Source organism: Pinus tabuliformis, chromosome 2_2 (genome assembly GCF_031772625.1).
Source record: "Pinus tabuliformis cultivar Carrire ecotype Pingquan chromosome 2_2, CPIR1, whole genome shotgun sequence".
In the NCBI taxonomy this organism is placed as follows: Eukaryota; Viridiplantae; Streptophyta; class Pinopsida; order Pinales; family Pinaceae; genus Pinus; species Pinus tabuliformis.
The window spans coordinates 451,957,766-452,246,123 of NC_142300.1; the positions used below are offsets into that span (position 1 = coordinate 451,957,766).

A 288,358-nucleotide genomic window follows, 5' to 3' on the forward strand; every position below is an offset into this window, starting at 1 on the left:
AGTGTAGGTTGCAATAGTGTTTACATCAATGTTTATGTAATTAAATAACTTTTTGAATGAAATAAAAAGTAGGAGATGTTAAACCACTCACTGCAATAGGATTTCTATTTCTAGATTCAAAAATTTTCCCATGAGAGTTCATTCTTAGCTGAACAATGAGCTATGAACAATCTTTTTCATCCAGGGATACTATGTTTCATGTAGTCTTGGGCCTTGATTCTTTCATTTGTGCTGAAGTTGTCTATATGATATTGCTAATTCCTCTTGATGTGTCTCTTCCATGTACTTTGGTATCTTGATGAAATGTTACTAAATTCCAATGTTGATTTTCTTTTTGTAGGATGAAAAGTATTGGCCATTGATTCCCCCATTACCATCACATGCCTAAGGAAGAAAGCGTCTTGGGCCATGTTATGGTAGTCTTATTCATGGGAAGCATCTTCATGACATTGTGATTACTAGTTAGATTCATTATCCAATATATTTTTCCCATCCCCATTTGAACTATCTTATAATACAAATTGTAATTTTGTTTATGAAATTGGGATGTGCTCTTCTTGTAATTTTTCATAAAGAGTCATGATGTTGCCATTCATTTTCTTATAGGTAAACCTTTATGATTCATATTGATTTTTTTGTAACTTGGTTTAATTGATAATTATGTAGTATTCAGAACCTATGTTGTTAATAAAAATATTGCTAAGGTTGCTCAAATGAGAGAATAATTATTTCCTAGAGGGAGGATAAATCAAATTGTAAGGATTCATGCAACTACTACAAAACTATCTATAGTGAGTATTTACCTACACAAATTTATTTCGAGACATTCTCGTTATCAATCCCACTATATTCTCTCCCTGGAGAGTGATGATAAGATAAGTTTAATAACATCCAACAAACGACATTATCTTATCTTATCTATTCCCCATAGTAGAGGGCCTTTTGGCCTTGAGAAGGAGTGAGAGGCCACTAGATCAATGGTTTTCATATTAGATAAATTATACATAAGTAGTGGCACTCTGTTTATACCTTCACCCTATATTATATTTGGTATTGAGGAATATAATTATCAGGGATGATGGATGGTGAAGTAAGAACTTCAAATGATATAAATTTTTAAATATGATAACCTATGACTAGCTCAACCATCCGTAATTTAATTCAATAACATGACCAACAATTACAAGATGTTAACTCTAAAATGTACAAGTTCAATAATTTACATGTAGTTGCTTTAATTTGGGAATGTTCCATTTTAGTTAGAGGTGTCTTTTGGAATCCTGGTGAGCTCAGAGTATGATTAGAGCCCTTCTAGATTTTATCCCATTTTAATAAATTGAAGGATAGTAAGTCCTTTGCTCTGGGTGCCCTTCTTTGTTGTTTATAGTAGTTACTAGTCATAATATGAGCAGATCGTCTTAGTCGACAACTCCTTTGCATAGTTTTTATTTTGAGGGCTCTAAATGGTTGGTCATAGATCTGTTGTGTATGTTGTGATATGAAATAGAGCCCTTTATGTTGCCTCTAAGATTTCTAATAATGGCTAAAATAGCAGCATAAAGGGTTACAAAGATCTTCATCTAATAATTACAGAGATCTTTGTTTCACATTTTTAGATTTGTGGTAAAAAAGGCATAGTTAAACTTTTCAGATTACCATATTTGTTAGATTTACGCAAAACTAATTTATTAACCTCACAACGCTTTGAATGTATCATCATTATTGAACCAAATTTTATATCCTTGGTTCTTGTGTTGTTTTCTAAATATTTGAATATTATGATGTGTAAGGGAAATCATGGTAGTTGTTTGGAGGCCAAGATGCAACTAATAAATTATTATGTTAGTAAGAAGTTTATTTTATATGGAACCTAAGCATCACGACATATTGGGGTAGGCTACCCACCCACATGTATGGGTAACCATAGGAGAATGTTTTCTTCTATGACACAATTCTTTAGCCAACTTTCGTACATTATTTATTGCATGTTGTCTTTTTATGTCCTTTTATTTTAACAAGTTATTTACAACTTGAGCTTTTTGGCATGTAACTTAGTTAGCATGATTATGCTTAAGTTTTTCCTAAAGGTTGAATGCTAAGTCCTAAGGTGTTATTTTCTATGGTGACATTTTATTTCCTTTGTTTATACAAGTAATCTCACTACATAGTGGCCACTATCACCTAACAAAAGAAAACTTGTTCGATTTTCTTTCTTTTCCAAGAAAAAACGACATTGCAATTGTTGATGTTGAGGTATATGTCAAATAAATTACTTATAGTCTACTTTATTTTATATTTTAGTGTTCGTTTTTCATTTCTTATACTTTACATTATATCTTCTTTCATTTTTAGAAGAGGAAGTCAGTGTTGATGGTAACAAGCAGGAATTGAAGAAAGAGGAGAACAATAACACTAAAGTCAGAAATGAAAAAGAGAGACAAGAGAGCCGGTATAGCCCTTAAAGCTAATATCCCACATGAGACACACGTATACAAATTGATGGTCAAGTCTTTAGAGTTGGTAAATTCACCTATATTTCCTTGGCAACACAATGATAATGTTTTGAGGTGATGAAACAATATTTTATGTTTAAACTGTTTCCAACCAATATTAAGTTGGAAACCCATATTGTAATACTTGACATTTTATATAATATAATTTATGTGGTTGAAATTATTTATAGTTGAACTTGATATTACTTAGTATTGTAATTAACATATGTAAATTTGCATTTTCATATTGGATGAACATGCACATTAGATGATATTTTTTTTTTAATTTTTTCACAAAATCATACTAATTAATTTATGTTGATTAATACTGAACACATAAAATCAATCTAAAACTAGTAAATTAGTAGTTTATATTGATTAGTGATGAATGCAAATAAAATGAATATAAGACTAAGTTAGTTGTTTATAATGATTATTAATGAAATTAATTGAAATGAATATAAACTACTAACTCAGTCATTTATAATAATGAATATGAAACTACCAAAAAATGATAAATGACTACTACAAATGATAAATTTGTGATTACAAATGACAACTAAATTTTTCATATATACGACTATTAGTAGCTAATTTACTGTATCTTATAACATGACCGAAATTTAGTCATATTTTTTTGGTCATTAATTAGTTTCAAATGATGATTAAAATTTGCATAAATATGACTATTAGTAGCTAATTTACAGTATCTTATAACACGACCAACATTTTGGTCATATTTCTTTAGTCATTAATTGGTTTTCTCAGGTGATCATATAGTAATATATTTTGTTGTATATTTGGTCATTAATTGTGGCAATTAATGACTAAATCAATGACCAAATTTACGACTAAATATACTATTAAACAATAAAATTGAGACAACCAATTAATGACTAAGTTAAAAATGACTAAAAGTTGGTCGTGTTATAAGATACTGTAAATTAGCTACTATTGGTCATCGACTAAAAAATGGTCGTTTATATGCAAATTTTAGTCATTTTTTTAGTAACTAATTAGCCTTTTTTTACTAGGGCTCAAAGGGCCAAGAAATAGGCTTCTCTTCAGTTTTTGAGAGCTAGTGGTCATCTTTTCATCACACTCAAATTTATAATATATGTATAAATAAAAAAATAATATATTTCAAATCATATGCATGTGAGTGGACTAGGAATTGTAACCAAAAAATATATTAAAAGTATAAATATAAAGAAAATATAACCAATCATGTCCATTTGATTCAACATTCATGAGATAAGCACCATTGAAGCAAGATAATAGATAGAGACAAAATAATAATTTTCCAGACATTGAAAGAGCTACAAAATAATTTGATTCATGGAAATCATAAAAGGAATAGGAAAAAATTAAAAATATTTATATTGCTTTAAATAAGTCTCAAAATCACAAATGAATAGCTTTCTTGAAATGGATATCTTTGCAAGAATAAAAAAAATAAAATTATAATTTTAAAGTCTTAGAAATTTTAGGTGCCTAAAACACTCTTCAAAATGTTGAAACCTAATGTTGTAAAAGTAATTGCATTCATCCCATAAGGCGACTAGTATTGGGCTCCTATGGACCAGTAAATATTTAAGATTGCTAAAGAAAAATAAAATTATATAGTTCATGATAAGATTAAATGATGTAAAGAAAGAATAAAGAAATTTAAATGATCAAATAATGGGAAGAAAGAGGGTAAATGCTTGAAAGGATTTTTCTACTCACAAGAATGATGTCAAGGGAACTTATTTTGTGTTGAAGAAGATGCTCCATTATATGGTTTGAGAGGTGTTGTTAATCTAACTATTTGAAAATTTTTGCAGACTAACAATATCTTTCAGTTATTTCTTTGGCAATTCTTAAATATATTCTATCATTTGAGGAACCATTATGTCCTACTTGACATGTAAGTCAAACATCTCCTTGTCGATACTCCAGATATATTCTTGCAACTCTGTTGTTGTAGCTAACTAGTTTTCATTATAATTTACAAATGTAACTAACCACTGTTTAATGCATCTTCTGATAAATTGGTGAGGTGTCTAATTTCTAATCCAATGAAGTCTTTCTAATCTATATCTCTTCATTTAAAATATATTTAGAGATAAGCATAACATTTATAATCATGGGAGGGCCATTAACATCATCAATAACTTGGTTGACTTTGAAAAAGGCATTGCTCCTTTTACTATCAACATTTGTGCAATCAACAATAGCCTCCTCTAACATATTAAATATAGGAGACCAACTAGCTTTGATATGCTTTAGTCTTTTATGCCCTAGGAGGCTATGTTGTGTGCTTTGGAACTCACTAAGTAAGATAATAGTGTTCACAAAGTTTGGAAATTCATTATTAATGAATTCTCAATCATTTTCTATATCCTTCTTAATATAATAAAAAAGTGAACAAATTGTTTTCGTTAGATTCCTAAAATGGAGATCAATTTCCCATAGTTCTTTAATGATTTCCATTCTATCTTTAATTTTAATCTCAATGTAGAACTTGATTCCTAGGATAGTAAATCTTAAAGGTGCATCTTTAATGGGTATAGGGATGGTTTAAAAGGTTATAAGCTTTGGAACCCAAAAACAAGGAAGGTTGTGTGCAACTGAGAAGTGGTATTTAGAGAGGTGAAAGATGTTATTAAACATGAAGTCCTACCAAAGGAACTTGAAAAAAATAGAGTTTTAACTAAAGGAGGAAGAATCAGAATCTACATTAGAACAAGAATCAGAAGATGAAGAGCCACAAAATCTAGCTATGAGAAGGCCAGTTTGAGAAAGAAGGCAACTACAAAGGTATATCCCATTTGCTTTCTATTCAAATTTTGCTTTATCTATTACTGATGATGATCCCAGAACTGTCAGGGAGGCAGTAATTTAAAGGATGGAAAACTCTAGAAAGAGGCCATGGTTGATGAAATGACATCTTTGGACAAAAATGAGGCTTGGGATCTGGTGGAGTTTCTGATTAGAAGGAAACCCATTGGAAGCAAATGGGTATTGAAGAAGAAGATGAATGCATAAGGCAAGGTGGAGAAATACAAAGCTCAATTGGTAGAAAAAGGTTATTCCCAGTTGTTGGGAATTGATTTTGTTGATATTTTTTCTTCTATTGCCAAGGTAGATTATATTGGATTAATTTTATTTGTTTTTGCTACTTTTGATTTTGAGGTAGAATAGATGGATGTGAAGACAACATTTCTTCATGGGGATCTGGAAGAAGAGATTTGCATGAAGCAACCTGAAGGCTTTGTGGTGAAGGGTAAGAAAGCACTGGTATGGGTTAAAATAGTCACCAAAGATGTGGTATCAGAAATTTGATACATGTATTCAGGGACTTGGCTTCACCATAAGAAAATCATATCACTATGTGTATTTTAGATTGTTTTGTGACTGTGTTAGTTATTTGGTCTTGTATGTGGATGATATGTTGCTGATTGGAAGTGAAAAATAAATTATGCAAGATTTAAAGACCCAATTGTTCTCCAAATTCGACATGAAGGATCTTGGTGTTGCAAACTCTATTTTGGACATGGAAATTAAATGATATCGAGACAAAAGGAAGCTTTAGTTAAAGAAAAAGAAGTATGTTGAGACAATATTATGGAGGTTTAATATGAAATATAGTAAACCAATGAATATTACTACTCCAGTAGGTGTAAATTTATCTACTTTTTTGTGTCCCAAGACACAAAAAGAGGAAGAGGACATGTCTCATGTTCCATATGCAAGTGCATTCGGTAGCCTAATGTATGCAATGGTTTGTACTAGACAAGGCATTGCACATGTAGTTCGAGTATTGAACATGTTTATGTCAAAACTAGAGAAGGAGCATTGGACAACAATGAAACGATTTTTCAAGTATTTATGTGGCACTAGTGATTATGGTCTGTGTTACCAAGGAAGACCAGGATTAGAGAGATTTTGGACATCCATGGCATTGTTGATGAATACTGGGCTAGAGATCTGGATCAGAGAAGATCTACAACTGGATATGTGCTTAACCTATTTGGATATGCAAGCAGTTGGATGAGAAAGAGAGAGTTTGTAGTGGCAATTTAAACTAAAAAGGAAGAATACATGGAAACCACTCATGCAAGCAAGGAAGCTGTGTATTTGCAGAGATTGTGTTCAAGTATGGGTTTAGTACAATGAGTTATAAGGATAGATTGTGATAGCCAAAGTGCCATTTTCGTGGCAAAGAACCATGCTTATCATTGAAGGACAAAGCATATTGATGTTTAGTGTCACTTTGTGATGGATATGATTAAGGACAAAAAGGTGTTGTTGGTAAATGTGGACACTTTGAATAATGTTGCAGATGCATTGAAAAACTCTGTGAGCACTGATAAGTTTTCTTTGTGTAGAGAAAAAATGGGCGTTGTAGAGCTAGACCAATGGTTTTGTGCATGGGTTTTGCACACATTTTTGGGCGTGCTAGGTTTTTTCCCATGGTATTTTGTAGATCCGATTAAGGGAACTATAGTTATGTTCTAATTGATGATTTATGAATTGGGGTTTATGAATGCTTGAGCATCTATATATATATATATATATATATATATATATATATATATATATATATATATATATATATATATATATATATATATATATATATATATATATATATATATATATATATATATATATATATATATATGTATGTATTGTAACATTGAAAGGAACATAATGAAAAAAAAATTGTTAATGTCGGTTTTGGGATCCGAGGGAATTCTATGTGTATATCTATTTTACGTTTTATGTTCTCAACATTGCTTATTTTCTATTTTTATAATTCATATGCAAGTAATTCTTTTACAGGGTTAAAATCTACATTTACATGAAAATACTGGCGTATAAGTAATGTGGATGAGACCAAGTCTGTATGAACAAATAACAAAGACAATACCCTTTGTGGAAATAGTAAACTGAAGTGATTGTTTGACAACCTTGATAATTGTTATTGTGAAATAATTAATATTTGAAACATCAGGGTGTGTAAAGAGTTTAAGTGTATGACTTACTAGCATCAAAGATATCCAAACATAAATTGAAACCATACCTACATAACTCTTGATTAAACTAACTTTGTACTGCAATTTTTCATATTAAATTTGGACAACAAGATATTATTGAAGAAGCTCACAACAAATGTAGTGAGATAACCTAAATAAAAACATCAACGGACATAAACTTCTACCACAAATTCTACATTTTGCATGATGCGATTTTCTTAAAAATAACACAAGTGCATGCACAAAAAGATGCATAGGCGAACAATATATCATGAAAATAATCATGACACCAAACCCTGGGTGGTTGTTTACAAATGATTGAAAAACATTTCTACTTGGTTGTAGCCGCTACAATATTGACAACACACTAGTAGAGCTCCATCTCTTTGTATGGACCTTGTCTTGTGCAAAGAGAGTCTAGTTCTTCTTGAAGTATTGTTCAATTCTTTGATCATTAAGTAGCCCCTACCATTCTCTTTATTGACAACACACATACCAAGCCAAGTCAACTGAGTTGTTTCTTTGGTTATGAGGGATATATTGATGCACAAGTAATATATACTGTCATAGTTTTAGTTTCATCTCTCGTGTTGCTCTGCTGCCAATAGGCCTGGACAGTACCCCAATCGATTCAATTCAGGAACACAAGCATTGCTCCACTACCAGCAAGCCTGGATAGTTCCCCAATGGAGTTACTTACTTCACCTCTCTACGCAGGAAGCCTTTCTCTTCTTTTGCCTTTATTTTATTTTTTCCATTTCATTTTTCATTTTTCATTATTCAAAGAACTGTGCATAGGCACTTATTTATTTCATGAGGTGGAATAGGGATCCCGACTTATTGAGAGCAAAAGAGGTTGTCCCTTCAGAGAAGGATGTTTATATATACCTCTGACATACTTGCTAAGGATTTCCCCCTTCACCTTACTCTACTTTACTGAGTTGACAAGGGTTAACTGAATATAGAAAACCTATTAGAGTAGGCGGTACTAATCAAAAAGTGAAAGCATTGTGATTTCACAAAGACTTACTCTGAAAGGAACGTATTTTCCATCAGGGTATCATTGACTATAAGAAATGAAAGATATTTATAAAGAGAGGGAATAGACAGGTAAATAAGTGTTGATAGTTGTATAAGTCCTCTTGTATTTCACCCTGCTTATCTCAAGAAGGCAAACACGGTTTCATGCTGAAACTAATCGTACAGGTGCATAAACAAACAAACAAGCAAAGGAAAGAAGTAAGATGAAAAAAAAACCAGGTAAGAAAAATAAAATAGGAAAGAAAACACTATTGCTACTCCTAAGCTAAGCAGAGCATGGTCCAACTCATGCAAAGTGATATTTCCAATGCAGCCTCCAGCGCATTGGTTAACCCATGTAGGTGATGGCATGACTAACAAGAAAGATATTCAAGCATACCAACAAACAATAAATATGAAGCAATGAAAACCAAAATTTTTAAAGTTTGAATGCGCCATAGAAAATAAAAGAATAAAAGCACATGAAAAGCACTCTACAGATGTATCATGGTGTTTTGTCACATTGCGTGTGGATAGCAAGAATATACACTCCTTCGAACTTGGTAGACATGAAAACATGAAAAAAGAATAAAATTTTCGTTTCGCAACAATTATTTCTATGTATGAGTCCTCCAATGCATGAGTGATATGGTTGTGTGATTCTGGTCAAGGATGCAAAAAAATGTAAACTAGATTGATTTTCAATATGAGCACGAGAGTGATGAGGAGCTTGGGTAGGTTGAACAAATTTATGATTGGAGGTGGAACTAAACTCAAGGCTACGTGAACGTGACATAACCATTAGATCGAGCTGAAGTGCCTCGACAACTTGAGGAGTTTCCACTTCATAGAAAGATAGATCATCAAAGACCAGTGGCTTAGAAATATCAACAATAGTTGAATCAAAATCATGATCAAGTGAATGAGTGAAAATATCATGACAACCATGATCAGAAAATTCAAGATGGATATCGACATCCTCATGATCTGATGAATCATAAAGAGGGGTTGATGAAAAACAAAAAAAAAATTATCGTTTGAGTTTCTAGAGATGAAAGATGAGAGATCGAGTGGATTTGGGAAGAAATGATTTTCCTCTCCATAATCAAATGATAGACTGAAATCCTATGCATTATGTGAATGATCATAAGTAGAAACATTCAGAGATGGATTTCCATAAGATGAATCCGAAATGGAAGAATCATAAAAGATGTCAGGATAAAGCATGCGAGGAGTGGATATAAGGCGTTCTTCCTTCACTGCAACTTCTTGTTGAGATTCCCACACATACATATAAAAAATGCTAGCGCACACCAACCTCGTAAATAACTTGATCCCCGTGAACATCATATGTGGAATCTAGAAAGGATGAACACAACAAACAAAAATCTAGATGATCAAAGTCACCAGTGGATGGAGGTTGAGAATACAAGACCCCCTGTTAACCATCAATTTTGCAATCCAAATATGCATAGTAATCAAAAGCATGTGGGGTGGGAGGAGAAGGTGACAGTTCAATAGGTAATTTCAAAACTTCTCCCACCTTGTCCTTTAGAGCTAGAACTGTTTGATGAGAAGGGCATGTAGGGTCACTTGGGACAACAACCTGATCCATCTCAGATTTAGAAGCTCTAACACTGAGATATGTTGGGAGGGGTTCAAAATATTATAACTCAAGTGGATTTTCCAAGATGTGGACAAGATATTAAAATATTTTAGTCAAAAATTTCTAGTCAACTTCATCTTCTGGAAATTCAAAACAGTAATGAAGAAAACGACGATAAAAGTGCACAATAGATTCATCATGTCCTTTTCATTATTTTAGAATTTTTTGATTAAGTTCTTTACAATCATAAAAAAGAAAGAACGGCCTAACTCTCTAAACATGTGGTTCAATGAGTCTATAGAGGTTGCGAACTGTTAGAAAATTATATATTACAGAGCAATGGAACACATAAAATATATTGGAGAAATATAAACACAGAAAATGCATAAAACAAGAGAGACACAAAAATACGTGGTTCACCCAATTTGGGCTACGTCCATGGAGAAATAGCTAGTCCTTTCTTTTATATTATCTAGAAAAATGAAGAGATACGACCTACAATAGATCTGTTGTAATCCCCTCTGCACTCTCACACAATCTCCTCTCCTTTTCTCACTCAGAAAATAGATCTACATAGACACAATACAATTCCCTCATATATATCGAGGTGTTGCCTTCTAGGGAAAAACAAACCTAAATAAAACATAACTTCTACTATCAGATCTCCACCTAATGAACGACCCAAATTGACTATGAAATTACAACGTTTTACAAGGAAATTTTACATCTATTTTTAGCTTTGGGGGTGCTACCCCGATCCCCTACTGGGGGGGGCTACAAATAATTGTCATCGCTGCCCCCAAACCCCCTTGGAAATGTACATTTTATGGGCGGTGTTGCCGAACTGGGGTCCAATGCGATGATACCTCTTAATAAAGAAGATAATTAGGCTTCACACCTAACAATCTCTCACTTGGATATTAATTAGAGCAACTCCACCATTGCTTCATTTGTTGGACAATGACTCCACCTTGGACCTGGTTGTTTCTCATCTTCTTCATCATACTTGAAGACCAATTGGAACTAAGCAGAATCTCAGTGTATCCCTGGTTACAACTTTTGTTAACATATCTGCAGGATTCTGGCTAGTGTGTATCTTTTCCAGCTTCAACTCTCCATCTTCCCACACTGACTATATGAAATGGTACTTGACATGTATATGTTTAGTCTTGGAATGAAATGTAGAGTTATTTGCAAGATGTATGGCACTCGGGCTGTCACTGTATAACCTACCCAACTCTTGCTTCTTAACTAATTTATCTAGAAACCTTTGTAACCAAATAATTTCTTTACTATCCTCTGTAGCATCAACATACTCTGCTTCCGTTGTTGAGAGTGCAACAAAACTTTGCAGTTTTGAAACCCAACTGACAGATGTTCCACCTACAGTAAACACATACCCTCTAGTGCTCCTTTTGTTATCTCTATCACCCACCATATTTGCATCAACATATCCCTATAGAGCAATGTTTTAACCACCAAAGCATAATGCTTTATTTGTGGTTCCTCTCAAATACCTGAGTATCCACTTCACCACCATCCAATGTTCTTTTCCTGGATTGTTCATGTACCTTCTTACAACTCCCACTACATGTGAAATATCAAGCCTTGTGCAGACCATTGCATACATTAAACTTCCAACTTATGATGTATATGGAACTTTAGACATATAAGCCATTTCCTCCTGAGTCTTGGGACACACTTCCTTACATAGTTTGAAATGGCTAGCCAAAGGTATACTAATTGGGTTTGCATTCTGCATATTAAATATTTTCAACACGTCTTCTATGTACTCACTTTGAGACAATGTTAATTTTCGATTCTTCCTATCTCTAGTTATTCTCATACCAAGGATTCGTTTTGCGGCACCCAAATCCTTCATTGCAAATGAGTTCACCAATTTTCTTTTGAGCACATTTATTTCCTACATGTTAGAACCTGCAACAAGCACATCATCTACATACAATAACAATATAATATAACTACCATCATTTTGCCTTTTGAGATAAACACAATGATCAGAGTGACATCTAGTATAACCTTGTTCAGACATAAAGCTGTCAAATTTTAGATACCACTACCTTGGAGCCTGTTTTAAGCCATATAATATCTTCTTCAACTTGCACACACATTTGTCCTTCCCTTTACCTCATATCCTTGTGGTTTTTGCATATATATCTCTTCCTCCAAATCCCCATGGAGAAAGGTTGTCTTTACATCTAACTGCTCAAGATGAAAATCTTCAGTCACTATTAGAATTAAATTAGTTTTGATTGAAGTCATTTTAGCAACAGGATAAAATATCTCATCAATGTCTATACCCTTTTTCTGTGCAAACCCCTTCACCGCAAGTCTAGCTTTATACCTTTTTCTGCCTCCATCCTCTTCCTTGAACTTGTAAACCCATTTATTCTGCAATGTTGTTTTACCTACAAACAACATAACTAAGTCTCAAGTCTAGTTATGTGCTAAGGAGTCCATCTCTTCTTTCATGGCTTGCTCCCACTTCTTCCTAGTTTCTACTTACACTGCTTCTCAATAACATTTTGGTTCACCAGAATCAGTCAAAAATACATAATATGGTGAAGGAGAGTATCGTTCAGGGGGTCTACTTACCCTGGTAGATCTTCTAACACCATTTCAGGCATTTAAGGTGCTTGTTGTTGTTGTTGTGGTTTTTGTTCTTGTTCTGGCTATCGATCGTTATGATTTTTAGGCACCTTCACTTTTTTTGTGATCTCATCAAACATTGTGTATTCTCTATTTTTTTTTCCTGTTTCTTTTCCTGCATCTGATCCTTATACAAAAACTTTTCATTGAATATGACATCTCCACTCCTAATGATTTTGGGTTTTTCATAATCATAAAAGTAATAACCAAAATCATTAACACCATATCCAATAAAGGTACATTTATTTGATTTTGCCTCAAGCTTCGTTCTACTTTCTTTATTAATGTGGACAAAGGCTTCACAACCAAAAGTCTTTAAAAATGAGTAGTTTACCTTTTTATTTGTCCATACCTCCTCTGGAATACCACCATCCAAGGAAGTTGGAGGCCCTATGTTTATTAGATAAACAATAGTATTTACAACATCTGTCCAAAATTGTAAGGGCAATCCTGCATGAAATATCATGCACCTTGCACGGTCCATCATTTTCATGTTCATACTTTCTGACACACCATTTTCTTGTGGTGTTCTTGCAACTGTCTTCTCTCTGTGAATTGCATTCTTTGAATAGTACCTATCAAACTCCCTGCTACAATATTCACCTCCATTGTCTGATTTGAGACACTTCAACCTTTTTCTAGTCTCATTTTCAACCAAAGCTTTCCATTTCTTGAAGGTATCAAATACATCAGATTTATTTCGAATACAATAAATCCAGGTTTTTCTGGTTGTATCATCAATAAAAGTAACATAATAATGAGAGCCACTGAGAGATGATACTTGAGCAGGTCCCCATACATCTGTATGCACAAGCTCTAATTTTTTGCTCTTCTTTTCTTTCCCAAATCTGAGGAATCCGAATCTCTTCTATTTTCCATAAATACAATTCTCACAGAATTTTAAATCAACATGCTTCAAACATGGCAACAAATTTCTTGAGTGAATAATTTGCATCCCCTTCTCACTCGTGCTCGAGCCTATGATGCCACAATGTTGTATCTTATCCTATAGAAGTTAAAGCATTAGCATAATTAGAAATACCATTGCATAAATACAATGTACCAACCTTTTCTCCTTTGGATATTACCAGGGCTCCTTTAGTGACCTTCCAAGTTTTATCTGTAAAAGTAGTCACACAACCTTCACCTCCCAACTACCCTATTGAAATTGGACTTTTCTTCAGATCTGAAACATGCCTTACCTCCTTCAATAGCCATTGATTTCCATTCCTCTGTTTTATGAAAACTATACCCATTCTGATGATTTTACAAGTTTTATCATCACCCAATTGAACCTGTCCAAAATCTCCTTGAATATAATCATGAAAATGTTTCCTATCAATTGTGGCATGGAATGAGGCCCCTGAATCTACCACCTAGGCATCAATAATATTTTATAATGAAAGAATCAAAGCATCTTGCAACACATCACCTATCACATCCGCTTCATGATTGTTTTCTTGTTGTGTGTCTCCTTCTTTTCCCTTCTGATACTTGCAGTATTTCTTTAGGTGTCCTTTCTTCTCACATTTCCAACACACTATCCCCGATCTGGACTTAGATCTGCCTTTCCTTGACTTATTACAATATCCTAGGCTCTTTCCTCTTTCCATTTTTCTTCCCCTAGTCTCTGCAGTCAAAGCATTACCTGATGTCTCAGTGGAGCTTTTCCGTCACATTTCCTCGCTAAGGATTGCACAAACAACATCATCAAACATTAAAGTACTAGATTCAAAGACATAGTTACTAATATTCATAACTAAACCATTCCAACTTTCTGGAAATGAGCATGAAAATAACAAATCCCTAACTTCATCTTCAAAAGTTACCCCTACAAAACTTAACTGACTGGTAACTGTATTGAATTCATTTAAGTGATCAACAACATATCCACCTTTTGAAATATTCATATTAAATAAACACTTCATAAGAAATACCTTATTCGAGGTCGAGGGTTTTTCATATAGTTTGGCCAATGCCGACATTAAGCCCTATGTTGTCATTTCCTTTGAAATATTAAAGGCTATCGAGGCCTCTAGGCATAGCCATATTGTTCCAAGCACCTTTATGTCGAGAATATCCCATTTTGTGTCTATCATACTCGTTGGATTCTTTGTCTTTCCACTCATTGGTAGGTAAAGATCTCTCTGATATAAATAATATTCCATCTGCATCTTCCATAGCTGGCAGTTTTGGCCGTTAACTTTTTTGACCCTAAACCTACCATCTTCCATCATTGCTTCGACTAGAACCAGGAACCCTTCTCTCCTGCGAGTTTATCAACCAAATAGACCTTCGGCTCTGATACCAGCTGTTAGAAAATTATATATTGCAGAGCAATGGAACACTTAAAATATATTGTAGAAATATAAACACAGAAAACACACAAAACAAGAGAGACATAGATATACGTGGTTCAGCCAATTTGGGCTACATCCAAGGAGAAACAACTAGTCCTTTGATTTATATTATCTAGCAAAATGAAGAGATACAAACTACAAAAAATCTATTGTAATTCCCTCTTCCCTCTCACACAATCTCCTCTCTCTTTCTCACTCAGAATACAGATCTACATAGACACAATACAATTCCCTCATATATAGCGAGGTGTTGCCTTCTAGGGAAAGAACCCTAAAGAAAACATAACTTCTACCTCAAAATAAAGAATATACCTCTGAATAAAGAAGATAATAAGGCTCCACACCCAACACGAACAATTTGTGACACCATTTCTTGACGCACCCTTCGAATGTGTAAGCAAACAACCCACATGGAATGTCGTCCAAGGGGACTTCATTCCTGTGGCAGAAACCCAAAAAGGAAACTTCGTGAATTAATAGGGATGTTCCACTTTCACCATCATATTTAAGTTATGACAACTCATCTATAACATCCACTGATGCATCAAAATCAGTAGCATGAAAACAACATGTCAGGGTTGAGATTGTGATACAAGTCAGGAATGATGTGCATAAATTCAAAATAGACTTCAAGGGCTTAGATTTTCATTTGGCCCTCCGTCTAGCTCCAAAAATGTTGATGGTGCTTGACCCACCGACATTCATGGGGATCTCACCAGTAATAAGTCCCAACTAGACCTTAGACCGTTTGGAGTAGGAGTCCCAGCAGTGGGTGGGAATATAGTGCCTTGACCATGATAGTACATAGAGATAAGTATGATGGCTTTGGTTAGAAGCAAGTGTGTGACCTTGCAACAAAGTAAGTGAGATGCATGGGGGTTATAACACACAGAGGGGGAAAGGAAGTGTTCCCATTAGAAGCCTGTAATAGTACGTAACTTGAAAGGAACACATGAGCGGAATGAAATCACAATTTGGAAAGCGAAATAGTCCACAAACTAAAGTGACGGGTTAACCTAGCAACATGCATTCAACAAGATTCACACACTTGCATACAAACTAGTTCATAAGAAAATGTGTAAGTTAAAAAACATACATTTCTAAAGTAGCCATAATAGTCCAACTACAATAACAACATATGCATGAAATCATGATGGCTATGTTGTTATTATTATAAGTGAAAGTCCCATCCATACATACACCATTGACAGCCACTAGCCCCAAGAGTGGAACATTATAGTCAAAAACACCTTCTCCTCTAAATAAGTATACTCACTTTATGCTTTGGAGAAGCTAAGGCTCGTCACAATTCTCCCAAGCCTTCTTTAAGCCTAAGCATAGCCAAACTCTAGGCTCCCAAAATCCTGTTCTATGATTTATGAGTTTCTATTTACAAAAAAGAGTGGGGTGGGCCTTGACATTCCCCTTTGTGACTCTTTGACTACCCTCATGACTCTTCAACTTCTTTACAAAAAATCATTACATTACATAATGACTGTTCACAAACCACTAGTGACACTTGGAATTTCACTTACACCATATTTAAAAATAAAATACATTTTCCACATGTACCCATGTGAGAAAAGATAGGCTACAGATAGCCTAACAAAACAAAATAGTATGACTCAAATGTTTGGGGAAAGACCAACTCTGCAACCTCCACTTGATGCTTCTTGGTAACGTACTGATACCAAGCTTGTTACTGTGTTATGGTGTCCCCACACTGCTTGATGGTGTCTTTCTGATAGAGGACTCTTGCCTGCATAGCTTCTGGGTATGTGGTCTTGGAACCCTTGTCCAACTCATCTTGAAGCATGTGCAACATGGTCTTGAATATGGTAGGACCACCAATGCAATTATACATGTTTTCTATGCTTAGCTCTAAGTCTTCGCTAGTGGCCTCTCACCTGAGATGCTCCATGTACCCGTCGACCTCTAGTCGAACTTGGTTCTTTTGTTTAGCATCGGTGAGGGAACCTGAATCTATTCACTCTCTTCCTCAGTTGTGGGTTGTTACGACTCATCAACCTGTATTGGTGTTGTTTGCTCTGTCATTGCACCTTGCCTTTGTTCTTATTCCTTCTTCTACTTCTCCACCTATTCTTTCCTCCTCATCTCCCATTCTTCCTTAGGTTCTTGTTTTTCTTGCTACGATCTCAGTTCTGCAAGCTCTTCTTTTCTCTTTTATTTTATTCTACTATTTGTGTCCTCTGCTTCCTTTTGCTTCTGTTGTCAAAGATCCATGCATGAAGATTGAATCTGCTTTTGCTCTGTGGCTTTGTTCTCCCTTTATTATGTCAGAAATTTCCTCTTTCTTCGATCTTGTACTCGATTGTTGTCTTCTGCCACTGTTGTCGGTCTTGTTTCCATGTTAGTGTTGACTCATTTTCTGTAAAAAGTTGGGAATTCACATATGTTGGGAAGTAAACTAACACTTGCTCAATTACTTCCCTAGTACTACTTTTAGTGGTCACTCTTGAAGTAATTCTCTCTAGTTCCATGGTATAATGACTGCTGGAGAGAAGTGCTTCGCAAGTGTGGTACCTGTGGGACAGAAAGGACACTCATGGCAAGCAAACATTAACTCTTGAAAATTTAACTTCACATCATGATGAAGTAGCAACCGGGGCATTTGATGAGAGGGATGGTGCAATTTTGACTGACAGGGATGACTAATTCACTATGGGAATTGTGCACTACGTAGTCCCAATAGACAGTATGGAAGCTTGATGACTGGAAAAACGTAATGTCCAGTTTAGTCTAGGCCAGGGCCTGGGAGAGACTATGCATTGCACAGTCTCAGTGACCAAGCTGGTAGATTGTTTCCTAGAATTGTGTAGTGCACAATTGGAACCAGGCCAGGACAACCTCTGCACAATTCCAGAAGCCAAGGAAAATCCCTTGAGATCCGAGCATTGAAATGTGAGATCCGAGAAAGGGGATCCTAGATTTTCCAATGGGGAGTATGCAAACAAGAAAATCTGAAGGATGATGTGAGGATGAATGTAGATCTCCTTAAGTGTATATGTATGCATGTGAAACAAGTGCATAAATTAATTGAACTAAAGGGAAACGAGGCATGTAAAGGGAGTCACCATAAAGGTGACCGTTGGTGAAAAAACGAGAAAACTCATGCAACACTTGAGAAAGGCAATCTATAACTTAAAAAAAGCCTTCTACAAGCTAAAACAAGTCAAAATACCAACAGTTGTTGATAGAAACAAATGAAACAATACTCTCACAAGTTCAGAAACAAAAAGAAATAAAAAAAGCGACATAAGGTGATAAAAGCAAAACTCACCTCGAAAAGTGACGACAATGCGTTGAAGGTTCCTTGGTCTACTCGAGAATACTAGAGATTGATGACAAAATGTACAAATGAGCTCTAGAGGCATCCATGACATAAAGTTGAGAAAAAATGGAATTTGTGGCATGCATTATGACATCATAGACAGCAACAACACTTGGCAGAAACTTCTAAAGATAGTAATGTGTCACCTTTGGGAAACTAATAATAGATCCCTACTTCCTAGGGATGTTTTTTTCCTTTAGATTTATTTCCTTTCTGGGGGGAAAATTTCCATGCATTGCTCAAAAAGATTGCAGAGTTCTAGGAAGAACTCGACAACTCTTTGGTTCATGCATCGAGCAGTTTCTGACTAGAAGACTTCTACACAATTTCTAGGTTTAGTGGCTTTGGGTTGCCTCTCATGCTCTACGCAGTTTCCTAGTTGAAGGCTGGCTGTCAGCTAGCTCTACACAATTTTGGAGCTGAAGGATCCTTGTCATATTGGACTTCCCAAGTCCTAAGAGCAAGGTTGGTTTCCCTCAAGATTTCCCCAATTCACTAAGGGAAGCCTCGAACCAAGTTGAAAACCAAGTCAAGATATTGGATTGTGGGTTACGAAGTAAAGAAAGTAAGAAAACACAAGCCAAAATGCAAAAGATAAAGCTCAATCAAAGCATAAGTACTTGGGTCAGTGCGAGATAAGCTACTATGATTTAGGTGGGGCTCCAAAACGAAGCATAGGTAAAATTTTGGAGGGTGGTTGTAGCCACTACAACACCAATATAACTAGTGGAAGTTATGTGATATGGTGAGTCTATGGTATGGTCACTATCACGCTCTGGAAAAAATAAAGAGACTAGAAGCAAGGTTGACCCATATGGAGGGAAATGTTCACTGTGATTTCAAACTGCCCCCGTCCAAACAACCCTGTTCCAGTTAATGTTGTTGGTTAAGGATGACCGTGGGAATTTTTCTAAATTTGCATGTATTTTGGCACTTTTAGCAAGTAAAAATTTGGTTCTCTTATGCGTTTGGTAGGTTGTCTAAGTATATGGGTCCATATTTTCTAGTCTACAAATTCAGAGTGACGCTAATAGAAATTTGGAGATGTAAATTGCAAAATTTAACTTTTTTAGTTAATAAAATACCTCTAATTACAAAAGAAAATGGTAGGTATAAAATTATATTTATTAATCCGTGCCCAAAAAGGAATCTAGAAATTGATTTTCCTCTTGACTACAATTAGTTTAGCAGTAAATAGTACAAATTATAATGCTTAAATTTAGAAATAAATAAAGTATAAATATTATTATTGAAAAAAATATTTTGTTAAGACAAAAAATTCTATCTCTTTTTCCAAACTTGGTCTCATCTCTCCCATGTCACCGATAATGTTTGATAACCCTTAGCAATTGCAAATATTCAGTGCAAGCATCATGATTTTGGCAATAGCTTTTTGTGGATGATCTTGTAACCCATGTTCAAAATAAAATGCAAATATCACTCCCAGCTAATTAAAACTTTATTTGAATTTGTTAATGTAACTCATTTCTCCTTCTCATAACTTAGACATTAAACGTGCAAAAATTTTGGACCATGTTGCAACCCATTATACTCTAGCTAATTTTTTATCGAATATGTTACAGATGAAATTTCAACGATTTTTTTTTATCAAATCTCTTATGGAAAAGAGGCTTTCTACCATATTAACTTACTGTAAGATTCATTTTTTCTATCCCTTCAATGCTTCTTTTCTCTATCCCTATAAGTGTATTCTGTCATACATGAAAATTGTATTGTGGCCACTTATGCATGACATATTCAGTTGTGTTGTAATTATTTCTTATTTTGTCAAACGCACAAATTTTCATATTTTCATTGTATTCTTTACATGACGAATATTCACTAATTTAAATGAGATGTTTTCGTTGTAAGTTAAGAGCACTAGATTATTGACAACTAGAAATGCAGATTTTTCACTTAATATATCAATTTGATTTTTTTTCTTTCTTGAAACATAATTTCCATTTAAATGGACAGACAAGATTATGGACATTGAGATATTTTTAGTTATTGCTAATGCTAACATATTTTTTTGTTATTGATATATTTTTATTTTAGATATTATATGTAAAGCGAACATAGAATGGATACATATCATGTAATATCACTAATATTATTTTTACATCCCATCTATCAACTCCATATTAAGTATTGAAAGAGTTACATATCTCCATAATTCTAATCTAAGTAAATTAGTTAGGTTTTTTTTTTTTTTACTTCAATTATTCTATCTCTTGATATAAAGTTGATGTAAAATTAAGGTGGTAACTAACATATTTCATTTTTTCCATATATTGATATTTTTATTATTATTACTATTTTTTTTTTTAATTTGATGAATATATGTATTATTTTATTATTTTTAAATGAAAATTTATGGGACATATTCCTCATACTGGGTCAATAGAGCATCACAAAAATATGAAATGAAAAGTAAATAATATATGATTGTTAAGGGAAGGTAGGCCACAAAATTCTATAAGTATTCCAATATAACAATAAGTAACATGTAAATGCAAAAAATGGTTAAGTAAAATCAAATTTGCAATATAATTTTTATATTATGTATTTTTGTGGACGAAGATTGATTGTATATATATATATATATAGATATAATTGTAGAAAAAAATTGAAATACATTGATATTTAGCTAAAATATTTTAAGTGAAAATATTCATTATAAGCTTAATATACATCATTTTTCTAACCACTCATACTACATCCAAATAATAATTTCATTATTATGCGTTTATACATCCACCTTCTAGCGTGTAAGTAAGTAGAAGATATGTTTCAAGGCTCAAGTTCCTATAACAACAAGGCTCAAAGCCATTACAATGATATACTCAATATGAGCTAGGTGACTCAAGGTCCTATAACAAGAGGGCTCAAAGCCATTGCAACAATATACTCAATATGAGCTAGGCATATCATTTACAATAATTAAGCCTAGGTGCGAAGGATAACAATCATACCACCTAAGATAACCCAATTGACAATTTTATGGAAAATATTAGAGTTATATTTTATAATTTTTGTGGCAATAACTTATTGTTGGAGATAGATCAAACCTTCAAGCTATTTAGAGAATTTGTACACTCCATAATATGGTTGTATATTGGGGGGCATCACCCAATGTCTAGCATCATCCCACAATATCATCACACTTACAACTCCAGCAAATCCAATCCTCAGTCCCAATCCCAATGCAAATAATGAGACATGTTCATCTACATGACTTAGCCATCTCTTTCCTTTAGTAATGAAAACACCTTCCACTGTGTTATTATTCTCCTTACACAATTGTAAAGGATATGAACATAAGCATTTGTTTTATTTAAATGAATTCTCACTAAAAGTGTCAACCAGTGTTCCTTTCGGGATTTTACCACAAAGTCTATTCTAGGAAAGGTCCAAAGATGCCAACTTAGTTAATATAGAGAGCTCTTGAAAAATGGTGCCATTTAAAAAAATTCTAGACAAGCCAAATTTATCCAAAGTAGATATCTCAGTGAGAGATGTAGGGATTTTTCCATTCAGATGATTTCTAGATAAATTCAATAATCTTAAACCAATAAGACTTCCTATGCTTTGAGGTATTTCTTTAGTGAGATTGTTGCTAAAAAAGTCAAATATGGTATTTGTAGCTAGCACATATGTTAAAGCATATTCAACTCCTTTCATTACAATACTCAAATCCTCATAGAGTGTATTATAACTCAGTTGGGAAGACCCAAGAATTTTGAACCCCTTTAATCTTTAGAGGTTGGATGGCATTCTTCCACTGAATTCATTGTTGGATAAATCTAACACTTGCAACTACGTGAGATTTGTAATCCATTGAGGAATACCACTAGAGAACTTGTTATAACCAAGACTTAAAACTCTTAAGTCATTAAAAAATGCAAGGTATGGAGGAAGCTCCCCTGTTAATCCATTTTTTCTTAAATCTAGTAGCTAAAGTTGGGTACAAATGGACAATGATTTAGGAATGATCCCAAAAAAGTTATTAGAATAAGAAAAAATGACTTTCATAGACACCAGAAAGTCTATATCTAGAGCTCCACTAAGTTTGTTTTCAAATACCTTCAGCCTTTTCAATTTTGTACACCTCTTTATTGATGGTAGTGTACCTGAAAGCAAGTTATCCATAAGTGTCAAAACCATCAAAGACTTGCAGTTCCCTATAGAATCAGGGATAGTTCCATTCAACTTGTTTTTTGACAAATCTAACTACAACAATTCCACACAATGTCCAATACCTTCAGGGATTGTACCTGTGAGATTGTTAGTATCCAAGTAGATATTTTGAAGCTTACTCAAATTACCAATGCCTTCAGGTATGCTACCAACTAGCATGTTGGAACCGAGATGTAAGAAGGTCAAGTTAATCAACGTTGTAATGACTTTTGGTATGCCACCTTTGAGCATATTTGAACCTAGATGTAGGAAGGACAAGTGAGTAATATTTGTAATGGCTTCTTTGAGTATGCATCTAGTGATATTATTTCCACCCAAATTCACCTAGATCAATCGGGTTAAATTAGCAATTCCTTGGGGTATGCCACATGTTAAACAATTGTTATGAAAGTAAATCTTTTCCAGCATACTTAAATTACCAATCCCCTGAGGTATGTTGCATTTTAACCTATTTGTACCAAGATTTAAATAGGTTAATTGGTTCAATGTGGTAATGGATTCAGGAATGACACCAGAGAACATATTTATACCCAAAGTTAGGAATTTCAATCGAGTAAAATGTGCAATGGCTTCAGGTATATCACCGCTCATATTATTCTTAACCAGACTTAAGGTCAACAGGAGAAGCTGGAATATACTTTTCAGGATGGAGCCCTGAATATTGTTGGCTCCTAAATCTAGCCATTCTAAACCATTGCAATTTCCTAGTTCGGAAGGGATGGCAACTGAAATATTACTGGGACCATATATAGACAGTTGACCAATGTTTTTCAAACTTCCCAACTTAAGTGGTACACTTCACGACCATCTATTGTCCCCCAAAAATAAAATCCACATGGAAGAGAGGTTTCCCATAAATGGAGGAATGGAATTCTCAAAAGGGTTTGTTTGTAGATACAAGTACTTTAATTCCTGCAGCAACCCCAATTCAATAGGAATTGTTCCACTCAAACTATTGTGAGAAAAATATATATACCACAGCTGAGTACAATTGCTAAGAGTTGAAGGGATATGGCCACTTAGTGAGTTTCCTTCAAGGTAAATATCAGATAGATTTATGAGCATACCCAACTCTGAAGGGATTGGACTAGTGAGATTGTTATATCCAATGGAAAAATCTTGGAGAAATGTCTAGTTCCTCAGAGAAATTGGAATACGTCTAGTAAGATTATTGTCAGTCAAGCGAAGATGTTCCAACCTGAGTAGACAACTGAATTTTGTGGGTATAGTCCCTGTCAAGTTGTTTACAGAAAGTCAGAGCCACTGAAAGTGCATGAAATTAGTTAGTGATCTTGGAATGGGACCCCAAAGCATATTAAAGGGAATGTCTAGTATTCCCAGATCTTTTAGTTGACCCAGCTTCGATGGAATTGTTCCCGACAAATTATTACCAGAAAGATTGAAAGTACGTAATAATTAAAGGCTACCGATGATCCGAATGGAAAATGGCATCAACCCATGGTACTCATTCACCCATATTATTCATCGACCCATGGAATTTACCCATGGTATTGTAAATGGCATCCGCCCATGGTATTGTAAAATCCACCCATGGTACTCATCCACCCATATTATTCATCGACCCATGGAATTTACCCATGGTATTGTAAATGGCATCCACCCATGGTATTGTAAAATCAACCCATGGTATTCATTCACCCATGGAATTGACCCGTGGTATTGTAACTGAAAGATACTATAAGTAACAAGTCACATTTTGTAAAAGGACAGGTTGTCCGCCACAATGTAGAATTTACAGTTCAGAGGCATGTAGCCACACATCTCTTCTCAGAGATAAGCTACCATCACCCTAGCTGGTTTGTTTCCATTTCTGGTTGTAAGCATATTTTAGTATTTTCCATTAATGAAATGAAGTATTATTTCTGCTGCATCTTTGTGTATATGGTTATCTCTGTAATTTGTTGTGTTCCTGTTTAAATCTGGATCAGTGGGTTTTTAATAAAAAGTTTCTTTGTGGTTTTATTTATTGGGCATTCTCCTATTTTTCTTCTAGAAATACAAGTTTTCAGATCTTGGGGGTCTCTACCCCAAGATCCATTTCAATCTTTTAGATCTTGGGGGTCTCTCCTCCCAAGATCCGGATCAGTGGTATCAGAGCAGGTTACGATTCCATGGGAATGAGGGTTTGATGCATATTTCAGTTTCAAATTTTGCAACAATATTCAACAAGCTTCAGCCATGTGCTACAACCTCCACATAGCACTTTCTTGGGTCAAGAATAATTTTTCTTTTTTCATTTTTTTGTAGGATTTTTTTTTGGCGGTGACTTTTCAGATCAAATATCAAACACTTGGTACAAAATTTACAAAAAAAATACCAGGTCTGGATTCCTCTCGAAAAACCACCCAATTTCAAAAAAAAAATGGGTCGAATCGGAGTTCGGATGTGGGTGTTATCAGGAAAAGTGTCCATTTAGATCTGCTCTATCCCACTAAGGTGTGACAGCTACCTTAGAAGCAAACAGAGAAAACTACTTTCGTATTCTTCTTTATGAACTATAAACAAAGAGGAATAAGATGAACCAACCTGTGTCTTGCGCTAGTCCTTTGATCCAATCTCTCTTCTCTTCGACAGCTCCCAGCTACATGCTCCCTCACTTGCCCAGCTTCACCAAGTACCTGTAAGATCACAGAAGAGGGAAACTATACAAAGACATGGGTTTATATTCATAAATAACTTAGGATCAGATTTAAGTTAACCATACAAATGTATCGAGCATCAATGAAACACAAGCATGGAGAAGAAACTCAAATAGTTTTATTGATATACAAGAAGATCCAGGAGGAGTTACACCGATGATTCTTGACCCAGCATCAACCTCCCAGCAAAGAAGTCCCTTCTTCAACCCCAACAAAGCATAGATCACCCAATTCTCTGATATGTATCTCAAAACCAACAGCAATTCCTTACAATGTGCAAAATTCCAGCCTCTGGATCTCTGGGATGAGGGATCCATATATAGATGTATGCAAGGAGGATGAGTCAGCTCATGAATTGATTAGTGGCTTCTCTCTATCAGTTCTTGCTTCCACTTGGAGACTGAGAGCCTCTTACTCATCCTTGGTCGAATTCAGTGAGGCAAGTGTCATTGGAGAAGATTCTGGAAGCTTCCATTGTCTCTCCACCTCGTGGAATGACTCTGCCACTTGTCATTTCCCACTCAATGCACCCTGGTAGTGCATTTAGGTGCGTTGCAATGCACCTAGCTAGTGGACTTAGGTTCTATGCAACGCACTTGGCTAGTGGAGCAGCTGAAATGATCCTGATTTGACCTATTCTGAGCAGTTTCTGGTGGAGAACTTCTGGGAGAAGCTGTAATTTGTTGACCTTGTTCCTTTAGGAGTTAGAACAACACTTTTAGGGACTTAGGAGCCCTTGGTTTATGGACATTTCATGCTTAGAGCTGTAAGGCACAAAAATGTCTATAACAGTTGCCCCCTAAAGTATGAGGCCGTTTATCGAGTGAAATGCTTTATTAGGAGGATCCGAAGTTCTTTCAATGCTGGGAGGAGACCTGTAATAAGATACAATACAATACATTATCTTCATACTGTTTTCATGATCTAGCTGAGGCGGGCATTCCCATGCTCAGCTTTATAAATTCATTTTCATGTACATAGGACAGACAATCATCTGATGGTAGACTGATGATTCTGATAGAGCCATCATCCTTTTGGTAGGATGATTATCTGTGCTGCAATGCTGTACACTTCAATGTCTTTATTTTCCTGAATATATATCGCAGCCCGGATGGATGAAACTAGATCCGGGGTCTTCAATCTCGTCTGATCTTCACTCGAAGTACAAGTCGATCCATGTGAGAAATGTTTTGAAGTCGAACATGGAAAGACATCGCTTGATTACCAGTCAATGATGTAAACTGTTAACAAGCGCGAGAGGAATCACCGATAATGATAATGACCCTCAAGGTACTGCAGTACAATTCATGTGGTGTGAATAAAGGACTTGGCATCGAACACCACGCAAAATATTTCAGTCGAAGGTCATTGATGTATACCTGTCGCCGGAAGTGAGAAACTTGCCATTGAGCCATGCAAGCTTCAAAGTAATGAATGGGGTGTTCCTAGATCAACTTCTTGGATAATGAGCTGATTTCGACAAGAAGTGATCCGTCACAGGAGGGCCTTAATGAATCCCACATCAATGACATGGAACGAAGCAAATGATTTTGATGGAGGTGGAAACGATCTGATGATATATGGTTCAGGGTGGCGGTCATGAAAGAATGAAGTATAATGTATGGTAGTGGGCGGGACACAGGTGGCCTTTCTAGATGACTTCTCTTGAACATGTCGGCAACACTTATGTGATGGATTGGTAGCATTAACCCCAAATGTGGATGGTATGGCGAGACCATGGCGATGTGACCGGTGAATGAAACAACCCAACCCGACTCGGGCACGGAGTGGAAGTGTCATGTTCAAGAGCGACTTGCTACCAATAACGATTCTTTGAGTTTTCTTCCCAATTTTTCCCCAGTCATTGCTAACCAGTACCTCTTTATTTTTGTCAAGCTTGAGGAGGATAACATATGCTTGTTCTATAATTTTTCCTTCGGGCAAACCCATCGCTATGTTTTAACGAGCCTAGCGATAGTGAAACTCGTTCTTGTCTAAAGACAAGTTTGTCGCTATTAATCTTTTTAACGAGTCTAACGACAAAGATAACTCGGTCCTTTTCATTTTTAGAGAGTCTGAAAAGGTACGTAAAGGTAACTCCAAAATTCCTTTTTCATCATCTAATCCCTTAAGTCCGAAAAAGTATAAAACAATAGAGAAGGGATGAATTTTCGATATCTTTAACGAGCCGAACAAAACAAGTGCTCGATCTTTTTGTGCAATAATCCCTCAGGTCCAAAAAGATTAAAATCTAGAGGAGGGATAGCACTTCCCATCGCTTTAACGAGCTGGAAGGCCAGAACTCGGCAATCTTTTCATATTTTACGAGTCAGTTGAAAAGAGCTTAAAGAAGACTCGTCTTTTGAGGAACGAGTGATAAAATGGGTAGCAGCTGATTCCAGGTAAGGTTTGGAGTTTTCCAATCACGGCAGTGTCACAAGGATGGCTAGTGAAATCACTCTTCGCAGCTGTTCCTCAAAATGGGTAAACAATCAAATGGAGGTGAATGATCGGCCAATGAAAAGTGGAGGTGATGGTGCAAACACAACCAAGGCTTTAACGACTGAAATGCTTCATTCACGGTGGTTATTTACCAGGGAATAGTTCATTTTTTAACGAGCTTGAACGCGGGTGGAAACATTTGCTCATATCTTATGTTTATTTTTTAACGAGCTTGAACTATGCGCTAAAACTGCTCGATTAATCCAGTCATATGATAAGAATGTCTCATATAAAACGGAAATTTTCAGAGTTTTGCCCCACATCCTTTCTTTATGCAAGTTGGGTGACGACCAATCCTACGAGTTTAAAGGGTTAGGGGTCCTAAAAATTTAAAAAACAAATAGTCGCCCTTTGCTTTCACTCCAAAAGGTTTGCATGCCCCCAGGTATAAAATATAGTTTCAAGGTTACCCTTCGATTTGCAGACAAAACATTTGTTCTATCGGGAGAGGCCTACCTCTTACAGGTTACCCAAAGATTTTTCTATTTACGGCGTAAACAAAACACTTCTTCGGTGGTGTCTACCGAAATAAACAAAGGTGAGTGACGATGCCCGCCAACTCACATAACTTTTGACAAGAGAATCTTATTCTAGAATAACCCCTCTTCCACTAACGGACGGGGTACAGACTAGTCATATTCTCCCGCGGAAACCTACCTTATACCCGAAGTCTTCCTACCGAAGTAGACTAGGACGCATGCCCCCTAGGTTTCAGTCATATCCCCCCAAATTACTCGCGCTCATCGGGAGGACGGACTGGGGATTGAGACATTTCTTGCGTGAAGAGACCATTTAGGGATGGTAAATGACTATTTGCTATGCGTGATCCGGGAAATGAAAGCTGGTCCACGAGCTTGACCACTCTTCCTTCGTGCGGAAAACACATTACTCTAAAGAGTGAGGAGACGATGGCTCCCATGCAATAAATATAGTCTCGTCCAAGGAGTACGTTATAATCCAAGGGTCCTTTAACTACCATTACGTTCATGCGAACTGTCTTCCTTCTCAATGTTATGGGCACATCGGGAAGGATCCCTAAAGGTCAACTGGTTCCTTTATCAAAACCTGTCAGATTTCTCATCTCAAGCAAAAGCGATGGCGAACCAAGCGCTTTCCAAGCAGTAGAGGAAAGGATACTCACAGAAACCCCCTCATCTATGATGGTACCAGCCATGACCATTCTATATATTTGAACGATAATTCGGAATGGTATGCTTGCTCGTAAACGGGGTCTGCCTAGTTGATTCCCGTCGAAGGAGACAACTAGGTTTCTTGGAGGTGGGACCGAGTAGATGGCCGGGTATGGCTCTGACGAACTTCCTTCCTGCGGTAAAGGAATGGGTAGATTTCCCCCATGTTCGTCAGAGTCTGTGTTGATGAAGAGAATTTGGACGGTGTCATCTTTGTTCTCTTCAGTGACTGTATCATCCAAAGATAAAACCTCTGAAGTAAAGACCGGGTCAACTGCCGCCTCGACCTTTTGACTTTCATCTGGTATGGATTCAGTTGGTTTATCTTCAATGATAAGCGCTTCAACCGACCACCTGAGCGGGCCAGCTAGATTCTCAACTAGTGACGGACTCGGCAAGAGTTTTTTATATCCAGGAGGAAGTCGTAACGGTGAAACCGGACGATCATCCAAAACTCTTTTAGCTTCGTCTAAGAAGGGACAACGGTGGAGGGCATGATTGCCTTCACACAGTTTACAAGGAAATCTAGCTTTCCCTTTTTGTCCTGGGGCTTCACTTTCACTAGTTGACGGTGTGCTTTCAACATGATCACCAGAGGTTGATGACACCGGATTGTGCAAACGAGGAGACCAGTCCCTTAGTATCCGGGGGATGCAAGGACAATCTCTGTGAAAGTGGTCTTCTTTGCAAATGACACATGGTGATTTAGGCCTGGTCGGTGCAATGTGTGGATTTTCGTTAGACGACACTTGTTTGCCCCCATTCGCCTTTGGTTCCTTCTTCTTCTTCTCTTTCTTCTTCTTTTCCTTCTTCTCCTTAGGAACTCGGCTTTTAGTTTTACCAGCTCCATCAAGTGAAGAGGAAGGAGGAGAGGAATAATTAGAGGAAGTAGAAGGCTGGTGGGAAACTCTGGACTCGTCTAATTGCTGATTCGATTGTTCAGGAATGGTGGTGTTCTGAACGACATTGGTTGAGAAGAGCCATGTTGGCAAGCCAATTGTCAGTCCTGGAAGTGACAATGTGGCCATATGGGGTGCACCAACATCTCCCCAAGAGGAGAAGGGACTAGGATTTCCACCAAGGGGAATTCCTTGGTTGGTAGGCTCCATTTTCTCAACCCAAGATCAACGTAGGAAAAGGTTATGAATATTCTGTTTAAAATAAATTTTAACACGCTTTGACACAACTTGTTTTTTCAGTTTTTAAGAGTCGAGAAAAAACAAAAGATGACTCTAGTCTCCTTCGATTTTTAATGAGCTTGAAGTGACAAGTGCTCAGATGGACCTTTTCCGTTAAGGAGTCTGAAAAGGAACGAAAGGGACTGCTCTGGAGGTCTAGGTAGAGGGAGTACCAAACAAATCGCAAAACTGCAGAATACTTTTTACGGTACGGCAGTCAATCTTCCCGAATGCTGTGTTCGGTGCATTGTGATCAATAGGGAGGACGACACGACTTCCTATGGATAAAGGTTTTAACCCTATAGGGGTCTCCCAATATATACTCGACGGTACGTGGGAGCACAAGTTCGTACTGGCACTTATCGTCTCAAAGTGGAGGAATCACCCAACCATCAGTGAGGACAATAGTTACCGGGCTTTACAACGCCGGAATACGTCTGTAGCCTAGACCTCTAAATGTTGTGCGTTAAGTTCCAAAGCGTTGTTAAGTTCATTGGATTTATTTTAAGTTGATATTTCTTATGAAGTTTTCCTTTTGGGATGACCACGAGATGTAGATGTAATTCCTAAAATGCAATCTAAAGATGATAAACAAACTTTTATCTCTTTTCAACAATGAAAATCCTAGCTACTAGGGGAAAAGAAAGACACAATCTTTTCGCAAAGAGCAAAGAGCACACTGTAAATGCACTTTTCCTAAATCAAGCCAAACAGACTGCCAATATGCAAATGCACATGCATGTGTTTTGTTTTTCGCTTTCTTAATATTGATGCCTAAAAATAAAGTTGTTGTACAAATCTGAATTTGCTTTCAAGTGACAAATACAAACAAGCTTCTTTTCGAAATCAAAAGGTAGAGATGATTACGAAACTTTATGATTTTGAAATAAATACTCGTTTCGACACTAGAAAGTCACAAATTCAAACCAAAGGCAAAAGTAAAAGCATAATCGACTATCAACAGCAAATAAAATTTCTCCTATGATCAGAATCGACACTTGCGACAGATCTAAATCAAAGGACGACAGCACGACTATTCTACTTTTGCAATGGAAAACTGTAAATGACGCAACAAACACATAAAAACATCTACAGTTTCCTTTGTATGACTGAGGTGGAATATCAGTAAGGAAAAGGGGTTTGAAACAGTGAAATACTGATCACGGGCTGCAAAAATCAGAGACAAAACTGAAAAAATGAAGCAAAGAACCTCAGCTGCACAAGGCTAGGCTGATCAACGCACCTGTAACACAGAGAAACTGCATTGCAATGCAGGTTGCCCTCTCGGGAAGTGCGTTGAAATGCAGAACCTCTTCACAGAGCCTGCACTGGGGCAGAAACAAGAATTCTATCCGGGTTCTGGGTCACGGTTTTCAGTTTAATCTATGGTTTTTGGCCGAGTAAAAGCAATTAGTAATACACAATCAGAGGTAGATCTAAGGGGGGTTCTAAGAGCTATCACAAGGGTAATCAGTTAGTTTATGAATCAGCTGTTCAAATCATAAACAGATCCAGTGAATGGATTGGAGCAGTAGATGTCTACTTTGCATTTGTTAATGGCAAGTGCAGTTCGATTGCTACTTCTAAGTTTATGAAACAAACAACAAGAGAAACTCAAACAAACTAACTAGACACGTTCCCCAGCGGAGTCGCCATTTTGTTATCGGGAAAAGTGTCCATTTAGATCTGCTCTATCCCACTAAGGTGTGACAGCTACCTTAGAAACAAACAGAGAAAACTACTTTCATATTCTTCTTTATGAACTATAAACAAAGAGGAATAGGATGAACCAACCTGTGTCTTGCGCTAGTCCTTTGATCCAATCTCTCTTCTCTTCGACAGCTCCTAGCTACCTGCTCCCTCACTTGCCCAGCTTCACCAAGTACCTGTAAGATCACAGAAGAGGGAAACTATACAAAGACATGGGTTTATATTCATAAATAACTTAGGATCAGATTTAAGTTAACCATACAAATGTATCAAGCATCAATGAAACACAAGCATGGAGAAGAAACTCAAATAGTTTTATTGATATACAAGAAGATCCAGGAGGAGTTACAATCGATGATTCCTGACCCAACATCAACCTCCCAGCAAAGAAGTCCCTTCTTCAACCCCAACAAAGCATAGATCACCCAATTCTCTAATGTGTATCTCAAAACCAACAGCAATTCCTTACAATGTGCAAAATTCCAGCCTCTGGGTCTCTGGGATGAGGGATCCATATATAGATGTATGCAAGGAGGATGAGTCAGCTCATGAATTGATTAGTGCCTTCTTTCTGTCAGTTCTTGCTTCCACTTGGAGACTGAGAGCCTCTTACTCATCCTTGGTCGAATTCAGTGAGGCAAGTGTCATTGGAGAAGATTCTGGAAGCTTCCATTGTCTCTCCACCTCGTGGAATGACTCTGCCACTTGTCATTTCCCGCTCAACGCACCCTGGTAGTGCATTTAGGTCCGTTGCAATGCACCTAGCTAGTGGACTTAGGTGCTATGCAACGCACTTGGCTAGTGGAGCAGCTGAAATGATCCTGATTTGACCTATTCTGAGCAGTTTCTGGTGGAGAAATTCTGGGAGAAGCTGTAATTTGTTGACCTTATTCCTTTAGGAGTTAGAACAACACTTTTAGGGACTTAGGAGCCCTTGGTTTATGGACATTTCATGCTTAGAGTTGTAAGGCACAAAAATGTCTATAACAGTGGGAGATATAAATCAGCGATTTTATCAGAATTTTTGTGACGACGGAACTATTGCAGCGCAAATATGAGATCTCAGAGTGTCCAGATAAGAATTTCCAGCTCATGGGAAGATGCAAAATGATCCTTCTTCTTCTAAAAACAGGTTATAATAAATATTCTGAGTTATATTGGCCGAGTTATGTCCATTTTAACTTTGGAACAACATTTGGAGTGGGTTTCCATTGGAGACGTGCCCTCCCACTCCACTTTAGTAGGCACCTGCTTCACATTCATCAGTTTCAACATAGCAGCATTCGGCTTGGGTTATTTCGAGATGTGCCCTCCCACCCCAGGCCATGTAGGCACCTGCTACTTCATCAGCAACCAACATCATGGTTATGGGTCAACCGCATAAAATCCTTGTCATCGAAGTCCATTTGCTAGGTCGCACACTGTCAGAATCACAGTTGGTCATAAGCATTACAGGGTATCTCTATCATTGGATCTTCACTTATCAGGGTTTTGGATTAACCACATAAAACCCTTATCTTCAGTGGCTCTTCATATTCTACAAAGGCTTCGTAGGAGGGAACTTTACGCAATGGGGACCATTGCTTCTTAAGGAAGGAGGAATGATTCGAATGGAAAATAGCATCAACCCATGGTACTCATTCACCCATATTATTCATCAACCCATGGAATCTACCCATGGTATTGTAAATGGCATCCGCCAGTGGTATTGTAAAATCCACCCATGGTACTCATCCACCCATATTATTCATCGACCCATGGAATTTACCCATGGTATTCTAAATGGCATCCACCCGTGGTATTGTAAAATCCACCCATGGTATTCATTCACCCATGGAATTGACCCGTGGTATTGTAACTGAAAAATATTATAAGTAACAAGTCACATTTTGTAATAGGACAGATTGTCCGCCACAATGTAGCCTTTACAGTTCAGAGGCATGTAGCCACACATCTCTTCTCAGAGATAAGCTACCATCGCCCTTGCTGGTTTGTTTCCATTTCTGGTTGTAAGCATATTTAGTATTTTCCATTAATGAAATGAAGTATTATTTCCACTGCATCTTTGTGTATATGGTTATCTCTGTAATTTGTTGCGTTCCTGTTTAAATCCAAATCAGTGGGTTTTTAATAAAATGTTTCTTTGTGGTTTTGTTTATTGGGCATTCTCCTATTTTTCTTCTCGCAATGCAAGTTTTTAGAGCTTGGGGGTCTCTACCCCAAGATCCATTTCAATCTTTTAGATATTGGGGGTCTCTCCTCCCAAGATCTGGATCAACTGAGATATGGTGAAAGATTAAATTTTAATCCCATGCCAGAAAGTGTTATGGCCACCTCTCTCTTTGTGCCCTTCTTGCATCGGATTCCATTCCAGGAGCAGACATTGTGTGAGTTTTGTGATGTCTAGTTGAGGAGGTATCAAAATGGATCAGATATGACCACATTTCTAAACGAAAAAAGTGCATGCACTTCCTTTCTATCGATAAGTGCATTCATGGGTGATGTCATAAAACAAAGATCGTCATCATGAAGATGAAGAGAAGTATTGGGACCTGGTATGTGGCTAAAGAAATGATGATGGCATAAAGCACATTCCCCATGAATATGGGAGGAATAATATGGCTTCTTCATTGGGAAACTAATTGTCATAGTTCTAGTATGCAGAGGTATTGTGGTTTCCATGATAGCAAACCACAAAATCATCACCATTTTCACCATGATATTCGACACACTAGCTCTATCCATTTCTTTCTTTCTTTTACCGACTTAACTTCTTTAATGGCTTATCTATTATGAAAATCATGTGTGTGGGTTATATATATATATATATATATAGATAAGGTGCCCAAAACACAATTGTGCAGCACAGTGAGTTGAAAAGTCTAAATTAATATCAATGCCAAAATCTAATCACCATGTGGCAACAAACAAGTTGAAGAACCTACCATGCAATTTGGCAGGTGGTAATTCATGGAGGCCATGAATCAAATCATTAATTCTATCTATATTTTAGTTAATGGAGCACCCCATGTGAATAACACATGGAAATGGATCACCTAGAGAAAGTATTTTGGTTTTAGTGTTAGGTGTGTTGCCTACCTCACACACCACTATCACAGTAAAGATAATGGTCACGATAAAGATTGGAATATGAATTAATATGATTGTGGGGCTGATGTAATATATGTATAATAAATCACATACTAGAAACGTCGAAACTGTGGATTTGGGTATAAAGGTTTAGTTCATGAGATGGGTTGTTTTGAAGCCCATGTGGGGGTTTAAGGGGAATATAATCCATTATATGTAGCAATCAAAACATTATAGTATTCAACCAAATCGAAAGGAACTAATGGGATTACCCATAATTGCATTAACAACTAACGAACCCATACTCTTCTGACTAGGTACGCTACCAATTCCTAAGTAGAAATTGATTTAGTGATTTATGGTTTACAAGAAACTATACAAAGGAGTGAAGCACATAAATGAAAGGAGAATTGAAAGAGAGAACGTTTTAAGATAATTATAGAGACAAACACATTTTGTCAAAAATTCTATAAGAAATAGTGACGATGAATTCTACTCTAATTGATATACTAAGAGTGGATTCAATAGACCAAATGTTTCTATTATACTAGCTACATGTTAACATAAGAAATAAAAAAAATCTATGTTTAGCTAAACATAGAAGAAAAATAGAGTTTCCATTTTCGGTAACATATGAGAATAAATTGCGAGTAAATAGTAAACATGAGAAATACACAGCAAGAATCGAAGGGACGTAAGAGGCACACAACACGCACAAAAATCATGAGGTTAATGCATTAAAAATAATATTGATGATTGTACAGTACATAGAAATAAATATTGCATTATTATTATAATTCAGAATACCAGGAGAAAAAAAATCTTGGTAGGGGATTCATGCATTCCAGAGTAATAATAACCGACAGGTTCTTTAATTCAATTTGTGAACAGGGGCTAAATAAAATCAAATCAAAGAGGTATTGCAATGATCAACATTAACTTTGAAAATATCATGGCGCGGTGAAACATATCAACTTAATAAAATTACCACACACACACACACACACATATTGTACATTGAGATGACCATCATAAACCTTACAAACTGATTATATTTATGTCCAAATGGAAGCAAAGAAGATAAATAAGACTAATAGAAGTATAATTTGACAAACTAGAGTTTGGGGAGGCCATGAAGTCTTCATCATCCCTGGGATTAATAGAAAAGGATGATATAAACACGGAAAAGTTTTTAAGTACAACAAAACGTAGAGGTAATTAAGGTAACTTCAAGTAAAGGGGTATTACACCCATGGAATAAAATAAAATACGCTATACTTATGATGACAAATCTTCCATTTCGAATATAATGCAACCACCTTTCTAATTGAAAAGGTGTTCTAAAATCCATCACCAGAACCAAGGAATCGAACCAACCTAGAATAGGTTGAGAGATAGCTGGAAAAAGATCCAGAAGATCATACTAGCCATACTTGTATTTGCCACAAAACGGAGAAATTGAATTAGTATTGTAAGCAAGGGAAACAATTAAATAAGCTACTCATAAGGTGTGAGTTCGGAGAAATTAGGGTGGTTACCTTCAAAAATTTATTTTGATGAGATTTCTCTACGAAGGAACAGGAATAATTAGGAACAACTCAATGTTAGATTGCATATATCAAAATGGAAAACATCTCAGGAAATTACATTTGTAGATAAGTGAAGAAGAAGAGTATTGCTGGGCAAATTAATTGCTTAAATTGCTTTCAATAAATTATCAACCAGGGAAACTCGTAAGCTTGTGATGATGCCAGCAAAATATATGCAGCAGTAGGCAACTAACTCTATGTCTAACTAAATTGTTTACGATTCAATATAATATGCAAGGGAAGAGGCTCCTAATTAAGGAGGTCTCGGTTGTCCTTCCCTACAGTATCATAGATTGAAAAGAAATCATTGATTACATAAAACCAAAAACTTGAAATGAAGACAAGAGAATGAACTTTATATGTTGTTTAGATTCAAATAGAGAGAAAGACTAACTTAGTCTCTTGATTGTCCCCTCATATACTAATCCAAACTAAACTAAGATTCATTCATAAGCATAAGAAATGAAATAACTTGAAACATAAAAGCAAAAGAATGAATTTCAATTATCATGCAAATCAAATGGAGAGAGAGCCTAACTTAGACCCTTGGTTGTTCCCTCATATGCTGATAAGATTTTAATTTAAAACTCATTCATCAATCACAAACAAATCCTCAAACATCCAAGCAATGAAATAAGATGTATTATGAAATAAAATGTTCCTTTGATCCTTTTAGAGTGAGCTCAATTCTCCTAAGAACAAAGTGACACGTTATTCCATAAATTCATATACTACATTAACACAATTTATATCTAAAACTATATAATGGAAATTTATGTAAAATGAAGCTTTATTCTATCCCATCATAAGTTGGATACATGCTCCAAGAGTCCTCCCCTTCGAATGGAGGAGGTACTCCTATTTATACAATGGGATGAGATAACAAACTCATAATGATGATCCACTAATCTCTCTTTAGTTCCATACATCTCTCAACCATCTAGACACATAACCCCCTTTTGTCCTTGATCTTCTCCATGATATCATGATCTTTTCCATGAGGCTTATCTTATCAAATTCGAATTTGATCATTCAAGGCCACATAAAGATGCCCTGGAAGCTTCCTTTGTACCTACACATGTCAACAAACTCATTCTAATTGTTAGGTATAAGTATAAGAATATTATTTTCTAAAGTTTAACCATAAATCCACTTTAAAATGTTAAGAATTAATAAACTTTGGAAAAGCATAGCTATAACCCAATAATGAGGTACATGTAATGATGTGGAGGTGGAATGGAGGTGACATGAAGGTAAAATGTGAAGATATTGGTGAATAATGGAGTGAGAATAAGGACAATTTTGAAGCCCAACATACCCCCAAACTGAAGGTATTGCATGTCCTCATGCAATCTATTACATTACTTTTTGGTACTTGAGCTTTGGCTTAAACTCTGCATGATATCATTTACTTAACTTTTGAAAAGTGTTATTTTGATGAACTACAACTTGGTTGGTTCTTGTGTTTCAACCATATTTTGTTTGTTGCATTCAATGTATGATCTTTGCATATTGATAATGTGATTTTTATTGCAGAGTATTTTTGTTGGAATGCATCATGGTTGGTTCTTGTGTAACAACCATGATTGTGTTGGAATCCAATTAACTTTTAAATACTTTTGACAAAGCTATTTGTATGCTCATGTAATAGTGAATATATTTTGAAGGTAAGTGGGGTTTAGAATGTGATATATGAACGTGGATGTTATATGAATGTGACAAAGTATGTATGTAAATGTATCCTTCCCCTTAAACGGATGGTTTGGGCAGTTATGTGAAATGGGGAAACGAAGGGGAAAGGAAGTGAAGTTTTTCCAAAAATTATTATTCTAACTTTTCAAGGAATTTAATGGTTGAAAGTTAGAACATATCATACCTTAACTTACCCTTCCAAAAATGGATGAGAGTTGTGTACGTGTGGCTGCAAAAACTGTTGTTCATAGTCTTCTTTACTTGGTTGTGAAAATGGTGGATGAAATCGAAAAAGTGAATCTTTTATTGTTGTTGCATCTGCTGTTGAATCTATTGTTGGATCTTCTGCTGAATGTTCGGAATCTGCTACTAAATGCGGCTGAAAATGTATAAGGCTTGGAAGGTATACAAAATATAGAAGTTACATTTCCCCCCCAGCCTTGTTTATTGACTTGTCCTCAAGTGATGACAAACTTGAAAGGAAATTGGCTTCATCTGCTACAAAATATGGGTCTTCAAGTCTTCAACGCTCGATGGCACAAATCTTACTATGTGATTAAATGTGTCGATGTCGAACATAGCAACAAGTTGTTGACTTAGTGGTCGTTAATGAATGCCCCTAGCCAACACAAGAGCTCCCACCATTGATTCCAATGGGAGTCAGGATGCCTAACACATCTTTGTAGGTACAAATAAATTTGTCGTGGTCGAGTCACCTACAAGATCCAACAAACAAGGGATATTAATGTACTCCCATTGTTCATTGGCAAGAGTACTTGCCATTAAGGCATGCAAGCCTCTAGGTGTTTTTTTCAATGATACTTAGACTCTAGGACTTTGACTCAAGCAGGGCTTTATTGGTGGAAATGAAGGGGAATCGTAATGACAAGGAAAATGGCAATATGCTTGTAAGGAATGGATGTAAGGAAATGCATGGTGTATGAATAAGAACTCTTGCTGTGAAAAATGGATATGGAAATGTCATGCTTTATGGATGTACAATTGGTGGAATTCAAAATCTTTTTCAAAAAGGAAAGTGCAAGGTAGTGGTTGTGGACATGGATTTGTCTTCAGAATTTTCATGAATTTAGTCTTTGGAAGACTAATTGTCATCACAATGCAATCTCCTTAATGATCACTTTATTATCCTGTAACCTGTAAAAAAAACTTGGCAGAAAGAAAACATAAGTGTGTTCAAGAAGAAATGTGCATTTCCTTCATGATTCTTACGCAAAAATTTCATACCAAATAAAACAGATTTAAGAAAAATCAAAGTGTTGAAATTAACTCAATTCATGATATTAGTATCAATCCATTCTTAAATATAACCATGAAAAGTAATACTCCCTGTTTGTGTCAGATAACTCATGAAATGTGCTTGGTAAAAATATCGACATTAGAAATATATGTTGTGTTCTGCATATTAGTATGTCACATAAAAGCATTCAACAGAAAGATGTTATGAGTTTAATGCCAACTTGAAGCTATCGAAACAAGAATCCTCCAATTTTTGAAATTTGTTTCCAAGTTTTCCATCTGCGTGAATTTTGTGGAAATTGTTTTGCATTTTTTTTTTTAACAACAAATTTAAAAAGAAATTATCTAAAGTAATAAATGAATTTAAAAAGAAATTATCAAAAGACATATTTTTTATTTTTATTTTATTTTTATTTTTTTATTATTTATGTTGATTTTTTTCTTTAATTTTTAATTTTTTTTTTTAACAACAAATTAAAAAACATAAATTTTTTTAATTTGTTATTTAAGTTGTATGTCTTTTTATGTTTTTTTTAATATATATATATATATATATATATATATATATATATATATATAGATATATATATATATATATATATATCTATATATATATATATATATATATATATATATATATATATATATATATATATATAGATGTAGATGTAGATGTAGATGTAGAAGTAGATGTAGATGTATATGTATATGTATATGTATATGTATATGTATATGTATATGTATATGTATATATATATATATATATATATATATATATATATATATATATATGTTGATTTTTTTAATTAGTTTTTTTTTTTAACAACAAATTAAAAAAAATAATAATAATTTATTATTTAAGTTGTGTTTTTTTCTTTTTTTTGAGATTGTAAAATAAACAAAATTTCATTTATTAAAAACTAATAAAGAAAAATTAAAAAAAAATAAACTAACACTAAAATGAAGTTATTTTATGGATTTTCTTCCAAAGTCATCAACGTTTTTGCTTGTTTTTTTTTTTAAACAGTCAACGCCCAAATAAAAGAATTACCATGTCAGAGAGAGTTTGCCCAGTAGAAAAAGGAGTCAAGTTGCTGGAGCTGGCAGCTGCTACGTTGAAGGATGTGGCAGATCTGAAGGCTGATGTAAACACTGCGTTGATGAATTTGCTAATTCTGGAACGTGTTGCAAAACTGAAACGAGCTGCAAAGACTACGTGGAAGGCAGATCTGGAATGTGTTGCAAATCTGAAGCTTGCTGCAACAACTGCGTGGAAGACAGATCTGGCAAATCTGAAAAGTGTTGCACACACTGCGTGGAAGCTGGATTTGGCAGAACATTGCATGGATGGAAGATGAGCGGGAGAAGCTGAATTGTTTTTCATGGACATTGTTGCTGGTGAATTGGCAACCCGCGACAGCAGATCAGTTTGGCACCCTGGCAACATGAAAAATCCTTGAGAATAATCCTACCTTCTCTTCAAAAACTTTATCACTTTTACAAGAACAAATCCACCCCTATCTCCTTTGCCTCCTAGGCTGGTCAATTATTTCCCTTCATTGAAATCTTTGTTGGAGACAAACCATAATACCGTCAATGCGCCATGCACATCTACAGTTTGGAGAGACTTTCCTCTGATGACCAACTGCACCTGTTTCGACCTCGCGACCTGACTCAAGCTCTTTGTTAAATTACTGAGGCTACGGGGAAGTGAATGCTCATACATCGAATTAGCCCACATCCCGTGATTCAAAGGTTCGTTAAACATGATTAGCTCGCATCTGGTGATTCAAAGGTTTCCCATTGCTCAAATACATCGGGTTGGGCGTCTTTACGCTATTAATGAACATAATTATTGCTAAGATTGTAGTCCATTCATAGACATTTAATGAGCAGAGTGAGTGGGGAAAACAACAGTTTAAACTGCCCACAATTTTGTACGCATCCGCTAAACTTAATCAGAGAAAAATCCTCCAAATTTATGATTTCCTACAGTCTCTCCAGGATCTTGTTACAAAATGGATTAATCAAAAGATTTGCTAGGAGGATCATCATCGCCATCTGGGGAACGATGGGTGAGATCTATCGCATTTAATCAAGGATCGGGGCATTCCAGATCTTGAAGAGAGATCACAGGAAATTCGAGAGGCATAAAAGGTGGAAATTTATGCGGGATTTAGTAGGATTATCTCCGACAACAATCTGGATCCTGCCAGCAACACTCCTCAAGCGATCATATCGCATTTTGGCAATGTCAATACCTTTTGAAGTGGGAAATGTATCGAATTCTTCGTCAAGTTCGTCAGGATGCACTGCCTCAGCATGAGAAAGGCGAGTATCCATATGTGGTGGATGCCTTGGTCGGAAACGGTAATTCCATAGGCCAATCAAGAACATATAGAGGAAGACAGTCGGCAAGATCAGCTCAGGATACCAAACCAGTATGAGAAAGAGAATGTGGACTAGTACTGTAGTGATAGGATTCCTCCAATTGCAAACCTCATTAAACCACTTACCAATAGCTATCAGGGGTGATAGAATAGACATGATGCGGAAAAAGTTAGCCTTACTGCGGCGCATGCTCCACATGTGAGAATCCACATCTACCATATACTCTACTACATCCCTTTTCAAAGGAGGCTCAGCCCGGCTGAGTCGGAGTGCTACTATATTGATGGCTTGGTACCGGAGAGTCTCAAGCTGAGTCACAGAGAGAGGATGTAAATAATGCATCTTAGGCAACAAAGGCCTTGAATAAGTGTACATCATGTTTAACAGTGATGAACTTGAGAAACGGATTGCCAATTGAAGTTCGCCCATCTTTTTAACTCCTGAAGCCTGTAGCACCATCAGAGGATATGAATGGGTGTACACCCTATCTGTCTCTAAAGTGGAGAGACGAATACGAACCTTACCAATTTTGGCATCCCTAACTCCTCCTGTTTTGTCACCATTTCCTCCTTCAAGATAATTGTTATCAAAAACCCCAACAGTGATAACAGTGGAAGGGTCATAAACTTCCCAGGTGTACTGCTCATTCCATCCAGGGACAGAACAGTAAGGAGCACAAATAGTGCTATGCCCTCGGCAGCCCTCATCAGAAATGTTCTAACCAGAATTAAAAAGATCAGTAAAAGTTCAACATTTTGTTGTGGAGAACTCTTTACTCTGGTATGTACCATCCTTTGCCTTATTAACAACAGTCGCGCTACATTCAAGAGAAACACACTGAACATCTCCAGCAGAAGAACTCCGTCCAGAACCAGGTGAAAGTTTATGCCGGTGCAGTGTCCAGCACCATCCCTTTGCCAGATGATTCACCTCAGTACGATGAGATTTTGTTGATGACAAACGCAAAAATTCGTTTGGTTGTGTTTTTCTATTTTTTAATTATTTTTTTTTTGGTTTAATTATTTTTTTTGTGTTTAATGTTGTTTTTATTTAATGTTTTGCATTTTTTTTTTTTAAATATCTAAAAAACAAAAAAAAAAATGGTTAGTTTTTTTTTTTTTTTTTTTTTTTAAATAATATGTATATATATGATACATATATTATTATTATTTTGTGGAAATTTTTATTTTTTAAATCTAAAATTAAAAAACTAAATTTCATCTAAAAATTTAAAGATGTTTTTTTTTCTCATTCACAAAATTCTTTATTGTCATATTGCAGATTAGTTCTCCAGCAAGAGTATTTTTATTTGAAAAAAATCAATAGATTTTCTGATCTTCCTGATTGCACGAAGCGCAGGAAGAGAGCATACTAATCGCTTGATTCGTTTTTATTTATGCAGGGGGGTTATAAAAAGGCTAAATTTAAAACTAGCTAAATACTAAAACATCAGAAAACTCAAACTTGAACTCCTTTATGAAGATCCTGCTATCACCAGGTTTCACAAGTTAGTTTTCCTAAAGAAAAATACTAGTACTGAATTAAATTCCTAATGCTTGATCCCTTAGCACCATCCCCAGCAACGGCGCCAAAATGTTGGGAAAATTAATTGGTTAAAGTGCTTTCATTAAATTATCAACCAGGGAAACTCGTAAGCTTGTGATGATGCCAGCAAAATATATGCATGAGTAGGCAACTAACTCTATGTCTAACTAAATTATTTACGATTCAATATAATATGAAAGGGAAGAGGCTCCTAATTAAGGAGGTCTTGGTTGTCCTTCCCTACAGTATCATAGATTGAAATGAAATCATTGATTACATAAAACCAGAAACTCGAAATGGAGACAAGAGAATGAACTTTAATTGTTGTTCAGATTCAAATAGAGAGAAAGACTAATGTAGTCTCTTGATTTTCCCCTCATATACTAATCCAAACTAAACTAAGATACATTCATAAGCATAAGAAATGAAATAACTTGAAACATAAAAGCAAAAGAATGAATTTCAATTATCATGCAAATCAAATGGAGAGAGAGCCTAACTTAGACCCTTGGTTGTTCCCTCATATGCTGATAAGATTTTAATTTAGAACTCATTCATCAATCACAAACAAATCCTCAAACATCTAAGCAATGAAATAAGATCTATTATGAAATAAAATGTTCCTTTGATCCTTTTAGAGTGAGCTCAATTCTCCTAAGAACAAAGTGACAAGTTATTCCATAAATTCATATACTACATTAACATAATTTATATCTAAAACTATATAATGGAAATTTATGTAAAATGAAGCTTTATTCTAATCGATCATAAGTTGGATACATGCTCCAAGAGTCCTCCCCTTGGAATGGAGGAGGTACTCCTATTTATACAATGGGATGAGATAACAAACTCATAATGATGATCCACTAATATCTCTTTAGTTCTATACATCTCTCAACCATCTAGACACATAACCCCCTTTTGTCCTTGATCTTCTCCATGAGATCATGATCTTTTCCATGAGGCTTATCTTATCAAATTCGAATTTGATCATTCAAGGCCACATAAAGATGCCTGGAAGCTTCCTTTGTACCTACACATGTCAACAAACTCATTCTAATTATTAGGTATAAGTATAAGCATATTATTTTCTAAAGTTTAACCATAAATCCACTTTAAAATGTTAAGAATTAATCAACTTTGGAAAAGCATAGCTATAACCCAATAATGAGGTAAATGTAATGATGTGGAGGTGACATGAAGGTAAAATATGAAGATATTGGTGAATAATGGAGTGAGAATAAGGACAATTTTGAAGCCCAACAAGTATGTGATGGTGAGATGAGATAATACCTAGTAGGGGGCGCATGAGAATCAACCGTTTGCATCCCTAGCCTTATGGAACTTGAGATGGTAATTGTCAGGTTGAGAATTTTCCCTACACCCACGACATTGGGGAATAAATAAAACTTAAAACTTTGTTGGCTTGGTCATCCATATTATCACAATAAAGTTACCAAATAAATAGAATTAAGACTTTACCAGTTAATATCGTTGTGTAGTGTCACTATATTAATGGATCACGTGAAATCCCAAGCGGAATTTTGGAGCTACGACAAAGAAAGATCCCAGGGTGCCAAAAAGGTTCAATAAAGCGTACTCAGAGGATTTTACCTGGTAGAAATTTGAGGAAGAACCTACTCATAGAAAAATAGGAAACCTATGAGTTCGGAGGGTAGCAATTCAACTACCATAAATTGTTGGAATGTTATAAAAGTAACCCGATACATAATGAATAACATAAATAGAGGGCTAGAGTTAAGAATTTACAAGAGAGAAGAGGGTTAGAAACTAGGCGCCTTCTGTTCATTCCTATCAGGACTCCATTCCTAGTTTTGACACCAAGAACAAAAAGCATCACCAGTTGTAGGAATTCGGTGAAAGGAATTTGACAAATGTCATATGCAGCAACTCGGTTATTGTCTGAAGAAACCTCCTTCTAGGAAATGATAGGTAGAGTAAAGGAAGCACCGCCTCTCCATGACCCAGAGAAATGATAATAAGGGTTAGGGTTTTTCAGGCAAATATCAACTTTTGGATTGCCCCAGACCATCTGAACCATCCATTAGAAATCAAGGCAAGTAGTTCATTAAAAACCCTATGTGAATAGTGCATGAAAAGGAGCACCTAGAGAAAGTAGATTGGTTGTAGTGTTAGGTGTACCACCTACCTCACACACCACCGTGGGTATAACAGGCTAGGTGGAGCATACCAAGGAGTAAGTAAATTAAGAGAAACCTTAGAGTTGTAGTTAAGTTGATCAAGGAAATCAATTAATGGTCATACACATGGACCATGAAGGTATTTAATGCAAAACAAGGGTTTAATTAGTAGGGGGTATGCCATTGAAGTGGATATGGTAAAGAAACAATGAAATACATGAAAGGCATATGATGTCATAGGACCAATGAGACCCTTTTTATAATAGAGGAATGTGTAACCCTGTGCATATTATCCAATTGAACAGATAACTGAGTAAAATTTATATTTGAAAGTATACGCACATATCAAATGTATGCCCAATTTGAAATTGGTATAACCCTTGGTACCATCAACAAATGGTAGAAAGGGACAATATAAGTCATTAAATTGATGACACTCACACCAAATCATCACACCTTCTGTAAATACAAAGGTGAAGGTATCATAACTAAAATTGAAATCATAAGTGGGGTTAAGAATAAATGTATAAAGACATAATGTATAAGAGTTAATCCAATGTGAACCCATTGCTACAGTGTTAAGAGATGTAAACACATACACACACACACACACACAAACACATATATAAGGCACTTAATGTAGTCATGACCAACTAGTATCATATATTTCAGTGGGACTACCTTACTTGACATTCATAGGGAGCTGAGAGTTAGTGTAACCTCTCTATATGTAGTAAAGGAGAAGATGACTTCCTCGAAACTAATAAATTTAGTTGTAGGGCTATGTCATACAAGCGTAAGATGATATGTTGATCATTATAAAAGAGAAAGTAGAGTAATGGAGGAAAATAAATATGGGTGCATTACATAACATTCGATGTTTGGTAATTTAAAAAAAAAAATTGTGTTAAATGAGGTACATGACAAGTGGTATCAAAGCATGGGTTCAATATTGGAGCCTATGGCAAACCCACAGCCATTCCTATGGCTTTTTAGATGCATTCCTATCATGCATGTTAGAATGATGAGAAGAGGAAGAAGAAAAACTGTCACTGGACAATGGAGAGGGAGGGGGCTCTTCTACTCCACCTTCATGGTTTATCGAGGCATGATCATCTGGATCTTTCTTCTCATGCTTGATTTTCTTCTCATATTCTACAAACAATTTGTCAACATTCTCTTCCATGGTCAAGAAAATATTACGATAATTTTGCTCTTCCTCTATTCGAGCTTCCTCATCTTCCATTTTCCATCTTCATTTTGCACACCCCACTTCAGGATCAAATGATTTGAGTTTTCCTTCACCTTTTTGGACCTTGTTCCTGGTTAACATTCACTCATGTAACTTGCATCAAGAAAACCTACTCTAATACCAAACTTTATCCACAAATTTTACTTTAAAGATGCATACAGAATTGAATTTTAAAGAGAATGTAACAAAGTAACATAAACACATAAAGTAAGTGGAAATCAAATGCAACCACAAGATCAAAATTAGAAAAACAACTTGATAATGAAGTTTACCCAGTGTGGGCTACATCTCAGGGCCCTGCTGAATGTGGGTAGGCCTCTTTCATTAATTGACAACGAAATAAAATTACAAGAATTACAAAACAACATCTTATACCTCCACTTCGAGATGGCCTAAAAATGTAGACCTCTACTGACGAAATAGATTACACGGTTGGATTCCTAGTGAAAAATAGTTAAAAATGACTATAAAGTCGACCTTGTTCTGTGTTGGAGATCTCTAGAAGTCTAGGTAATATTTTAGATTCCTTGAAGGAATATTCCCCAAGATTCTATAGGAATCTATCTCGAAAAATGTGCCTAGGAGGGGCACCAATACGGCTCTAGTCTACACACTTCTAAAATCAAGCTTCATGTTCCACGCATTCGCTCTCCCTTTGGTGTTGGGTTAAGGTGGTTTAATTAATTCTTGGTTAGCATTTTAATTAACATCAAACCATTTGGCCCAATGGTGGTCAACCCTTGTTAAGTCTTATGGGAGACTGGAGGTCGAGGTTAAAACCCCATGACTCGCCCATTATTATTTTATTATATGAAATAATGTAAATAGTCTGATGGACTGACACCACTACTAACCATTCATATATATATATATATATATATATATATATATGTATATATATATATATATATGTATATATATATATATATATATATATATATATATATATATATATATATATATATATATATATATATATATATATATATATATATATATATATATATATATATATATGTATATATATATATATATATAGATACACATATATATATATATATATATATATATATATATATATATATATATATATATATATATATATATACATATATACATATATATATATATATATATATATATATATATATATAATGTTTCCCCATCGGCCCAATTGGCCGAGTTTGACTACTAGCCAACTAGCCAGTAATATTTTTTTATATTTGAATTTAGCCCATAACGAGCGTTTTTCCTACCGATGGATTTGGATCTCACTGGAAATATTAAGTAGGAAAAAAATCCACTGCCACTGACCACTGGACCGATCTAAATTATCATCTTCTTAGTAGAGTTTGGCAATGTTGACTGGGTTGCCATGTGTCGTGCCCTGATTTGTTTGTACGATTGACTGCGCGAATGACCGGGCTTCTAACATCATGCTGATGTCAGCTACCACGTGTCACATTTTGGTTGGCTCTCCCTTGTCCATACTACCACATCACCTACTGTCATCAGCATCCATATGGCTCACGCCAACATATGTACTGCTAATGTCAGCATGCCAAGTGTCCCTGTGGGTCGTGTCTACAAAATTTTTAGTTGTTTCAAAAAATTCAACAGGAAATAACTTCTTCATACGATGTCATATTGAGGTGTCGTTCACGCTATTGGATTTAGAATGATGATCTCTTTGATTTGAGACTAGTTTCACTGCATTTTGAAGAATTTTAAAATTTGGCCTTTTAGGATCCCCCTGGATCACCAGGGGATTAATTCTAAAACTGCAAGGTATTATAAACCCAAGGGAATAATATTAAACCCTAGAAATTGATATTATAAACCCAGTATATAAACCCTAAGGTAAAGATTATAAACCTAAAGTAAACGTGGTTGACATTGGCTGACCATGGTTCATTTTCTTATTGAGACAATCTTTGTCACAATCCAATGTTGGACCATGGTTGAGCATGATTGATTTTCATATTGAGATAAACCCAAGGGATTAATAAGAAAACCCCAAGGGTTTATAATCCCAAGAGTGTAATATTAAATCGAAGGGATTAATATTATAAACCCTAGGTATATAAACCCTAAGATAAATACTATAAACCCTAAAATAAACATGGTTGACCATGGTTCATTTTCATATTGAGACAATATTTGTTACAAAGTGACGTTGGACCATGGTTGATCATGGTTGTGCATGATTTATTTTCATATCATGACAGTCTTTGTCACATTGTGACATTGGAACATGGTTGAATTTCATATTGAGAAAATCTTTTTCATAATGGGATGTAGGACCATGGTTGACGATGATTATAAATAGAAGTGATTTATATTAAACTCAAGGATTTATATTATAAACCCTATGAATAATATTACACCTTAGGAATATGAACCCATGGATTAATAAACCCAACAAATTAATATTTTAAACTGAAAGGAATAATACACCCAAGGGATTAATATTAATAACTGAAGGGATTATAAACCCAACGGAGTAATATTAAAACCAAAGGATTAATATTATAAACCCTAGGTATATAAACCCTAAGATAAATACTATAAACCCTAAAATAAATATGGTTGACCATTGTTTACCATGATTGATTTTCATATTGAGACAATCTTTGTCATAATGTGATGTTTTACCATGGTTGATTTTCATATTGAGATAATCTTTGTCATAATGTGAAACTGGACCATGGTTGCACATGGATGACCATGATTATAAACCAAAGGGATTTATACTAAACCATGGGATTAATATTATAAACATTATGAATAATATTATACCTTAGGAATATGAACTCTTAGATTGATAAACACAAGGGCTTGATATTATAAACCCAAGGGATTAATTCTAAACCCCCAAGGTATTATAAACCCAAGGGAATAATATTAAACCCAAGGGATTAATATTATAAACCGAAGGTATATAAACCCTAAGATAAATATTAGAAACCCTAAAATAAACATGGTTGACCTTGGTTGACCATGACCCATTTTCATATTGAGACAATATTTATCACAATGTGTCATTGGACAATGGTTGATCATGGTTGAGCATGATAGATTTTCATATTGAGACAATATTTGTCATTGTGACATTGGACCATGATTTATTTCGATATTGAGAAAACCTTTTTCACAATGTGATGTTGGACCATGGTTGACCATGTTTTACCATGGTTGATTTTCATATTAAGGCAATCTTTGTCATAATGCAACGTTTGACCATGATTGACCAAGGTTGATTGTCATATTAAGACAATCCTTGTCACAATATGACATTGGACCATGGTTGCGCTTGGTTGACCATGATTATAAACCCAAAGGATTTATATTAAACCCTTAGATTAATATTTTAAACCATAAGAATAATATTATACCCTAGGAATATGAACCCTTGGATTGATAAACCCAAAGGATTGATATTATAAACCCAAGGGATTAATTATAAAACCCCAAGGTATCATAAACCCAAGGGAATAATATTCAACCCACGGGATTAATATTATAAACCGAAGATATATACACCCTAGGATATATATTATAAACCCTAAAATAAATATGGTTAACTTTAGTTGACCATGGTTCATTTTCATATTGAGACAATCTTTGTCACAATGCGGCGTTGGATAATGGTTAACCAAGGTTGAGTATGATTGGTTTTCATATTGAGACAATCTTTGTCACAATGTGATGTTGAACTATGGTTGATTTTCATATTGAAGAAATCTTTGGCAGCACAACTATATAAAATAAATGGATGGTAAACGTCGATAGACATCTATCCATATCAAGAATCAAGAAACTTACTTTATGAAACATCTCACATTTACAAAATTAAAAAAGTCATAAAAACTAACTAAATCACAACTTTATTTTAAATTATGATTAACAATAAAATATTAAATCAAAACCTCTAGATTCTACATTTTAATGTCCAAATTTATCCCATATGAAAATAATAAAATTCCAGCACACAAGGAACAACTCAATTGGCTTTTTCTATGAATTAAGACATTATGTAAGCATTGATATTAAATATTTAAATCCCCATAACTCCAGGTAACCAAAAAAAAAAAGGAAAATAAAAAGAATTATATTAGTATTTTCTAAGAGAAAATGATATCTTTTCAAGTGTGTCTTAAACTATTTGCATATGGATAAACATCTTTTCCAAATACTTCCAACACCTATTTGCGCCCTTTCTCTTTACATTTTGAATCAATTCCTCATAATATGTAATATTATGTGGCATGTCAATAGGATTGATGTAGATTCATGTTCTATGAGGTTGATATTCTTGCCTTCCCTAACCAATCAAGTCTTATATCTCGATTTATGGGAAACATCATTGGACGTAGTAAATAATTATGATAATTTCTTGAATTTTCTACAACATCATTCCTTTCCCCACCTCCAATGACTTGCACTGCACTTCTTTTGGTTTCTTTCTCAAACTTTCAAAGTTGCATGTTCTTTCTTGTAGGGAGAAATATGTTAACAAATCCAATTACAAATAGATATAATTGACTAAAAAAATGTATACCCAAAATGATTATTATATCTAAATACCCTTTCTATTCAATTGAGATTTAAAAATTTATTGCCATTAAAACTCAAACTTCTCACCTTAAACATGGAATGTAAATGCTAGAATGTAACTTGTATGCAAGAGCCATTTGTTGGAACTTCACACGAATGTTGTGAATCCCCTCTTCATAATTGTTGGTAAATGTTTTTTGATAAGTAATATTTACTGTAAGTTTGTGGAAATATTTAAGCACATAATCCTTACTTTCACTAAATGGTAAATGGTTCATTAAGAAAAAAAATGATTATTATTTCAGCAAAACTAATTTAAATCAAAGAGATTGCCATTTAGGATGTTTTCTTCCACTTTTTAAGTAAGTTCTATAAGATACATCATGTGCTAATAAATTTTTTAATGTTGTTAGCACTTCGTAATTTGTCCAAGCTAAGGAGAGGAACCCAAAGATAACCACAAACCACTTTAAAACTAGAATCTAGCCCTTCCAGTTTCAGAGAGGGCTCTCTCTATATGAATCTCCAGTCTTAGGTCGTAGGATAGGTATTAAGATCAGAGAGGAATAAGTTTAATAGTTTGATGACAAGGAAGAAGGAAAAACCATTGGCATGGAGTCATATTAAGCTAATGATTTTTAGTGAGAGGATGAAAAAAATGAGGAATATTTAGATAGGGGCAAGGTAGGCAATCCTTCTGGTGTTTATTATCAAATTTCATTGTAGAGGGGTGAGAAGAGGAATAGTGGAATTGACAATATCTAAAGCATCTAACTGAGGATGAATTCTAGATATCTCAATGGAAGAAAAACACTAAATTATTCAATAAGCCATAACATAGCACTTAAAAAGTGAATTCTGAAACAAATTATGCTTAATTAAACATGACATAAAATTTCAAGCATGATTGTAACAATAGAAAAACTCATATACATAGGAGAAAACATCACCATCAGAAGTTGACACATGAATCCCTAAGAAAACAAAACTTGGCCTTCATCATTCACTGAAAACATTTTAAAAGGGAAAAGTACAATGCACAATGTTTTCTTTCTCTAACTTTGACCAATGAGCCTTTTTCACATGAAAATTCATTAAATATATACAATTATCTCATCCTTGGACTTAGGGGGTTGAGCTCAACCATTTCCCCAAATATCAAGTCAGCCACATTAGATTTAGAAACTTCCTGCTATGAAATAGGGACCAAATTTATGGAAATGAGGGGTCAAATATTAGATCATATCTATCAAATAATGAAATTTATTACCAAATGGAAGGTGGTTTTTGTAGATGATCTTGTGCTTGAGAGAAACCTCTCTCATTTTCTGAATATTATTCTCCAAATCCTCAAAATCTGCACCCAAGGATCATGACTAAAATAGGAAATGACAAAATCTGCAAAATAGGTTGTAAAGATTCATTCAAATATTTCAATATATGATACCTGTCACTAAACATAATGAATTTTTTTATTTATCTTGTTTTTGACAAAAACCTCTTTTGGTTTTCCAATATTAATTTCCACTTGATCAAAAACCGATTTTGAAGTTAACTACTAAAACAATAAAAAACGCAGCAAATCCCCTCTAGCCAAAATGCAACGAACATTCTTTTCATATTATATGATCAATGCTTTAATGTTGTACCAACAACACACTTAACGACACTTTTCATAATCATATAAATTGATTTCAAGAGGTGGGGAGTCAAATTGAAAGGTCGAACAATTGATTGTGTGGAAGCACAATGTGTTCACTGCGATACTTCAAAAGCGCAACGAACTCATGATTTGCATGCTTCTTATCATCTCCTAGGTTTCTGAATGTATCACACATGTGAAAAAAACCTGAAAATCATTAGATACCTATTGGATAAAATTTATTCAAACTGTAAACTCCCATCCTTGAAAAACATCACCAACAACATATGCGTAGTGAATTTCCAACTACATGTGTTTGACAAAATGTTGGGATCTCTGGCTGAGGAAAATAGTCCTTTGATTATGCTAACAGTCTTAAAAACCTCCTTGAAACTCCATACACAAGAAATAGCAACAAAACCTTTATTATTTATCAAATTTATTTCTTTGACAGTAGCGTAGCAAAATGGAGAAGTGTGACAACAGCTTGTGATGAATAATGATATGATGGATTGTTTGATTTACCTTGCAACTAAATTGAAAAGACACCACTGAATTGTCCCAATAATGAGAAAATATAGGACCACTACTATCTTCACTCATGTTTTGGATTAAACCTCACCGTAGACTTATTAAACCTAAACCCTTTTAAAACTTTAACAACTTGATTTTCTTTACGAATCAGACTTTAGTATATCCTATTGACACTAAATCTTGATCTCTATGAGATCATAACAACACCTTACAAATTTAACAAAATAATTAAAAAGACTAAAATTGACTTTGACTAATATAACATAGGACACTAACAAATGTGATAAATTTATTATAGAAACTGAATGGTTCTATTCACAAATGGTGTACTGATTAGTATTTCATAAGAACACATAAAAAAATCATATTACACTCTACTATAGCTTTACTGTAAATGATTTTTTTTCTTATTATCAAATCTAACTTATTCCTAATTTAAGAGAATAGATTCATAGAATATCTCAACTATCTCTAACAACTCACAACCTATTTTTTTACTATTAAAATGTAAACATTATTTCTAATATTACTTTCACTAAATATTTGACAATTCATCATCAAAATAGTGTAAGAGTACTACTAAAAAAAGATATTGTTATTCACAAATCAGATTCTCCCTATTTTGTTACAAAACTGAAATTAATCAACACATTAGGATACCCCTTTCTACTATGTGACATATGGTTTCGTGCACCTAAATTTCAATTTCAATTTTGTTCAGAAATATTTTTCCAAGGAATGTTTCGATGTGAGATATTGAACATCTTAATTGAACCATTCACAAAAGAGCATAACATATTTCTCTAGCATTTGGTTAAATTTAAATGTTGAATAGTGGTTTATTCATTTAATATTGATCATACTCTAAGGTAAGGTGGAAGTTATATTATGATTCACTTTGGATATTGGTATTCGACCAACCCAACTTCTAGTTACAATGAAGAGTTGATTACATTGATCAAACATTCTTATTAAAGTATTATTGATTGGTACTGCTGCACCTAGAAGAGAGTTCCTATACAATGTTTATGAACTATTAATTCGTGACTATGCTAGTTATCTCAGTCACTAGAGTTACCCAAAGCGTCTGTGATTGCTAATAATCAATAGATTATCGTTCGTTCTAAATTAAAGGCAATTATGTGGGAACTAAATGAGTATTGATACTTCCATCCGGGAGCTTGGAAGAATAATAGGGAAAGATTGAGGATTATACATATAAGATTAATGTTTTATTTGCAAAGAATGCCCCTAAGACTTTTTCATTCTTTAGGCCAACACGCCAATTGTTCTCCTTGTGGCAACTTGTAGATGGCCTTTACTGCCAAAATAGTGTTCTGCCTAATGTAAGCATGGTGATGCTCCAAATTAGCCAAAACAGAGGGTATCAGGGCTCAATGGAAGTCATGGAAATTTAAACCATGAAGTCATGGAAGTCGAAACCATGGAGATTGTCCTGGAACATAACACAAATCTTAGTGGTAAATAAAGCTTCAGATGAAGCATATTAATAGCACACTGAATCTTGCATTGATTAAAAAATTCAAACATGCCTTATCCACTAGAAATTGATATATAGGCCTTTCGTTAATTATCAATTAGATTTTGTATTATATAAATAATATTCTCACATTATCAAATCTGGTAAGATTAGAAATTCCCGCAACTTCAATTTTGCTTCCTGCAACCTCTGTCTTTCTATCTTCCTCCACTTTACTATCTATATCCTTTGCTTCCTCTTTTCTTCTACCTGCAAAGCTTCTTTCATATTACAGCTTTGTTCTCCCTCTTAACTGCCAACAATATTCCTACACGGCATTGTTGCCTTCTGCTGTTGTTTCTTCCAAGATTACTACCATTTGTGGAGAAACCTGTGAAGTCCCTACTAAGCTAACAAGATCATGGAGTCTAGAGGCATTGTAGTAGTACCTTCATTGATCATCCTCTGGCCAATGGAATGCCCCATTGATCCATACAAATACCATGGGGATGATATAGATTAAATTCCCTAGTACCGAATTCAAACCTCACTATCTCCTTTCCCTCAACATCCGCAAATTTCAATTTCTTTATCTCATATAATCCAATTTTCAAAGGAAGAGTGGGCCATGGTCCTTTATTCTTCTTGTGCAATGCTACTGACAACCTTGTGGTGCAATGGTATGATACTTCTTGCATGACAAGCTTCTCAGTGGCATACCTTGGTAAAGCATGCAGAGGCTTCTTTCTGCCAAACACTCTAAGGAAGGTGGCACCGGGTGAGGCATACCAATCTACAATGTCTGCTATCAGCTCCATTACTTCTCGTGACATGCAAGGTGGATCTTATTCAAAGATGATATTGTATAGCGGGATGATGAAGTGGTCAATTAACTATGCCATTACTCCTCAATAACTGAAATCTGAAAGAAACTTGTAATAGATATGTACTGAAGGATATCATGTTATCCATGTCTACTTCATGCCAACGAATTACTTTTGTGCACAGATTGCATCCAATAAATATGCAGACATATTAAATCTTGCCCGCTCACCCTTGGGAGGACTTCGAGCCTGTGTGACATGGGCCTTCAACTATCGAGCCAACATATCTGACCAGTTGAACGACTTCCTATCATTCACCACCTAGTCGAATAAGACTTCCCACCCTTCAGGAAAGGTTTCCATGCTCTACTGACCATGGATCCTGCAAGTTAAGATAACCAAGAGCTAGTAGGCCTTCCTGAGGGACTTGGTCTTCTACACATGGTTGGGTGTCTGTCAAAACTTCGATGGCTCTTTCAACCAACCTTTGACAATGTCTCTTGTGTTCACATAGTTGTGGGTGGCATAGAAAAGTGATTCCATGCACTCTACTAGCTCGGGCAAGTGATACATGCACTGATAGTCTTCTTCCCATAAGGTGGCAATCTTCTGTCAAATGGCATTGCTAAATGCCATCGTCTTCTGATCAATGTGTGAGACAATCCAGTTGATGAAATTTGCACACGGGAAGGCTACATACCTACATGAAACCTTGTATGGTCCTGACTACTGGATGCTTAGATACACCTATCGGTCCTCTAAGTCTGCCTCAAAGTCCTTTTCAAAAGCATCTTTAACTAGCTTCCATGTCAGCAATGATCCCTTTTCTATAAATAGTTGAGTGTTTGCATACACTGGAAAGTCTACTTGTGCTTGCTCAAATGCCTCCCTAGTACTAATTTTAGTGGTTTTCTTTGAAGAAACACTCTTAGGTGCCATGGTAACATTGACTACTGGAGAGGTGCTCAACAACTGTTGTACCTGTGGGATAAAAAAGACACTCATGGCAAGCAAATATCAGTCTTAAGAAAATCTACTTACAAGGCATGATCAATCAGCAAACTGGGCATCTAACGGGGAGGATTGTGTAATTATCATTAAGAAGAGAGAATGTATTCCTATTGGAACCACACACTATGTAGTCTCAACAACAAAGGTTGAAGCTTGTGGCTTGAAACTACACAATGTGCAGTTGAGCCTGCATAGTGGTTTGGGAGAGACTGAACATTACGTAGTCTCAATGGCCGAGATGATTGGATGCCTCCTAGAAATGCAAAGTGAATAGTGTGAGAGAACTTGTACTATGGACTACACAATTCCAAAGGCTAAGCTTGTTTCTTGAGCCTTAGGATTGCACAGGGCCTAGATGGGAAAAGTGAAAATCGGCCAAGGAAAGTGCAAATTTTCCTAAGGGAAGTGTACGAAACGAGCAGATCTAAGAGATTGTGTGAGATTGAGTGCATATATGAGTAAGTATGAGTAAATAAATTTATATCAAGTGCAATAATTACTCAAACAAACGGAAAAATCAAGTATGTGAGGTATGTTGCAGCAATAACGACCAATGGTGCAAAAATAGGAAAATTAATGTGACACTTGGGAAAGGAAATATAAAAATAAAAAAAATAACTGCTACAAGTTAAAATAAGCTTAAATTCCATCAACCATGAATATAAATAAGTGAAATAGTACTCAAACAAGAAAAATGACCAAAAAAGCAGTAAAATACAACAAAATCATAACTCACCTAGAAAAGCGATGACAAACGCACCGAAGGTTCCTTGATCTCCTCAGAAATGTTAAAACTCCAAGATCAAATGTGAAAATGATATATAGAAGCATCACTTAAATATATTTGAGTGAATTAGGGGTTATCACGTGCATGCCTAAAATCAAGGAAAATTTGACACATAGCGGAAATTTCTAAAAATAGCGAAAGTGCTTCCTTCTAGTTACTAAAAATAGATCCCTATTTTTAAGGATTATTTTTTATTTTTACCTTCTTTTCTTTCTCGGGGAAACTTTCCATGCACACTATTGAGAAAGAATACACAGTTCTAGGTAACTAGGAAACTTTTCAGCTCAATGCATTATGTAGTTTCTGAGCTTAGTGAGGGATTACATAGTTTCTAGTATTAGTGTTGGGGTTGCCTTCCATGACTGCATAGTTTCTGAGCTCGAGGCCTACTACTAGTCAAGACTATCCAATTCCTACCATCAAGGCTACTTTCCCTCAAGGATTGCACAATTTTTTGAGGCAAGCCCAGAACTGTAGTGATACCAAGTTGGGAGATTAAGCACAAGCACAAATGAGAAACATAAGTCTTAGTTAAAGCATGGATACATGGATTAGTGCAAGATGAGCTCTTGTGTATAAGAAGGAAGGCACCAAAATCGAAGCATAGGAAAAAATTTTGAGGGTGGTTGTAGCTGCTACAACACAACCCTTATACCAATTCTTAGAAACCAAAATAATGTTGAGAGGGGGGTGAATTCATATTATATCCAATTTTAATCATTAGAAACAATAACTAGTATTTCATGTTATTTATAAATCAATCAAATAAGCAACACATAGAAACTCATAAAGGCACTAGATGTACAAGGAAACCATTAAAGCAAGAAAACCACAAAAATTGTATCTAATATTATTGTTATATCAAATTTTTTAGCTCTAATCGGAGGGAGACACCCATTCCCTAAATTTAAAGTTGCTTACTTGAAGGAAGCACCAATTCCCTGATCTTTACAGGATCTAACCTAAAGGAAGCACCAATTCCGTAATCTTTACATGCTCTAAACTAAAGGAAGAACCAACTCCTTGATGTTTTGTAGGCTCCAACCTATTTTACCCAACAACTCCTTATTTCATAAATTTTCAAACCCAAATGCACATATGTGATTTGTACAACTTTGTCTTGTACAACTAGCATATTCTATGATTAATTATTTCTCCAAGTCCTCTACTCATCTTCACAAAAAATATTTGAAATTTTTTTGTTGTTACATGTCTCCAAAAAACTTCATTTCACTGCTTTACTTTATTCCTTCATGGCATAAAATACCACATATAATTCTTTTCACAAACTTAATAGATGATCTAGGATTTCTACCCCAACCTTAACTACCAATATTTGTGGTTTATTTATACTCTTCTATATCAATTAAATATAACATGGTTGATGTTCAATCCCTGTTATTTTAATTTTTCTTTGTTGGAAATCTGGTCTAGATGACTTGGAGATAACTTAATTCCTTGGATCAATGGGGCTTAAATTGAATTGCATGAAACCATATAATGTGACCATATTATTGAAATTTTGCATTCTCAATGACTTGTATTATACACTTTAGCCCCAAAAGACTCTTTCTTTAATACATAGGATCACAAGCTATGACCTACGACTACTTCTCTATTAACTTGCCACTTCACCACTCATCAACCTTTTTTCATGTCCTTTATGCTCCAACTGTCAATGGCTCACAAGCCCCTTGGTGCTTCCTTATCTAGTGCCTACAAAAAATAGTAATGACCATGCTTTATTTCTTGTCATTCACAACTTTCTACTTGTTACTTTTTCTTTTTGACAACACTTTACTAGTTAGGTGGTGACAGATAGATTGGACTGTCATTAGACAATATTTCCATTTTATGGGAAAACCTTTTCCCAAAGCTTCTCCGCTTGTCAATTTACCATTTATTAGTGTTCACCAATTCTTATTGCCTTACCATTGGAAAATTGGTGGTATTGGATGGTGCCACCTTCATAAACATATAAAAAACCTTCAACAATAAAAACCTTTGTAAAATTGGTCCATGGCACAAACTTCAAGGTTTTTCCACATCACATGCGATGTGTTAATCCATATCAACCAATTATATCATGCCACATCATCGGTACTACCATATTTCAATACATATCACTACCACATGTCACCCTTAAAAAGGTCCACTTGGCCGCCCCAAAATGCTGAAATTACATGCCACATGCTATGACCACATATTTCCACACGCCACTTTGTACATGTCACTACCACATATCATTTGTTTAGTTAGCCATGTGATTTACCTACCACCTATCTAGCTACATGGCATCTTGAAATTTGTGCCAAGGCTTGATATTCCTGTCACCTCTCTTATATGTTCATTATGTGCATATTACGTGGTACTAGTGGTCCAATAATCACCTTGATACCAAACCCAAGAGCCCTGTGACACAAACCTTGCCACCCGAGATGCCTTTGCTATTGTTTGTGCATTAACAAGACCAAGTGGTTTGAAAAGAACCTAAGCACTTTATCTTAGCACCGTGTGGTCATGGGTATGGACATTTAGCCTATCACTCCTATACTTGATACCCATCTCTAATTTTATAAATAGCATTCCTATCACATTTTGGTGTAACAAAAATCTTTCTCGAAGCATGAGGCTTTTGGAACCTTTCCTTAAACTTCCAAATTTCAATCTCATTTCCATGATATTCCTTTGGAGTTAGATCAAGTTCCATATTTCATTGGAAAGGTCTCTAGGAAGACTATTTAGTTGAAGATAAATTTATTTGAAAGATATAAATTTCATCCTTTCCCTAGAGTTAGGAAACAATACATTAATGATAAAAAAACTTATTAGGATCCCTTTGAACTCAACACTTGACATCAAATACATAATTTTTCAACATATATGGAAATTTATTTACTAAAATTACTAAAGAAAGTAGAGAAATTTGCATTGGCCCATCATATGAAAGAGAAACACCTACCGATGTTGAACCACTTATTAAGGAAACCAATGTTACTTTCAGAGGAAAAAATAAAGAATGAGGTAGAAAGCCTACAAATTCCCCTATAGCTTTGACATCACAAGATTGGTAGATTTCATTATTTAATCACTGAAGAAATGAATCTAATGTGGCTCGAGGCACAAATAATGATAGGAAATCTGGTGGAGGAGATGGACAGGAGCCACCCCTCAATGTGATCTTTGAAAGATCACACATTATTGAATTATCCAAGATGAAAATATCTAAAAAGTCTCAACCTAAAGAAAATAGATATGATGTGGAAGTTCATTAAAAACACTACCTGATTGGGTTACATCCTACATGGGTGACACCCAAAGAGTGATTCAAGAGATAACATACGAGCCTGCCATCTTGGATACCATCCACAAGCCATGCAGGATGCACATTATGATTGAGGTAACAAAAAACTAAGAATTAAAGAGTAAAAATTAAAATAAAAAGGTCATTATCCAACCAAAATAAAAGTGGATGTTTTTAAAATAATAGAAAATTCACTCTTTAAATTAAACCAAACCACTAGAGAATCTCCAATTCACTTTATTATAGAATAATAAGCTAACAATCTAAGACTAAATAGGAGAATAAATAAACTTGAAGAGGCTCTTAATCTAGTGCCCCTCTTCATGACCCTTAGTTATAAAAGCACCCTAATCTACAACAAAAACACCTAGAACACCCCGTTGCGTAAAGAAAATGGAAACCCTGCTCACAAGAACTATTGGAAATCACTTTTCATTCGTGGCATTTAACGCAGAGAATTCATTTTATTTTTTTTAAAGATTTGGAAAATGTTAAAAAATTCATTGACAATGAATTTTCAACCTTTATTAACAAGATCAACTTAGTGAATTCCAAACGATAGAGTAGAACCTCCCAAGGCCTAAAAGCCTAAAGCAGATAAAAGTTGGTTGGTCTCCTAGATTTACAATGTTAGAGGGGGCTATTATTGATTGTGAAAACATTGAAAGTAAAAGGAGGAATGCCTTTTTCAAGGCCATTCTAATTGTTGATGATCAAAATGGCCCCCACATGATGAGAGACTCTATTCTTGTCTCTGAAGATATTTTACATGAATAGTTAGAGATTATTAAGATTCCAATGGGTTCCAAATTCAACAACTTTACTGAGTTCTTGAAAGATAAGATTAAGAAGTGGTTACTGACATTTGTAAATTATAATTAAGACTCGTTAGCTACAACTTCATTATTGCAAGAAGATGCTCGAAGTATTGATGAGGAGATATTTGACTTATTTGTCAAGCAAGACATAATAGTTCCTCTAATGAAAGAATATATTGAAGAATGGGTAAATAAATCATTGGAACATATTATCAATCTGTAATAATTGTCCAATAGTTAGATTAATGACATCCTTCAAGCCATATAATGGAGCATCTTCTTCATCACCAAATAAATTCCTTCCACATCATTTTTGTGAGTTGTGAAATCTTTTGAAGCATTTCCATTCTTTCGTCCCAATTGTTGGTCTTCAATCTTTCTTGATTGTTTCTTCACATCATTTAAGGTGATCCTTGACTACAACTCCATATTTATTTAAATTATTTTAAATATTTATGGGTCCACCAAATCCCAATTCCAATCCCCTTATGGGATGAATTCATTTACTTTTACATAATGACCCTACAAAACTTTTCATGTGCTTCATCTTGGATCCTCCCCCTAAATCACAATAGCTGATCTCGCACTGACCCAGGTACTTGGGCTTTGATTGAGCTTTATCTTTTGCATTTTCGCTTGTGTTTTCTTACTTTCTTTACTACCTAACCCACAAGTTGATCTCTTGACTTAGTTTCAACCCGGTTCTAGGCTTTCCTTAGTGAACCACACAAATCTTGAGGGAAATTGGCCTTTATCTTAGGAATTGGCGTAATCCAAGCTGATAGAAAGCCTTCAGCTCCAAAATTGTGAAGATCCAGATGAAATCCAGCCTTTAGCTGGGAAACTACATAGAGCATGAGAGGCAGTCCAGAGCCACTCAACCCAAAAATTGTGCAGAGGTATTCTGCTTAGAAATTGCTCAGTTCATGAATCAAATAGTTGCCCAGTTCTTTCCAGAACTTTGAAATCTTTCCGGGAAATGCACGACAATTTGCCCCCCAGAAACAAAATAAAGCTAAAGGGGAGAAACAAACCTAGGAAGTAGGGATCTTTAGAAGTTTCTGCCAAGTGTTGTTGTTGTCCTTGATCTCATATATCTAGGGCTTGAGAGAATTGGTTCCAACCAAGGCTTCCATAACTAGTAACTCAACCCATAGTTGTTTTAGGGCTCCAGATAATTTGTACAACCAAGGCTCCAGGACTAGTAACTCAACCCACCAAACACACTAGAGAGTTTTTCCAGCCAAGGCTCTAGGACTAGTAACTCAACCCAAGCTATTACAGGGCTTCTAGAGAATTTGTCCAACCAAGGCTTTAGGAACTAATAACTCCACCCACAACCAAAGGAATATGAGGACTAACTAGAAAACAATAGTAAAACCCACAACACCGTGGTTATCCAGGAAATGGAAAGGCTATGAAAAACTACTGTCAATCCAGGCAATCCTCTATTCCAATGACATATCATAAGATGCAAAGCCTTCTTGATATCTAGTGAAATCCTTGGTGTGATATCGCTACTATGAAAACAAAAGGATGTGTGTAAAAACTGATCCACAAAATGGTTGAATCAATAATCTTATGAATTCCTTCTCAGCAAAGAAGTCCAGTGAATGGCTGATAGTGGACTTTCGTAATCATCCATATTCTATAATTGGAACCTGAACCTATCTTATTGACAGAATAAGATTAAATACAAAAGGACTAACTAGTGGACGAACGCACCTTTAGCTTTAAATTTTAGAAATTTCTCATGAATAACATCTAACAAGTATTGACTATAATTGAAAATTAGTGATGGCTTATGACCAACTGAAAATACTGATATGAAACCTAGCACCAATTCAACTACCCATTTCTTTGTGGGATAACCTAATAGAAATGTAACCATGGAAAAAACTTGTCATGACATCTCAGGGAAAATAGAAGCAGAATATGGGGGATTTGTTCTAGGAAATTCAGAATTTTCAAGCAGAAAACATTTAAAAATATGGGCTTGCTAGGGGAAGGTAAGCCTTTTGTATATTTCCATGAGTGCATAAGTGGAAAATGGGTGTAAAGTGTTAGAGTCAGTCTGGTCAATCCTCCGTAAGAGATCAAAACTCTTTATGCATTTCATGTTTAAGTGTCTTGCTCCATTCACTCAGCTGCATTCCACTAGGGGCATGCCATAATCTGATGGAGAAGGTCATACTAGTCATTTCCCCTCATGTCTGGCTCTTGCTGGCTTATGCCTTTGTGTCAAACAATCAAAAAGTCCACAACAGTCAAGGTCTGGTCCTTTAATGGACAAAAGTCATTTTTGGTCATTAGGTCCAGGGATTGATCAATTTGGTCTTTAAATATGTCCAGTAAAGCCATGCAGGCCAGAGGGATGCTCTTGCAATGTAATGATCCATAGAGTTTCACCATCATATTGACAGACTTTGACTATTCCTCAAAACTCTGTTTTGAAGAAAAGTCAAATAGTGTCATTTGTGACAAAATTTTCAAAAAGGGTCAACAATTGATTTCTTCAAGTGCAGTCATGGTTTTCGTGGCCACAGTGCTCTGTCATGCAATCTCTGCGAAAAGTGTCGAAAATTTCATCATTTGAGCCCAAAATTTAGAGAAAAGGTGAAAATCAGGGTTATATTAAAGTCAGTGAAAGGTGTTGAACAAGACGTTAGAAAAGTGGGTTTTTTAAAAAGGTTAATTTAAAAATATGACCTCCAAGCCTATATACACAAATATCATCATAAAACAAGTTCATTGTGCAAGCAAAGCATTGGAGGAAGGTTGCAAAGTCATGAGTTGAGGTTGGAGCAATTTGGAGCAGCTTGGAGGCAGTTTCAGAGAGCGCGGCGCATATACCCAAGGGCGCGGCGCACATACTCAAGGGCGCGACACACATAGAGCCCGCCCATAGTTTAAAATCACCACTGGCGCAGTGCATAGGGGTAAAATGCCCAGAAACAACCTATTTCACCCAAAAAAAAAATGTGGAGCTCATCCAATTGCAAGGTAGGCAACCTATCTCCACTTGTGCATCAAATTTGAAAGAGATACGATGGTTTTATGATTATGATCAAATGCAAAAAATTTTTATAAAACAAACACAAGAAGACATCAAGAAAACCATGATCCTAGGGTTTGTGCTACAGTGGTATTGCTGCCAAGGTGTTTTTCCTACCCTACCCCTATTAGTCATTCCCCTATGCCATTTTCCCCGTAATCACTACCCTAACACTACTAAGATCATACTCCCTTTCCCCCTCATCCTATTGCTCAAAAAACCCAAACCCTACCTTGCCAAAAATACAAACACTACCCTATCAAAATACCCCAAAACCCCTTGTATATCCCTAAATATAATTTTCCTATAAACCCCTATTCCCATTATATTATCGCCCATCCTAATACTCCCCCAGGCCCCCAGGAGACATCACCGGAGTGGCAAACATGTTAGAGATGAGCCAAACACCCTCACCGAGTTGCAGGCATGCCCTCTTGCTATGTCATGTTTCCAGCACTTAGCATGTTTTGAATTTTGTCAGAGGGTGGCAAATGTTAGAGTTCATCATGAGTTAGCCCGTCTTTTTGCACTTCACCTACATGGAGGACAGTCTATCTTGGCTGGGGTCACTTTCACATTGACACCCGAGACCATATCAGTGGCAACAGGCATACCAAACATTGGAGAACAGTGGCATAAGAAGAAGAAGGTGGAGAGGCATCATTATGAGCCTTACATTAATGCCAGTTGTTTGAGCCAGCTCACGAGAGTTTTTCCATTCAGATTTTTTAGAGATGAGTATGCTCCGCTCATGAAATTGATCATGAAATACTTCAGTTGTGAGGGGAGGTTTTCTCGCATTTATGCCTATCACATCAAGTTGCTCATTCACTTTACCAGGGTGTGGATGATGAACCTCCCATTTTTTATTTGTGGGAACATAGAGAGGATGAAAAATTTCATGCAACACAAGACCCCTCGACAACAGCTCAACAGTGTTTATCACTTTTCTCTTATCCGGATTTTGTTGGACCATCAGTTGGGATTGCAGGGTATTTCTTGGGAGGACTTCATCTCCCATGACTTCTTCAGCGCGCCACAGGTATTATCAGAGGTAGAGCATGAGATAGGAGGCCCATCTCATCAGTATGAGCTCCATGAGACTGCTACTATGCCAGTATACATCACCTATCAGAGAGGAAGTAGACCCTTATTTGCAGCAGCAAAGCGAGTGTTATCTCCACCGGGGGTGGAAGGGGCCTCGCTTCCGACATCAGCATCACAGGAGTAGGGCAAGGGTAAGAAGCTAGTGTAGGAGGAAGGGCCATCAGGTGAATGAGAGACCGAATTCGTTCTCCTCCATGATGATGAGACAGATGCAGAACCAACAAATGCAGAGCTTGCAGAGATCATCCAGGAGCAGCAATCAGTGATTGAGTTCTTATCCCTTGACTTGGAGAGGGCCAAGTGTAACATGAAGTACCTAGAGAAGAGAAACAAGCAGCTTGAGGATCAGCAGGCGATTATGGAGCTGCAAAACATTCGTGAGCATTGCCAAGCTGCTCAAAGAAGAAGGGTTGAGCTCACATCTTTGGAGCAAGAAATAAATGAGGATCGGGAGGCCAACCTTGAGAGGGTTAACATGGATTTGGAGAGGCTACTGGACAAGGTTGACCAGGACCTTGCTCTACTAAGCCACATGGCTTTCCGTTACAGGGTGCGAAACATGAGTGCACAGGCCCGAATAAATAGTTTGAAAGCGAAATTGAGGAAAGCAACCAGAAAGGCAAAAGAGGAAAAAGAGAAATATCGGCTTCAAATATTGGCTGAGGCTTCCTTGGCCCATCATAACACCCCATAGGCAACCTCCAGCCCAAATTTCAAGAAATTTGGGGAATTTTTGGTCACTACACAAATTTTTGGGCAAAAAACAGGGTTTTTCTCCCTGTGGCGCGGCGATAAAATTCTAGAGCTCCAAATGAGGAATGGTTTTCATTTTTTGATTCATCATGGAAATTCATGACTATTGGTGTCTGGACAAGAAATTTTTGCAAGGTATGAGTCTCCAAAAGGTAAAAAAAATCCGAAAAATGGCCTCTCTGCCACTTTTTTGACACACAGGAAGCAGTCTTGGGAGAATGAAGATTTGGAGGGGAAAATGAGCACCAAATTCAAAAATTCTAGGGGGGTTAGAAAGTAGACAGGACAGGATTTCCAGCAAGCCCACTTGGGCACATTTTGGACACCTGCAAGTGCCTAAAAACAGGCCCCAAAGTATCGCGACGCACAGAGGAAAAATTGCCCAATTTGCTTTCGTTTCACGAAATTTTGGTTCGCAACTTCTCCAAGTGGGCCTGCTCATCTACACTTCGTTTTTTTGGCACCAAAGGTGGAATTTAAATGTTTTTTCTCTAGATTTTCTTCTTTCCAAGTGGCGAAGGAAGGCAAACAGTCACCGAAGCCAAATGTCATGTTTGTAGCACTGCACCTGTAGCTGATGGTTGGCTCTCCATCTCCATTTTGCAATTATTCGAGTAACTCCCCAACCCTTGGGCATTTTATCCCTTCCTTAAACATTCTATATATTTTATGCAAGTTATTTGCAAAGGGTTGGTTGGCTTGTAACTTCTAGGAGATTGTGGGAAAGAAACTTTGTTTCTTCACTGTGTAATTTTGACAGAGAATTAATGAAAGGCAGTGGCTTTGTTTCATGAGATTCTTGTGGTTGTGAGTGTAGAAAATGTGTCTCTTATGTTTTCATATGTATTTTGTTATGTTTCATAATTCAATTCATGTTCATTTCCAGTGAAATTTTCTGAGTAAGATTAGGTAGAATTCAATTTTATTGCTCTGCCTGTGGGAAAATTTCATGTTCAGTGTTTTTCTTCTGTTGAAAAGGGTTCATGTCACTATGCCCTTTTCACTTTCTTCAGCAATCTATTCATGCCGCGGTACCTCAAACTAAATTGTTACATTTTCCGCCTACCTTGCCTCATGGAATAATCTGTGCCTTTGTATTAAATTCTCTGTTCTTTGCTGAGCGTTGGTCCCATACCATCCCAGAAGCTCGGTCATTCATAAAATTTGTTTCTTGTACCCATTTTCACTTACTAGCCTAAGATCAATATTTCATTGTAAGTCATCTCAGACCATTTTTTGCTTACCTATTCACTGAGCGTGACTCGGAGAGAGCCCTCTCCTGTTCTGGTAGGGCTAGCTACCAGACTGAGCATGGTTTGTGGTTACCCTAATTTTTGTCCTCCTTCAGCCTAAGGTAGATTTAGTTGCTAACATAGTGGCGACTCAACTTGGGACAAAATGAAATCAAATCCCCTTGTTTCATAATAATTCTAAGCTTCCAGATGATGAGCTTAGGATTGGAAAGGCTAAGTAAGTTGGTTGTGTCCTGTGATTTTTCTCAATAGCACGCTGGCTTCGAGACGATATACCAGAGCCAATCCAGACCCGGATCCTCCTCATATTTATGAAAACCCCAATTTGATCTCGAGACTCCTTCGTCAAGAAACCACCATAACTCCCATGTTCAAATCCCATTCATGTCCCGACATTCTTGAGTATCTTGAAGAGCTTGAGTTTGACGAACGGCTTGAGATATCATTGTTTGAGTCTAAATACGAAAGGGTTGTTGATTATACTGTCCCCAATCCACAATTTCTTGTAGACTTGGAAACAGAAATAGCTAACCGATCAATCAATAATTATATTGCAACACAGCCCCAAACTCCAATTTCTAGCCCCTTACAAACTGTTCACACTCCTCCAACACCTCCAAGGCCAAATCCACCAAGAATGATGGCTGCTTGTTTTGCACCCCTTTTTCTGCCCCAAGTTCTATATGATATACCAATGGATTATCAAAGTAAAATCCAGTTCTTTTATGGCACTCCTAACAACATCACTGCTTAGCAACATGTGGACAAAATGGCATATTTCTATGAACTCCATGAGATCGATGCGGAGAATGTGGCAATGAGACTCTTTGTACAGACATTTGCAGGTGATGTAAGGAAATGGTTCAGAGGTTTGCCGGCAGCAAGTATCACTACCTTGGCTGAACTATAAAGACAATTTTTAAATCGGTGGGAAGTGAAAAAGAATCCCCTTCAAATTCTGGCTGAATATGAACAAATCAAACAAAACGTTGGTGAGTTGGTCCAAGATTATTGTGTTAGATTTAATGCAGTCCATAACGAAATTCCAAATCATCTAAAGCCACCTGTGGGACTAGCTATGATGAAGTTTCCAAATGGTTTTGATGCTGACATGGCCTACCAATTAAGAGAGACAGAACCGGCCACAATGGAAGACATGCAGAAAATTGCGGTCAGCGTTGAAGCAAATCTATTGTCCAAAAGAGCTAGAGCGAAAGCAGAAAAGAAAATCACTGTGAAAGAAGAGTATTCTTCAATGGATCAACTACTCAAAAAGGTAGAGCAGATGCTTGAAAGGGTGAAGCTCGACAAGCCTAAGCCACAAGTTAGAAATCCTAACTTCCATGGCCAACAACAACCACAATATAGAATAAGACAGAGAGATCAGCGAACCCAAGAGTAGATAGCACAACAGCTGGTACAAACACCTTTGCAACAAAATTTTGTGCATGGACCAGAGTCAGATGAGGAGGGGAATGTAATAGGTGAAGAAAACCACCTCTTCACTCCAAATGAGCTCCCTACCTACATTACCGAAGAAGAAGAGTGTGCGGTGAGTTCAGCTGCACACCAAGACACAGATTTCATTCTAGCTAGCGACATTATTTTATAAGAGGAATCAGAGGAGTATCAAAGGGGGTATATGAATGCTCTGTCCACACAGCAGTAACGATATTCACTTAGAAACAGAGATGTGCCGGCCAAACCAATTCAGAAAAAGAAAGAGGTTGAAGCAGCAAAGAATGATTCGTCAGCTACACAAAGAAAGGGAAAAGAGGCGGTTGCTCTAGAGAGCAGCAAATAAAAAACAGTAGAACAATCACAGCAGCAAGCTACATCAAAAGAAAAAGAAAGGAAAGAGATCCCAGTCAAAGAGGTAGAAAATACTCCCGCTTTTAGCTTAGAGAATGAGATTTCTAAGTTAAAGGTATCCATCTCCTTGACTGAAATAATGAAGAACAATAGTTATAGAGGACAAATATCTAAGATTTTGAATTTGGACCCAATGTCCGACATGGTAAATGTAGAAAATGATCAGCCTGAAATGATTTTTGGACCAGCATCGAATGGTGAGTCTCCTAATAGCGATGTGCCACCCTTTTATATCAGTTTAAGATTGCATGATTTTGTGTTACACAATGCCATGTTCGATTCTGGAGCTTATCACAATCTCATGCCCAAGGCTATCATGGATAAGCTTGGTCTGGACATCACTCGACAATATCATGATCTCTATTCATTCGATTCTAGCAGAGTAAGATGTATAGGACTCATTAAAGACTTGGTTGTGAGTTTGGATCAGCTTCCCATGAAAAATGTTTTGATGGATGTGGTGGTAGCAGATATTCCTCCAAGGTTTGGAATTCTTCTTTTTAGGTCTTGGCTAGCGAAATTGAAAGGGACACTACAGCTGGATTTCTCCTATGCAACAATCCTGGTGTTTGGACAAATGAGGAAATTATATCGGGAACAAAAAATGAAATATATGATCACAATCAAGGAGAAACCTATAATTCATCCTATTAAATATGTACATAGAGATTTAGAGTCTTTTGTTTTGTTTTCAGATAGTTTAAATGATATAGATAGTCAGATAGTAGAAGCAGATGACATTCCGGAAATAACAGAAAATTTTAGAGAAATTTTGAAGAAAGAAGGACAAGAGAAGTAGAAAAATGTTGGGCAATCAGCTGAAAGTAATGGACAGCAAGAATACAAGGCACAACAAACAGATTTCCAGCACTTACAAGAGGAGGAAGAAGGTTTGTGGACCTTGGATTTTGATGGAGCAGTAGGAAATGATGGCGTTGGAATTGGAATTTGGGTACGCAGTCCTTTCTCCGCATCAAACAAAGTGCCTAGCAGCGTGAGGGTTTGCTCTTACAAGCTGGCCTTTGAGTGTTCAAACATTGAAGCTGAGTATGAAGCTCTGATTGCTGGCCTAAAGATTCTTAGAAATCTGAATGCAAAAAGGATTTTGGTATATGGCGACTCCGAATTAGTAATAAAGCAGGTCAGAGGTGAGTATCAAGCAAAACATCCTAGGATGCTGGCCTATCGTAATGCAGTTTTAGACATCTTAGACTTATTTTCACAATACACCTTGACATGTGTACGTCATATACAAAATAGTATTGTTGATGCTCTTGCCAAGGTAGCAAGTAGTTTGAAGATCCCCATGAACTCCAGCAATAAATTTGAAATCCATGTCAAGCATTGTCCAACCATTCCAGACAATCAGCGATATTGGCAAGTGTTTCAAGATGATGAGGAGATTAAGGATTTTCTGCTAAACAAAGGTAAGTTCAAAGAAACCTCAATTGATGTAGAAAATTACGATGGCAAAGGAAATGGTATAGATGAAGTGCAGATCAATGAAATGGATGTGTTGCAGCTGAAGAATAACATTATTCCTAAAGGCTTGATACCTCTAGAAGAACTTTTTGATCAGGATGATGTAGCCAGCAAGCCAACATTGTAGCCAACAGAGAAGGTTGTAGAAGAGGTCAACATCGGAACAACTGCCAATCCTAAGTTGGTAAAATTGTCTAAAGCATTACCGCCAAAGATCAAGGACAAATATATCAGTTTTATGGCCTCATTTGCAGATGTGTTTGCTTGGGACTATTCCGATCTAAAGACCTATGCTACCAATATTATTCAGCACACGATACCCATCAAGCCCAATCAAAAACCATTTAGACAAAAGCTGAGAAGGATAAATCCAAAGTTGTTGCCATCTATCGAAAAGGAAGTAAACAGGTTGTACAAGTCAGGTATCATTGTGCCCATAAGATTTTTAGATTGGATCTTAAATTTAGTGCCCATACGAAAGAAGACCGGTGAGATCCGCCTATGCATTGATTTCAGAAATCTAAATAAAGTCTCATTGAAGGACAACTATCCACTGCCCAAGATGGACCATATACTTCAGGGAGTAGTGGGGGCATCTCGTATGTCACTGCTTGATTTTTATTCCAGATATAACCAAATTTCTTTCCATGAGGATGACCGAGACAAGACAGCATTCACCACTCCATGGGGAACCTTTCATTATGCTAAAATTCCTTTCGGTTTAAAGAATGCAGGTGCCACATTTCAGCGTGCAATGGACTTGGCTTTTGTGAATGAGAAGGATGTGTTTTTGGTGGTGTACCTGGATGATTTGACAGTGTTTTCCAAATCTGATGAAGAGCACATGCATCACCTAAAAATTGTCTTTCAAAAGTGCAGAAAATATGGTTTATCGTTGAATCCTAAGAAGAGATTATTCGCCACGGAGGAAGGAAAATTACTCAGACACATTATCTCAAAGGATGGCATTCGTATTGACCCAGCACGTGTGCAAGCAATTCAGCAAATTGATCTACCCCGGAATAAAAAAGAGATACAGTCGTTCAATGGTAAGATGAATTTTCTACGTCGCTTTGTGCCTAATCTTGCTGAACACTTAAGAGAGATGACCAACATGCTCAAGAAGGACAACCAAGTGAAATGGACAGAGGAGGCTATAAAATCTTTCAACTTGGTAAAATTGGCCCTTTCCTCAGCTCCAGTTCTAGTCAGCCCGGACTACACTCAGGATTTCATATTGTTTTCATTTGCTTCTGAGCACACTATGGCAACAGTATTATTGCAGAAAAGAGATGATCATGAAAGACCCATTGCATTCTTCAACAGGGCTATAAGATATGCATCTTTAAGGTACAACATCATTGAGAAGCAAGCCCTGGCATTGGTGCAGGCATTGAAGGATTTCCAGGTATATATTCTACATTCTCACATTTTGGCCTATGTTCCTAACACTGCTGTAAAAGATGTTTTAGTGCAGACCGATCCAGAAGGAAGAAGAGGCAAATGGATTGCACCCTTGCTAGAATATGACATGGAAATAAAGCCAACAAAGCTGGTCAAAGGATAGGGGTTGGCGAAGTTAATGGCCGAATCAAATTTACATGCCTTGGACATAAATCTGATCGTTGCTATGTCTGATGAGAATAAGGAAGGATCGTCAATTCAGGTATCTGAAATGTTTGCTCTGTCCCCATGGTATTCAGATATAATATATGTGCTTAAAAAATTGTCAACACCGCCCGACATGACTAGAAACAAAGCGAGAACACTCAAGTTGAAGGCTGCCAAGTTTTGCATTCTAAATTCTGCGCTGTATTGGAAAGATCCTGGTGGCATTTTGTTAAATTGTTTGGTGGAAGAAGAGGCAAAGAAAGTCATGGAAGATTTCCATGGAGGAGAGTGTGGTGGTCACCTTTTTTGGAAGTCAACAACGAACAAAATTTTGAGAGCAGGATATTATTGGCCTACATTGTTTGTTGATGTATACAAGATGGTGAAGCATTGTCATAAATGTCAGATTTTCGATGGAAAACAGAAATTACAGCCTTTTCCTATTAAACCTATTGAGGTGAGTTCTCCTTTCCAGTAGTGGGGGTTGGATTTCATTGGAGAAATTAATCCTGCTTCTTCCGGACAGCATAGATGGATCCTTACAGCGAAAGACTATTTCACAAAATGGATTGAGGCAGCTCCCACCAGACAAGCTACAGATGCGGTAATCATTTCATTTCTTGAAAATAACATCTTGTCTCGCTTTGGTTGTCCAAATAAGTTAATCACCGATAATGCAGTAGCTTTCAAGTCAAAGAGGATGGTAGAATTTTGTCATAAATATCACATCATTTTGGGTCACTCAACTGCCTATCATCCGCAAGGCAATGGATTGGTGGAATATTCGAATAAATCATTGGTCAACATCATCAAGACGCTGCTAGAAACAAATAAAAAGCGCTGGAATAAGAGGTTGGTCCATGCGCTTTGGGCAGATCAGATCAGTCAGAAAAATCCATCGGTATGTCACCATTTGAGCTTGTTTATGGAGTTGACACAGTATTTCCCACCTCTCTTGCTACCCTGGTAGTCAGACTTCTTCAGGAGGCAGGAAGTGAAGAAGATCCCATGCAGAGAAGGTTGAATCAAATGATCCACCTGCAGCAAACAAGAGAAGAAGTTTTCAAGAACACATCCAAATTGCAGGAGAAAATAAAGAAAATCTATGACAGAAAAGCAAAGGCAAATAAATTTCAGTTGGATGATGTAGTGCTGAAGTGGGATGCAAGGAATGAAGAGAAAGGTAAGCACGACAAGTTCGAGAATCTTTGGAAAGGTCCTTTCAAAATTGCAGCATATAGGGGTCAGAATGACTTTCTTCTGAAGGAAATGAACGGGGAAGATTTTCCAGGAGGTCCGATCAATGGTCGGCTGCTCAAGCAGTACCACTATTGATTTATTAAAGCTCCTTCAACTATCATTGTAAATACCATTTTTATTTCAGTTTGGTTTCAGTCTGTCAAGTTAGATTTTTGAGTCATTTCAATGTCAAGTTTGAGTTAATTTCTTGGTCATTTCAGTTTCATAAATAAGGCAAATCCCTGTGTTGTAGTTGAAATGATGACTCCACAACCTAATGGAAAAAGGCACTGTCTAGCTCCTCCAGAGATATGTTGTTCTTAGCACCTCCAAGGAGCTACCATCCCCCATTAGAGCCAATGTTAGAGCTGGTCTAGTCAGTCCTCCGTCAGAGATCAAAACTCTTTATGCATTTCATGTTTAAGTGTCTCGCTCAAGTCACTCAGCTGCATTCCGCTAGGGGCATGCCATAATCTGATGGAGAAGGTCATACTAGTCATTTCCCCTCATGTCTAGCTCTTGTTGGCTTATGCCTTTGTGTCAAACAATCAAAAAGTCCACAACAGTCAAGGTCTGGTCCTTTAATGGAAAAAAGTCATTTTTGGTCTTTAGGTCCAGGGATTGATCAATTTGGTCTTTAAATATGTCCAGTAAAGCCATGCAGGCCAGAGGGATGCTCTTGCAATGTAATGATCTGCAGAGTTTCACCCTCATATTGACATACTTCGACTATTCTTCAAAAGTCAGTTTTGAAGAAAAGTCAAATAGTGTCATTTGTGAAAAAGATTTCAAAAAGGGTCGACAATTGATTTCTTCAGTTGGAGTCATGGTTTCCATGGGCACAGTGCTCTATCATGTAATCCCTGCGAAAAGTGTCGAAAATTTCATCATTTGAGCCCAAAATTTAGGGAAAAGGTGAAAATCAAGGTTATATTAAAGTCAGTGAAAGGTGTTGAATAAGACATTAGAAAAGTGGGTTTTTTAAAAAGGTTAAATCAAAAATATGACCTCCATGCCTATATACACAAATATCATCATAAAACACATTCATTGTGCAAACAAAGCATTGGAGGAAGGATGCAAGGTCGTCAGTTGAGGTTTGAGTGATTTGGAGTAGCTTGGAGGTAGTTTCACAAAGCGCATCGCATATACTTAGGGGCGCGGCGCACACAGAGCCCGCCCGCAGTTTAAAATCACCACTGGCACGACGCACTCAGAGCGTGCAGAGCACTGGGGTAAAAGGCCCAAAAACCACCTATTTCACCCACAAAAAAAATGTGGAGCTCATCCAATTGCAAGGTAGGCAACCTATCTCCACTTGTGCATCAAATTTGAAAGAGATGCGATGGTTTTATGATTATAATCAAATGCAATTTTTTTTTATAAAACAAACACAAGAAGACATCAAGAAAACCATGATGCTAGGGTTTGTGCTACAATGATATTGCTGCCAAGGTGTTTTTCCTACCCTACCCCTATTACTCATTCCCCTATGCCATTTTCCCCATAATCACTACCCTAACACTACTAAGATCATACTCCCTTTCCCCCTCCTCCTATTGCTCAAAAAACCCAAACCCTACCTTGCCAACAACACAAACACTACCCTATCAAAATACCCCAAAACCCCTTGTATATCCCTAAATACAATTTTCCTATAAACCCCTATTCCCATTATATTATCCCCCATCCTAATACTCCCTTTTTGATTGTCCCCTTGGTGGCAGATTGTCAAAGAAACCTCCAGCTTCACTATAATCAAAGGGCAGCCTAAATTCAGTTTACAAAACAACAGTCATGGCATCCGAGGTTTCATCAGAATATGAGGAGGAGACCCACAGTGATACAGCTTCAGGAGAACAGGCCCCCAGGAGACATCACCGGAGTGGCAAACATGTTAGAGATGAGACAAACACCCTCACCGAGTTGCAGGGATGACCTCTTGCTATGTCATGCTTCCAACACTTAGCATGTTTTGAATTTTCTCAGAGGGTGGCAAATGTCAGAGTTCATCATGAGTTAGCCCATCTTTTTGCACTTCACCTACATGGAGGACAGTCTATCTTGGCTGGGGTCACTTTCACATTAACACCTGAAACCATATCAGTGGCAACAAGCATACCAAACATTGGAGAAAAGTGGCATAAGAAGAAGAAGGTGGAAAGGCATCATTATCAGCCTTACATTAAGGCCAGCTGTTTGAACCAGCTCACGAGAGTTTTTCCATTCAAATTTTTTAGAGATTAATATGCTCCGCTCATGAAATTGATCATGAAATACTTCAGTTGTGAGGGGAGGTTTTCTCGCCTTTATGCCTATCACATCAGGTTGCTCATGCACACTACCAGGGTGTGGATGATGAAGCTCCCATTTTTCATTTGCGGGGACATAGAGAGGATGAAAAATTTCATGCAGCACAAGACCCCTCGACAGCAGCTCAACAGTGTTTATCACTTTGCTCTTATCCGGATTTTGGTGGACCATCAGTTGGGATTGCAGGGTATTGCTTCGGAGGAATTCATCTCCCATGACTTCTTCAGTGCTCCACAGGTAGTATCAGAGGCAGAGCATGAGATAGGAGGCCCATCTCATCAGTATGAGCGACATGAGACTGCTAGTATGCCAGTATACATCACCTATCAGAGAGGCAGTAGACCCTTATTTGCAACAGCAAAGCGAGTGTTATCTCCACACGGGGTGGAAGGGGCCTTGCTTCTGACATCAACATCACAAGAGCAGGGCAAGGGTAAGAAGCCAGTGCAGGAGGAAGGGCCATCAGGTGAACGAGAGACCGAATTCGTTCTCCTCCATGATGATGAGACAGATGCAGAACCAACAAATGCAGAGCTTACATAGATCATCCAGGAGCAACAATCAGTGATTGAGTCCTTATCCCTTGACTTGGAGAGGGCAAAGTTGAACATGAAGTTCCTGGATTAGAGAAACAAGCAGCTTGAGGATCAGCAGGCGATTATGGAGCTGCAAAACATTCGTGAGCATTGCCAAGCTACTCAAAGAAGAAGGGTTGAGCTCACATCTTTGGAGCAAGAAATCCATGAGGATCAGGGGGCCAACCTTGAGAGGGTCAACATGCATTTGGAGAGGCTACTAGACAAGGCCGACCAGGACCTTGCTCTACTGAGACACATGGCTTTCTGTTATAGGGTGCGAAACATGAGTGCACAGGCTCGAATAAGGAGTTTTGAAAGCGAAATTGAGGAAAGCAACCAGAAAGGAAAAAGAGACAAAAGAGCAAGATCAGCTTCGAATCTTGGTTGAGGCTTCCTTGGCCCATCGTAACACCCCATAGGCAACCTCCAACCCAAATTTCAAGAAATTTGGGGAATTTTTGGTCACTTCACAAATTTTTGGGCAAAAAACAGGGTTTTTCTCCCTGTGGCGCGGTGCTAAAATTATAGAGCTCCAAATGAGGAATGGTTTGCATTTTTGGATTCAGCATGGAAAATAACGACTACTGGTGTCCGTACAAGAAATTTTGGCAAGGTATGAGTCTCCAAAATGTCAAAAAACACCCAAAAATGGCCTCTTTGCCACTTTTTTGATACACAGGAAGCAGTCTTGGGAGAATGAAGATTTGGAGAGGCAAATGAGCACCAAATTCAAAAATTCCAGTGGTGTTAGAAATTAGATAGGACAAGATTTCCAAAAAGCCCACTTGGGCACATTTTTGACACCTGCAAGTGCCCCAAAACAAGCCCCAACGTAGTGTGGCGCACAGAGGAAAAATTGCCCAATTTGCTTCCGTTTCGCGAAATTTCGGTTCGCGACTTCTCCAAGTGAGCCCGCTCATCTACACTTCAGTTTTTTGGAGCCAAAGGAGGCATTTAAAGTTTTTTTTCTCCAGATTGACTTCTATCCAAGTGGAGAAGGAAGGCAAACGGTCACCCAAGCCAAATGTCATGTTTGTAGCACTGCACCTATAGCTAATGGTTGGCTCTCCATCTCCATTTTGCAATGACTCGAGTAACTCCCCAACCCTTGGGCGTTCTATCTCTTCCTTACACATTCTATATATTGTATGAAATTTATTTGCAAAGGGTTGGTTGGTTTGTAACTTCTAGGAGACTGTGGGAAAGAAACTTTGTTTCTTCACTGCGTAATTTTGACAGAAAATTAATGAAAGGCACCAGCTCAGTTTCATGAGATTCTTGTGGTTGTGAGTGTAGCAATCGTGTCTCTTATGTTTTCATATGTATTTTGTTATGTTTCATAATTCAATTCATGTTCATTTCCAGTGAAATTTTCTGAGTGAGATTAGGTAGAATTCAATTTTATTTCTCTGCCTGTGGGAAAATTTCATGTTCAGTGTTTTTCTTCTGTTGAAAAGGATTCATGTCACTATGCCCTTTTCACTTTCTTCAGCAATCTATTCACGCCGTGGTACCTCAAACTAAATTGTTACATTTTCCGCCTACCTTGCCTCACGGAATAATCTGTGCCTTTGTATTAAATTCTCTGTTCTTTGCTGAGCGTTGATCCCATACCATCCCAAAAGCTCGGTCATTCATAAAATTTGTTTCTTGTACCCATTTTTACTTACTAGCCTAAGATCAATATTTCATTGTAAGTCATCTCAGACCATTTTTTGCTTACCTATTCACTGAGCGTGACTTTGAGAGAGCCCTCTCCTGTTCTGGTAGGGCTAGCTACCATACTTAGCGTGGTTTGTGGTTACCCTAATTTTTGCCTTCCTTCAGCCTAAGGCAAATTTAGGTGCTAACATAAAGAAGTTTGAGAATTAATTTGAAGGGCTTGAAAAATAGCTTATGGGTTAATTGCAAATAAGATCTCATTGTTTTGAGCAATTACCACCTTTTGACTGGGGAGGTACCTGAGATGACACTAGGTAGTGAATTTTGGGAAAATATGAGTATGGGGAAAGGTAAATTGAGGTAGAAATGATTCTCATGTGCTTAAATAATCACTATTATCTAAATATTTCTATGCCATCCAATTATGAAGCTCATACAATTCAAATTCACACTGAGCTTCTACTATATTATATTATGTGTCAGCGAAAGGCATCTCATTGAAATTAGGAGCAGAGGGTAAAAATGGACTCTCAACCACCATTTTTTGCTTTTACCTTATGTGATGAAATTTTAAGATTACAGAGAGGCCCAAAGGAAATTACCCAATTTTTGCTAGATTGGTATTTAAAGAAGATGTCAATTGTAGAGGGCACTGGTGCACTAAACGATCTCTGAGCATGAACCTACACTGATACAATGAAATGGAAAAGGGAGAAATTTTGGGAAATGGAGGATTTTAGAGCAGAAATGGAAAGAATGTCAACGGTAAAATTACCATTCTTGGAGTGTTGCAATTAGTAGTTCTAAATGTTGGCGGGAGTTAATGACCAATGTCTACATGACAATTGGCGAGAGATTTGGCCAACAGTCATGTGACATAAAGGAAGGAGGTGACACAGAAAATGGGATGACGTGGATGGATGCAATGGGATGGAGGATGTTTTGGCATGGTGGATGTGTTAGTGTGTTATGAGTGGAGCAAGAGACAACGAGAGAGGAGGCAAATAGAAAGAGGAAAAGGTTTTCGAGGGGGCGGGGGGATCATACGGTAAGTAGTAAGGGAGGAAAGGCCCCTGAAACTTTTGTGAAGTCACCACATGGTCAAATTTGGTTTCCAAAAAACCACTTTTCGGACCCCCATCCATAATAAACTTCAGGAGGTCAGGGGGGGCAGAAAACATCGTTTCCTGCCGTTGATTTTGGTGAGGATGCTCTCATTCATCCAAAAGCTCCATAACCTTATTGGTAAGAGACAAACCATCATGTTGGTGTTTATTATTCATTTCGAAACGTATGTTTTCTAATTTAATCCAACTTTAAGGAAAAAAAAAACAACTTAGGCGACATTTTGGCTGGCGCACCCTTTGGGGATTTATTTTTTAATTGTTGTTTTTCTTTTTCCCATTTATTTGTTATTTATTTTTCTTTCTATTTTTCTATATTTTCTATTTTTTCTTTTTCTTTTCTATTTTTATTTTCCTTTTCAAATACTAGACAATTTAAAATGAAAAATAATTTACAACATCCCACTGGGATAAATGGTTATATAATCATACCTTGATCACTATATTTATATGACCCTAACATTGGCTCCAATGGGGATAGCATCCTCCCTGTGAGGTGCCAAGAACACCGTAGACTAGTAGCCTTCTCCATTGGGAATTTATTTAATCTTCAAACAACTGAAATGGTGCTAATTAACTGAAAAATAATTACAAATGGTAGAAATTTCATTTGAAACTTAGGGCCTTCACTATGGGCTTCAATTTTTTATGACAGCCACCCACACCTGTAGTACTTGAAACAATAAATTGGTGTATATAATGATATTGTTATAAACCAGTTGAATTCAGGTAAAGTAATGTTTGTGTAACTTGTCATTGATAGGCCCTCTAATAAGTGATTCTCCTATTAGATCCTTTAATAGAAATGCATTAGCCCCGTGAAAAGCTTCAATTTTATAAGGCCCCTTCCACAAACTGTAAAATTTTCCATGTTTCCCCTTTTCCTCATTTCTAGCATCCCACTTTAACACAAGATCATTAAGCTAAAAATCATTAGCTTTCACTCTCTCATCATGAATCATTTTGATTTTTTCCTGAATTATCTGTGTGTTTTTGTAGACTTCTTCTCGGGTCTGTTGCAATTGCACCATTTGATTTATTCTTCTCTAGACATCATTTGATTCAACTTCTAATTCCTACAATATTTTCAACACTAGAATTTCAAGGGAGGTAGGGAAAAATGTGTCAACTCCATAACCAATTAGAAATAAGGCATTCCAATAGGTTTCTTAGTGCTCACCCTATCAGCCCATAGAGGATTTATCAACTTTATGTGTTAATACTTGTTATTCTCCTGTAACAATTGTTTTATTATGTTGACCAAGCTCTTGTTAGAAGATTATTCTAACCGATTTCCTTGAGGATAATAAGTGGTGGATTTTCCTAGAACTATATGATATTTTGTAGAAATATACCATCTTTTTAGATTTAAAATAGCAGCATTATCAATGATGATTTTGTCACGACAACCAAATCTAGAAATAATATTACCTTCCATGAATTGGATAATTACTAAGTTCTTGGCCTGCCTAGTGTGAACTGATTATATCCATTTGGTGAAGTAATTTGTATTTTTTAGAATCCGTTTATGTTGGGTTGAATAACTTGGATGAATTTCCCCAATAAAATCCAAACCCCACTATTTTAAAGGTACTTCTATTGAAATAGGTTTCAAAGGCAAAGGTAAAAAATTATTTTTCACTTCAAAAATCTGACACGAATGAAAAATAGAAACCCTTTTGTGCACATAGGCAAACAAAGTAGGCTAGTAAAAACCATCTCTCAATATTTTTTTGTTGTAGTCTTCTACACAATATTCCCTCCACATTCACCTTTATGAAAATGTTCCATCATCTTATCAGTTTCATCCTCTAACAAATAACTCAATAAAATTCCTCCATCATCCTTCCAATATAAAGCTTGATCTACAATGCAGAAATTGACAGCCTTTAATTTCAAAAATCGGCTTTAATCTTGGTCATACCTAGTGGAGCTTGTAAATTCTACAAAACATAAACAATGTTTGTATATCAGGGGGAATTGACAAAGCTTTTTGATACCTATAGGATAAACTCCTCTTCAAAATCTAGAGCAGCAATAAAGTTGGCATCCAATGCATGAAAATTTGATTCTTCCATCAATTTGGCCACCCCATGACCCTTTATAAGATTTTTGGACTTAATCTCAATATCATATTCTAAAATAAAAACTATCCACTTAACTCTCTTTCCTTCTGGATCATTTTGAGCAACGATGTCCTTTACTATTACATTGGGAACAATAGAAATTATATGAGAATGAAAAATATACACTCAGAAATCTTTCAAGGGTTTTACTCAAGAAAAATCTTGCTTTTTCATAATATTGTATTTTAAAGAATCATCTCCTAACCCCCTACGGAAAAAAGATATGGTTTGCAGATATCCATCCTTTTTTTTCTGCATCAGTACTGGTACAATAGTATGCTCTAAAGCAAAGGAAAAAATAATGAAATCCTTAGTGTAATCAGGACTGGATAAAACACAAGCATGAGTCAAGCTTGACTTTACCTCAATGAATGATTTTTTTCTTCTACATTCAATTTTATGTCAATGTACTTTCTCAACATGTTGGCGATAGCTCTTAATATTTCAGCTAAATTTTGGATAAACCTCCTGAGAAAATTAATTCTACTTATGAAAGATTGTACTTCCTTTTTGTTTCTCATGGGATCAATTTTCACAGTAGCCCCAATTCTACTTCGGTCAATTCAGATATCATCTTTGTAAATTATATGAACCAGTAGTTTAACTTCTTCCAGACCAAAAAGATACTTTTTAGGATTACAATAAATACCAAATTTTCTACATTTCTCAAAGACATTTTTTAAATGAAACAAATGATCTTCATCAGCTTTAGAAAACACAACGATGTCATCCATATGCATTACAATAAATCTTCCCTTTTTATCTGCAAAAGAAATGTCCATTGCTTTATGAAAAGTTTCCCCTACATTCATAGACCCAAAAGGCATCTTCACATAAATGAATGTTCCCGTTAGTGTTGTGAAGTTTGTTTTGTCTTGATCATCTAGATGAACTAAGATCTGGTTGTAATCAGAGAAGCCATAAAGCAATGAAATTCTACTAGCACCAACCACCCTCGGCGTTATATGATCCATCTTTGGAAATGGGTAATTATATTTGAGTCAACCTTTATTAAGGTTTCAGAAAACCACACATAACCTTACTTCTCTAGTATTTTTCCTCACTGGTACTAGATTTGATAACCATTTAGAAAATCTCAAATGCACAATAATATTAGCACAAAAGAGCTTACTTACCTCTCTTTCAATTAAAGTTATCAAAACATTGTTCACTCTCCTTAACTTCTCTTCGAAATGTTTTTGATCTTCTCTGATAGGAATAGTATGAATAATGTTGGTATCATAGGCCTTCAAGTATTCATATCCCCATGCAACAACATCAGAGTATTATCTCAATAAATTAATGTTTTTATGCTTTTGTTCTAGAGTTAAGGAGTTAGAAAGCTTCAGAATATTTGGGTTGTCCTTAGTCCCTATGTTACAGTCAACCACTTCGGTTCCAACGGGTTGTGTTTTGGGATTTTTAGCCACATCATTGAAATCAAATAATTCTTCAAGTGGTACCAACCCTCTTGGTATTACATTATCCTTTAGTTGAAGGACTTCAAGCTCTGTTTTATGTTCATCAGGGTTCTCACTGATCTGATTCAAAACAGTTTCTTGTCTCCCATCATCAACACAACTTTCTATATCAATATGCAAATTTTCAAACTCCTGCTTTAACTGCAAAAAAAAATGTCTAATTGTTTGTCATTGTCAAACACTTTCCAATACCTTATGTCATCCAGGACAATAGGTCTATGTTTTACCTCAATCTCATATTTCTTATTTGGGTAAAAAGGAATCTTACATGTACTTGTTGAGGTAGCCAATACATCGACAAACACATTTTGTCTTCTAGGGATTAGAGACAACTGATACTCTAGAAAACACTATAAAAAATCCAAGACAACACTTATGTATTCCCTCAATCTAGGATTCTTAGTTGAATACTCACCTTTGATTAGATTTATGATTAGTTATGAATCTCCATGGATTGAAATTCTTTTGGCTCCTGATCTCTTTAATAACTACAACCCCAAAATAAGTGCCTCATATTCAGCTACATTATTGGTGCATTGGAAAGCAAGCTTGCAGAAATATGTTTTCAATCTATGAGATTTTGTGTCTAAGATCCATAAACAGGCCCCGACTCCTTCTTACTAACTACCCTATCAAAATCCATATGCAAAAGGCCTTCATTATTATCACCTTTTGTTTTAGTCTTTAACTTCACATCTTCTATTTTTTTCGACTGGTTTCCCTTGTCTTGAATTTCTTGTTCTAAACATATATCATTATATAGAATCAAAGAATCCATGTCTGAATTTACATAATAGAGCGGTTAATTATTAGGTTTTCCTTTAATTCTTACCATATGTTTCATAAGATTCTCCCCCTATATCCTTATTTGTTGCCCAAAAACTAGAATAGTTGCATATCTCATATCCATCTGCAACGTGGCCTTTAACTTTGTTCCCAAAGGTCTTGAAAAGAGCATTCCGTATTTTGGAGGTATATTAGAAACAACAATATCCATGACTACACTTTTTTGGGGATTTGGGCAAGGGTTACACATAAATCCTTCATAAAACCTAAGAATCTTACTCTGGTTGAATCAAAATAGAAAAGGTATTTATATGGTCTGGTTATATCTAATCTGAGTTTCTCTATAATCACTTTGGGCATGAGATTATGTGAAGCACCTGAATCCAGCATGGTATTGTGAAAAATGAAATCATGAATTTTAAGACTAACATAAAATGGTGGCACATTACCATGTTGTGACTTTCCTTCAAATTCAGGCCTAAACAACAATTTAGGCGGGTCATCACTTAAGTTTATAGTACATGTTCTGTCTTCTATGTTTACTAGTCTTATAACTTGACTTCTATATACATAATTTTTCATTAATTCAATTTGAGGAACATAAATTTCAACTTTTGACAACTTATCTTCGATGTTAAGAGAAGTTGAGGACTTTCTACCTCTTTCACATTTGCATTTTTTTTTTTAGGGGCTTCCTTTGGAGGATCAATCTTTGTTTGACTTGTAGAAGGTGTATGAATTTGGATCTTTTCAGTAGGATTTCTTGCAACTTTTTTATTTCTCATATTATATTGTTTGTGCACTCCCATAATTTAATTTTGAAAACCCATTTTGTTGTAAGTATCACATCGTGTTATGATAATAAGAACAAATATTGTTCCTCTTTGGCCAAGAAAGCATTATATATTTCTACTTCACCAAAGAGATTTATCTAATTCTCTTCTAGCTCATCTACTATTTCATTTTATTCTTTTTCATAATTTTTCTAAAAAGGAGGTCTAATTTTTTGTTGATCTATTGGGTTTCTTGGCTCTCTTTGTTTAATTTGGGGTTGTTTCCTTGCAAAATTTGGATTCTTGATCTGAGGATCCCTATGTGATTCTCTTGGTGAAACCCTATCTGTCAAAGTCATTATTTCCATCACTATTTCTAGAGTTTTAACTAAATTTTCCATATTTACATATGATGACGAATAATCTTCTTCTTCAGTTGTCACTCTCTTCTCATACCTCAACTTAGCTTTCTTGGCTAGCAGATTAGCCACTACACTAACAAAATTCCTTTGCATCTCTTCTAAAGTGGTTGTATTTCTTTCTCTCAACTGATATGCCATGTCAACATCAAAACCATCTAGATATCGAAGTAAAGCCAATCTCGGTGGGGGATTTATTTATGTTGGAATAGAATTATAAAGGTTGTTGAATCTATCTAAATAATATTGAACTGACTCTCTTGGAGCTCTTCTTAAACTTTCATATTCTGCAATAATCTGAAGTGGATGCTTTTTAACCTCCCAATGTGAAATAGAAACTTGATGAAATTGTTGTAAATTGGCAATGCTTCCTGCTGCTAATTCCCTCTACCGTTTTCTTGCTTCACTAGTCAAACTTTGAGAAAACAACCTTATTCAAACATCATCATCATCAACCTCTTCTAGGTTTGCAAAACCATTCATCTTATCAATGTGTTGTTGAAATTTAGTGGGCCCAATGCCATCAAATTGGGGTATACATTGTGATTAATTAAGTGGCATATCATTTAATGGTTGTTGCATAATCAAAGGGGCATAGCGAGCTACCATGATTGGAATATTAGAGGAAGACGAAACTATAGTTGTACTTGATGTTATAAGTGGCAAAGATAGTGGGACTATGATCTGTTAAGTTGTTATATAAGTAGTATGAATGAGAGGTGTAATGGGAAAAATAGAAAATGAAGGAATCACAGGTGAGGTCAATGATGGAATAGAAGAAGAAATGATAGTCTGTTGAACTATGGATGGTTCTTCAGAAGCCTGATTCAACTAAGTTACCATATGTTCAAGATTTTCAAACTGTTGTGCAACATCTTTATCAGAATTTGAAAAAAATAGGATTTTCTATTGAATTGTATGGTTTTAAAGTGGATTCATCAACGATTGTTTCTGGAACAAAACTTTCTAACTTGGTTCTAAAAAGACTAAGCTCAAAGGATAGATCGAAATTAATATTGTCAATTGTTTAAAATATTTCAGGGATCGAGTGAGACTTGAGAAGAGGGTTATTTCTTGCTTGAATTTCTTGAAGGTTGTTTTTCTTAATCAGTTTCTTAGGATCATTCCTAACTTTGGGAGGATCACGATATGGATTCGATCTTGTATAAATATTTTTAGGAGCCATATTTCCAAAGGAACTTATCACGGCTGCGTAAAATCACAAATTTTGGGTGAATATTTCTGCCTAAAAGGTTTCTAACTCACTATCACCCACAGGAAATAGCTTTTCTCTTTTGAAATTAAAATTTACCGGGGAAATTTCCCCAATATAGTCGCTAGAATGTTAGCACTTTGTAGCTTTCCTAGGCAGAAAATGAAACTATAGAGGTAACCACCAAACATTTTTAAAGCTGGGATCTAGCCCTCCAAGCTTCAAAGAGGGCTCTCTCTATATGATTTTTAATCTTAGTGTTTATATTTTAGGCTAGGTACGGAAGGTCAAGATAGATTTTTTAAAGTTTTGATTGTAAAATGGAAGAAAGATTCATTGGGAATGGAGTCATAAATTCTTTAGTAATCAATTAAAATAAATAGAGGAGAAGAAACAAGGTGAAGTAGGCAAACTCCTAGATCATGTGGATTTTTTGTAGTGTGAATGAGATGAATAAGAATTAGGATCAATTAAATATAGAGCATACATAAATTAATTATATACTTAATATTAGAAAGAAAACATTAAGATTTCTTAAAAAGACAGAGTAGATTACTATAAGTAAATTCGGTTCTTAATCTTCTTGTAAACAATTTAAGAGGGAAAATTCATGTGAAACTTGAACGAAAAACATATTTAGAAAGAGGGAAACATCACCATTTTCTTGACACAAGAATCCTGAAACTAAATTTCCTTTGTATTACAAATTGATTACTTCAAAATATATTTAACTGCTTAGAATCACAAAAAAAATATTTGTCTTCTTGCATAATCCAACACTTTCTAAATCTTATTACAAAATATTTATAGAGTTTGTCTCGAATTAATTTAAACTTCAAAATAAAATTTATTACAAAATAATATCTACTGAAAACATGTAGATATTTCAAAAATAGAAATAGGTAATAGGAAATCTAGACTATTTCTGATGTTCTGTTCAAACTTTGAGGAGAATTGTTGCTGACTGTAGCTACTTTTGTGCTTCTTCTTTTTTCCAACTCCCTAATTTGTAGGATTCTTATTTTCCCTTATTCAATGAGCTTCAGAAATTTATCCCACCACTCTTCAATAGGAATGGAGAAATTCACCATGCTCCAAAATTTCTCATCTACTTGTGTATGTATGAAAAGTTGGATGATTGAGAAATATATGGTGTAGTTCATGTTAAATGTAGAGGTCATGGTGTAATACTTCTAGGAAATCTTCTCCAATGATTGTTCCAATGACCCTGGTGAATTTGGAAGAATCTGCAACTATGTTGCACAAATGGTCTTTATAGTTCTCTAATGGAATAAATTTTCCCTTAGAGGATTTTAGAGCTAGAAGTCCCTTTTCCTACAATATATTAAATTTTATGTTAAATATTTTCACCTGTAACTCCAACTCTTTACATATATTCTCTAGTTGTATCATGAGGTTCTTCTTTGTAAGAAATCCCTTCACTTCCATAACTTTGCCTGCTATGTCTTGAATCTGGATTTCTCCTAACTCATCTCTAGTTTTGGAGTTCAACATATTATTAATTTTGTGTGCTTCCCCTGGTCTGTGCTCAATCTCAGCCCTTAGCTTTCTCAAAAAAAAAATTGACTCTTTGTACCAGCTCCTCCTGCTAAAAAATAATTTGAAAGGATGGCCACAATTCTATAATATTGGCATTGATGTTATGCCAAATGTTCTTCTTGTCCTCTGCCAACATTTGAGTTGTCAAATATCGATTCTCATATTTTTCAATTTGTTGAGTCAATTTGAAATTCCTTTGTACCTCTGCTAGATATGGATTATTAGCTTTGATTTTTTTTTCCTCCATCTTTGTTAGTGTTTTCCCTAACATCTCTTTCTCTGTGTTTCTTATTTATAGTTCTCCCAAATCTTTGACTAGATTTTTAGAAGAATATGTAGTGGATGTTTCTATTGTTTGTTGTACTTCTTGCTGTGCTGATGTACCTGTAGTTGTTAATTATTCCTTCTCCTTTAATAGTGCCTCCATGTCTACCTCCATTTTATGAATTTGAGTGTTCTATCCAACTATTAGTTTGAACAACTTTTCCTTTTACATCTCCAAGTTAGTTACTTCTTTGGGTTCAAGATGCTCTGTGGTTGGAATCCTGAGTTGGTTCCTTAGAGATTGAATATTTGCATCTTTATTTTTAATTATCTCCTTAGCTTCTTTGATGTTACTAGGATCATATCCTAGTTTAATCACTAAATTTTCCAAAGATTTGGTTCTAGTATCTTTGGCCAAAGATGAAATTGACTCTATATTTAGCTACGAATGCATATTATTCAAGGAGTCCTACAACTTTGAGGCAGCCATGGGTGAACTTGTAAGTGTTGAATAGATCATTTCACCTGCCTGTTTATACAAATAAATTTGATCGATTTTTTTGAACCTTCTTGGTATCAAAAGAGAATATTGAGGCTTTGTATTCCTCGACAATTTTGGGAACTGAAACTATAGGTTCCAAAAATGCCATTTGGAACTAGCCATTTTCTATGTCAAGTGCAGAAAACAACCTATGTTGAGTAGTAGTATTTTTGTTCCAAAAATCTAAATATATTAAAGCCTTCAATGCTTCATTTTTCATCTTGATCTCCCTGTATCTGGCAAAAATTTCCTGTTGTGTTGGAATCTAAGATGTAGAAGACCTAGGTGACCCAGTTGTCTCCTCAACGTATGGGAAGGAAGTGGTGGGAATTCCTGTCAAAACCATTGTATTTTTCACCTATGAATCCTTTTCTTATGAGGGATCCTCTTGAATATTTATTATCTGAGCATCACTTTTAATGTCAGACTTAGTATTGGTCTTCGAATCCTTCTTTCTTCTCTTGAAAACACGAAATTCTACATCTTTAGCTTTTGAATACGTAGGTGACATACTTTCTCTTGGTATCTTTATTTCTTTGTCTTTTGGAATAGGAGTTTGTAGAGATGATTGTCTGACAATTTTCTCTTCAGCCTCCTATAGTTTGTTGCCTCTCCACTCCTCCTAATTGGAAAAATTCTCTATCTCTTTCCTAGGTCTATGTGCATATGGTGTGGTCTTCTGCTCGACTCTTTATCTGGAAACTATCACTAATGATCATAAGACCTTTTGAAGCTTAGCTTAAATTTCATCTGCTTTAGTATTTCATCCACCTCCTTTTTTTTTGCTCTTGTATTTACAATATAAGGCTCAACAAGTGCCTTCAATTAAATTGTGATTTCTTTTTACGTAATACAAAATGTATTTCATCTGTGTTTAACATCTGTCTAATTTATTCCAAAGGAAAAATCCTTACTAATACAAATATTGGTAATCTATGAGGAAGATCACAACCATAGATCAAAATCTCTGTATGGTTTTGGTAGAGATACCAATCTTCAGATTCAACTTGTTTTGTAAGATGAAAAACCTTCTTAATCTATGGTGAAATCCTTGGTATAATATCATTGCTAAGAATACACAAGGATGTATGTAAAAATTGATCAAAAAAATGGATGAATGAATAATATTCTGAATTCCTTCTCACCAAGGAAGTCTAGTGAATGAATGATAGTGGACTTCCCTAATCATCCATCTTCTGTAACTAGAACCTTAACCTATTAGCTTGATAGAATAGCATTAAATACACAAGGACTAGTTGGTGCTTGAATGCACCTTCAGCTTTAAATTTCAAAAATTGCTCATGAATAACATCTGACAAGTATTGACAATAATTCAAAATGAGTTATGGCTTCTGAAAAACTGAAAATACTGACAAGATACCTAGCACTACTTCATCTACACGATGGTCTATCGGATAACCTAATAGACAAGTAACCATGGAAATAACTTGTATTAACATCATAAGGAAAACAGAAGCAAAATATGGGGGATTTGTTGTAGGAAAATTGGAATTTTCAGGAAAACAACATTAAAAAATATGGGCTCACTAGGGGAAGGTAAGATTTTTGTATATTTCCATGAGTGCATCAGTGGAAAATGGGTGTCAAGAAGTTTGAGAATTAATATGAAGGGCTTGACAAATATCTTTCAGGGTAATTCAGAATAGGATCTCACTATTTTGAGAAATTATTGCTTCCTGACTGGGGAGGTACCTGAGATGACACTAGGTAGAGACTTCAGGGAAAATATGAGTCTCGGGAAAGGTAAATTGAGGTAGAAATGATTGCCATATGCGTAAAGCATCACTATTATCTAAATAATTCTATTTGGTCCAATTATGAAGCTCATACAAATAAAATTCACATTGAGTTTATGCTATCTTATATTGTGTGTTAACTAAATGAATCTCATTAAAATAGGGAATAGAGGGTAAGATTGGACTCTCGACCATAATTTTCATGTTTCCCTTATGTGATGACATTTTAAGATTATAGAAAGGCCCAAAGGAAATTACCCAATTTGTACTAGATTGTTAATGAAAGAAGATGGTGATTGCAGAGGGCATTGGTGCACTAAACGATATCTAAGCATGAACATACATTGATACACTGAAATGGAAAAGGGATAAATGTTGGGCAATACAATATTTTTAAAGTGGAAAGGGAAATAAGATCAATGGTAAAACTACTATTTTTGGAGCGTCATAATTAATAGTTTTAAATGTTGACGGGAGTTAACGACAAACATCTACATGATTGTTGGCGTGAGATTTGGCCAACGATCATGTGACATAAGGGAGGGAGGTGACATGGAATATGGGGTGACGTGTACAAATTTAGTGGGGTGGTGGATGTGTTGGTGTGTTATGAGTAGAGCGATAGCCAATATGAGCGAGGGAAAATAGAAACAAGAAATGCTTTTCGAGGCAGGGTCGGATGGTAAGTGGTAAGGGAGGAGAGGCCCCCAAAACATTTGTGGAGTTTCCACGTGGTCAAAGTTAGTTTCCAACAAACCATTTTCCGGACCTCCCCAAACCCCCCCGCCCCCCTCCATATTAACCTTTGAGAGGTCGAGGGGGGCAAAAGATCATTCCCTTCCGTTGATTTTTGATGGGGACGATCTCATTCATCCAAAAGCTCCATAATCTTATTGCTAAATGAAAAAAAATCCCGTCAGTGTTTATTCAACATTTAAAAAGATATTTTTACTAATTTAATCAATATTTAAGGATAAATAAAAAACTTAGGTGGAATTTTGTCTTGTGCCCCCTTTGGGGATTTATTTTTTATCTATTTATTTTTATTTATTTTTCTTTCTATTTTTCCATTTTTTCTTGTTTTTTTCTTTTCTATTTTTTTCTTTTATTTTTTATTTTTCTTCGCAAAGACTAGACAATTCAAAATGAAAAATAATTTACAACATCCCACTAGGATAAATGGATAAATAATCATACCTTGATCTCTATATTTATAGGACCCTAAAAGAGATGAAACACCTTTAAATCCTAGAGGGAAAAGTGTTGGATGGCAATACATACTGTTAAAGATGGAAATTTTCTAGGAAGGGGTTGAAGTAACGAAAATTCTACCTTCTTATAATTAATAACTTTGTGCATCAAATTTGTTTAAATTTTGGCTATATTACGAACCCAAGTAATTTAAATATTTTAAGATTTTATTAAGGTCTATGGTATGAGGGATGGTATTTAAAATGTTCATAGTTATAGTTTTATTATTTTCCATTCAAGAGGGGTTGGGGAGCCCTGTGGAAATGACATCCTTTGTACCTAATCTTTGAGTGTCGCTTGTAGTGTTGTAAAACATTCTGGATAGAATAGGAAAATCTCTAGACTGGGAATTTGAGGGATTGGTCCAATTTCCAAGTGTTGGGGGTGTGTTGAAGCCCCGAAAATCGGGTCTACAACAAGGGGGATACCCACCCAGTCCGGACCTTGGTTAGCAGCTCCTTTTCTGTTTGGTGTAGTGGGTTCGATTGGGGATATGGGACCAGTTTCCCAATTTATGTGTGTGTGTGTGAAGAATTGATATTTCCCTTCTAAAATTTCCTAAGTGAGATGCTCTAATTCTAACTCTAATCTAATAGCATGCAAATTTTATTCTAATAAATAGAAACATCTAATTCTACACTAACTCGGGGTGTAATACTTCTGTTATGCGATCTAAAATGATTTCAAATAACAATTGGTAATAAAGATCATTCAACTGCTATGAGAAAAGTGTTCAATAAAGATGAACCACTTCGTATAAAAAGTTAGACGAAACAATTGTGAAAAAACATATCGCATAATAAGCTATTCATACATTAAGCATAAATAAATAGCTATCACCATACAAAAGTGCCAAATGATAACTCAAGCATTCACACATTAATATATAAACAACTTAACTTGAATATCACTTTTGACACAAAGGCAGAAATAGTTAAGAGATAGAAGTACCGTTTATAACTAGTCCTACTCATGAACTTCAAGTGATAATGATTTATCTCTTCTTAATCCAACATCCACTAAGAGTACAGAAGTGCAACATTAGTAGCAGATATCAAATACAGATATCAATAAATCCTGTTCCATTCATTCATCAAAACTTCCTCAGAGGGTACAGAAGTGCATGTTTTGGGGATAAGTTTTTGACAAATTTCAGGACCCTTCTCTAAATGCATGAGAAGGGTTTAAATACTAGTTAACTAAACCTAAAAAAAACTTATTACAAAAATGTAGGATGCGGTTTAAATGATCGTCCTCACTTTGGGCAAAAATAAAACTAAATTAAAAATAAAAAATTAAAATTACTAACTAACTGTGTATCTGATCCTTGAAATCGCACATGTTTAGCATCTGTTTGAGAAGAGTCGGCTGGCCGACTTCCGATTTCACCTATGCTGAGAAAACAGAATCGGTGAGAGTTGGCACCATCTTCTCGGCATAATTGATGATACACTGGAGAGTCATCCACTGGCTGTGTGGTTTTTCCAGGTACATCCAAGTAAGAATCCCAATTCAACTTGGTTAACCTTTGGATTGATTCTGCCTTTTCTTGAGCCTTCCGTCTCCATTCTGTCTATAGTTGTTGTGCCTATGTTTATACCATTTTGAATATATTTCTAAAAAATACGAGTGGTCTAGGATTCATGTTTTACTTTTTACCTCTATCATTGCTTTCTTGCAAATTCTTGGGCTTGCAGGTGAGTGAGCAATTAGAAGCTTTCCCTTTCAAGAAGTTTTGCTCAGCGATCGCGCATCGGAAATTGCCTTCGTTTCTTGATCCGAGCTTCCTTGGTGCATTTTTCGCCTTTTGTGCTTTTTCTTTCAGGGGATATAAAGCTCAAAATTTCTAAGAATAATGATTCTGTAAGCTCTTGACCCTAAGTCTTAAACTGTCTGTTTTTGATATCCACATTGTCCAGCATCCATTTAACCATGTTTGTGTATGGAAGAATTTTGGGCCTTGCCGCTATTCTGTGTAAGAACGAACAAGCTAGCTCTGTAAGGGATGCTTCAGAGGAACTATGTGAGCCTGCAGTAGCCTCGACCTCCATTACTCTGGGATTCTCTTCCTCAAGTAGATTGTACATGCCTTCCCAGGTAGCAATACTAGCATCTCAGTTGCAGGCGGTGTCTGCATACAAGGGCGCCATTTCCTTCTCTTCAGAGCTCAGGGCTTTGCCTTTCTTTCCCATAGTATCCTGCGTACTGCTTTGTATCATTCTCTGTTCTTCGTTCCTATAATTTACAAGTGAAGTGAGAATAATGATAAGGAAAGGTGATGGGGAAACTTTAAATGCCGAAGACATATAAAATACACCACCTAACGTGAAATGATTTTTTGATAAGCACGAAACCCTATTCCATTAATTACTGGAAACTAACTCATTAATTGGCATTAAAGCACATAACCAGGTCTCAGTTTATGGAAACTACTTTTTTGAGCAACAAGCCCACAAGATCTGCGATGAAGTGATTTTGCGATTTGCTTTGCAATATTGCAGATCGCAACATCGCAGAATCACGACATTGCAGAATCTCGACATCGCTTGCTTGCTATATCGCAAACTTACAATATTGCATTATCGCATAATCGTGTTATCACATTGTTGCTTTTATCACAATATCGCAGAATCGCTCTATTGCAATATCGCAATATCACAATATCGTGGGAGCGTGGCATATGAAAATTTTCGTTAATCTGTTTCCTGCGATTTGTGATATGCGTCGTCGCATATCGGCAGTTTAAAGTTTTTCAATGTAAGCAGTGTTTGACGCATGTGATGTGATATATGTCCGTAGTCCCGTATCGCGATTTCACATTTTTAGAATTCGGCTTGCAAGGGGGTATTCATGATCCTTTTGTGATACGATATTTCCCAAGGAATAATGCTACTTTATCATAAAACATAGGCTTTTCTTATTTTTTAAGGGTTTTCTCCTAAGTTTAAGATGGTAAGTTTTATTGAAAAAGGAAATATAAGCACTAGTTGATTTTTTAAATTTTTGACTAAGGTCCCCACTTATTTAGTATTAGTAATAACACCAAATAAGAAGGGGAGTTGTTGCTGGCCACAACAATTGGCGATTCACTTGGAAGAACCAGTTATCTCTGTTTTTCTTTTGAATTTTCTAAACTTCCAAAATAGGAAATTTTCTAGGAAATTAAACTTTATTATAGAAAGACAAAATGCATTATGCTTTTACCTATCAATGATATTTTATTTCTTCTATTTTCAACTTTGATTATTTACTCCCTCAAGCTATTCCTTGTATTTACATCAGTTATTACTTAGTTTATAAAGATAAAAACAAAGCCTTCTATGTAAATAAGTTTTGAATATGCTCATTTTTTGTAGGTAGAGCCTCTGCTACCAGCAGACATTTATAGCCTCAATAGGGTTACCTGTTACCCAGCAATGATCATGTATCCTGCTTAGAGAAATTTACAATTTTCAAAGAGAAGTCCATATCCACACTTATTTCTTTCATTTTCTTTTTTATCCTTAAAGAACAATGTCTTGGTTTGGTAGGCAATTTATGACACAGTCATTCACTGATTTATAACTTTGCTGAACAAGTTGGCTCATGATGAGACCCCTTGTCTTTTGATTGCAACAATCTTGAGTCATTGCGTTGTTGTGGTATGCAGTATTGGCAAAGTCAGCAAGCTATAATATCTATGATCATGATAAGTCGGCTCGTGATGAGACCTCTTATTATTTAAGTTAAATTATATCATTGGATCATTCCCTGAACGTTGTAGCTTCCTAGGTGGGGAGGAAGTCATTGTTTCCTTAATATGGCTCTGGACGACAATAATAGAGTTTTTTGGAAAGAGCTTTTCTACAGAGAATCTTCGTTTTATTATTGATACCTTTCATTGGACTGATGCAAAACAATTTCTTTACTAAAAGTCATTTTTTATCAAAATTTATACAATTGAAACTAGTATCGTTTCTAGGCCTAGAACTTTTAACTGTATCTTTCAATAATAATGATTAATTTTCTAAAAAGAATTCTATTTATACAAGTGAAAAACAAAATCTAAAAGAGAATTTATGTCTTTTTCATGAATCCCGAATGTAACCATTTACAACCGGTTTTATTATGAAACTAAAACAACTATTCTACAAAATAGAAGAATGATCTCCTATGGAAAATATTTTTTGAGAATCTGACTGTTAACAGGTAAAGAATCTCTTTTTCCTGTTAAACCCTGTAACATAAATGTAGATGGACCTATGAGTTCTATGATTTGGAAAGGGCCAAGCCACATTCGTTGAAATTTTGTATCTTTCCCTTTTTCCTCATGAGCCTTGTCCCATTTTAAAACTCGATCTCCCATCTAAAAATCCTTTCCGGATATCATATTGGAATCAAAAGAGGCTTTTACTAAGGATTGATGATGAGCGTGAGTTATCTTGGCCTATTCTCATTGTTCTTCTAACTTGATTATTTCCTGTTGCCTTAGTTGTAAGGAAGAAGTTGGTGCTTCATCAATATATTGAACCAAGGCTAAAGAGGGAATTTCCAAATGTGTTGGAAGAACCACTTCTTTCCCATAAACTAAATTAAAGGGAGAAGTGTCGATTTAGGCTTTCTGCATTATTTTATCTACCCATAAAGCATATATCAAAGACTTATGCCAATTTTTATGATTTTGGTCAATGGTTCGCTTAATTATTCTGATTAAATTCTTATTTGTATATTCAGCTAACCCATTCCCTTGTGGGTAATAATTGGCAGAGTATTTGAGTTTGAAACCTCTTTTGAGTGCAAATTTGGTCATTGCATTACAAGAACAATATGATGTACTATCAAACATTAAAGCAGAAGGCAACCCAAACCTGGTGATTATGAACTGATCTATGAACTCGATGATATTTTCAACATTAGCCGTCTTGAGTGGAACTGCTTCTACACATCTAGTAAAGTAATCTGTTGCTGTAAGGATATATCTATGCTACTTAGAAGAGTGAGGAATGATCTCACCTATTATGTCGTATCCCCACTGATCGAAAGGCTGCTCAATGTTAACTGGTTGCAGTGGCAAGGATGGTTTCTTTTGTCTCCCAGTAGCGGTTTGATAGACTTGACATTTCCTCACATTGTTACATGAATCTTTGAACAATGTGGGCTAGTAATAGCCTGGGCATAAGATTTTATGAGCAGTTGCATATCCAGTGTAGTGTCCACCTGCTGGCCCATCGTGGAGTTCCTACAAGACTTTTTCAGCTTCAGATTTCTCAAGACATCTAAGGAGAATAGAATCATAATTTATTCTAAAAAGAACATCATTCACGAGCTAATATTGTTTGGCTTTCAACCTTAGAGCTCTTTTCTTGGTATGATCGAGGTTTGAAGGAGCATATCAATTCTTTAGATAATAAATGATATCAGCATATAATGACTCAACATCGTTTAGGCTTACCTCGCAAATTTGTATCTCTGCAGACGAAATTTTGGACATCAGCGATGCTCCTGCCAGCATTTTTCAAAAGCCTTGACCTTTTACAATATTTGTTGGTTTGATTTCTACGTCATATTCCTGTAAGGCAGTAACCCAATTGGCTCTTTTCTCACCCACATCTTTCTGTACTAGAAGATTTCTTACCACGGGAAACAGTACTATGATTTTTGTATGTGTTTTGAGTAGAAAAGGTCTAAAATATTTAATTACTTTGAAAACGGCATAAGCTTGTTTCTCCACATCTAAATAATTCAACTCAGCCCCTTGTAAATTGGAACTGAAAAAAGAAATTGGGGCTTCTACCTTTTCTTGATTTACTTGAGTGAGTATTGCAACATATGATCTATCATAGGCAAATGTATATAAAATAAAAGGATCGGAAAATTTTGGAGTTGCTAAATATGGAGCATTAATGATTGCTTGTTTGATCAAACTGAATGCCTCATGTTCATCTTGGCCCCATTTAAAGTTTGAGTTCTTTTTAATCATTGCTTGTAAAGGAGACACAATTCTTGAAAAATCTGGAACAAATCTCTTTACAAAATTTATTTGGCCAAGAAAAGATTGCATGGCTTTCTTGTTGTGAGGTAGGGGTACTGCGGAAATCTCCTTGACTATTAGGATCAATGTGAATTTCAGATTTTGACACTATGAATCCAAGAAGTTTTCCTTCACTTAATGCGAAAAAGGATTTTTTCGGGTTAAGTGAAATCCCATACTTTTGAGAACATTGGAAGATTTGTTTTAAATCTCTAAGATGATTGTTTCGTTTCTTGGAATATATAGTTATATCATCCAAATAGACTACCACTGATTTATTAACTAACCCTTTGAATGCGATGTCCATAGCTCTCTGAAATGTGGCACCAGCATTAATCAGACCAAATGGCATCTTTTGATATGCGTATGTGCCCCATTTAGTTCTGAATGTGGTTTTTAATTGATCATCGGGATGTACCAACACTTGATTGTATCCTAAGAATCCATCCAAGAAGGACATCAATTCTGAGCCCGCAACCACCTGCAGCATTTGCTCCATGGGAGGTAAAGGAAAATTTTCCTTTTGGCAGGCTTTGTTAAGATTTCGAAAGTCAATACAGATTCTAATGTCTCCATTTTTCTTTCTAACAGGGACCATATTGGAAACCCATTTTGAATGTCGAACGGGAAAGATTATTTTGGCTTTCAATAACTTATTGAGTTCAGATTTGATCTAGTTTTCTAAATTGGGATGGATCTTTGTCAAATTTTGTTGGATAGGTTTTTCATTGTCTATCATTGGAATAATATGTTGGATGATGGATGTGTTGTACGTTTTGAGTTCATCGTAATTCCAAGAAAAGTCACTTTTGTATTGTCTCAATAGACGAATATACGCTAATTTTTCTTTAGGAGCTATACTGAGGCCTAGATTGATATTTTGTGGTTTGGTATCAGTTCCTAGATTTACTAATTCATAATTCAAAGTTGAGCTTTGGAGTTTTGAATTGGTAGATCTTTTAAACCGATCTTTCAAATCATAAAGATCTTCTAACTTGACTACTGACTTTGGTATAGCATTGTTAGTGCTATCTTGTTGCAATTATCGGTCATGTTGGTCTTTGTCAATTATTTGATTGGTTTAGGATCCTTCAGATGTGAGGAAACTCACAATATCAGGATCATCGTTGAAAATCCTCCAATTGGTAATGTTATCAAGAATAGATGGTCTAAAAATTAATTCAATTGAAAATCGATCAGGGCTAAAATCTTCTGAAGGAATGAGCTTGGAAGCTACTTTGGCTAAGAGATCTGCACTAGCATTCTGGAGTCTGGGAATTGATGAAATATTAAATGCTATAAATTGTTCAGTCCGATCTTGGACTAAAGATTGGTAATGTTTTAAATGACCTGATAAACAATGTATAGTATTACATACCTATCTAATTACAATTTTAGAATCTCTGCAAACTTGAAGATATTTGACATCTAATCTGATTGCTTTGTACAACCCCTGGACTAAAGCCTCATATCCTGCTGTGTTGTTCGTGCAATCAAATTTGAGTCTGCAAGTTAGCATAGTCTTATCTCACTCTGGACTTATTAACACACATCCTGCTCCTACTCCTTCGTTAGACTTAGAACCATCAAAAAATAATTTCCAAAATAAAGATTTATTTACAGGACTATCTATAAATTTGATACATCTAGAACTATCTGTTTGAGAGAAATTTTCTACTTGAGATAAAACAGAATGTTCTAAGTAAGGTGAAGTATGAGCATTAAAATTTCCTAGGAGAGAATCTACTGAGTAGTTGCCGATGATGTTAGAATTATAAGCTACTAGTTCATTTTTCCCTCGAGTTCTGTTACTATGTATTTCTGGTGTCTTTCCCGCATAACTTTTATCTAATTTGGTTTACCATTGTAAGGGAGCCACATGTGCGACCAGTTAGTTGCAAAGTATCCATGAAGTTTTTCTGACCAATCTCTGCTAAGAATTAAGCCATAAAATTCCGAAATATCAGCAACTAAAATATCGATTACTTGACATACCTTTGGGTTGGATGATAGCCTTATGGTGACCTGATTTAATTTGCCAATCACTTCGACTTGCGATCGATCTAATTGAAATATGCATACAACTGATTTCTGTGGTTGAACATTCAATTTTGCACATATTGATCTTGGTAAAATATTCAATGAAGCTCCAGAATCCACTAAGAAATTATGCACATTTTTATTGAAAATTTCATAAGTAAGAAGAAATGGGGGAGTATGAGATCTCGATCTTCCTCCAATTAAGGCGATATCATTTGGATCAATTTTATTCATCGTATTAGTTGGAGGTCTTCCCATGTCATGGGAAGCTTGAAAGATTACTGTGGCTGGTAAAGGTGCAACTGGTACAACATGCAATTCTTTCAAAAATACCTTTTGCTAGTGTTTAACTTGCTCAATTCCAAAAAAGCAATATTGGCCCTAATCTTTTTCATGTCTTCTATGATATTATACTCCATTTCATCCAAAACGATCAGTGTTTTAGATGTAGTTGATGGGTCTATTTGGATTGGGCTGGTTTGAGTCGCTTTAGGTGACGTTTTCTTGGTTGTGACTTTATCCTTAGTCATTGAGCTTGTGCTCTTTGGCTTAGGTGTAGGTTGAGGAGGATCAAGTTGATTTCTGCTGCGAGTACTAACCAGGGATGCCTCTTGATCCTCTTCCTCTGGGAGGATGAAATCCCACATACCTTGTAATTCTACAACTTCTTCTTCATCGGTATGTTCTTCAGTAGTGATTTCCTCTTCTTCTTCTTCAGATTCAGCACTCGTAATAGCATTAGGGGTTTGGAATCGGTCGTAGGGTTTCTTTTAAAAGGTCTGTATGGCTTTCTAGAAGAATTTTCTGTGACTTGTTTCTTAATGTCGATCATTTCGTTAGACATGGTCTTCAAACCTTTTTGCAATCCTTCTAAATCGAATGGATCTTTCAATTTTTTTTTCTTGGGGTCTTCATTGAAAGTAACCTTCTTGGATTTTTGTTCTTCTATAGCTTTTTTCTTTTCTAGGGCTATAATATGTTTCTCTACTACTATTGCTTCTTTCATATTTTCAACTAAAGTTTTTTTGTTATCCCTATCAACAAAGATTGCTACCTTTGATGGTAAAGCAGTAATGTACCATTCACTTCGCACTTCTTCGCTAGGCTGGGAAGCAGCAGGGATTTTATTTAAGATTTTATTGAAACGTAAATTGAAAACTTTGATAGGTTCTTTTGACTTGGCCCTAAGGTTAGACAGGTCATTGATCAGTGTCGTTGTAGACCTATCATCACCAAATTTAATCAAGAATTGTTCTCGTAAAATCTCCCAACTAGTAATAGATCCAGATGGTAATGAGAAATACCATGATCCGGGTGTTCCTTGCAGAGTATAAGGAAAAAGTCAAACAACATCGTCTTCATTGGTAACTCCATTAAAATTTATGGATAGCACAAAGTTATTTATATGTTCTTATGCTAGCATGCCTGCCTCAGGGTTAAACTTAGGTAGCCATTTTTTAGGATGGGCTTGTAGCTGGCTCAAGGGTGCAGGCATTAAGACTGCCCCTGGGTTATTCCATGGAGATTGAGCCATTTCTGAACTGCTAACAGAGGAAATTGCAGAAGATGATCCCTACGGTTGAGAAGATGAGGATATTATGACTCCAGATGATTGAGAAGAAGATGTGGTAGTACCGATGGACTGATGGACAATGATCTGAAGTGGAGGGGTGGATGGTTGACTTCGCGGTGAAGAGGTTGAGATGGATGATGATGATGAAAGAGTCTTGCTATTGAACCCTTTAGGAGATTTCCTTGATCTCTTCCTTGTAGGTAGAGGTAACTCGGTTGGCTGAACACCAAACTTTTCACTTTTTAATCTGGTAAGAGGATGAGCAAGGTTATATTGCGAAGTCACGTTGCCTTGAGATTTATTAGACTTCTGAGGAGATATTGAAAATCGCTGAAGTTTGTGGATCAAAGATTCAACTTCAGGAGGTTCAATAGTAGATTGTTCTAAAATGTCAGGGTTTGTAGCAACGGCTGTTGCTCCAGCGACTTCTGGCTCTGGATTTACAGATTCTAAATGCAATGGAGAAGTCGGGGGAGACGGTGAGGGCGATTTACTCTCAGAATGGTATTTAGATTTGGATTTACTTGCCATTCACAATTCGAGGCCCTCCTTCTAGCGCCAAATATGTTGAAGCCCAAAAAATCAGGTCTACAACAAGGGGATACCCACCCGGTCCAGACCTTGGTTAGCAACTCCTTTTCCGTTTGGTGTAGTGGGTCTGACTGGGGATATGGGACCAGTTTCCCAATTTATGTGTGTGCGTGTGAAGAATTGATATTTCCCTTCTAAAATTTCCTAAGTGAGATGCTCCTCTAACTCTAATTTAATAACATGCAAATTTTATTCTAATAAACAGAAACATCTAATTCTACACTAAACCAGGGTGTAATCCTTCTGTTATGCAATCTAAAATGATTTCAAATAACAATTGGTAATAAATATCATTCAAATGGTATGAGAAAAGAGTTCAATAAAGATGAACCACTTCGTATAAAAAGTTAGACGAAACAGTTGTGAAAAACATATCGCATAATAAGCTATTCATACATTAAGCATAAATAAATAACTATCACCGTACAAAAGTGCCAAATGATAACTCAAGCATTCACACATTAATATATAAACAACTAAACTTGAATACCACTTTTGACACAAAGGCAAAAATAGTTAAGAGATAGAAGTACAATTTATAACTAGTCCTACTCATGAGATTCAAGTGATAATGATTTATCTCTTCTTAAACCAACATCCACTAAGAGTACAGAAGTGCAACATCAGTAGCAGATATCAAATACAGATATCAATAAATCCTGTTCCATTCATTCATCGAAACCTCCTCAAAGGGTACAGAAGTGCATGCTCTGGGGATAATTTTTTACAAATTTCAGGACCCTTCTCTAAATGGATGAGAAGGGTTTAAATACTAGTTAACTAAACCTAAAAATAAATTATTACAAAAATGTAAGATGTGGTTTAAATGACCATCCTCACTTTGGGCAAAAATAAAACTAAATTAAAACTAAAAAATTAAAATTACTAACTAATTGTGTATCTGATCCTTGAAATCGCACATGTTCAGCATCTGTTTGAGAAGAGTTGGCTAGCTGACTTCCGATTTCAGTTGTGCTAAGAAAAGAGAATCGATGAGAGCTGGCACCATCTTCTCGGTAGAATTGATGATACACTTGAGAGTCATCCACTGGCTGTGTGGTTTTTCCAGGTACATCCAAGTAAGAATCCCAATTCAACTTGGTTAACCTTTGGATTGATTTTTCCTTTTCTTGAGCCTTCTGTCTCCAGTCTGTCTGTAGTTGTTGTGGCTATGTTTATACCATTTTGAAGATATTTCTAACAAATACCAGTGGTCTAGGATTCACATTTTACTTTTTACCTCTATCGTTTCTTTCTTGCAAATTCTTGGGCTTGCAGGTGACTAAGCAATTAGAAGCTTTCCCTTTCAAGAATTTTTGCTCAGCGATGCGCGATTCGGAAATTGCCTCCGTTTCTTGATCTGGGCTTCCTTGGTGCGTTTTTTTCCTTTTGCACTTTCTCTTTTAGTGGATATCAAGCTCAAAATTTGTAAAAATAATGATTCCGTAAGCTCTTGACCCTGAGTCTTAAATTGTCTATTTCTGATATCCATGTTGTCCAGTATCCATTTAACCATGTCTGTGTGTGGAAGAATTTTGGGCCTCGCCGCTATTCGGTGTAAGAACGAACAAGCTAGCTCTATAACGGATGCTTCGGAGGAACTATCTGAGCCTGCAGTAGCCTCAACCTCCATTACTCTGGGATTCTCTTCCTCAAGTAGATTGTACATGCCTTCCCAGGTAGCAATACCAACATCTCATTTGCATGTGGTGTCTGTATACAAGGGCGCCATTTCCTTCTCTTCAGAGCTCGGAGCTTTGCCTTTCTTTCCCATAGTATCCTGCGTACTGCTTTGTATCATTCTCTGTTCTTCGTTCCTGTAATTTACAAGTGAAGTGAGAATAATGATAAGGAAAGGTGACAGGAAAGCTTTAAATGCCAAAGACATATAAAATACACAACCTTATGTGAAATTATTTTTTGATAAGCACGAAACCCTATTCCATTAATCATTGGCAACTAACTCATTAATTGGCATTAAAGCGCATAACCAGGTCTCGGTTTATGGAAACTACTTTTTTGAAAAACGAGCCCGCAAGATCTATGATGAAGCGATTTTGCGATTTTCTTCGCAATATCGCAGATCACAACATCGCAAAATCACGACATCGCAGAATCTCGACATCGCTTGCTTGCTATATCGTAAACTTACAACATCGCATTATCATATAATCGTGTTATCGCATTGCCGCTTTCATCGTAATATCGCAGAATCGCTCTATCACAATATCACAATATCGCGATATCGCGGGAGCGTGGCATATGACAATTTTCGTTAATTTGTTTCCTACGATTTGCGATATGCACCGTCGCATATCGGCAGATTAAGGTTTTTCAATGTAAGCGGTGTTTGATGCATGTGATGCGATATATGTCCGTAGTCCCGTATCGCGATTTTGCATTTTTAGAATTCGGCTTGCAAGGGGGTATTCATGATCCTTTTGCGATGTGATATTTCCCAAGGAATAATGCTGCTTTATCATAAAAAATAGGCTTTTTTTATTTTTTAAGGGTTTTCTCCTAAGTTTAAGATGGTAAGTTTTATTGAAAAAGGAATAATAAGCACTAGTTGATTTTTTAAATTTTTTACTAAGGGTCCCCACTTCTTTAGTATTAGTAATAACACCAAATAAGAAGGGGGGTTGTTGCTGGCCACAACGGGGTGGTAGTGAACTAGATAAAGAGCATAATTATGCTCCAAGGGGACTTCAAGTTGTCCTAATGTTCCCATTATTCACACTTTCAGAAGGTGAATCCATGGCATTCTTCTGCTACAATGAGTATCTCTCTATTCTTGTGAATTCTCTTATATTGCCTTGTGGCATACAATGTAATGCAATTTGTATTTAGTTTAAAATTTTGATTATTTGGCTTACTAAACATAGAGATATTGGGATGGTAATAAAGATACTTAATCCTAGGGGATAGAACACTAATTTTGGGGTGAATAAGAATTTGGCATATCTCTTTGCTAAGGATCAACTCTCCTCCTCTAGTTTGAATTCAGATTGAGAGAGATTTAGAGTAGTAATATTGGCCCCTCTCTATTTATGGCCCCTTTGGTTGAAACACACACAGAAGATACACCATATCCCAATTATTTCAATAAAGGAAAAGGTAATGTGCATGGAAAGTTTATGATTTTTAGAGTATTTGGTTTTCGTATTTGTTGTCTCTATGCTACCTGTAGTCTTAGACGATACCCCACTGGAGTAACTTCAGGGGCACAAACATTTCTTTGTTTCCAGTGAGCCTGGATAGTACCCTAGCGAAGTCGCTTGCTTCACCTCCCTATGCAGGAATCCTTTCTCTTCTTTCACCCTTTATTTATCTATTTTAATTGAACTATTCATTGGCACAAATTATTTTCAATGGGAAGAAGAGGGATCCCGACTTATTGAGAGCAGAGGAGGTTTCCCCTTCAAATAATTATTTTAATACTTCTAATACCGGTTTACTTGCTTCATATTTTCCCCTTATCAATTCTCTACTCTATTGGACAATCGTTAACACATGAGTATACTTACACAAAGTTGACAAGTTCATATACTAGCATAGGTACGGATCTTATAGGTTCCCTCAAGGTTCTCCTATTAGATTAATCATATTTTCCATTTGGCCTTAGCTCAACCTATGGAATTTCCCAAATGAAGAAGGAGAACAACAAAAATATAAGTGTTGTGGTTGTCACAATTCTCTTTTATTACACTACAAAGCCTCTTTATCCATGCATTTTACACAAGGGTATTATTAATGTACACTTACCAAATAATAAGATGCAATAGGACATGACTACACAACAAATAAATGAAAATCGAAATAAAAGGAAGAAAAGAAACTGTATAGGGAGCATAGCTTGTAACTGCTATTGGAAATAATGTTTTATATCTTCACCAATTTCATAATGGGGTCTATCCTCCAATCAAATGATTTTAAATTAAAGGAATTATGGCTGATATTTTCATCAATGACAGATGGTCCAATCCACAGAGGCTGGAACTTTTTGTTTTTACCTTTGTCTTTATGGGCTTTATCCCATTTCAAAATTAGGTCGCCCACATCAAAGCTCTTTGCCGCTGGATATTTTCTATGAAACTGACACTTTACATAGTTTTGATGTACGAAAAATTGTTCTTTAGAATTGTGCCTTTCTTCCTTAAGTTTAACTAGCTTATCCATTCTAATTTGAACCAGGAGGCAAAGTTTACCTTGTGACTCTTGGGAGAGTTTCAAGGTTGAATAACATAGGTTCGGATGAAAGATAACTTATTTACCTTAAACCAGGAAGGAGGGATATGTTTTCAGGAAGGTTTTGGGGTAACACAGTCAGCCCAAAGAGCATTCGTCAAATTCTTATGCCAATTCCTTTGTTTGGGTAAAATGATCTTCTTGATTATACATACAAGATTCTTATTTGTTGATTCAGCTAGACCATTTCCCTGGCGATAATAATTATATGCATGATTTAAAAAAGTCCCATTCTCTAATGAAAATTCATAAAGTTTTAAGGATGAAAAATATGTTGCATTATCAAAGTCAAGAAATGTAGGAATTCTAAACCTAATTATGATGTTCTGTTGTAAAATGTGGATGACTTCCATGTCATATACTTTTCTAAGAGGAATTTATTCTGACCACTGGGTGAAGTAATATTTTGTTGTTACGATATATCGGTGCTTCTTCGACGAATGAGGAAATTTCTTTCTGATCACATCAAGGCCCCACTATTGGAATGGTTCTTCAACTGATACTAGTAACAATGGGGTGGCTGACCTCTAATCGTGGTTGATGCATCTCTTACATGCTTTTGGACATAAGTATGAACATATTTAAATAAAGTTCTCCAATAATAACCATCCCCCATAACCTTATGAATTGTACTATCGTTCACATAATGACCACCTATCAGTTCATCATGTAAATCTATTAAGACCTTCTCTATATCCCGCGGCTTGAAGCATCTCAGCAGGACACATTGTAGTGCTTGTGAAAAGGTACTACATGCACTAATTGGTAATATAATTCTTTTAAACATATTTCACTTTTTTGTTTATTTGATAAGTGCGAGGGAAAGGTGCCATGCTCCAAAAATTTTCATTGATCAGCATACCAAAGTGTTGTAGATTTGGACTGAGGAACATATTCAATATTATACATTTTGATCTCCTTCTCCCATCCTAAAATATCTTTTTTGAGAGCATCTATTGCTTCGGTGGCTAACTTACAAATGTCATGACCCTTTATGGTATGTACAGGTTTAAATTTAGGTCATATTATTAAATATATGTCATCTAGTTAGCCCTCTTCTCACCCAGCTCTTGTTGGACAAACAATGTTCTTACTACTGGATGAGGTAAAATATGATTGTGTGAGCTTTCAATATGTAGGGCTTGAAATACCTAACTTCCTTCTATACTGCATATGCCTGTTTATTGAGAAGGGTAATTTAATTTGAGACCTTGTAGGCTAGCACTCATAAAAGATATAGGTGTCTCATTACCTTCATTACCTTTCTGAGTAAACACAACCATAATTGACAAATTTGAAGTAATGTAGAGAGCAGGAAATCCTTGTCATAACCTAGACTGAAAATCGTGGGTGCATTGGCAATAACCTACTTGATCTTTGCGAAATAAACTTTCTCCTGTTTGTTGCATTTTTATATTGTGTCTTTCTTAATCATATATTGTATATGCTTAACTATCTAAGTATAATCAGAGATGAAATTTCTTAGGAAATTGATTTTCCCTAAGAAATACTGAATGGATTTCTTATTCATTGGAAATTGGATCTGTGTGATAGCCTTGACCCTCTTGGGATAAATTTTAATTCCACTCTTTGTTATGATGTGCCCTAGTAAAATCCTTTCATACATAACAAAGACACTATTCTTGGGATTAAGAAAAATCCCATACTTTCAGTACCATTTGAATATATGCTTAAGATGGCGTATGTGATTTGATAATTTCTTGGAAAATATGGTAACATCATCTAAATAAATAACATCAATTTTACCTATAAGGCCACAAAAGGAAATTTCCATCGCTCTTTGGAAATTTTCATGACATTTATGAGTCCAAATGCATCTTCCTAAAAGAGAATGTTCCCCTTTTAGTCCAAAAGGTAGCCATTAATCTTTAAGGTTTTGCTACTATCACTTGATTATAACCTAAAGATCTATCTAGTAGTGAAAACATTTCAAACCCATATACTATCTAGAGTATCCACTCCATGGATGGCATTGGATAGTTATCTTTATCATAATCCCAGTTGAGATTCCAAAAATCAACACATAGATGTATTTAACCATACTTCTTTCTAACCGGGTCCAAGTTGGAAACCCATGTGGAGTTTCTAACTTTCAAGATGATTTGAGCATCCAACAACTTTCTCAATTCCTTATGAATAAGGGGTTCTAGTGTTTGATGAAATTTTCGTAGCTTCTGCTCGAAAGGATTTACCCCTTATTTTATGGGAATGAGGTGTTGGATAACACGAGTATCATATGTATTTAAATAATCGTATGTCCATGCCAATACATCATGGTATTGTTTGAATAAGTGGGTAAATTCTCATCATTCCTGTGGAGAACAACATGTACCGAGGTTCACATATTTTGAATCTTGTGGGGTTCCTAGGTTGACTTTTTCAGATGTTAACTTTGAACTCTTAGTCTTTTTATTGGTTGCTCCTCTAAAGTGGTTCTCTAGATCATATAATTTCTCCATGAACACCATACCTTTTTTCATAGTATTTCCTTTTGTTTCATTGGATACTTCTTACAAAACCCAATCATGGTCATCCTCCTCTATGGTGGTGTCTTTGAATATATTAATATTAGTCATAAAATATAGTATCCATTGGTCATCATTTAAAGCATGTAAATTGGCAATGTTGTCTAGTACAGATGGTTTATATAAAATTTCAATTGAAAAGACATTTTTCAATGGCATCATCCTAGCGGTCGCATTTTCCAATGCATTTGCTGTTGTATTTCTAACTCTAAGACAATAGTCGATATTGAAAGCTTTAAAATGATTTATCAAACACCATACCTCCTGTTGGTCGATTTTGAGATGTGGTGAAACACAATGTATAGTATCTCATACATGACGAGTGACCACCTCTCAGTCACAGATTACCCTACATTTAGGTCAATAGTTTTCTTCTATAAACATAAAAGTGCTTCATATTCTTAAGTGTTATTGGTTCACTTGAACTCCAGATGACATGCAAGGATTTGATTCTAATTGCTTGGGTCTACAAGAACACAACCTACTCCGTAACCATCATGTTTCTTTGAACCATCCAAATATAATGACCAAATATTATGAGCTACCAAGATACTTCCTATACAACTATTATTACTATTACTAATAATATGTAAAACTATATTACATGTTTTATTTGCACCATCTAGAGAATAAGGAAGGATTTCCAGCTGTGTATCTGGTGGAATGAGTGAAGTCTACACTTGATAACACCCAAAGTCAGTTTTGAGAAAGAAATTCCCAAAATTCGAATGAGCAAAAGAAAAAGCCTTGTTGTGGCCCTTGAGTGGTATCACGGTGTGTTTCATGTACAACTTGATGTTCATTTGAATCTGATTATTGCATCCCTTATATGGATGCCACAAATGTGACCAGTCTATTGCAAAATATTCCATTAGTTTGCTAGATTGGTCTCTTCTAAGTAATACACCACAGGAATTTGGTTTGTACAAAAATACAATATTTATACATTAGTGAATTTGAGCATATTTCGATAATCTGATAAGCACATTCTCGAGCTCACCAATAGCTTGGACAAGAGACTTTTCCATTTGGACAATTTGTGCATAGGTTTTCTCCCATTTTGCATTTATTTTCATCGTTACTGGTAAAGTCATTACATTTAAGGATGCCCCATAGTCTACTAAATAGTTATGGACATTATAATTAAAAATTTAAAACATTAACAAAAATGGTGGGTAGAGAGTGTTAGCTTCTAGTGTTAAAACATTTACCACAGATGCAAGAGGACCAGAAGAGTTACGTAGAACCCTTTGAGGGGAGGAAGCTTTACCACTTGTTGAAGGTTGTGAAAAGGTCTAGAAAATTATTCCAGGCTGGCCTGCAATCTTTGCGAGCTCATAGATAGATATGTTGGCTCATGTTTTCTTCGTATATTCCAAAATATTATAACCAATTGTTTCACCAATAACATGAAATGTTGAAGTGTATGGTGGAGTGGCTTTGTTTGACACTTCTGGAATACTAGACTTACCTTTGTTACTAAAGGAAGTGTTCCTAGACTTGGCTAAGTCTCCAAATTTACTCTGTGTATTCTAATCAGGATTTAAAGATGGAGAAATTATTTTTAGAAACTACTCTTTTAACTTTTTCCTTGTCAATTCCCATTTAGAGACTGACCCTTTACTCCTTAGGCTATATCGACCATTTTTCTTCTGAGGAGGGGGGTCATTCTGTTGTGGTTCTTTAGCATCCTTCTTATCAATGTTGTAAATACGATGAGACACATTAACTACATGTCCAACACATTTTCCTCCTCAGCCACTGTGAGTTCTTCTAATTATTCTTCTTGTTTTGTCCCCTCATCTACTTATGGGGTATCTACAATGTGTGCAACTAGAGTAGTCAAGTTATGATTCCACAGAGGGAATGTTTTTTCTAAATGATATTCTTGATGGAAAGAAAAATAATTATCCATGCCAATTCTTTCTATTTTCATCACACCATTCAAACATTATACAAACTTGGCAGGTTGATTGTTGTTATTATTACTATTCCTTTGAAAAGGGAAGGACTTGGGAGTCTTCCTATAGACAGAAGTCTCACTTGACCTTTTCTTCAGTTCTAAAATTTCATTGCTGAGACTCTTCACCATCCTATTCAATCTCTCGATGTCATATGATTCCTTCTCTTTAGCCTTACTAGAAGGTGGTTGTGAATTTCTACTAGTCTCTTTGGAGTATTTTGATCCTTCATCGTTTGTAATGACCCTAATTGTGAAAAAGTCCTTCTCAGTGGAAACTATGTCTGAAACGTTTAGTGCCAACATTTCCTTTGTAACCCTCTTTATGAACTAGGAAATGTTGGTGGGAAAGGAAGTTGTGTAGTAATCAATAGTAATTTAATAGTGTAGTTTCATGTCTCAGGGAATTTATTCAATATACAAATGAATTTTTTATTAAAATATTTCACTTTCTCATTTTCCCCCATTTTCATGCTTTTGAGTTCTTTGAGTAGCATCGAGAGAGTTTTGTCATTAGAAAGTATCTCAATAAATATATTTTTTAACTCCCATGATGTGAAATTGAATTAACGGGTAGACTATGGTACCATGATGCTGCTCTGCCTTCTAATGTATAAGGGAAAATATTGCAGGAAACATCATCATGCTTGACCTCCATCATTCATAAAGGTGAGTAAAATTCATCAAGATGGTCTTTGGCCTTCATGCCTTTATCCATATCATAGTTTGAGAGCATATTTTATGGATGTCTCGGTATCCTATGCAAGTTATCTAGAAGAGAAAGAGGCCCTTCGGCCATCCAATCCAAATCGTACTCTACCATGTTCTTGTCTCTACATTCTTCCTCCTTATCAAAATTGCAGTAATATTCACTGTCTAATCCATCGAAAATCTCACCAAAAAGAAAATTGTATCATCTTTGTATCCTTTGTTAGAAGGTGGAAGTTGTTCTTGATTTTCAATATCATCTACGGCTTCTTCAAACTACTCAAGAGTGGAAAAGAACCAAATATTCCATTGTGGAAGCCAAGATCCAATACCAGTTGTATATTTCTTCTTCAGAAAATGTGGGAAATTTTGTGCTCTAGGAACTAATTTTATAGCCTTCATTAGCCAATCGGTTATAGATAGAATTGTCCATATCTCCTCATAAATAACTTCGCAAGTTGATTCTTGGCTAGATTGAGAAGATCCTCCTTCTTCAGGAATCATAGTAGTGATCAGAATTTTTCTACATTGAACAAAAGGATAATGATGAGGGTGTGTGGAGTGATCAGCCATAAAAAAATGGTGGTCATCCTTCTAGCACTAGAACTATGATGATGTTGGATACCACCAACCTACAGGGTATCTCCCCAATATAAGGGCCCAACTAGACCTCACACAATTTTGTGTAGGAGTCCCATCCAGAATAAGGACCAAACATCATTTACTTACATATATGCCTTGGCTTTAGCTGTCAACTTGAGAGAGAAACACAATTTTCCTTTCGAATGAGCAAGCTAGTATGCCTTGTGAATGTTCAATTGTAGATGTATCAAGGTCTTTACTGTGGAGGGAAAAATAAAGTGAACCTCTAAGAGAGAAGTAATAGTACTATGCTAATGGAGACACACATGAAAGAGAAAGGCTCATATAACATCAAGAGAAATAGTTCACAATGATGTGATGATCATTATAAACATAACAACACGTTTCCAATAAGGAGCACTAAAGTCACCAAAATAGTTCAATTACTCCAGTACTGATGAAAGAAAACCTAAACCATAAAAATTCAAAGAATAGTCTTAGAAACATTCACAATCCATGTGTGAAAATGTGTTGGCATGAAAGGCTTCAATATTAATCGAAGGTCCCAAGATACATAAATTCAATGAACACCACTAGCTCCAATAGTGGAGCATTAGAGCCACTAGTTTCTACCCAAAAGTATTAACTTTGTCTCTCTAATGCCTTGTGGGAGAAGCCAAAGTTAAAAGTCCTTTAAAAGAAAAATGAGGATATATATATATATATATATATATATATATATATATATATATATATATATATATATATATATATATATATATATATATATATATATATATATATCTTGAGGAATGACATTTCATATACTCATGACTCTTGAATTTATAACTTCTTGTGACCTTTGGACTTATACAACCTTTGGGATTCCAAATGAATTTTGGAATTACATATAACTTTTGATATTACACGTCTTTTGGAATTCCATGACTCTTTAGTTCATACATGACTCTTGGAGTTCCAATTAGTTTTCATTTATAGTTATTACAATAATATATCATGACTTCCACATCATTATGTAATGAGACTTGACATGTCAATATTTTGATGACCAGGACCAATAGTGACTGATTACATGGAATTGCTTTGGTGGTGACATGGTAGCTATATGTGTCTTCATTATTTATTGTTATTTCGAACATGGCAATTTCACCCTCCAAAGGGTCTTCAGTCATGAAGTCTTTAGATTGCTTCGATCATCAAAATTTAAGTGTGTTCTTTATTCTTTTTGAGCTTCCTTTTCTTGTTCTCATTTCCCAATATTCCTCGTGTTTTCTAGTTGTGGTGTTTTTGGAATACCTGTATTTGCAACCACTCATGATGAGGAATTATCATCCTAAAAATCTCTTATTCTATAATGATCCATGCATATTGTATGTTCAGTTCTTTTAGGTGCACTCAAATAGGGTCAAAGGGGCTATGGGGTGCAAGGGAACACTTTGAAAGGCTGAAGGATTGAAGAGGAGAGACTTTGTGGCTTCTACATGTGCTCATGCTCCCAAAAGCAAAAGTCAGTCAAGGCAGGGTGCAAGGTGCAAGTCTGAAGGATGAAGTGAAGGATTTGGGCTTCCTAAGTGTGTTGTGTGCTCAAGGGAGATAGGGATGGTGTAGGACACACTCTTGAAGGTTGAAGGTTGAGGCTTCATGCCTTTTGTGTGTGCTCATGTGCTCAAGAGGCCTCAGGAAGGGCATAGGGTGCACCCTTGAATGTTGGAGGTTATGGCCTCGTGTCTTTAAAGCATTCCAGTGTGCTAAAGAAGTTCAGGAGGGTTCATGGCACACTGGGGAAGGTTGATGGATTGAGCTTCGGGTCTTCAGGGTGTGCCAATGTGCTCAATGAGGGAACACTTCTTTGAGTTGAAGGAGTTCGCTCTAGGAAGACTTAGTCATTTTTAGAGGGTGTAGTTTGGAACAAGTAAGGGGAATTAGGCTTGAGGAGTGAGCTCAAGACTCTTGGAGGGCACATGATGCACCCTTGAAAAATGAAAGGTTTCCCATCAAGGCTTTAAATTGAGCTTGTGTGCTCTTGCTGGGCAACAGGTCCCCCGTGTAAGGGTTTTGGGGCTTAAATCCGGCAATTTTGGGTATTGATGTTGTAAAAGTTCCAAGAAGTGCGTAGAGCGTGAATTGTAATGGGTCAAGTAAAAAGGTTGTCCACTTGAAAATAATGTAAGATAATAGAAAGCAAGTCAGCCTACCCATGGTCCGTGGACCATCGGAATGTATAAATAGAGTAAGGCTCTAAGGGTAGAAGGTAGCTTTTTGGTTAAGATCTAAAGTGTATGGGTTTGTAAAAGCAAGATTTTGCTGAGTCTGTATGTCTGAATCGTGGTTGGTAGTAGTTAGAGTGGGCTCTGCAGCTATGTGCATAGAGGCCTTGTAGAGTCCACAGCTGTGTGTGCGGACCCCTGCAGCTGGGTGCGCAGGGTGGAATTGGATTGTACTAAAGAGAGGATTAAGAAAGATAAGTGTTTCTGAATTATTGTGCATCTGATCGCAGATCTATATGTCTATGATTATGTTATGGTTTTATGAATATCTTTAAGATTTATGGTTGTGCGCGCTAGTTGTAACTGTTGACTGCTTGATTAAAGACCTTAAGAATTAGATCAGAACTATAATAAACGTAATAATAATAAGGAAACTAAGAGTGCCTTGCCGTTGAGCTACGTGATGTCCAGACAGTGGTGCAGAGTAGCATGAGCACGTAGATTGGTTCGTGAACTCTCCAGACCTCATTAAGACATCCCTAGGGTGCGGAAACCTGGTTCCAGCACCCACCATACTACCTCAGGTGAGACTTCAGTCCACACTCCGCGGATTGTTGCCGAAAGGGTTGGTAATGCGGGATTTTCTTGGCTAAAACACTTCCAAACCTAGGTCAGGCCCCAATAAGTGAACAGATGGTTCCATTGCCGGGACTGGGATCTGCCTAAGGGAAGTCTGATGTTGGAATACTAGAACCTTGCGAAGAAGGAGACTAAAGATTGGTTGGATCAAAAGTTGCACGAGTTCGTGGTATAGGAAAACAAAACCTTGCAGATATTTGAGAAGAGGTGGCCGGATCGCTACATATATATGAAGATCCATGAGATCTTCTTCGAAGCCTTCTTGTTAGAACTGTATGGTTGGATCGCGAGGCTAGCTGGCAATCAGGCAATGTGCAAACTTGATCAACCGATAGTGTGGACTCCAGAGTTGCTGTGTAGGCTAGATGCATCTGAAGATAAGATCGTGAGGGTCGTAGATCATTGGCTGGATCAGCATGGCGAGTGTGATCAAGTTGCCTGTATTCAGAAGAGTAGGAAACAAAGATCCAGATCAGTTTGGTTTTGTAGTAAGAGTAGTGTGGGAAGCGCACAGAGTTATGGATGATGACATTAAGAAGACCACCTTGGTAAGTGCGCTAGAGGATCACACGCTAACTTGGTATATCAAACACTCAAATGATCATCCGAATGCTGGGATAGTGGAAATCCAGATTGCATTAAATAGAGAATTTAGCTGGCCAAAATTGGAAACACAGTCGATCATCGGATTCAAGGAGATCATGATGCTTCCAAGCAAAACCCCTTGGGATCTAGATCAGAGACTGAAGAGCACAATCCACGAGGCTAACATGACACTGACAGATGCAAAACACCGTGCACGGTTTGTGGCGTCTTTGACACCAGATCTAAGGACGATGATATTACATCAGAAGATTTCAACCCAGGCAGAAGCATTGCAAATTGAAATGAGGTTGCACGAAACTACGATACAGGATCTTCGATTAGGAGTACAACAAATCCATGCACAAATACAAAACCTATGCTTAGAGATGCAAATTTTGAAGTAGGAAAAGGGGCCCCAACTAGAGGCGTGCGAAGAAGTGTGGTGTATCAAATGCAAGGGCCAAGGTCACGATAAGGATCACTGCCCTGTATTCGCGAACTATTTAGCGGGGGGCCGATGCCATTAAGACTAGAAGTATAAGCAGGGCCAAGTGTGGCAGCCGCACTCTGGTGCGCGATTTGTCAAGTAGGAGGAAAGCATGCGACAGACAACTATCACCTGTTGTAGAAGTATACCCAGACTCTGTAGCAACTGTATACTAACTTCTGTAGATCAGTGGGTCATGACAACCGAACGTGTCAGAGCTATGAGCTAATGATGGATAGGACCCCAGCTTATCAAATGTAGACTGAAATGTGAGGTTTTGATCTAGTTGCAGCAATGGCACGCGGTGGATTCTAAGGACGCAGACGAGGGCAAGGAGGAATGGGACCTAGACGAGGGTGAAGATAGTTGATCTATTATAATTGTGGAGGACTGGGGCATTACGCTCGCAATTGTACCAACTCGACGAGAATATCTTTTCTGTACTGTGAGCAATTTGATCATGAAATGGTAGATTGTCTGACGATGATCATACAAATGCGCGAAAAAGGGGTACTACAGCATACTTTCACTCAAACTATCCAAATGATGAGGTCTGAGCCACGTGAAGAAGACCCCAGCATAAACATGGTATTCAAAAGAAGCATGACCACAGGGGAACATAAGAGGAAACAACCTGGAGAAGATTCTTGGGATCGTGAGGCTCCTACAAAGGAACTTGAGTCTAAGTTGGAATGTAGGAAGGAAATGTTTAAGGAAGCTAAGAAGAGCTTCACGGAGGCCTCTACTTCAGGTACTAAGGATCGACCAGAGGCAGGAATGGATTCTTCTATGCTTACTACCTTTTTAGAGACATGTATGAAACTGCTATGTGACAATAAGGTAGTTAAGGTATTACAAGAGTTGCTCACTAGGTGCGGAGGATCTGGTGAACCACGCATAGTCTGGAAACTAGGAAAACATGATTTGCACACTGGGCAGGAAATGCGATTAACAACGCAAATTGGCGAGTATGAGATGGATCAAGTCATCTTGGACTTAGGTTCAAATGCAAATGTGCTACCAAAACAGAAGTGGGAATGCATGGGTAGGCCCGCGCTGCAGTGGTCTCCTATTCAATTACGGATGGCAAACCAACAAAAGATCTTACCCATGGGAAGGTTGCAAGGGGTGACAGTGGACATTGAAGGCATAAGTATGCAGACAAACTTTGAGGTAATAGAAATTGTTGATGACAATAATCCGTACCCCGTGTTGCTAGGAATAGGCTAGGCCACAGACATGAATGGGGTCATCAACTTAAAAAGATGGAAGATGATATTCGAGAAAAAGGCACTCTGTGTAATAGTTCCACTGGACCCAGCCAAAGGGGTGCGCTACACTGAACCTGTGCGCGATGAGGACAGTGACGATGAACTAGGCTGCATCTACCAAATAACAGCGCAAGACCAGGATTGGGTGAATTCGATAGTGGATGGGAGAATCTCATGGGAGTACGACAGTTCTTGTACGTCAGATTCAGAAGTAGAAATAAAGCAATGGTAGAACCAATTGCATGAATTAACAATTCTCAATTGTAATATGATGATTAAATCACTACGATGCATGACAACTGAAGTAAGGAAACTGCCAGTAGATGATGGCACAACAAATGGGGAGGAATTTATAGACCACTGTGGAACTACAATCACGGAGCAGAAGCGGCACGATGCGCAGAAAGGGGCACCGCGCGCAACAACTATATAAAGGTGGAGTACACCTCAGAAGATTAGGTGGAACTGGTGCGAATGTAGAAGGCAGCTTCGTGTACGGGTTGGAGGTCCCCAACGTCGAATGCAATCTGGGTAGCAAGGATGACGTGGTTTGAGTACCCACCTAAGACAAGGGATGCAACTGTATGATGTGAAACCATCGTCCCAACTAAGAATCAACAATAAGAACCCAACACAGCAGTAGGAATGGCAGTTCCTTCCACCAGGTGTTCATAATGAATCCTGTGGAAAAACAGGTGGGATTATGAACAGAGTTCGTCAAGTAAAACAAACCAATTGGAATCTGTGCGTACCAAAGGTCCGATGGGCCTATAGGATCGTAAACAAAATAGGGTGTGTGAAGATGACCCTATCAATGATTAGACATGAAGAAACCAGGAAGATGAGGAGAATTTCCTAGACCATCGCCCCAGTAATTCGGATTGGATGCGAGAACCATGGTAAAGGAATTCAGTGGTTACAGGAAGCCATTCAGCACGGGAGCTTGAAACTTTGTGAACTTGATGAAGAATGGGCACAGCTAAGGAGGAAAAGCATGATGTTAGATGAAGAAATCAGCGAACTGAAAGCCGAAGTCGCATAAGCGGGCCACGCGAATCTAAGGATAAGAGGACTAGACCTGGCCGGCCCTACTACTATACTAGAACAATTTGCAACCTTTCTATCATAGTTGTGACTGCACCAATAGGGGAGTTTACCATATATAGTAGAGTGCAGTGGACTATAGAATACAAAGGTACTCGAAAGGTGCCCGCAGCCCAGGCTAGCAGAAAGATTGAAATATCGCACCAGGAGTGCGACCACCTACCTATCCGTAGGAGGCCTAGTCTCAACACTCCAAGTGGTTGGAAGAGGGCACGAGATTATAAAAGAGTTTGAAGGGGAGTTGTAGGGCTCAGACATGTCGCGATAAATCAGCATGAACCCCAAAATGCATCCATGTACAAGGGACTGCGCTACCACATGGGGAGGATGGAAGGTGACCATTGCAGATACTGTTCATGACAAGATGTCCCATTTAAGACACCGAGGAGCGGACAACGGGCAATTAAGACACATGGTTGGAGCTAGGGTTGAACGGATCTACCACCAAAATCGCATTAATGAGCCATGAAAATGGGGAACAGTCGAATTTGAATTCAAAGAGGCCCATAAAGCACATGTGGCCCATCACCAAAAAACCCTTGTCTTGTTTAAATTATGGCATTATCAAACGAGAGGGAACGTTATGAACTTGGAGACCATAAAAGCAAGTCCATGGTTTGGAGCATTTTCAAAGGATACACAGGAGTCCCTGATCAGAATTATGACAACAACTAGGGGAGCTGCCCAGAGTGCTACACCGCTGATAGGAGATACACCAAAAATCCCTAAATCACCCTGGACACTGAGGCCCAAAAAGGACCCACAGATAGCGTAAATTTTGGTTTGCACAATCCCCACTTCCATCGGTCCCCAATCATGATATTTGTTATCAGACTATCTCTGCGGTCCCCCGAACATTATCATAGGCCTGCTGCAACTCCTATGCTTCGGTCTCTAACCATTGTAATGTTGGGTCTTCCTGTAGTGAAGTGACCATGATAAGGGACTGATCTAACAAGCCGGTGCACTCCTGTATGGCATGTGCTATTGCTTCTTGTCCACATTGGATGGCACGTTTCCACTGCTCTCTAACCTCTGGTGGTGTAGAGGGTCACACCTTGAGTCTCAGCTCTGCAATCTGCAAGTTGAGGTCCAACTGGATCCTCGTTGCTTCTTCCTTCGCTTTGCGGAACCCACTGGCCAACTTGTGGATCCATATGCCTACAGGTAAATCTGCTACAATCTCTAGCTCAGGGACATGACAACACGCTTCCTCAACAATTTGTTCCAACTGTCGATTCTGTGCTACTACTTCATCACATTGGAGGCTCAACTATTCGATGTTAATTCATTTCTCACTGAGCATCTGTACCGCACATCCTTCCATAGCACAGAGCTCTGTTGTTGCACCATCCTGTAGCTAGTATAAGATTTCTCATGGGAGGGTAGCCAAGTTTAATCCAAGTCTCATGAGCTGGCCTACCATGGCTCTATCCTCCACATTGTCTACTGTCAATGCTCCTACTAGGAGTGTGATAGTATTAGCCATTTTGGCCCACAGCAGCTGCTCAGTTGCTGACGTACCCATAGCTCCATGGGCAGCTACCACTCCCGGTTGTGGGGGTCGTGCTTGAAGTTCTTGCAGTTGCGTCCTAAGTGCCCCCAACACAGTCTGCTACTCTGTCATTGCCTCATCGAGCACCTCCCTGGTGACTTTGCAAACTGTATCCTCGATGTCACATAGGTCACCCTCGGTTAGTGTAATAGGATCCTCTTGCAATTTGGAAGCCTTCATCTTCTTTCGTTGCTCCGTGCATTTTGGGACGCGTGGTTGTTTTAATTGTGTCAAGGTGGCTCTTGATTCCATGCCTTCTATTCTCGCATCCGTCCCCTACTTTGTTGTTATGTCCAGGTGACTTTCCTCCTGCATTGTAATGGCCCCTCCTACTGCAGTCTTTTCTGTGGCGGCCTTCACTACTTCCCCGGATGCCCGTACTTCCGCAGCTAGTTGTTCATTCCACTTCTGTTGGGCTAGCCGCTTGGCAACAACCTTTTGTTTCTAAATCTCTACTTCATCATGCACTACCACATATGGAGTGTGCCATTCCGGTGGCCATGTATCGACCACCACGAAGACTACGTCATCTATGGCAATGAAGGGGAGTGTGGTCCATTTCTTCTCTGGATCCCTCCACGCCCTAATATATACATTTTGCATATCTGCTTTAAAGTCTGCAAATTTTTTGAGACTATCGTATACTTCAATAGATAGGGGTGGCTATTTGTTGATCCATAGTTGTATTCTTGCCTCCATTAGCACCCAGAAGATCTTGGTTTCTTTGATTCGCGTGGCATCCTTCATTGCCCATAGCGACGTGTATTTTGCTGCCTCTGGCTAGTCTTGCTCAAGGGAAGGAAATTGACTATCCTCAGGTAATTCGCCAATAACCAACAGGATGGATAAGAGCAACCATGCGTAGTGGAATATCTTACCCTGTTCTTGGGCCTCCCTACCATTTATCAGAAACTCGTCGCAGAGGAACTGCACCCAGTTGAACTGTAGCCCTTCTGTGCATTGCTCGGTCAACGAGATGACTGTGGCTGGTACCTCATTGCTTCTACATTTTCTCATCACCTTTAATGCCAATAATTGGGTAGCTACGCGGACCTCTTTTACCTGAATAAGTAATAACATACCCCCTCTTCTTCTTTTCTAACTTATATTTCTTTTTCATAGCCTCCACTATCGTCAAGTCCCCACCGGTGCTGGAAATTTCTGCGGGGTCCCTTGCGGAACAAGGAAGTCGAGAAATCCTATGAATGAGCTTCGCCATGATGGGAATGGGCTCGTCTAGCCACAAGTACCCATCATGCACCAGGAAAAGCAATTGTTAGATAACAAATATCATGATTGGGGGCCGATGGAAGTGGGGACTGCACAAATCAAAATTTATGGGTTCACTTTGAAATCAAAATTTGTGCAAGTTCGGATGATAGGGCAAGAGGTGAGCAAGATGAGTTCTAGTCACAAAACCATGTGCGACACATACCAAATAATTGATAAAACTTTGACAACCTTGATGAATAATGAATATACATCAAAATGCCAATTTATACACATTCCCTAAGTATGACGAGTTAAGTGTGTGCGACTGTGACCTAAAAGTGTCGTTTTACCATAAGGATGTTATGACCATAAAATGCATCTACATATTTTATAATCAATGTGATGAAACTTGAGAACATTCAGGAAAGCTTAAACATATAGAGCAACATGAAACGAAACTTGACGAATTAGGAGACACTTGATATGATAATGAAGTAGGCTCCAAAATTTGAATGTAGTAAAATTTTGGAAGTGTTCAAATATAGCACAATAGTAATAACAATAATCACCTTATATCACCCATGGAGAAAGGGCCCCACCAACTATTTAATTTTTATTTTTATATTAAGAATTTTTTCTTCTAGTATAGAGTTAATTGGGCACACCATGGTTTGTTTTTTGTGTAGGTAGTTGTGTAAATAGATAACATGTTTGAGGTAGTCCTTGTTGATTCTCTAAGGGTAGAGCCAGATGGGACCAACTAAATTCCACATAAGTTAGTCAATTTTACTATGAACTTCCAAACGAGGTAGCAATTTCCAATGGCAATATGAAAAACCTTCAACTAGATGCAAATAGCATTCACATAGTTATCCAAAAAGTATCTTTTACATATCATTACCCTAAATATTAATTATATGTGTGGATTAATTTTGCATAGCAATTGTGATCTCTCTAAATGTCTTTGTATGAACCATGTTTAGGTTATGTAGTTAAAATTAGTTTATAATATTTAAAGATAAACTAATAACACATAACATTTGGGGCATTGAGGCATTATTAAAGTGGTTTTATTCATCATTTTTTTAAATTTTTAGATATGAATATATATATTCTCCTTTTTATGATAAGTTACTAAATGAAAAAGACAAGACAATGGAATTAATCTTATTTCTTTTAAAATAAAGTGAAGATGACTCTAGTTCTTTAAAATAATGTACAACCTTTTAAGGTGATTTCAAAGATTTTTGAAGTGATGATGAAATGTTTATGAAAAAAAAGGTGATGGAATCTATATTAACATATACCTATTTTAGTGATAATGGGATATGCATATTGTTTTCACAAATTTTGTAAAGTTTCTGAAAGCAATTGTAAATAAACTATAAGTTATGATGAAATTTTCAAAGACTATCAAATTCATGATGAAATGTATATGAAAAATACATGACAATGACATCTTTATGAAGGTATACATACCTTGCTTTATTCGTAATGACATTGACACAATGCTTTCAATGTTTTTGTATAATTACACAAAGTGATTCCAAATACTTTCTAAGTCAATTAAAATTCTCAAAGTCATTGAAAAGAATATCTAAGTAATGATGAGATTTTAATTTAAAATGAAATACAATTGGATTCATATGAACATATACCAACTTTGTTAATAAGGGAATTGACACATTGTTAAACGTTTTGCAGAATTCCTGAACGTGATTACGAAGATGTTCTCAGTCATGATGAAATTTTTAAGGTGATTGCAAAGATTATTTAATTAATGATGAACGTTAATTAAAAATAAAATAAAATATCATGCACATGACAATATACCTACTTTATTTTATTTATATTTCGACTGCAACATTATTTTCAATTTTTTTGGATAATTCCTCAAAGTGATCACAAAGACTTTCATGGTCATGATGAAAATTCCAAAGTAACTACAAAGATTACCTAAACCATTATAAAATAAAAATGTAAAATACAAGACAATGGAATTAATATTAACATATACCTACTTTATTGATAATGATATTGACACATTATTTTCAAAACTTATATACAATTCCTAAAAGTGATTGTAAAAACTTTCCAAGACATGATGAAATTTTCAAAGTCTTTGCAAATACTATCTAATTTATGATGATATTTTCAAATTTATTACAAAGACTCTAATTCATGACGAAACGGTTATGGAAAAAACAAGACAACAACATCCATATGAAAACATACCTATTTTATTGATAACAAAATTAACACACTGTTTTCAAAAAATTGTATATTTCTTCAAAGTGGTTGCAAGGAATTCCTAAGTCATGATAAAATGTTTATGAAATATACAAGACAGGGGCATCCATATGAACATATACCTATTTATTGACAATGGCATTGATGTCATTTTTTTCAAAAGTTATATATAGTTCCTCAAAATTATTACGAAGACTCTCTATGTCAAGATCTAATTTTTAAGAAAATCACCATATAATGGCATCCATATGAGAATATAGCTTTTTATTGATAACGGAATTGACACATTGTTTTCAAGAAGTTTACATATTTCTTCAAAGCAATTGCAAATAATTCCTAGGTCATGATGAAATGTTTATGAAAAGGAAAATATAGTGGCATCCATATGAACATATACCTACTTTATTGACAATTGCATTGACTCCATTCTTTCCAAAAGTTTTCTAAAATTCCTCAACGTGAATGCAAATGATCTATAAGTCATGATGAAATGTTTATTAAAAAGGAAGGACATTGGCATCCATATTAACATATAATTCCTTTTTTTACAATGGTATGGATGCCAATGTTTAAAAAAAAAATTCTTCCTAAAAGTAATTGCAACTCTAAGTCACGATGAAATTTCTATGACAAAGAGAAGAAAATGGGATCCATATGAACATATATAAACTTGTTGACAGTGTTTGACCTACCAACATCTCAAGGGATCTCTGCAGTAAAAAGTCCCAATTAGACCTCAGACCATTTGGTGTAGAAGTCCCAGTAGTGGATCATACTGTAATGCCTTGACCGCGATTTCGCACAAAGGCAAGTAAGATAACTCTGTTGCTAGCAAGGGTGTGACAACCGCAGTAAAACAAGGAAGGTGCATGAGAGGTTCTAACACACTGAGGGTGAGGTGAGTGCACCCCTTGGAAACCTGTAATAGTACGCAGCTTGGAAGGGAACACACGAGCGAAGATGCATCACAAGATGGAAGGAAAGTTAGCGAGCAATCCAAAGTGATGGTTAAACAAAAAAAACATTTCAGAAAGATTCATACATACTTATACAGAATAGTCCATACATGCATGCATAAGCAAACAAATACATATATCATTTACAGTAAACAAGACAACATAGAATACAACACAAAATATGCATGAAACGTGTTGGTTCTATTATTTTAAGAAGTGTAAGTTCCAGTCATACAATTCATCCATGTCCAACCACTAGTTCCAATAGCAGAACGTTATAGCCACAATAACCTACTGCTCCAAAGAGATGTACTAGCTCTACATAGTGGAGAAGGAAAGGCTTGTTACAAGGCTTGTTATATTTATAGCAAAGGGTGGGGTGCCCTTCACATTCCCCTTTGTGATAGTTCATCTACCCTCATGCCTCTTCATCTACTCTATGATTGTTACATACAACTATCAACACTTGAACTTCCACTTGACAAGAAGTTACATTACAATGCACATGTGCTCATGTGAGAGAAAATGGCTTGAGAAAGCCATGCAATACATCACTAACACTCAGTTCATTGTGGTGAGACCAACTATTTGACATGCTTGTGATGGTGAAGCTGGTGAGCTGATGCCAAGATTGGTCAGTTGTGATTGTGTGCATGCGCATCATGGTGACATATTGATGAAGTGAACTCTTGCTTCTATTGCATCTAGGTGCATTGGTATGGCTCCTCCATCCAACTTGTCTGCTAACATGCACATGGTCTTCCTGGTGCGATCGAATCGGCCACAAACTGATGCATAGTGTCCATGTTGATCTGCTGGTGTGTGCTCGTGGTCATGCACATCAACTGTCAACTACATGTTCAACTCCAGTTGGACTTGCTTCGCATCTTTGCCTCGATGTGTGTGCTAAATGAGTATGATGGCATGTGTGCGCACAATGACATGAATGTTGTTGAATTCCCTTGCATGTGATCAACAACACTGCTCACCATGTCTGCTCCATGCTAGCTGTTGTAATGGATCTTTAACCTTTACGGGTGCAGTTTCATTTGTGAGTGCATTTTTCGCTCCGTGTTGTTCCCGTTACTGCTGCAACTCATTCGCCTATCTATGTAGCTCACGTTCTTCCTTGAGTTTTTGCTTCAGCACATGCAACTCCTTCTTTGTTCCATTCTTTGTCTTCACGTGATCTTGATGTCGCGCTGTCACCTCATAGCTTGAGTCTCCAAAGTTTCTTTTATTAATAGTGGCTTTTCTTGAGCTTGCAACTTTGTTCTGCCTTTGTGTTGTCAACAACCTTCCTTTTGCATTTGTTGCATCTGGTATGCTACCTTCAGATGTTGTTCATGGTGTTGCTCATTGTGATGCTGCTAAAGTCATATCTTGATGTCCTTGTCTATGAACAACTTGGTGTCTTTGTGGGTAGGCAAGTCCATAGACACATGATCGATTGCATCCCCAAGTGTGCTTTGAATGGTGTCTTCGACTATTCTCTCTTGGAAACCATTGTACTTGTACTGCTGAGAGGCAGATGAACACCTACGATACCTGGATACATGGAAAAACTCATGGCAAGCAATCTGTCAATCGAAAACCAAAATGAAATTAAGAACTGACTTGCAACATACCGGTGTGACTGATCATGAAGCTTGCACAATTTCTGTCGGGAGGTTGGGAGACTGACTACCAAGACTATGCAAGGCATAGTCTAGGATACTAAGAGGCTGACTGATCGTTGGAACTGTGCAATGCATAGTCCATTCTAGTTGTTGAATGCTGGTATTGAGCAATGCACAATCTCAGCTGGCAATGGTTGTAGGCTCAGTGACTGCATTGCACAATTTTCTGGGCCACCAGTCACTGTCCCTCAGAATTGTGCAATGTAAGGCTAGAGAATACCCAGTGGGCAGAAATGCACATTTCCTAAGAGGAAGACAGAGCCTTCCCTCTCAGGATTGTGCAATGATGTCTTAGTGAGATAGAGTCCGGGCCAAGGCTTCCCAAACCTGCCAATGGGCGAATAAAAGCGAATGCATGGTGATATTGAGTCTAAACATAAGTGAATGATCATGTATACAAACAGTGGATGATAGATTCAGAAAATGGAACAACATGCATGTGGGTGAGGCAAGTTGTCGAATCGACAATTGTTCGTGAAAAACAGTTTCATGCATGCGACAGTAGTGAGGGCTTAACGAAAACTGAAATGGTGCTAGTACAAGCTAGTATGTATCAAAATGAAAAAAGGCACTCACTGAAATCAAGCATACAACATTCATGCAAAGTGAAACAAAAAAAACACAAGGTATGGAAGGTGGGCTTACCCCAAAACAACTTAGCTGAATGTGCCGACAACTCCTAGATGCAATTTGGGATGTCATAGCTGCAAGGTTGATGTGAGGAATGAACTCTGCAGTGTCTGGTTCATGAGTTTTGATCAAATCGAAGATCTGGCGTGCATGCCACAAATCTTGGAAGAGAGACACTTGGTGGGAGGTTTCCGCAATGATCCTTGCATGAAACCTATAGATAGTAAAAGTAGATCCCTGAATCAAAGGATGCCTTTGCATGCTTACATGGGAGAAGTAGACCATGCATGAAAATTGGTTTTGCTCAGTCTCAGAGGGAACTGATCAACTCAACTGCATATGCAAGAGGCTGCTCAACTACTGGGAAATAATGCGCATTTCTGGAAGGGTGTTGGGTTGGCCACCGAGGATATTTGCACAATTTTTGGGAAGAGAAACTAATTGTTTCCTAGGACTATAGAATTCCTGGGCTAAGCAGCCCTACTAAGAGGAATTACGTAATTTTCTAGATGAAGCCTGACTATAATAATTGCACAATTCTGGAGCCCAACAGGCTGCCACACTGAATTGTGCAATTTTTGAAGGGAAGGTTGGTTTCCCTCCAGAATTGTGAAATTTCTTGAGGGTGCTACTCAGCCTACACCTAGACTAAGTCCAGACAAACATCCTATGAATGGGATGCATCAAGCTCTAATAGACAGGGTACCTTTTTGCAAGAAAAACACTGAAGCTTGTGTACTTGACGAAGCATGACATGCTGTTGTGAAAATTTGGTAGGGAGGCTCCAAAACGAAGTTAAGGTAAAATTGTGGAGGGTGGTTCTAGCTGCTACAACACTGGGCGAGACATTGGTAGAACTACAACTCTCTAAATGGACCTTGTTCATGAAAAATAAGTCTAACACCTCCTAAAGTATTGTCGAGTTCTTAGTCCGTCTTCGTTTCACACTAGCTTGATTGTAAGATGTAGCATCTTCCAAAATCTTTGTCGATTGACACACATTCCAAGACAAGGCAATATAATTGTTTTGATTATGGTTGAGGGGTATATTGGTGTACAAGGAGTATAGTCATCAGAGTCTTAGTTTCATCTCTAGTGTTGCCCCACTATCAGCAGGCCTAGACAGTACCTTGATGGAGTCACATAGGAACACAAGCATGGCTTCGCTACCAGTGAGCCTAGTCAGTAACCTGGCAAAGTTACTTGCATCACCTCTCTGCATAGGAAGCATTTCTCTTCTTTCGCCTTATTCATTTTTCATTTTTTGAAATTTTCACTTTTCATTTTTTTCATTTCACAATTGTGCATAACACTTATTCATTTGAGAGGCGGAAGATGGATCCCGACTTATTGAGAGAAGGATAGGTTGTTCCTGTAGAGAAGTAGTTTATTGTACCTCTGACGTTCCTGTTAAGGTTTTCCCCCTCACCTTACTCTACTTGACTGAGCTGACAAGGGTTAACCTAAAAACAACTGACTATAGTAGGTGACACTACTTAGTGCTCAAGAGTTGTGTTTTCATCAAGGTTCACCTCGAGCAATACGTATTTTCCTTCAACATATCATGGACTAAAAGTAACAAGTTCTTCATGTAGAGGCAGGATGACAGATAACCAAGTACTGATAGTTGCATAAGGCCTCTTGTACTTTACCGAGCTTGTTTCAATAGTCAGACATGGTTTCATGCGAAACTAACCTACGAAGAAAAAAGGAAAACAAATGAACAACAAAGAAAAGCAGAAGTAGAAGCAAAAGCGAAATAAAAGTAAGAAAACAAGAAGGCAAGCAAACAAGAATGCAAGAAAACTAACTGAAAGAAAACACTACTCCTACTCCTAAACTAATGGTGCATGGGCTTGATCATGTGAAGTGATATTTCCAATGCAGACACTAGTGCATTGGTTGACCCATGTTGGTGAAGGCTTGGTCTGCAAGAAACCTAGTTGTGCGAACCAACAAGCGAGAAAGATATAACAATGAAGACAACCACACTTCGTGTTTCAAGGTGCGTACGGGACATAAGTGAGTGCAATTGCATGTAGAGAAATCCGTGGATTTACCATGGTGTTGTGCAACACTGCATGTAGCTTTGAAGCATAAACACATTCTTCACTCTGGCATGCAAGCAAACAAAAGAAACAAAGACAACTTGTGTCGTGCACGTGTTCTTGCAATGTAAGATTCCTCCAATGTATGAGCGATAGGATCGTGTAGTTTGAGTGGAAGAAGTATGATCTGTGTGTAAGATTGATCTTCAATGAATACAGATGAGTGATGAGGAGCCTTGGGTGATGGAAAAATTTCTTGAACAGAAGTGAGACTAACCCTAAGAGAGCGAGGTCTTGACATAACCATCAGCTTGGGCTGAAGTGCCTCAACAGTCTTAGGTGTTTCAACTTCATCGTCAGATAGATCATCATAGACCGGTCGCTTCAAAAAATCAACTGTGATATGATCATGATCGTGATCGAATATAGGAGTAAATGGATCATGACAACCAGAATAAAAAAAATCAATGATTTCATTGGCATCCTCATGATCTGATGAATCAAATAGAGGGGTAGATGAAAAGTGGATAGATTCATCCTCTGTGTTTCCGAAAAAGGAAAATGAAATAACAAGTAGATTTTCAATGAATAACTCATCCTCTCCGTTGTCAGATGATGGACTGACATCCGGTGTGTCGGCAAGTGATCAACAATGGGTGCATCTGTGGATGAAGAGACACATGTGAAATCTTGGATGGCAGGTTCACCAAAGAAGTCAAGAAAGAATAGAGGAGACTTGGAGGGAAGGGAGTCATCCTTCGCCGAGTGTTGATTCTCAATCTCCCACTCATATTCTTCATGAATGACAGCACATGTTGGTTGTGAAAGACCAACTCCATTAGTGTCCTATTCCTCGTTCACAAAAAATGTAGAGTCCGGAATGGAAGAACACAAGACAGTATCATCCAGAGGAACAGCCGAGTGCAAGGATGGAGTTTGTGGAACAAAATGCATATGACAACTCGATGGACTCACAACCAAATCTGTGCGAAAATTAAGTGAAGTGATGTTGGGAGGATGTGATAGCTAAACAGGTGTGTGAGCATGATCTTCAACATCACTCTGAGGTGGTGGAGTTGTTTGATGAGGGGATGGTAGACAATCACTTGTGACTGTAACTGCCTCTATCTGTGATTGTGCAACTTCATCACCGAAGAATGTTGAGTGAGGCCTGATTTAAAACTCCTTCTTGGGATGAGAAGATTTCTTAACATAGTACTCGAATCAGTCCCAAAGATAGAAAATTTTCATCTGACTCTTCAAATCTTGAAACTGCAAGGCATGGAAGCACTGCTAAAAATCCATAGTCGATTCATGTGGAGCCTTCTGTTGTTGTAATAGTTTTTTATCAAGATGGTCTAGATCAAAATGATAGAAAGTGTCTTCAATGAGATCACAGAAGTACTCAAGTGAGTGCACACTGTTAGCCGGTACGCTGCACAACCATCGAAGTGGAGATTCGTGAAGTGTGTATGCAAGCAACAAGATGTCCTATTCGTCAGAACATCCATCTTCCTTATGAATAATGGAAATAAAGTCATGTAAGAACTCAGGCCAGGCCACTTCACCTTCACCATCATACATGTAAGTGGACAAGTGATCGAAAAACTCCCTCGTGATGGTGACATATTCATGATTCAAAAAAACAACATGGAGAGAGAAGAGTACAAGAATCCATGATAGATATGAAAAGGTTCAAAACAGGATGAGAGGACACACCTTGTCATCTGCCCCTCCCTCTAGTGCCAGAAATGTTGATGGTGCTGGACCCGCCAACATGTCAAGGGCTCCCCCTGGTAAGAAGTCCCAATTTTACCTCAGACCATTTGGTGTAGGAGTCCCAATAGTGGGTCGTACGGTAATGCATTGACTGTGATTTTGCATAGAGGCAAGTAAGATAACTCTGTTGGTAGAAAGGGTGTGACAACTACAGTAAGAAAAGGAAGGTGCATGAGAGGTTCTAACACACTAAGGGTGAGGTGAGTGCACCCCTTGGAAACAGGTAATAGTACGTGGCTTAGAAGGGAACATACGAGCGAAGATGCATCACAAGCTGGAAAGCAAGTTATCAAGCAATCCAATGTGATGGTTAAACCAATAGCACATTTCAAAAATATTCATACATACTTGTACAGAATAGTCCATACATGCATGTGCAAGAAAACAAATACATATATCATTTAGAGTAAACCAGATAGCATAGAATACAATACAAGATATGCATGAAACATGATGGCTCTATTATATTAAGAGGTGTAAGTTCCAATCATACAATACATCCATGTCCAACCACTAGTTCCAATAGTGGAACATTACAACCACAACCGCGTGCTCCTCCAAAGAGATGTACTAGCTCTATGCAGTGAAGATGCCAAGGCTCATTACAATACTATCCAATATCTCTTTAAGATAGTCTTATCGGAAGCTTGGCTGACCAAGAGCCTTTATAATGAGTTATGAGGTTCTATTTATAGCAAAGGGTGGGGTGACCCTTGACATTCCCCTTTGTGACAGTTAATTTACCCTCATGACTCTTCATCTACTCTATGACTGTTACATCCAACTATCAACCCTTGAACTTCCATTTGACAAGATGTTACATTACAATGCACGTGTGCTCATGTGAGACAAAATGGCTTGAGCAAGCCATGCAAGACATCACTGACACTCAGTCCATTGTGGTGAGACCAACTCTTTGACATGCTTGTGATCATGAAGCTAGTGAGCTGATGCCAATCTTGGTTGTCCATGATGGTGTGCATGCACATCATGGTGGCATCTTGTTGAAGCGAACTCTTACCTCCATTGCATCTCGGTGCATTGGTATGTCTCCTCCATCCAACTCGTCTGATAACATGCACATGGTCTTCTTGGTGCAACTGAACTGGTAACACGCTAATACATAGTGTTAGTTTTGATCTACCAGTGTGTGCTAGTGGTCATGTGGATCAACTGTCAAGTACATGTTTAGCTCCAGTTAGACTTGCTTCTTGTCTTTTCCTCAGTGGGTGTGCTGAATGGGTTGGATCGCATGTGTGCACACAATGACATGCATGTTGCTGAGTTCTCTTGCATGAAATCAACAACACTTCTCACCATGTCTACTCCGTGCTAGTTACTGGGATGGATCTTTAACTTGTACGGGCATAGTTTCATCTGTGAGTGCATGTTGCACCCCCTGATGCTTCTGTTCCTACTGCAACTCATTCACTTATGTGTGAAGCTCACGTTCTTCCTTGAGTTTCTACTTCAAAACATGCAACTCCTTCTTTGTTCCATTCTCTATCTTCACGGGATCATGATGTCGTGTCGTCACCTTATAGCCTAAGCCTCCCAAGTTTCTTTCATCCACAATGGATCTGCTTGAGCTTGCAACTTTGTTCTGCCTCTATGTTGTCAAACAACCTTCATCTTACATTTGTTGCACCTGGTATGCTTCCTTTAGCTAATGTTCATGATGTTGTTACCATCATATCTTGATGTCCTTATCTACAACCAACTTGGTGTCTTCGTGGGTAGGAAAGTCCATAGACACTTGATCGATGGCATCCCTAGTGTGATCTGAACGGTGTCTTTGACTCTTCTCTCTTGGAAACCATTGTACCCATAATATTGAGAGGTAGATGAACACCTGTGATAGATGGAGACATGGAAACACTCATGGAAAGTAATATGTCAGTAGAAAACCATAATGAACTTTAGAACTAACTTTCAATATACCTGTGTGACTGATCACGAAGGTTTCACAATTTCCGCTGGGAGGTCAGGAGACTGACTTCCAAGACTACGCAAGGCATAGTCTAGGCTGTTGGGAGGCTAATTGACTGCTGGAACTGGGCAGTGCATAGTCTAGTCTAGCTGTTGACGAATGGAATTGCGCAATGCACAATCTCAGCTGGCATTGGTGGCGGGCTGAGTGATTGCATTGGGCAATTTTCTGGGCCAACAATCACTGTCCCTTGGAATTGCACAATTCAAGACTAGAGGATAGTCACTAGGAAGAAATGCACATTTCCTGAGAGGAAGACAGAGCCTTCCCTCTGAGGATTGTGTAATGCTATCTTGGTGAGGTAGAGTCTGGGCCAAGGCTTCCCAAACCCGCCGACAGGTGACTGAAAACAAATGTGAATGTGAATGCATGGCGATATTGAGTGTAAACATAAGTGAATGATCATGCATGAAAATAGTGGATGACAGATTCAGAAAATGGAACAACATGCATGTGGGTGAGGCGAGTCATTGAATCTGTGACAGTTCGAGAAAAACAATTCCATGCATGCGGCAACAGTGAGATGTTAACGAAAACTAAAATGGTGCTAGTACAAGCTAGTATGTATCAAAATGATAGTAAGTGCTCACTGAAATCAAGCAGACAACATTCCTGTGAAGCGAAACACAAAAAGTGCCAGAGATGAAACACAAGACATGGAAGGTATGATTACCCCAAAACAGATGATTTGAATGTGTCAAAGACTCCTATATGTGATGTGGGATGTCAAAGGTGCAAGGTTGATGTGAGGAATGAGCTCTATAACATCTGGTTCATGATTTTTGATAAAATCAAAGATGTGACGTGCATGCCACAAATCTAGGAAGAGCGACACTTGGTGGGAGGTTTTTGAAAATGATCCTTGCATGCAACCTCCAGCTGCTAAAAGTAGATCCTTGAATCAAGGGATGCCATTGCATACTTCCTTGGGAGAAGTAGCCCATGCATGCAAATCAATTTTGCTCCATCCTGGAGGGAACTGGTCAACTCAACTGCACATGCAAGAGGCTTCTCAATTGCCGAGAGAAAATGTGCATTTCTGGAAGGGAGTTAGGCTGGTTACCTAGGAGATTTGTGCAATTTTTGGGTAGAGCAACTGACTACTCCCCAGGACTGTGCAATTTCTAGGCTAACCAACCCTACTGGGAGGAATTGCGCAATTTTCTAGATCAAGCCTAACTGAAAAAATTGCACAGCTCTGGAGTCCAACAAGCTGCCACACTGAATTGTGCAAATTCTGGAGGGAAGGCTAGCTTCCCTTCAGAATTACACAATTTCTTGAGGGAGCTGCCTAGCTTACAGTTGGACCAAGTCCAAACAAATAGCTTGTGAGGAGGACGCATCAAACTATGATAAACAGGCTTCCTTTCTGCAAGAAAAACATTGAAGCTTGTGTACTTGATGAAGAAAGGCATGTTGCTGTGAAAGGTTGGTAGGAAGGCTCCAAAACGAAGCTAAGGAAAAATTTTGGAGGGTAGCTGTAGCTTCTACAATACAACTTTATTAGCAATGACATTGGCATCACTATCTTATAAGGAAAAAGAAAAGAATCTCGTATCTTTCTAAGATTTTTTCCAAATTTCTCGAACATTATTGCAAATACTTTATAAATCATGACAAAATGACTCAATAATGAAAAAAAAGAAAGATTGGTAATATGAGTATACTATTTATGATTATGGTAGAAAAAAATTCACTTTTACATTAAAGATCTCAACTATCATTTAATTTTAGTTTTTTAGTGTTATGTTATACATTTCATCCATATTTTGTTGTAAATTTTATATCTTCTCTTAGTAACATAGTGTAAATCCATCTTAGCCCCATACCTATCAAGCATGGGAGGAGATAAACAATAAAAAGAGGCAAAATATGGATCTATGCTAATTCAATTTATTATTATTATTATTATTGTGGTGGTGATTTTTTATATTAATTTTTTTTATTGAGATCAGGGAGGAGATAATGTAGGGGATTCATAATATAACTCAATGTAACATGAAAACAACATTGAAAAAAATTGAGATTAATATAATTAAAATTATGTGTGTGAGAGAGAGAACCAACACAAACATATATTCACCTTAATCTATGAAGTGTTGATTGTTTTGTTATATTCTGGGTGTTATCTCAAAATCAGGCCCTGGAAGGCTGCTGACCAGGAAGACTTCAAGTAACTATTTCAGATCAATCTTTTGACTAAGGCTTAGCCTCCTTAGCCTGAGAGGGCTCTCTCAAAGGGTTATTGATTTTGACTATTAATAAGATGGCTAACTCTCTTGAAATAACATTAACAAATATGAAGGCTGGACAAACATTACATAAGTTTCCATTGGGCTTATGGAGTCAATCAAACCTCAGTAAATAACGATATTGCTTTAACATAGAAGTAAGGGCATGTGACATTTAAATGTTCAAAATACAACTCTTATAAAACCACAGTTCATAGATGAGTACAGGAAGTCAGAGCAGCATAAGTGAATTCTGAGTGATTACTCATCTAAGCAACTAAAAAAAAAACATGAAGGACAAAGTAAAATAACACATCTTGAACATGGAAATGTTGTATGAATCCTGAGAAGAAAAGCATATAACTTATATTACTGAACTCTGTTCTTTACATAAGCCAAAACAACACTCTGTTTTTTATAAAATATCCAACCTTCATTACATAGATGTTCCAGCTATATATAGAAAATCCTTATTCTAACTACTTCGAGCTTCCTCCTCCAACATGAGGGGAACTCGAATTCTGCCTATGATGACACCTATCTACTTTACAACAAACTATTAAATATAATTAGAGCTAACTGGAGTTCTAAAGAGTTCTAATTTGACTATGACTCTAACTCTATCTTCTTCATAGAATGATTCCTTCTTGTTCTTTGACACCTGGTCTCCTTTAGTTTGGCTGAGGTGGATGTTAAATACGCCTTATTGACCTTGAACGCTGAATCCTTTACTGCCCCGTAGTATTAGGAGATGTCCCCTGCTTCTCGGCTTTTGTTTTCACTAATTTGCTCAAATATATAACAGCATGTTTCTTAGTCTTTAATAATCCAAGGTATGGAACGTTGCCATGTTTCTGATGTGCTGTAGGCTGTATTGATGATGTGTCATCCACTATTTTAAAAACCAAAGAGAAAACGCATTCAAGCTCTCTGATGCATGCTTCAATTCTTTTATGATATCAAAAAATGCCACGTCCTTAATACACTGTCCACCATTTTCATATGTGTAGGCAAAAGTTCTTGCAAGTTGTCTTGATCTTGTTGAAAGCTGATGGCTTCAGATGATTCCTTGTAGACATACCCCTTTTCAAAATTCCCGCTTGTATTTCCAAAACCGGTTGACTGAGATTAGATTGTGTAGCTTCAACAGTTTCGCAGCGTACTACGAAACTGCTGTACATTAATCATCTTCAGCAGTTTCGTAGTGCGCTACGAAACTGCTGTGTGATTCCAAAAACACAGTTTCAACCCAAAACTTTGAAATTGTCTGGGTTGATCAGGTAAAAAATAAGGAGCCGGCTGGCAATCTGGAGAACATTTCCTCCTCATTTTTTCACTGCTGAATCCAGGTGTCATATATCACTATACGCTTGTTCTTGTAAAATCCATACATGTATGCGTTGCTATGTGTCGATCTTGTTGAACCATCAATCACAAATAGCTTCTTCAACAGAAACTTTAGAGATGATGCTAGCCTTTCAATATTCAACCTAAGTTCCCCTTCCGGAAGAGGAGTGAACTTGTTGAAGAGAGGAGCTATAAGAATAGAATATAAAGACATCATCACTAGTGACAGTATAAGCATGAAGGCCCAAAGGTATATTGCTAAATATTGACCTCCTTTCTGCACAATTATGATTATTGCTGAAACAATTGGTGGCCCAAGTAAAACTGAAAAGCCCAGACCCACAACCATATCTCTGAGAAAAAGCCAAATCGTTTGTTTATTGAATCCATGCCGAGCCTCAATGACAAAAGTTGAATACAGTGAAAAAGGCAGATCTATCAACTGAGACCAAAGAGTAACAGCTGCTAAACATATGAGTGTATGAATGATTTCATTATGAGGATCTAAGCCCAAGTTTGCAACTACAACTTTTGATTTCTACCAAAGGAATGGTAATGCTCGAAGAAGTAAAATTGTTGAATCTCCTATGATGGTCACTGCTGCGTGAACAAAGTGGAAGCGGCTTTTATCAATGCTGTAAGCTCGAGATTTTTCAAACTTATCCTGACTCACCACTCCTTTTAAAGGCTTAGGCAGATAAGGAAGCTTAAGTGACGTATGTTGCCTCAAGTCAAGGTATGTCTCAATGAAGTACATGAAGATCATGAAACCAACAACAGCTTCCAAATAGGGAAACGCCATTTTTTAGACCAATCCAAGATAAGCCTCGCCTCGCCTGTAGCGAATAAAGGGCCAACTAGTAAAAGAATGGGATGCAGTAGACCTGATCTCCAATTGAGTTGAGTGTCGGGGAAGCCGCGATACTAAGGTAATACTGGGGTAAATATAAAGGCATGATGCAATTCCTCCATTAGTTCATAAAAAGGGCAATTTCTCCCTTGCATTATTCTTCATTTGAAGACAGTTCTGGTCATAAAGATTACTGACATCATGTTCACCTTGCATCTAAAAATCGAAACGATTTCATGGGTTGCCTCACATAATCTGTGCAGAAAGATGAATTAAAGAATCCCTCGAGGCCCCACTCATTCTATTAGTGCATATGGAATAATTGCCGAGGGATAGTCTCAGTGAATTTCCGTCAGTTATTCATGTTATTCAGGAGCTTCACAACTTCTCCAATTGCGACTGTTTTACCTTCATCCCGAAGTGTGAACCTTCCAAGTTGAGGAAAATCAGAGAACTTCTCAACACATATAGTGTCATTTACCTGAATGCGACACAACACAACTGCTCCAGTCTTAACAAAAATACATTTCTTTTTCATTGGCTTTTTCATCCTTGGATCCATCTGCTCTAACAGCTCCATTATCTCACATTCCTCAACAACAGAATGAATATGCAGTACAGCTTTATAACCAGTAGTAAATATTGCTTTATGTTCCAGTAGTTCTAATATCTGTAACTGAGCCTCAAACTCCAGCACTGCTTGAATTGGATTTGAAATGGAAGACAAAACAAAGCCTGTAGAGATGTCATCTTCTTCAACACCAGATAATTTCACCCTAACATTTCCTCCAGGCCTTGCATACTTTATTTCATCACTTTCACGATAAACAGCTACAACTTTCTCATGAACCTTATTTGGCATTATAGTTAAGCTGTCTCCTTGCCTTACAGTGCCTGACTCTGTTTTTCCCATAACCACAGTTCCCATATCCTTGAATCTATCTATTTATGGCATCCTGAAAGGACCTTTAGGATCTCTTGGAGGTAACCTGAATGCAACGATTACTATGGGATTGTCAATGAAGGAGTTGTTCCATCAACTTGAATAGCATCAATGACCTCTCCAAAAGTTGGTTGTTGAGCACATCCACAAGAATCCATTATAGTCCTCCACATCATACAACAGAGTGTCCTTTATAGGCACATATCCTGCATCCCTAGACAACTTCTCTAATATTGCATAGATATCCTTTGTTTGAGAGTGCGTTCGGTCTCCTATGACAGAAGTATGCACTGTGTTTTTAATCTCAATCCAGCTCTGATAGAGAAGAAACACGGGACTTCCATCCACAAGAACCCTTTGAGAAATTTTTTAAAAAATGAATGTTCAGGATTTAAAACATTTTTCTTCAGTGATAACAGTGGCTCCACTTGGGATAGTGTGCCCTTGTGGTACACTAAGAACTAGTAGGTCCAGTGCTTTGTCCTTTTTATAACAAACATGGATTTGCTTGACAAACATCCCCTTCAAGCTTCTTGGGCCTTCACCTCGGGCTTAAGCTTGATGATCACTGTAGGAGAAAGGAATCTACATCTACTAAAAAAAAATGCTCAGTCAACCTTGAGCTTATTTGCATTTTCCTACCTACCTACCCTATCAATTCAAACTTCTTTCAGCTCAATCAATGTGAAATTTCCAATGCAGCCAATCATTTGTCTTATCTGATATTTGAGTTTTTTGACTGCATCGGAGTTCAGAGCCACTATGATATGGCGATGACCACTGCCACTGAAATTGCCTCTGATCTTCATAGAAAAGCTGAAACACTGGAGAGTAAAACTCTTCCATGTATTCAGCTATAGGATCCCATAATTCATGATCAGCTTGATGATTCTTGTAACTTTCTGGCTGTGCAAACTGATCTTCAACAACAGTGTACTCTTCCTCAATTGTAAAAGAGAAAGGAAGCAACACTCTCTCCTTGTGTTCTATCATAAAAACCTTTTGAAAAGAATGATCATCATAACACTCTTCATTTTCAGGCCACTGATTCTCAACCACACAAGACCCCTTTGATGTGCTATCCAATTTGCTATTTGACAAGCTATCCAACTGCTTTTCTGAATCATTCCAACAAACAATGGAATTTTCCTCATTATTATCATCATTCTTTGGTGTAAGCTACTGCAAGAAATTACAAAAATGAACAATCTTTTCCTCTGCCTGAAGGTCATAAAAAATTTCTTCCAACATTTCTTCTTGGTGTTTGTAATCATGTTCATTTTGATAATGATCCGAAGACTGACAAGTCTGCTGCATCTCTACATCAATATCAGAGGATTGAACATGGTTTTCATAAGTAAACCCCTGCTGATCTTCATGCTGCATTTCATGAGATGTTATACTTTCTTCTTGGTGTTGAAATGCATTGTTATGGAGAGCCTCTAAAATTTCTTCATCCATAAATTCATCATCACCATAACAATCCTCCAAGTACTGAATAAGATTTAAAGAATGTTTACAGCAATCTTTAAGCAGCAATAAGGAAGGATAACCTTCTTTATACATTTCACAGAATTCATCATGAAAACTAGCAAGCGAATATATTGAACCATTTTCCAGACTTTTATACCAAGACCATGCTTTTCCTTCTAAAGTGGTCATAAACATTTTCATGAGACAATCTTCAGGGAAATGAACCTTAAGACTGCGTACATGCATATGGAATTTAACCAAATGGAGAGCAGCATTATCCTTCTTTTCATCTTTGAATATTGGAAGATCATCTAACCAATCAACCTCTGGCATAGGATTTGGAAAACCAGGGATATGAGACCGATTCATAGGAGCATACCTGGCATTCATTCTTGCAGTGGAACTCATCTTGTAACTTCATCAAGCTACTGATCTTCTAGCAGTGGAGTCACCTTCTAATTTGTTATTTGATGTGTGGAGTCGCCAAGGTAGATTTGCAGCCTCAAAAACCTTCTGAGCTCCTGCTACCTTCAGAAGTTCAGCTTCATGATTTCGGGAATGAATAGACTTCAGGCTCCCGGCAGACGCACCAAAATGTTATCTCAAAATCAGGCCCTGGAAGGCTGCTGACCAGGAAGACTTCAAGTAACTATTTCAGACCAATCTTTTGACTAAGGCTTAGCCTCCTTAGCCTGAGAGGGCTCTCTCAAAGGGTTATTGATTTTGACTATTAAAAAGATGGCTAACTCTCTTGAAATAACATTAACAAATATGAAGGCTGGACAAACATTACATAAGTTTCCATTGGGCTTATGGAGTCAATCAAACCTCAGTAAATAACAATATTGCTTTAACATAGAAGTCAGGGCATGTGACATTTAAATGTTCAAAATACAACTCTTATAAAACCACAGTTCATAAATGAGTACAGGAAGTCAGAGCAGCATAAGTGAATTCTGAGTGATTACTCATCTAAGCAACTAAAAAAAAAACATGAAGGACAAAGTAAAATAACACATCTTGAACATGGAAATGCTGTATGAATCCTGAGAAGAAAAGCATATAACTTATATTACTGAACTCTGTTCTTTACATAAGCCAAAACAACACTCTGTTTTTTATAAAATATCCAACCTTCATTACATAGATGTTCCAGCTATATATAGAAAATCCTTATTCTAACTACTTCGAGCTTCCTCCTCCAACATGAGGGGAACTCGAATTCTGCCTATGATGACACCTATCTGCTTTACAACAAACTATTAAATACAATTAGAGCTAACTGGAGTTCTAAAGAGTTCTAATTTGACTATGACTCTAACTCTATCTTCTTCATAGAATGATTCCTTCTTGTTCTTTGACACCTGGTCTCCTTTAGTTTGGCTGAGGTGGATGTTAAATACGCCTTATTGACCTTGAACACTGAATCCTTTACTGCCCCGTAGTATTAGGAGATGTCCCCTGCTTCTCAGCTTTTGTTTTCATTAATTTGCTCAAATATATAACAGCATGTTTCTTAGTCTTTAATAATCCAAGGTATGGAACGCTGCCATGTTTCTGATTTGCTGTAGGCTGTATTGATGATGTGTCATCCACTATTTTAAAAACCAAAGAGAAAACGCATTCAAGCTCTCTGATGCATGCTTCAATTCTTTTATGATATGACAAAATGCCATGTCCTTAATACGTTGTCCACCGTTTTCATATGTGTAGGCAAAAGTTCTTGCAAGCTGTCTTGATCTTGTTGAAAGCTGATGGCTTCAGATGATTCCTTGTAGACATACCCCTTTTCAAAATTCCCGCTTGTATTTCCAAAACCGGTTGACTGAGATTATATTGTGTAGCTTCAGCATTTTCGCAGCGTGCTACGAAACTGCTGTACATTAATCATCTTCAGCCGTTTCGTAGCGCGCTACGAAACTGCTGTGTGATTCCAAAAACACAGTTTCAACCCAAAACTTTGAAATTGTCTGGGTTGATCAGGTGGAAAATAAGGAGCCGGCGGGCAATCTGGAGAACATTTCCTCCTCATTTTTTCACTACTGAATCCAGGTGTCATATATCACTATACGCTTGTTCTTGTAAAATCCATACATGTATGCGTTGCTGTGTGTCGATCTTGTTGAACCATCAATCACAAATAGCTTCTTCAACGGAAACTTTAGAGATGATGCTAGCCTTTCAATATTCAACCTAAGTTCCCCTTCCGGAAGAGGAGTGAACTTGTTGAAGAGAGGAGCTATAAGAATAGAATATAAAGACATCATCACTAGTGACAGTATAAGCATGAAGGCCCAAAGGTATATTGCTAAATATTGACCTCCTTTCTGCACAATTATGATTATTGCTGAAACAATTGGTGGCCCAAGTAAAACTGAAAAGCCCAGACCCACAACCATATCTCTGAGAAAAAGCCAAATCGTTTGTTTATTGAATCCATGCTGAGCCTCAATGACAAAAGTTGAATACAGTGAAAAATGCAGATCTATCAACTGAGACCAAAGAGTAACAGCTGCTAAACATATGAGTGTATGAATGATTTCATTATGAGGATCTAAGCCCAAGTTTGCAACTACAACTTCTGATTTCTGCCAAAGGAATGGTAATGCTCGAAGAAGTAAAATTGCTGAATCTCCTATGATGGTCACTGCTGCGTGAACAAAGTGGAAGCGGCTTTTATCAATGCTGTAAGCTCGAGATTTTTCAAACTTATCCTGACTCACCACTCCTTTTAAAGGCTTAGGTAGATAAGGAAGCTTAAGTGACGTATGTTGCCTCAAGTCAAGGTATGTCTCAATGAAGTACATGAAGATCATGAAACCAACAACAGCTTCCAAATAGGGAAACGCCATTTTTTAGACCAATCCAAGACAAGCCTCGCCTCGCCTGTAGCGAATAAAGGGCCAACTAGTAAAAGAATGGGATGCAGTAGACCTGATCTCCAGTTGAGTTGAGTGCCGGGGAAGCCACGATACTAAGGTAATACTGGGGTCAATATAAAGGCATGATGCAATTCCTCCATTAGTTCATAAAAAGGGAAATTTTTCCCTTGCATTATTCTTCATTTGAAGACAGTTCTGGTCATAAATATTACTGACATCATGTTCACCTTGCATCTAAAAATCAAAACGATTTCACGGGTTGCCTCACATAATCTGTGCAGAAAGATGAATTAAAGAATCCCCCGAGGCCCCACTCATTCTATTAGTGCATATGGAATAATTGCCGAGGGATAGTCTCAGTGAATTTCCGTCAGTTATTCATGTTATTTAGGAGCTTCACAACTTCTCCAATTGCGACTGTTTTACCTTCATCCCGAAGTGTGAACCTTCCAGGTCGAGGAAAACTAGAGAAATTCTCAACACAGATAGTGTCTTTTACCTGAATGCGACACAACACAACTGCTCCAGTCTTAACAAAAAGACATTTCTTTTTCATTGGCTTTTTCATCCTTGGATCCATCTGCTCTAACAGCTCCATTATCTCACATTCCTCAACAACAGAATGAATATGCAGTACAGCTTTATAACCAGCAGTAAATATTGCTTTATGTTCCAGTAGTTCTAATATCTGTAACTGAGCCTCAAACTCCAGCACTACTTGAATTGGATTTGAAATGGAAGACAAAACAAAGCCTGTAGAGATGTCATCTTCTTCAACACCAGATAATTTCATCCTAACATTTCCTCCAGGCCTTGCATACTTTATTTCATCACTTTCACGATAAATAGCTACAACTTTCTCATGAACCTTATTTGGCGTTATAGTTAAGCTGTCTCCTTGCCTTACAGTGCCTGACTCTGTTTTTCCCATAACCACAGTTCCCATATCCTTGAATCTATCTATTTATGGCATCCTGAAAGGGCCTTTAGGATCTCTTGGAGGTAACCTGAATGCAACGATTACTATGGGATTTTCAATGAAGGAGTTGTTCCATCAACTTGAATAGCATCAATGACCTCTTCAAAAGTTGGCTGTTGAGCACATCCACAAGAATCCATTATAGTCCTCCACATCATACAACAGAGTGTCCTCTATAGGCACATATCCTGCATCCCTAGACAACTTCTCTAATATTGCATAGATATCCTTTGTTTGAGAGTGCGTTCGGTCTCCTATGACAGAAGTATGCACTGTGTTTTTAATCTCAATCCAGCTCTGATAGAGAAGAAACACGGGACTTCCATCCACAAGAACCCTTTGAGAAAATTTTTAAAAAATGAATGTTCAGGATTTAAAACATTTTTCTTCAGTGATAACAGTTTTAAAACATTTTTCCTCAGTGATAACACTGGGCACCAAACTCAGTGTCCACACACACACACACAAATGTACACATGCACACACACATGCATGCAAGTACACACACACAAGATTTGGTAACAACTTCATATTAACTTTACACATCAAATGAACTAAAACACACTAATATGTCTAAGCAGAAATAAATTTGGTATAGAGGTGTTGTCTTGGTATGGACTGACCCAAGTTCAATTTATACTGCACATCAACAAAATGCTTAATCACTAGCCCTTTCAGCAATGACCTGCAAGAAGATTGCAACTTCATCTGATGTGACTACGAGAGGAAGCAAAACTAGGTTTTTGCAGCCTTGAGGGATTGGGAGATGTGGTATTATTATGTTATCTTATTCTTATTACTTATAAATCACTTCGCCGCATTAGATTAATCACTTACACATGCCATATAAACCATCACTATGCTAAAGTAAAATGCAACTGTAATAACTGCTACTCTACGACAAATAATAAGAAAATATACACATAAAAACACCAATTTATCATGGTTCACCCCAGTTTAGGGCTATGTCCACAAGAACTGTTGCTTAATATAATAAATATTTGAACAACAAACATTTCTTGGCCTATGCACTAAGCTGCAGGTTGTCTACGCAATCAGTTTCAGACTCAGGATTCTATGCACTTAGCTGTAGAGCCTTGCCTTCTCTACCAAATTATAGATCACAATAATTTCCACATAACACTGATCTAGATCAATTCGATGATTGTCTTCTTGTTATTTTACCCTATATATACTATTACATTGTAAGGTTACATCATCAAAATACCATGCTCCAAACACCATGGACTCCCTAAAACAAGCAACTATGGTCCCAACACCCTTGATCCCTTAGAAAATCACGTGCTTTTAAAAAAATAGGGGCTTTGACCCACCCCGAAGCCCTTACGACACCACACGGTATATTTAATTACTCAAAATGCACTCCACTACGCACTCTATTGCTTGCTCCACCCCATAAAATGCAGAGTCTTTGCCAAAATCTAGGCCAAGTTTGGTTGTGCCCAAAAGGTCCCCAAGACTCACATGTGACTCGTCCCAAGTCATTCAGCCGATTTTCCTCTTAAGTAAAATGCAACAGTAATAATTGTTACTCTACAACAGATAATAAGAAAATATACACATCAAAACACCAATTTACCATGGCTCACCCCAGTGTAATGATACGTCCACAAGAACCATTGCTTAATATAATAAATATTTGAACAACAGATAGTTCTTGACCTGCATACTAAGTTGCAGGTTGTCTACAAACTCAGTTGAAGATTCTGTCCTTTACACACTTAGCTGCAGAGCCTCACCTTTTCTACCAAATTACAGATCACAATAATTTTCCCATAACATTGATCTAGATCAATTCAATGATTCTCTTCTTGTTATTCTACCCTATATATACTATTACATTGTAGGGTTACATCATCAGAATACCATTATCCGAATACCATCGACTCCCTAAAGCAACCAACTATGGTCTCAAAACCATTAATCCCTTACAAAATCGTGTGCTTTTACAAAAAGGAGGGGCTTCAACCTAACCCAAAGACCTTACGATACTGCGTGTTATACTTAATTCCTAAAAATGTGCTCTTCTTCTCCACTGCATGCTCTGCCCCACAAAATGCAAAGTCTTTGCTAAAATCTAGGTCAAGTTAGGTTGCACCCAATAAGAGGAACTTATAAAACAAATAATTAGATCATGCATAATAAGCACAAAATTTAAGCCCAAATCACAATTCTTATTAGTCCTTCAACAAGAATCAAGGGCTCTTATACAAGGGAGAATATCCCTCGAGGAAATTACATATACAACAATTCCCTTGGATTTGATCCAGTAGATCAATCCCTAGATCTATCCTTGATTTTGATCTCCTTTGCTTCTTTGTTCTCTTTCTTTGGACATGGTATAAATAAGTATCTCACTCATTGAAATCTTGTACTATTTCTCATGCAAATAGCTTTCTTACTTGAGAGAAAATATCTCTCAATGTCTCGTGCCACAACATGTCTCAATTCTCTTGCCCATGCCATCGTGGACCTCCATAGGCCTTCTTACCCCTCTCATCATACAAAATACCTCTCATCCCCCTCAACCTTTCACATGCCCTCTCAAGACTTTACAAGCCCTCTCTTCCCTCTCGCCCCTCTGTAGGTCCTTGTTGATCCTTTTTTCTGGTTAGGAAAGAAGTCAACCTCATAGGGATAAGAAATAAGCTCCTCTTCAGTTTTTGAGAGCTAGTCATCATCTTTTCATCCCACTCAAATTTCTAATATATGTATAAATAAAGAAATAATATAAATTCAAATCATATTCATGTGAGTGGACGAGGAATTGTAACCAAAACATATAGCAAAAGTATAAATAGAAAGAAAATATAACCAATCATGTTTATTCCATTCAACATTTGTGAGCTAAGCATTATTGAAGAAAGATAATAGAAAAAGACAAAATAATAATGGTCCAGACATTCAGAGAGCTATAGAATAACTTGATTCATGGAAATAATAAAAGGCATAGGAAAGCATTAAAAAGATTTATATTGCTTTAAATAAGTCTTAGAATCACAAATGAATAGATTTCTTGAAAGGGATCTCTTTGCAAGAATAAAAAAAATTATAATTTTAAAGTCTTAGAAATTTTAGGCACCTAAATCACTCTTCAAAATCTTGACACCTAATGTTGTAAAAGTAATTGCATTCACCCATAAGGGGACTAGTATTTGGCTCCAATGGACCAATAAATATTTAAGATTCCTAAAGAAAAAGAAATATCTACAGTTTGGGATAAGCTTAAATGATGTGAAGAAAGAATAAAGAAATTTGGATGAAAAAATAATGGGAAGAAAGAGGGGAAATGCTTCAAAGGATTTTTCTACTCACAAAAATGATGTCAAGGTACTTTATTTTGTGTTGAAGAAGATGCTCCATTATATGGCTTGAGAGATGTTATTAATCTAACTATTTGAAATTTTTTGCAAACTAACTATATCTTTCAGTTATTTCTTTGGCCATTCTTAAATATATTCTATCATTTGTGGAACCGTTATGTCTTGCTTGACATGTAAGTCAAATATCTCCTTGTCAATACTCCAGATATATTCTTGCAACTATGCTATTATAGCTAACTAATTTTTCATTATAATTTACAAATGTAACTAACCATTGTTTAATGCATCTTGTGATAAATTGGTCAGATTGTCTAATTTCTAACTCAATGAAGTTTTTATAATCTATATCTCTTCATGTAAAATATATTTAGAGATAAGCATAAAGTTTATAATCAAGTGAGGGCCATTAACGTCATCAACAACTTGAATGGCTTTGAAAAATCCATTGCTTCATTTTCTATCAACATTTGTGCAATCAACAATAGCCTCCTCTAACATATTAAATATAGGAGACCAACTAACTTTGATATGATTTAGTCTTTTATGCTCTAGGAGGCTATGTTGTGTCCTTTGGAACTCACTAAGTAAGATAATATTGTTCACAAAGGTTGGAAATTCATTATCAATGAATTTTCAATCATTTTCTATATCCTTCTTAATATAATAAAAAAATGAACAAATTGTTTTCCCTAGATTCCTAAAATGGAGATCAATTTCCCATAGTTCTTTAATGATTTCCATTCTATATTTAATTTTAATTGCAATGTAGAACTTGATTCCTAGGATAGTAAATCTAAGGTGCATCTTAATTTGGTATAAGGATGGCTTAAAAGGTTATAAGCTTTGGAATGCAGAAACAAGGAAGGTTGTGTACAGTCGAGACGTGGTATTTAAAGAGGTGAAAGATGTTATTAAATGTGAATTCCTACCAAAGGAACTTGAGAAGATAGAGTTTGAACTAAAGGAGGAAGAATTAGACTCCACATTAGAATAGGGATCTGAGGATGAGGAGCCAAAAACTCCAGCAATGAGAATATCATTTAGAGAAAGAAGGCAGTGAGAAACGTATAGTTCATTTTATTTCTATTCAAATTTTGTTTTATCTATTGTTGATGATGATCCCAGAACTGTCAGGGAGGTAGTAGATTCAGAGGATGGAAAAATCTAGAAAGAGGCCATGGTTTATGAAATGGGATCTTTGGACAAAAATGAGGCTTGGGATTTGGTGGAATTGCTAACTAGAAGGAAACCCATTGGAAGAAAATGGGTATTTAAGAAGAAGAAGAAGAATGCAAGAGGCAAGGTGGAGAAATACAAAGCTTAGTTGGTAGAAAAAGGTTATTCCTAGGTGCCAGGAATTGATTTTGGTGATATTTTTTCTCCTATTGCCAAGGTAGATTCTATTAGATTACTTTTATAAATTGTTTTTGCTTTTGATTTTGAGGTAGAATAGTGGATGTTAAGACAACATTTCTTCATGGGGATTTGGAAGAACAGATTTACATGAAGCAACCTGAAGGCTTTGCAGTGAAGGGTAAGAAATAACTGGTATGGGTTAAAATAGTCACCAAGGATGTGCTATGAGAAATTTGATACATATATTCAGGGACTTGGCTTCACAAAAAGAAAAGTAGATCACTGTGTGTATTTTAAATTAATTGGTGTGAGTGTTATTTATTTGGTCTTGTATGTGGATGATATGTTGTTGATTGGAAACGAAAAATAAATTATCCAAGATTTGAAGACCCAATTGTCCTCCAAATTCGATATAAAGGATCTTGGCATTGTAAACTCTATTTTGGGAATGGAAATTAATTGAGATCAGGGAAAAATGAAGCTCTGGTTAAAATAAAGGAAGTATGTCAAGCCAATATTACAGAGGTTTAATATGCAAGATAGTAAAATGATGAAGGTTCCTACTCCTGTAGGTGTAAATTTATCTACTAAACAATGTCCCCAGACACAAAAAGAGGAAGAGGACATGTCTCGTGTTCCATATGAAAGTGCAATTGGTAGCCTGATGTATGCAATGGTTTGTACTAGACTAGGCATTGCACATGGACTGGGAGTATTGAGCAGGTTTATGTCAAAACTAGGGAAGGAGCATTGGACAACAGTGACGCGGGTTTTCAAGTATTTTTGTGGGACTAGTGATTATGGTCAGTGCTACCAAGGAAGACCAAGATTGGACAGAGTTTTGTACATCCATAGCTTTGTTGTTGCAGACTAGGTTAGAGATCTGGATCACAGAAGATCTATAAGTGGGTATGTGTTTAACCTTTTTGGAGGTCCAATTAGTTGGATGAGAAAGAGAGATTTTTTAGCGGCACTTTCAACTACAAAGGTAGAATACATAGAAACCACTCATGCAAGCAAGGAAGCAGTTTGGTTGCAAAGATTGTGTTCAAGTATGGGGTTAGTACAATGAGTAAGGATAGACTGTGACAGGAAAAGTGAAATTTTCGTGGCAAAGAACCCTTGTTATCATTTAAAGACAAAGCATATTGATGTTCAGTATCACTTTGTGACGGATATGGTTGAGGACAAAAAGGTGTTGTTGGTAAAGTTGGACACTTTGAATAATGTTGCAGATGCATTGACAAATTCTGTGAGCGCTGAGAAGTTTTGTTTGTGTAGAGAAACAATGGGTGTTATATAGCTGGACCAATGACTAATCTCTCATGTGACCCCCTATGTGGAAATGAAAACAAAAAGTGGAAGAATATTAGGTGTCTATTATATTCTTTCCATGACTAGTCGCACACACGAGGGGGGCAGGTTTCACAGGAGCAGAATCCCCCTATACGAGGTCTGGGTAGCGCCTCAAGAAATTTTATTTGGACCTTATATTAGTTGGGCGAATCTACCTAGGGTTTTGTGCATGGGCTTTGCACACATTTTTTGGCATGATGGTTTTCTACCCATGGTATTTGGTAGATCTGGTCAAGGGAACTATGGTTATGTTATAATCTGGGGTTAATGGATTGGAGTTTATGAATGCTTCAGTATGTATATATAGGTATTGTAACATTGAAAGGACCATAATGAAAAAACAATTTGGTAGTCTCGGTTTTGGGATCCAGGGGGAAGTCTCTGTGTATATATATTTTATGTTTCATGTTCACGTCATTGTTTATTTTATGTTTTTTCAGAATTATTATGCAGGTAATTTTTACACAGGGTTAAAACCTAAATTTACATGAAAATACTGATGTATAAGTAATGTGGACGAGACGAGATCCGTATGAAAAAAGAACAAAGACAATACTCTTCATGAAAATAGTAAATTAAAATCATTGTTCAACAACCTTGATAATACTTATTGTGGAACAATTAATTCTCTGAAATATGAGGGTGTATAAATATTTTAAGTGTATGACTTACTATTATCGAATATATGCAAACATAAATTGAAACCATACCTACATAAATCTTAATTAAACTAATTTTGTACTGCAAATTTTCATATAAAATATGGACAACAACATATTATTAAATAAGCTTACAACAAATGTAGTGAGATAACCTAAATAAACACATCAACGAACATAAACTTCTACCACAACTTCTATTCATTTTGCATGATGATGCTTTCTTAAAAATAACACAAGTGCATGCATGAAAATATGTGTAGGCCAACAATATATCACAAAAATAAGCATGACACCAAACCGAGGGTGGTTGTGTGCAAATGATTGAAATGAAAAAAAAATCTACTTGGTTTTAGCCGCTACAACATTGGTGACACACTAGTAGAACTCCAACTCTTTGTATGGACCTTGTCTCCTGTAAAGCGAGTCTAGCTCTTCTTGAAGTATTGATCGATTCTTCGATGTATCCCCTACTATTCTCTTTATCGGTAGCACACATACCAAGCCAAGTCAACTGAGTTGTTTCTCTTGGGTATGAGGGGTATATTCATGCACAAGTAATATAGACTATCTGTTAAAATTGGAAACTAGCGCCAAACTCCATGTGGGTCATCTTATTTATGGAATCTGATATTTTTCTTAGGTTCCTCTCTGCTAGAGGTGTAGTATTGATTTAAATATCATCCAATTCCGACATGTATATACAGAGATATTAATTTATTTGTGTTATTTGACAATTTGTCAAGGCTGACCAGCAAGAAAATAACCACAACTAAACCTCAATGTTTCATTATAAGTAGAGGTGTCCTCTAGTCATTTGTGACACACATCTCTTGTGATCTCTCTCCACTCGTTTAGGTTTGGTGGAAAGAGAGGTATAGAGGGAGAGCCCTAGCCGCAGTCCTAAAGGAAGGATACCTAGTCGCAGGTGAAGAGGAGACTAAGGGAGAAGCCCTAGCCACATTCCTAAAGGAAGGAGACCTAGTTGCAGGTGAAGAAGAGACTAAGGGAGAAGCCCTAGCCATCATCCTAAAGGAAGGAGATCTAACCATGCCCTAGCTGTAGTCATAAAGAAACCATAGCGACAATCTTGAAGGTTCCTTAGTGCCCTAGACGTGGGCCTAATCCGCAGCAAAAGGAGGCCTAATTATTAGTGAATAACAAATCCTAATCTGTTGTTCAAGAAGGCTCCTATATGTAGCTAATTGCAGTTAAAGGGAGGCTTCTATGCGCACTCAAAGGAGGCTCTAATCCACTGTCAAGAAGAAGGCCCCCACTCACTGTCAAGAGGAGCACTAACCCACAGTCAAGCAAATTTTATGCCACAGTCAAGGAAGGCCAAAAGACGTAGATAGGATGGCCCTAGCTGTAGTCAAAGGGAGACCCTAGCTGCTGCAATAAGGATCCACATGACAGCAAGAGAGAAGCCTTAAAAGAAATTTCTTTTTCTATAGGTACAACGTGTGAAAGAGAGGTTTTTTTAGTGTTATTCTTAGAGGGAGAAAATCCAAAATTTGAATCATAGAGTCACAATAAGAAGAGTTGTGTAGCATGGGTGAAATGGGGTTTTTATAAAGTATTCTAGGAAGACTGATAGGTTGAAAGAAGGTTGTGTATATTTCTAGAAGTCAAAGGATAGAGGGAGTTGTTTAAAGGCTCATAGAGGATGGAACTATTAGCCTTGTTGGCAAATGGCCCAAAAAATGGATCCAAATATGCCCCAAAGTCTCAAAGTTTACTTAAAAGCATGCCAATGGATCCATATACGCTCTTAAAGTCTTCAAAAGCCTCTTAAGGACCATTCAAAGTCAAAACATCGCATGCCAAGAGCCCTTGGAAGGGTAGAAATACACTATCGGAAGGCGAAAACATTCCAAAACCATGAAAAACCATGAAAAATAGTCCAAATCACAGCAACCATTAGATCTTGCCGATCAACGGCCCAGATCTAAGAAGAAAATCACAATTGGCACAGGTAGGTAGTGGCAATAGGTGCAAGACATAGTCAATCAATGATCACCGATGATTGGGTTGGCACATCACATCGGCGGATCGCAATCGGTGGAAACCAAGGGGCGAGGGCAATGGTGATTGGCGATTAAACGAGGACCGGCGATCACGCGATCAGATCGACGACCCACATAGCATCAGCGGATATCGCATTGGCGGATTGTAGTCAGGGAGGTGAGTCAGAGGTTATCGGCACAGACAATATGCAATGAGTGATCGCGATTAACGATTCAATGTGGACCGTCAATTGCACGCGCAGATCGACGACCCACATTGCATCGGCGGATCGCAATCAAGAAAACCAAGGGGCATAGCCTTTACATGTATATGTGCGCGATGCGATAAGACCCGGACCTGATGGGTTTCAGAAGAAAATTGTATAATCTTGCACGTCCGCCAAAGCCCATTTTCAAGGTATTTCGTTATATATTGAAATACAAAGGGGAACTCGGTAGCACCGATAGCGATGAAGCCCAGACCTGAAAGGGTTTGGGAATGAAATCTATAATATTTGAAGTCCGGAGGGAGGCCTTTTTCATGTATTTCCCATGTTTTTTCAAGTATTTCAAGGAACAAAGGGAACAAAGGGACCATGCCATCTGTGATAGGCGACAGCGACCCAAAGGGTGGATCCGATAGATATATATGCCATGTTTAAGGACTTTGAAGTTTGAAAAGTTGAAGGTTTGGCAGGATTTCTCATAGTTGCATCATTTCTCCGTTATAACATAAAGCAGTCCCCATTTGCATTTAGAAGATAACAGAGGCCCAAAGACCCATTCTATCCCATAAACAAAGGCTGGGAAATAAATTTCGAGAGACAGAGGCCGAGAAGCAATCATGGGCATCGACAGCACAGCTCAGCAAACAAACAAAATGATTTTGGGGCATCTCTGGCATGGTAGAGCTCCCAGACAGCGCAACAACTACCCAAAATATCTGAATGTGGTTATTCCTTTATCAGAAGAGGAAAACCGTCGGGCCATTCCTGCCTATTGATGGAATCAATCAGTTAAACAAGACCGAGGGATAGATTAAGACACCTGAAGCCTCAAAAGGCTTAGGACCATTGTAAATAAGCTATAAATAGCTTAAAACAAGATGTAGCATAGGTTCAACTTCTGGAGACTATTGAGACTTCGCTACTCAAGCTTCTCTTCTTCATTCTAGCAATATAAGCTTCTTTTACTATTATATGTTAAATTTCAATTTTCTCTTCTGTTCCAAGCTTGCACTTAAACAGGTTGTTCATGTTTCTTTTGTGTCTAATGCCAGATAACTGTCATCTTATCTCTACATTGATAAATTAGATTTTCAAGCTTCTTTTACTTCCTGTAGTTCGCCATTCATATGTGTTTATATATGCGTCTGCTGGTATAGTAGGTATTCTCCATCCATTCATTAAATCTACAAACTATTGAGCATTAGTGGTCTAAAGCCTTGTAAAGCTAAGGGTGTTCATGCATGTCTTGAGTAAAAGCAGAATTGAAATGGTTAATCTGGCTTGATCCAAACCATCTTTCATTCCAATAGTTCAAAGAACAATATTGAAGATTATATATTATCAGGCATCTCCGAGCTGCAACCATAGGAGAGTTTCCTGGAGTGCTAACATTAATTGGTGTCGTTGGCGAGGAGAGGAAACTGAAGCTCAACTTCCCTGGGAAATTACACAAACCTAGCTTTGATGATAGACAAATTCTGGGCACATTTTTGGTTGTAATCATCTATCTAGCGATTCTACCAGAGGCCGAACCTCTTGGTGACTCCACTTCATAATTCTGGCTCATTTTGTGAGGCATACTCGAAGAAATCCTCAAAAATCACAAGCTGACCTAGTACTAACCCAGAAAGGACCATCAAGGAGAAGAAAGTATTGCAGAAAGGAGCATCGAGTTTAGGTAAACCTAAACAATATTCTATATCTCTTCAAGAAGATCCTGCAATAGAACAAATACATGTTGATAGTACAGATTCTAATACTAGCAGTGAAGAAAAGATCTCAGAAATTCATAAATCTCCTTATTCTTTAGTTTCTCCTTTTGTTGTTAGCCCAAAGGGAACCTCACCTCCTATTCACCATACTCCTTTGGTCTCATCAATCACTCCTCCACCTTCTGTCATTCAGACTTCTAGTACTCTTTTAGTCACCACAGTTATGGCAGGTCTGCAAGCACCCACCAAACTGGAAAGAATCATAGCATCTAGGTATGGACCTCTAATACTGCCCACTCCTTTGAATGCTATGCCCACTAGAGAGTATCAAAAGTATATGCCTAAGTTCACTGGGACTGAAGGTGTCACTGCTGAAGAACACCTTGAGTCATTTTATAGCTATGTTGATAATCTAGATATTGGTGAAGGTGATGTGTGGATGAGAGTCTTTGTCCAAAGCCTGGATGGGGAGGCTAGAAAATGGTTCTGAGAACAAGCCCCAAGATCTATAGTGGATATCGAAGCTTTAGATGATACATTCCTAAAACATTGGGGGGATAAGAAGGATCTCCTCTATTACCACATTGAGTTTGAGAACTTAAAGAGAGAAAATGGTGAACTGCTATCCAATTTTAATAAGAGATTTAACCGCATGTATAGCAAGATACCAGCTGAAGTGAAGCCCACTACTACCTCTACTAAACTCACCTATGTTAATGCTTTTGATTCTGACTTCTGCCTACTATTGAGAGAGAGGCGGTGTGCTACTTTGGCCAACATGCAGGATGCAGCCTTGGAAGTAGAATCAAACATCATGGTTGCTGAGAAGCTCAAGGGAAATGCTGATAGAAGGAGACAAAGAGGTGAGTCTTCATCATCCTTCGATCCCAAGATAGATAAAATGACCAAGATGATAGAATCATTAGCCTTTGAGATATCCAAATTAAAGGTCGAGCAGCACTTTGGGAAATGAAGAGTTCCTAACACCTTTTCTCCTCCAAATCCAAATCCATATAGAAGAGCAAATGACCAGTTGCAGATTTTGCAAAGAAACAAAGATTCCAACGAAGATCAAAGAGTGGAGACCCCTCTTCAAAATGTAGTCATGAAAGAAGAGAAGTTTGAAGAAGAGGATGAGATCCATTATATGGAAGACAAAGGTAGTTCCCCTTTTTTGACCTTAGCTACCTATGAAAGGTCATTATTCAATGCCCAGATCAGCCAAGAGTGGCACAGTAAAGCTGTTCTACAAAATGAAGATCAGCAAAGATATAATCTAAGGTCAAAGATGAATAATGTCAAGGAAACTCCTATTCACAAAGCTGTTGTCCCTACAAAACAACAAGCTAATAAGCAGAAGCAACTAGTAGATGATCCTATCATCCTCAAAGCTCCAACCATAGAGGTAAGAGGCCTTGACAAGTCCCCTTCTTCTTTTAGTTTTCAATTATAAATTCAGAAGCTAAGAACACCTATGCCTCTGATTAAACTAGTGAAGAATGAGTCCTTCAAGAAATCTGTCCTTGAGGCTCTTGAGCCTAAAGCCATCCAAGCCTCCACTGACTATGTAAATCTACAAGATGACCGACCAGCTATTATTCTCAGCCCAATGATTGAACATTGTGAAGACAGCTCCCCATAATTCTATGTTTCTGTATCTATTCATGATAAAATCCTTCACAATTTCCTTCTGGACACTGGAGCCAGCCATAATTTAATGCCTAAGACTGTCATGGATAAATTGGGTCTTAACATTACCAAGCCTTACCATGACCTATTTTCTTTTGACTCTAGAAAAGTGGAATGCTTGGGACTAATCAAGGATCTAGCCTTCACTTTGTCTCAGCTACCCATGAAGAGCATGATGATGGATATTGTGGTAGCAGATGTCCCCCCCAAGTTTGGCATGTTACTTTCCAGAGGCTGGATCAAGAGATTAGGTGGAACACTGCAAAATTGTCTATCATATGCTACTGTCCTAGTTTTTAGAGGTGATAGCAGGAGGTTATACAGAGAAGCTCAGTTGGCTTATATAATCAGTGATGAGAGGAATCCCACTAATCATCCCATTTATGCTGTTGACACTGATTTTGGAGCTTTTTTTCTTTAGATTGAAGAATCTCAGTTGGCCTCTAAACAGCTTAAAAAACCAGTTTTCCATATTACAGAGGAAGAAGGCCCACAGATTTGGGACATGTTCTTTGAAGGAGTTTTCTCTAAAGAAGTTGCAAGGGCAGGTATAGTCCTTGTGTCTCCCACATAGAGTTCACTGATTCACCTTTTATATTAACTTTTTGGGTCACAAATGACACAACAAAGTACAAAACAGACCTTATTATTCAATATGCATACAAAATCTTCCAAGCGAAACATCCAAGGTTGAGAGCATACAGAGATAAGGTGAAATATAGACCATCTCTGCTTGATAATGTCAAATGCTCCAAACTTTTTGAAGTAGGTGATCAAATTAATAGGCTTTTGCAAGTCTTTGATGAATTGGCGGGTATACATATTGACCAAGAGAAAGAAACCTTTCATAGAAAGGTAAAAAGGGTCAATTTTTAGTTTTGTGACTATTTTTCTCAAAAGGAATGCATCAAAGGAAGGAGGAAATGTTTTTGATGGCCCATTCAATGGGTTGTTCGTCAAACTTTATTTCAGTTAAGGCTTTCAAGCCTCAGTATTGTACATATGTTTTTCTTTCATTTTTTATGTTATGCTAAAAGGACTCCATGCCCAATGGAACACTAGGGGAAGAATTTAATTTTCTTTTACAAGGAAGACACTGCTGTGCAGTTCTTGAAACCTCACAGGGAGGCTTTCATCCCCAGAAGGAGCCAGTGTTAGCCTTGTTGGCAAGTGGCCCAAAAAATGGATCCAAATATGCCCCAAAGTCTCCATATTTTCTTAAAAGCATGCCAATGGATCCATATATGCTCTTAAAGTCTTCAAAAGCCTCTTAAGGACCATTTAAAGTCAAAACCATCACATGCAAAGAGCCCTTGGAAGGGCGGAAATACACTATTGGGAGGAAAAAGACACTCCAAAACCATGAAAAACCATGAAAAATAGTCCAAATAACAGCAGTCGTTAGATCTGGCCGATCAACAACCTAGATCTAAGTCGAAAATTGCAATTGGCATAGGCAAGTAGCGTCAATAGGTGCAAGATATCACCGATCAGCGATCGTCGATGATTGGGTTGGCACATCGCATCAGCAGAAACCAAGGGGTGAGGGCAACAGTGATCGGCGATTCAACAAGGACCGTCGATCGCACAATCAGATCGACGACCCACATCACATCGGCGGGTATTGCATCAGCGAATCATAGTTAGGGAGGTGAGTCAGAGGTTATCGGCGTAGACAGTATGCAATGAGCGATCGCGATTGGCAATTCAACGTCGACTATCGATTGCGCGCACAGATCAACGGCCCACATTGCATCGGCGGATCACAATTAGGAAAACCAAGGGGCACAGTCTTTACATGTATATGTGCGCAATGCGATAAGACCCGAACCCGATGGGTTGCAGAAGAAAAATGTATAATCTTTCACGTCCGCCAAAGCCCATTTTCAATTCATTTTCAATGTATTTCGTTATACAATGAAATATAAAGGGGAACTCGGTATGAAATCTATAATATTTGATGTCTGGAGGGAGGCCTTTTTCATGTATTTCCCATGTGTTTTCAAGTATTTCAAGGAACAAAGGGAACAAAGGGACCATGCCATCTGCGATAGGCGACAGCGACCCAAAGGGTGAACCTGATAGATATATATGCCATGTTTAAGGACTTTGAAGTCTAAAACATTGAAGGTTTGGCAGGATTTCTCACACTTGCATCATTTCTCTGTTATAATAGAAAGCAGTCCCTGTTTGCATTTAGAAGATAACAGAGGCTTGAAGACCCATTCTATCACATAAGCAAAGGCCGGGAAATAAATTCCAGGAGATAGAGGCCGGGAAGCAATCATGGGCATCGACAACAAAGCTCAGCAAAGAATGATTGTGGGGCATCTCTGGCATAGTAGAGCTCCCAGACAGCGCAGCAACTACCCAAAATATCTAAATGCGGTTATTCCTTTGTCAGAAGAGGAAAACCGCCGAGCCATGCCTTCCTATTGAGGGAATCAATCAGTTAAACAAGACAGAGGGATAGATTAAGACACCTGAAGCCTCAAAAGGCTCAGGACCATTGTAAACAAGCTATAAATAGCTGAAAACAAGATGTAACACAGGTTCAACTTCTGAAGACTATTGAGACTTTGCTACTCCAGCTTCTCATCTTCATTCTAGCAATATAAGCTTCTTTTACTGTTATATGTTCAATTTCCATTTTCTCTTCTATTCCATGCTTGCATTTGAACAGGTTGTTCATGTTTCTTCTGTGTCTAATGCCAGATAACTGTCATCTTATCTCTACATTGATAAATTAGATTTGCAATCTTCTTTTACTTCCTGTAGTTGGCCATTCATATGTGTTTGTGTATGTGTCTACTGTTATAGTAGGTATTCTCCATCCATTCATTAAATCTACAAACTATTGAGCATTAGTGGTCTAAAGCCTTGTAAAGCTGAGGGTGTTCATGCATGTCTTGAGTAAAAAAAGAGTTGAAATGGTTAATCTGGCTTGATCCAAACCATATTTCATTCCAATAGTTTAGAGAAAAATATTGAAGATTATATGCTACCAGGAATCTTCGAGCTACAACCATAGGAGAGTTTCCTGGAGTGCTAACAGGAACAATCCTCCAGAAAGGTTGCCTTAGGCCTATTTTAAGGGTTGTATGATTCCATTGTAATGAGAGGTGGGCAGAGCCGTTATTAAGGGCTAGAAGTAATGCATTGAGGATCATTCAGCTAGCAAGGAGAAGCATGGTGGTGTAATCACCTTGGAGAACCATAGCTCTAGAAATAAGTTAAAGAATCAGGATTGATAAGTATGCCCTCACCAGTATTCAAAATTGTGGTCCTTGGTGCCAGAATTGCAACTTCATTCTGACACTTTCATAGTGAATATTTTTGATGTCATATCTCCTATTTTTACAAGTCAAGTATTGACTTCAAATCATTGTACTCTATCTCTTTGTCTCTATTGAACTATTGAAGACTAAAGAAGATTTGATCAATGTTTCCCCACGTTGGGTTTGTCCCTGGCTGGTGCCACATCTTGTGTCCTCTTGTCTTGGCTTGTATTCTACTATTTATGTTTATGTTCTATCATCATTTTACTATCATGCTAATGTTATTGCTAATATGGATATTGATATTGGGCAAATAAGAAAAATTGAAGTAAATTTCTCTTAAGAATAGAACATACCAAAAATTAACATGGTATCAGAGCTAAGGTGAAGACAAAGCCTAGTATGAATACAAGCTCCATGAATAGTATGACTATCACGGATGGAAGATGTCTCTTGATTTGACATTGGAAGAAAAAGAAGTGTTGGATTATCTGAAGGGTAAAATCCCTAAGCCTCCATCAAATGCACCAGTTGCTACAAAAAACAAGTACACCAAGGGAGAAGTCAAGGCAAAGAAGATTATCAGAGATTCCATTAACAAGCATCTGGTGGCCTACATCTCCGATCTAAACACCTCCAAGGAGATCTATGATAGATTGGTAAGCATGTTCAAGGTTGATGATGCAAATAAAATTGTGTTCCTCAAAAATAAGTTGAAGGATATTAAGAAGGGAAAGGATGAGGATACTCAATGCTACTTCTTAAGGATCATCGAGATCAAGAATGATCTTCTATCGATTGGAGAAATCATATCTGATAGAGAAATTACTATCACTACCCTTGGAGGAAACCCTCCCGAGTGGTATATATTTAGAACCACTATTCTCAATAATGACCAAATTCTGAGATTTGAAGAATTGATGTCAATATGCATTCAATAAGAAATAAGAATGGTGGAACAAGAAATTCTTTCTAATAAAGGCAAGCCCACTTCTTTCTCTGCTCATGCCAAAAGGAGAAATAATGTAGGGTCTAAAGGTCATTTCAATGGAAAGCCTGGAACTAAGGGAGGAAGGAAAGGTAAATGATTTTCTTGTAATAAGTTTGGCCACTATGCAAGGGAGTGTCCAAATAGAAGGGACACATCACATGATTATGATAACAATCATTCTAGGGGCTACTTCAACAACAATGATTGAAGGAATGAAAGGTACAATGGCAAAGGAAAATGGAATGCAAGACATCAAGGAAATGGTCGACCCTCCAAGAAAGTAAGGAACTCCATATATGAAGAATCAAATGTTTTTTTGATAAGAAAAATGAGTGTTATCTTATATCGTCCCTCTCCAGTACCTCTCCTCCAGACACTTTGGTAAATTTGCTTCTTGATAGTTGTGCTTCAAGGCACTTCAACGGATACAAGGAATCTCTCTCTAATCTGATAGAGAAGGAAACAAACTTAGAGATTATTCTTCGAGACAATGTCACCTATCTCGTAAAGGGTGTAGTGAATGTTACTCTTCAATTGAATTAGGGTAACACTATTCATTTACAAGAAGTTATATATGTATCTGATCTCAAAAAGAACCTGGTGTCCATTTTGGCAATGGAAGATAAAGGTTACAAGGTGGCATTCATCAACGTAAAGGTACATGTTTGGAAAAGGAATTTTAAAGATGATTTTACTCTTGGGTTCAAGATTGGCACTTTGTATCAAGTTGCAGGAAGCCCATTGGGGACCATGTCTTGTGATACATCTCCTCAATCTGAACTAAGGCACCAGAGGTTTTCCCATCTTCATGTGAGATATATGGTGACAGGGATGCCCGAGTTCAAAGAAGAGCGTGAAGGTATATGTCCAGGATGTACCGAGGGAAATATTACAAGTAATAGCAAGACGATAGATGTGGAACAACTTGAGGGGATTGAGGTTCATGATCAGGAATCTCATATAATCAGGATGAAGAAATCTCTCTATAGTTTGAAGCAAACACCCCAGACTTGGTATGAGAGGATCAATAGTGATCTGATGAAGTTGGGATTAACTAGGAGTGAAGCCAATCTAAACCTCTACTTTAAGGTTGAAGATGATAGATCTGTCATACTGGTGCTTTATATGGATGACCTCTTTCTGACAAGTGCTGTTATGAAACCATCTCACAGAAAGATAGAAAATATAGATCAACGCCTTAGAAATGAGCCTCTTTGAGGGGGAAACCTCCTTTACATTACACAAATGAATAATTCTTAGATGATACAATTGAAAAGACCTCCTTTCTATATATAGGAGTCTAAGGGGTCATAATATAATTAGAGCAGACATAACAATAATAATGTAAGGGCACAATAATAACAATAGTGGTCTTCTATGGGGCACAATAATAACAATATGGGGAGTACATGGGCACAACAATATAATAAGGGGGTTGTACTAATAACAATAAGGGGTTACACTAGTAGTATAGGGACCTAACATGCCCCTCTCCTTCAAAAAGCGGTGTCCTCAACGCTTGAGTAGTTCTTGATGCTTCTGTATAAATTCTTGTCCTCCCATGTGGAATCTTCATCGGGTAAGTTCTTCCACTTGATGAGATACTCTGAAATTGATCTGTTTCGTAGCTTTCGATCTCTTGGTTTTGTGACTGCTTCAGGTTCCAATATGATTTTTCCTTCCTTGTCAAGTTCTCGCAATACTGTTTGAACTGGGATCTTCTGCAACTTTTGAATGAGTTCCCCTCCTTTGGGCATATGGATATATGTAAGGCTTGATGTTTGGAGGAACACTTTTTGGAATCAAATGAATAGCATGATCATGATCACGAATAGGTGGGAGGCCTTTGGGAGTCTCAAATACCTTGGAATGATTTTCCAAAACATTTTGGAGATCTGGAGAAATACATGATTTCGATGTGGGATCCTCTAATGAACATAATTGTGCAATTACACCCTGTTGTTCTTTATTTAGAAGCTTTGTCATGCTATTAGAGTTGATTATCTTTCCATGTTTTCCTTCAATGCCCCTCAATTCAAATTCCTTTCCTTCCCAAAAAAAATTCAAGAAAAGTTCTTGAAAATTAAAAGCCATCGTACCCAAATATTGTAGCCATTGGACTCCTAGTAAAACATCAACACCACCCATTGGAATGGAAAGCATTGGGCTATTCAATACATATTCTCCCATGGATAGCTTGATATTATGGAACTTTCTAGAGCAATTTATGGTTCCTCCACTTGCAACCATCACTTGACACTCCAGTGCTGGATATAGGAAGCAATTCAATTCCTTGGCTATCTTACAATCAATAAAATTACGGGTACTACCCGAATCAATCAGCACTTTTACCTTTTTCTTCTTTATATGTCCTTCTATCTTGATAGTTTGAGGAGTGGTAATTTCTTCCAATGCATTACAAGATATGGTCGGATTGATTTCTTGAGACTCAATGTGATCTTTCAATTCTTGAACATTTTTCTTCTTGATATGTCCTTCTATATTGATAGTTTGAGGAGTGGTAATTCCGTCTAGTGCATTACAAGATATGGTCGGATTCATTTCTTCTTTCTCAATGTGATCTTTCACTTCTTGAACCTTTTTCCTCTTGATGTGTCCTTCTATCTTGAGAGTTTTAGGAGTTGTAATTCTTTTCAATGCTTTACAAGATATGGTCGGATTCATTTCTTCTTTCTCTGGGGTTGGTTCCTGGTGTATATACTCTTATTTTGACGTTTCTTGATCCTTTTCTTCCTCCTCTCCACAATCAATGTAAAATAATTTCTTCTTAGCACACTTATGACCTTTAACATATTTTTTATCACAATTGTAACAAAGCCCTTTTTCTCTTTTTTCTTCCAATTGTTGTGGTGTTGCTCTTTGTATCCACATAATGTGTTATCATTTCCTTTGTGAAAATTGACCATGTAACAAGTTGTTTATGAGAACAAAGCCCTTTATACCATAAAAATTGATCGGGTTCTAAATATGAAGATGCAATACATACCTTTTGTAACAGTGGTACACCATGTAGATCAAAATATTGCTCCATCTGTAGTATCCAATTTACTGGATCCTTTCCATCAAACTTCCTCATATCACCTTTTCTTGATTTCAGGAGATCGATCTTGAAATGACTGTAAATCTGTACTTTCAGATCTCCAAGTTCTGAAATTGTCTCCTACAGTAGTCCTCTGAGTCCTCTTTCTAACTCCGCAAGTCTTATCAGAATTTGATTCTCCAAGAAAGCGTTATGCCCAATCTCCTAAGAAGACCCGATTATATAATGTTTCAGTAGAGTGAACTTGTATGAAGTGCCACATGTCCCTGTTTTTACCTTTAGATCTGCAAAATATATACAAGAAACTACAGTCCGTCCTATTTCTATAACTTGTTACAAAATTTCAATCTGATTCTCAGAGAGACCGTTATGATGATTTTCCCATGGTGACCTGTTTGGAATGTAATTCGGGGGTCTGCAAAAACCCTAACTTCCCCAGACTATATCTTTGAACATATAGTGATACAGGATCTGAAATTTAGAGCCGAGGTTCAAACCGACTTCTTATCAAATGGGTTTTTGTTTTAGATTTTGAAACTTCGTAACGTAAGAGTTATATCAAAAATCCCACGATGACCTGTTTTAGCTTAAATTCTGGAGCTTGCAAAAACCCTAACTTCCTCAGATCATATCTCTGAAAATATAGTGGGAAAAGGTTTGAAATTCAGATTCGAAGTTCATCATGATTTCCTCTCAAATGGTTTTTGTTTTCGCTTCTGAAATGTCGCAGAAAAAAGTTATAGCGAAAATTTCACGATGACCTATTTGGAGCAGCGAAACCCTAGAATCCAAAGCTCTGATGCCAAATGTTATGGAACCAGCTCACAAAAAGATAGAAAAGCTAGATCAACGCCTTAGAAATAAGCCTCTTCAAGGGGGCAACCTCCTTTACATTACACAAATGAATAATTCTTGGATGATACAAATGACAAGACCTCCTTTCTATATATAGGAGTCTAAGGGGTCATAATATAATCAAAGCTGACATAACAATAATAATGTAAGGGCACAATAATAATAGTAGTGGTCTTTTATGGGGCACAATAATAACAATATGGGGACTACATGGGCACAAAAATATAATAAGGGGGTTGTACCAATAACAATAAGGGGTTACACTAGTAGTATAGGGACCTAACAGGTGTAGACCTGCTCATTCACAAACGTAAGAGGGAGTTGGATTCCGAATTTTGAATGGTGGAAAAAAAGCGTGTGACTACCTCGATGGAGCTTAACTTTAAGAGGTTATGCAGTAGTGTTGCCAGACCTCAATTGGGAAATGCCTCTTATTTTTGTCAACTCATAGTAGAATTGATGTTCTTCATGTTCGAATATATGTTTTTCAGTTATCAGGTTGAGCCAATATATGGTTAAGCCTCATCATATTCATTGGATTGGTGCCAAGAATCTTCTGAGATATCTTCAGGACACAATCACCCATGGACTGAGATACACTACCAGAAATGTGAGGCTGCATGGTTATTCTGATGCTGATTGGACAGGAAATGTGGTGGATCACAAGAGCACTTATGAGTGTTATTTCTCTTTGGGTTCTACTTCGATATCCTAGATGAGAAGGAAGAAGAAGTCGGTTGATTTGAGCACTGCTGAGGCTGAATACATAGTTGCAAGTATGGCCTCCTATGAAGCTATCTAGTGGAGGAAGCTCTTTAGCGAGTTGTTTGGACACGTGTTGGAAACCATCGTGACCCTCTGTGACAACTCGAGTGGGATTCGATTGTCAGAGAATATTGTGTTTCATGATCTCCCGAAGCTCATAGACATCAGGTACCACTTTATCCGGGATATGGTACAATGAGGAGAAATAAGGCTCCTTCACATTGGGTTTGATGAGTAGGTCATTGATATTCTGATGAAGCCCCTAGGTAAGGTCAAATTCTTGACTTTCTAAAAACTACTAGGAGTCGTAGAGAGACCCTCTCCTGAGGGTCCTATATGATATGGATGTTGAGCTCTAGGAGCTCTAGGGGGGCATCGGGTACTTATTGGAGCGATGAGAAACCATAGGGTGACTGGTTCAACCTTCCCCTAGTGGTATGCTATGTAAGAAGGAAGAGTGTTTCATCCTTCTCCTGCTGAGACACAATCATTGGGTGAGTGGTTCAGCCTTCCCCTAGTGATTTGTTGTGTACAGGGTGAGTGGTTCAGCCTTCCCCTGGGATACCCCTGGTGACATGTAGGTAGGATTAGTGGTTCATCCTTTGCCTGCTGAGACATCCTATGCATGCAATCTGGGACCCATGTGAAGTACCTCTCATATAGACAATGGGTAGGGAAATGAGGATGGGTACCATAGTACTACCAATAGACACATCGTGTACTACCGTACTTCCTATGCTAGGATGATATTGATGTGGGATCAATTGGAACTAACTTCGGGTCAGTAAGAGTGGTACGAGACACTCTATTTATTTCGAGCTGATTTTGGATTAGTAAGAGTGGTATGAGATACTCTCTTTATTTGGAACTGATTTAGGATCAGTAAGAGTGGTATGAGACACTCTCTTTTATCTAGGGCTGACTTTGGGTAAGTAGAGAATGGTATGATACATTCTTGATCAGTTCTTCTTCTTCATAGTTCAACATAGCAAAGCAGAGTAGTGCAGGCCACTACATTGATGGCAGAGATATTACGGACTCGCAGATGGATTAGAAGATGGAGTTCTCCCTAGTTGAGAGGGATTGTTAAAATTAGAAACCAGGGCCAAACTCCATGTGGGTCATCTTATTTATGGTAGGTGATATTTTTCTTGGGTTCCTCTCTCCGAGAGGTGTAGGATTGATCTAAAGATCATCTGATTCCGACATGTATTTATGGAGATATGAATTTATTTGTGTTATTTGACAATTCGTCAAGGTCGACCAACAAGAAAGTAACCCTAGCTGAACCTCAATGTTGCATTATAAATAGAGATTTCCTTTAGTCATTTGTGACACACATCTCTTGTGATCTCTCTCCACTCATTTGCATTTGGTGGAAATAGAGGTCTAGAGGGAGAGTCGTAGCCGTAGACCTAAAGGAAGGAGGCCTAGCCACAAGTGAAGAGGAGATTAAGGGAGAAGCCCTAGTCGTAGTCCTAAAGGAAGGAGACCTAGCTATAGGTGAAGAGGAGACTAAGGGAGAATACCTAGCGACAGTTCTAAAGGAAGGAGATCTAGGCATGCCCTAGCCGCAGTCATAAAGAAGCCACAACTACAGTCTTGAATGTGCCCTATTTCCCTAGCGGCATGCCTAATCCATAGCAAAAGGAGGCATAAACAACAATGAAGAACAATCCATAATACGTTGTTCAAAGAGGCTCCTCTCTACATCTATCACAGTCAAAGGGAGGCTTCTATGCACAGTCAAAGGAGGCTCCAATCCATTGTCAAGAAGAAGGCTCCCACTCGTTGTTAAGAGGACCATTAACCCGCAATCAAGGAAATCCCAAGCCGCATTCAAGGAAGGCCTAAAGATGCAGACAGAAAGGCCCTAGGTGCAATGAATGGAAGACCCTATCCACTACAAGAAGGAGCCATAAGATAGCAAGAGAGAAGCCCTAGAAGCAACATGTTTTGTTGTAGGTACAACATGTGAAAAAGAGACTGTCTTGAGTGATGTTCGTAGAGGGAGAAAAACCAACATTTGAAGCCTAGGGTCATAGTAAGAGGAGTTGTGTAGCGTGGGTGAAAAGGGGTTGTTATAAAGCTATTCTAGGAAGATTGAAGGGCTGAGAGAACGTTGTGTATCTTGCTAGAAGGAAGTGGATAGAGGGAGTTGTTTAAGGGCTCATAGAGGATGGAACAATCCTCCATAAAAGCTACCTCAGGCTGGTTCTAAGGGTTGTATGATGCCACTATAATGAGAAGTGGGAGAGCCATTATTAAGGGCTAGAAGTACTGCGTTGAGGATTAGTCAACTAGCAAGGAGTAGCATGGTGGTGTAATTACCTTGGATAACCATAGCTCTAGAAATCAGTTAAATAATGAGGACTGATAAGTATGCCCTCACTAGTATTAAGAATTGCAATCCTTGGTGCCATAATTGCAACTTCATTGTGACACTTTCATGGTGAAGATTTTTTATGTTAGATCTCCTATTTTGACAAGTCAAGTATTGAATTCAAATCAATGTACTCTATATTTTTCTCTCTGATAAACTATTGAAGACTAAATAAGATTTGACCAAGGGTTTCCCCACATATGGGTTTGTCCCTAGCTGGTGCCACATCTTGTGTCCTCTTGCCTTGGCTCATCTTCTACTATTTATGTTTATGCTCTATCTGCATTTTACTATCATGCTGATGTGATTACTAATCTGGATATTGATATTGGGCTAATAAGAAAAATTGAAGTAAATTTCTCTTAAGCATAGAACATACAAAAATTAGCACTATGAGAGTTTTAGTTTCATATCTCGTGTTGCTCCATTGCTAGTAGGCTAGGATAGTACCCCGACGAAGTCACTTCAGGAACACAAGCATTTCTCCGCTACCAGCAAGCCTAGACAATTCCCCAACGGAGTTACTTGCTTCGCCTCTCTGTGTAGGAAGCCTTTCTCTTCTTTTTCCTTTATTTTATTTTTTCCATTTCATTTTTAATTTTTCAAAGAACTAGGCATAGGCACTTATTTATTTCATGAGGTGGAAGAGGGATCCTGACTTATAGAGAGTAGAAGAGGTTGTCCCTTGAGAGAAGGATGTTTACATATGCCTCTGACATACTTCTTAATGTTTTCCCCTCTCACCTTACTCTACTTGACTGAGTTGACAAGGGTTAATCGAATATAGAAAACCAATTAGAATAGGCGATGCTAGTTAAAAATGCAAGCGTTGTGATTTCACCAAGAATTACTCTGAAAGGAACATATTTCCATCAGGGTATCATTAAATAGAAGAAATGCAAGATATTAATAGAGAGAGGGACTAGATAGATAACTAAGTGTTGATAGTTGTACAAGTCCTCTTGTATTTCACCCTGCTTATCTCAAGAATCCAAGCACGGTTTCATGTGGAAAATAATCCTACATGTGGATAAATAAACAAACAAGAAAAGGATTGAAGTCAGTAAAAAACAAAACAAAGTAAGAAAAAGCAAACAAGAAAGAAAACACTACTCCTACTCCTAAGCTAATCAGAGCATGGGCCAACTCATGTGAAGTGATATTTCCAATGCAGCCATCGCCACATTAGTTAACCCATATAGGTGATGGCATGACTAACAAGAAAGATATTGAAGCATACCAACAAACAATAAATATAAAGTAATTAAAACCAAAATGTTCAAAGTTTGAATGCGTCCACAGAAAAGAAAAGATTGAAAGCACTTGAAAGGCACTCTGCAGACGTATCATGGTGTTATGTCACATTGTGTGTGGATGAAACGCATGTACACTCCTTTGAACTTGGCAGATGAGAAAACATGAAGAAAGAAGGAAAATTTCATTCGCAACAGTGCTTGCGACATTTGAGTCCTCCAATGCATGAGCGATAGGGTCGTGTGATTCTGGTGGAGGATACAAAAAATGTAAAATAGATTGATTTGCAATATGAATAGGATAGTGATGACGAGCTTGGGGAGGCTCATCAAATCTTTTATTGGAAGTGGAACTGACCTCAAGGCTACGATAAATTGAGATAACCATTATCTCAAGCTGACGTGCCTCAACATCTTGAGGAGTTTCCACTTCATTAGAAGATAGATCATCAAAGGCCAATAGCTTAGAAATATCAATAGTAGGTGAATCAAAATCATGCTCAAGTGAATGAGTGAAAAGATCACAACAGCCCCGATCAGAAAATTCAATATGGACATTGACATCCTCATGATTGGACAAATCATAGAGAGGGGTTGATGAAAAAAAAATACCCTCTGTGTTTCAAGAGATGAAAGATGAGAGATCGAGTGGATTCGAGAAGGAAGATTTTCCCTTTCCACAATCAAATGACAAACTAACACCTTATGCATTTTGTGAATGATCAGAAGTAGAAATATTCGAAGATGGATTTTCATAAGATGAACAAGAAATGGAAGAATCACGAAAGATGCCAGGATAAAGCAAGCAAGGTGCAGATAGAAGGAGGTCTTCCTTCACTGCAACTTCTTGTTGAGATTCCCACACATACTCATCAAAAATGATAGTGCACACCAATTCAGTCCATAACTTGATCCTCGTGAACATCATATGTGGAATTCGAAATGGATGAAAACAACACACCAAAATCTAGATGAACAAAGGAACCAGTCGATGGAGACTGAGCAGTTGAGACCACGTGACAAACACCAGGCTTGCAATCCAAATTTGCACAGAAATCCAGAGTAGGTGGGGTGCGAGGAGAAGTTGATAGTTCAATAGGTAAGTTCACAACTTCTCCCACCTCATCCTACAGAGCTAGAGTTGTTTGATGAGAAGGGAATGTAGGGTCACTTGGGAAAGTAACCTTATCCAACTTAGATTTACAAGCTATAACACAGAGATATGTTGGGAGGGGTTTGAAAGATTCTAACTCATAAAAGTGCGCAATAGATTTTTCATGTGCTTTTCATAATTTTAAAATTTTTCCATTAAGTGCCTTACGATCATAAAAGAAGAAATCACGGCCTAACTCTCTGAACATGTGGTTGAAAGACTGTATAGAGGCTACGAACAATGTGTGACACCATTTCTTGATTCACCCTTCAAATGTGTAAGCGAACAACCCATAGGCAATGTCGCCCGAGGGGACTTCATTCATGTCATAGAAACCCAAAAAGGAAAATTTGTGAATTAATAGGGATGTTTCGCTTTCACCACCATATTTAAGTTGTGACAAGTAATCTATAACATCCACTAACGCATCAAAATCAATAGCATGAGAAAAACATGTCAGGGTTGAGATTGTGATAAAATTCATGAATGATGTGCAGAAATTCCAAATAGAATTCAGGGGCTTAGGTTGTCATTTGGCCCTCCTTCTAGCTCCAAAAATGTTGACGGTATTGGACCCGCCAACATTCAAGTGGATCTCCCTAGTAATAAGTCCCAAATAGACCTCAGACCATTTGGAGTAGGAGTCCCAGTAGTGGGTGGTAATGTAGTGCCTTGACCGTGATAGCACATAGAGATAAGTATGATCACTTTGGTTAGAAGAAAGTGTGCGACCTTGCAACGAGTCAAGTGAGATGCATGGTGGTTCTAACATGCGGAGGGGGAAAGGAAGTGTTCCCCTTAGAAGCCTGTAATAGTACGTAACTTGAAAGGAATACATGAGCGGAATGACATCACAAGATGGACAACAGAATAGTCCATAAACCAAAGTGACGGGTTAATCTAACGAAACACATTCAATAAGATTCATACACTTGCATACAAATTAGTTCATAAGAAAATGCATAAGTTAAACAACATACATTTCTAAAGCAGCCATAATAGTCCAACTACAATAAAAACATATGTATGAAAGCGTGTTGGCTCTGTTATTATTATTATAAGTGAAAGTTCCATCCCTACATACACCATTGACAGCCACTAGCCCCAAGAGTGGAACATTAGAGTCAAGAACACCTGCTCCTCTAAATAAGTATACTAGCTCTACGCCTTGGAGAATCCAAGGTTCGTCACAATACTCCCAAGCCTTCTCTAAGCCTAAGCCTATCCAAAAGCGTGGCTCCAAAAATCTTGTTCTATGATTTATGAGGTTTTATTTATAAAAAAGGGATAATGACTATTTACATTCCACTAGTGACACTTGGAATTTCACTTACAACATATTTACAAATAATAGACATTTTCCACATGTACCCATGTGACAACCTAACAAGACAAAACACTATGACTCAGAAGTTTGGGGAATGTCCAACTCGGCAACCTCCACTTGAAGCTTCTTGGTGATGTACTGATACCAAGATTGATATTGTGTTATGGTGTCCCCAAACTTCTTGATGGTGTCTTTCTAATAGCGGACTCTTGCCTCCATAGCTTCTGGGTATGTGGTCTTGGAACCCTTGTCCAACTCATCCTAAAGTATGTGCAACATGGTATTGACTACGATAGGACCACCAATGTACTTTTTCATGTTTTCTACGCTCAAATCCAAGTCATTGTTGGTGGCCTCTCACCTTAGCTGCTCCATGTACCTATCGACCTCTAGACAGACTTAGTTCTTGCATTTAGAATTGGTGAGTGAACCTACATCTTTTCACTCTCTTCCTCAATTGCTGGTTGTTCTAGCTCATCAACCTACATTGGTGTTGTTTGCTCTGTCATTGCACCTAGCCTTGGTTCTTCTTCTTACTTCTGCTTCTCTTCCTGTTCTTTCCTCCTCGACTCCCATTCTTCCTTGGGTTCTTGTTCTACTTGTTACAATCTCAGTTCTGCAATCTCTTCTTTTCTCTTTTCCTTTGTTCTGCTATTTGTATCCTCTGCTTCCTTTTTCTTATGTTGTCAAACATCCTTGCATGAATATTGAATCCACTTTCGCTCTGCATCTTTGTTCTCCCTTTATTATGTCATCAATTTCCTCTTTCTCTGATCCTGTACTGGATTGTTGTCTTCTGCCACTGATGCTGGTCTTATTGCCATGTTAGTTGTTATCATAAAAGCTTCTCCTGATAGGATGTTTATCAGGAAGACCTTGAGTAACTGTTTCAAACTAACTTATGGCTGAGGATTAGCCTCCTCAACCTGAGAGGCCTCTCTCACTAGGTTAAAGATTTTAGTAAAAGATTAGATGGCTAACTCTATAAAACAAATGAAGGAGTGTGAATGGTTGAAACACAGTCAATAAACATCTGTTAGGCTTATGGAGTCAGAAAATGTTTAATATGACAACAATACTAGCTTAACATGGAAGTCAGGGCATCAAGAGTTCAATATATCAGTTAACACAGAAGAACATGTAGGAAACACAGTCTACAAATGCATGAAGGAAGTTAGAGCATTACCAATGAGTTCTAAGTAACATACACTGAAAATAAGGAAATGAGGACAATCATAAAAACAAGAAAGCATTGAACTCTTTCTGAATCCTGAGAAGTAAAGCCAAACTTTGTATTTCATAAAAACATAGTCTTCTGCAATGACACAATATGAATGTTTTTTCACAAAAATTTCCAACCCTTGGTACATTACATCTCTTGTCATATATAGAGTTTCATTACAAGCTTGGATTCCTTCCTTCATCAAGAGGGGAATTCTAATTTCTCTAGACCTGACACCTACTGATCTTTAAACAAACTATTAATTACAACTGACTGTAAAATAACAGTCCTAGAGACCTAATTTGACTAGGAGTGTAACTCCTTATTTATGTTGACAACAACCTTAACTATGAAATTAAACTCATTCTTTGACATCTGTCCCTCTTCATCTTTGGCTTAAGTGATGAATTTAAACTTCATGTTGGCCTTTGATTGCTTTTTCTTTGACCGTCCCTGGATACTAGGAAAACTGCCCCTGTATTTTCTGTTTTGGTCTCCAAAGTGGTTCCTCGAATTCTACTAACCATATTATCCCCTTTAATAACATGTGATGCCTTGAATTTATCCAAAGGTCCTGCTCATATAATCGTGCTAAGACAAACCCCTTAGATGTTGCCTGAAGCATGACAATCTGTCTGAGCTACGAAATGACTATTGTTTTCGTAGCGCAGAGTTTGGAGTTATTATATGCTTCTCATTCTTTGAATTTTCCTTTGCTTTATATTCAAAACTTCTCAAGTGGCCCTTTTGTATCTTCTGCAGCAACATTCTTTCATAATAGTTTCCCTTTTAATTTCAAAATTGATTTAAAAAAACAAAACTGGTAGCTTCAGCAGTTTCGTAGTGCGCCACGAAATTGTTGTGCATTATATGTCATCTTTAGCAGTTTTGTAGCGTGCTACGAAACTGCTGTGTGAATCAAGAACATAGTTTTTTTGTCATTTTTTGGGATTTTTTGATGGCTTCTCCACATGCTAATGAGCCAAACAAACTGACATTGTTTATCCAAAAGGATCTTCAATCTTCAAAAAGTAAATTTCACATCAAAATTGTCTCAAAATTTCTTCACTTACTGTCAGGTTCATTTATGTTGGGGCTGTTCTTCTGGTTCATTCAGTTGAACCTTCAAATCTTCAATCTGTCTTTTCATCATTCGAATTCTAGTTCTTAATTTTTCATTAACCCTTTTGACATATGTTGCTTCTTTTATTTCAGGGACGGTCGAAGTGAAATATTGAGCATGACTTCCCACTACTTCATATCTTGAAACTTTACCATCTTCCCAACTAGCTTTCACTCTTTTGAAATTTTCTTTTTCAATTGCATGTTTCCTTGCCCTTTCCTTGAGTTGGGAAATCTCAAGATTGGCAGACACCAATTTCTTTTTGACCTCCTCAAAGGTACATTCTTCCTCATGAGTGATAACTGTCTTGCCTCTATCATCTTTGTGCACTAGTGATGATTGTACTGATGGAACCATAGGCTCTTCAAGGAATTCTCCTACCTCCCCTATCTCACTTGCTTCTAGTTCTGCCTCTTGTAACCTTCTTAAATGTGTAGTCACATGTCTTCTTGGCTTGAACACAAACTCTGAGACCTGGTCATCAAATTGAAGCTTTTTAGAAGGTGTTGAGGGCCCCGAAATCGGGTCGACAACAAGGGGGATACCCACCCGGTCGGGAACCTGGTTGGCGGCTCCGTGCCCGTTTGGTGTAGCGGGTCCGACTGGGGATAATGGGACCAGTTTCCCAATGTGAGGGGTGTGTGTGTATGTGTAGAGTTTGATGGTATTGATCTAGGGGTGTTTTAAGCTAATTTAATTCTAACTTCTAAGACTAACTCTATGCTATTGTTATCTAATGAAAAACAATACATCTAATCTACGCTAACCTGGGGTATTTTCTTCTATTATGCGATCTAAAAAGATTTCGAACAATAGCTGGTAATAAAGATCATTCAGCTATTATAAGAATATAAATCAATTAAGATAAACCATTCTGCATAAAAAGTTAGGCAAAACAGTTGTGAACAGCATATCGCATAATTAGTTATTCATATGTCAAGCACAAATAAATGACTCCACCGTACAGAAGTGCCAAATGGTAATGCACACATTCATACATTAACATATAAAGAACTCAGCTGCATATCACCTTAGGAATATAAGCAGAAATTAGTCAAGAGATAAAAGTACCATTTATGACTGATTTCACTAATAAACTTCAAGCAATAACGATTTACTTCTACTTGTTCTAATATCTGCTAAGAGTACAGAAGTGAAACATCAGTAACAGACATTAAAATGCAAACATAAATAAATCTCGATCCATCCATTCATCAAAAACCCCCTACGAGGGTGCAAAAGTGCATGTTCTGAGGACAAGTTTTTTGACAGATTTCCGGACCCTTCTCCAAATGCCATGAGAAGGGTTAAATACTACTAACTAATTAATCTTAATTACACAAATTTAGGGAACGGCTTCAAATGACTGCCCTTTTACTAAAAGCAAATTTATTTCTAAAAATCAAATCTAATTTTTAACCGTTTCTGTATCTGCTCCTTAGTGCTGTAAGCAATGTGCTGTTCGCCCTGAAAGAGTCGGCTGGTTGTTCTTTCCTTTTGTTCGAGCTTGAAAATTAGAAATAACAAGAGCTGGCACCTCTTTCTGACAGACTAGAAGATATTTTCGAAAACCTTTCTCTAGCCGGGTGTATTCGCTATGCATATACTTAGTACAACCTAGGTTCCTTTCGAACTGATTTTGCTGTTGCTATTTCGGTTTCCGATCGTGCGAATGACTCAATGAGTTAGGAGTCGCGCTGTATGGACAATCCCTTGTATCGAGAATTGCTTCCGTTCTTTGTTCCAGGCTTTTCTGGAGCGTCCTCCTTCTTTTGCGTTTCTCTTTCTGCTTTACCAAGTCTGAGCTTCAGGATCTTTTGCAAACATGCTGCTTTTGTGCGCCTTTGACTCTGAGTCTTGGATAGTCTATTTTCATCAGTGCCTGTTGGGTGATACTCTGGAATCTGCGGTTCTGCTGCATGCGGCATCCATTTGCGGAGGCATCTTCTCTCTGTTATCTTATTGGCGCTTTCCCCTTTTCCTTAGATGTTTCCTGCATATAGATTTATATCAGTGGCATCTCTTGTAGTTTACGCAAAGAAGAAGGGAAATGACGAAAAGATTGACATGAAAGCATTAAATTCTAATGAATGCGTAATTCTGACATTCATCATGCCTTGACTCTTCGAAAAATGCGATGCAATCATTTCTGGATACTCAAGCATGCGGTCATTAATTTCCCTTAAGGTGCGCGCTTAATTTTGGGTCTACCGTGTATGTCGGAGAATTCTTGCGATGAGTCTTTTTTGCGATCGGTATCGCAGTATCGAGGGCTCCGACGTCATTAAGTGTTATCGCAGATCGCAGATCGCTAAATCGCTAAATTTTCGCCTTATCACTCTGTGCTGCTTATGCGACATTGCGACGTGCGACGTCGCATATCGGCCGTTGGCGGTTCCTTAAGATTTTCTTTTTAAGAGCGCTTTGAATGTATGCGACGCGATGAACTTCGCGTCGCTTCTTCGCAGCTTTGCTTTTTGCGCTTAGGAAATGTTTCACTCTCTCTTCGCGATGTGATCAAGCCTTAGGGAGAAAAATACAAAAACTTTAACAAAAATATTTTTTGGATTTTTTGTTCAGGGTCCCCCCTTTGCTTGGTGTTATTGCTAATATCAAACAAAGAAGGGGGGGGTTGTTGGTGACCACAACAAAAGGTTTAACTCTTTTTGCTTTGTTCTTACCTGCTTCAAGTAGATTTTCTTGGACCAGAGGAGTCTCTTCTATGTCGATAGCCTAGACAAGATCATTCAATTTTCCCTTTGAAGCTAGGCTTTCATCATCAATCACAATCTTCCCCTTTTCCTTGGCTAATTGACTTCTTGTTACTCTTCTTTGGATAGTTTTATCAACAGACTACTCTTGTACCACCTCATTGATCTGAACCTTCTTCCTCTGTGACTGTTGAGGAGTGCCTTGAACTACTAGTGGTGTCATAGGCTCCTTCACCTACTTTCTGGCTTTCAATTTCACAAATCTACTTGATCTTGTTTCCTCCTGATGAAATCTCCTTGGCCTTAGGACTAAGTCCTGTTTCAGTTTTAAAGCCTGTCATAAACAAGAAAGCAAACCATTCTCTTCCAATCTTCTGAAGCTCATGTAAAACAATCAACTTGATCAACCCATGATGGAACAGGGAGGTCTCACAAGCTTCTCTCTTCAATTGAACCTTATTAGACCTTTTTCCTAAGCTAGGAAACAGATAAAAAGGTAAATCAAGAGATATTTTTCCAGTGAAATGTAAGAGGAGCTTAAAATGGTAAGAGTACACCTTATGGTATCTCCCCTCATAGGTAAAATATATTTGGATGCATGTCAGTAAGTTGGCATATGAATCTTTTACATAGCTTCTGGGCACTAATTTGGTTAAGTCCAAGCCTATGAATTCTGGCTTCAAAAATTCTTGGCAGGGTGCCATTTCAAATTTAAAATTCTTGAACCATCTTTCCTGGCCTCTAGGTATCTCCGTGACTATAGATATAACCTCAGGAGAAATTGGTATTTCTAGCACTCTGACTCTTGAATTCAAACTGGTGAAATTGAAGGCAAAGTCTTTGGTTACTTGAACGTGACCACCCTGAATTTTTTCGCAGAATTTCCAACAGCCCACCTGTTTGAATGCATGTTAAACCTCTCTGTTTCTCATGAGCACATCTAAACCTTCAGGCTCAGCTCTAAGACACTGGCCTGATATTTGATTTTTCCTTTCCTTAGACATGTCTATGAAACCCCTGCAAGGAAACTTGAAGACAAACTTGCACTGTGTTGGTTTGAACACTACCTCGCTTGAATTTGAAATGGAGAACTGCCTCGCTTGAGCTTTCAAAAAGTTTTGGTGAATGTCGTCCCTAAGCTTGCCAATTGTCTTTTTATGCATGAAAGGCACATAGGAAAGACCAAGACTAACTCACCTCACCTTACTTTTTTTTAAAATTTGAAAAGAGTGCGAACAAGATCCCTAACGAATCTAATGATGAGAATGAATGACTGCATGTGATAAGCAAGGTTCACGGACTGACACATGGTGATGAAACATTAACGGATTTTGATGGATTAGATAGCTAGACAAGATCTGGCACAAATCCATGATTTCGTAGCGTAGCCAGTGCAGATTCTGGGTTTTGCGCTACGAAATCTCATAATTACAAATCCCTGTTTTCGTAGTGCACATAGTGTATTTTTATGAGTTTGCGCTACGAAAACTCCTAGTTGATTTCATAGCGCATGCCAACTTTAAAACAGTCTTGACACGTGACACCTATGAACCAATGTGGAACTAATGGTAGTTAAAACAAGATTGTTGACCTCATTTGACAATGGGAACAAGACTCTACTCTATGTTTTAGACTCGTTAAACAAAACAATCGAAATGACTTGACCAAGACTGACTTACAACTTTGGAACCATACAAGTTGTCAAATTTTTTTGTTTTATAGTGATAACATTAGTGTTGACTCATTTTTTTTTACACAGTTGGGCATTTTCATATGTTGGGAAGTAAATTGATGCTTGCTCAACTACTTCCCTAGTATTGCTTTTAGTGGTCGTTCTTGAAGTGGCTCTCTCTAGTGCCATGGTATAATGACTACTGGAGAGAAGTTCTTCACGAGTGTGGTACCCGTGGGACAAAAAGGACACTCATGGAAAGCAAACATTAGCTATTTCAAATTTAAATTCACAGCATGATCAAGCAGCAACCAAGGCATCTGATGAGAGGGATTGCAAAATTTTGACTAACAAAGGTGACTGACTAACTGTGGGAACTTCGCACTATGCAGTCCTAACAGTCAGTTTGGAATCTTGATAACCGGAACAATGTAATGTATAGATTAGTCTAGGCCAGAGCCTAGGAGAGACTGTGCATTGCATAGTGTCAGTGGCCAAGCTAGGAGAGACTGTGCATTGCATAGTGTCAGTGGCCAAGCCAGTGCACAATTAGAGCTAGGCCAAGATAACCTTTGCGTAATTCCAGAAGCCAAGGAAAAATCCTTGAGCTCCCCGATTACGCAGTGCATGCAGTGAAATGTGAGATCTGAGCAAGGGCAGCCCAGATTTGCCCATGGGTACTGTGCAAACAAGCTGATCTAAAGGATGATATGAGGATGAGTGCAGATATGACTAAGTGTATATGTATTCATGTGAAACAAGTGCAACAATTGATTGAACTGAAGGGAAATGAAGCATGTGAAGGGAGTCACCACAATGGTGACCGTTGGTGAAAAAATGAGAAGACTCATGTGACGCTTGAGAAATGCAATCTATAACTTGAAAATACACTTGTACGAGCTAAAGCAACTTAAAATGCCAATAGTCGTTCATGGAAACAAATGAAACAATACTCTCACAAGTTGAATAAGAAAAAAAACAGGAAAATAGGCATAAGGCGATAAAAGAAAAACTCACCCCAAAATGTGATGACAATGCTCTGAAGGTTCCTTGGTCTCCTCAGGAATGCTAGAGCTTGATAATAGAATGTACAAATGAGCTCTAGGTGTGCTCGTTACATAGATTTGAGAAAAAATGGAATTTCTGGCGCACACATTTGAGATCACAGAAAACAAAAACACTTGGCAGAAACTTCTAAATATAGTAATGTGTCACCTTCGGGAAACTAATAATAGATCCCTACTTCCTAGGGATGTTGTTTCCCTTTAGCTTTATTTCCTTTTGGGGGGGAGATTTCCATGCATTGCTCAGAAAGATTGCGTAGTTCTGGGAAGAACTGGGTAATTCTCTGGTTCATGCACTGAGCAATTTTTTAGCAGAAGACTTTTGGCAATTTCTAGGTTGAGTGGCTCTGGGCTGCCTCTCATGCTCTACACAGTTTCCCAACTGAAGGTTGGCTATCAACTGGCTCTATGAAATTTTGGAGCTGAAGGCTCCCTTTTAGCTTAGCCTGTGCAATTCCTGAGAGTAACGCTGGTTTACCTCAAGATTTGTGTAATTCACTAAGGCAAGCCTGGAGCCAGGTTGAAACCAATTCAAGAGATTGTCTTATGGCTTAGGCAGTAAAGCAAGTAATAAAACACAAGCCAAATTGCAAAAGATAAAGCTCAATCAAAGCACAAATTCCTCGGTCAGTGCGAGATAAGCTAATGTGATTTAGGGGGGCAGGCTCCAAAACAAAGCACAAGAAAACATTTGGAGTGTGGTTGTAGCTGCTACAACACCAGCATAATCAGTGGTAGTTGCATGATCATATGGTGAGTCTGTGGTATGGTCACCGTCGTACACTGGAAAAAGTAGAGAGACTAGAAGCAAGGTTGACTCATATGGGGGGACATCTTCACTGTGATTACAAACCACCCCCATCTCGGGGGGCAAGTCCAGACAAACCTGTTGTAGTTAATGTTGTTGATTAAGGATGACCGTGGGAATTTTTCTAAATTTGCATGTATTTTGGCACTTTTAGCGAGTAAATATTTGATTCTCTTATGTGTTTGCTATGTTGTCTAAGTATATGGGTCCATATTTTCTAGCCAACAAATTCGGAGTGACACTAGTAGAATTTTGGAGATATACATTGCAAAATTTAACTTTTTTAGTTAATAAAAGAACTCAACTTACAAAAGAAAACGGTAGGTATAAAATTATGTTATTAATCCATGCTAAAGCAGGACTCTAGCAATTGATTTTCCTCTTGACTACTATTAGTTTAGCATTAAGTACTGAAAATTATAATGTTTAAATTTAGAAATAAATAAAGTATAAGTATTATTATTGAAAAAAATATTTTGTTAAGACAAAAAATTGTATCTCTTATTCCAAACTTGGTGTCATCTCTCCCATGTCACCGATAAAGTTTGATAACCCTTAGCAATTGAAAATATTCACAAACATCATGATCTTGGCAATAGCTTTTCGAGGATGATCTTGTAACCCAAGTTCCACAAACATCATTATTTTGGCAATAGAATTTTGAGGATGATCTTGTAATCCAAGTTCCAGATAAAATGGAAATATCACTAATGAAAACCAATAACATTTACTAGCCCTCCAAGTTCCAGATAAAATGCAAATATCACTCCCAACTGAGTAAACCTTTAGTTGAATTTATTAATATAACTCTTTGCTCCTTCACATAAAACAATGTAAACTTTGAAATGGGAACTCTAGCCAAAAAAACCCAAAAAAACATGAAAAACAGTGCTAAAAACGAAAATGGTAAATTTTGTGCAAAAAACACCCTCAAAACGAAAAGTGTCGACGCTGGAATAACACTTTTGTTTTTCAAGGGCAAATTTTCAACATTTCGAAATAATGGCGTAAATATTTTATCATGACTCCAAAAAACATTAAAATTTCAAAAGAATAATGAAAAAACACAAAAAAACAAAACAAAACAAAAACTTAAATTAAAATATATATTAAAAACAAAACATAAAATTAAAAAAAAACAAAACAAAACAAAAAAAAATTAAATATATAAAAAAAAGCAAAAATAAATCAAACATATAAAAAAATAAATAAATAAATCAATTATAAAATGTTAAAAAAAAATTAACATATAAAAGATAAGAATTAGAAAAACTAAAAATAAAAGTAAAAAATATAAACAAATAAATAATAAGAAAAATATATTTAAAAATAAAAATAAAAAATTATCTTGTAAATAATAATAATAATAATAATGCCCACGGGGCTTTGGATTGACGGTGAATGGGTGCATTGTTAAGGCACTCCTTGCTATAGGTCACCGGTTCAAATCCCCCGTGGGTACTTAGGTTAGTCTTAACTTAGAAAAAAAAAAAAAATAATAATAATAATAATAATAATAATAATAAAATATAGAAAAAAAACTAACAAAACTAAAAAAATTGAAAATTAAAAATAAATTAGATTTTAAAAAATTAAAAAATTATAAAAATTAAAAAACAAAAAACTACTAAAATAAATATTAAAAACATTTTAGAAAAACCTAAAAAAGCAAAAATATACTCAAATTAAAAAACAAAAAAAATCAGAAAAAAATTAAAATTCAAAAAATATACATGTATTTTCAAAAAAAAATAAAAAATAAATAAATAAATAAATTTAAAACTATATATATATATATATAATTGAAAAATTTTATTTTAAAAAAACATTTCAAAGCATTAAAAAAAAATATTATTTAAAACAAAATAAAAAATTATTAGCTTTCTTTTCTTAAATGAACTTTTATTTTTTTAGAAAAGAAACAAAAAATATTTAAAAAGAAAAATTCGACTCACGCCTTGCCACCCCTGGTGGTGTGGCCCTGGGCAAAGGAGGCTGCATGCAGCTTGTCAGCACAAGGTCGCCTCCCCATGGGCGGCTGGGAGGTGGAGGTCATGAGTCAATTTTATTTTATTTTTTATATAAAAAAAATGTTTAAAATTTTATCAAATTTATTTAAAAAAATAAAAACAATGTGTATAAATTAAGTAAAGTTTATTTTTTTCTTTCAAATACTTTTTTATTTTTTATTTTTAAGTTTTAAGTGTTTAAAATAAAAATATTCCATTTAAAAAACAAAAATTAAATGTTTGTTTTAAAAGTAAAAAATAAAAAATATGGGCATTTCTTTTAAATAAAAATAATTTATTTAATGAAAATGTTGAAACTTTTATTGTATTTTAAAATCAAACATATATATATATATATATAATTTTTTTGTGTTTAAATTGAAAGTATAAGGTTTCATAAAAAATTTAAAACTTTTTTTTTTTAAATCAAAAATAGATATTTGGTTTTAAACTTTTTCCTTTTTTTTAATTTGAAGATATATATATATATATATATATATATATATATATATATAATTTTCATCTTTTTTTTTTTTTAATTTGAATATATTTGTGTTTGTTAAATGTTGAAAGAATTATTTTGGCGCAAATCACATGTAGACAGATATTTGTCGACGCGTTTCGAACCAACTAGTGTGGTTCATCGTCAGGACAAGTTGAAGAAACAGATCCAACTTAGCATGATAAATAGTCTGAGCAGAGTCTCCAACGACTAAATTGACTAATGGCTAATTTTGACCTTAGGGCCCAGGTCTAATTAATATTTATTAATTTATTATTATTATTATTATTATTATTATTATTATTATTATTATTTATCTTAATATTATTTATGGAAATAAGTTAAATTAGGTAAAAATACATAAATAAATTAATATTAATGGTTGGTTTAAAAAGAAATTTAATTATTTATTTAAATTAATTATTTATATATTTATATAAATTAAAGTTATAATATTAGGTTAATAAGATACAAGTTAGGATTAATAAGTAAAATAATTTCAATAGTTGGTTAAAAAAATAAAAATAAAATAATAATAATAATAATAATAATTTGTTTATTTATTTAAATTAATTATATATATATATATATATATATATATATATATATTAATTAAAATCATAGGTTGTCAAGTGACGAGTATTATAATGGTTAGTTTATTTTTAATTATTATTATTTATGGAAATTAGTTAAAAATAATTTTAATGGTTGGTTAAAGAAGTAATTTATTTTTATTTAAATTATTTATTATATATATATATATATATATATATATATATATATATATATATTCTAATTAAAATTATAATGTTAGGTTATTAAGATCAAAGTTAAGATTAATAAAATTGTTTTAATGGTTAGATTAAAAAGATAATTTATTTATTTACTTAAATTATTTAATAATTACTATATATATATATATATATATATATATATATATATATATATATATATATATATATATATATATATTAAAATCATAATAATAGGTTGAGACTTTTCATTTATTAATTTAATAATAATTTATAATGGTTAGTTTAAAAAGTAATTTAATAGTTTATTTATTAATAATCAAATATATATATTATAAAAATTATAAAGTTACGATAAAATACTATATAAATAAATAGAATAATTCAAAGGTTAGTTTAAAAAAGGTAATTTATTTATTTAATTAAATTATTTATTAAATATTGTTAATGTTGCATATATACATATATATTCTATCTAAAAAAAAAGGAGGGGGCAGAAAAACCGACTAAGAAGAGAGTGCTGGAATCCAGCACCTACTGATTGTCCAACCATCATCTCTATTGAGATTGCTCGGCTTCTTTTCAATCTTAATAGCTTCCCTCAATTTACAATGGTGGAACTGAGCAACTTTGGCAACAACCTTGGCTTCCTCAATACACACGTGATGTTTGGTCTTTTCCACATGCTCAGCTAATGCTGAAGACTTGGATCTCCCATGTCTTAGGTCGGTCGCATGTTCGCAGATCCTTTGACGGATGGAGCGCCCTGTTTCCCCAATATAGGGGGTCCCACAAGAACAAGGGATCAAGTAGACACCCTTCATGTCTTCTGGGTTAACGGGATCTTTCACCGATCGGAGGGATTTGCGAATGGTGTTGAGGGGCCTAAAGGTTGAGGGAATATCATACCTTTTAAGGATCCAATCTACCAATCTACCCTCTTTGAAAACAAATTAATTATCTCCTTACTGTTATTAAGAACAATAAGGAAAAGGAGCAGAGGAAGTAGTTCCAATCAGAAGTCACTACTCTGGAAACTTGCGTCTAGCAAATTAAAGATGCATCGGTGAGGACGAAGCAGATATTGCACGATCTCTGGCCCTGGGTCCAAATCCATGTAGACACACTTCAAGAAATCAGTGAGGATATGGAAGAATAGTGGGCTTCCATACTAATGACACAACCAACTCAACCAATTGGACAACTACAATCAATTCTTCCAGGTGACTATTGCAGTTTTTCTCGAGTTGGGGACTTCGTTTAAAGAAGTTTCCCAAGAAAAAGCAGCAATAGCACCAGAGGAAACACCAACAGTAGTATTAGCAGAAGCACTAGAAGAAGCGTCAACAACACTGACGACACCAAGGGAAGATTGACTCAGGGACGAGTCGATAGACTATGGTCGGGGACTGTTGGGGCCTTCGCTTTTGGGATATTTTGTGGAAAAGGAGGATACCGAAAAGTGGTGGAAGTTGCTATTGGGAATTTGTAGAGCTGATACCCGAGTGAAGATCAGAGACTGAAGGAAGACTAGTAGGCAGAAAGGAGTGGCAGGAAGAAACAGGGACAATCAAGTGAGAAAAGAGTAGAAGCAGCTGACCATGAAGACAGTTGAGCAAGGGCAAAGGAGTTGGTAGTTCAGGTTGGCAGAATAAGGTAAAAAGCAGAGAGGAGAGAGGAGAAGGGGTTGGTCAGTTGCATTATGCTCCTCGTTTTTTCATTCTTCCTAGGTTGTAGAGAGATGAGAACAACTCCATGTTTATATTATATGAGTTTGTATTTAGTCTGTAGGGATTATATTGCTGAGGAATAAGCCGAGAGCCTTATTTAATGTGCTTATCTGATAGTAATGAAGAAGATAGTTCTGGAACTATAGTGTGTTCATCATGTATTATGATAATTACTCAAAAGTTTTAGATATGCATTTGTTTAGGTAGTCTTATGTTGTGGCCTGAATAGACTGTTGCGATTTGGTTTTTTTTCTTGTTAAGCTATTGTCCTTTGTTCTATTTCAGCTGATACAGTTCCCCCAATATCGAATTCCAACCCTCATCTAACTTCAGTTGCAACACACCTTGAGTGAGACTCCTTACCCTTCTTGGGTAAGGTGAAAATGTCGATGTTGTGCTAAACTACAATAGAGCCTTGTTGGCCCCTTATGCCTGAACCCAGGGTCTTAACCCTGCTATCATTTTTGTGCCAACAACACCACATTACTATACCTCCCACTAGTTCCTCCAACAATTCGAACTAGTTTAACTGACTTCAACTGAACTAAACTTAATTAATTAACTACAAATCAAAATAAATCAACTAGGGCTCCTATAAATTAGGAGACAGACTACAATACTCAAATTAGACCGAATTAATTGAGCTAACTCAAATTAACTTAGTTAACTAATACAAGTTTTCATGAGATTTGGAAGTACAATTTTATTCCTAATTTAATTCAAGGACAAAATTAAATTAGGATTTTACTGTTGAATTTTCAACATCAAGTTCAATAAATTATTTTTTCTTCCAAGTCTTATAAATTAGATTTGTTTCCAAGTTCAATAAATCAACTTTATTTCCAAAGTTTGATAGACTAAATTTATTTTCAAGTCCAATAAAAAAAGTTTTTGTTTTCATATTTAATAGAACATAATTTCAAAGATTTCGTAGTATAGGATTATAATATTTTTTTTTTGAATTAATATACTTTTCATGTTCTAAATTTGAAGCTTTGTTAGATATAGTCTTTGAGAAATAACATGTTATGTGCTCTATTAGATATTTTTGTGCATAGATTTTATTTTAGCCTTGTAATCATTTTCATAAGTCATTTTCCTTTTCGATTGAGAGTTAATTTCCTAGCATATATTGTGCAAGTGTACTTCTCAAGTGTACGAACTTGGATTGATAATTTAATGCTAATTAATTTAACCATAAATCAAATTAGCCAACAACTATGAGGGTTATCTCCAAAAAATGTCACATTACTACCCATAGCAGTAGATTTGTTCGACAATATACAGTAATCGAGTTGATCTATCGTGACAATCTTTGCTTCATGGGGAAAGTAAAGAGCACGAAACATTGAAGACGCAACAATACACATGGCACAAAACTAGCTACAACCAAGGAGAATATTATAATCAAAGGGAGCATCTATAACTTCAACGTCAACATAGGAAGTCTTTCCCTCTAGCTCGAGGAGAACTTTGGAAGAACCCCCTAAGGCACAAAATGGTGTATGTCAATGCCTTGTAGAGTGGCAGTACACTTCGTGAGTGTTGGAGATCTAAGATATTTCTAGCCCAATGTTGACATAATACACATGGAATACCCTTCATCCACAAAAGTGCAATATACATCATGGTTATAAGTATGTACCAATATCTAAAAGGTGGCCTCGTGGGAGAGTCGATAACGAGGAGCATCAATATCAAAGGTGATCAGACTAGACTCTTAGGGATCCACCCCTCTGATAGCAATAAACAGGGTATTTTGTTATTGAGGCCAGCTTTGTAAAACCTTCAAGGATGACATGGCACATGGTGCTTGGGAAAGGTCCTAAAAAATAATGGAGTGTTGGGAAGCCCGCGCATTGGGATTATGTGTTGACTTTTAGAGAAGACCATTAGGGGGGTGATATATTGGTTCTACAAGATTATCTAACATAAGAGGTCTAGGAGAAGTGGTAGGGGTGGTTGAGTCCTTATAAATAGAACTCTACTCAGGAGGGTTATAATATTTTTCTCACATAGTCACATTAACCTTTTTGTGATGAATAAGGATTGTTGTTCTCGTTAAGTTGGGAATGGATGATTCAATATGATTGGATATTGGGTAGCTTCTCATGGTGCAAGGAGATGATGGACTTCATCCATATGCAGGCACAAGTGAGTTAAATGCTGACCTTGACAAATCTTTCAATGGAAATTAACCTTATGACATCATTCACTTATGCCCCCACCCTGAGTGGGTTCGTTTTATTGCATCTCCTGAGCAATTTTTCTCTTACTTATTCCTTTTATTATTTTTCTTTCTAGGTTTCTGATTATTCTTAGGCAATGTGGACCTCATTGTAAGAACCTATGTGGACTTATCAAAAGAAGAGGGTGCTTGTTGAGAGCTAGGGGAACTTGCTGGCGCTTTACAAGTGACAATCATTTTTCGTAGCTAAGCAGCCAACTGGCTCATAGTATCAAATGAAAGGGAACCAATCACTCCATCAAAGTGTGATCCTGGGTTGGGTCATTATAGGTCTATTGAAGGGAAAGGTGCATTGGGAAGAATATTATATATCATGCTTGATTGAGAGTAAATCATATCAATATGTCAAGCACGTAATATGAAATTCTCCTTAATAACCACCCCAAAGCCAGTGACATCCCTAGAAATTTGTGTGAGAAGGGATTGGGTGAACCATTCTCTAAGAACATAATCAAGGAGCCTAGTTCACAATAGCCTCTTGCATCTTTTCCACTCATGGATATGATCTGAGATATGGTTGGAATCATTTTTTTTTAAATGTGACAAAAGGCTAGTCCTAAGATCATGTTTAATGGGTAATCGAAAATGATTCAGGAAAGTACAAGCCAATGAAGAAAAGTCACTATAGGATTCTCGATTGAGTTCGATATACCATTTGGTGACATCCCCTATTAGGGTTCACTAGAAAAGTAGCAACTTCATACAATCATCCATGAAATAATTAGTTGAACACCATAAATGAAAGGTGGTGACGTGTATAGAAGGATTCTCCTCAGGTTTCCCTTCAAACATAGGAATATCAGAAGGCAACTTGGCTAACATAGGTGGCCACCAAAGATCATGAAAAATGTGGTCATTAGTTAGTTTATCCAAATCAGGTTTGTTCAGAGGTGTAATAAAAGGAACTTGTAATTGACCATATGGATCATAAGGGTCGTAACCCCAAAACGGACCATAAGAGCCCCGCATACAATAGTTGAAGGTAGAAGAGTTTGAACCAAGGTTATAGTTCATTCTAGAATACTAATATCTTATGCCAACATATGAGGTGTAAGGATTATCGCCCCTAGGATAACTACCCCCAGAGAGCAAAGAACCCTTGTAGGCTTGGCTACCCACATGATTGTACACAGACTAGAGAAAGGGAATCCATGTGCAGAAGCACCATCGTAAGCATAAGAGCTTGTAGCCATATTAGTACTAATGGGGATAATGGCCCCATGTATAATAGCGCCCCAGAGAAAGAAGAACCTCGAGAGTAGGGCATCCCTCCAAACATAGAACTCAACCAAGGTTGAAAAGTGATTCCATAAATAAAGTTTTTCGAGGGCTAACTAGAAGAAATGGATGATTCCCCCATTCTGTTTCTCAAAGTAAATTTCTCGTGGTAAAATTAGGAATCGTAGGTTGAGATGAGCTAGGATTAAATATCCTATATCCCGCAGATTGACTAGGGTTTTCCCATGCTCCAAAAGCGAAGCTAGATGAATGAATAGGCATCGAAAAACATGGAAAAATTGATGACATCACATAAGTAACTGGTGGAATTTACTAAGAAGATGTGAGAAGTGTAGAGGGTGCTATAGATCCTACCAAACAAAGTGGTTTTAAGGATTTCATGACAGTTAAGACTACCAATGCATAAGGTAACATGGGACCTATCTCCTCCATAGAAGAATTTGTAACTTCACTAGGCATGTAAGGAAATCACACATAAAATGGTTCACTACAATTAGGATTAAACTACACTAGAACTGGGCCAAGAGGGGTAGTCAAAGGTGGGTTAAAGTGTGGAAAATTACCTTCATAAATTGCCTCAATAGTAAAATAATATTCCTCCCTAGGAACAAAGTTATCCCCCCCAACCTGAGTATGGTCTAAGATTTCTAATACCATAATTAACCTATGTCTACATGATGGTGGACCCTCCTCTTTAGGAGAAATGCCTAAAAATCTACGAGAAAATTGATTGCTTCATTAGCCACATTGAAATATGATTATTACACAAATTAAGACAATTAAGACACCCCTATCACCAAACTAAGGCCTAGACCAAACAAAACTTTATAAAAGAAACCAAAAGGTAAGCACACTCAAACCAAAGAGATAGAGAAGAGATCTTCCTATTGTCATAGTCTGCTTGATCACAACATAGGTCGATAGTAAATATGTGGTTGGGATAGTTATAACAGGTACCTGCATAATGACCCTTTTAAACCTAGTCCAAGTACCCTTATTAGTTGTGGGGTAACCTCTAGGAGGATCGAGTGAGACAGCCTAAAATCCTCCCTAGGTATAGAGAGGGTGAAACCCTCCCCATTACATTGTGTAAAATCTCGTAGAGAAAGGCCACTAAGGTTGCCAGCAACAACAACATGTTCTGGGGGGACAATCATCATCCTTGAAGATGAAGGAGGTTGAGAACATTAATTAGTTCATGAAAATAGTGATGAGAGTTGTGAATCAAATCAATATTCATGGAAATAAGATTGAAGATAAAAAAATATATTGAAATTATTCTTTGAATTCTACCTAAGATATTTGAAATGGTTGTCATTTCCATAGAAGAGTCCAATGGTTTTTTTTCAAAGTTGATCATAGAAGAATTGATGGGTTTTCTTTTGTCTCATTAATAAATAATTAGATTTGAAGATAAATGGAGCATATGTTCAAGACTCACACATTCATTAATAGTAGAAGAAAATTTAACCCCAAAATAGTCAAGATAAGACTTGGGCATTCATTAATAGAGGCAAAGGAATAGGTGACCATCAAGTAAAATAAAAAATAACGGTAGAATAGTCAAGATAATTGATTGAGCTTGAATACTCTTTGAATTAGAGGGATATAGATAGTACATGGATAGAAAAATCCACGGTCAAATGTCACTAGTGTAAAAAAATATGGTTGATATGAAAGAAAATGTATAAATAAACAATCATAGACAAACAAGGGTAGAGCTCATGTATCCAACCTAGAAGAAAGAACATTTGAGACAATGTTCAATTCATTTCAAGTGATTGAAGAAGATTACAACAAGGATCTTTGGTTGCTTGACAATAGTTGTAACAATCATTGAAATGTAACAATTTTTTTTTGTTGTTGTATTGATAGCTATATTAAGTGTGAAACTACTTTAGGATATGATTACCAATCCAAAGCATTGGTTAAAGGTCTTGTGTTAATTTTAACCAACAATAAGGGAAAAAAGGTATTATTGATGTTTTCTATGTACCTAATCTTAGACATAGCCTAATAATTATAGGACAATTGAGTTAAAATGGTTATGACATTAGATTCAAGGATTCCACATGAAAAATCCTAGATAAGCCACCTAGTACAAAGATTATTGCAAAGGTCCAATTGAGCAACAGTAGACTTCCCATTAGATCTGAGAAGTGTAAACTTGTCAACATCATATGCACAAAATGTTTAAAGAAAAAATGACACTTAGTTGTGGAATATTAGCTATGGTCACCTACCTTTTCAAAGTGTTAGTCTCTTGTGAAAATAGTTAATGGTTAAGGTACTGATTATATTGTATGAATAAACCATCTTTTGTGAAAGTTTCATCCTTTGCAAACATCAAAGATATAACTTTCTAGTAGCCTCCTATAAAGCCAAGGAGCATCTAGAACTAGTTCACATATATCTCAATGGACCCATACAAACTCAATACACTGGTAGAAAATTTTATTTTATATTGTTTATTGATGGATTTAAGAGGACAATTTGGGTATACTTCCCAAAAAACAAATATGAAACATTAAATTTTTAAAGAATTTAAGGCTATAGTAGAAAAATAAAGTGGAAAATATGTCAAATTGCTCAAATCAGATGGAGGAGGATAGTATGATGCAAAGGAGTTTTCATTTTTTGATACAAGATATGGAATTGAAAGGCACTTCACCACGATGTATAATCCACAAAATAATGACGTAGTTGAAAGGAAGAAACAAACCATCATGAACATGCCAATGAACGTGATCAAAGCTAAAAATATGTCCAATGAATTTTGGGCTGAAGCTATTGCCTCTTCAGTCTACATACTAAATAGATCTCCGAAAATAAGTGTGAAAGGTAAAGTGCCTCAACAAGTGGAGTGGCAAAAAATAAAGTATATCTCACTTTGGAATTTTTGGTTGTATTTCCTATGCACATGTCCCAAATGATCTAAGAAGAAAAATTGGCAACATGAGTGAAAAGTTCATATTCATAGGGAATAATGAATAATCCAAAGCCTATAGATTGTAACTCATTCATGAAGAAACTTTTGGTGAAAATAGACATAAAATTATTGGAGTGATGAAGAAAATAAAACAATGGACAACGAGAATCCATCTTCCCAAATAGATGAATAGTTGAAAATTTTAGGATAGCGAGTTACTCCACCAAGATTTTGGAGGTTATAGGTGCAAAAACAATAAGAATAGACTAACAAGATTTCTTCTTCCAAGAGAAAGTTCGTATCTTCCATGAGAAATTAGAGAAATAATCCTTCTTCAAACAGTGAGTTAGTAGCACCAATGAGAAATAATAGAACAAGTAACTTGAGGGGAATCTATGAGCAGTGTGATACAATGGATCAACAAGCTAATTTTTCCCTTATTTTCTTATCAATATACTTATTTTGAAGAGGAAATGAAAGAATAACATTAAGTATAGGCCATGAATGAAGATATTGAAGCCATTGAAAGGAATGATACATGGGATCTTGTTGATCTCTCAATAGATAAAAATAGAAATAATGTTAGTGGATGCATCAGACAAATCTAAATGAGAAAGGTAAGGTAGAGAAACATAAGTCTAGGCTAGTTTCCAAAGTGTTTTCTTAGCAACTAGGTATGGACTATAATGAATTAATTGATTCAATAGCAAGGTTGCGTACTATTAGTGTCATGTTAGCCATTGCATCGTAGAGAAAAATTGGTCACTTTACTAGATGGATGTGAAGTTAGCCTTCTTGAATGGAAATTTAGAAAAAGAGGTATATGTCGAAAAACCACTAGGACTGAAATGAAAGGAAAAGGGTATGAAGTGTACAAGCTAAATAAAGCTCCAATGAGGTTGGTATAATTAAATTCTCTTATTTTCTCAACAACGCATTTCACAGTACCATAACTGAACCCACTCTTTATACCAAATCAAACATGCAAGGTAAAATTCTTATAGTTTGTCTTTATGTTGATGAATTGGTAAATACTGAAAATCTAATGTTAGATGATTCCAAAGCTACCATGAAAAACGAATTTGAGATGACAGATCTTCGTTTTATGAAGTACTTTTTGGGAATTGAAGTTAAGAAATTTTCGTAGGACATTTGCATATGTCAACAAAATTATGCTATATATATCTTATAGAGGTTTAGGATGGGAAAATCCAAACCAGTAGAAATACCTATTGCAATAAGAATAAAATTGAGCAAGAAAAATGAAGGACCAACAATTGATTGAGCAATATATATGAGGTTTATAGGAAACCTGATATAACTTAATGCAACTATATTTGATGTTATGTATACAACTAGTTTCATATCTAGATTTATGGTGTCTCCCAAGGATTGTCACTAGAAATTTTGATAAAGGACTCTATAATACATTGTATGTACAATTGATTATGGATCGTGGCACACAACTTTTGAAGAAAACACACTTTCCAAATATATGAGAGATAAAAACTTTGTGGTAGCATTGATGATAGTAAAAACACTTTAGGATATACTTCGTTTTATGAAGTACCTTTTGGGAATTGAAGTTAAGCATTTTTCTTAGGACATTTGCATATGTCAACAAAAGTATGTTATAGATATCTTAAACAGGTTTATGATGGGAAATCCAAACCAGTAAAAATACCTACTGCAACAAGAATAAAATTGAGCAAGAAAAATGAAGGACAAAAATTGATTGAGCAATATATACAAGATTTGTAGGCAGCCTCATATACCTTAGTGCAACTAGATCTAATATTATGTATACAACTAGTTTCATATCTAGATTTATGGTGTCACCCAAGGATTGTCACTAGAAAGTTTGATAAAGAATTCTATAATACATTGTAGGTACAATTTATTATAGATCATGGCACACAAGTTTTGAAGAAAACACATTTTCCCGAATATATGAGAGATAAAAACTTTGTGGTAGCATTGATGATAGTAAAAACACTTTAGGATATATGCTTTTAATTCAGCACAAATTTGATCTCATAGGCTTTTGAGAAGCAGGGCATTGTCTTAATATCTTCGACAAAAGAAGAATATGTAGTAGCTACTATAGCCTCATGCCATGTAGTATGACTAAAAAGACTCTTGAAAGATCTTGTACATGTGGAGAAGGAGCCAAATTCTATTTTTTGTGACAACAATTCAACCATTTCATTGTCCAAGAATCATGTGTTTCACTAGGAAAGAAAACATATTGGCACTCCCTATCACTCATTTGCAAGCTTGTCAACAATAGTAACATTTTTCTTCAATTTTGAAGATCTAGAGAATAGCTAATAGACATCTTCACCAAACCATTGGGAAAAAGTGTTTTTTATTTCAAGGACAACACTTAGGCATTGTTGAAGGACATAACAATTGAGATTAAAGGGGAGTGTTAAAGCACACAATCTTTCTTGTTGACCAACTATAACTAGATTAGTGAATTGGTTTTGTTACTAATAGTTAGATAAAATAAACTTTATATTTTGATTATGCCCTTCTAAAAGTAACATCAGCTTTCACAATTCCTTCTTTGTCTACTAGAACTACTGGAAATGTTTCGAAAAAAACAGGCATAAGACATACAAAAATTTCATTTCCCTCCTTATCTTTGAAGATAGGTTGTCCTAACCAACCAACAACTATTCCATCTCCATTGTCCATCGCACATGGTACAAATAACCCCCTTAGTTGGATTATTACCAATGTAATCATAAAAAGAGAGTTTCTCAGGAAATTTGGACCAAGATTCTGATAGTCTCATATTTTCAAGGAGACTATTCTTGTTGGAAGTATCCTTGATCCCTTTATTAGAAATTATTTGAATTAATATTATTAATTTGACATCAATAAAACTCGTAGAATGTGGAGATGAGAGAATCCCAAACACCAATGCTACCAATTAGTTTTTTTTGTGCAAATACATTTAACCAAATAAAAGCTAAACAACCTTTATAATTAAATAAAAATTCCATAAAACCCAAATAACCCTTATAATTAAATAAAAAGTTCCATAAAAACTAAATATTATATTATATAAAACAACCATTAATGAAAAAGCTCCATAACAATTAATATTCATAACTTTGATCCTATGAAATGAGCAAGAAGATCTTAAATCTAAATGCAAACTTTTTAGAGGATGAACATGCTACCATGATTCATCCAAACAACCAATATTGAGATGGTAAATGCGACGGGGGATTCACTCAGTGAACCTTAGACATATCATGTGCGTTCATGGCATATTAAACAATACATTTAATTTAACTACATATTGGAAAATCCCTATAAAAATCACATTATTTACCCCCCTACCAATATCAACCCAATACAACTTCCCAATTTAATAAACCCCTACTTGCACTAGATATTGTAGGTATCCATTTTTCATTAACATTCTTATACTCCTTTATATTTTTTCATTAACTTTGAGCTCCATTTTTTATATTTTCCAATATAAAAACCCTTTGACTATGAACCATGATTCATCCAAACAACCAATATTGAGATGGTAAATGCGATGGGGGATTCACTCAGTGAACCTTAGACATATCACGTGCGTTCATGGCATATTAAACAATACATTTAATTTAACTACATATTGGAAAATCCCTATAAAAATCACATTATTTACCCCCCTACCAATATCAACCCAATACAACTTCTCAATTTAAAAAAACCCTACTTGCACTAGATATTGTAGGTATCCATTTTTCATTAACATTCTTATACTCCTTTATATTTTTTCATTAACTTTGAGCTCCATTTTTTATATTTTCCAATATAAAAACCCTTTGAGCCTTGTATATCCCCCAATATATTATGTCATTTTTTCTTCAATATATATCCCCCAATATGAACCCACGCGGTATGATATTTCTCCCTAGAGAAGCCCCATGGTAAATGCAAACTTTTCAGAGGACAAATATGCTACCATGATTCATCGAAACAACCAATATTGATGCCATCTCACTTTCTAGAAATTGATTAAAAAAATGAGAAGCATTCTATATAAAGCACACAAACATTTTTAATAAAACTCACACTAGTTATGATTTCAGCTTTACCTTCTTCCCAATTTGATTTATGCAATGTCTCCATTAGTGAAATTTTCAATAAGATCATTAAAAGATTACTGTCATGATGTTCTTCCAATGGTGGGTTGATGCCATCTGATCTTTTCACTGAGTTTTTCTTTTATTACTTCAGTTTTAGTTAGTTAAAGATTTCTAGGATTGTGATACGTCCTATTTATTTGATACGTTTTTTAATAGGATGACTTGCAAAGTTATAAGATAGAGGCAATATTGGTTCCATTTACTGAATTTGGTCCAATGCTGAAGAATGGTTGTTATTCTTTTTGCACCAGACTGAATTCGAGGAGCACTCATTCTGTGATTTTTGTACTGTGTGCAGCTGAGCAAAGGGTGGATCATGGTATGTCTGAAGTACAAATGGATATGACTGAAATTATTTTTATTTTATAAACACATAGGTAACAGGTTTTTATTATCAATTTTAATTTGGAAGCCAAATATACAGTTAATATGACATACACATAAATAAAATATTAATAAATTATTAGCAAAATTAGTTTCTTTCAAAATAAACTAACACATAATATTTATCATTAAATTTTATGACCTGAGATATTAATTTGATAAAAAAATATGAACTCTTTTTAAAATGAATTATAGATACTAAATCCAAAACGTACAAAAATAACTTTAAATTATAACAAAATGTCATAGAAATATTAATTTACTGTGAATTATTACTTGTTATTAAATCAACCATCATAGAAACCATCGGAACTATCTCAATACCTTCATGATCATTAAGTCAAAAATCATAAATTGGCATTACTCAAAGTTCAAAATTTAGAACCACCCTTCCGTAAACCACACCAAAAAGTGAGGCAAAATAGAAAGAAATGTAGACAAAACTGTAATACTTTTATAACTACACTCAACTGATAAAAGAATGTGATGAAAAATATGATCTCACATTAATTTAGGTGATAAAAATGTTCTCACATTTAGGCAAATCACTAAATGTAAATGTAGGTAATATTAGTAGAACTCAAATTGGGAAGGCAACACAAACAAGGGATTTTTTAAACATATAATTTGACTAATACAAATATCAATATTAACCGAAGCATATAAATTACAATGATATAGATATCAGTACTAACTAATTTTTTTTTCAAGTCTGTACAAACTTAAGGATAAGGATATGGAGACGGAATATATTTTGAGGTTATTTAGGGAATTTATACACTCTATAAAATGGTTTTGTTTTGAGGGGCATCACCCAATGTCTAGCATTATCCCACAATATCATCACAATTACAACTCCACTGAATCCAATCACCAATCCAAATCCCATTGCCATTAATGAGACATGTTCATCTACACGGCTTTGCCATCCATGTAGTTTATTTATGCTAGTCTCTTTCACTGTATTATTGCTCTGTTTTTCCTTGCATGCTCTATTTTTCCTTGCATGTTTTTCCTCGCATCCTTGTATTAATCTCAAATTTTCAGGGAGATTCTTCTTGTTGGAAGTATCCTTGATCCCTTTATTAGAAATTATTTGAATTACTATTATTAATTTGACATCAATAAAACTCGTAAAATGTGGATATGAGAGAATCCCAAACACCAATGCTACCTATTAGTTTTTTTGTGCAAATACATTTAACCAAATAAAAGCTAAACAACCTTTATAATTAAATAAAAATTCCATAAAACCCAAATAACCCTTGTAATTAAATAAAAAGTTCCATAAAAACTAAATATTATATTATATAAAACAACCATTAATGAAAAAATCTCCATAACAATTAATATTCATAACTTTGATCCTATGAAACGAGCAAGAAGATATTAAATCTAAATGCAAATGCTACCATGATTTATCCAAATAACCAATATTGAGATGGTAATTTCCACGAGGGATTCACTTAGTGAACTTTAGACATATCACGTGCGTTCATGGCATATTAAACAATACCTTTAATTTGACTACATATTGGAAAATCTCTATAAAAATCACATTATTTAACCCCCTACCAATATTAAGCCAACACAACTTCCCAATCTAAAAAACCCCTACTTTCACTAGATATTGTAGGTATCCATTTTTCATTAACATTTTTATACCCCTTTATCTTTTTTCATTAACTTTAAGCTCCATTTTTTATATTTTCCAATATAAAAACCCTTTAACCCTTGTATATCCCCCAATATTATGTCATTTTTTCATCAATATATATCCCCCAATATGATCCCACGTGGTATGATATTGCTCCCTAGAGAAACCCCGTGGTAAATGCAAACTTTTCATAGAACGAATATGCTACCACGATTCATTGAAACAACCAATATTAATGCCATGTCACTTTCTAAAAATTGATTTAAAAAATGAGAAGCATTCCATATAAAGCATACAGACATTTAATAAAACTCACACTAGTTATGATTTCTGCTTTACCTTCTTCCCAATTTGATTTTTGTAATGTCTCCATCAGTCAATTTTTCAATAAGATCATTAAAAAATTACCGTCATGATGTGTTCTTCCAATGGTGCCATCTGATCTTTTCACTGAGTGTTTTTTTTATTACTTCAATTTTAGTTAGTTAAAGATTTCTAGGATTGTGACACCTCCTATTTATTAGTCACAGTTTTTAATACGAAGATTTGCAAAGTTATTAGATAGATGCTTTGGTCCAATGCTGAAGAATGGTTGTTATTCTTTTTGCACCAGACTGAATTCGAGGAGTACTCATTCTGTGATTTTTGTATTGTGTGCAGCTAAGAAAGGGTGGATCATGGTATGTCTAATTACAAATGGATATGACTGAAATTATTATTATTTTATAAACACATAGGTAAGAGGTTTTTATTGTCAATTTTAATTTGGAAGCCAAATATAAAGTTAATATGACATACACATAAATAAAATATTAATAAATCATTAGCAAAATTAGTTTTTTCAAAATAAACTAACTCATAATATTTATCATTAAATTTTATGACCTGAAATATTAATTTGATAAAAAAATATACTCTTTTTAAAATGAATTATAGATAATAAATCCAAAACCTGCAAAAATAACTTTAAATTATAACAAAATGTCATAGAAATATTAATTTACTGTGAATTATTACCAGTTATTAAATCAATCATCATAGAAACCATTAGAACTATCTCAATACCTTCATGATCATTAAGTCAAAACTCGTAAATTTGCATTACTCAAAATTCAAAATTTAGAACCACCCTTCCATAAACCACACCAAAAAGTGAGGCAAAATAAAAAGAAATGTAGACAAAACTGTAATACTTTCATAACTACACTCAACTGATAAAAGAATGTAATGAAAAATATGATCTCAGTAGAACTCGAATTCGAAAGGCAACACAAGCAACGGAATTTTTAAAAATATAATTTGACTAATACAAATATCAATATTAACTGAAGCATATAAATTACAATGATATAGATATCAATACTAACTATTTTTTTTTAAGTCTGTACAAACTTAAGATATGGAGAGAGAACATATTTTGAGGTTATTTAGGGAATCTATACACTCCATAAAATGGTTTTGTTTTGAAGGGCATCACCCAATGTCTAGCTTTATCCCACAATACCATCACACTTACAACTCCACTGAATCCAATCACCAATCCAAACCCCACTGCCATTAATGAGACATGTTTATTTACACGGCTTTGCCATCCATGTAGTTTATTTATGCTAGTCCCTTTCACTGTATTATTGCTTTGTTTTTCCTTGCATGCTTGTAAAGGATAGCCACATAAACATTTGTTCCCTTCAAATGAAGTCTCATTAAAAGTGTAGAACTGAGTTCCTTCTGGAATTCTACCACAGAGTCTATTCCATGAAACATCCATGTATGCCAACATGGTCAATATAGAGAGCTCTTGAGGCATTGCTCCACTTAAATTATTTCTGGACAAATCTAACTGCTCCAAAATAGATATTTTGCTAAAAGATGCAGGAATTTTCCCTTCTAAATGGTTCATAGATAAATTCAGCAGTCGCAAACCAGTGAGATCTCCAATACTTGAAGGTATTACTCCAGTAAACTTATTGTTAGACAAGTCAAATATGATGTTTGCCGCTAGCACATATGTTAGAGCATACTCAACTTTCTTCATTACAATTCTTAGATCCTCATAGAGTGTGTTAGCACTGACTTGAGAAGCCCCCAAAAAGCCCTGTAGTCCACTAAGGTTGGATGGTATTTTTCCACTGAACTCATTATTGGATAAATCCAACACTTGCAGCATGGTGAGATCTCCGATCCACGGAGGAATACTACCATGGAGATTATTATGACCAAGACTTAAGACTCTTAAGTCATGAAAAAATTTGAGGAACTGAGGAAGCTCACCTGTTAATTCATTTTTGCTCAAATCTAACAATTGAAGTTTGGTACAACGAGCCAAAGATGCAGGAACAGTGCCGAAAAAATTGTTAGAATGAGCAGAAAGCACTGTCATAGAAACTGGAAAGTCCATGTCTAGAATTCCACTCAGTTTGTTCTCAGAAACCTTTAACCTTTGTAAAGCCACACATTTATTTAAGGACAGTGGAATTCTGCCTGACAGCAAGTTATTCATCAGTACCAAAACCATCATAGACGTACAGTTCCCTAGAGAGCGGGGGATAGTTCCATTTAGCTTGTTTTTAGACAAATCTAACTGTTGTAGTTCCACACATTTTCCTATCCCATCAGGAATTGTGCCTGTAAGCCCATTGATATCCAAGTAAAGATTTTGAAGCTTGCTCAACTTGCCAATGCCTTCAGGTATGTTACCTATCAGCGTGTTGTTACCAAGATCTAAGAAGGTCAAGTTACTCAACTTTGTAATATCTTCTGGTATGCTGCCAATAAACCTATTTCCTCCCAGACGTAGAAACTCCAATTGAAGTAATTTTGTGATGGCTTCTTTTGGTAAATGCCCAGTGAAACTATTTGAACCCAAATTTAACTTGGTCAACTTTGTCAAATTGCCCAGTGATTCAGGGATGTGGCCGGTTAAGAAGTTGGTATCCAAGTAAAGTTGCTGCAAAAGGCTTAAATTGCCAATACCTTGAGGTATGCTTCCATTTAGAATATTTGTACCAAGATTTAGATAGGTTAGCTGACTTAATTTGGTAATGGATTTAGGAATAGCACCGGAGAACTTATTTAAGCCCAGAGATAGGTAGGTCAGCTGATTCAAATTAGCAATGGACTCAGGTATTACACCACTCATGTTATTTGAATAAAGGGATAGGTAGTTCAACTGACTCCAATTGCTAAAGGCTTGAGATATGCCACCACTCATGTCATTTTGAGCCAGACTCAAGGTGGTGAGGGGAAGCTGAAATAGACTCATCGGGATGGGGCCTTGAATCCTGTTGGCTTCTAAATCCAGCCAACAAAGATGACTGCAATTTCCTATTTCAGAAGGGATGACACCTGAAATATTACCTGGACCATAAAGGGATAGTTGAATAAGCTCCCTCAACTTTCCCAATTGAGGTGGTATCTTGCCAGACAATTTGTTGTCCCCCAAAAACAAAGTCGTAAGAAAAGAGCAGTTTCCCAAAGATGGAGGAATGGTGCCCTCCAACTTGTTGGATTCGACGGCCAGGTAGTCTAAGTTTTGCAGCGAGCCCAATTCAAGAGGAATTGGACCTGTTAGATTGTTGTGTCCAATGGACACCTCTTGGAGAGAGCTGCAGTTGCTCAGAGAAGATGGGATGTTTCCACTAAGGTAATTGTGCTTCAAGCGGAGATGTTCCAACTTGCCCAGACGGCCGAATTCTGTTGGAATACTCCCTGTCAAACTGTTAAGTGATAGTCTGATCCATTGAAGATGCGTACAATTGCAGAGCGATCTTGGAATAGGACCCCAAAGCATGTTAGAGCTGAGGTCAAATATGCTCAACGCTTTAAGTTGCCCCACTTCCGGTGGAATTCTTCCTGAGAAATTATTACCAGAGAGATTCAAAGTGCGTAATAACGAAAGGGTACACAAAGATGGTGAGAAACTACCTTTCAATCCCAAGCCAGGAAGTGTTACGGCCACCACTCTGTTCGTGCCCTTTCTGCAGCGGATCCCATTCCAGGAGCACACGTTGTATGAGTTTTGTGGTGTCCAGCTGAGAAGGGATCCAGATGGATCGGATATGACCCCATCTCTGAACGACAAAAGCGCCAGCACGTCCCTTGGGGTGTGAAGTGCGTCGATGGGTGATGTCAACTCAGAGTCCTCCAGCTTAAGTGCAACTTTGTTCAAAACAAATTCACTAGGTTGAAAAGAGGTACTTCCACCCGGCATGTCGTCGAAGGGATGAGCATCGTAACTCATGGATGCAGCATCCAAGGCAAGGATCGTATTTGCCAAAGTTGCCATCAACACAAGGCGCACAAGCATCCTCGACACAAAACCTTTATCCATTTCTCGATCTTCTCCGACTCTAAATAACTACGTTGCTTGTGAGATGCGTTGATGCAATGTGTGCGGCATCCATATAAATACTCCTAACTCTCCCGTCATTGGAGGAGGACCAGTAAGTTGAGAAATCTCTACGAAACAGGGGAAACAAATGGTTTCTAGCATAGTTACCAAATTCGGTCGTACTGGTCGAAAAAATTCGAGAATTCGGTGGTTCGATTCGGTTCGTCGAATAGTTCGCTGATTCGAAGTTCGGTACAGGGAGAACAGTGCCGATTCAAATGAATTTTTGGAGCATAAATTAGATGGCAAGTTTTTAATGAAATGTGGAGTGATACATATCAAAGTATCCGTTATGATTTATATGGCAAAGGTTTTGATGAAATTCGTTAGTATAAATAGGCTAGGGATTATGATATATATTAACTTACCGCTTATGATGTATAAATAGGTTAGGAATTATGAGATATACCAGAGTTTGTAAAACATAATATTGATATATCTTAAATTTTTAATTTACAAATTCTATTGTAAGTATTTGTGAGAGATATATTTATTTAAGTTAAATAAAAGAAATTTGATTTTTTTAAGTTAATTATTAATTAACCATTTAAATTTTGAAAAATTATTTGACTTTATTTAAATATAAAATTTATGATAATATGAAATGGGTATGTTTTGTAATATGAAATTTGTATAGAAATTTAATTTTTATTGAATATCATATTATATAATTTATAATAGTTTTAATGGTTAGCTCAATTTGTTTCTTGGTTAAAACATATATTTAAATAGTTGTAATATGTATATTTCGGAATTTTTTCAGTATTAAATTTTAGGTAATTAAAATTTTAATCCAATTCGAACTCGAATTCAAATTCGAATTTGGTAACTATGGTTTCAAATTGTCGTGGAAATTAATCTTTTTTATGCCTAATTGAATTGAGTGGAGTGAGCTGAGAAATCTTGGAAGAAATAGAGAAAATCGTGGAAATTAATCGTTTCCTTGCCGAATTGACCGGAGTAACAAATGGTTTCGAGTCTTCGTGGAAATTGATCTTTTCCATGCCTAATTGACTGGAGTGAGCTGAGAAATCTTAGAAGAAACAGAGAAAATCTTTTCTATGCCTAATTGAGTGGAGTGAATTGAGAAATCTTAGAAGAAACAGGTAAAATAAAGAATGACAAATTGTTTTAAGTGGTCGTGGAAATTAATCGTTTCTTTGCCGAATTGACCGGAGTAACAAATGGTTTCCAGTCGTCGTGGGAATTAATCTTTTCTATGCCTAATTGACTGGAGTGAGTCGAGAAATAAGAAAAGTTGTATGTAACTTGTTGCTATGGTAATACTGTAATTCACAATAATAAATTCAATGAATTACAAGATTATAAATTTAATGAATTACAAGATAATTATTATAATTAGATAAATTAATCAAAGATCAAATTATGGATATTTCAATTTAAATTTGACAACTTATGTTTGTTTAAATTGTAGAATTTCATTGCACATATAGTTTCGGGTTAACTTCGTGTAATTCTAGCCTTTAGTAACTTTATTGCAATTTTAGGTTAAATATCATCCTTATATACTAAAATGGGAATAAATTATAAAATTTATGGTAATTTGATTTAAATTGAATAAATTTTAAGTTGAATTGTTGCAATTCTTATATGTCTAGGCTAAATTTTACAGCTAGTAGAAATGCAAGATAAGCTCTTGAAATATTGATTATTTAGGGCGAATTCTATGGTTGGGGTTAAATAGCCTAAATTTCAGATATGTGCAAGATAGTCTTTTGGAATATTGATTATTTAGGACGAATTGTATGGCTAGGGTTAAATAGCCTAAATTCCAAATATTTGTTAATTTATGAGATATATAGGTTTTAAGGGTAAATGTGGTTCCATTGTGGTTTTCAATGGAGAAGTAGATAGATTTCCTTCTTGGTAATTGGCTCCTATTAATTGCTTATTTACATTGAACAACATTTAACTTAAATTTAATTATATAATTAAAATTAAATAACATAAACCTTTCATATTTTCTAATTTGTAAAATATTTAAATAAATGATTATAAATTAAATCAAAATTTTGATTGTAATTACATTTAATAATTTTAAAATTCTATAATCAATATACATGCACTATAGCATTAAACTGTCATAGGTCCATCTTAAATACAGATCTAACATGAGCCTAGAGAGATCCAATTTCTTCATGTGAAATTTTTTTATGAACCCACATTATTTAAATATTTTGTATAATTATTTTATTTTATTTTATTTTAAAATTTATTTGGCAGACATGAGTAAAATTTCCACTTTGACGGAACTACAAGGTTCACCATCATAAAGCTCTAGAATGAGCTTCTAGGTTCAAAAATTCTATATGAATTTCTATTGTGTTTTAGTACAAATTCTACTTCCTCTTGCATAAAATGTAATATGTTACCCAACTCTAGAATGAGCCTCTAGACTCAACAATTCTATATGAATTTCAATTGTATTCTAGTACAATTTCTACTTCTTCTTTGTAGAAAATGTAATATGTTATGCATCATACAACTTTTGAATGAGCCTATCGACTCAATAATTATATATAAATTTCTATTGTATTTTACTACAAATTCTACTTCTTTCTTAAAAAAAAATGTAAAATGCTGTGAGAAGTGCAGAGGATGATGGAGGATAATCATAATCTTCGTTACATGAAAATTTAAAATTTTGACTTGCTTTTCAAAAAAATCAAAGATGTGGAGTTCCATTGCCTCCACTTCATTGATGGTGTTTATTATTAACGATTTATATAAGATATAAATATGTAAACAATGTACTATAATATGTAAACAATGATTTTATGTGAACCATATATTTTATTTTCTACTTATTTAACTTAAAGTGCATTAAGATTGCATTTTGATCTTAAACTATATATTTTAATGAGATAGGAGAGGATAAGGACATGAATGTATGATATAATTTTACAAAGCTGGTGTAATTTAATATTTAATGATTTGTATTTATTTGTTATTTGTTTAGTATTTTTAAAATAATATAGAATGTTTTCATTAAGATGATTATTAAAAAAATTAATAAAAATTTGTTGAATTGCTTTTTAAAATGGTAAAATTTATTACAAATTGATAATTAATTAATAAGGAAGTTTTATGGGTTATTATGTGGAGAGGTGCATTGTATAATTGAAGACGAGAGAAATGTGTAATGCTCAATCTTGTGTTGGCATGTGTCTCTTTTAAAATAAAAGTAAACTATTTTATAAATAAAAATATTAAAAGCATTATGAAACATCAATAATCTTATTTTCATTGTGTTAGCTCTCTCACTTTCACTTTGTTGTTGATATTACAACTAGTATGAAGAAGATGTGGTAAAAACATTTCACTATTGTTCTTAGTCAATTAAAGTATTTGGATATCTTTGCGAAGTAAGATAATTTTATACAACTGTAAAAAAATAAAATAAAAAATCTTAAATTTAACTTTTACATGTGAAGAAAATGTATAATTCTTATACTCTTCAAAAATATTTCAATAAAATATTTAAATATCCATCCTAAATAATTTATTTCAAATATAAAATTCATATATATTTATTTATATATAGAAAAAATTAAGAAAAAATATTCTAAATCAATTTTATTTCAAATCCAACAAATATTTGTTGGAGTTGAGAGTTTAAGATATAGATGGTCTATATTCTAAGAGGCAACAAGAATATTTAAAGTGTTTGAACCATTTATGATTCGAAAATATAGTTTAAACCATAAAAAAATAATTAATATACCCATATTCAATGTGATATAGATTGTCTATATTCTAAGAGGCAACAAGAATATTTGAAGTGTTTGAACCATTTATGATTCAAAAATATAGTTTAAAAAATAAAAAAATAATTAATATACCCCATAGTCAATGTGGCATGTGGTTGGTACGTGGACGAGACCAATAGAAATACTTTTGTATCATTACTCACGTGTCTTGTTTAGTGAAAACGTGCAACGAAGTGGATGCACGGAACCTGTAAATCATGATGAAATCTTTATTGAAAATATATTTTACTGACAATTGCATCCAAATGTAAGTAGGTCTATTTTATTGAAAATCTATTTTATTGACAATTGCATCCAAAAGTAGGTATGTCTACTTTATTGAAAATCTATTTTATTGATAATTACTTTATTGAGAACTATTTTATTGACAATTGCATCCAAATGTACGAATGTCTCTAACTTCATTGAAATTTTTTTTGACAAGTGCATCGACACAATTGTCTTATAAGGAAAAAATAAAAGTGTCTTGTGGATGAGAATATAAAATAAAAGTATCTTGTGGATGAGAACATAAAATTGTCAGATTACGAAAATGACAAAACAATGGCATCCAAATGTACGTATGTCTACTTTATTGAAAATCTATTTTATTGACAATTGCATCGACACAATTGTCTTATAAGGAAAAAATAAAAGTGTCTCCCAATATCCTCGAATGTCATTACAAAGACAATGGATGAGAACATATGAAAAATGGTCAGATTCTTGAAATCCAGACACAATTTGTCAGATTCTTGAAATCTCTCCCCTCTAACCATTGATCATAGCCGGGTAGGTGCACTTGCGGCATAAGATCGGCCGTTGGATTACGTGCCGATCCTTGTGTTACATACTGACATGCACAAGCGTAGAAAAGACAGTGAACCTTCCTGGGCATGGGAAGCATAATGACGTGTCTTGTTTAGTGAAAACGCGCTGCCCAAATCCCTAACTCCGTAAGCAACGAAGTGGATGCAAAGAACCTACAAATCATGATGAAATATTTATGAAAAGGATAGTACAATTGCATCCATACAGACAATGTTATTGACAATGGAATTGATGTGATTTAAGGATTTACCCTTATCATTTTAAGGATTTACCCTAATTTCCTTGAAGGTGATTCCTTATAAATAAGTGTCTCTTATCATTTTAAGGATTTACCCTAATTTCCTTGAAGGTGATTGCAAAGCCAAATGGTTGAGAACATAAATACTAGTGCGTCATGGAGGAGAACATATCGTATTGGTATCTTTTTTTCAAAATATATGTACAATTCTTCAATTTTATTGTGAAGGCACTCTAAGTCATCATGAAATGTTTATGAAAAGGAAAATATAATGGCATCTATATGAACATATAGTTACTTTATTGACAATAGCATTCACTCTATTATTTCCAAAAAAAATTCTAAAATTCCTCAAAGTGATGGCAAATAATCTATAAATTGTGATGAAATGTTTATTAAAAAAAAAAGGACATTGGCATCCATATTAACATATAACTCCTTTATTTACAATGGTATGGATGCGAATGTGTTAAAAAAATTCTTCCTCAAAGTAATTGCAACTCTAAGTCATGATGAAATGTCTATGAGAAAGAGAAGAAAATGGCATCCATATAAACATATATCAACTTTATTGGCAATGAAATTGGCATCACTATCTTATAAGGAAAAAGAAAAGCATCTCTTATCTTTTTAAGAATTTTTCCAAATTTCTAGAACGTTATTGCAAATACTTTATAAATCATGACAAAATGACTCAATAATGAATACAATACAATGACACCAATACATTGCATTATAAGAAAAATATAGTAGAGGACAATATAATAACATCAATCCTAATGAAAAAAGGAAAGATTGGTAATATGAGTATACTATTTATGATTATGGTAAAAAAAATCGCTTTTACATTAAAGATCTCAACTTTTATTTAATTTTAGTTTGTTAGTGTTATGTTATACATTTCATCCATATTTTGTTGTAAATTGTATCTCTTCTCCTAGTAACACAATGTAAATCCATCTTAACGCTATATCTATCAAGCATCGAAGGAGATAAGCAATAAAAAGAGGCAAAATATGGATCTATGCTAATTCATTTTTTTTTATTATTATTATTATTATTGTGGTGGTGGTTTTTTATATTATTTTTTTTATTGAGACGAGGGAAGCTCTGTTGGCACAGAAATGACAACAAGGTAGAGACCCTTGGTTCGGGCACAAGGGGCCAACAAGGCTCCATTTTAGTTTAGAGCAACGCCGACATTTTCACCTTACGTAGAGAGGGTAAGGAGTCTCACCCGAGGCATGTCGCGACTGAAGTTAGATGGGGTAGAAAGAGGCACCAGGGGAATTGCAACAAGCAGATGATATTGGCTCATATCAATCAATCATCCACATTAATACAACCATATTGTTCTACTCATATCATCTTAGGAAACCATACAGCCTATAGACATACATTCAAAAAATTTAAAGGACCAACTCAGAGCTCAAGAACACATTGTTGATCCAAAATGTATCTTTCATTAAGCTTAACATAAGTAAATACATAAGGAATTATAAGAGGCTCGAAGCATGATCATCAATGACATAAGTAACATAACCCACAAGAAAAAATATAGACAAAGCGAGGAGCGATTCACGCCTTTTTGCAACTCAGAAAGGCTCTACCGATCCCTGGCCAGCCCGTCTGATCAACAACCAAACATTTCTCACCCTCCCTTCTACCTTTTATTCTTTGCCCTGCGCTCAAACTGCCAGTTCCGCTTGTCTTCTGCTCAGTTGAATTTATCCTTAGTTGCCTTTGCTCTCCCCTTGTTCAACTACTCTTTCTCTTCTTCGCCACCTTCTTGCAACTGTCGGTTCACATTTGGTTCTTCCCCCCTTGGCTGTCAGCGCCACAACCCCAACGGTCATCTTCACCACCGGTCCCTGGCTCCTCTTTCCACAAAAACTCACAACGAAGGCCCCAACAAGCCTTGACCATAACTCATTGATTCATCCATAAGTCAATCTACCCTGGGTTTTGTTTGCATGATTGTTTTTGGTGTTGTTGATGTTTCTATTAGTGCCTCTATTGTTTTCATCGTCGGGAGTTCCTGCTATGACAGTCCTACTTCTTGCAACACTGCTGCTGCTTCTTGTTGGCCCTCTTTTCCAAACGAAGGCCCCAACTCAGGCTTTGTAGTTACTATCTCCTAGCGGACTCGACTATACTCATTGAGGGCTACTTTCCAGGTGTCAGTAATTGTGTCGGCATGCTTGAGGAATTTTGTAGCCATGTTGGAGGTTGGTTGGTCACGTCAGTTATTCAGTAGGGATCTCCAATGCTCCTCCATTGCATCACAAAGTTCACGCATAGCGTTGACATGGGATTCGACCGATGGCTTCTAATCTCAGATCTTCTTCTTAGTATTTGTTGACGCATCCTCAATCTGCTGAACCTGGGCTTCTGGAGAGGCGACCTCTGCATCGATCCTCTTTCGGTGGTCTTTGTCTCTACAATTTCGGCTGTCGACGAGTAGCTTTTTATTGACAATGGCATTGGTGCCATTGTTTAAAAAAAAAATATACAATATCTCAAAGTGATTGTAAAGACAATGGATAAGAACAATATAAATACTTTCGTATCATTGATGAGAACGTATGATATTGACACCATTTTTTTCAAAAAAATCTCTATAATTCCTCAAGGTGATTGCAAAGACTTTGTAATTAATGATGAATAGTTTATGAAAAATATAAGACAATTCCATCCATCTAAACATATAACTACTTTATTGACAATTAAATTGACACCATTGTCATATAAGGAAAAAATAAGTGTCCCTTATCAAGACAATGGTTGAGAACATAAATACTAGCGTGTCATGGATGGGAAGATATGGTATTGGTACCTTTTTTTTCAAAATATTTGTACAATTCCTCAATTTTATTGTAAAGACACTTTAAGTCATGATGAAATGTCTATGAAAAAGAAAATATAATGCCATCCATATGAACATATACCTACTTTAATGACAATGGAATTGACTCCATTCTTTACAAAAGTTTTCTAAAATTCCTGAGAGTGATTGCAAATAATCTATAAGTCATGATGAAATGTTTATAAAAAAGGAAGAACATTGGCATCCATATTAACATATAACTCCTTTATTTACAATGGTATGGACACCAATGTTTTAAAAAAAATCTTCCTCAAAGTAATTGCAACACTAAGTGACGATGAAATGTCTATGTGAAAGAGAATAAAATGGCATCCATATGAACATATATCAACTTTATTGGCAATGACATTGGCATCACTATATTATAAGGAAAAATAAAAGCATCTCTTATCTTTTTAAGAATTTTTCCAAATTTCTCGAACGTTATTGCAAATACTTTATAAATCATGACAAAATGACTCAATAATGAATACAATACAATGACACCAATCCATTGCATTATAAGAAAAATATAGTAGAGGATAATATAATAACATCAATCCCAATTAACAAAAGGAAAGATTGGTAATATGAGTATACTATTTATGATTATGGTAAAAATAAGTTCACTTTTACATTAAAGATCTCAACTTTCATTTAATTTTAGTTTGTTAGTGTTATGTTATACATATCATCCATATTTTATTGTAAATTTTATCTCTTCTCTTAATAACACAATGTAAATCCATCTTACCCTATATCTATCAAGCATCGAATGAGATAAACAATAAAAAGAGGCAAAATATGGATCTATGCTAATTTAGTTTATTATTATTATTATTGTGGTGGTGGTTTTTTATATTTTTTTTTATTAAGAGGAGGGATGAGCTAATGTAGAGGATTCATAATATAACTTAAAGTAACATGAAAACAACATTGAAAAAAAAGAGATTAATATAATTAAAATTGTGTGTGTGAAAGAGAGAGAACCAATAAAAACATATATTCACGTTTTTTATGAAGTGTTGATAGTTTTGTTATATTTTGGGCACCAAACTCAGTGTCCACACACTCTCACACACACACACGCACGCGCACACACACACACACACACACGCACGCACATGCACACGCACACACACACACACACAATATATATGGTTACAAATTCCTATTATCTTTACACATCAAATGAACTAAAACACACTAATATGTCCAAATAGAAATAAATTTGGTATAGAGGCGCTGGATTGGTTTGGGCTAACCCAGGTTCAATCTATATTGTGCACCAAAAAATCCCTCAATCACTAGCCCTTTAGGCAATGACCTGCAAGCAGATCATAGTCTCACTTGAAGTGACTATGGGAGGATACAAAACCAAGTTTATGCACCCTTGAGGGTGTTGTTGGGAAAAGTATCTATTCAGAATGCCCTTATCCCACTCTAAGGTGTGACAGTGCCTTAGCAACAAACAAGGAAAACTACTTTCGTATTCTTCTTTATGAAATGTAAACGAAGAGGAAGGATGTAACTAACCTGTGTCTTTCGCTAGTTTGTTGATCCAATCGCTCTCCTCTTTGTTTGCTTCCTACTGCCTGCTCCCTTACTGGCCCAGCTTCACCAAGTTCCTGCAAGATCACAGAAGAGGAAACTACACAAAAAAAACATAGATTTACATTCATAAATAGCTTAGGATCAGATTAAGCTAAACATGCAAATATAACAAAACATCATTGATATACAAGCATATAGGAGAAACTCAAATAGTTTTATTGATATGATAAGAAAGTCCAAGAGGAGATACAACCAAGTGAGTCCCGATCCAGCATCTACCTCCCAGCAAAGGAATCCCTTCCTCACCTCCAACAAAGCATAAATCACCCAATGCACTAATCTCAATCTCAAACCAATAGCAATTCTTTGCAAAGTACAAAATTCCAGCCCCCGGATCTCTGGGATGAGGGATCCATATATAGATGTAAGCAGAGAGGATGAGTCAGCTTATGTTTTGACTTGTGGCTTCTCTCTGTCAGTTCTTGCTTCCACTTGGAGGCTGAGAGCCTCTTACTCATCCTTGGTCGAACTCAGTGAGGCAAGTGTCATTGAGGAAGATTCTGGAAGCTTCCATTGTCTGTCCACCTCGTTGAATGACTTTTCCATTTGTCATTTCCTGCTCAACGCACCCTGGTAGTGCATTCACCTACGTTGCAACGCACCTAGCCAGTGTATTTGGGTGCTTTGCAACGCAGGCAGCTAGTGGAGCATCTGAATTGATCCTGATTTGACTAGTTTTGAGTATTTTTTGGTGGAGAACTTCTGGGAGAAGCTGTCATTGGTTGACCTTGTTCCTTTAGGGGCAGGAACAACACTTTTAGGGACTTTGGATCCCTTGGATTATGGACATTTCATGCTCAAAGCTGTAAGGCACAAAAATGTCTATAACAGTTGCCCCCTAAAGTATGAGGCCGTTTATCGGGTGAAATGCTTTATTAGGAGGATCCGAAGTTCTTTCAATGCTGGGAGGAGACCTGTAATAAGATACAATACAATACATTATTTTCATATTGTTTTCATGATCTAGCTGAGGCGGGCATTCCCATGCTCAGCTTTATAAATTCATTTTTATGTACATAGGACAGACAATCGTTTGATGGTAGACTGATGATTCTGATGAAGTCATCATCCCTGATTATCTGTGCTATAATGTTGTACATGTCAATGTCTTTATTTTTCCTGAATATATATCGCAGCCCGGATGGATGAAACTAGATCCGGGGTCTTCAATCTCGTCCGATCTTCACTCTAAGTACAAGTCGATCCATGTGAGAAATGTTTTGAAGTCGAACATGGAAAGACATCGCTTGATTACCAGTCAATGATGTAAACTGTTAACAAGCACGAGAGGAATCACCGATAATGATAATGACCCTCAAGGTACTACAGTACAATTCACGTGGTGTGAATAAAGGACTTGGCGTCGAACACCACGCAAAATCTTTCGGTCGAAGGTCATTGATGTATACCTGTCGCCGGAAGTGAGAAACTTGCCATTGAGGCATGCAAGCTTCAAAGTACTGAAGGGGTGTTCCTAGATCAACTTCTTGGATAATGAGCTGATGTCGACAAGAAGTGATCCGTCAAAGGAGGGCCTTAATGAATCCCACATCAATGACACGGAACGGAGCAAATGATTTTGATGGAGGTGAAACCGATCTGATGATAGATGGTTCAGGGTGGCGGTCATGAAAGAATGAAGTATAATGTATGGTAGTGGATGGGACACGGGTGACTTCTCTGGATGACTTCTCTTGAACATATCGACGACACTTATGTGATGGATTGGTATCATTTACCCCACAGGTGGATGGTATGGCGAGACCATGGTGATGTGACCGGTGAATGAAACAACCCAACCCGACTCAGGCACGGAGTGGAAGTGTCATGTTCAAGAGCGACCTGCTACCAATAAAGGTTCTTTGAGTTTCTTCCCAATTTTTCCCCAGTCATTGCTGACCAGTACCTCTTTATTTTTTTCAAGCTTGAGGAGGATAACATATGCTTGTTCTATAATTTTCCCTTCGGGCAAACCCATCGCTATGTTTTAACAAGCCTAGCGATAGTGAAACTCGTTCTCGCCTAAAGACAAGTTTGTCGCTATTAATCTTTTTAACGAGTCTAACGACAAAGATAACTCGGTCCTTTTCATTTTTAGAGAGTCTAAAAAGGTACGTAAAGGTAACTCTAAAGTTCCTTTTTCGTCATCTAATCCCTTAAGTCCGAAAAAGTATAAAGCAATATAGAAGGGATGAATTTTCGATAGTTTTAACGAGCCGAACAAAACAAGCGCTCGATCTTTTTGTGCAATAATCCCTCAGGTCCAAAAAGATTAAAATCTAGAGGAGGGATAGCACTTCTGGTCGCTTTAACGAGCTGGAAGGCCAAAACTCGGCAATCTTTTCATATTTTACGAGTCAGATGAAAAGAGCTTAAAGAAGACTCGTCTTTTGAGGAACGAGTGATAAAATGGGTAGCAGCAGATTCCAGGTAAGGGTTGGAATTTTCCAAGCACGGCAGTGTCACAAGGATGGCTAGTGAAATCACTCTTCGCAGCTGTTCCTCAAAACGGGTAAACAATCAAATGGAGGTGAATGATCGGCCAATGGAAAAGTGGAGGTGACGGTGCAAACACGACCAAGGCTTTAATGGCTGATAATGTTACATTCACGGTGGTTATTTACCGGAGGATATTTCATTTTTTAACGAGCTTAAACACGAGTTGAAACACTTGCTCGGTCTTATGTTTATTTTTTAACGAGCATGAACTATGTGCTAAAACTGCTCGATCTTATGTTTATTTTTTAACGAGCATGAACTATGTGCTAAAACTGCTCGATTAATCCAGTCATATGATAAGAATGTCTCACCGAAGATGCCATTTTTTATGGAGCTTGCACCTTACAAAGCTTTGCCCCGCATCCTTTCTTTATGCAAGTTTGGAAACGACTAATCCTACGAGTTTAAAGGGTTAGAGGTCCTAAAAATTTAAAAAATAAATAGCCGCCCCTTGCTTGCACTACAAAAGGTTTGCACGCCCCCAGGTATAAAACAGAGTTTCAAAGTTACCCCTACTTTAGTCCGATAAAACATTTGTTTTAGCGAGAGAGGCCTACCTCTTACAGGTCACCCAAAGATTGTTCTATTCACACAGCAAACAAAACACTTCTTTGGCGATGTCTACCGAGATAAACAAAGGTGATTGACTCAGTTCTGTCAACTCACATAACTTTGACAAGAGAATCTTATTCTAGAACAACCCCTCTTCCAATCACGGATGGGGTACGGACTAGTCATATTCTCCCGCGGAAACCTACCCTATACCCGAAGTTTTCCTGCCGAAGAAGACCAGGATGCATGCCCCCTGGGTTTCAGTCATATCCTTCCGAATCACTCGCGCTCATCGGGAGGATGGACCGTGACTTGAGACATTTCTTGCATGAAGAGACCATTTAGGGATGGTATATGACTATTTGCGATGCGTGATCCGGGAAATGAAAGCTGGTCCACGAGCTTGACTACTCTTCCTTCGTGCGGAAAACACATTACTCTAAAGAGTGAGGAGACGATGGCTCCCATGCAATAAATATAGTCTCGTCTAAGGAGTAGGTTATAATCCAAGGGTCCTTGAACGACCATCACGTTCATTTGAACGGTCTTCCCTTTCAATGTTATGGGCACATTGGGGAGGATCCCTAAAGGTCGACTGGTTCCTTTATCAAAGCCTATCAGATTTCTCATCTCAGGCAAAAGCGATGGCGAACCAAGCGCTTTCCAAGCAATAGAGGAAAGGATACTCACAGACGCCCCCTCATCAATGATGGTACCAGCCATGACCATTCTGTATATTTGGACGATAATTCTGAATGGTATGCTTGCTGGCAAATGGGGTCTGCCTAGTTGATTCCAGTCGAAGGATACAACTAGGTTGCTTGGTGGTGGGACTGAGTAGACGGCCGGGTATGGCTCTGATGAACTTCCTTCCTGCGATAAAGGAATGGGTGGATTGCCCCCGTGTTCATCGGAGTCTATGTTGATGAAGAGAATTTGGATGGTGTCATCCTTATCCTCTTCAGTGACTGTATCATTCGAAGATAAAACCTCTGAAGGCAATACCGGGTCAACTGCCGCCTCGACCTTTTGACTTTCGTCTGGTATGGATTCAGTTGGTTTATCTTCAATGATAGGCGCTTCAGCTGACCACTTGAGCGGGCCAGCTGGATTCTCAACTAACGAAGGACTCGGCAAGAGTTTTTTATATCCAGGAGGAAGTCGTAACGGTGAAACCGGACGATCATCCAAAACTCTTTTAGCTTCGTCTAAGAAGGGACAACGGTGGAGGGCATGGTCGCCTTCGCACAATCTACAGGGAGGTCTAACTCTCCCTTTTTGTCCTGGTACTTCACTTTCGCTAGTTAACGATGTGCTCTCAACATGGCCATCAGAGGTTGACGACACCGGATTGTGCAAACGAGGAGACCAGTCCCTTAGTATCCGAGGGATGCAAGGACAATCTCTGTGAAAGTGATCTCCTCTATAAATGACACATGGCGATTTAGGCCTGATCAATGCTGTGTGTGGATTTTCATTAGACGACACTTGTTTTCCCTTATTTGCCTTTGGCTCCTTCTTCTTTTTCTCTTTCTTCTTCTTTTCCTTCTTCTCCTTAGGAACTTGGTTTTTAGCTTTACCAGTTACGTTAAGCGAAGAGGAAGGAAGAGAGGAAGAATTAGAGGAAGTAGAAGGTTGATGGGAAACTCTGGACTCGTCTAACTGCTGATTCAACTGTTCAGGAATAGTGGTGTTCTGAACGACATTGGTTGAGAAGAGCCAGACTGGCAAGCCAATTGTCAGTCCTGGAAGCGACAATGTGGCCATATGGGGTGCACCAACATCTCCCCAAGAGGAGAAGGGACTAGGATTTCCCCCAAGGGGAATTCCTTGGTTGGTAGGCTCCATTTTCTCAACCTAAAGATCAACGCAGGAAAAAGGGTATGAATATTCCGTTTAAAATCAATTTTAACGACGCTTGGACACAACTTGTTTTTTCAATTTTAAAGAGTCGAGAAAAAACAAAAGATGACTCTAGTCTCCTTTGATTTTTAATGAGCCTAAAGTGACAAGTGCTCAGATGGACCTTTTCTGTTAAGGAGTCTGAAAAGGAACAAAAGGGACTGCTCTGGAGTTCTAGGTAGAGGGTGTGCCAAACCAATCGCAAAACCGCAAAATACTTTTTAGGGTACGGGCGGTCAATCTTCCCGAATGTTGTGTTCAGTGCATTGCGATCAGTAGGGCAGTTGACACGGCTTCCTATGGATAAAGGTTTTATGCCTATAGGGGTCTCCCAATATATACTCGACGGTACGTGGGAGCACAATCCGTACTGGCACTTATCGTCTCACAGTGGAGGAATCACCCAACCAACAGTGAGGACAACAGTTACCAGGCTTTACGACGCCGGAACACGTCTCTAGCCTAGACCACTATGTTGTGTGTTAAGTTACAAAGCGTTGTTAAGTTCATTCAATTTATTTTAGGTTGATCTTTCTTAGAAGTTTGCCTTTTTGGATCACCACAAGATGTAGATGTAATTCCTAAATGCAGTCTAAAGATGATAAGCAAGCTTTTATCTCTTTTCAACAATGAAAATCCTAGCTACAAGGGGAAAAGAAAGACACAATCTTTTCTCAAAGAGCATAGAACACACTGTAGCACTTTTCCTAAATCAAGCCATACAAACTGTCAAAATGCAAATGCACATATGCATGTATTTGTTTTCACTTTCTTAATATTGATGCCTAAAAAGAAAGTTGTTGTACAAATTTGAATTCGATTTCAAGTGAAAAACACAAACAATTTTCTTTCGAAATAAAAAAGGTAGAGAAGATTACGACACTTTATGATTTTGAAGTAAACAGTTGTTTCAACACTAGAAATTCACAAATTCAAACCAAAAGACAAAAGCAAAAGCACAATCAACTGTCAACAGCAAATAAACTTACTCCTAAGATCAAAACGACACTTACGACAGGTCTAGATCTAAGGGCGACAGTATGACTAGTTTACTTTTGTAATGGGAAACTGTAAATGACGTAACAAATACACAAAAACAAATACAGTTTATTTTATACAACTGAGGCGGAATTAAGGCAAAGAAAAGGGGTTTTTAGATGGGTACACACACTGATAACAGGCTGCAAAAAACAGAGATAAAACTGAACAAAATGAAGCAAAGAACCTCAGCTGCACAGGGCAAAGGCTGATCAACGCACCTGTTGCACAGAGAAACTGAATTGCAGCGCAGGTAGCCCTCTCGGGACCTGCGTTGAAATGCAGAACCTCTTCACAGAGCCTGTGCTGAAGCAGAAACGAGAATTGTCTCTGGGTTCTGGGTCACGATTTGCAGTTTAATCTATGGTTTTTGGCCGGATAAAAGCTATCAATAAGGTACAATTAGAGGGATGATTTAAAGGAGGACTAAGGGCTATCACAAAGGGTTGTCAGATCATTTGTGAGTCAAGTGTTCAGATCATAAACAGGCCCAATAAATGGACTAGAGTAGCAGATATCTACTTTGCATTTGTAAATGGCAAATGCAGTTCGATTCTCCACTCCTAAGTTTATGAGATGAACAGCAATAGAAACACAAATAAACTAACTAGACACGATCCCCAGCGGAGTCACCAATTTGTTGTTGGGAAAAGTATCTATTCAGAACACCCTTATCCCACTCTAAGGTGTGACAGTGCCTTAGCAACAAACAAGGAAAACTACTTTCGTATTCTTCTTTATGAAATGTAAACGAAGAGGAGGGATGTAACTAACCTGTGTCTTTCGCTAGTTTGTTGATCCAATCGCTCTCCTCTTTGTTTGCTTCCTGCTGCCTGCTCCCTTACTGGCCCAACTTCACCAAGTTCCTGCAAGATCACAGAAGAGGAAACTACACAAAAAAAACATAGATTTACATTCATAAATAGCTTAGGATCAGATTAAGCTAAACATGCAAATATAACAAAACATCATTGATATACAAGCATATAGGAGAAACTCAAATAGTTTTATTGATATGATAAGAAAGTCCAAGAGGAGATACAACCAAGTGAGTCCCGATCCAGCATCTACCTCCTAGCAAAGGAATCCCTTCCTCACCTCCAACAAAACATAAATCACCCAATGCACTAATCTTAATCTCAAACCAACAGCAATTCTCTACAAAGTACAAAATTCCAGCCCCCGGATCTCTGGGATGAGGGATCCATATATAGATGTAAGCAGAGAGGATGAGTCAGCTTATGTTTTGACTTGTGGCTTCTCTCTGTCAGTTCTTGCTTCCACTTGGAGGCTGAGAGCCTCTTACTCATCCTTGGTCGAACTCAGTGAGGCAAGTGTCATTGAGGAAGATTCTGGAAGCTTCCATTGTCTGTCCACCTCGTTGAATGACTTTGCCATTTGTCATTTCCCGCTCAACGCACCCTGGTAGTGCATTCACCTGCGTTGCAACGCACCTAGCCAGTGTATTTGGGTGCTTTGCAACGCAGGCAGCTAGTGGAGCATTTGAATTGATCCTGATTTGACTAGTTTTGAGTATTTTTTGGTGGAGAACTTCTGGGAGAAGCTGTCATTAGTTGACCTTGTTCCTTTAGGGGCAGGAACAACACTTTTAGGGACTTTGGATCCCTTGGATTATGGAAATTTCATGCTCAAAGCTGTAAGGCACAAAAATGTCTATAACAGAGGGACTAGGAGATGTGGCATTATTATGTTATCTTATTCTTAGTACCTATAAATCACTTCGCCACATTAGATTAATCACTTAAACATGCCATATAAACCATCATTGTGCTAAATTAAAATGCAACTATAATAACTACTACTCTACAACAAATAATAAGAAAATATACACATCAATACAACAATTTACCATGGTTCACCCCAATGTAGGGCTACGTTCACAAGAACTGTTGCTTAATATAATAAATCTTTGAACAACGGATAGTTCTTGGCCTGCACACTAAGTTTCATGTTGTCTGTGCACTTAGTTGTAGACTCAGGCCTTTGTGCACTCAGCAGCAAAGCCTCGACTTCTCTACCAAATTACAGATCACAATAATTTTCCCATAACATTGATCTGGATGAATTTGATGATTGTCTTCTTGTTATTTTACTCTATATATACTATTACATTGTAGGGCTACATCATCAAAATACCATGGTCCAAATACCATGGACTCCCAAAAACAAGAAACTATGGTCCCAAAACCATTGATCCCTTACAAAATCGAGCACTTTTACAAAAGGAGGGGCTTTGACCCACCCCGAAGCCCTTATGACACCACGCGGTATATTTAATTCCTCAAAATTCACTCTGCTTCTCCACTGTGCACTCCACCCCACAAAATGCGGAGTTTTTCCAAAATCTAGGCCAAGTTGGGTTGCGCCCAACAAAAGGAACTTATAAAACCAATAATTAGAGCATGCATAATAAGCACAAACTTTTAGCCTAAATCACAATTCTTATTAGTCCTTCAACAATAATCAATTTCTCTTGTACAAGGGAGAATCTCCCTTGAGGAAATTGCATATACAACAATTTCGTTGGATCTTATCCAGTAGATAGCATCCTAGATCTATCCTTGATTTGGATCTCATTTGCTGCTTTGTTCTCTTTCTTTGGACTTGGCATAACTAAATATCTCACTCATAGAAATCTTGTAATATTTCTCATGTGAATATCTTTCTTTCTTGAGAGAAAATATCTCTCAATGTATCATGCCACAACATGTTTGAATTCTCTTGCTCAGGCCCTCTCAGCCCTCCACAGGCCTTCCTTTCCCTCTCACCCCACAAAATACCTCTCATCCCCCTTGACCTTTCACATGCCCTCTCAACACTTTACAAGCCCTCTCTTCCCTCTTGCCCTTCCATAGGTCCTTGTTGATCTTTTTTATGGTTAAGAAAGAAAGTTAACCTCATATGGCCAAGAAATAGGCCCCTCTTCAATTTTTGAGAGCTAGTGGTCATCTTTTCATCACACTCAAATTTCTAATATATGTATAAATAAAGAAATAATATACATTAAAAGCATATGCATGTGAGTGGACTAGTAATTGTAACCAAAACATATAGAAAGACTACAAATATAAAGAAAATATAGCCGATCATGTCCATTCCATTCATCACTCGTTAGCTAAGCATCATTGAAGCAAGATAATAGATAGAGACAAAATAATAATGGCCCAAACATTTAGAGAGCTATATAATAATTGGATTCATGGAAATCATAAAGGGCATACGAAAACATTAAAAAAATTCATATTACTTTAAATAACTTTGAGAATCACAAATGAATAGCTTTCTTGAAAGGGATCCCTTTGCCCAGAACTCCATGAAACTTCCATAACTGATAAAAGACATGAAGACAATGATTTTGATAACAATATTGATCAAGGACTTGACTTGACCCATACTAACCATGACAAGAATTTCATCAAACATGTCACAAATATGAAATCTATATGCCATAAAAAGTGATTTGAGCATAGGGGCCTCATACTTATCTGAGAATTGCTAACAAGCATTGATGCCTTATAAAAATAGATGAATTATCATCTATTAAGTCATATATTCATTGTACATTCATTTATTAATCAAAACATGATGAGATCCAAAAATCTTTATTGTCATAAAACTTACTCATAACCATCATATAACCAACATAAATAACAAGGATATGCAGCCATATAAACCACATGCAGACCAATAGATTCACACATAAAATACCAATGATAAGGAGCTCTTATAGAAAATCTTGTAGATTCACAAGCTCATGCAATTTACTAAAGCACAGGACAAGAATCTACTACTTTCAACCAACAAAAGACAATAGATCGATCAACACAATATGAACAAGAAGAAGATAAATCTATGGCACATAACACAAGTTGTATCTGGGGAAAGCCACTGCTCAAAACCCCACTATCTGTATTGCATTTATCAGAAATATGAGTGAAGATACAAAGCTTGTTCTCACTAGAACAATTCCACACAAGTATGCTCAACTCTCTCAGCTCACAAGCTAGCTGTTGGCCAGCACTTGGCTAATACTGCAGCTCTCCAAGCTCCTAATCTCTTGCATAATTCCTAGGATGAATAACCTATATTTAAAGGGAATTCATGCTTCCAAAACTGAGCAATCCAAACATAGGATCAATCTTTGATGCATGCATTATATTTACATTCCAGTAAATAATACCATTGATAGTACATTGTCCCTGCACTCTAGTCTCAACTGGGTCTTTCTCTGAACTAACATGCATGAGTTTCTCATGAGGGAATCTTCACTTAACTAGAGTAGCACTAGTGGATGCACTAGTGCACCAACTGATTGTTAGTCCTCTATTAGTTCCTCAAGCAGTTTGGAACTAATTTAACTTAACTTAACTCAGTAAGTTAAGTGATCTAATTTCCAACTCAATTTAAACTCATACTGGACCCATAAAATTTAGGGAGAACATATACATGACTACAAAAAGACTTCCAACTCGAAATTCCTAAGATAATTAAGTTAATTAAACTTAATTAAATATTTACAAGTTGCTATGAGAATAGAATTCAATTTTAATTCTCAGTTTAATTCAAGGACAAATTAAATTGGAATTTCTTGTTTCCATTTCTCAACACTCCCTCTCGATAAGAAAGGGATTATCAACTACCCCGATCGTGTCTCTGTGAAACTCAAATTTATATCTTGACAATGCTTTTGTCAAAATGTCAACATCTTGCACCTCCATGGGAATGTACTCTAACAACATAATTTGTCTCAATACACAATCTCTGAGATGATGATATCGCATATCAATATGTTTGGACTGATCATGAAAAACTATATTTTCAAAGAGTTTGATACAATTCTGATTATCGCATTAAATCAAAGTTCGATCCATCTTCTGACTAAACAAACCAACTAGTATCTTCCTCATCCATATGGGCTCACATGATCCTTGACTCGCAGTCATGTACTCTGCCTCTACTGAACTAAGTGCATTTGATCTCTGTTTCCTACTGTACCAAGAAACTATCGCTGAACCAATACTAAATATCCCTCCTGATGTGATTTTCCAGTCAAATGGACTCCCTGCCCAATCAATGAGTGTGAAGCTTTGAAGCTTCACTTCCTCTGTCTATTTGTACCATAATCCATACTGAGAAGTTCACTGAGGTATCTCAACACATGCTTTTCCACCTTCCAATATAGCTTGGTAGGCCTAACCATCACTTGAATAAGTTGGTTAACTGCATAGCACATATTCGGTCATGTGTTCACCAAGTAGATGAGTGAACCCACAAGCTGCCTATAAAAAATAGCTTCCACTACTTCCCCTGAAGTAGCATCCTCCTTCCTCCAGTTACCTTCTAGATGAGTCTCCATGGGTTTTCTGCTCTCCATGCGGAATCTCCTAAGTATATCATTGGCATACTTTCCCTGAGACACAAACAACTCCCCATCTCCCTGCCATACCTCCATGCCAAGAAAGTAATGCATGAACCCCATGTCCTTCATCTCAAACTCTCTTTCAAGGTCATCCTTGCAAGACTTGATCAGGTGATCATCGCCTGTCAGTATGAGATCATCAACATAAAGTACAATGATCAACAACTTACCTTCCACAACTATGTAGTACTGGTTCGCATCTACTTCAATCTTCATGAAGCCCAACCCTGTGAAGTAGCTATCTATCTTGGTGTACCAAGCGCGGGGTGCTTACATCAGCCCATACAATGCTCTCTTGAGTCAACACACATGCGACTCATGGTCAAAGGTCTCAAGACCTTAGGGTTGCTCTATGTACACCTCTTCCTCAATCATGTCATTAAGGAAGGTTTTATTCATATCCATCTGATGTGTCTTCCAACCCATCTACGTTGGTAGTGCCAATATAGATCTGATCGACGAGTACCTTACAACAGGAGCAAAGGTCTCATCATAGTCAATCCCCTCTACCTGTGAAAAGCGATGGGCCACAAATATAACATTATTCTTCTCCACACTACCATTTGTAGTTTTCTTTACCTTATAAATCCAACAAGAGCTCACCACTGACTTGTCCTCCGGTCTTGGGACCATATCCCCCACACTGTTACAAACTATGGAGTCGTACTCCTCCATCGTGGCATCAACCCAAACCGGTTGCTACACTTATTCCTTAAAGGAAGATGGATTTGTCACAACACATTCGCCCATAAGAGACATGTATCTAGTGTACCTCTTAGGTGACCTCCTATGCTTGTTCTGAGAAGTGGGTGCTCCCACATTCTCTTGTGCATCATCCAACAATCTGTCAGCCTCGATGATGTGCTTTATTCCCTCTCTGGACGACTCAGCCTAAGTGGATGTCTCCTCTCCCAGATCCCTGCATGTGGCTCCTCCACATGAATCTCAGGCTCCTCAACCTTAAGAGCTAAAAGCTCCTCATCCACATGTCACTCAAGCTCCCTCTCAAGGGAAACTCATGACCTTCTCCTCATCAAATCTGACATCCCTACAAACCACTATCATCGTATTAGTAGACAAGTACACCCGATAGTTGTGAGGTATATCAGTGTACCCCACAAATATCCCCAACATTGTTGTCGGCTCAAGCTTCTTCTGTGCATCTTTGGTCACATGGAAATATACCGATGAACCAAAAATCATAAAGTGATGAACATTGGGCCTATTACAGGAATAAGCCTCCTTTGGTGTCTTCATCTCAAGTATCTAATGTGGATTACAGTTTTGAACATAAAATCGTTGTGTTTCATGCCTACAGCCACAAGTGAAGTGGTAGGCCCTAATCATGCAACATCGCCCTCGTTTCCCCTACTATGCTTATGTTCTTCCTCTCAACCACCCCATTCTGCTGAGGGTTATGGGGTGTCGTCAACTCCCGTTTCATCCCTTCTGCTGCATAGAAGTTCTTTGTTGGGTGTGGAGTTTTCTTATCTTCTGTATTCAAAGGTATCACCACATTGGACCCTAGTTCATAATGGGGTGGCAACGCTGCCCGTAAAATATTCTCTACAGGGGGGGTCTGGGGGGGGGGCAGCTGCGACCTTTGGGAGCCCCCCCCTAGAGGGGGGATTGGGGGCAGCGCCCCCGAAGCTAAGAACAGACGTAAAATTTCCTTGTAAAATGTTGTAGTCAATCTGGGTCATTCATTAGGTGGAGATCTGACGGTAGAAGTTATGTTTAATTTAGGTTTTTTTGCCCTAGAAGGCAACCCCTTGCTATATATGAGGGAATTGTATTGCGTCTATGTAGATCTGTATTCTGAGTGCAAAAGAGAGAGGAGATTGAAAGTGAAGAGGGAATTATAGCGGATCTGCTGTAGGTTGTATCTCTTCAGTTTGCTGTATAATATAAAAGGAAGGACTGACTGTTTCTCCGTGAACGTAGCCCAAACTAGGTGAACCACGTATATTTGTGTCTCTCTTGTTTTATGCGTTTTCTGTGTTTATATTTCTGCAATATTTTATGTGTTCCATTGCTCTGTAATATATAATTTTCTAACAACTGGTATCGGAGCCGAAGGTCTATTTGGCTGATAAACTCGCATGAGAGAAGGGTTCCTGGTTCGAGTGGGAGCAATGGCAGAAGATGGTAGCTTTAGGGTCAAAAAATTTAACGGCCAAAACTACCAGCTATGGAAGATGCAGATGGAAGGTTATTTGTACTAGATAGATCTGTACCAAACATTGAGCAGAAAGGAAAAGAAGCCGATGAGTATGACAAACACAGAACGGGATATTCTCGATAGAAAAGCACTTGGAACAATACGGTTGTGCCTAGCGGCGTCAGTAGCATTTAATATTTAAAAGGAAATGACAACAGAGGGTTTAATGTCGACATTGGCCAAACTATATGAAAAACCCTCAGTGTCAAATAATGTATTTCTTATGAAGCGTTTATTTAATATGAAAATGTCAGACGCTGGATCTGTTGCTGATCATTTAAGTGAGTTTAATACAGTTACCAGTCAATTAAGTTCTGTAGGGGTAACTTTTGATGATGAAGTTAGGGCTCTATTATTTCTATGCTCATTGCCAAAAAGTTGGAATGGTTTAGTTATGGCCATTAGTAATTTTGTCTCTGGATCTAGTACTTTAAAGTTTGATGATGTTGTCAGTGCAATCCTTAGCAAGGAAATGCAACGGAAAAGCTCTGGTGAGACATCAGGTAATGCTTTGACTGCAGAGACTAGGGGAAGAAAAATGGAAAGAGGAAAGAGCCCTGGATATCGTAGTAAGTCAAGAAAAGGCAGATCCAAGTCCAGATCAGGGATAGTGTGCTGGAAATGCAGGAAGAAAGGACACCTGAAAAAAGACTGCAAGTCTCGAAAGGGAAAAGAAGGAGACACACAACAAGAAACTAATCATGAATCGAATGTAACAGGTGATGTGTTGCAAGATGCTTTGATTCTTTCATTAGAAAATATTAATGATGCTTGGATGGTAGATTCAGGGGCCTCATTCCATGCCACACCTAATAGGAAACATTTTTATGATTATGTTCAAGGAGATTTTGGACAGGTTCGATTGGGTGATGATAAACCTTGTAAAATCATTGGAATGGGTACAGTTTTCATAAAACAACAAAATGGAAATCAGTGGCTACTGAAGGAGGTAAGGCATGTTCCAGATCTGAAGAAAAATCTGATTTCAACAGGGCAGTTGGGAGGTGAAGGTTGCGTAACTACTTTCACAGATAAAACTTGGAAGGTCACTAAAGGATCCCTGGTAAGGAAAGGTTGGTACATTGTATTTATGCAATGGTATTTCTAATCATGTTAATGCTTTAACCTCTATAGGAGAAGATATGGCATTGTGGCATCATAAGCTTGGGCAGATGAGTGAGAAGGGGATGGGCAGATGAGTGAGAAGGGGATGCAGATTCTTCACTCAAGAAATTTGTTGCCAGGTTTGAAGCATGTTGATTTAAAATTATGTGAGAATTGTGTTTATGGAGAATAGAAGAGAGTCAGATTCCTTAGAGTTGGGAAAGAAAAGAAGAGCGAAAAATTAGAGCTTGTGCATGCAGATGTATGGGGACCTGCTTAGGTATCATCTCTTGGTGGCTCTCATTATTATGTTACTTTTATTGATGATGCAACCAAAAAAAAACATGGATTTATTGTATTCAAAATAAATCTGATGTATTTGATACTTTCAAGAAATGGAAAGCTATCGTTGAAAATGAGACAGGAAAAAGGTTGAAGTGTCTCAGATCAGACAATGGAGGTGAATATTGCAGCAAAGAGTTTGATAGGTACTGTTCAGAGAATGGAATTTGCAGAGAGAAGACAGTTCCAGGAACACCACAAGAAAATGGTTTGTCAAAAAGGATGAACAGGACAATCATGGAGCGTGCAAGGTGCATGAGATTACATGCATGATTGCCTTTACAATTTTGGGTAGATGATGTAGATACTGTTGCTTATCTAATAAATAGAGGGTCTTCAAGTTCCTTGGATGGTGGTATTCCAGAGGAGGCATGGACAGGTGAAAAGGTAAACTACTCTTTTTTAAAGACTTTTGGTTGTGAAGCCTTTGTCCACATTAATAAGAAAATAGAACAAAGCTTAAGGCAAAATCAAAGAAATGTACCTTTATTGGATATGGTGTTAAAGATTTTGGTTATCACTTTTATGATTATGAAAAACATAAAATCATTAGGAGCATAGATGTCATATTCAATGAAAAGGTTTTGTATAAGGATCAACTACAGGAAAAGAAAGAGGAAAAAGAAAACAAAGAATACACAGTGCTTGACGAGATCACAGGAAAAGTGATGGTGCCTGGAAATCATAATGATCAACAGCTAGAACAACCACAACATCAACAAGCACCTCAAACACCTGAAAGTGGTGTTAGAAGATCTACCAAGATAAGTAGACCCCCTGAACGATACTCTCCTTCATTATATTATGGATTGTTGACTGATTCTGGTGAACCAGAATGTTATGAAGAAGCAGTGCAGGTAGAAACCAGGAAGAAGTGGGAGCAAGCCATGAAAGAAGAGATGGAATCCTTAGCACATAACCAAACTTGGGACTTAGTTATGTTGCCTGCAGGTAAAACAACATTGCAGAATAAATGGGTTTACAAGTTGATGGAAGAAGATGGAGGTAGAAAAAGGTATAAACCTAGACTTGTGGTGAAAGGGTTTGCACAGAAAAAGGGTATAGACTTTGATGAGATATTTTCTCCTATTGTTAAAATGACTTCAATCAAAACTATTTTAAGTCTAGTAGCAGCTGGAGATTTTCATCTTGAGCAGTTATATGTAAAGACAACCTTTCTCCATGGGGATTTGGAGGAAGAGATATATATGCAGCAACCACAAGGATATGAGGTAAAAGGGAAGGAGAAACTAGTGTGCAGGTTGAAGAAGAGCTTGTATGGATTAAAAAAGGCTCCAAGGCAGTGGTATCTAAAATTTGACAGGTTTATGTCTGAACTAGATGTCACTATGATCATTGTGTTTATCTCAAAAGGCAAAATGATGGCAGCTATATTATATTGTTATTGTATGTAGATGATATGCTTGTTGTAGGTTCTAACATGCAGGAAATAAATGCGCTCAAAAGAAAATTGACAAACTCATTTTCAATGAAGGATTTGGGTGCTACAAAACAAATCCTTTGTATGAGAATAACTAGAGACGGGAAGAATCGCAAATTAACATTATCTCAAAGTGAGTACATATAAAAGGTGTTGAAAAAGGTTTAATATGCAAAATGCAAAACCAGTTAGTTACCTTTGGCTAGCCATTTCAAATTAAGTAAGGAGGAGTGTCCCAAGACTCAGGAAGAAATGGCTCATATGTCTAAAGTTCCATATGCATCAGCAGTTGGAAGCTTAATGTATGCAATGGTCTGCACAAGGCTTGATATTGCACATATAGTGGGAGTTGTAAGCAGGTACATGAACAATCCAGGAAAAGAACATTGGATGGCAGTGAAGTGGATTCTTATGCATTTGAGAGGTAACACAAATCAATCATTATGCTTTGGTGGTTCAAACATTGCTCTACAGGGATATGTTGGGTGATAGAGATAACAGGAGGAGCACAATAGGATATGTGTTTACTGTAGGTGGAACAACTGTCAATTGGGTCTCAAAACTGCAAAATGTTGTTGCACTCTCAACAAAAGAAGCATAGTATGTTGCTGCTACTGAGGCTAGTAAAGAAATCATTTGGTTACAAAGGTTTCTGGATGAATTGGGTAAGAAGCAGGAGTTGGGCAAGTTATACAGTGACAGCTAGAGTGCCATACATCTTGCAAAGAACTTTGCATTTCATTCCAAGACTAAACATATATAGCTCAAGTACCATTTCATACTGTCAGTGTTGGAAGATGGACAGTTGAAGCTGGAAAATATATACACTAGCCAGAATCCTGCAGATATTTTAACAAAAGTTGTAACCAAGGAGAAACTGAGAATCTGCTCAGTTTCATTTGGTCTTCAAGTATGATGAAGAAGATGAGAAACAATCACGTCCAAAGTGGAGTCATTGTCTAGTAAATGAATCAGCGGTGGATTTGCTATAATTAGTCTCTAAGTGGGAGATTGTTGGGTGTGGAACTTGATTATCTTTTGTATTAAAAGGTATCGCCGCATTGGACCCCATTTCATAATGGGGTGGCAACGCTGCCCATAAAATATTCGCTACAGGGGGGTCCAGGGGGGGCAGCTGCGACCTTTGGGAGCCCCCTCCCCAGCGGAGGATGGGGGCAGCGCCCCCGAAGCTAAGAACATATGTAAAATTGCATTGTAAAATGTTGTAATCAATCTAGGCCGTTCATTAGGTGGAGATTTGACGGTAGAAGTTATGTTTAATTTAGGGTTTTTTTTCCCTCGAAGGCAACCCCTCGCTATATATGAGGGAATTGTATTGCGTCTATGTAGATCTGTATTCTGAGTGCAAAAGAGAGAGGAGATTGAGAGAGAAGAGGGAATTACAGCGGATCTGTTGTAGGTTGTATCTCTTCAGTTTGCTGGATAATATAAAAGGAAGGACTGACTGTTTCTCCGTCGACGTAGCCCCATGCTCCCTCTAAAAATTAATCGTGCCCAATCCAGTAACACTATACTTCCCATTGCCACCCATCTCAATATGCATCTAGAGATATTTCTCCTCCAGGTCATTGAATAACTCTTTGTCTCCAGTCATGTGAAATGAAGATCCACTGTCTAAGTACCATACACTTCCTATCATTGATGACACCATGCATGCAATGAGGGAAAATTATAATTTGAATTGAGAGGCCAAAGCATCACTCGCTGCTCCTCCTGAGGACTTATTCTTGGACTTCTTGAGTGGACAATTTGTAGCAAAATGACCTAGCTCATGACAATGAAAGAACTTACTTCTTTCATGTATTTCTTCTTACCTCCATGATAACAATCCGATTTGGAATGGGAATATTTCCCTTTCCCCTTCTTCGCCTTAATTTCTAAGGCAAAATTCTCTTCATCATTAGTCTTTGATGAAGAGTCATCCCTGGTGTTCCTCCTGATCTCCTCCTGCATCAAATCTGACCACATTCATTCCCAATCTAGAAACGTCTCCCAACCATTGACAGAGTCCTGATAATTATGCCAACTCTTTTGGAGTCCTAGAAGAGAAAGTCTCACCATATCATCCTCAGCAACCGTGATTCCAATACTTCCAAGTTCATTGTGACATTGAGTGAACTTGGTCAAGTATTTTGGAATAGTCTCACCTTTCTCCATTTTTATTTTTCGAAGTTTTTCCTTTAGTGCCTATTTCCTTTGGTCACTGTTGTTCTGATACAAGTCTGTCAATGTTTTCCACACAACATATCGAATTCCCTCAAGGATTATCCGCCTCGCCTTCGCCACACACTTCTTCCATTCAGCCAAATTTTGTGCTTCCGATGCTGCTGGCTTAGGAATTTCTTGATCAAAAAATTCCTTCAATCCATTATCCTCTAGCACAACCTCCATTCTGTCCCTCCAGGCTATAAAATTTGAGCTTCCTTCCAAGGCATACTCTAGCCACAAACTGTAGAATGCCATTTTCTGATCCTGAAGTATGTATTGCAAATTCAAATTTCACCTGTAACACAAAACTCAAAACTTCGAAATCTCCTCTAGTATAATGTCTTCAGCTTCGATACCATGTAGAAAATCCTGTAGATTCACAATCATGCAAATTACTAAATCACAGGACAAGAATCTACTTCTACTTTCAACCAACGGAAGCCAATAGATCGATGAAAACAATATGAACAAGAAGAAGATAAATCAATGGCACATAACACAAGATGTATCTGGGGAAAGCCACTATTCAAAACCCTGCTATCTGTATTTCATATATCATAAATATGAGTGAAGATACAAAGCTTGTTCTCTATAGAACAATTCAGCACAAGTATGCTCAACTCTCTTAGCTCACAAGCTAGCTCTTGGCCAACACTTAACTAATTCTGCAGCTCTCCAAGCTCCTAATATCTTGTGTAATTCCTAGTATGAATAGCTTGTATTTAAAGGGAATTCATGCTTCCAAAACTATGCAATCCAAACATAGGATCAATCTCTTATGCATGTATGATATCTACACTCCAGTAAATAATACCATTGATAGTACACTATCCCTGCACTCTAGTCTCAACTAGGTCTTTCTCTGAACTGACATGCATGAGTTTCTCATAAGGGAATCTTCAGTTAACTAGAGTAGCACTAGTGGATGCACTATTGCACCAACTAACTATTAGTCCTCTATTAGTTCCTCAAATCGTTTGGAACTAATTTAACTAAACTTAACTCAGTAAACTGAGTGATCTAATTTCCAACTCATTTTAAACTCATAAGGAACCCCTAAAATTTAGGGAGAACATATACATCACTACAGAAAGACTTCCAACTCGAAATTTCTAGGATAATTAAGTTAATTAAACTTAATTAATTATTTACAAGTTTCTATGAGAATAGAATTTGATTTTAATTCTTAGTTTAATTCAAGGACACATTAAACTGGAATTTCTTGTTTCCATTTCTCAACAACTCTTAGTAATGAATGCATAAGATGACCAGGTATGGTTCTTCCACAAACCACCCAACCATACATTGGGTTGAACCAAATCTCTCTTTCAGCCAATCACCCCCGTGCCATATTTTAAGCATGAATGTGTGATCTCATGAAACAAATCCAACAAAACTGAACTAGGGCTTCTAGAGGTGAAACCACCTCAAGCCTGAACCAGTGATTCCACCTCACGGTCAGACATCACTAATCATCACCATATTGGTCTCCACTAAAGATATCCAGGGCTCGAGAGAAATGGTTCCAACCAAGGCTTCCAGGACTAGGAACTTAAACCCACAACTGTTGTCGGGCTCTAGAGCATTTGTCCAACCAAGGCTCCAGGACTAGTCACTCAACCCACCAAGTGCTCTAGAGTGTTTTTCATGCCAAGGCTCTAGGAATAGTAACTCAACCCAAGCTATTACAAGGCTTCCAGAGAGTTTTTCCAACCAAGGCTCCAGGAATTAATAACTCCACCCACAACCAAAGGAATATGAGAACCAACTAGAAAACAAGAGTAAAAACCACAACACCATGGTTATCCAGGAAATGTAAAGGCTAGGAAAAAGCACTGTCAATCTAGGTAATCCTCCATTACAATGGCATATCATAACCAAATAACCACATGCATATTCCATGCATGCCAAAACTAGCAAGGAAATCATACATAGAACTTGGTACCTATGAGAAAAACCCATTGTAGCTATTGATCCCAATATCCCCTTGCACTTGCATGCTTTTCCTTTGCCTTCTTACTCCAAAATCCCAACTATGCCACACTCCCCCAAGAGTGCTCTAAGAAAATTCTAAGTTTCCAAGAGTATGAGAGGGAGAGTAGAGAGAGAGATCCAAAACTAAACTAAAAAAAGTCTGACAAATGATCCTTAGGAACATCTTTATTAATGCGGCCTCTATTTTCTTCAATTTCCATTATTTTCCTTCATTTTCCTCCTCACATGAATCCTAAGACCTTTCACATTCCTTTTCTCCTAATTTTCATTATTTTCATAAATAAAATGTGAATTAATTCCACATTGTCTTTCCAAAGCCTTATCCATTTCCTTTCCCAATTTCCATAGCCATTAATTAATCACAAGTGATCCCCATCACTATTTTTTTCCCAACATTCAGCTTGGAATACATGTCCAATGATCAAGGTCTTATTTTTCCTTTATTAACTTTATTACATGGATTTTTGACAAGGGTTGTTATAGAGCCCTCCCCCTTGCGGGAACACCATCCAACGACACCTACAAACAACAAGGCTACTAAAAGAAAAACATACTACCCATGGATCTTTACAACTTAGCTCATTGCAATATTTATAATGATCACCATGTTGAGAAGAAAACCAACATGCGAAACATGACAACATAACAACCATAACGACATGACACCCATACCATGTATTGGAGCTTCATAACACAACTCATGGCAGTATTTACATCCATATACATATGTACATATACCAAAACATATACCAAAAACATTTGCTCAACCAACGAATAGAAAAGGATTCATGGTCTGCATTTGATCTGCCACCTCCAATGTCGCTTCATCAGTCCCAAAGTTCTTCCAATGCACTTTAACCTGCTCGATTTCTCAGTTACAAAGCATGAGCATCTCTCTCTCCAAAATGCACTAAGGTTATGGATGGAATTCTCCTTCTGGATCGGCCTACAATATAAACTAGTCAATCACATGATCAACATCTTTAACATACTTCTTAAGCAATGACACATGGAAAACATCATGGACTTTCATTGTGTTGGGTGATTTAATTGTGAGTTAAATCCCTATCATTAATTTTCAACATGTGGTTCATGAAATAATGAGGTATATGTGTACTATATGTACTAGGTGGTTATTTATCAGAATAGATTAATCTAATGCAATTGAAAGTAATTACAAAGAAAATTAAATCAATCCAATCCAACTCCAATCCAATCATAAATAAATTGAAATCACACTTTCTAAAATGAAAATCATACTTCATATTTGTTGAATTGAAAATCACACTTCACACTTGTTGAATTGAAAATCACACTTGCTTGAATTGAAAATCACACTTGCTGAAAGGAAAATCACACTTGCATAAAATTAGAATAAAAGAAAATAACATAATTACATAATGTTACCAATATTTACAACAAATGAAAAAGAGATGTGCAAATTGTCGTTGATGGGGGCCCTTCATTACTCAGCAAGCACACCAAATAATTATCACTACTTGGAGATTAAAGTAACATTATGTATTTCATAAAATGAAGTTGGAGAAAAACTCCAAAGATAGTACAAGAATTCAACTATCTTCTTCTCTATCCTCACTTTACAAATTACATCTTGGATGGAATTCTAAAATCTGGAAATTGGAACTTGGAACTTCCAACCCTTTGTATGAAGGATGCACTCCCATTTATACAAAAATTGAAGATAACTATTAAATAAATATAGATCCTTAAATATCTCCGAAATCCATTTTTATCTCTTGTGGTTACAATAAATCACTTAAAAATATAAGATGCAAATCCTCTCAAAATTGTCTCTTAGTTTTGATAAGAGACACATATCAAAACATCCATGATTATTCTCCTTTGAATTTACTTAGTTAATGATCCACATCTTCTACAAATGTTCCACAAATCTTCATGAGTTTTAATTTGAAATTCGAATTTGTGGTCAGGTGGCCAAATAGGACCCTTCTAGAATCTCCATGTAGGCCTACAATATCACAAAATTCATACCACTTTTAGATATATATGAAAACATGTTAATTTCCTAATATTTAATAATAAATTATCTTAAAATGCTTAAAATAAATTACTTGGAAAGTAATAATGATAAACCCATATAATCATGAAAATGGTTACTTAATGTAGGGTTATGGGGCTATATAGTTACAAAATGAGGGTAAAATTGTGGAAATGTGGGTAAAAGAGGATGATATTTTGGAGGCCTAATAGTCAGGGTCAGTGCAAGTCGATAGAGTACTATTCCAATCCTTTCAAGAATCTTGAAAGGTCCAAAAATTGAGGTGCCAACTTGGCACATGATCCAATCCTCAAGGAGCTATTCTTGGGCTTGATGTGCAAGTACACCTTTTCCCCAACCTGAAAATCCCTAAGAAACATGTTCCGATCTGAATAAATTTTTTGTCTATCATGTGATGCCTTTAAATTATTCTTGATAAGATGCATTTCATGTTCCATTTCTTCCAACATATCTGGTCTTATAAATATCCTATTAACTAGATCACTCCAACTGATGGGAGTATTCCAACTCCACTCGTAGAGTGTCTCAAATAGACTCGTCCTCAAATATTCCTAATACCAATTGTTGTAAGAAAACTCTACCAATGGAAAATACTCTTCCCCATTTCATTGTTGATGCATGACATACATTCTCAAAATGTCTTCCAAAATATTGTTGACCCTCTCTATTTGTCCATCTGTCTGCATATGATAAGCCATGTCGAAGGCCAGCTTTGTACCCAAACCTGCAAACAATTCCCAGAATCTCAAAGTGAAATTAACATCCAAGCCTGACATAATATTCTTCGAAACACCATGTAACCTCACTACATCTCTGATGAATACCTATGCCACATCATTAGATGAATATGTAAACTTTATTGGAGTGAAGTGCGCTACTTTTTTCAACCTTTCAACCATAACCATAATAGAATCATGTTGTCTTGATGTCCTCGGAAAACCTCTGATGAAGTGCATGGAAATGACTTCCCATTTCCACTCTGGAAATAGAATCAACTGTAGTAACCCACCTATATGCTTACACTTTTCTTTTACCTGTTGAAAATCTAAGCATCTAGCCATAAACTCTTCCACTTCTCTCTTCAAATTCAGCCAATAGTAGAACTTCTTCACTGCTGTCAATGTCTTATGACATCCTGGGTGACCTTAATATAGTTGAGCATGAAATTCCCTCAAGATAAGTTTCTTGAGCTCATTATCGTTCGACACATAGATCTTGTCCCTAAATCTGACCAAGCCATTTGTTGTGAGATGATAGTCTAAATCCTGCTCACATGTACCCTGTTGTAACCTATGCATAAGATCCATATACCTGTCAGCCTATTATATTTCCTGTAAGATCTGATCATGTAAATCTGTCCCATAAGAGCTCATAGTTGTTATATGATTTACCTATATTCACCTACTAAGAGCATCTGTGTAACACCCCCATCCCACATCTACCCAAGTAACTGACCAACAGGGGTAAATATGTGATGAGAGGCCACTATAATGGGACTCAACCTCCTAAGTCACCTTAAGGAAGTGGAATTGATAGAAATGTGCCATACAAACCTTCAACATTAGGAACATAACTCCCATAAGCCATCTCAACCACTTAGGTAACCATCCCCTAGGTCCCACTAATTTTTTAGACCATTAAACCCTCAAATGCTCCCTTGATATGGAAATGCATGCATCTAGGAGGCTCTAGACACTCCCACATGATGTGTATGCATGGGTCTGGGGAATTTTCTCCTTAGAACTGTGCCTACGACTCTAGGATTTGTTCCACCTTTTCAGGCCCAGAGCCCATGTCACTTCCAAGAACTCAATGACACTTTCAGAACTCAAATATAACAACAAAATAATGATACAAATGCAATTACTTGAAAAAGGACTTAAATGGACCCCTACTAGCCATGACAAACACTTTGTCAAACATGTCATGAATATGTAATCTACAGGTTTAGACAACATATCTGAGCATAGGTGTCTCATACTTATCTATGAATCGCTAAGAAGCATTGTTCACTTATATCATTAGCTGAATTGTCATCTATTAGGTCATATATACATTATTCATTCATTTACAAATCCAAATATGAGGAGATCCATACATGATCACTGTCATAATACATGCTTATAACCAACATAATAACAACATAAATATCAAGGATACATCAACCAAAGAATCCACATATAAACTAGTACATTTACATGTAAGATACCAAGGAAAAAACCTATTATTAATGAATTCATAGGCCAACCTACGATGGGACTACCATGTTCCACCCAACCATAGATTGACTGATCCAAATATCTCTTCAACCAATCACCTCCATGCCATATTCCAAGCATGAATGTGGGACTCAAGCCGAAAGAATCAACCAGGGCATCCCAAGTCTAAACCACCTCACCCTCATCAATAGAAACCAGGCTTTACCATAATCTACAATGAATCACTAGGCCAAAACAATAAACATGTAATAATAGGCTTTACCATGATCTCCACCAAATCACTAGGCCAAAACAAGCATGGATGCCACTAGATTTCTCCACCTACACTGTGACGAATTTTCATGTCTCCTAGTCTCTCACACTTTACCGTAATCCACACCACATCATTAGGCCCTAAACTAAGACCCACTCTCCATGATTTATTGCATATCCATCTCGAGATTACTAGTCCTGATGGAGAGCACTTGCCTCTATTATTTACTGTACATCCGACCATTCACCAGTCGAGGATTCCTAGGCCGACCGAGGAAACACAAAATACAAATTTACTGCAACCCACATTCAGGTTTAGGGGTTACTATGCCATGTGCTCTTTTATTCAGATATCCACCTTACTCAGCATTGAATCCATCCAGAAATCCATCTTAGCCAAAAAATGAGAACCCCATCACACCATGGATATCCATAAATGGCAAGATTCAGCTGGAAACACTGTAACGCTTAGAAAAACCCATGCCATAACAAAAAAGAACCACATGCAATACCATGCATGCCAAATCTAGCAAGGAAAAAACACATTCAAATCGATACCTGAAAAGAATATCGTTGTAGCTTATTGATCCTGCTCTTCCTTGCTTTCTCCTTCCTTCGTCTTTCCTTCTTTTCCTTTCTTGGTCTAATTATAAAGTGCTCCAAGAAAACTCTTAAGTGTCCAAGAGAGAGAGAGAGCGAGAATAATGAGAGAGCTCCAAAACTGAGTTGACAAATGGTACCAACTAATCCTTAGAAGAATGTTTATCAATGAGGCCTCTATTTTCTTCATGTTCCCTTATTTTAAATCATTTTCCTCCTCACGTGCAACCTGTGACCTTTCACCTTCCTTTTCTCCTAATTTCCATTATTTTCATAAATAAATGTCTCAGAAATGCCATTTTCCCTTTCCAAATTCCTTTTCCATTGCCTTTGCCAATTTCCTTAGCCATAATAAACCAAATGAACACCCACACTAGGATTGTTTTCCCAACATTTAGCTTGGAATAAGTGTCCCATCAATCATGGTTATTATTTTTCCTTTATTAATTTTTATTACATGTAATTTTCACTAGGGTTGTTACAGAACCCCCCCCATGGGGGACACCATACTTGGTTTTCAACCACAACTATACCTCAACAAAACCGTTGAAAAGCAAACATATTGCCCATGGAGCTTTATAACATAGCTCGATGCAATATTTACAATGATCACCCTATTGAAAAGCAAAGCAACATGACAACATAACAACATGAAAGCTATAATTACATGATACCCATACCACTTATTGGAGCTTTATAACTTAGGTCATGGAAGTATTTATGTCCATATACATATGTACATATACCAAACATCATACAAAAACATATGCCAAAACATATACCAAACATCATAACAAAACTACTTTTCCTCAATCGAAAAACAATGAATGATACATAGCCCGCATCTCATCTTCCATCTCCCATGTACCTTCATTGGGCCCAAATTGCTTCCACCACACTTTAACCTGCTTGATTGCTCAGTTTTGGAGCATGATCACCTTTCTCTGCAATATACACTGAGGCTTCGACTCGAATTCTCCATGTGGCTCCACCTGTAATATAGACAAGTCAATCACATGATCAACATATTTAACATACTTCTTAAGTAATGACAAATGGAAATCATCATGGACTTTTACTGTCAGAGTTAGTTCAAGTCAATAGGCTACTAACCCAATCCTCTCAATAATCCTGAAACGTCCACAAAACCGGGGTGTCATCTTAGCACATGATCCAACCCGCAAGAATCTCTTATTCGGTTTGATGTGCAAGTACACTTGTTCCCAAACATGGATCTCCTTGAACAACCTATTCTGATCTGCATAAATTTTCTCCCTATCCTGTGCTTTCCTTAGATTTTTCTTGATTACCTGCAGTTCCTGCTCTATGTCTAGTCTAATCCACACCCTGTTAACTAGATCACTCCAACTGATAGGATTATTGCAACTTTGCCCATACAATTCCTCAAACATACTCATCTTCAAAGATTCCTAATACCCATTGTTGTAAGCGAACTCTACCAGTGGAATATACTCTTTCCACTTTCGTTGTTGATGCATGACGTACATCCTCAATATATCCTCCAATATCCCATTGACCCTCTCTGTTTGTCCATCTGTCTATGAATGATAAGTTGTACTAAACACTAACTTTGTACTTAATCCTACAAACAACTCCTTCAAAACTAGGAAGTGAACTTTTCATCGTTGTCTGATACAATCTTCTTTGGAACACCATGCAATCTTAACACATCTATGATGAACACCTGTGCCACATCACTAGATGAATACGTAGTCTTCACTGGAATGAAGTGCACAATCTTTATCAACATTCCATAAAAACCATGATGGAATCATGATGTCTTGCTGTCCTCGACAAACCTGTGATAAATACCATGGAAATGACCTCCCATTTCGATTATGGAATCACAATCTATTGTAGAATTCCACCTAGATGCTAACACTCTACCTTTACCTATTGAAATTCCAAACATCTAGCCAAAAACTCTTCTACATCTCTCTTCAAATTCGACCAATAATACAATTTATTCATTGTCGTCAATGTCTTTTGGTAGCTTGGGTGACCTAAATAAGGTTTTGTAAGAAACTCCCTCAAGACCACCTTCTTGAGTTCACTATTGTCTGACACATATATCATATCTCTAAACCTGACCAATACATCTACCATGAGACAATATTCCACATCTTATACATCTGCACCTATACCGTACCACTACTTGTACCTATATTTGTACTTTGCTGCAACTTATGCACAACCTCCATATACCTGTCATCCTATTAGCCTGCCTACAAGATCCTATCCTATAGATCTATCCCATAGGAACTCATAGTTGCTAAATAATTTACCTGTATCCACCTACTAAGAGAATCTGCGACCTTCTTCTCCTTTCCTTTGATTTATCTTATCTCAAAATCAAACTCACTAATCATGGCCAACCATCTAGGTTGTCTGGTGTTCAGATTCCACTAGTCAAATAGATACCTCAATCCACTATGATCACTAATCAATACAAACCTCCTACCAAGAAGATAGTGCCTCCACATCTTCAATGCATGTATGATCACTGCTAGATCAAGATCATTCATCATATAGTTATACTCGTGCTCATTTAGTGTCCAAGACTCATGGCACACTACCTATCCTTCCTGCATAAGGACTCCACCAATTACTCTCTTGCAAGAATCTGTACATACTATAAATTATTTATTCGGATATGCGGTATTTAACACTGGAGCATGTGTCAAGAACTTCTTAAGCAACACAAAACTGGCCTCACACTCCTCTGTCCATTCAAACATCTTACCTTTCTTTTGCAATGATGTAATAGGATAAGAAATCTATGAGAAGTTACTGATGAACCTCCTGTAATAACCTGCCAATCCCATGAAGTATCTCACCTCATCTACATTTCTAGGAGCTTCCCACTGCATGACAACTTTTATCTTCTCTAGATCCATTGGAGACAACATGTCCCAAGTAATGTACCTCAGTCTGAAATAAAATACACTTATTGAACTTACCATACAACTGTTGCTCTGTCAACAATCTCAACACTGATACTAAATGCTTGACATTATCTTCTTCATTTTTAGAATATACCAACATGTCATCAATGAACACAATAACAAAATTATCCAATAGGGATGCAAAAAACTATTCATCAAACACATAAATGTAGCTAGAGCATTAGGCAAACCGACTGGAACCACAATACACTCTTAATTCCCACACCTTGTCTAGAAAGTTATCTTGTAAATGTACTCCTTTGTTGGGCGCAAGATCCCCCAAGGGAAGTTTTGGGGCTTAAAGCCCATATTTTGGTCCATTTTTTATAATCCCAATGTAAAGATTCCACATTTTGTGGCCGCGGAGCGTGTAGTTGTTAAATAGTCATAGGGTTGTCTGCCCTTAGTTTGATAATGTAATGTCGGTTGTAAAAGATCTACCCATGGTCCGCGAACCATGGGATTGTATAAATAGAGTGAAGCTCTAAGTAGTGAAGAGATCAATGAAGACGAAGAATCAATGATGGAATGATGTATGAGAGATAGCTCTAAGTAGAAGTCTAAGTTTGGGTCGTAGCGTAGGTAGAGGCTCTGTAGTTGAGTGAGCAGAGGCCTAGAAGTCTGCAGTTGAGTGCGCAGGGTGAGTCGAGTCTGTAATTATCTAGAATTATCAATAAAGGGAAGTGTTATATAATTTCTACATATTTATTTCCTGTTTATGCATCTGTTATATTGGGCATGAATTTCACTTCTAATGCTTATATGATGCGTGAATGTGTATAATTGTATTGGTTAAGTGAATGTAAGTAAGAACATTTGTTTACGTGAAGCTAACTAAGATCTATTAATAAGATAAGTAATATACTTAGCTTAGTTTGGGAGATATCACAGTACACTGCCCTAGCAGCGCGAAAGTACTTCTGCCCCTGGTTAGGGCTGCGCGGAAGCCAATTGTATCATTCCGCGAAGGTACTGGAGGGTAGAGCAGAGGGATAAGAAACCTGCGTGAAGGCAGGTATAGTTGGAATAAACCAACATCACAACCATCTCAAGGGTGCAGAAACTTGGTTCCAGCATCCCCCCATACTGCTTCGGGTGAGACTTCAGTCCGTGCTCCATGGGCTGATGTCGAAAGGGCCAGTAGTGTAGGGATTTGTTTGGCTAACTAACGTTGAGCTTGGGTCAAGCCCCCACAAGCCAACAAATGGTTCCATTGCTAGGACCAGAATTTACATGAGAGATGTGTGATGTCATATCACTAGAATCCAACTAAGAAAGAAATCGAAGGTTGGTTGGATAGAAGAATTCACGAGTTCACGGTGTAGCAGAACAGAAACCCATGACTGTCAAAAGAACAATGGCTAGACAGCTACATGTATACAAATATCCACGAAATCTTTTTGGCCTCTTTCCCTACTAAACTATACGAGTGGATCATGAAGCTAGTAGATAGCTAAGGAGGGTGGAAACTTGATGGTCCTATTGTGTGGACCCCAGAGCTGGTGTGAAGGTTGGAAGAATCAGAGGATAAGATCGTGCGGGTCGTCGATCATTGGCTTGATCACATTATAGGAGGATTTTTTACTGAGTTCGCAGTCGACACCTCAGTCATCTATAGCGAGGTAGAGCGACGCTTTTTCAAAGGACCGCGAGGTAAGTACGTAAAATCTCTGAATACTTGGATTAAAATGTTGTTGTGTGAAAAACAGGTTATGCAGTTACCTTGATGTTTGGGACTATGCGGAGTGGAAAATTTTACAGAAATAAAGGAAATAAGGGTCCAGAGTATAGCCCCTTGATTTCACCACCACGAGGGGATGAAGAAGCGATAGTGAAGTTCTCGCCACGAAGTGTTGTATAGTTGAGAAGACAGGGGTTTCCGCGAATACCACCTCTGCCCACACCACCTCTGTCTTCACCGCCATCACCTCCAACTTCACCCATACCACATCCACCACCACCTCAATTCAGTATGGCAAACACAGTGAAGTTTCCTAAGTTTAAAGGTTTGGGAAATGAGGATCTGAACCAATTCTGGTTCGTTGTAAGTGCTGTATGGGAATCGCAAGGTGTTATAGATGACCATATAAAGAAAGTGACATTGGTTAGCGCTCTACAGGACCTCGCACTGACCTGGTATATTAAGTACTCCAACGATAACTTGAATGCGAGAGTCGCGGACATCCAAGTAGCACTAAATAGGGAATTTAGCAGGCCTAAATCTAAAGCACAGTCAATTGTTGGATTCAAAGAGATCACGATGCTACCAGGTGAGACACCTTGGGAACTAGATCAGAGGCTGAAATGTATGATCCGCGAAGCCAACATGAATTTGGCAGATGGACAACATCGCGAGTGGTTTGCAGCCTCGCTACTACCACACTTAAGGAGTGCGCTGTTGCAGCAAAAGATAACCACCCAGGCAGAGGCCTTGGAGATTGCCATGAGACTACATGAGACCCCGATGCAAGATCCTAATCTAGGAGTTTAGTAGATCCATGTGCAACTAAAGAATCTGTGCATTGAGATGCAAAGCTTGAAGTAGGATAGGACGGTTCGGCCAGAGGTACGTGAAGAAGTATGGTGCGTGAAATGCAAGAGTCAGGGTCATGACAAAGACCATTGCCTGGTCTTTACAAATTACCTTACAATAGGAGGACTAATGCCTTTAAGGATGGAAGCTCAAGCAGAACCTAGCGTGACACCTACTTTGTGGTGCGCTATCTGTCAAATAGCAGGAAGACATGCCACAAATAACTACCACTGGTTATAGAAGTATACACAAACTCCGCAACAGTTGTTCTGCAAATTTTGTAGATTGGTGGGACGTGATGAGCGTACTTGCAGGAGCTATGAATTGATGATGGATAGAACTCCCACCTACAGGGTTCAGTGTGAAACGCGGCCCCTTGACCAAAATGCAAGGATGGTGCGGACAAGATTTTAGGGGCGCGGAAGAGGTTGAGGCGGAGGAGGACCTGGTAGAGTTCGCGGACAGTTGATTTGCTACAATTGCGGAGGGACAAGACTCTATGCCTATGATTGCACTAATCTAACGTGCTCGTCGTGCAAGTATTGCACGCTGTTTGATCATGAGACAGAAGATTGTCATACAATGATAGCTAGGATAAATGACAAAGGAGCGCTACCGCCTCCCTCGACTCAGAACCTATAGATGATGAGGTCTAAACCACGCGAGGAAGACCCGAATGTAAATATAGTGCTCCGAAGTGGAATCGCGACAGGAGATGACGAGGGGAAACAATCAGAAGACAGTACCTAGGTTCGCAAAGCCCCAACGAAAGAAGCTGAGTTTGATTTGGAGCATGCTCGTGAAGCATTCATGGAAGCTAAGAAGAGCTTCATTGAGGCCTCCACTTTAGGAAGCAAAGATAAACCAGAGCTAGAGATGGACCCCTCTATGCTCACTACATTCCTGGAAACCTGTATGAAGTTATTGCAGGACAGTAAAGTTGTGAAAGGGTTATAGGAACTTATCAATAGATGTGTTGGGACAGCACCAACTGAACCACGCGTAGTCCACAAGATCAGAAAGCATAAGACAAGGGCGGGACATGAAATGAGACTCACTGCATGATCTAAAAATGGTGCTCTTAGGCTTCTTGTCTAGCTTACAAGAACCTCTCCCATTTCCAAAGCTTAAACATTCCCAAGTCTTTATGATTAACCAATGGGAATTAAATATGTGCTTGAAAAGACAGGTGTATGCTTATGTTTGCTTTAAAACTGTTCAGGTGCTCTAAATTGATTTGCTTAGACTGATATAAAGAAAAATAGAAGCAATTAAAACAACAGATGCAATGCAGCAATAAAACAACACAGAACACAACAATTTAATGAGGAGTTCACCCTAAACTCTTGGGCTACATCTCCTTGAGCTCTAGTCAACTCGACTAGGCTCTCTGGGATTATGGCAAGTCCTTTTACAAGCTCTTTGGCTCAACTCCACTGTTTTACATAGGAACAATGGGCTCAGAACACCATCTCTCCCTCGCTCTTGAAGCTCTCGGCCTTCTTGCTCTGGCTTTGGCTTATAGGCTCTCGCGCTGGCTCTTTGGCTCTGGCTTCTTGGCTTTGTCTCGGCCTCTACGCATTCGTTGTTTTAGCAGAAACTCCCACACAACACCCTAAACTCTGACATTCATGGCTTTTAAGCCAATCGGTGATTGTCTGTTCATTTTCCCTCTTGGGCTCTCTGGCTTCCGGCCGTTGTCCTTTCATCTTCCTTCTGGAGTGTTTAACAATCATTGCTAACGTCCCAGGGTATGGTGGCCACCTGTTCCGTAACGGAATGAACCATCGGTGCTTGAAATCTCCAGAAACAGTTGTTCCCTATTTAAACAAAGAAACACTGCAAAACACAGGAAAATCCACCAAAACATTGTTCATCGGACTTCAAATATTCATAAATCCGCCCTATACTTCCATCGGGTCCACCTTTATGTCGCCTATCGCATCTCCATTGTTGATCTAGAAGATCTAGATCCAACGGCTGTGGTTCATTTCGGTTGGCTCTTTCATACGGAGGTTACCACCCGATAAGGGTGGTTTTCTCTCTCCTTAGCTGGGACATGTGGGAGCCAGCGTACGGGATCGGGCAGAGCCCTACCCAAACCACTTTCCACCTTTGTCCTGCCCAAAATTCTGCTTGTATCGTGATTTCCCTTTTATATTTGAAATACATTAAAAATTGGAAAATCCCATAAAAAGGGCTTTAGATGCACTTGAAATATTGTACATTCTCATTCATGTTTCATGTTTCGTTTAATAAACAAAAAACCTAATTTATATTGAAAAAGTCCTTTTACCAGACTTGAAATATTATATAATTGGGTTCTAAATTCTTATCGGGTCAGGTAATTTTATCGGCATCAGAGGTGGTCGATCATTGATATCGGCAATCGCAATGTCGCTTGGCCTTGGGTTCTGTGCATATGGCATCACTGATGTCGATTCGTCGATCTGATCATCGGTGATCGACAGATTCGGGTGCCGATATCGCATCTCTGTCGGTCTCCAATCCGATCGATCGGATCGGCAAATCGGAGTTTCTTCTGCTTCTGTTTAAGTTTGTCCCTTTGCCTTTTTCTATGTGATTTCCCTTTTTAAGGGTTTTTTTCCATTTTTAGGGTTTTTGCCTCTTTTTTTCAAAGAAACTGGGCATCTTCTGCATGTGATAACTTCTGCATCCCAAGTCCATTTTAGCCCATTCAAGTTGCAGTAGATTTAGGAGAAAAAGATATTTGCAATGGGGCTATTTCCAGGAACTTCCTTAGACTTTCATTTTTCCTCTGTGAGGACTCCTATTCCCACTAAAATAACTTTTGGTCTCCAAAAGACTGATATGCTGATCTGAATAGTACCTGAGAGTAATAATACCCTCTTCTTTCAGCCTCCACGCACTTGCCTTGCATAGTTCCTTTGAACCCAAGTCTTTGACCACTTCCCTTCTTGGATGGGCTGGTCTTCCTGGGAAGAACTATCTTCCTCCTTGCCTTCTTGTAGAACTTTGGTTGAAATGGTCGTAGAAGGTGGTTTGAACTTCTTTGCCTTGACCATTGATCCATGGTGGTTCAAACAAATGTGCTCCACAAAACTTTCATTTGTACCTGTTAGATAAGTTGTCACAACAATTGTTACCAACAATAGAAATACCGACAACGACTGGATGGTCTAAACTCCTGCTTCAACAAAAGAAATAGATTTCATAGCTCGTGAACACCTCCATGTCTTACATCTGCATACAAATGATGGACTAGATGACAAGCCCACAAAACATGCCTTTAAACAAATGACTCTTCAAGTCAAGCATGTAGAAAAATACCATTAGGACTCTTTTTCCAAAAGATGAAACACTTCATAATTATCTCCATTTGGAGACCAAGTTAACTTCTCCTATGTCAACATGGCATCACATGCATGTCAAAGCAATCAACCGTGCAAGTTAATTACACATACATGTTCAAAAACAAGGAAATCATCAACATCCATGTGTTCATGCATCTCATGCTCAGGCATGCATTTCATACTTCAACTTTCACTTAAGCACACTGTACTTTTGAAGTTGAAATGAAATATAATGTAGATGCATCAATAGACATGCAATCTTAATTGGATAAGAACTCTACCCATTTCTTACCAATCCCTTTCAAAGGTACTACCTTTGTCTGCACATCAGCATCATCATGTGAATCATCCTAAGACACATCAATCATGGAATCTTCCTTTCCATTTCTTCCATCTTCTCTTTCCACTTTCTTCAGCTTTTGTGGAAGCATTGCTGGATTCAAAGTCCAACATTTTGCAGCAAGATGTCCATGTTTATGGCAGTAAGTGCACTACATGTGCATCCTCTTGGCAGCATGATTTTCCTTGTCCAATGGACCTTTGGCTTCTTGCTTCCTTTCCTTCAAAAGTTTCCTGTGTGTGGCCATTCTCTTCCAACATCTAGAAACATTATGGTTATCCAACCCACAAAAGGAACATGCAATTCTTTTCCCATACATACGTGGAAATTTATCACGCTTTGCATAATCAAAAGGAAAATGTTTAGAACTAGATTTATACCTGCCTCTTTCACCTTTATTGCCTTCATGAGGAGGAGAAGCAAATGAAGAAGTGGCTCCCTTTGGAACACCCTCAATCTCTTCAATGCTTTCAGAGTTTTCACAACTCTTTGGTTCAAGTGTGTGCTTCTGAACACCTACAATGCAACCTCTTCTTGGAGTTGTTTCAATGGCCTTCATGGCAGCTTTGGAACTCTCTCCATAAGACTGTCCATAGCCAAGACCCAAATACTTAGGCCTCTCCTCAACCATTATTGGTTCAACAATACCTTGTGCATTCTTTCCCAAGCCCTTTCCTTCATAGCCCATCTTGGACATTAGCTTGGAACCTATGCCTCTAGTATGTTTTTCAAAAGAACCAATATAAGCATCCTTAGAGGAATTTGAAGACAAACTAGAATGGTTTACCTCTTCTTCAAGGTGATACTTAACTAAGGCTTCTTGGGCAACAAAGAGTTGTGTCTCCAACTCATGCATCCTTTTCAGGTTCATTTTTGTAATATGAAGTTGCCTCTCCATTTCCTGCAATTTGTCAGAAAGCAACTGCTTCTCTTCCTTCATGGAATTTAGCTGCTCCCTAAGTATGCTGCTCTTCCTTCCATCCTCATACATTTATTTCACCATATACATCATGGTGGACAATTATTGCTTCATGTATTCATCAAAGAATCTTGTGAAGAAAGCAGAATTTGAGGACCCACTTGTAGAAGTTGCCATTATGCCAATGAACAAAAAAAAACTTCAACAAGATAATAAAGAGCTTATTTAAGCAACCTTTTGCAACAAACCTCTTGTGCTTTGGATTGCCTTGAGGTCCTTTGGGATAGAAGAATGTCTTCAACCCTTCTTCCTTCTCATCCTTCTTGGACTGAGCTATCAATAGCTTTCCCTTTACCTCTGCAAAATCAGAAAATAGTCAGTCTGCAACAAGCATACAATCAGCCTCTAACTGTTTAAACACCTTTCAGGAAAGCAGTCTTTGCTTTATCAATCAAGAATTCTGATATAACCTTCTTTGAAGGCGAGGTCAATCAAACTTAGGCTCTGATACCACCTGATCTGAAAATGGTGCTCTTAGGCTTCTTATCTAGCTTACAAGAACCTCTCCCACTTCCAAATCTTAAACATTCCCAAGTCTTTATGATTAACCAATGTGGAATTAAATATGTGCTTGAAAAGATAGGTGTATGATTATGTTTGCTTTAAAACTGTTCAGGTGTTGTAAATTGATTTGCTTAAACTGATATAAAGCAAAATAGCAGCAATTAAAATAGCAGATGCAATGCAGCAATAAAACAACACAGAACACAACAATTTAATGAGGAGTTCACCCTAAACTCTTGGGCTACATCTCCTTGAGCTCTAGTCAACTCGACTAGGCTCTCTGGGATTATGGAAAGTCCTTTTACAAGCTCTTTGGCTCAACTACACTATTTTACACAAGAACAATGGGCTCAGAACACCATCTCTCCCTAGCTCTTGAAGCTCTCGACCTTCTTGCTCTGGCTTTGGCCTGTAGGCTCTCACGCTGGCCCTTTGGCTCTCAGCCTTCTTGCTCTAGCTTTGGCCTATAGGCTCTCGCGTTGGCTCATTGGTTCTCAGCTCTTTGGCTCTGGCTTCTTGGCTCTGTCTTGGCCTCTGCGCATTCACTGTTTCAGCAGCAACTCCCACACAACACCGTAAACTCTGACATTCATGGCTTTTAAGCCAATCAATGATTGTCTGTTCATTTTCCCTCTCGAGCTCTCTAGCTTCTGGCTGCTATCCATTCATCTTCCTTGTGGAGTGTTTAACAATCATTGCTAACGTCCCAGGGTATGGTGGCCACCTGTTCCATAACGGAATGAACCATCGGTGCTTGAAATCTCCAGAAATAGTCATTCCCTATTTACATAGAGAAACACTGCAAAACACAGGAAAATCCGCCAAAACACTGTTCATTGGACTTCAAATATTCATAAATCTGCCCTATACTTCGATCGGGTCCGCCTTTATGTTGCCTATTGCATCTCCACCGTTGATCTGGAAGATCTAGATCCAACGGCTGTGGTTCATTTCGAGCGGCTCCTCCGTACGGAGGTTACTGCTCGATAAGGGTGGTTTTCTCTTTCGTTAGCCGGGACACATGGTAGCCAGTGTACGGGATCGGGCGAAGCCCTACCCAAACCACTTTCCGGCTTTGGCCTGCCCGAAATTCCGCTTGTATCGTGATTTCCCTTTTATATTTGAAATACATTAAACATTGGAAAATCCCGTAAAAAGGGCTTTAGACGGACTTGAAATATTGTACATTTTCATTCACAAACCCCTCCAGGTCCGGTTTTCATCGCATCGGTGCTTCCCTTCATGTTTCGTTTAATAAACGAAAAACTCGATTTACATTGAAAATGTCCTTTTACCGAACTTGAAATATTATATAATCGAGTTCTGAATTCTTATCGGGTTCGGTCTTTTTATTGGCATTGGAGTTCATCGATCGCCGATATCAGCGATCGAAATGTCACTCGGCCCAGGGTTCTGTGCATATGGCATCGCCGATGCCGATTTTCCGATCCGATCATCGATGATTGGCGATCGGCAGATCTGGGTCTAGATATCGCATCTCTATCGGTCCCGCTTCCGCTTAAGTCTGTCCCTTTGCCTTTTTCCGATGTTATTTCCCTTTTTAAGGGTTTTTTGCCATTTTTAGGGTTTTTGCCTCTTTTTTTCAAAGAAACTAGGCATCTTCTGCATGCAATAACTTCTGCATCCCAAGTTGCAGTAGATTCAGAAGAAAAAGATCTTTGCAATGGGGCTATTTCCAGGAACTTCCTTGGACTTTCATTTTTCCTCTGTGAGGACCACTTAGACTTAGGAGTCTATCCAAAATCCATTTTTTATCATTGTGCAGATCAGAGAATATGAAATGGATCAAGTCATTCTGGATTTGGGATCAGATGTGAATGTTCTACCAAAACATACATGGGAGCGAATGGGGTGACCTATGTGGCAATGGTCTCTGATTCAGCTAAGGATGGTGAACCAGAAAAAAATCATACCCATGGGGTGGCTACAGGGAGTGAATGTTATTGGGAAAACTAGTGTCTATGTAGAGCTACTAGTCCCACTAAGGCTGGTAGCTACCTTAGAAACAAACAAACTAAAACTACTTTTGTTTTCCTTTATGAGAAATAGATAAGAGGGGAATAAAGGAGACAAACCTCTGTCTTGCGCTTGGTTCCTTGCTCGATTCCTCTCCCTTTTGATAGATCTTTGCCACCCGCTTCTTCGTCTACCCAACTTCAAAGAGCACCTGTAGAATCAAAGTAGCATAACACTATCCAAGAACATAGATATATTATCATAAACAACATAGGACCAGATATATATTGACCACACAAATGCATATATCATCAATCATACAAGAATGTGGAGGAAAACTAGAATAACTTTATTGATAATCAAGAAATAGGAAAGAGGATTACAACCAATTGTTCTGACCCAACATCATCCTCTCAGCAAGAAAACCCTTCTTCACCTCATGAAAAGCTTATATCACCCAACACTATGGTATTGCACCAAGAAACCAGCAGCACTTTCTTACAAGATACAAAATTCTAGCCTCCGGATCTCTGGGATTAGGGATCCATATATAGATGTTTGCAAGGGGGGTGAGTCAGCTTTTGAGATTTGATTAGTGTCCTCTCTCTGATAGTTCTTGATTCCACTTGGAGATTGATGATCTCTTACTCATCCCTGGGCGAATGCAGAGAGGCAAGTGTCACAGGAGAAGTTTCTAGAAGAGTCCATGATCCTCCACCATGCAGACTGACCCTGCCATTTGTCCACTCTCACCCATCGCACCCCATAGAAGGGATTTTCAAGATGCATCACACCTCCTGTGTGTATTTAGGTGGGATGCAGTGCACTTTGACCATGGAGCAGGTGTGATGGTCCATTTTTGACCAGTTCTGAGCAGTTTTTCATGGAGAACTTCTGGGAGAAGATGTAATCAGTTGACCTTGTTCTTTTAGATGTTGGAACAACACTTTTAGGGACTTAAGAGCCCTTGGTTTATGGACATTTATGATTGGGGTTACAGTGCCCAAAAATGTCTATAACATTTGCCCCCTAAAGCATGAGGTTGTTAATCTGTTGATGTCGGATGAAATGCTTTATCATGAGGATCTGAAGTTTTTTCAAGCTGGAAGGCGACCTGTAATAAGATACAATACAATACATTATCTTCATAATATTTTCATGATCTAGCTGAGGCGGGCATTCCCATGCTCAGCTTTATAAATTCATTTTCATGTACATAAGACAGACAATTGTCTGAGTGTAGACTGATGATTCTGGTAGAGCCATCATCCCTTAGGTTGGATGATTATCTGTGCAATAATGATGTACATTTGATGTCTTTATTTTCCTGAATATATATCGCAGCTCGGATGGATGAAACTAGATCCGTGGTCTTCAATCTCATCCGATCTTCACTCAGAGTACAAGTCAATCCATGTGAGAGATGTTCTGGAGTCGAACATGGAAAGACATCACCTGATTACCAGCCAATGAAGTAAGCTGTTGACAGGCACGAGAGGAATCACCGATAATGATGATGACCCTCAAGGTACTACAGTACAATTCACGTGGTGTGAGTAAGGGACTTGGCGTCGAACACCACACAAAATCTTTCGATCGAAGGCCATTGATGTAAACCTCTCGCCGGAAGTGAGAAACTTGCCATTGAGGCATGTGAGCTTCAAAGTACTGAAAGGGTTGTTCCTAGATCCACTTCTTGGATAATGAGCTGATGTCGACAAGAAGCAATCCGTCATAGGAGGGCCTGAGTGAATCCCACATCAATGACACGGAACGGAGCAAATCATTTTAACGGAGGTGAAAACAATTTGGTGATATAAGGTTCAGGGTGGTGGTCATGAAAGAATGGAGCGTGAATGTATTGCAATGGGTGAGACACAGGTGAATTCTCTGAGCGACTTCTCTTGAACATATCGGCGACACTGACATGATGGATCGGTAGCATTAACTCGAAATATGGATGGTGTGACGGAACCATGGTGATGTGACCAGTGAATGGAACAACCCAACCCGACTCAAATGTGGAGTGAAAGTGTCATGTTCAAAAGCGACTTGCTACCGATAAAGTTTCTTCAAGTTTTCTTCCCAATTTTTCCCCAGTCATTGCTGACCAGTACCTCTTTATTTTTGTCAAGCTTGAGGAGGATAACATATGCTTGCTCTATAATTTTCCCTTCGGGCAAACCCATCGCTATGTTTTAACAAGCCTAGCGATAGTGAAACTCGTTCTTGTCTGTGTGGACAAGTTTGTCGCTATTCGGTTTTAACGAGTTTAACGACAAGGATAACTCAACCCTTTTCAATTTTAGAGAGTTTGAAAAAGGGACGTAAAGAAAACTCCAATAATCCTTTTTCATCATATAATCCCTTGAGTCCGAAAAAGTATAAAACAATACAAAAGGGATGAATTTTCGGTACTTTTAACGAGCCGAACAAAACAAGCGCTCGATCTTTTTGTGTAACAATCCCTCAAGTCCAAAAAGATTAAAATCTAAAGGATGGATAGCACTTCCAGTCCCTTTAACAAGCTGGAGAGGCCAATTGCTTGGCAATCTTTTCATATTTTACGAGTCAGTTGAAAAGAGCTTAAAGAAGACTCATTTTTTGAGGAACGAGTGATAAATTCGGGTAGCAGCTGATTCCAGGTAAGGTTTGGAATTTTCCAATCACGGCAGTGTCACAAGGATGGCTAACAAGATCACTCTTCGTAGCTATTCCTCAAAAGTGTAAACAATCAAATGGAGGTGAATGATCGGCCAATACAGAGTGGAGGTGATGATGAGAACACGACCAAGGCTTCAAAGGCTAATGATAATACATTCACGATGGTTATTTACCGGAAATTGGTTCATTTTTTAATGATCTTAAACTCTGGGGGAAAATTTGCTCATTGCTTATGTTTATTTTTTAACGAGCTTGAATTCCGTGTTAAAACTGCTTGATCCAGTCGTATAATAAGGATTTCTCATATAAAAACAACATTTTTTCAAAGCTTTGCCCCGCATCCTTTCTTTATGCAAGTTAGGAAACGACCAATCCTACGAGTTTAAAGGGTTAGAGGACCTATAAATTTAAAAAATAAATGATCGCTCTTCGCTTGCATGCCAAAAGGTTTGCATGCCCCCAGGTATAGTGAAGTAGAGTTTTGAGGTTACCCCTCAATTTGCAGACAAAACATTTGTTTTATCAGGAAAGGCCTACCTTTTCAGGTTACCCTTCAATTTGTAGACAAAACATTTGTTCTATCGGGAAAGGCCTACCTTCTAACGGAGGTATCTTATTCCGGTCTAATCCCATTTTCCAAAATGGACGGGTGTGTTAGCCAGTCATATATCCTCCACAGAAACCTACCCTATACCCAAGGTTTTCCTATGGAAACAGGCCAGGGTGCATGCCCCCTGGGTTTCAGTCATGTCCTTCGAATCACTCACGCTCATCAGGATGACGGACTGGGGATTGATGAGACATTCCTTGTGTGAAAAGACCATTCAGGGTTGGTGTATGACTATTTGCTATGTGTGAACCGGGGAATGAAAGCTGGTCTACGAGCTTGACCACTCTTCCTTCATGCGGAAAACACATTACTCTAAAGAGTGAGGAGACAACGACTCCCATGTAATAAATATAGTCTCATCCAAGGAGTAGATTATAATCCAGGGGTCCTTGGACTACCATTACGTTCATGTGAACGGTTTTCCTTCTCAATGTTATCGGCACATTGGGAAGGATCCCTAACGGTCGACTGGTTCCTTTGTCAAAGCCTGTTAGATTTCTCATCTCAGGCAAAAGTGATGGCAAAACAAGCGCTTTCCAAGCAGTTGAGGAAAGGATACTCACAGAAGCCCCTTCATCTATGATGGTACCGGCCATGACCATTCTGTATATTTGAGCAATGATTCGAAATGGTACACTAGCCAGTAAGCGAGGTCTGCCTAGTAGATTCCAATAGAAGGAAATGACTAGGTTGCTTGGAGGTGGGACCGAATAGACGACCAGATATGACTCTGACGAACTTCCTTCCTGCGGTAAAGGAACGGGTAGACTACCCCCATGTTCATCGGAGTCTGTGCTTATGAAGAGAATTTGAATGGTTTCGTTTTTGTTCTCTTCGGTGACTGTATCATCTGAAGATGGATCCTCTGAAGGCAAGACTGGGCCAACTGTCGTCTCGACCTTTTGACTTTCATCTGGTGTAGATTCAGATGGTTTATCTTCAATGATAGATGCTTCGGCCGACCACAAGGGCATGTTAGCCGGATTTTCAACTAGCGATAGACTCGGCAAGAGCTTCTTATATCCAGGAGGAAGGCGTAACGGTGAAACCGAACGGTCATCCAAAACTCTTTTAGCCTCACCTAAGAAGGGACAACGGTAGATGGCGTGATCACCTTCACACAGTTTACAAGGAAATCTGCATCTTCCTTTTTGTCCAGGGGCTTCACTTTCACTAGTTGACGATGTACTTTCAACATGACCATTAGAGGTTGATGACACCGGATTGTGCAAACGAGGAGACCAGTCCCTTAAGATCCGAGGGATGCAAGGACAATCTCGATGATAGTGGTCTCCTTTGCAAATGACACATGGCGATTTAGGCCTGGATGGTGCAATGTGTGGATTTTCGCTAGACGATGTCTAGTCACCCCTTTTCGCCTTTAGCTCCTTCTTCTTTTTCTCTTTCTTCTTCTTCTCCTTCTTCTTCTCAGTTACTTGATTTTTGGCTTTACCAGCTTCATCAAGTGAAGAGGAAGGAGGAGAGGAGGAATTGGATGAAGTAGAGGGTTGGGGGGTAACTTTGGTATCGTTTAATTGCTGACTTGATTGTTCAGGAATCATGGTGTTCTGAATGACAGAATTTGAGAAGAGCCATACGGGCAAGCCGATTGTCAATCCTGGAAGCGACAATGCGGCCATATGGGGTGCACCAACATCTCCCCAAGAGGAGAAAGGACTAGGATTTCCTCAAAGGGGAACCCCTTGGTTGGTGGACTCCATTTTTCTCAACCTAAGACCAACGTAGGAAAGGTGATATTTATTCCGATTAAAATAAATTTTAGAGGCTTTGACACAACTTGTTTTTTCAATTTTTAAGAGTCGAGAAAAAACAAAAGATGACTCTAGTCACCTTCGATTTTTAATGAGCCTGAAGTGACAAGTGCACAGATGGACCTTTTCCTTTAAGGAGTCTGAAAAGGAACGAAAGAGACTGCTCTAGAAATCTAGACAGAGGGATTACCAAACCAATCGCAAAACTGCAGAATACTTTTTACGGTATGGCATTCAATCTTCCCGAATGTTGTGTTCAGTGCATTGCGATCGATAGGGCGTTAGACACGGCTTCCTATGGATAAAGGATAAAGCCTATTGTGGTCTCCCAATATATACTCGATGGTACGTGGGAGCACCAGTCTGTACTGGCACTTATCGTCTCAAAGTGGAGGAATCACCCAACCATCAATGAAAACAATAGTTACCAGGCTTTACGATGCCAGAATACGTCTCTAGCCTAGACTTCTAAATTTTGTGCAGTAGGTTCCAAAGTGTTTTTAGATTCATTAAATTTATTTTACAGTTGATCTTGCTTAAGAAATTTTCCTTTCAGGTTCACTGCGTGATGTAGATGTACAATTCCTAAAATGCAATCTAAGATGATAAAAAATCGTTTAATCTTCTTTTTGCAATGAAAATCCTAGCTACTAAGGAAAGAGAGATGACGTTCTTTCAACATAGAGAAGAGAGCACACACTATATGCATTGTCCTAAATCAAACCAACAAACAGTCTAAATGCAAATGCACATGCATGTATTTTTTTTCAGCCTTCTTAATGTGTGAATGATAAAAAGAAAGCTAAGCACAAATCTGAATTCTTTTTCAAAGCGACATTACTAGGAAGTTTCTTTTAAAGAAAAAATGAGGACAATGACGACACTTTACGATTTGGAATTGAAAACTTGCTTTCGACACTTGAGAAACTACTAATTCAAATCAAATACAAGAGTAACAGTGTAATCGACTATCAAGAATAATCGGATTCTCTTTTATGACTGAAAAACGACACTTGCGACACTTTCAAATCAAGAAACAACAGTTCAATTACTCTACTTCTTTGTAAAAGAGAACTGAAAATGGCTCAAAATACACAAAAACATTTACAGTTCTTTGCAAAATGGAGGCAAAATAATGGCAAGGAAGGGGGTTTCAACAGAGGTGTACTGACTACAGGCAGCAAAACTCTTGAATAGAGCTGAAAAGAGTGAACACAGAAACCAAAATCTAGGAGTAGGAAAGGCCTTGTCTAATCAGCGCACATGTAACACAGTGAAAAAGAGATGCAGCACACCTACTACACTCGAGAAGTGTGATGCATCCAGGATTCATAGAAGAGACAGTGCGCTGGACCAGGGACAAGAATTTAACTGGGTTTCGGGTCAGAGTTTGCAGCTCAGTTCAGGTATTTAGGCCGAGCAAGTGGTAATCAGTAAGTCAATCACAGGGGTAGATCTAAAGAGGTTACTAGAGCCACCACAAGGGCAATTAGAGATCTTGTAAATCAATTGTTCAGTTCATAAACAAAACTCGGAGATAGACTGAAGAAACATTGATCTACTTTGCACTTGCATAGCAAATGTAGTTCGAAGGCTAGCTGGCTTGACTTCAGGCTCCGTCTGTAAGTTTATAAAGCAAACAAATGTAGATAAACAAACAATCTATTCTCTCCCCAGTTGAGTCGCCATTTTATTATCAGGAAAACTAGTGTCTATGCAAAGCTGCTAGTCCCACTAAGGCTGGTAGCTACCTTAGAAACAAATAAACTAAAACTACTTTCGTTTTCCTTTATGAGAAATAGATAAAAGGGGAATAAAGGAGACCAACCTCTGTCTTGAGCTTGGTTCCTTGCTTGATTCCTCTCCCTTTTGATAGATCTTTTCCACTCGCTTCTTCGTCTACCCAGCTTCAAAGAGCACTCGTAGAATCAAAGTAGCATAACACTATCCAAGAACATAGATCTATTATCATAAACAACCTAGGACCAGATATATATTGACCACACAAATGCATATATCATCAATCATACAAGAATGTGGAGGAAAACTTGAATAGCTTTATTGATAATCAAGAAATAGAAAAGAGGATTACAACCAATTGTTCTAACCCAGCATCATCCTCTCAGCAAGAAATCCCTTCTTCACCTCATGAAAAGCTTAGATCACCCAACACTATGGTATTGCACCAAGAAACTAGCAGCACTTCCTTACAAGACACAAAATTCCAGCCTTCGGATCTCTGGGATGAGGGATCCATATATAGATGTTTGCAAAGGGGGTGAGTTAGCTTTTGAGATTTGATTAGTGTCCTCTCTCTGATAGTTCTTGATTCCACTTGGAGATTGATGATCTCTTACTCATCCCTGGGCGAATGCAGAGAGGCAAGTGTCACAGGAGAAGTTTCTAGAAGATTCCATGATCCTCCACCTTGTAGACTGACCTTGCCATTTGTCCACTCTTGCCCATTGCACCCCATAGAAGGGGTTTTCAAGATGCATCGCACCTCTTGTGTGTATTTAGGTGGGATGCAACGCACTTTGACCATGGAGCAGGTGAGATGGTCTAGTTTTGACCAGTTCTGAGAAGTTTTTCATGGAGAACTTCTGGGAGAAGATGTAATCAGTTGAACTTGTTCTTTTAGAGGTTGGAACAACACTTTTAGGGACTTAAGAGACCTTGGTTTATGGACATTTATTATTGGGGTTACAGTGCCCAAAAATGTCTATAACAGTGACCGTGGATATTGATGGAGCGAGCACACTGGCAGATTTTGAAGTAATAGAGATTGTTGATGACAACAATCCCTACCCTGTGCTCCTGGGAATTGACTGGGCTACTGATATGAATGGGGTAATCAATCTAAAGAAGTGAAATATGACCTTTGAAAAGAAGTCACTACACGTAATAATACCCCTGGACCCCGCTGAAGGATCGCACTATACAAAACCAGTCTGCGACTATGAGAGTGATGATGTCTTGGACTGCATCTATAAGATAACAGTGCGAGACCAAGACTGGGTGAATCCCATCGCGGGTGGGAGGATTACATGGGAGCACGAGAGTTCCTGTACTTCGGATTTCGATGAATAGATAGAACATTGGCAGAATCAGTTACACAAAGTAACTACGCTGAATTGCAACATGATGACCAGGTCGTTGCGCTGCGTGTCGACAAAAGTAAGAAATATGCCTACGAAAAAGCAACACTACTAGGACTTGGAATGGGTATTGTGCACTACACCCGCAAGATGGTGGGGTATGCACAAAGGAAGCTTTGATGATTGGTGTGAATGTAGGAGGATGATGCGACCATGATTTAGGACTCCTAAGATGCGACTGACAGACAAGTATGATGGATAGGATGATTTATGCATGCATCTAGCCAAGTGGACATAGGCTTATGGGGAAAGCCACAACTTGAGTGGGTTCACCTGTTCTGTCATATCCTAGATGTTATCCCAATGAATTTGTAAGTAGACACAGAGCTTCTCCATGGGATAGGTGAATGGGCTATCTTGCGCGAAGGATTCATGATGACATTTAGTTTTGAAGACAGGTTTGATGGTATTGATGAAGTGCTACAAGAGGTGAAAGCAACCATTTTTAGGATACCACAGGATCCTTTAGACTTGACAGAGCCTGAATGTGCTACTTAGCTGAGTCGCGCACTAGAATGTTATAATGTAACTACTGAAGAAGAGGATGAAGATCTATAGAAAATTAACATTCCACAGATGGAAGGCCACCGCGAGGTTCAAGGACCACAGATTGAGAACCCTGATATAACCGTGTCGATGAAGACTAGACAGGTGAACATTGGTATGGACGCAGAGCCCAAATTCATGAAGATTGGAGACTACTGGGACGACGCGATGGTGGATAAGGTCGTTGAATTGCTCTGTGAATACCAAGACTTATTCCCTACCAAGTTTACGGATTTGAAAGGAATAATCGAAGATCTAGGAGCGATGAAGATCACATTAGAACCCGACGTGAAGCCAATTAAGCAGAGGCCTTACTGCCTAAATCCGAAATACAAGGAGAAGGTCTGCTTAAAGCTAGACAAAATGCTAGTAGCAGGCATCATTGAGCCTGTGGAAGAGTTTGATTGGGTAAGCCCAATGGTGGTGCAAGAGAAGAAGCAGAAGGATGAGATAAGGATATGCGTGGACCTTAGGAAGCTGAATGATGCTTGTGTGCATGATCCTTTCCCAACTCCTTTCACAGATGAAGTGTTGGACAATGTAGGTGGCCAGGAGGCATACTTCTTCACTGATGGATTCCCTGGGTACCACAAATCAAAATCACGTCAAAGGATCTAAGCAAGACAACCTTCGCGATTGAGTGGGGTTTCTTTAAATATATTGTAATGCCGTTTGGGTTGAAGAATGCTCCCGCTATCTTTTCGTGCATGGTTGTTGTGGCATTCAAGAAATTTATTCATAAGTTCCTGGAGGTATATTTTGATGACTAGACTATATTTGGACTATTTAAGTGCCATGTAGCGAACTTGCACTTGATGTTGGATACTTGCCAAAGATACCAGATCACGCTCAACCTCAAGAAGTGTCTATTTTGCATTCCTTTTAGGAACCTATTGGGGCATGTGGTTTGCAGACAAGGGATAATGGTAGACCCTGTGAAGATCGCGGTGATTCTGAACTTGGAAGCACTGAGAAGTGTGAAACAATTGCTTGCTACTCTGGGACATACGGGATATTACAGAAAGTTTATCAAAGACTATTCCAAGATCACCGCATTGATGGAAAAATTGTTGAAGAAGGATGTCTCATTCTGCTGGAACGATGACTGCAAGAAAAGCCTGGATATATTGAAAGAAAATATGGTTACCACGTCAATTCTAGTCTTCCCGAACTGGAAGAAAGAATTTCATGTACAAGTTGATGCGTCATGTATAGAGCTTGGGGCAGTACTAACACAGGATGGCAAAGAATGCTTGGACCACCCTATCGTGTTCACAAGTCACATATTATCCAAAGCAGAGAAGAACTATTCCACCACTGAACGCGAGGGACTGGCTATGGTGTATGTGCTCTAGAAGTATCAACACTACTTGCTAGGGGGTCACTTTGAGATGTATACAAATCACTCTGTGCTAAAGTACCTGGTCAATAAGCCTGTGTTGGGGGGGCGCATCTGCAGATGGATTTTATTGTTCCAAGAATACAATTTTGAAGTTGTTGTAAAGCCTGGATGATTGAACGTGGGACCTGACCACCTGTCGCGCATTGAGACAAGGGAGGAACCCACTAATTTGGAGGAAGGATTACTTGACTCATATCTTTTTGTTGTGCGCATCGTGGATGGACATTTCGAGGATATAATACACTTCCTAAAAACTGGAACTGCACCGGAAGGATACTCTGTCCAGCAAAAGAAGGAATTAGTGGTGCGTGCGGAATATTTCTCTGTCATTGCTAGGCATCTATACAAGATGGGGAATGATGAGATACTGCGAAGGTATGTACTTGAATTTGAATGAAGCAGCATCCTCACAGATGCTCATAAGGGTGTTGCGGGAGGACACTATGCAGGGAGAGCAACCACGCAAAAGATTCTACGTGTAGGATTATGGTGGCCAATCCTTCATCAAGATTCAAAAGCATATTGCAAGGCGTGCAACGTATGTCAAAGAATAGGTAAGCCATCGTGGAGGGATGAAATGCCTTTGAATCCACAAATGACATTGCAACCTTTCGAAAAGTGGGCAATAGATTTTGTAGGACCTATTCAGCCTCAAGGAAAGATAGGCGTGAGGTACATTATCACTGTGACAGAGTACTTGACTCGTTGGGCAGAAGCATAGTCGGTGAAGGATTGCACAGGTGCGACAGCTGTGAAGTTTCTATTTGAACATGTACTAATGAGATTTGGATGCCCAAATATTTTCATGAGTGATAGAGGTATGCACTTTTTGAATGAAACGATCAGCGCACTAATGGAGGAATTTTAGGTGTATCACCAAAAGAGCACACCTTATCACCCACAAGCTAATGGACAGTGGAGGCATTCAACAAAGTTCTTGAAACTGCGCTGACCAAGGTATGCAATGCTCAACAAAGTGATTGGGACCTATGCATACCTGTAGTGTTGTGGGCTTATTGGACAACGTGCAAGAAGTTAACGGGTCATACACCTTTTAGGCTAGTATACAAGGTTGAAACTGTGATTGCTATGGAATATATCGTGCCTAGTCTCTGCATAGAAGCACTCACAGGTATGATGAATCGCGGAGCCCTAGAAGAGAGGCTCGTGTAGTTATATGAGTTGGAAGAAGAGTGATTTTTGGCTGGATTTCACCAGCAGGTCCAAAAGCAGCGTGAAAAGGCATGGAACGATCAACATATTAAGCTACGCACCTTTAAGGTGAATGACTTAGTGCTATTGTATGACAGTAAGTTTGATAAATTTCCAGGGAAACTCAGAATGCATTGGTTGGGACCGTATGTTATTAAGGAGATTACCGACGGTGGCGCGGTCTAGTTGGTTAAGTTGAATGGAGATCCCTTCCCAGGAAAAGTGAATGGCAGTCATTTGAAGCCATACAGAGGTGGCCCAACTATCTGACTAGCTGATAGAAGCAAAGTCTTAGTGCTCTAGGCAGCTAAAAGGAGGCATGGGACTATAAACTACAATGCCCAGGAGCTGCGCGATGTCAGGACTGCATGATGCAGTGAAGTGTCACAGGGTCCGCGACAGCGCGAAGAAAGCTGTGCTAGTGCATAGGTCTATTGGAAAGTGACCATTTAAGTCACTATTCATGATTTGATGGTTGGTTTGAGGCCAAATGGAGTGGGCAGCAGGCATTTAAGGCGAACTTTATGGGCTAGATTCTTGAAAATCTGCCATCAATCTAGCATTAATGGAACGAATGTGGGGGGAATGGTCAAATTCAAATTCAAAAGGCCCTATAAATTACAAGTGGTTGTCTAGCAAACAACACTTGGAATTTTGATATCTGAGTTGTTGCACTATCAAGTGTGTATGGACCTTTCAAACTTTGAGGCTTTGAGAGCAAGTTCAGTGTTTGAAACATTTCCAAAGGAGACGTAGGACCTTCTAACTATACTGATGTCGACACCTGCGGAAGCCACGTAGGAAATTGCAGAAGTAGAAGCCCCAGAGAGCGCTGAAATAATAGTTGAGGTCCCCAAATCACCCCAAACACTCTGACCTAAGAAGGATAAGCATGCCATGATCCCGGTGTGTGTCTCACCCAGAAGTCCACAAAGGACCAAGCTCACCTTGCAGGAAAAGGGGAAGGCCATTAATCTGGAGGCCGATGAGGAGGAGTCTGAAGAAATCCTAGTGGAGGAGGAGGATGTAGAGATGGAAGTTGAAACCTAGGGTGTGGACCCTATTATCCAGTTGTGGGAATATGTTCCTCCATGCAAGGGTAAAGCAAAGGTGTCGACAGATATAGGTGAGAGTAAGAGCTCTTTGCAAACTCCACTTCTCCAAAACGATATTGTTTTTGAGGGACCACACTTGGGATGGGTTACTGTGTTGAAGTTTGAAGATTGGGACCTCGCAGACCACGAGAAGTTCTCGCATTTAGCAACTGATAAGGTAATGCACCAGAGGATGGACATGACGGCTGGAATGATTGAATTAGAGCCACGCATATGGCTCAGAGGTGTAGAGAAAGTCAGGTTTCTTAACCTGCTCTGTGTGCCGCATTACCACCACGCCCCAGTCGCCATCTTCATCATTAGGCAGTTGCTCTGCTTGGTGCTTGATGGGTGTTTGTGGCCAGAAGAGCCCATTCCCATCACAGACCATCTAATTCACCGAATTACACGACTGCCTTACTCACGGGAGGATCCAACCAACATTTCAAAGGGAAAAGGTGGCGAGTTAGCCCTCGCGGAAGCAATGAAGAAGAGGTTCAAGTTGGAGAAGAAGGGAGGCTACACCATATCCAGCTTTAACAACCTTGTATTCAAGGTTGCGACACAAATCCTGGCTACGAAGGTGATGCGGAAGTGTCGTGCAGATGAAGTGCCCGTGCCCGTGGTTGCACTAGCAGCCCAATGTGCAGAAGGAGTCCAGTTCAACTGGGCGGACTATCTATGCGGTGAGTTCCTTGCGAATAGTCGCGAAGCATAGGAGCAGGGAAAAATGTTTCACTACGTGTGGCTCCCATTGTCAATAGTACTGGTGGCATGAGAGTTTCCCGAAGATAGCCAATTCCCTTCGGTCGGGTCGGACCTTCCAGAGGCAATGAAGTACGCTTCGCTTTGGGTGACCAAGGCCGCGCAACGTATTAGAGAAAGTAATATTTTCTGGGTGCTAATGGAGATGAATATCTGGATGGGGATCAATCGCAAGTTGCGGTTGTCATCCATAGTATACAACAGTTTATAGAGCTTTGCAGAGTTCAAAGTAGATTTCCACCATGTCTTCATCAGGGTGCGGAAGGACCCTATGAAGATGTGGCATGATTTACCATACCTGAAGACCGACGATGTGATATTCGCAGTCCTTGAGTCTTGACCATCGGAGTGGCGCGCTCTAGTTGGCTCTGCGGTGGAAACAGACAAGTCCATTGTGCATCGCAAGAAGGAAGAGACAAAGCTTCGAATGGTGCAACTAGCAGAAAAGTGCAGAAAAGAGGAAGTAGCGGCTAAGGCCCAGGCAACGCGTGATGTTGCGAAGCTGGTGGAACAACAGAAAACAGGAGAAGAAGAGTGCAAAGGACAGAAGTCACCTTCGCCTGAACCAGAGACAAACATAGAACAAGGTGGCGTAGACCCACAGACAATGTCCACCTAGCTCAAGCATTCATGGCCATGAGAGCAAATGGTGCCATGGAAGAAAACAAAGGCATCAAAGACATCTTTCGACCTAATCACCCTCGCTAAGGGGGATTTACATGATATCGACAAAATGGTGAGGGATGTCACCACAGAAGCCCTCCAACAATTTGAAGAAGAACAACAGCTAGTATTAGGGGCTCTTCGAACAGAGTTGCAGGTCACACTCCACAGGCTGGCATAGTGTCCACCAGCCTTGTGATTGGCACTTTGACTACTGAGGAGATGTTGTGCACAAGGGTGACCAACACGATAGTGATACCACATGGAGCACTTAATACAGAGAAGGAAGCTGACAGACCCATGGTGAGTAGTTTGAAATGGGTAGGATTGAATATGGCCGCACTCCCTCGAGAGACGCTCTACCTCTTATAGGATGGAGTCACCACAGAACTTTGGGCCAGGGAGAGTCGCCCTCTACAGGTAATGAGCAAGCAGTGCATCAACATTGGGAAGTTGGGCCTGCAATGCAACAAGGTAGTGGAGCAAAATAAATAGATAATGCAGGTCATAGAGTAAGCCTACTGGATGGTCCTAGAGTTTGACATTCAGACAGAGGAACCGGTGGAGGTGTGCATCCGCAAATTGGCCACAGGGGTGCACGACGCTCGAGCAGACATGGTCAGTGTTCAGCTGGAGCTGAACCTGCAGATCGGAGAACTACAGTTGAAGGCTCAGCCTTCAACTCCACCGGAGATCATGGAACAATGAACCATCGTTGTTACAGCAACAACAACGGTGGTTGACAGTGCAGTGGCAGACTACATGCAGCTGTTTGAACAATCAGTCGAGGTCCTAACTTCCCTACAAGAGGACCCGAATGTAGAGTGCTTAGAGACAGAGGCACGTGAGCTCCAGTAGAGGTATGACGAGATAAAAGGGATTTCGCAGATGGTTTCCCTTACATAGAGGCTTGCACGGATGCAGGAGGAAAAGGCGCTCAATGATCCAGGTGGATATTGGTGGCCACCTGCCAAGTCCACCTAGACCCCCACCATTGTTCTTCTCAGCATTTTCAGTTTCCTTAATTGTAGCACAACTTACTATTTTTAGCAGTTTTTTGGGTCCTGAACTTCCGGAGTCGTTTTGAGGCCCTAAACAACGTTTTTTGGGGAATCCGGGGGCAACATGGGTCCATGGAATGGACTGATGTTACTTGTTCCAACAATGATAGTGCTCGGATAGATCTTTCTAACGAGCTATTGTATGCGTCAAACGGAGATCGTATGCCAAAGTTACGACCCCGGGAAGTTGATGTACCAACTTACCCCAAACTGGGCCCATAGTTTGGCGTTTCATCTTCTAGGGTTAGGTTTTGGAATGTTAAGGGTTTTTCCACTGTTTCTCAACAATAAATAGGCCTTCGAGCCTCATTGTAAGACAGTTCAGAGGCATGTAGCCATCACATCTCTTCTCAGAGATAAGCTACCATCGCCCTAGCTGGTTTATTTCCATTTCTGGTTGTAAGCATATTTCAGTATTTTCCATTAATGAAATGAAGTATTATTTCCGCTGCATCTTTGTGTATATGGTTATCTCTGTAATTTGTTGCGTTCCTGTTTAAATCCGGATCAGTGGTATCAGAGCGGTCTGCTTTTTCTCTTTTTTTCTTTGCATGTCCCCAACAAGGTTGGGATATAAGGAGTTAGGGCTTGAACTGGTTGAACCTTTGCAAGACCAACCTCGCAAATCCCGACGGCCTCCCATGGCGGATGAGAAGAAAGACGAGGGGGCAGGAGATCCCATCAAAATCTTGCTCGAAGAAGCCCTCAAGCGACAACGGAATGCGATGATGGACAGCTTTGCCCAGATCCTTCAGCGGCTACCCAGAAGCAACGCATCGGCTTCCAGCAGCTACTCTGGAAACGCCACACCCTTTAAGGTACAAGTTAATTTTGAAATCCCCATATTCGAGGGTCAGATAGACGCAGATGCCGTAGATAAATGGTTAAATCTGCTAGAGGGTTATTTTTCTGTTCATGAATTTTCGAGTCGGGAAAAGATTGTTTTTTCTCTTCTCAAAGCAGCCCCCCACGTCAAGGACTGGTGGGAAACCTACTGCGAGCAGAAGGATGAAAGTACTAGCTCACTATTTTCAGCCGCACCCACTTGGGATTCGTTCCGGGATGCCATCAAGGATCAGTACTACCCTGTTGGAAGCTATGAGGATGAATACATAAAGTGGACCACGCTGCGGCAGGGAAGGGACCAAGACGTGTCGGAGTTCACCAATCTTTTCCATACCCTTCGCACAAAGTTTGGTATCAAGGATTCAGAGCAACATTTGATACTCAAATACCGTGGCTGCCTGCACAAGTACATCCAGGAAGAAATACAATTCCTAAACATCTCCTCGCTCGGCGCAGCATACCGATATGCCATCAAGGTCGAGCAGAAGTTTAAACAAAAGAAGCGAGACTTTGGATCTGCGAATCCAAAGCAGGGGAAAGGTGCCCCTAAACCACAGAATAAAGGACAAAGCCAAGGCGGGACAGCCCAAGACAGCCAGCCAAAGCTACAAGCAAAGAACAGCACCGCAAAGCTGAGAAAGGACACTGGAAAATGGTGCAAGTTCCATAAGAGCTCCACTCACAACACAAGTGAGCGTCGGGCCAAGCAGTCACTGGTGGCTGAGCTAAAGGTTTCAGAATCAGATGCATGTTCCGACTCTGAGTCAGAACCCGAGAAGGGGAATGAAAAAGGGAAGCAGATCATTGATGCGGATCCCAGCGCCACTGTTGCTACCGCAAAGATCCAGAAAAATGAACCCGAAGATCCAGAGGAGGAGGAGTGTCTCTTCCACTCCCAGATGTGGGTAAAGGGCTCCCCGATACAGTTCATTGTTGATAGCGGGAGTCAAAAGAACCTCATTTCGGCAGAGGTCGTGAAGCGGTTGGGTTTACCGACCACAGCACATCCACAACCATACACCATTGGGTGGCTTCACCAAGGACGAGATCTTCGCGTGAGCCAGCAGTGTCGCCTTCCATACAACATCAAGCCCTTCACGGATGAGGTATTGTGTGACATTTCTCCCCTTGAAGTTTGTGATGTATTACTAGGACAACCATACTTGTGGAAGCGACATGCTGTGTATGAATCAAGGCCCCGTGCTGTTATTATTACATTGGGAAATAAGTTGTACAGGATACCAGAGGTAGCACCACCTACCGCCATCTCTTTGATTACTGCAAAACAATGCAGTAAGATCATTTCCAAAACCAGGAAATTTGTTTTCCTGATGATACGCCCTCAAGGAAAGAAGAAGACAGTGGCCGCGGCCTCCAGCCGGGGTCCCTCTGCACGACAACTACAGATGGACAAGGTTGTGGAGGAGTACGAGGACATCTTCACCTCCCCGGCAGGGGTTCCTCCGCACTGTCAAGTCAAGCACTCCATCGATCTGACCCCAGGTGCGCGGCTACCCAATGGACCAATTTATCGGCGCTCCGTTCTGGAGAACGATGAAATCAAGAGGTAGATTCAGGAGCTCCTGCAGAAAGGTCACATCCGTCCGAGTTCATCGCCCTGTGGGAGCCTGATCGTGTTGGTTCAGAAGAAGGATGGGACGTGGAGACTCTGTATTGACTATCGGGCGCTGAACAAGATCACTGTCCATAATAGGTACCCGATCCCGCGAATTGATGACCTCCTAGACCACCTAAAGGGGGCGAAATATTTCAGCAAGATCGATCTGAAGTCAGGATATCACCAGGTACCAATCAAACCTTCTGATGTGTGGAAGACTGCCTTCAAATCCAAGGAGGGCCTCTTCGAATGGTTGGTTATGCCTTTCGGATTGATGAATGCTCCTGCAACCTTCATGAGGCTAATGGATGACATCTTGCGGACATTCACCAACTCCTTTGTAGTAGTATACTTGGATGACATTCTGATCTTCAGCCAAAGTTGGGAAGAGCACCTCCACCACATCCGACAGGTTCTCCAAACACTGCGGCAACACAAGCTATGTGTCAATTTGGAGAAATGCACTTTTGGCATGACCCAGGTTCAGTATCTGGGATACATCATTGATGAACAGGGGGTGCATGTCGATCCAGCCAAGATCCAAGTCATTCGGGATTGGCCCTCTCCAACCACTCTAACAGAGCTCCGCAGCTTTCTAGGTCTTGCCAACTTCTACCACAGGTTTGTGTTGGGGTTTTCTCATATTTCTTGGCCCTTGAGTCAAGTCACCAAGGGAGGGGCGAAAGAAAAATTCTTTTGGTCTGAATCTCAACAGAAGGCGTTCATGGAGTTGAAGGATCGCCTCTGCACGGCACCAGTGCTTGCGTTACCAGATTTACAACAAACTTTTGAGGTCGAGACAGATGCCTCTGACTATGCTATTGGGGCAGTCCTTACTCAACATGGACATCCAGTGGCATATCACAGTGAAACACTTTCAGACACAGTCCGGAAGTACCCCACTTATGATAAAGAGATGTATTCCATTGTACAGGCCTGCCGACAATGGAAGCATTACATTTTGGGGAAGGAAATGGTCATCCACATAGACCACCGACCCCTGCAGTTCATACAGACCCAAGGGAAATTGCAGAATGATCGCCATCAGAAGTGGTCTACATACCTACAACAGTTCCACTTGAATATCAAGTATAAGAAGGGCAGCACCAATAATGTTGCAGATTGCCTCAGTCGACCACCGATCATGGCGTTAACCACCGTGCTCAACTCTTGTGGGCACGAGACTTCTGATTGGCCACTTCTCTACAAAAGCGACCCAGAATTTGGCCACACATACCAGACACTCTTGGAGGGTCGGCATGTTCCAGATTTTCACCTCCAGGATTCCCTATTATGCCACCTCAGTCACCTTTGTGTTCCTTCAAGCGAGCGTGCCAAGATGATTTGGGAAGCCCACTACAGTCGGGCTGCTGGGCATTTCGGGGTCGAGAAAACAGTGGCAGTTCTGCAAAATCATTTCTATTGGCCGAATCTTCGACAGGATGTTGGGAAGTACATTAGATCATGTACTGCCTATGCCATTGCCAAACTGACCATTAAGAAGCACGACCTCTATACCCCATTGCCTACCCCTAGTCGACCTTGGGAATCCATCTCCATGGATTACATGTCAGGCCTTCCTTCCACTAAGCATGGAAATGACTGTGTTTTTGTGGTCATCGACAGGTTCTCGAAGATGGCCATTATGGTGGCCTGCAAGAAGAATATCACAGCAGAAGCCACTGCTAAACTCTTCTTTGAACGAGTGTGGGTGCACTTTGGGATCCCACAGTCTATCATCTCAGATCGGGACAGTCGGTTTCTTAGCACATTTTGGTCTAGTCTCTGGTCAATGCTGGACACCAAACTCATGAAGTCCACAGCCTTCCATCCTCAAACTGATGGCCAGACAGAGGTTGTCAATAGGATGATTGTGTACATTCTGCGCATGTATAACTCAAAGCATCCACGCACATGGGACGAGAGCCTCCCCTATGTTCAGCACAACTACAACCGAGCTCTTCACAGCTCCACTGGCCATAGCCCTTTTAAGGTGGGTTTGGGATTCCAGCCACTATGCCCCATTGATGTGGCCATGCCACTTGCAGCTACTCACATAAATTCAGCTCATGTCCAGTCCGAAACAGATAAGGCCACCAGCTTCATTGAGCGCATCCAACACATTCGCCAGCAGGTCCATGACATTCTTGAGAAATCAAATGCCAAGTACAAGCAGCGACATGATCAACATCGGGTGCCACACAAGTTTTAGTTGGGCGACAAAGTCTGGTTGCATTTGCAAAAGGAACGCCTTACTGGAGCCTATCGGAAATTGAGACCACTCCGATATGGTCCTTACACCATTACTAGGGCTATGGGAGACAATGCATTTGAGCTCAGCATTCCCCCATTCCTTGGCCTGCACCCAGTGTTCAATGTGGACCGCCTTCGGCCATACTTTCCACCATTGCTAGACACATCCGACATTGCAGAACAACTCAAACCCACAGAATTAAATCCAGATTGCATGGAACAAGCTGCAACTGATCGGATCATGGACACATAGATCAAGAACACTCGCCAACAGAATATCCAACTGTATCGAGTTGTCAAAGTAGGCCAACTCCTTCAGCAGGGCAAGTGGCTCACCAGGGAACAAGTTCAGCAAAAGTTTCCTCATCTCATGGAGGAGCTCAACGCAATGGGGACCATTGCTTCCTAAGGGGGGAGGAATGATCCAGGTGGATATTGGTGGCCACCCGCCAAGTCCACCTGGACCCCCACCATTGTTCTTCTCAGCATTTTCAGTTTCCTTAATTGTAGCACAACTTACTATTTTTAGCAGTTTTTCGGGTCTTGAACTTCCGGAGCCATTTTGAGGCCCTAAACGACGTTTTTTGGGGAATCCAGGGGCAACATGGGTCCATGGAATGGATCGATGTTGCCCATTCCAACAATGATAGTGCTCGGATAGATCTTTCTAACGAGCTATTGTATGCGTCAAACGGAGATCGTATGCCAAAGTTATGACCCCGGGAAGTTGATGTACCAACTTACCCCAAACGGGGCCCATAGTTTGGGGTTTCATCTTCTAGGGTTAGGTTTTGGAATGTTAAGCATTTTTCCATTATTTCTTAACAATAAATAGGCCTTCAAGCCTCATTGTAAGACAGTTCAGAGGCATGTAGCCATCACATCTCTTCTCAGAGATAAGCTACCATCGCCCTAGCTGGTTTATTTCCATTTCTGATTGTAAGCATATTTCAGTATTTTCCATTAATGAAATGAAGTATTATTTCCGCTGCATCTTTGTGTATATGGTTATCTCTGTAATTTGTTGCATTCCTGTTTAAATCCGGATCAGTCAAGGAACAGGTGGATGCCACTTGACACAAAGAAGTGGTCATAAAAGCACACCTACAACCATGGATTGATGAGGCTTATACATTTACAGCCTCCATTGAAGCAAATCTCGTGCAACTCCAAGCAACTCAGTAGAGGATTCAGGGCAGTAGTTCAGCAGGAGCAGTCACCGAACAACACGTGGAGGAAGTCCAGCAAGCAGTCGCTCAGTGCGCTGCCAAAGTTGCAGTGATCGAAATAGAGCTGGGAGGTCTTTGTGCTAAGATCTCCGCACCTACAGAGTGACTCGAGGGTGAGTCACAATGTTTTTGTTAGGGGCCTATTGGACGTAGGATCACCCAAGGGCAGTTTTGGGGCTTAAAGCCCATATTTTGGTCCAATTTTTGTAATCTCAATGTAAAGACTCCGCATTTTGTGGTCGCAAAGCACGTAGTTGTTAAAGCATCATAGGGTTGTCCGCCCTTATTTTGATAATGTAATGTTGGTTGTAAAAGATCTACCCATGGTTTGTGGACCATGGGATTGTATAAATAGAGCGAAGCTCTAAGTAGTTAAGAGATCAATGAAGACAAAGAATCAATGATGGAATGATGTATGAGAGATAGCTCTAAGTAGAAGTCTATGTTTGGGTTGTAGCATAGGTAGAGGCTCTGCAGCTCAGTGCGCAGAGGCCTAGAAGTCCATAGCTGAGTGCGTGGACCCCTGCAACTGAGTGCATAGGGCGAGTCGAGTCTGTAATCATCTGGAGTTATCAATAAAGATAAGTGTTCTATAATTTCAACGTATTTATTTCCTGTTTATTCATCTGTTATGTTGGATATGAATTTCAATTCTAATGCCTATATGATGCGTGAATGTGTATAATTGTATTGGTTAAGTTAACGCAAGTAAGAACATATGTTTACGCAAACCTAACTAATATATGTTAATAAGATAAGTAAGATACTTAGCTTACTTTGGGATATATTGCAGTTCGCTGCCCTATCAGTGCAAAAGGACTTCAGCCCTTGGTTAGGGCTGTGTGGAAGCCGATTGTAACATTCCGTGAAGGTACTGGAGGTAGAGCAGAGGGATAAGCAACCTGTGCGAAGGTAGGTATAGTTGGAATAAACTGACATCACAACCATCTCAAGGATGTAGAAACTTGGTTCCAGCATTCCCCCATACTGCTTCAAGTGATACTTTAGTCCACACTCCATGGGTTGATGCCGAAAGGGCTAGTAGTGTAGGGATTTGTTTGGCTAACTAACGTTGAACTTGGGTCAGGCCCCCACAAGCCAACATGCTCTTTAATGCATACCTGATGATATCTGGATCTCAGATCAATCTTCAAGAACACTGTTGATCCCTTCATCTAATCAAAAAATTCATCAATCCTTGGCAATGGATACATGTTATTGAGATTCACTTTGTTCAACTGCCTGTAATCAATCCATAATATAAGAGGACCATCCTTCCTCTTCACAAACAATACTGGTTGGCCCCATGGAAATACACTTGGCCTAATGTATCCTTTGTCAAGCATCTCTTTCAGCTGCAACTTTAACTCTACCAACCTAGGTGTGCTCATCTTGTAAGGTGTTTTTTTGTGCTAGTCTTGCTCCTGGTACCAACTCAATAGAAAAGTCTACTTCCCTGTGAGGTGGAAACCCTAAAATATTTGCGAGAAACACATCGTGAAACTACTATAGAACTGGGTACTTGCTCAAAGCATTTGTATCCTCAACTTCCTTACCTTTATCTCTAGAAATATGCATTGCAAATAACACACACCCTTTTTTGTGATTGTGCTTTGCTTGCATAGTTGTCACCATACTAACTAATGTGGCTTTCTTCTTTCCCTGTAAGACTCTTTCTTCCCCATTGTCATCCAAACACGTAATGGATTTTTCATAACAATCCACCTTGGTCCTATGAAGGTATAGACAGTCCATACCCAATAGCATATTATATGATCCCAATGGAAATACATTCAAGTGCGCTGATGTAGACATGCCATTCAACTCAAATGCACAAGTTCTTACCCAATGATGAACTCTTTTCTTTGTACCTGTAACCAACTGCACTAACAAAGATTCTACATGTACTTCTTTATTCAAACCACACTTATCCACCAAGTCAGCACTAACATAATTATAATTACATCCAAGTTCAATTAAAATAGAAACAACTTGATGAAAAATCTTACTGTCCATCTCAATGATAGATTCTTGATGGTTTTCTTGCTTATTATCGAGTGTTGCATAGATACGAGGAACACTCTAACCAACATCCCCAACAGTACGCACCTCTTGTGCACTATAGATCTAAGGACTATCACCCTGATTTTGTTGACAATCTCTCTTAAGGTGTTCCTTACTTTATGTCAACCCCTCCAACCATCCAATACCATCACCTCTATGTTGATGTTGTGATCCATGTCCCTTTCTAGTTGCATTGAACTTCTTTTGTGGTGCTACATTCTCTCTCTTCTGCATTCTGAGGCCTTACTCTTTCAGTTTTCATCTTTACCTTTATCTTTCCCTTTCCATCCTTGATGAGATTTATTCTTATGCTTTGACTACTCATAGCAATGCTTCAATTTCCGAATAATTTCCTCAATTGACCAAGGCTCATCATACTCAATCTGATCTCTAAATTATAATGTCAAACCACTGAAAAATTGTTGAACTTTAGCTCCATGAACTTAGTCATGTACTCTTCATCTGTCATTAGTCCCATGTTTAGCTCCTAATTAATTCTAGGTCCTAGGTAAATTTAAATTCTCCAAAGGCAAAATTCATCGGTCCTTAAAAATTAAATTTTAAGAGGTCCGGGGACTAAGGTAAATTAATTATTTTGATAAATTTTAAGCCTTTGATCCTAGGGTTAAGTCAAAGTAAAAAATTTTGGGAAATTATTTCAAAATTTTAATTTTTGAATTAATTAACATGCATTTAATTGAAAAATTCGAATTTCCTCAAGAATTAAAAAATTTTGACGGATGACATTAAAATAAATTTTAATCCTCATCAATGGTTGAGATTGCTTTGACGAGTATCACTCGAGCTAGCCGTTGGAGGCTTTATCTTTAAATAGGAAGTCATTTGTCAGTCTAATTCTTTGGCCCTACCATCATAGTACCTTTCTGACAAGTACTTCTTCCTGAAAATCCTCTTGAACTCATGCCAACTCAAGTCCCCTGTCCTAATGTCTCTGACCTGCTTCACATCTTCCCACTAGAAATTTTCTTTACCTCTCAGGCTAGAGATAACTACTATGCACTTCATATTATATATGTAATTATGCAACTCAAAGAACTTCATCCCAAGTTTCCAAGCCTCTTCATCTTCCATATTCTTCAAATATCCATCAAAATTAAGTGCCTTTTATTTCTTAAATTCATCTAGAAAGTATCCCTTATCACTCCTCCTGTAAGGATGTTAATGATGATGATCATAATGCCTATTAGAACTAGAACTAGAGTAGTACCTATGTCCATCATCTCTCCTATCTGTAGTATCCAACATCCTACCATCTCTCACTGTGTCATCTATATCCGACCTCTAACCACCATGAGACCTACTTCTATATGCCCCATTAGTTCTGTCCTCCTACCCATGGCTGATCCAAAGTGGCCCCTATTGTTGAAATTCTGATGAACTCTAAAGAAGTATTACATTAACATCTACTTGTTTCTCTTGTGCTTGCATGATTTTATCATTGTCCGCCAACAACTCCTTATTTCTTCCTTCAAGCTTCTCAATGTGTATGCTAAGTTAGAAGAGTGACCAACACCGCATTTCTCATCTGATTCATAGGGAGAATCTTGGTAGTCAAGCATCTTACTAGTCATTTTTTATCTCTTTCCTGCAAGGCATACTATGTCAGCTAAACCAAATCACAATAAACAAACATACCTTAGAAAAATTCGGGGAGGATATCTCATCTACAAGGTCAACCAAATCAACGTAATACATGTACAAACATAATCATAACAACATATATACATATAACCAACAAGTGTATCAACACATAAACATCTTTCTAGCTAGATTCCACTCATCAATTCATGACCATATCAACTACACATCATGACCTCACGCATGACAACAATAACCATACGAATGCACATTTGACAACATGTAAGCATTAACAAACATATAAATGCACAACCAATCATACACTCATGATGACACACTTCACAAAACCAACATCCTCTTTCACATGGTGATATCACTACAACCATGACCGACAACATGCATATGCAACAAACATATATACCACAAGGATGATTAACACATGTGAAACAGACATGAATGCATGACCAACACACACCACCCATCCAGTCCAAGGGGCGAACCATGCTCTAATACCACTCTCTAACACCCTCATCCCACATCTACCCAAGTAACTAGCCAACTAGAGTAAATATGCAACGGGAGGCCACTATAATGGGATTAAACCTCCTAAGTCATCTTAAGGAAGTGGAATCAATGGAAACAAACCATGCATACCTTCCACATCAGCAACAAAACTCCCATAAGCCATACCAACCACTCAGGAAACCAGCCCCTAGGTCCCACTGCGTTTTTAGACCATTGACCCCCTAGACGCTCCCTTCATATGGACATGCATGCATCCAGAAGGCTCTACACGACCCCACAACATGGGTATGCATGTTTCTGGGGACTTTTCTCCTTAGACCTATGCATACAACTCTGAAATTTGTGCCCCTTTTTCGGGCCCAGAGCCTAGGACACTGCCTAGAAATCAATGACACTTTCAGAACTGAAATATTACAATAGAATAATGATACAACTTAAATTACTTGAACAAGGACATGACTAGACCCTACTAGCCATGACATGAATTTCTTCAAACATGTCACAAATATGTAATCTATAGGTTTAAACAATATATCTGAGCATAGGGGTCTCATACTTATTTGAGAATCGCTAAGAAGCATTGTTCCCTTATATCATTAGTTGCATTATAATCTATTAGGTCATAGATACATTATTCATTCATTTACAAATCAAAACATGAGCAGATCCATACATAATCACTATCATAATACATGCTTATAACCAACATAATAACAATAGAAATATCAAGGATACATTAGCCATATAATCCACATATAAACCAATATATTTACACATAACATACCAAGGAAATAACCTCTTATTAATGAATGCAAAGGCCAACGCAGGATGGGACTACCACATTCCCCCAAACCATAGATTGGATGATTGAAATCTCTCTTCAGCCAACCACCCCCATGCCATATCCCAAGCATGAATGTGGGACTCAAACCAAAGGAACCAACCATGGCATCCACAGGCTAAACCACCTCATCCTCATCAATAGAAACCAGGATTTACTGTAATCCACACCGGATAACTAAACCAAAATAATAAACATGTAATAACAGACTTTACCATGATATCCACCAGATCTGTAAGCCAAAACAAGCCTAGATGCCATAGGATTTCTCCACATACACCATGAGGAATTTTCCTGTCTCCTAGTCTCTCAGGCTTTACCACAATCCACACCATATCACTAGTCCCTAAACCAAGACCCACTCCCCAGGCTTTATCGCATATTCCATCTTGGGATTACTAGGCCTGATGGAGAGCACCCACCTCCAGGGTTTACTGGATATCTTTCCATTCACCAGTCGAAAATTCCTAGGACCACTGAAGCAACAAAAAATATGGCTTTACCGTGACCCACTGTTCGGTTCATGGATTACTAGACCATGTGTTCTTTTATTCAAATATCCACCTCACTTAACTTCAAATCCATCTAAAAATCCAACTCAACCAAAACATGAGAACCCCATCATACCATGGCTATTCAAAAATGGAAAGGCTATGCTGAGAAAACTATCACACTTGGAAAAACCCATGCCATAAAAACAATGAACCACATGTAATACCATGCATGCCAAATCTAGCAAGGAAAACACACATGAAAATCGATACCTGAAAAGAATCCCACTGTAGCTATTTGATCCTCCTTTTCCTTGCTTGATCCTTCCTTGCTCTTGCCTTCTTTTCCTTTCTTGATGTAATGCCAAAGTTCTCCAAGAAAACTCTAAGTGTCCAAGAGTGAGAGAGAACAAGAGATAATAATGAGAGATCTCCAAAACTAAACTAACAAAAGGTACCAACTTATCCTCAAAATTATTTTTATCAATGAGGCCTCTATTTTCTTCATTTTGCTCCACACATGCAACCTGTGACCTTTCACCTTAATTTTCTCCTAATTTCCATCATTTCCATAAATAAATGTGTCGAAAAGGCCATTTTGCCTTTCCAAATTCCTTTTCCATTGCCTTTGCCAATTTTCTTGTCCATAATAAACCAAATGAACACCCACACTAGGATTTTTTTCCCAACATTCAACTTGGAATAAGTGTCCCATCAGCCATGGTTATTAGTTTTCCTTTATTAACTTTTATTACATGGAATTTTCACCGGGGTTGTTACAATATGCAACTATGTTCTCTTTACCTTTAATTTACTTGATCTCAAAGTCGAACTTATTGGTCATGGTCAACCATCTAACTTTCCTAACATTCAAATTTGGTTGGTCAAATAGATACCACAATCCACTGTGATTGCTCATCAATACAAACCTCATGCACTGAAGATAGTGCCTCCTCATCTTCAATTCATGTATGACTGTTGCCAACTTAAGATCACGTGTCGGGTAATTTTTCTCGTGCTCATTAATTTTCCTTGATTCATAGCATACCACCTAGCATTCCTGCATAAGAACTCCACCAAGTCCTCTATTGCAAGCATCTGTACATACCACAAATTCTTTGTCTAGATTTGCAATCTTTAACACTGGAGAATTTGTCAACAATTGCTTCAACATCTCAAAACTTGTTGCACATTCCTTTGTCCATTCAAACTTTGTACCTTTCCTTTGCAATGATGTAATGAGATAAGAAATGTGAGAGAATTTCTTGTTGAACCTCCTATAATGACCTGCTAACCCCATGAATGATTTTACCTCATCCACATTTCTAGGAGCTTCCCATTCCATGATACCCCTTATCCTCTCTGGATCCACTGTTATGCCTTCCTTGGAAACCACATACCCCAAGTAATGTACCTTTGTCTGAAAGAAACTACATTTTCTAAGCTTGGAATACAACTGATGCTATCTTAGCAATCTCAATATTGTCGCTAAGTGTTTCGCATGTTCTTCCTCATTCATAGAATATATCAATATATCATGAATGAACACAATAACAAACTTGTCCAAATAAGGACGCAACACACTATTCATCAAGCACATAAAAGTAGCTAGAGAATTAGTCAAACTAAATGGAACTACAACAAGCTCATAATGCCCATACCTAGTATGGAAAGCGATCATGTGAATGTCCCCTTCCTTAATGTGTACCTGATGATATCCTAATCTCAGGTCAATATTAGAGAACATTGTTGCTCCCTTCAACTAATTGAAAAATTCATCAATCCCCAACAATGGATACTTGCTCTTCATAGTCGCCTTGTTCATTTGCTTGTAATCAATGCATAACATGGGAGTACCATCCTTCTTCTTTACAAACAATAAAAGTGCACACCAAGGCGATACATTTGGCCTAATGTATCCCTTTTCAAGCATTTCCTTCAATTGCAACTTCAACTCCACCAACTCCAATGTGCTCATCATGTATGGTTCCTTAAACGTTGATGCTTCCCTTGATACCAACTCAATAGAAAAATCCACTTCCCTGTGAGGTGGAAACTCTAAAAATTTGGGGGAAATACATCTTGAAATTTTTGTCAGATTGGGTATCTGCTCAATACCTCTACATCCTCAACTTCCTTACCTTTATCACTAGAAATATGCACTGCAAATAACATACACCCTTCCTATGACTGTGCTTCAGCTGCATATTTTCACCATTCTAACTGATGTTTCCTTCTTCTTACCTTGCAAAATTATCTATTCTCCATTGTCATCCAAGCACTCAATATAACAATCCACCTTAGTCCTATGAAGATACATCTTGTTCATACCCAAAATCATACTATATGACCCCAATGAAAATACATTCAAATGTGTTGATGCATGATTACCATTCAACTCAAATGCATAAGCTTTTACCCAATGATGAACTTTCTTCTTTGTACCTGTACCCAACTGCACTAACCAAGATTTTGCATGCACTTCTTTATTCAAACCACACTTATCCACCAAGTCAAGATTAACATAACTATAATTAGATCTAGGGTCAATCAAAATAGAAACAACTCGATCGCAAATCTTACCATGCATCTCAATAACAAATGCCTGGTGATCTGCCTACCTATTATCCAATGCTGCATAGATCCAAGGAATACTCTATCAAACATCCTCCACTGTTTGCGCCTCCAGTGCACTATAAATATGCGGTCTACTACTTTTATGCTATGGATAATCTCTCCTGCAATTCTCTCCTCCAAAATTCCAACACGGTAAGGGCTTCTTATCATCACCCTTGTTCTGCTCAGACCAAAATCCCTATCCTTTGTTAGATGCATTGAACTTCTTATGCAGTGTTACATTCTCTTTGTTACTTGTATCTTAAGGTATTGTTCTCTTCTTGTCACATTTTCCTTTATTCTTATCATTACCTTTCCAGTCCCGCTTAGTCTCAGATCTGTGATTTGATTGCTCATAACACTGTTTTAGCTTTCGGATGGGCTCCTCCAATGATCTAGGCTCATCAAATTCGATCATGCCCTTGAATGCTACCAGAAACCCACTGATGAATATTTGAATCTTGGCCTTCTCCTCCTTGAGTTAAGGCACATATCTCAATAACTCCAAAAATATGCTAGTGTACTCCTCATCAGTGATAGATCCCATTTTCATATCATAGAATTCCTTTTCTTTGTCATCATAGTATCTCTTTGATGTTGAAGAATGTAACTAGGTTCGGTTTTCATATTTATATTTGAGTCAAAGAATCAAAAATATTTTTTTATTATTACTACAATGACTTATTCAAGCATGCGTTTCATGCTTAGGTCATCATTTTATAGATCAAAGTACCCATTTTTGAATTCTATGTTTTATAATAAGTCATTAGAGTCAGTGTCCATTTAATGTGACCCTTCTTGGGCTTTTGTATCATGTAAAAAGAATTATTATTTAGTCAAAAATGTATTTTATCACCTCCACACCATGTCATCCCTAATCTCATGTGGTCGCCCTACAAGAGGACAATTCGACCCACATAAGAGACTATATATACAAGATAAGTTCGATATATTTGGACATCAACTCAACAAGTTCGATACACATCAAGGAAGTGTAGAAAAAATGTGAAGTTCTAGGGGAAGAAGGAAGAAGTACAAGTCGAAGTTTCTGGTCTCTCTCTCTCTCTCTCTCTCTCTCTCTCTCTCTTTTTTATGCAAATTTACTGGGATATTTTCTAGATCGAAGTTCTGTTGCTGGGAGGGTCAAAATTTTGAAAGTGTTGGGTCAAAGATTCTGCTGCTAGAAGGTTGAAATTCTAGATTTGTTGGGTCGAAGTGTTATTGCTGCAAGGTCGAAGATCTAGATCAAATTTTTTGGAAGGAATGGTTTACTTGGTGGTTGGAGGACTATGTCTAGGTTTAAGAGTCTTGTATTATCTTGTCTTAACTACTAAAGGAAGAAGTTTTACTGGGTTTTCCCCTAGATAGGGGTTTTTCCCTGACATAATGCCTACATCTTGTGTCTCTTGTTCTTGTGATCTTCATACACACGTAATTTGGTAATTTCTTCATAAAAGATATATAATAAAGATATAAAAGAAGCCAACATAATTCACAAGTAATTATCAAGAAAGATAAATCTAACCCTAACTCTACTAGCATTTATTTCTCAACATGGTATCAGAGTTAAGGTCAAGAAAGATTTGAGATCACCATGTTTGCTTGAAAGAAAGGGCTACTCCCTCTATGATAAGATAATTGAAAATGGGATTCAATATTGTAGGAAGATGGATCAAAAGAACCATCTACAACTTATTCAATAAGGTCAAAAGCAAAGGGTTTTTGACTACACTCACAAGTTCACTCAATGATGAAAGTGCATGGATTATTGATAGTGGAGCATCAAGACACATGACAAGAGACAAAAAAAACTTCACACTCTATCAAAGGAATAATATTCTCATGCAGTGGAATTGGGAGACAACAAAAGAAATGTTTTTGAAGGCCTGGGATCAACCTCTTTGAAGCTGGACAATGGAACAAAGCTACATCTCAACAATATACTCTATGTTCCAGGTTTGAAAAATAATTTACTTTCAATTTCTTGCTTAGAAGATAAAGGTGATAGAGTTTATTTTGTAGATGGAAAGGTTTTGGCTTGGGATAAATATTCAATCATTGATAGAGCTAGAGTTATTGGAATTCGTGAAGGAAGTTTATATATAGTATTAACACCATCTACTCAAGCCCTAGTTCACATGGAAATCAATCCCATTGAAATGTGGCATAGAAGATATGGAAATTTACATTAAAAGGTTTTTCCATCTCTCAAAAATTTGGTAAATGGAATTCCAAATATTAAAGAAGATCGTGAAGGAATATCCAAGGGATGTGCCTTGGGAAAGAATACATGGAAACCATTTACAAGCAGTGAAACAAGGTCTAAATAAATATTGGAACTTATCCATTTAGATGTGTGTGGGCCTATGTATGACAAATAACTTAGAGTTCATCTCTATTATATAACGTTCATCTATGATCACTCTAGAAAGACATGGCTCTATCTACTCAAAACAAAGGATGAAGTATTTGGAAAATTCAAGGAATTTAGGTCTAAAGTAGACACCTTAACTGAAAGAAGAATAAAGGCTTTGAGATCTGATAATGGTGGAGAATACTCTTCAAAAGAGATAATTTCATATCGCAAATAAGTAAGAATTAATAGTGTTATCGGGAATAGTGTCTATGCAGAGCTGCTAATCCCACTAAGGCTGGTAGCTACCTTAGAAACAAACACACTAAAAACTACTTTCATTTTCCTTTATGAAAAATAGATAAGAGAAGAATAAGGAGACCAAACTCTGTCTTGCGCTTGGTTCCTTGCTCGATTTCTCTCTCTTCTGGTAGGTCTTTGCCACTCGCTTCCTTGTCTACCCAGCTTCAAAGAGTACCTGTAGAATCAAAGCAGCATAACATTATCCAAGAACATAGATCTATTATCATAAACAATATAGGATCAGATGTACATTGACCATACAAATGCATAAATCATCAATCACACAAGAATATGGAGGAAAACATGAATAGCTTTATTGATAATCAAGAAAGAGCAAAGAGAATTAAAATCGATCATTCTGACCCAGCATCATCCTCTTAGCAAGTAAGCCCCTCTTCACCTCATGAAAAGCTTAGATCACCCAACACTATGATATTGCACCAAGAAACCAACAACACTTCCTTACAAGATACAAACTTCCAGCCTCTTGATCTCTGGGATGAGGGATCCATATATAGATGTCTGCAAGGGAGGTGAGTCAGCTTTTGAGATTTGATTAGTGTCTTCCCTCTGATAGATCTTGATTCCACTTGGAGATTGATGATCTCTTACTCATCCCTGGTCGAATTTAGAGAGGAAAGTGTCACAGGAGAAGTTTCTGGAAGATTCCATGCTTCTCCACCTTGCGGATTGACCCTGTCATTTGTCCCTTATTGCCCATCGCACCCCATAGAAGGGCTTTTTGACATGCATCGCACCTACTGTGTGTATTTAGGTGGGATGCAACACACTTTGCCTATGGAGCAGGTGAAATGGTCCAGTTTTGACCAGTTCTGAGTAGTTTTTCATGGAGAACTTCTGGGAGATGCTGTAATTAGTTGACCTTGTTCTTCTAGGGGTTGGAACAACACCTTTAGGGACTTAGGAGCCCTTGTTTTATGGACATTTATGCTTGGGGTTGCAGTGCCCAAAAATGTCTGTAACAGTTGCCCTCTAAAGCATGAGGTCGTTAATCTTTTGATGTCGGGTGAAATGCTTTATCATGAGGATCCAAAGTTTTTTCGAGCTGGGAGGTGACCTGTAATAAGATAAAATACAATACATTATCTTCATTTTATTTTCATGATCTAGCTGAGGTGGGCATTCCCATGCTCAGCTTTATAAATTCATTTTCATGTACATAGGATAGATAATCGTCTGAGTGTAGACTGATGATTCTGGTAGAGCCATCATCCCTTAGATTGGATGATTATCTGTGCAGCAATGATGTACATTTGATGTCTTTATTCTCTTGAATATATATCACAGCCCGGATGGATGAAACTAGATCTGGGGTCTTCAATCTCGTTCGATCTTCACTCAAAGTACAAGTCGATCCATGTGAGAGATGTTCTAGAGTCGAACATGGAGAGACATCGCCTGATTACCAGCCAATGATGTAAGCTATTAGCAGGCGCGAGAGGAATCACCGATAATGATGTTGATCCTCAGGGTACTACAGTACAATTCACGTGGTGTGAATAAGGGACTTGGCGTCGAACACCAAAAAAAATCTTTCGGTCGAAGGCCATTGATGTAAACTTGTCGCCGAAAGTGAGAAACTTGCCATTGAGGCATGCAAGTTTCAAAGTACTGAAAGGGTTGTTCCTTGATCGACTTCTTGGATAATGAGCTGATGTCGACAAGAAGCGATCTGTCATAGGAGGGCCTTAGTGAATTCCACATCAATGACACGGAATGGAGCAAATGATTTTAATGGAGGTGAAAACAATCTGGTGATATACGGTTCAGGGTGGTGGTCATGAAAGAATGGAGTGAAAATGTATTATAGTGGGTGAGACACAGGTGAATTCTCTGAGCGACTTCTCTTGGAAATATCAGCAACACTGACATGATGGATTGGTAGCATTAACCCCAAATGTGGATGGTGTGATGGAACCATGGTGATGTGACCAGTGAATGGAACAACCCAACCCGACTCGGATGCAGAGTGAAAGTGTCATGTTCAAGAGTGACTTGCTACCAACAAAGTTTCTTCAAGTTTTCTTCCCAATTTTTCCCTAGTCATTGCTGACCAGTACCTCTTTATTTTTGTCAAGCTTGAGGAGGATAACATATGCTTGTTCTATAATTTTCCCTTCGGGCAAACCCATCGCTATGTTTTAACGAGCCTAGCGATAGTGAAACTTTAACTCATTCTTGTCTGTTATGGACAAGTTTGTCGCTATTAGGTTTTAACGAGTTTAATGACAAAGATAACTCAGTCCTTTTCAATTTTAGAGAGTCTGAAAAGGAACGTAAAGGAAACTCCAAAAACCCTTTTTCATCATCTAATCCCTTAAGTCCGAAAAAGTATAAAATAATACGAAAGGGATGAATTTTCGGTAATTTTAATGAGCCGAACAAGACAAGCGCTCGATCTTTTTGCGTAATAATCCCTCAGGTCCAAAAATATTAAAATATGAAGGAGGGATAGCACTTCCGGTCACTTTAATGAGCTGGAGAGGCCAATGGCTCGGCAATCTTTTCATATTTTACGAGTCAGTTGAAAAGAGCTTAAAGGAGACTCATTTTTTGAGGAACGAGTGATAGATTTGGGTAGCAGCTGATTCCAGGTAAGGTTTGGAATTTTCCAATCACGGCAGAGTCACAAGGATGGCTAACAAGATCACTCTTCACAGTTGTTCCTCAAAAGGGGTAAACAATCAAGTGGAGGTGAATGATCGGCCAATACAGAGTGGAGGTGATGATGAGAACACGACCCAGGATTCAAAGGCTGAAGTAATACATTCACGATGGTTATTTACCAGAAATTGGTTCATTTTTTAATGAGCTTAAACGCTGGGGGAAACACTTGCTCATTGCTTATGTCTATTTTTTAACGAGCTTGAATTCCGCGTTAAAACTGCTCGATTAATCCAGTCGCATAATAAAGATGTCTCATATATAAAAATGACATTATTTCAAAGCTTTTCCCCACATCCTTTCTTTATGCAAGTTAGGAAATGACCAATCCTACGAGTTTAAAGGGTTAAAGGGCCTATAATTTAAAAAATAAATGGTCGCTCTTCGCTTGCATGCCAAAAGGTTTGCATGCCCCTAGGTATAGTGAAATAGAGTTTCAAGGTTACCCCTCAATTTGCAGACAAAACATTTGTTTTATCGGGAAAGGCATACCTTTTCAGGTTACCCCTCAATTTGCAGACAAAAAATTTGTTTTATCGGGAAAGGCCTACCTTTCTCAAGTTACTAAAGATTGTTCTATTTGTGCCACAAACAAAACACTTCTTCAGCGATGTCTACCGAAATAGACAAAGGTGAGTGGCGCAGACGCCTCCACTCACATAACTTTGACGAGGGAATCTTATTCTAGTCTAATCCCATTTTCCTAAATGGACGGGTGTGTCAGACTAGTCAGATATCCTTCGCGGAAACCTACCCTATACCTGAAGTTTTCCTGTCGAAACAGGCCAGGGTGCATGCCCCCTAGGTTTCAGTCATGCCCTTCGAATCACTCGCGCTCATCGGGAGGACGGACTGGGGATTGATGAGACATTCCTTGCGTGAAAATACCATTCAGAGTTGGTATATGACTATTTGCTATGTGTGAACCGGGGAATGAAAGTTGGTCTACGAGCTTGACCACTCTTCCTTCATGCGGAAAACACATTACTCTAAAGAGTGAGGAGACAATGGCTCCCATGCAATAAATATAGTCTCATCCAAGGAGTAGATTATAATCCAGGGGTCCTTGGACTACCATTACGTTCATGTGAACAGTTTTTCTTCTCAGTGTTATCGGCACATCGGGAAGGATCCCTAACGGTTGACTGGTTCCTTTGTCAAAGCCTGTTAGTTTTCTCATCTTAGGAAAAAGCGATGGCGAACCAAGCGCTTTCCAAGTAGTTGAGGAAAGGATACTCACAGAAGCCCCCTCATCTATGATGGTACCAGCCATAGCCATTCTATACACTTGAGCGATGATTCGGAATGGTACACTAGCCGGTAAACGGGGTCTGCCTAGTAGATTCCAGTCAATGGAAACAACCAGGTTGCTTGGAGGTGGGACCGAATAGACGACTGGGTATGACTCTGAAGAACTTCCTTCCTGCGGTAAAGGAACGGGTAGATTGCCCCCATGTTCATCGGAGTCTGTGTTTACAAAGAGAATTTGAACACTGTCGTTCTTGTTCTCTTCGGTGACTGTATCATCTAAAGATTGATCCTCTGAAGGCACGATCGGGTCAACTGCCACCTCGACCTTTTGACTTTCGTTTGGTATGGATTTAGATGTTTTAACTTCAATGATAGACACTTCGGCTGACCACAAGGGCGTGTCAGCCGGATTTTCAACTAGTGACGAACTCGGCAAGAGTTTCTTGTATCCAGGAGGAAGCCGTAACGGTGAAACCGGACGGTCGTCCAAGACTCTTTTAGCTTTGTCTAAGAAGGGACAATGGTGGACGGCGTGATCGCCTTCACACAATTTACAAGGAAATTTATACTTTCCTTTTTGTCCAGGGGCTTCACTTTCACTAGTTGACGGTGTATGCTCAACATGATCATCAGAGGTTGATGACACTGGATTGTGCAAACGAGGAGACCATTCCCTTAAGATCCGAGGGATGCAAGGACAATCTTGATGGTAGTGGTCTCCTTTGCAAATGACACATGGAGATTTAGGCCTGGTCGGTGCAGTGTGTGGATTTTCACTAGATGATGCTTGGTTGCCCCTTTTCGCCTTTGGCTCCTTCTTCTTCTTAGTTACTTGATTTTGGGCTTTACCAGCTTCATCAAGCGAAGAGGAAGGAGGAGAGGAAGAATTGGACGAAGTAGAGGGTTGGGGGGTAACTCTAATATCGTTTAGTTGCTAACTTGATTGTTCATGAATTATGATGTTCTGAACAACAGAAGTCAAGAAGAGCCATACGGGCAAGTTGATTGCCAATCCTAGAAGAGACAATGTGGCCATATGGGGTGCACCAACATCTCCCCAAGAGGAGAAGGGACTAGGATTTCCTCCAAGGGGAATTCCTTGGTTGGTGGACTCCATTTTTCTCAAATTAAGATCAACGTAGGAAAGGCGATGATTATTCCATTTAAAATAAGTTTTAGACTCTTTGACACAACTTGTTTTTTCAATTTTTAAGAGTCGAGAAAAAACTAAAGATGACTCTAGTTGCCTTCGATTTTTAATGAGCTTGTGGTGACAATTGCTTAGATGGACCTTTTCCGTTAAGGAGTCTGAAAAGGAACGAAAAGGACTGCTCTGGAAATCTAGACAAAGGGATTACCAAACCAATCGCAAAACTGCAGAATACTTTTTACTGTATGGCAGTCAATCTTCCTGAATGTTGTGTTCAGTGCATTGCGATCGATAGGGTGGCAGACATGGCTTCTTATGGATAAAGGATAAAGCCTATTGTGGTCTCCCAAAATATACTCGACGGTATGTGGGAGCACAAGTCCGTACTGGCGCTTATCGTCTCAAAGTGGAGGAATCACTCAACCAACAGTGAAAACAACAGTTACCAGGCTTTACGACGCTGGAATATGTCTCTAGCCTAGACTTCTAGATGTTGTGTGTTAGGTTCCAAAGCGTTTTTAGATTCATTAAGTTTATTTTATAGTTGATCTTGCTTAAGAAATTTGTCTTTTAGGTTCACCGCATGATGTAGATGTACAATTCCTAAAATGCAATCTAAGATGATAAACAGTCGTTTAATCTTCTTTCTGCAATGAAAATCCTAGCTACTAGGGAAAGAGAGATGGCATTCTTTCAACAAAGAGCATAGAGCACACACTATATGCACTGTCCTAAATCAAGCCAACAAACAGTCTAAATGCAAATGCACGTGCATGTATTTGTTTTCAGCCTTCTTAATGTGTGAATGATAAAAAGAAAGCTAAGCGCAAATCTGAATTATTTTCCAAAGCGAAAATTACTAACAAGTTTCTTTTCAAAACAAAATGAGGACAATGACAACACTTTGCGATTTGGAATTGAAAACTTGCTTTCGGCACTAGGAAAAACTACTAATTCAGATCAAATAAAAGAGTAACAATGTAATCGACTATCAAGAACAATCAGATTCTCTTCTATGACTGAAAACGACACTTGCGACACTTTCAAATCAAGAAATGACAGTACAATTACGCTACTTCTTTGTAAAGGAGAACTGAAAATGACTCAAAAATACATAAAAACATTTACAGTTCTTTGCACAATGGAGGCGGAACAGCAGCAAGGAAAGGGGTTTCAAACAGAGGTGTATTGACTACAGGCAGCAAAACTCCTGAATAGAGCTGAAAAGAGTGAACACAGAAACCAAAATTTAGGAACAAGGCCTTGTCTAATCAGCGCACCTATAACACAGTGAAACTGAAATGCAATGCACCTACTACACTCGGGAAGTGTGCTGCATTTCAAGTTCACAGAACAGACAGTGCGCTGGACCAGGGACGAGACTTTGATTGGATTTTGGGTCACTGTTTGCAGTTCAGTTCAAGGATTAAGGCCAAGCAAGTGGTAATCAGTAAATCAATCACAGGGGTAGATCTAAGGAGGTTACTAGAGCCACCACGAGGGCAATTAGAAAGCCTGTAAATCAATCGTTTAATTCATAAACAAAACCCGAAGATTGATTGAAGTAGCGTTGATCTACTCTGCACTTGCATAGCAAATGCAGTTTGAAAGCTAGATGGCTTGACTTCAGGCTTCGTCTGTAAGTTTATAAAGTAAACAAATGTAGATGAACAAACAATCTACTCGCTCCCCAGCGGAGTCGCCATTTTGTTATCGGGAATAATGTCTATGCAGAGCTGCTAATCCCACTAAGGCTGGTAGCTACCTTAGAAACAAGCACACTAAAAACTACTTTCATTTTCCTTTATGAAAAATAGACAAGAGAAGAAGAAGGAGACCAACCTCTGTCTTGCACTTGGTTCCTTGCTCGATTCCTCTCTCTTCTGGTAGGTCTTTGCCACTCGCTTCCTTGTCTACCCAGCTTCAAAGAGTACCTGTAGAATCAAAACAGCATAACACTATCCAAGAACATATATCTATTATCATAAACAATATAGGATCAGATGTACATTGACCATACAAATGCATAAATCATCAATCATACAAGAATATGGAGGAAAACTTGAATAGCTTTATTAATAATCAAGAAAGAGCAAAGAGAATTACAACCGATTGTTCTGACCCAGCATCATCCTCTCAGCAAGTAAGCCCCTCTTCACCTCACGAAAAGCTTAGATCAACCAACACTATGATATTGCACCAAGAAACCAACAACACTTCCTTACAAGATACAAAATTCCAACCTCTGGATC

At 37.6% G+C, this 288,358-nt stretch overlaps 3 protein-coding genes and 2 pseudogenes across 3 annotated transcripts; all 5 read right to left on the reverse strand.

Annotated features, from left to right (window-relative positions):
- Positions 1–41,722: 41,722 nt before the first annotated feature.
- On the reverse strand, positions 41,723–120,219 carry LOC149193199 (FT-interacting protein 3-like). Its single transcript, XM_089407246.1, has 4 exons — positions 120,115–120,219; positions 119,749–119,964; positions 42,782–42,913; positions 41,723–42,700 (listed from the first exon to the last, which is right to left on the reverse strand). Exons 1-4 carry the CDS (start codon positions 120,217–120,219, stop codon positions 41,723–41,725), a joined length of 1,431 nt encoding a protein of 476 aa, XP_089263372.1.
- A 16,078-nt stretch (positions 120,220–136,297) lies between these two features.
- LOC149193200 (CAAX prenyl protease 1 homolog pseudogene) lies at positions 136,298–137,200 on the reverse strand (annotated as a pseudogene).
- A 370-nt stretch (positions 137,201–137,570) lies between these two features.
- LOC149193201 (uncharacterized) lies at positions 137,571–138,146 on the reverse strand. Its single transcript, XM_089407247.1, has one exon. The coding sequence runs from the start codon at positions 138,144–138,146 to the stop codon at positions 137,571–137,573; it is 576 nt and encodes a 191-aa protein (XP_089263373.1).
- A 3,518-nt stretch (positions 138,147–141,664) lies between these two features.
- LOC149193202 (CAAX prenyl protease 1 homolog pseudogene) lies at positions 141,665–142,516 on the reverse strand (annotated as a pseudogene).
- A 370-nt stretch (positions 142,517–142,886) lies between these two features.
- LOC149193203 (uncharacterized) lies at positions 142,887–143,462 on the reverse strand. The gene has a single exon (XM_089407248.1). It carries the CDS (start codon positions 143,460–143,462, stop codon positions 142,887–142,889), a length of 576 nt encoding a protein of 191 aa, XP_089263374.1.
- Positions 143,463–288,358: the final 144,896 nt, after the last annotated feature.

Coding starts and splice junctions, on each gene's coding strand:
- LOC149193199 (XM_089407246.1), bottom strand. CDS start 120,219: ATGGGTACGTCAGCAACTGAGCAGCTGCTGTGGGCCAAAATGGCTAAT. Junction 119,965..120,114: donor ATGTGGAGGATAGAGCCATG/GTAGGCCAGCTC, acceptor AACATCGAATAG/TTGAGCCTCCAATGTGATGA. Junction 42,701..42,781: donor GCGCGACTGTTGTTAATAAG/GCAAAGGATGGT, acceptor AATTCTGGTTAG/AACATTTCTGATGAGGGCTG.
- LOC149193201 (XM_089407247.1), bottom strand. CDS start 138,146: ATGGGAACTGTGGTTATGGGAAAAACAGAGTCAGGCACTGTAAGGCAA.
- LOC149193203 (XM_089407248.1), bottom strand. CDS start 143,462: ATGGGAACTGTGGTTATGGGAAAAACAGAGTCAGGCACTGTAAGGCAA.